Source organism: Gallinula chloropus (genome assembly GCF_964237585.1).
Source record: "Gallinula chloropus genome assembly, chromosome: 9".
Taxonomy (NCBI): Eukaryota; Metazoa; Chordata; class Aves; order Gruiformes; family Rallidae; genus Gallinula; species Gallinula chloropus.
The window spans coordinates 16,410,126-16,698,483 of NC_140094.1; the positions used below are offsets into that span (position 1 = coordinate 16,410,126).

At 42.6% G+C, this 288,358-nt stretch overlaps 4 protein-coding genes across 4 annotated transcripts; 1 reads left to right on the plus strand and 3 right to left on the minus strand.

The window, feature by feature from the left end:
- Positions 1 to 2,256: 2,256 nt before the first annotated feature.
- ADAMTS17 (ADAM metallopeptidase with thrombospondin type 1 motif 17) lies at positions 2,257 to 183,883 on the minus strand (the record flags this gene model as incomplete). The annotated part of the gene is made up of 24 exons (XM_084268070.1): positions 2,257 to 2,408; positions 5,567 to 5,744; positions 21,546 to 21,698; positions 26,546 to 26,750; positions 39,421 to 39,556; positions 41,431 to 41,590; positions 45,768 to 45,925; positions 50,494 to 50,574; positions 55,951 to 56,025; positions 58,312 to 58,432; positions 68,891 to 69,018; positions 71,573 to 71,739; positions 74,728 to 74,873; positions 76,850 to 76,951; positions 90,768 to 90,918; positions 92,047 to 92,187; positions 112,275 to 112,380; positions 139,390 to 139,433; positions 145,569 to 145,726; positions 146,269 to 146,352; positions 157,061 to 157,233; positions 172,833 to 172,998; positions 182,723 to 183,084; positions 183,811 to 183,883. The coding sequence occupies 24 exons, from the start codon at positions 183,881 to 183,883 to the stop codon at positions 2,257 to 2,259; spliced, it is 3,420 nt and encodes a 1,139-aa protein (XP_084124196.1).
- Positions 183,884 to 199,490: 15,607 nt separating this feature from the next.
- CERS3 (ceramide synthase 3) lies at positions 199,491 to 227,371 on the minus strand. Its single transcript, XM_084268375.1, has 10 exons — positions 227,122 to 227,371; positions 225,370 to 225,487; positions 223,295 to 223,413; positions 219,964 to 220,021; positions 219,045 to 219,095; positions 217,747 to 217,839; positions 217,336 to 217,464; positions 215,592 to 215,698; positions 213,997 to 214,153; positions 199,491 to 200,295 (listed from the first exon to the last, which is right to left on the minus strand). The coding sequence occupies exons 1-10, from the start codon at positions 227,301 to 227,303 to the stop codon at positions 200,164 to 200,166; spliced, it is 1,146 nt and encodes a 381-aa protein (XP_084124501.1). The 5' UTR covers positions 227,304 to 227,371; the 3' UTR covers positions 199,491 to 200,163.
- Positions 227,372 to 246,064: 18,693 nt separating this feature from the next.
- On the minus strand, positions 246,065 to 254,342 carry LINS1 (lines homolog 1; the record flags this gene model as incomplete). Its single annotated transcript, XM_084268219.1, has 6 exons — positions 246,065 to 247,360; positions 248,335 to 248,512; positions 251,693 to 252,283; positions 252,548 to 252,689; positions 253,757 to 253,846; positions 253,938 to 254,342. The coding sequence occupies 6 exons, from the start codon at positions 254,340 to 254,342 to the stop codon at positions 246,457 to 246,459; spliced, it is 2,310 nt and encodes a 769-aa protein (XP_084124345.1). The 3' UTR covers positions 246,065 to 246,456.
- Positions 254,343 to 269,032: 14,690 nt separating this feature from the next.
- ASB7 (ankyrin repeat and SOCS box containing 7) lies at positions 269,033 to 287,279 on the plus strand (the record flags this gene model as incomplete). Its single annotated transcript, XM_084268122.1, has 3 exons — positions 269,033 to 269,243; positions 276,432 to 277,037; positions 287,140 to 287,279. The coding sequence occupies 3 exons, from the start codon at positions 269,033 to 269,035 to the stop codon at positions 287,277 to 287,279; spliced, it is 957 nt and encodes a 318-aa protein (XP_084124248.1).
- Positions 287,280 to 288,358: the final 1,079 nt, after the last annotated feature.

Here is a 288,358-nt window from a genome sequence, read left to right on the forward strand (position 1 = left end):
ATTGTGTGATCTCATGGAACTTTCTCATGAGTGGTTGATCTACTTATTAATTTGCCTAATGGACCATCACCGTGGTATTGCCTAAATCTTCCCTGTCACCCCCACCAGCAACTTTTTATGTTGATTCCTTGCTAGAAGTAGTTACACAACCTCTGTGTTTGGGCTACAGGGTGTGAGTAAGAGGAGGAGTAGGTCTGATTCTGACTATAGGGTGCCAAAAGAACATCCAGTATAACAAAAACCAAGTTGGAATCATTTCCCTGATCGAGAAAATCATCTGGGGCATAGGAAAGCAGATCTGTTTGAGACAGGCACTTGAGAAAAAACTGTGTGCAAATGTGCCTTTGTGCATACAGGCCAGCCCTTGTGTGCACACACACTCATTTGCACTAGTAAGTACAGATGTGAATGTGAAGCCCACACTGTCTTTGTCTGTTGATGCTCTATGATGTTGATGTTTAGCTCCCTGTGCTTGAAAAACTTAGCCCTTAATAAAATGCTAACGAGTTGTTCCAGGGAGGTCCTGGATATTGAAAAGATTGTAATAAGGAAGGAAAAGTTGCTTTGAAGATATGTTAGGTACTGAGAGTCTTTATCTCTCCTTGCATTGAAAACAGAGACAATAGCAACAAAGACAACTTGAGGAGAGGTGTGAGCTGCAATCCAGGCTGGCCCAGGGGCTGGGGTAGTTCTGCACTCATCTCCAAAGAATCAAACAGTAACACGCAGTTCCAGAGCGAGTACAAAGCTGCGATTCAAACGGCTCTGTTCGTATCACCCAGAGTGGGCTGTAACTTAACCACTGCACAACTGACCTTGGGCCCTGGCAAGGGAAATGATACATGTTGGAGCAAGATGTGATAGAGAGACATTGATCTGTAGGACTAATGGAGGGGACAAACTCTGCCCTGGGCAGAGCTCCTGTTTCAAGTCTCAGATCTCAGAGAGGAGTTTGGTTTAAAGTGCAGAGACATGGAAGAGAGTATCAAATACGCAGCACTTGCTAAGTGCTCTGATAGCACCGATCTGATAGCACCAAACCTGATAGCACCATGAAAGTAAGACAGGCAGCATTAAAGTACAGTCAGTCAAATTGCAGCCCCTGCTGAAGGCACCGGAAGCCTTGGCCTCGCGGCTTCAACAAGCTCAAGATTTCACTTTGAATGTTTCTATCACTGACTACTTCTGACTCAAAAGGCTACATAACCCCAGATGTGTACAAGAGCCAAGAGACAGGAAACACCTGTTCTGTTCTCCCCTCCATCCTTCACACAAAGGTTGTTCCAAACCCTGTTTCTGTACCAGGCCTATCCAGTTTCATGGTCCTCTTAACAAAAAAAAAGAAAAAAAAAGAAAAAGTCTCATTATCTGATTCTGTTTCTAAAAACTGTAGAGGATCGGGCCAAGCAATCCCTCAGTGAGGTCTATTGGGTGAAATGATTTTTGGCTTCTCCCATCTCACATAAATGGTTCTTTCTTAAAAAATAACTATCTACTGCTGTTAGTAAGTTTCCATTTCATTAAGATCACTGATTGATTAGGTTTCATAAAAGCAACTATGTTATTTGGGAGCAAAGAGAGAGGATTGCTTTTGAAAATCAGAAAGAAGAGCAGTCCCTACTGCTTGTTCTACAAAATTATAACTTGGAATGTTGGATATAATTGTATTGAGTTTTCTGCAGGACTTTCAGAGATGTCCATCCTCTTCTATCAGTTTTCACGAGCTTTTACAGCAAACCCTCTATTTAAATTAAGCCTTTCATTTATGTGCGTCCCTCCAAGCCCACTCCACAGTGGGATAACTTGAAAACACCAAATGAAAGCCAAGCTTAAGAGATTAAGTAATGTCTCTACCTTTGCTGAATTATTTTGCCAGAGGCCTTCCTCCATGGAGGTACCCATAACCTTAGTCAATGTAATCACTTTGCAACTCTTGTCCTTTTCTTTAATGGTAGCGAGCCATCCAGTGGCTGGTGATTTAATATATTAAAGTAAAAAGCATTAATGAAAAATGTAAGGCTGTCAAAATATGATAAAACGATTGGCTCCTTGAGATGACTCTTTATGTTTGGTTTTTTTTAAGGTGGATGAGCGGATTACTTTGGTATCCAGTCTGTAGAATTAGTTTCAAGTCTTATTAGGTATGCTTTGGAATCCACCACATTGTAGCAACTCATGAAGTTCCAGTACTCAGACCTACGTGTCCGTGATTTACATACAAACAGCTGTAACACCCTAAGAAGTAGCACAGGTTCATTAACTCTTCTGCTGCATCTTGTTTGCATAAAAGTCTCTGCAAGTCTGGCAACAGCGCTGGTACCACCGCATGTCTTGGCACAGATTCTTCTCCCGGATCACCCTGCAGTACACTGTCCACTGGTCGCCTGTGCACTTGTACGTGAGAGCAGCTTTGGACAAGAAAAGAAAGGAGAAACTCGCAGATTAGCCAGAGAACAGCATCCCAAGGGTGATCAAAATCACTGCCTATGAGGGAAGAAAGGGGCAGTCTCCCTGTCAGCACTGGAGATCAGATGGTCTTTCTACTGAAGGACCAGACTCTTGAAGTGCTTCCTGCAAGGGTGTAGCGGCACATGACTGGGGAGAACAAGACTCCCTACGCTGTACCTGGTTTGTCTCAGTGACAATTAGACCTAGATGAAGAAAATGTCTAAAGCATTGGCCTAGATGTAAGCACATGAGGCCTTCACAGCAGCCAAGGGCAAGCTGTGTGCTCGCTGGGAGCGTGCTTTGCTAAGGGACACTCTCAGCAGTGGCCGTCACCTTCTTGGTGGAAAACATTTTTATAGAGGAGTAAAATCAACCCCAGGGTCACATGTGCTGCTATAAAAAAGCAATGGCAGCAAAACTGTACATGGGATAAAAATAACAGAAAATTCTTTTAAATTAATATTGCAGCCATTGGGAAAAAAATGGTCTTATTAAAGAACACCCCAAGGTGCCAATCCAGCAGCATCTTGAGTCCCTTACTCCTCATCTCTGATGGAAGAAACCAGGAAAGGTTTTTATCCTGTATTTAGCTGTGAATCTCGGTGCCAAGTCCCAGAAAAAGACAGCAGCAAAACTGTTTTGTTTACCACTGATGCTTTGTTCAGTTGGACAAGAAGCAAAAGTTTGAAGGAATCTGATGAAAGTTGCAGTGTCCCAGAAAAAAAGGAACATGAAGCCAATTAAAAAAACCTGATTGCAAGAAAAAATATTGAATAGAAGTGACTGTCCTAAATGGGGAGAGGTTAAAGCTGTTTCTGAGTCTGACAGAAGTGGAGGAGCTTTTTGAGGGGGTTAGATCTGCAGTACCCCCTTCTAGCTATGGTTCCAACCAGGCACAGTACTCAGAAAACATGATGTAGCTGAATAAACACCACATCTTGCAAGAACATCTGAGACAGACCTGAGACAAGAGATTTTAGCTAACAGGAAGACACTGAGCCACAAACAAGGCTAGGACACTAATATTCTAGGGCCCACATAGGATGTGAAGACAGGAAACTTGTCAAGGAAGTGACATGGGCCTGGTGCCTGAGGGACAGAATAAAACCCCTCTGAACGTGCTGAGGGACATGGGACACAGATGTAGAAGTCAGGTAAGGTGAACTCCACACTTGGATACTTCTGAAAATATTATCTGGGATTAAAAACATTCTGGAGTGGGGACCAGGCAGTATGGTTTTTGTAGACCACTGTATTTTTTTTCTGTGTATGCATGGTGAGGATTCCATTGCAGAAACCAGAAAATTTTGTGTCAAGAGAATCTAACGAGAATTTGTTTATAAGCAGAAGAGCAAAACACTCAATGATATATCTTTCTGCTAATAGCAAATATCATTGTTTCTGGCCCTGATGATTCCAAGCCCAGTTTAGAAACAAAAGCATCCCAAATTACTTGCAGATTACTTTCAGCAACGACTTGAGCTTTCTCAGTCTTCTACATATGTGAGGTTTTTATTGCTTTGTCTTAAAATGTGAATTAGGATGGATTTCTTGTCTCATTAGTGTATCAAGAGCTTACTTCACAAATGAAATGTTTTCTTTCCACTATGCTCTTAGTGCTAAAACATCTGGGAAGCACTCTCATATGTTCTTAAACAAGAGGGTAGAAGTTCCTCACTATGATTGCATTTGCAAGAATAGAATTTCCCATTTTCTTTTAAACATCTGTTAAAATTTTGGGAAACAAATTTCAGATCAGAAGCTTCAAGTCCAGTCCTAGCTGAACTACAATTTAACACTGGACAGTGCTGTTAGAAAATGGTTCTCTATTACTCAGCTTCTTTACCTTTTCATGTGTTCTAGAGGCTTCTTAACCTACAAGACCAGCTCTGCTGAGAGGGTAGAGGCTGCTCTTTCTGGTAAGCTTTTAGCAGTGCTGTTTACAACCCAGCCTCTGGTACTGAAAAGTGATGGGAGGCACCAAGGAGGCAGTGTCCATGTAGCTGATGGCTTAGTTTAGCTTCATCTTACTGGTGATGATGTGTGAAATGTAAAGAAACCAGCTTGGTTCTTGGAGCTGTGGCTGAATGTACAGGGCTGAAGTTTGGAAAAATATATTTTTATCCCCTAATAACCTGAGAAAATATGACGTGGGAAATGATGGATTCCCACAACTTTGTATTCACAGAAGCATTCTTAACTACAGCCATTTCTTAAATACAGTGTTCAGGTCTTTTGGGAAACAGGTGGCTTATCGCCATAGGCTCATCTCAGCCAAGTACACAGGGGATCATAGAACCATAGAATGGTCTGGGCTGGAAGGGATCACAGAGCTCCAACCCCCTGCCACAGGCAGGGTCACCAGCCTCCAGGCCTGGAGCTACACAAGGTTGCCCAGGGTTCCGTCCAACCTGGCCTTGAACACCCCCAGGGATGGGACACCCACCACCTCTCTGGGCAGCCTGTTCCAGCCCCTCACCATTCTTTGTGTAAAAAACTTCCCCCTAATATCTAATCTGAACATTCCCTCCTTTAAAGGAGGGATGCAGGGAGGGTGAGGAGAAGGGCAGTGACAGAAAATCAAAGGTTTCACAGAAGGGGTGGATACTCTCTTGTAACTAATAAATGAACCCTCATTCCTGTGGCAGCAAATGAAAAGGAAAAAAATACCCAGTGATGCTCTACTTGTCAAGGTCATGTACTTTTCTTGGGGCATGGGTGAATAAATTATCATGCTTTACACTCACTACAATAAAAGCAAGGTGCGAAGGTTTTTGTGATGGAGAAAGGTAACACTGTCAGCTCCCTAACCTCTGTAATCAATCAATCAATCAATCAATCAATCAATCATTCACCCACTCACCATTTGTGTGGCTCGGTTGGTCCCTCAGGTCTGTCCACTGCAGAGCACTCCAGCTTGGGCAAAGCCCGAGGCAGGAATTGCTGGATAAAAGAGGACCTATCCACACTAGACCTTTAGTCTAGACTCTGACTGGAGTCCCCTTTCCTAACTTCTGGCCCTGGGCAACCCTCTGAAGCCCCACACTTATCACACTGGGACCCTGAACTTTGTCTGGTCCTTTGCAGGTGACATCTTCCCCCAATGCCCCTCACTCACCAAGTCTGGGCGAGGTAATTGTGTTGACATTTATCTTCTCATTGCAGACCTCTTGGTGACACTGCCTGTAGGCTGCTGGCTTGGACAGGACAGGACACTCATTGCCGTGGCGCCCGGTGACTTTGTGCATACACTGGACCACGCGTGACTGGAGACCCTTCCCACAGGTTGAGGAGCACTGGAGGAGAGAAGGCACTGAGACATGGTCCAAGCAGAGCAGCTTCAAAATACACACATCACCAGAAACATCACTGCCAGAGCTGAAGAGTGCAGCAGACTGGCAGCTCTGTGGCTGCCGAGGACTGAACAGGGACGTTATGGAAGCTGGGGACCCTTCACACAGCTCTTGCATTGTTCATGATGTCTTCACAGCATCAGAGAGTGCTGTGAGCTGAGGAACTGTCCTGGCATAGGGAAGGAAGCTATTGTCTGGACTATACTTGGATGCCCAAAAGGTTGAAGCAGGCAGAGATGCAATTCCCTCCACCAGCCACAAAGAGGCAAACCTAGAAAACGTATGATGCTTCATTATGGATGAACAGCTTCCACCTCCCTCTCCATGAGTGAGCCAGAGGTACTGGTTGCCTTGGTTTAAAAGCCTTGTCGGAGAGTTGGATGGTCTAACAAGGCTTCCTCCACAGAGCAGATGACCATGCCAGGCACTGATACAAGATAAAACCAAGGACTACAGCAGAGGCAGGCAGCTCTGGGCAGGCATGCCCAGACCACTAGAGAAGCTCTGTTCAGTATACTAGCCAACATATCAGGTATTCAGGCATTCACTCTCATCTATCCCTGCTAACTGCCTGGCACTTGTCTGTCCTCCTGGGAGTGATTGCAAATTGCACTCCACAGAGTTGTGCCTTCCTTTAGCCAGGAGGCCCAGCCTGTTTATACACTCTGTTGTCATACAATTGGAGTCCCTGCTTTCCCTCCCTCTTCCTCTGGCCCAGTCACTTGTGATTTACAATGTCCTACTTGCACGCTGTTCAGTTTTAATAAAGCAAACACAGTAAGCACAGTGAGGTGCACCAGCTGGAGTTAATAAAAGAACCTTGTATTTGAAATAAAGAAACAATGGGTTGCAGGACTTTGGTAAGATTCCTATTTCTGCTAAAGCCACACACAAGCAAACAATGGGAGAGAGGAGGAGGAGGTGGGGGGAAACTCAGGAGATACAATTAGGATGATGTCAAAAAGATGATGTTTTCTGTTCACTGCTGTCACCCCAGAGTGGAACTTCTTAAAAGCAGCATGCCAGACATTCAGGAAGCTCAAAAGATGAACAGCACTGAGGTTGGACTGCAGTCAGAGTATGAAGGATGTGTATGCACTGCAGATGCTTTCAGATAAGGGGCACAAGGACACATGGATGTACGTAGGCCTCCACCTCTCCCAGCAGCTACAGGGGAGAGCACAGCAAGGTGGCAGTCAATTTGTTCTGGGCCTATCACAAGAAATCCCTGCTGCTTCTCAAAGACCATCTGACACAAGAAATGCAGCTGTGTTTCAGGTGGGAGCACAGGGAGCTTTTCCTTCCTGTGTGAATCACTGAAAGGCCAGGTAACAAAAGGCCTCAGATGAACAGGACCACGTGAAGTTGAGTTGATGGAACTTTCCTTCAGACAGCCCAATGCAGAAATACATTCCTACAAAGTGAACTCTATTTCTGGGTAGGACTTGTGGGATCAGTGAAGGCTTTGTCAAAAATAACAATGACTTTTTATCTATTTTTCAAGTCAGTCACATTAACAACCGTGCATCAAATTTGTATTTGGTTTTATCTTGATTTCACCCCTATTTTCCTCCTGCTCTTTATTTCTGTTCTCTCTCCCCTGGGCTCCCTGTAGGACTGAACTGCATTCAGACCAGTCTTGGACTCAGATTCCTTCTGGACTTTGCTGCTAAGCCATCCTGGTGTGCAGTTCACCTCTCTGATTCCAGCGGTGCAGCTGCATCCAGGATGTGATTGTTGCACTCTGAGGGTAGTAGTGGTGGGACAGTAATATTTTACATGTCTCTTGATATTTAAAAAAAAAAAACAAAAAAAAAGGGTGTTTCTGTTTTTCCTTTACATCCTTCTTATTTGCATTTAGGGCCAACACACTATTTACAACAGACAGTTTGCGCTTGAGATTCGAGATGTTATATTGAAATTTGGTCACTGTCTATTAATACTTCATAACAATGGTTATGGTATTTAGGGCTACGCTGGACCAGCCCCTACCTCATATGCCCTACCAAATAGCAATCATTCAAGTCCCTTATTAAACCCCCTGTCATAACTTGAGCTTCTGCAGTGAGCTGGAGGTATTTCATTAGTCTTGGGTGTCCCTCTGCTCTTCCCCAGCAACTGCGTGACCTCAGTGACTCCTGCCAGCCTGGAAGCCGGTCAGGCGTGGCCATTACGTTTACATTTAAAGTTAACAATTTTTATCCTAAAAAATGCAACTGTTGGGTCCTTCCACTTCACTAGTCATTGGCAACCTCTAATCCTCAGGATTTCAGTGGCACTTCTAGGCTTCAGAGTGCTTTAGTAATCTTAATCCTCACAAAGGTCTTTGCAAGGGGAGTGAATTACAGCTCCATCTAACAAACAGCAACGCTGTTACCGCGCAGACATAAACTAACCCTCCCAGGCCACAGGGTTCCTTCACGTGGCTGTAACAGCATAGAATCACAGGATCATTACGGTTCGAAGGGACCCCCAAGATCATCTAGTCCAACCATCCCCAGGGCCACCTACATTACTCACTAAACCATATCCCTAAGTACCTCATCCAATCTCTCCTTGAACACTCTGAGGGACAGTGACTCCACCACCTCCCTGGGCAGCCTGTTCCAATGCCCAACCACTCCTTTTGAGACGAAATTTCTGCTCATTTCTAACCCGAATCTCCCCTGGTGCAACTTGCAGCCATTCCCTCTCATCTTATCACTACTTATCTGTGAGAAGAGGTTGACCCCCAGCTCAGCACAACCTCCTTTCAGGGAGCTGGAGAGAGCAGTAAGGTCTCCCCTGAGCCTTCTCTTCTCCAGGCTAAACAGTCCCAGTTCCTTCAGCTGCTCCTCATCAGCCTTGTGTTGCAGCCCCTTCCCCAGCCTGTTTGCCCTTCTCTGGACATGCTTCAGGGCCTCAATATCTTTCTTGGAGTGAGGGGCCCAAAACTGAACCCAGTATTCGAGGTCCAGCCTCACCAGAGCTGAGTACAGGGGGATGATCACCTCCCTGGTCCTGCCGGCTACGCGATTCCTGGCACAAGCCAGGGTGCAATCGGCCTTCTCAGCCACCCAGGCACACTGCTGGCTCATGTTCAGTCAAGTGTCAACCAACACCCCCAGATCCTTTCCCTCTGTGCAGCTCTCCAGGCCCCTGCCCCACGCCTGCAGCGTTGCCTGGGGTTGTTATGACCTGCAGGACCTGACACCTCACCATGTTGAACTTCATCATTCAGTCAACTTCAGATGTGAGTCTGCAACCTCTGCCTCTGGCTTTTAGGCACTCCCTGTGCTTACAAATGCTCATAAGAGAGAAGAAAGAAAAAATCCCCCAAAAAGAGGGAATGAAAGGAAAAAGCATTTTTCTCATGAGGTGAATAAGGTTTTCAGATAACAATATACAAACCCTCACCTACCTTTGCCTGTGTTCCTGTCTCTGTGTTTGTTAACCAGTAAGGAGGGCAAGCAATGAAACTTTTTCCACAGACACTGCCAACTCCAACCCTTAGACAAATAACAGCAGAGTTTTTGCCCGAAGCAGTTTTATTCCTTCTCCTGGGAGACTGGGATCATCACCTATGCTATGCAATTAGTTTTTCACAGCCAGGAAGACAGATTTTAACATCTTTCTTGAACTCTTTTGAGCTTGGCAGCTAAAGGAAGGTTGGACATCTGGCTTATTTTAAGACAAAATTTTCAACTCTGTGCTTGGATAGTCTTTTTTCCTAGGAATTTCAATAGGAAATAGGAATAGATACAAAATACATACAAAGGGGGAATTGTTATTCAGGCTGCACTATGAAGAGAGGACATCATTAAAAGAGGCATAAAAATCAAACTCCAACTGAACAGCAAATTCCCATAAATACCTTCTCTCCTACTCTGGACAGCTAAATGCATTGCTACAGTCTCTGTTCCCAAGTATTTATGAAGTAAGTAAGCATATCCACAGAACAATTTTCAGGGCTAAATCACTCTGTGCCCTCCTATCCAGGACCCTCAGGCTTGAACACAGTTTATGAGGGGTATGAGTGCTGTGGTCTTCTCGCAGAGAAACTTCCAGGCAACCAAAGCTGTGCCAGAGTTGCCTGGACTGCAGGGCCAAAAGCACCAGTACAGCCCAGCATCTGATCCAGCTTCTGCAGAGCTGGTACAGTTCCACTGTGCAGACTGCTGGGAGGCTCCATGGCTGCACAGTGAACCCGCGCCGATCATAGTTAAAATGCCATCAATGGACACTGGAATTTTTGGGGCAAAGTTTGAGCTCTTACACTGCTAGTGATGAAAATACTCTAAAAAATGGAAAAGCCTTTACAAACATTGATATAACTCTCAAGAAACACCCACATTTTGGAAACCTGGTTTGGAGCTGTGTAGATCTCAGCCTGCCAGCTGAGCTGCTACACAAGCACTAGGAGAAAACCCACCAACAAGCAACTTGCCTACTCTGGGAAGCTGTAGACTTGTGAAGGTGGTTGAAGAGAGACACTGGTTTCACAGAAAGAAGCGGGATTTTTCCTTCCACCAGGCAAAGCCAGTGATAGCACTATCAGAAAAATGCACAGGCAAAATTCACATAGTTTAACCATAATGCATTAAACTGACAATATAGTCATTGTAAATTGGAAATCCTTCCACATGCAAAGATCAGAGGGTTGTTTGGCGCTGTAAAAACGAGGGGGTTAATGAACAGTTGCAAACAGTGAACCTAATGAGAACCCTTGTAACTCCCAGTTCAAACACTGCTTGAGAAGGCAAAAGGAATACAAAAATGCCTCCCTTCACATTCTTTGGCAACAACATGCAAGCCAGTGGGGATATGGAGAAGGAAATAAACTCACAAATTGTCAAGGCAGCAGCTGCATTCATCAGCTTAAAGAAGATTTACTCACTGAAAAATTTCAACTTTAAGACCAAGCTATGATTTTTCAACTGGAATGCTATTTCCACCTTAGGATACTGATATGAAAGCTTGAGTCCTACCAAAGGTGCTGACAGATGTCTAATTGCTTTGAAAGCAAATGCCTCAGGAGAATATTAGGTATTAAAATAGAATGAATTTATAGTAAGTGCTGAGATCTGTCAGGGATTTAATCAACTCCTGATCTACAAAAGACAGCCAGAGAAAGAGTAGTAAGAAGAATGGATGAAGCCAGAGTAGGGCTGCTGTTGGGCAGCTGGAGGACTATGTGAGAGACCGGTTCAAAGACCCAGTGTTGACCCTCACTGGGGACAGAAAAAGGTACAGATGTGCCACTACAGAGGACAGGCTGTTATCTGCTTGGGACTGAATGGGATAATAAAGCTTTAGCTGAGGGCTGCTGGCTGGGAAAGGATGTATTCTGGGGATGCATACATCACCTTTAAAGATGCCACTTTTCTAAGCTCTAAGAGCTGTTAGTCTCCTTTGTAAGACACTTGCTTTTCCCAGCAGAAGGTTGTAGTGTCCCTTCAGCCAGTCCTGAAGGTAGTCCAATATTTAGAAGGCTGATCTGTTGGAGTGAGATACAGTTCAAGGTGACTGTCATAACCAGGCTGAAGGGAAGATATTTTTTTACTTTATTCATCAGACTGCAGTCATCTGATGTTTAACCATACTGGTTTGTCCCCAGTTTGCTGAAAGCAGCTGAAGCCAAGGCTAAAGCTCCAATATTCAGAGAGAGAGTCATGCTTTACTGACTTCAGAGTTGAAGTATTTCGAGGCGTTCGGATAGGGTAGAGTGTTAGCACCCCTCCCAGGGGTCTTAGTTCTTGTCTCTGTGAAAGTCAGAACCAAAGCAAGACAAGTTCCTATTAACAACACTCTAACATGGCATCTGAGAAGGGTGACCAATGTCCTGTAATTGCTGCATTCTGGAGATCTTAATAGTCTACATGTGTGTGCTCCACACACCTTAGCATCAGGCTTTTTATGACTATCTGTAATTTAAACTAGCTGAAAAGCAGCATGCCACATGCGTCCGTAAACACCAGGTCCACTTGCACTATGGCATCATGCTAAAGAAAGACATCTCTGTCTTTTCACTGATAAGATCTAATTAGCCCAAAGCAAACTGGAAGCTGTTTTTCAAGCTTCCTCCTTCTTTTCTTTCCTTTTTTTTATTCTTTTCTTTCTTTTTTCTTCTTTTCATTTTTTTCTCTTCTTTTCCTTCTTTTTGAACATCAGATCAGTAAGGAGAACATATCTGGTCTTGCTTACACCAATCTTTCATTTGGAAACTTTAGTGAAATGACTGATTTGTTTAATTTAGCCAAGAAAAAAATGCATACCCCTCTGACTCCACACGGGAAGAAACAATAAATTATAGCAGAAAATGCTCATGGCTGATGTGACAGTATCTTAGAAGGAAAAGAGAGAAGCAACCTCTGCAAACTGCCTACAGCTGTGCTTTCAAACTGCATGACCCTAAGGAACAAGACCTGACCAGTACATTCAGCATGTCTCACTGCATAATTAAGCTTGACTCTGCTATTCTGAAAAGTTCCATTGTGTGCAGAGAGTTCAGAGATTAAGAGCTGAATACATGAATATTCGGGGGAGTGACAGTGCCCCTAAGTGCTGGGGCAATGCAGCCCAGGTGGATGCTAATGAGGAAATGTCATTTGATTCATTATGCCAATCAGACAGAACTTGCTTCTCACAAGAGTTCAAACTGGGTTTCAAGAATGGGATGAAGCAGAGATGGGACACAGTTTGGTATAGCCTACAGGGTTCTGTGTGCGATGTTTTGATCTGTGGCAGGTACAAAATGGAAACCCTCCATAGCTTGTTCCACCCAAAAACCTGCCTGCAAGGAAATGATCCTAAGTCCTGACACAGATGTTAGCCTGAAAGAATTCCTTGGAAACTGAAGGCCCACTGAACACATATTTTTTTAGATATTCACCAGTTAATGATCAATGCTTCCTAAATGCAATTTATTTTCAAAAGTAATTAAACCAAGGACTCCACTAGGATTATTTCACTTCAGCAAGATGCTGCTCAGCTCTCAGCCCTGCCCACGCATTCTCTGGACAGGGAGTGATTCAGGTTTGAAATGTGGGATGCTGAACTAACGCTGCATTTCACCTCTTTGCACAAAGAAGGGACCACCTTGCTCTTTAAGGATGTTCTGGAAGTTTTGCACCTTAATGCTTTAGTACTCATTATAAATGTCAAAAGGCTACTGGAAAGACTGCAAAACTATAGCAGAGATACTAGAGATACATATTGCTAGTGATATATATTGCATGCTGCAAGGATCAAAGGGGAAAACTCTCCTCAGATGAGTAGTGGTGAATTACCTACTGTTCATATTTTTAAAAACATGATCCTTCACACTGTAATACCTCAGGGTAGCTCAGGGAAAATGAATGCCAATATTTAAATAGGCTTGTCTTTAATACTTTCTTCTTTTTCACATTAAAAAAAGAGTAAAATAGTTGTGATGGAATTCCATTTCCAATCCACTGGTCTTGGTGGGGGGCTTTAATTCTCTGTCAAAAAAATGCACTTAATGAACTAGGCTTTTAAATAAAAAATATCAAAAAGGAAAAGTTATTCTTCCAATTAATAGGATCTTTGGAGGCTGTATTGGAACATGAGACAATAATACTATGACAGCACATGCCCCACTTCAAACAAAAGGCTGATGAATACAGGATTTTTGCAGCACATTCTCCTTTACTATGAAACCAGAAAGTCCAGCAGGGATGTGCTGTGCAAACTGTTGTGCAGACAAGGAGCAGTCACTGCCTTAAGGCATGAGCAGGTCTTGGTAGCTTATGGTTCCCAGGGAAATGACCCAGCACTGTAGGCAACATCTTTTCACTTGCCATGCCTTGGTTTCCAACTACAGCTGCGTTGGCTGGGGCTGGGAGCTTGCACAAATCTAGGTAGAGGCTCAACCTTTTAGAGCCATTACACTGTGTTTACACCTCTGGCCATGCTAATGATGTCACACAGATGGGGGCACAGAGAATCAAAGGGCAAAAGGGGTGGGATTCATTTTACTGAACTAGCTCTGTTAAAGTTCCCTTTGTAGTCAGCAGAGACATCCCCACTTCAGGAGGCAATTCAGCCTTTACTAAGGAAAGGAGATAAAACCACTACCTGGAGCTGCCAGTCTTAAAATGATTGTAATGGAGCCTAGAACCATCTCAAACAGGCCACTGAACTGTGGGGTGGCTAGAACTCTGTGATGGGAATTCAATTAAGCGATTCAGAAGTCTGTACTTAATAGAAGCTGAACCTCATATCAACATTCCTAGGAGTATGAAAACTCTTTCTCAAATTGTCCACAAGAGAGCGATTGGTTGTAGTTGGTGGTGACAGGACAATCCATGATTATCACTTGGTCCAGAGAATTCTTTCTTTGAAACTACAGAAGGATGTATTACCCCAGGAGATTTTCTTTGTTAAAGCTGTAATTACCTTAAAGACATGGAGATTCTATGGAAAAAACCCTGCAGACAGTTCTCAGCTCAGGAAATGGTTAACTTCTCAGTTAATTAGGAGACCACATTCCTAGAAAATCCCTAGGTAAAAGCTGTTCTTCAAGCATATATATTAAGAGCAAGGGACTATCTAAAAGTGATGCCTTGAGTACAACGTTCCTAGAAGCATCCAACTTCTTTTTGATGTGCCACTTCTTCAGTAAGGCAGTAGAAAGACCTTGGGCTGGGGTTTCAGAGACCCAAGGTGACAGATTGGTGAAATGGCAGCTGAAACATGGAGATGCCTTCCCTCACACTTCCCTCTTCTGAGGCTTTTACTTCAATGATCCAAATCTTTTTCTCAGAACCTTGATTCTGGATTCAGAATAGCTCATAGAATCATACAATCACCTAGGTAGGTCCAACTACCAAGTCCACCGCTAAATCATGTCTCAAGTGCCAGGCCTATCCATCTTTTAAAAACCTCCAGGGATGGTGACTCCATCACTTCCCTGGGCAGCCTGTTCCAGTGCTTGAAAACCCTTTTTATGAAGAATTTTTTTCCTAATGTCCAGTATAAACCTCCCCTGGTGCATCTTGAGGTCATTTCCTCTTGTCCTATCACTTGTAATTTGAGAGAAGAGACCAACACCCCACTGGCTGCAATCTCCTTTCAGGTAGCTGTAGAAATAAGGTCTCCCCTCAGCCTCCTTTTCTCCACTTCCCTCAACTGCTCCAGACCCTTCACCCTTGCCCTTCTCTGGGCATGTGTGAGCACCTCAATGTCCTTCTGGTAGTGAGGGACCCAAAACCAAATACAGTACTTGAGGTGCAGCCTCACCAGTGCCCAGTTCAGGGCACTGCCCTGGTCCTGCTGGCCACACTGTTCCTGTGGATGCTGTTGGCCTTCGTGGCCACCTGGGCACACTGCTGGTTCATATATCTTTTATCTCTTTTTTAATTTCCCTTTTATGTAAGCTCGGGGAACAAAATGATAAAGGCAACAGAGGAAACTCCAGCACGCCCTGATGACCAACCCCCCCCCAAATAGTAGTGATCTACCACCCTCATATTGAAGAATTTTTTCCTAATATCCAACCTAAATCTCCCCTTTTTGAGTTTAAAACCATCACCCCTTGTCCTACTGCCCCATGCCCTTGGGAACAGTTCTTCCCCAGCTTTCTTATAGGTACTATTCAGGTATTGGAAGGCCGCTATAAGTTCCTCCTGGAGCCTTCTCTTCTCCAGGCTGAACAAGCCCAACTCTCTCAGAAAAAAGGGGTGCTTTCTGCATTGTAAAACAAACACTAGCTTTCTATTTTATTCCATGCACTTCCTCAATGGAGGTCATACTAAAGATATATATATATATATATGAAGACAACTAAAAAAGGTGCTATTCTACTTCAGAAATGCTGAGCAATTGCTTTTCTTCTTCCTTTCTAAAGGGCTGCATGAATTTTTTCCTAGGATACTGGTAATGGTTTCCCCAACATGAGTGTGCCTGGTGGGTATAACCAATTTTGTGCCATTTGTATTTGGAGATTAGCTGTTGGCAAGAAAGGCTGTGGTTTGCACAGCAGTGATGACACACACCAGAGGAACAAACCATGGAGAACCACAACTAGCAGTACAACTCGGAGCAGTCCATAGGGGCAGTTGTTGCTCTGGCTCCTGGACATGCCTAGGAGCAGAGAAAAGGCAATTTGAATACTAAAGCTTGCTGGGTCTTCTCCTTTCACATCCAGCTCTGTCACCTTCTGAAGAACAACTGATTTACATCAATGAGGCCTGTAGACAACGCTCCAACATCCATTCCTATAAGGTGCTGAATGCACACGGGCAGCCAGAAATCAAGGTATCATTTGCTGAGCCAAAGTGAGTAAGTGGCAGGGCAGGATCTGTCAGCTGTGATGTGTGAATGCAGTTTTAAGTGACAAACCTTCCTGCAGAGTTTTATTTCTTAAACTCAACAAGAAAAGTTATTTTCTCCAAGACAGAGGAAGATGAACTTAGTTATGACCTTTATGAAGAATTAACAAGTTGTCCATAGTTTATCATAAACAGATGGTGGGTCAAGCCATGAGTTAGTAATGATTGTTAGAACAAAGGACAGTTTGCTTTTATATTTACAACAGTACTGGATATACCTCTCAAACCACAGCTGTCCTTGATTTGCTCTTCTTATCATGTAATGTGAATTAATCATTAAAAGTGAGGCATGTAGAGGATTTTGTTTGTGTTCCCAAACATTTGGAATCAGAAAACATGCCTTCTTGGCACTGGAAGATGGTATTTAAAAAAAAAAACAACAAACAACAAACCCAAAAAACCCAAACCCATCCCAAAACAACCCCAGCAAACATGTTTTTTTGGTATAGTGTGAGGCTAGGGGATTTATCTCAGAGAATACAACCTACTGCAATCCTGCCAAAACAATTCATTTGCAATAACAAAATCCTTGTTACCACCCATTGTGATGACTGACTGCTGATCTTCAGTATGAAACACCTCAACAGCTGGCCCAAAGCCAGCATTTGTCTTATAGGAAATTAGACTTTTTTTCCCCCTCCCTATTGTTAATATTCTTCTGGGATGAGAACCCATCGCCAGCATTTCACAGGCTGAGCAAAATGCTGTAAAGAAATTGGCAGCTCTTGATGTGCAGGGAAGGCAGGTGGCTGTAGGTAATTTTTCAGATGAGCTTTATCACCACTGACACTAACTGGCAACAGGAACATTGTTTAACATCACACTGCCAAGCTGGTCCTTCCTAGTGCTTCCCAGTTTCTGAACCCAGTGAAGGTTGTGCCAGGTGGTTGTAAGAGATGTATAACTGAAGAAAAAGATTTCTCCTTTCTCTCCTAATTGAAGCCCAGCTTAACGTGTCATATCTCTCTGTTTTCAGCTGACAGCATGACTCTGTAATGGTTCCTACACAAGACCCAAGGATCTTGCACAGATCTGGCAGGTCAGATTCTGATCTGCATGGCATTGGCATGAGCTTGCATTATCTTCAGTGGCTGAATTAATCTGGATTTACACATTGATGGATGGGAGACCCACTGTGCTGAGTGAGATCCTTGGCTTGTGGCCAATGGGTTGCAAGGAAGAATGACAGACAGTTACCATGAATTCACATTAGGTCATTCAAGATTAATACAGGCCTTAGTATTTACAGAGCATTTCCTGTAACTGAGAAGAAAAAAATATGGCAAAGCCAATATATGACAAGGATTCCATGTATCTTTCTCATAAAAATCTTTTCACTGGGCTATGTAGTACAATAGGTTAATGAGATAAAATGTTGCCTGAGGGACAGAAATTGCATATTTAAACTTCTAAAAGCTGAAAATGCACCCTTCTGAGGGCCAGCACTAATGACAGAGCTAGTGTATCTTGCTTGTAATTCTACCCTTCTGGATACTATACCAGTTAAAAGGAGAATAGTAAAAAAAGAAACCAGGAACCTGGAACTATTCTGTGCTATTGGCTCGAAATACAATACTTCAGGGCAGAAACAGGTTGTGTAGAGGAATATAAAATTAAGCAAAATTGAAAATGAAGAAAGATCCACAAAAATATTGTGGAGAATCGCTCTGCTGTATAATCTTGACTCTTCAGCTGTACCCTGGAAGAGTCCAAAAGCCAACTGGAGAAAAGGAGAACAACATGCATAAAGACACTGTCTGTTCACTAGCTGCCCGCCCTCTTCACAGGAATGTAATCCTTGACATGAAGTTTGTCAGCATAATACAATTCATCATAGAAGAATGAACTACTGTCTTGCTAAAGCATCAAGAGGCTTATTTTCAGCAGCCAAGGAGTCTGAGGCAAGTGTTGGGAAACAGCGACCTGTGTCTGTTCTTTTGACAATCACAACTACAACAAAAATGTAAAAATTGTTTCCAGTGCTAGGACATTTAACAACTCAGATTTCAAACAAGGAGGAACTATTTCAATGGAGAAAGAGTCTATGAGATGTTTGTTTCTTTAACTGAATGCAAACTGGATGTGGAATTTCCTTTTGGAAGAAAGGACTGCATGGGAGATGGCTTGGATTCCCATTTGTATATTGCATCATACATAAAAAAGGATGATATAACAAATGGCAATTCTGAAGAATCCAGGCAGCAATCAGAAAATTATTTCAGGTTAACACCTTCAGTGAGTTTCTTGCTGTGCAATCTACCTTTCTACAAGGTTCGAAGACTCTCAGGCCAGGAACAGTTACATAGCTCAACATACCAAGGCTGCATTTGTGTTAAATGCTAAAAAGAATGAGTATAGCCCTTTAAGATAAGGGAACAGACCTGGAGCTTTTACTGCTTGTGCAGCTCCTGAATGCAACAGGATCTAAGAGCTTATGTAGGGTAACCATGACCATTGCTGTCAGATATGAGATCAGTTATTTATATGGGGCTGAAGCTCCTTAGGGAAGTGATCGGTCTTATCAAGCAGAGTCCGTGTATTCCACAAATATTACTATTAATAACATAAAAATAACAGCCTGCCATTACCACCCAAACAGCCTGCTCTATTTACAAGTTGTATTTGGACTTGTTTAAATGAGGTTTTGAATCGTCCTTGATGACTTCCTTTTATCTTCAAAGGACCTTAGTCTGGGAAATTAAAGATTGGAGGCCAAGTCACCATGCAAGCTGTTTGCACACAAAGCATCAAAGCTCCTTACTTTAATCCATGGTAATTATTACAGTAAGCAACGAATGTCCAATGCATTAATTGCAATAAGTTATTGCTTCTTCTGAGATCAATTTGTATTAATATAAAAAGTTTCCATCTTGGTCAGCACAAAGCTGGTGATTTTTACAGCACTGGTAACAAGTGTTTTACAGTGGAATTTTACCCTGGAAGTATGAGTTTTAAGGAGTTCACTATAATCTAAGAGCCACAGACTTTTTGTTTTCTGTAAAGGAGGAACTGTTTAAAGCTGAACAATACCAAAGAGGAGTTGCCAATGGCTGTAAAGGCTCTCCCCTAAGTCTAAGCCCGACATTAAATCTTCTGGATCCTCATGATGAAAACCCTTCGCTCGGGATTTGTGAAGAATTGAATTCCACACCAAACATTTCAGCTATCTGGATTTCTGGGACAATACATTTTCTTCAAAGAATTGTATCTATCCATACCCTTTTCTAACAGTCCAGTAATGCCTTTTGTTCACCCCTCTACTCAGAGAACAAGAGTCTAAATTTGTGATCTAAGTGTCCAGTCAAAATTAACCAATATGTCTAGAATTTTCAATGCTCATTATAAATGAAATCTAAGTCCAAGAACATCCTGCTGGACTCACACAGGGTGAAATTCCTGGGAAGCAGAGAGTTGGCACAAGCGCTCTGCAGACAGAAGCAGGCCATATATACAGCACAGAGCTGTTGTGCCCTTCTGCACAGGGAGGATCCCGATCCTGAGTTAAGATTTGCAAATGACAAGTGATCTTCTACTGATCCCGTCCTGTTCACATGCAGACACTAAATCCATCAACAACACTATTTACTGTGACCCATGTGTGATTGCAGCCTTCCTAGCAGCCAGCCAACATCTTTATCAGATTGGAACCGGTCATACCATTCTGAACTTGCAATCCATGTAATCAGTGAATACACAATTATTTCATCTTCCTCCCTAGAAAGAGAATCCGGGTCTGTTTGCATGCCAAAGTGTTTTAAAACCCGACAAATAAATAAATAATGTTATTTCACCTGTTAACACATGGGAACTGTTTGTTTTGGCCAGCTTGCATGGACTGTGTGCGTGCCAGGTTATGAATAAAATAATGTTCAATACTCTAAACATTCTGTGATACAAATTCCTGGCTCAGCATAAACACAGACCTGCATGCAGCAGGTTCTTAACGCGTTCTCCAGCACTGACACCATTACATTTACATATCAATGACAGAGTGTATCCAGAAATAGCTGTAATTCCTAAGAACACCGTTAAAAAATGGAATCACAGATAAGCTGATTCGCCCATCATGGGCCTCTGTTTCACTGGATTTTACTTGCTGGAGTTTGGGTTTTTGGAAAGCAAAACACAACTACTGTATCCCAGTGGTTTCTGCACATGCCGTACATTCCAGAAGACAAAGTAGGCTTTCTGTTTAAAGAACAGTATAGTTAAAAAGATAAGATAAAAGCAAACTGGAATATAATATTCCTGGGAAATTTTAGTCCTTTATGCAAACACGGTGTCAGTAATGTAAAGGACACTTTATACACAACACTGGCAAAGGCTGAGTTTCACACGCTGCCAGGCCTCCTTCCCAAGCAAAACTACCTGTTACTTTAAGATCAGAATGCAAATACAGAACAAACTCTGCTCTGGATTAATCTGATGCATTCAGGAATTAATTCCACTGATGTCACTGGGGAAACTAAACTCAGACAGGCCGAAGTGAAGGTAAAATCCAGCCCTGCGGAAGGGACTGATGGTTTTGGCTCTGCCTTTACATTCATGGCTTGCTTTCGTTTCAGGTGGTTGGAGGAAGTCTAGGACTGGATTAGGTCTCAGACGAGCATGAGATTCAGCTGCACAGCTCTAGTCTTGCATGTGTGGTAATAAAATAGTGCACTGCCAGACTCTGCATGCAGGACCTGCACAAGGCTGAGGAACAGAACTCAGCTGTGAGTCCTCTTAGCTACTCTCTGTTTCTGTGTGAGTCTGCCAGGGCTTCTCTGCACTTCCCCCCAGCAGTATTCAATTTAACAACACTTCTCCCAAACTTTATCACTTGTGGAAGAAGACGACTAAAGTCTAGCTCTCTTCTCAGCTCCATATTCACGCTTTGAGGGAGATAAAGCTCTGACCCCAGCCCCTTTGTGAGATTTCCCCCTCCCCTTTTTTTTTTTTAGTGACTAGGTTCTTAACTCAAAGTGCATATATTTAACTCATATATGTACTACAGGAAAACAGCGTTCTAGAATTCAGTCTGATAGCCAGAACTGTTCAGTGTTTTGCTTTTGGAAATCTGGAAAGCAGTTTCAGCATCGTTTATCAAGTAGCTTTATGACATCAAGAGTCCACCTCTGGTGGAAATCTTGTGTGGATTTTGCTTTTGGATGGTTAAGCTGTCAATTAATATTCAATTCTATCCTGTTTGGAATACTCTTCTCTAAAACTGGCAGGGTCATATCCGTAAGCCTGTGTTGCAATGCTTGGGTTATAAATGGTTTAAATCCCAGCAAAAATTCCAATCAAAACCAATTAAATCCTCCCTTTCCAAATATTTAAATGGCAAATTAACACAGATAGCACACGGATGCATAGCATGCTGAACATCTTTGCACTCTGAAAGAAAACACCACGTAGTGTTGACTGTTACCTTAGACCAATCGCCTGTTTTCCATTCGTAACAGCCCGTGTGGTCCTCACACTCTTCCTCATCTCTTGGCCTGGTGGCTGCATCACATTTTCCTTGAGAATTTGTGCATGTCACTGTTCTTTTCTGAATCCCCTTGCCACAGTCTGCCGAGCACTGCAAAACAACAGGTATTAGTTTTCTGTTACATGATGCCTAGAAACAGTAAGCTTCACCTTGGTGACACAGCTCAAAGGAAAGGCTGGGTTTATGAACGCAGAAGGAAGCTGATTACACAGAAGATTTTCCCCCAATAACCTAAACCCCTTTCATACTTAAAACAGTAATTTGAAAAGCATGGTATCTGCTTGTGAAATGTCTTATTTTTGAAAAATAGCAATTCCGAGTACCAACCTTCAGCTGGTACTCTGCTGTTAGTGTTAGGGATTAAAAAAACCCACTAAATCTGGTGTTTAAGAGGTCAGCATTCACACTGAAAAAGATTTACTGCACAGAGCTGCCACGTCCCTTGATGTATCGTGGGAGTATAATGCTAAAAGCATTTTGACATCACAGTAGCACAAGACCACTGTTACAGATGTTTCAGCAGGACAGTTTTTCATCACGGCAAAGTCACAGTTCCCACACGTGTTCTCATGCGAAACGCAAACGTGGCCTTCACTCTGCTCTGCCATATCCTCATCACTATGGCAGCTCCAAAGAACTTCAAACACACAAAGGGGTTAGCTCAGAAGAGGCACCTTTCAGTGAGCCACAGTGTTTGTGATCAGCTTCCAACTGTGGCCAGCAAGCTAGCCACGGGCCTCAGCAGGGATGAAAGACACACTTCTCAATACTGAAAGCATAAGCAGGCACTGTCTTATGTCCTCTGAGACAGAAGCAGGCCACAAGGGCTGCTTGAATCAGCTGCTGAAGGAAGATCTGGTTCTAGCATTTGGGCATTCTAACAAAGGTCCGTGCGAGTGAGCACGAATTGTCTGCAGATCACAGAATCACAGAGTGACTGGGTTGAAAAAGACCTTTAAGATCATCGAGTCCAATCGTTTCTGTCCTCTACTAAACCGTACCTCTAAGACGACTTTGAGCCTGGGCACTATGAAGGTGGCTTTTAAAGAGCAGGGGTATCTGCTCACCCATTTGTTATCTGCCAATGGCTGGCTGGAAATTCTGTTTTACTGGAGAATTTGTCTCGACTTCATTTCCCACTGTACCAGGTGGGAAAAGGATACTGGTGTGAACTGAAACAGAATTTGTGTTTTAAATAACCAGTTTAGTAATAGGGGAACAGCTCATGGCAGCACAGCCACCTAAGTGCATGCTGCTGCACAAGAGCATAGCTGGCCTCTCTGCTCTTCATTTTCATGCCACTGCAGTGGCCAAGAGAGAGAAATTTTCCTGAAGAGCCACTGGGGACAGGTGGGTGGAAAAATGATCTATGTACCAACTGAGATAAAAACTAACCTCCTCTAGCATGTCAAATTCTCCCCTTCAGGGGATCAGCATGGAAAAGACAGTTGATTTGACACTGAATAAATAGGGAAGATATGAGATATTCTGTGAGGTCTTTTGAACATATTCCAAGAAGCTTCTCCATCCAGGGGGTCTATGCTGGAAACAAGCGTCAGCTTGATATAAATCACATCGAATGGACAAATCTCAGCATGCCTGTCTAACCGTCTTAAAAATACAATCCAGGCAGTTCTGACCTGCTGGCCTTGTTAAGGACATGAATGACAAGCGTTTATGAGCTGGCAAGCAAACAGACATGCCTTTAAATACTTCAGAGCACTACAAAGTGACTTCTTGAAAATCTGGGAAACCTTCCACTTAATTTACTATGTGCTGCTCATGGCGTGACCTCCTTACGGATGTAACATCTCTGTAACAAGCACAATTGTATAGTTCTGCTAGATACAGGGATGAATTCTTCCAGGCTTTGCAGAATTCCAGCAACTGCTTTGCTGGACTCCTCAGAGTGGAAGACTTGTCAGAGATCCCAGGCTGGAGCTCCCTAAATGGTACCTAAAAGCCATGAATTTGCCCCAAGTTGTATAGACTTTCCCAAATTATATATCATTTTCCTCAGTCCTCAGGGTGGACTCCTCAGGGTTGCTCTCATTCTTCTCAAACTACAAAGCACAATATATAAAATCTTTCAAATGGTCCAATTTACTCAAAGTAAATCAAACTGAAGTGGGAGTATTTTTCACAGTAGGAGAAATCTCTAGGTGGGTTTTACAAGCAAGTCTGGGAAAAACACCAACTGTTTGTTCTTCCCACAAGCTTTTAAGTCACAGATTAATACTGCATATAGTTTCCTAGACAAAACAGCATTTGCAAAAGGTTTCCAACAGATCTTTGGTGGTCACATATAAATCACCCTCGTTAAGAGCTTTTTTCTTTCCTCAAGTCATCTGTTTTCATGAAGAATTTCTTAACATGTAGATTTTACATTTAGATTTACAACACACCAATCTGCAAATTAACATGCACGGTCTCCGAGTGTCCAGCTGAGATCATTAGGTCTTATTTTATTAACAAATTACTTAGTGAAATCCCATGAGGTTTTGTAAAGGAGAAACACAACTCTGCAGTTAAGACACAGCAATTTTATTTGAAGGAAAACCATAATTTTTTTTCTACTCTAGCTCCCTAACAATAGAAACATTCACCTTTTTCTGAGAGTCTCTATTTTTGTCATTAAAAAGGGGTTGAGCAGAACTTTGTCCAAAACAATCTCAAGTGTTTGGCAATAAAAGAGAAACTTAATTTTTTCCACAATTGGAATTTGCTTTGAAAACACACAGTTTTGATTGGGGACGAGATATCAATGTGGTCAACTAGTTTTTGTTGTGTAACCAAAATATTCAAAAACATACATGAGAAAATTGATACCACTACTCTGATAATATAGTCCATAACATCAGATTAAAATATTAAGGATTAAAGTCATTACCACTGAACAAAGTCCTAGGTATGAGAAGTGTTCAAACTGGCAGATCATCAAAAGTGTCCTGGAGTCAACTGTGCTACATAACAGCAGGAATGTGCCAGAACAAGAATGAATTTAAAATCAAGGGTGGGCAATTACAGACACAACAAATGGTAAATTCATTTATGAACGGAAAAGTAAACCAGTTATTGAATAAAAGATCTAAAGACAGAGAAGGCTGCAGGGGGACCTCATTGCAGCCTTCCAGTACCTGAGGGGAGCAGAGAAACAGGAGGGGAATCAACTTTTTAAAAGGATAGATAATGGCAGGACGAGGGGGAATGGATTAAAGCTAAAGGGGGGAAGGTTTAGATGAGGTATTAGGGGAAAGTTCTTTACAGAGAGAGTGGTGAGGGTCTGGAACAGGCTGCCCAGAGAGGTGGTGGGTGTCCTGTCCCTGGGGGTGTTCAAGGCCAGGTTGGATGAGGCCCTGGGCAACCTTGTGTAGCTGCAGGCCTGGAGGTTGGTGTTCCTGCCTGTGGTAGGAGGTTGAAGCTCTGTGATCCTTGGGGTTCCTTCCAACCCAGACCAGTCTGTGATTCTATGATTCTATGAACATTCTGTGCTTACAGATGAGTAATGTGGTTGCAGATATGGAAGATTTCCGCTCTGGAAAAAGTATTCTGGAACTCGACTTACTCTATTTTATTAAAAGGAGAGGGAAGTGCCTGTGACTCTTAATGAAAGACCCAAGTACAAATTTCTTATGTAAAACAGGTAGGAACTGCACTGTAACAACAGTCTCAGCTATAAACAGCTCAGCCAGTTTATCTATACGAAATAAAGAGCGCACCATCTGAAAGGGTTACTGCTATGACAGACAAAAGACTTATCAGACAACTCAGTAAATCTTTGGTGTGTTTCTCCACATCTTTTAAAATGAAAGAACTCAGAAAGGAAGCGAATCTCATGCATTAGTGAACAGATACAGTGTCCTACTGAAAGGAAACACTACTCTCACTTAACTATCATCTCACTTGCCAAACAAAGATTTCCTGTTCAGGAGGTGGACAATGGAATCACATTGTGTTTGTTAAGAGACACTGTTCCTCAGTGCAAGATCCTTTGTATCCTGAACTTCTGTGACTTTTTAGCACATTTCTAACAATAATATTTTGCAAAAGCTCTTTGACAATGTTTTAAACAGGAGCTCACTGTTTCAAAATAGAGATGAATAGCAAGGAAAGATCCTTCCCACAGAAACGTCTGTTGCTGGACAGTCCCATAACACAGCCAGTCTGGAGTGAGACTGGTAGAGCTGTAAGCACAGCTCCAAGAGTGAGAGAATGTTCTCATCACTCAGATGAGCCTAACAGATACAATATCAATACTAACATGGACATCTTATTAGGACTGGTACTCACAAGGTACAGATAAAGTTGCCCTGTATTAGTGGAGTCCTGGTCAAGAACTGTAGGCATAGCCTCAGTTCACTCTGTTGCCAAACAAATCACAGACTGTCTAAACCACACATCATTTATACCCGAAATGCATTTATACTGTCTGAGAAGAATTTCTTAACTCTTCAACTACAGCAAGATGCATCTTTTTTACAAAGAATAACCAGCTTTTCCATGTTCCTGAAACTACACAAAATAAGGTTGGATAAGTCCCAAAGACTGTGCATTCACTGTAACATGCAGATGCTTGATAAATCTGGTATTTGTTTCATACTGCAATGGAGCCAGAAGCCCTGGTGGGTTACTACACTTCTGGCCCCAGGTCAGTGAAATGTTTTTCCTTGTTGGTCAGAGTTTTCAGATGGAAAGATATAGTTACTATAGCATGGAATCTACAAACTGCCTTAAAAACCTCACCCAGTATGGAATACAAACCTCAGCTCCAAACTGATCATCTCAACAAATGACAGTCCAACCCAGTGCCCCAACACTGTGAGGCATGGATTGTGCTGACCATGAGAACATGCTTAATTTTAAGGGCTTAGCAGGATTAAGGACAGTGGACCCAGAGCTGTGTGCTGTCTGGCTCCTTTCTCGAGTCAAGTTCCTACCTTTGACCACTCTGATGCTTCCCAGATAGAAAGGCAGTCCCGTCCTTCACAGCTTTGGACAGTTGTTGGTTTGTTGCCAAGGCAGTAGAGGTCTCTTGTGTTCACGTAGGTGCCGTTTTGTAGCTGGTAAACACAAGTCACTTCCCGGTGCTGGACGCCTTTCTCACAAGTAGCAGAGCAGGGACTCCAATGGCCAGTCACCCACCTGGGAAGGAGCCAAAGAACAATTGTTAAAACATGGTGGGATAAAACATGATGCTTCACTTAAAAAGAGTGAGAAATGGGCAACTCTTCCTAGATTTGCGGGATCTTCAATAGTGCTGTATTGCTATCACATTGAGATCACCTGAGCACCTCTGGCAGCTGAAGTGTGCAAAGCAGAGGGGTGTTGGTGTACAAGTGAATATCCTGCCTCCATGCTAGACAGAAACACAAACTGCATCGCTGCCTTTAACCCCCAGTCTCTACAATGTGGCTGCATTTGTCCGGGAAAAGACAGACTTGTTTGCAGACCATCCTATCCCACAAACATTACCTTAGAGAGGTACCTGGGAAAAGCACTGCCACATCTGCATGCACATCTTCACTGTGCACTGGAGCTGTGCAGACAACCTATACCCACTGTGTACAAGCTGGGATGGTGCTACAGCCAGACACCTTCTCCAACATGGCTTTTGCCATATCCAGGACCAGAGCCAGCTTCTCTAGTCCTACATTATATGACCTCAAAGCACACAAACCCTCTACAGCCCAGACTATTAGAATGCAAAGACATCTCCTGCCTCACTTTTAGTTCACCCTCTCACAGCTGCTGGTGAGATTTCCATTTTCATAGTTGGGCTTTCCCGGTATTAGGGATCTCAAAAATGGAGATTAGCTGCCCATGTTCATTTTTAGAAAATCAGAATTTTATTTAACTGTCAAGGCTCAAGAAGTCAGTGATTGAAAGCTGCTGGAGCTCACAAGGATGTCCATAACCCAGCCTGGGTGGGGTAGGAGGCATTTCCTTTTACCCATCATTTCTCTGAGCCTTTGGGATTCTTTTACTTTGTAAGCACATTTCAGTTGCCATTTCCTTCCCTTTTGATCAAAATGTACTGGGAACAAATACATGGCCTTTTTTTTCCTGCTGTTTGCTTTTGCATGCCTTTAAAGACTCTTTGGCAAACACTGAGCACAACGTTGTGAGGTGTTTGTGTTCCTCCAAGGTAAGGAACACATTGCTGCACCGAGCAGTCCCCAGATGTGGGCAGGAAACCTCACCCCTCTGTCTCCAGCTCAGTGTAAGGTCAACTGAAAGGCTTCCACTTACTCCAGCAATTGCTGGAAGTACCACTCTGGTTGGGGGTGGGCTAGAAAGCTAGGTGAAGAAAATGTCTAAGAAGAATCTGAATTAGTGTGTAGAGAGGAACGATTTTTTCCTAAGGACAAACAGCATCAATCTTTATGCTTCCTGCAATCTGTCAGTGAGGAAGATGCTCTCTGTAATTACAGGCATTCCTGCTGAAGCGCAGGACTGGAACAATAACTGTGTACACACTGAGCACCAGAAGGCCATCATGCCTTTCTCATCAGGTAACTGACCTCCTAGCCTGTTATTTAGGACTATTGTCTAGATTAGTACCCTTATACTATGAATCTTTTACTTGTCATTCAATCCTGGCTTGTCTGTTAGGATAAGCGGCTCAAATAAGACTTCCCAAAACCAGAAGTCTGCTCAGAAATATGATGTTGCTTTGAAGAGGGCTCCAATAGCCTGGGTAGAGCTCCATATGTACCAAGTTATTAACCCCATTTCTTTAGAAGCTGCTGTGTAACTTCTCCTAAATGAATCAAAGAACTGTTTCCCATCTTTGTGTTCCTGAACAAAAGAAAATCAGTTCAGCACAATTTGCAGAAACATCTTCACTTGGTACAAGTGTCATTAATTCATTTACCAAATGAGATGCCTGATGACCTGGTGTGACAGCCCTCATGACTGCACTGACAGTGAAGGTGGAAGCCATGTGGTTTGAGCAGGATGCGATGGGGCAGGCTGGCCACCTGTCCTTTGTGGCACACGGCCCCGCTGAAATGTTTCTGTGCATTAAAGCGGTTGACACATCTCTGAATTTCCGCTGGCTGAACCAGCTGGCAAGACACCAGGCGTGTTGCTCTAGACAGTAGATGTGGCCCATCTCTGTGGCTTGGAATTTTGCTGAATGGGAAAATGCCATGTGGGTAATCAAATACCAGGCCTGAAATACTGACAAAAATAGCTTTGAAGTGCAGAAATCAGTTTTCATGACAATTAATAGCCAGTCTCCCTTGACATTGCCTGGGCTCTGCCCTGTCAGAGCAAATGTGGAGGCAGCTCTCTGGGTGAAGGAACTGCTGAGCAAGGGCATGGAGGGGGAAAGAGTGACTTTGCTTTATGAGCTGAATGTGAGTCACAGGCCTGGGAATGGTTTCTGTACAGGCTCTGCTGAACTAATATCACTTCAGCACTGTACTCTCCCTGTGATCTACAGCTACTGGCAAAGGAAAAAGGGAAAGGGGCTGAAAGCAAAGGAGAAAGATAAAAATACATTCTTGACTGAGGCAATCTGTGAGCTTGCATTTAAGATGGGCAGCATGCAGCATGCCAATGATTTCCAAGATGCCTTAAGAAGTCAGGTTATAACTTCCCTTTCAGGAAGGACAATTCCTTTAAAAATGTTTTTTCTTATGCTCTTATGTCCCATTCAGCAGTCTGTAGTTAGTGCTGCTCTAGCACAGATATGACAGAGCGTAACTGGAAAACTGGCACAGAGAAAACAAATCAACATCATGATGAAGAGAGTGCCTGCACAGGGCATGAGCCAAACCCCAGGGAATCAGTACGAAGCTGTGCCTGTGCTGAAACCACCATCTCCAGCTTTTCTGTGAGAGTGGCATCTGTACGGCCAGCTTCAGCTAGAGATCCATGACATCCAGCCCTGGTGCAAGCCTGATGGTTACAAATGAAGTGGAAGTATGCTGTAAGGGATCTCTGACACCTCACAGCCCACTCCATCCTACTTGTGACAACTGCTGCTCTCTCGGAATAAGAATATTTAGAAATTAAAGCTATTTTAAAGCAGTGGGTTTAGATTCACATCCGAGACACAAGTGACAGATGAGACACTTGAATAATAGTATCAGTAACACGGGCTGTTTTCAAAGGCATCCAGGGATGATCACTCTGATCACAAAACTTCATCCCCTCAGTAAAATCTCTGCTTCTTTCAAAGGCTTGTAAAAATGATCTGGCAAACAAGAAATGCAAGTGCTATGGGCAGTACTGACAGTGCCCTGGTCTTCCCCCACAGTCCTCCCAAAGCTCCCTTCACAGGCAGCAGAAGACATTATTTTAATGCCTATAAGAGATAGAATCACTGTAACTACATTTAAACAACATCGTTCACAACCAAAAGGGAAAGAAAAGGGATTTATGGATAAAGTGATTAAATATGAAAATTCCTGCCAGCTTCCTATTTGGTAAAGGAATGTGCAGTGAAGTATCAGCATAATTACTACCTGCAAGTATGTACACAGGGAAGAAAGATGTGATGTACAAATAGTATCACATTAAGGTTACTATTAAATTATACAGCAGATGATTTTCCTCTCCACACTGCTATGGCATGTTTGCAACACACCTGGTTTAAGAATAAGACTTTTTTTTTTTAAACTCTAAGTATTTTTCTTAAGATAATGTAAAAAAATAATTCCAGTGCTCTAACTCAAAACATCAAGCTAGCTTTGTATTATTAACTAAGGCAATTAACTGTTGTACGCTGAGCTCGTGTATATCACATAGAGCATCTGGCTCCCAGGTATGTTTTAAGCCTGTAAACTGATCTTAGGGATTGCTTGACACCACAGTGCTTTACAGTTTGGTCTTTCCCTCCCAGGTTATAACCTATATTCTGTTGGATCATGTGAATGCTCGAGCTGGAGCCCCCGGAGAGCCTCTCATTTTTCCAACAAGCACTGATTTATGTGACAAACACCCTCACCTTCCTCACAGCCATAGGGATGGCTTTATCCATGGTATTATTTTTTGCAATCTTACCTCCATGGAAGATTCAAGAGCCAGATGATCCCTGCTGGTGGTTAGATTTAGGAAGAAAGTGATGAGCTTTTAAGCACAGATTTTAAAAACCCAATCAGTGACTGTCTGTCTAGCTAAAGAATGCCCAGAAGCGTATGTTTTTCTATAGCCTTAAAAAGCTGGGATGGGCAGGACATGCAATCTGAGAGGGCTGTTTTAAATCTTGGTCTTCTGAGTCTTCCTCAACCTCTGACCTCTCAGTATCTCTGCTGAGGAATTGGGAGTTCTTCTAATCTGCTTTGGCAACACTCATCTGGCAGGCCCCTGGAGCAAACTTGAAATATCTTTTGGAGGTTCGGTACATCATTTGATCTTTCTATGGTCTGGATTAGTCATTAACCTTGAATTATCCCCTCTACCTACTTGTTTAAGACTCCCACATTTTCTAGAAAAAAATTTGTCTACAGCACTCTGTACATGAACCCAGAGGAGATGAATGTCTGCACACCAAGACTTGTAGCTGAGGATTTAGGAAAAAATGCAATGAAGATAAAATGGGTCAAGACTGAAGGATGGGGTGGGGGAGTGCAATCAGAGGACATGAGGTCATTTTTCAGAGATCTGCAGCCTCGGATAACACAAAGCCACTGATGTTCTAGGGTAAATATTGCTGCCCACTGCATTTCACCTGGTTATTTCTGTCTCGAAGAAGATCGGTGCCAGCAAGTTGGTTCTGTTCCACTACCTAAACATCCATGACATATTTGCACATGCACTCGCTATCTACAGGGATGGAGTTACTTTTGTTCTCTCCCTAACGAGATTACTGTCCCAGCTTTCACAACAACAGCCTGGATGTGACCAAAGACATATTTCCAACAGCACATTTTCCTGGTTTTATTAAACCAGGTACTTTTTTGGAATTGGCTTTTACCTACAGCTAGTTAAATACTGCTGAATAAAGTATCAGAGGAAATTTGTATTGAAGAAGACACAGCTAGTCTGAAGAAGTACTTGTGACAGAAGCTAATCTAAAGCAGCGTAACCTGAGGGATCTAAGAGATTTTATTGCATACAGTTTGGTTTAGCACACATTGTTGCACTAATGTATAGGTGAGGCTAACTCCTTGCCCAGTTAGCACTGGTTATCTTTAACACTGGTTCATGATGCAAAAACCTCTCAAAGTCAGTCGTAGTTTTCTGAGGCACCTGGGTGAAACTGTGGCTCTGCTGACGTTAGGCAGAACTCAGACCAACTTGCAGTGGGGCTGGGATTTCACAGAATCATAGAATATACTGAGTTGGATGGGACCCATAAGGATCACCAGGTCCAACAGGGCCATTTTACGTATTGGATTATTTTAGCAAGGAGAATTAGATGAAATCTCTGAGAATCAGCCATGTGGAAGTGACAGGCAGGTATGTTTTGCTTACAGCTATTAATCTGAATTCAAGCTTGAATATGCAGAAGCAAGAGAACACTGTTTACAAACAGAATCAAGATTGCCATGAAATACTCACACTCTGCTAATGTGTCTTTCTCTTCCTACACACTTCTGAAGCTCTCCACCATATCTCTGCTGTGCTGGGGTCAAAACAGTCAGGTGAATCTTGAGTTTTGGGAACAGGTTGTGCCACACCCAGTCACAGAAGGTTGGGTTTTTTTTTGGGGGGGGGGGAAAGTACAAGGAATCTAGTAGAATAATACAGCTGCTGATGTTGAAAGTAGGACTCCAAGACTAACATTCCTGTCTGATTGCCTTTATAAACAGTGCTCAGTAATTTTCCAGTACAGTAGTCATTCTGCTAACAGACTTGCCAACTTTCACTAACACAGGTTTCTTTTTTTTCTTTAGTGATTACCATTCTGACAGCTTTATTTTTTTTTTTTTTTTACTTCCCACCAATTGTAAGATCAGCCATAGGACAATGTTTCAGAATTGACATGCACCTTGGAGACTTTTCTTTTTTAAATGGAAAACATTGCAGCGTCCCTCCTCCCTCCCCCAAATCCCTCAGCTGCTGAGGACTCATTATGGCATCGGGGTGAGTAGGTGTCCTTCTTGCTGGCAGCTGCCCCACTAACCCTCTAAAAGACCCCCTCTCAATATGTTACCCAAGCCTGGTGGATCTCTGATTGGGCAACTCCCTTCAGCTCACACCACAGGATGAAAACAGATGAAGATCATTACAGCAGGCAGCAGTAAGAGTGAATTTCACAATTAAATATTTTGCTAGATTATCCTGCTAATCCCTCTTTGTGGGTAAAGCCTGCACTTGGCCTGAGGAGCCTCAAACCAAAGAAACACAGATCATTTAACATTTTAAAACAAGGCAATGTTCAACATTCACTTTGTTGAGTCAAACATTATAATGGGAAGAACTATGATGTAAGCCAGCCTGGGTGTTTACACCAAAGCTAAGAAATCTGTCTCATGACTCCATGTGAAAACTAATGCCAAATTAAATTCTGCTCTAGCTAGTCATATTGAATTATTTGATGTAAATGCATTTACCAGTAGCCAATAAGCCTTCCTGATTCTGGTCTCTGTCTGTTCCCAAGCCTTCTCTTACTTCTCTTCCAGAAATGCTTTATTAAATTAAGTTGCTGGATTTACTTGGAAATATCTTTTTGTCTTTCAGTAGCTAATTAACTGCTGATTGCCTGTTGCTGTACTCAATGAACTGCCTACAACCTGGAAAGCACATGATTTTGTCTCCTTCTAGTGGATGGTGATAACCAAACGTGCCCACAACAGGACATCAGCTGCCCACTCCCAAAGGTGCCCGGAAGAGTCTGAGGCTTTGTCTTCTACAGCATTTGGCTTCTACTCCTGCAAGACCTGCCAGAGACCTGCTGCAGCTGCCTACCACCGGCAGCCCAGGATGGTTTCCCTGAAGAGCAGCCACCAGAGCGCAGCATCGCCCGCTTGCTCAGCCGCCGGCAGCCACCGCGTCTCGCTGAGTGTCCAGCACAGTCCTGGCAAATTCATTAAGCTCAAAACTGATTCTAGAGATCCCAACTCCAGGTTTGGGAACTACTTCAAAATGAGCTCTTACGTGGTGCCTCCTTGGATCAGAGAGTGCTAACATTACTATTTATGCCAGATTTCCAAGCTAAAATGATTTGAAACCCTCCCCATGGCTGTTCCTTCTTTTCTTTTTTTCATGTAACCAAACTCAAAGCACACCAAAGGAGATGTTCCTTAGCACAGAGCACAGATAAGGTTTTGAACTCGTTGCTGTTGGACCTTATGGATGACAAACATTTGCACAGGTTCCAAAACAGTCTAACTGCATTAATGGAAGAATATAACCATTTGGAAGCATTAAATGCCTTCCTCCATCCCTTCAGTTAACAGACACTCCCAGCATGTCCCTCCAGTTTAGTATAATTTCCATGCAGCCCAGCAAGTAATTTCTAACATTCTCAAAGGGTTTCCATCATACTGCTCCCCCCAAACTCTACTATTCCACCTCACAAAATAAATTATAAGTTATTCTGCTCCCCATGATGATAACAAAAATTAAAATGGTGCAAATAGAACAGAAACGGGGCTGCTGACTGATTTCAGTACTCTGGGACTGTTGAGCAAGGCAATGTCACAGCCATATGGTGGAGTCTAAAGGGAGAGGTGGACTCTCAGACAGAAAAGGTGATATAGATAAATACCATGAGCTTAAATCAGACCAGGAATGAAAGCAATGGGTGCTATCAACCATCACACACTGAGGCACCATGCTTTGAGCAGTCACTAGCCTTTCGAGCAGGTCAGTGAGGTGCCAAACCAGCTGGGGAGTCAGCTGACTCTTAAAACTGGCTTAATTTTTAACCCAGGAGGCATCACTGTGGTGTGGGAGCTCTTGGAGATCACTGTGTTGGACTGCAGTCCACAGATGGAAAAGTGAAAGGCGAAAAGGAAGAAAGAAAGAAAGTGATCCATGTAACTTCATCAGCGTGCCAGTTTTCAGAGCAGATTTAGAGGGAAATGCTAATCAAGGGCATAGTGGTAAATGGATGGAATGTAGGCTTCCTCCAGGCAAAAGTCATCGACTGCATTTCTTTGATTAAAACAACTGCTTTTCCAGACAAAGGAAATGTGGTAGATTTAATCTCTTTGATTATCAGCAAAGAACTCCTTTTGCTCCACTGGAAAAACTGGTGATATGCTGGGAAACATGGATATCAATATGTGAATCATATGGTAGATGGGAGCTTGCCACAGCAAATGATGTAAAGGAATATCAGTTATAAAAGGAATTTAGATTAGTTACCAGTGGACTTCCGGAAAGATTATCTTGCACTTGATCTAATTTAGCATGTTCATTAATGACCCTGGCACAAAAAGAAGAAAACTGCAGAAAAACTGGTGAAAATGCTGTCAGTACAAAGTCTAGAAGCCTTGTCAATGCAATGGAGGATTAGGATGTCATACAGGAAGAACTGAATAACCTTGAGTACTGCAATAACAGAGGTAGGATGAAAATTAATCACATCCAGTGTAAGGTTGCGTGCTTAGGGATTAATAACAAGCATTTCTGTGTTAAAGTAGGATTCATGTGGTGAAAAACAAGAGGAGAGAAACATCTACAATGACTGTAATTATGATGCAGCCAGGAAAAAAGCAAAACATGTATCAGGAGTTACTTCCAGTGATGACAGGAGAGTATGAATCCAACTGGGTAAGGGGTAGACTGGACTGAGACTGGGATTCTCCGTGCACTTCTGGTCACCTATGCACTCAAATTATGAATTAAGTAACATAAATTAGAGTACTAGTAGAGAAGGTGACCAAGGTGATGAAGAACTCATGCAGAGTCTCTGCTTCAGTAAGAAGTAATGGATTTAGCTCAGTAAAATGATGGGAGGAGGAGATAAATTGGCTTGCTGTACCATAGGGAACTTAGCCCAAGGCAAAGAGATATGGGAGTGAAAATACTGTCTAAGCAAAGGAACAGAGCTGATGCAAGAAAAAATGGCTGGAAAATGACAATAAATAACTAAGGCTGGAATTAAAAGATCCTGACCCACATGAACAACAAGGTCACTGGAGAACTTTGCAGTGAGGGAAGGAGACTGTGGAGCAAAACAACTTTAGAGAAAGGACTCTAAGGCATGCTGCTGGTAGTGGAAAAAAACCACCCTTGGACTCAGGAGATATTTTCACTGTTTAGGATTTGAAAGTAAGGGCTCAGGTCTCCTGTGGTTCTTCTGTGGATGAAGGTAGGGATTTCTGGCTTTTAGGCTGCTGTTAAGCGCCTGTGTAGGAACACCACATATTCAACAGGTCCCTGAGAGAACTCAGCCTCTATTAAAATCTATCACAGCAAAGAGGAGGAGAATTCACAGCGTTTGCATACAGGCCATTACAATCCTAACAGTTGGGAAATTTCATGTGTTTTTGGTTCTTTTCCTGAATTAGAGGGGAGCAGTTTCACAGTCATAGACCCAACCATGCATGTTGAAGTGTGTGGCCACTGGCCGACCTGTGTTTTCAGTAATAACAGCTGATGTGATCTGTGATTTCTGAGTCTCGTGCCAACACGAGTGCTGGGTTTGCCTATATATTTGGGTTGGTGTTCAGTGTGCTGGAAACAACCCATACGCACCGCATGCAAGAATCCAGATTCCATCTGGTTACAGGAGGGCTTTGTAAAAAATATCTAAAGAGCTAGGCAAAGGATTAGAATAAAGAGGTGCTAATAGGGTGCAGTTGGGACAGGAAAGGAAGCTGTAAAGAATTTAATGGAAAAAGAGGGTCAAGGAACATAAAAAATAAAATAGGAAGAAAAAGAGGCATTTTTTTTTAAAAGGTGAAAGAGTAACAATAATAAAGAATGAAAGATTCTTTTATTTTTGCCAGTTTCAACAAAACCCTAAAGAAAATTCTCTTCTCTGACGTTTAATTTCAAAACATGTCGGTGTATTCAATCCTTTTTTCAATCCTGCTTTGTTTTTTTTTTTGCAGATGCTGGGTTGCAGTTGCAGAGCTCTAATCGTCTCCTTGGCTTCACGAAACTACTGTCCCCTGCCCCACGTTATTTGGGTCTCCCAAAGGTGGCTGAAGTTCAAAGGGATATATAATTTGCAAAGCACTTTGGGATCGTGCTGGAAGAAAGACACTGTTATTAATATCATACCCTTTTTTTCCCCTCCATATAATTTTGTATATATAATGTGGATTATTATTTTTTTCTCTTTATTACAATCCCAACAACAATAGCCACTTTCTCTTCCTCCATTTACACAACATGTTCTCACACCATCCCAAAGAGTTTGCAATCCAGATTACACCTGGATTGAGAGAGGGAGTGAAGGGACCATGTGGAATAGTGACATGAAGTCACACAGGGCATCCAAAGAGACGTGGTGACTGAGCGTCCTACAACTGAGTCCTTTGCTGGCTATAGGACCCTTCCCTAGCAATAAATTCTCTGTAAGGTGATTCTTTTAAAAGTTGAGTAAAGGTGTAAATGTAGATCAAAATGCACAAAGCAGAGCAGGTTTATTACAGAAAGGAAAGCATTGTTCCTTCTTCTACACCCAGGTAAAGGACTTAGGTCTGAGTGGAAACGAGAAAGGACCTTGCTGTAACAAGATGCTACAATAATTTTACTTGAAACCCTAAAACAAATTCAGGACTCATAAAAAAAGCATTGACATGGTGAAAGAGAATGGTTTCTTTAAGATGTTCTTGGTCAGAGAATATGCTAAGCATGCATTTCTAATATCTGGGTGGGCAAAAGCAAGTGGAAATTTAAATTCTACCGAGGCACAGAGAATGTGCTTCTGAAAATGTTTCCAGTCAGAAGCATGTTAAGTGTGAAAGTGTAGTCTACACGGAGGGAGTGAGAGAGTGTGGTCTATCAGATCATCAGCAAGGATTTTGTGGCCTTTCCGGGTACTAAGCACATTTAATGTTGGCTGTCATTGCTCTGACAAAAAATAGACCAGTAAGAATGTTATTGTGCCAGTGCTAATTGCTCCTGGGGACGCTGTGTGAAATTGTGGCTGGAAATTGCCTGATAATTCCATACAGAAGAGATTCCTTGGAATAACATTAAGGGCTGGACCTGAATCCACTAAAGAACACAGTCTGGATACAGGAACTTTTCTCAGGAGGATCTGTGTGATTTAACCCACTGTCACTGTCCTGGGCAGGCAGCAATGTCACGGTGAAAGTGTGTGACACAGAGGAGTCTTCACTAAGGGCTGAGGGTCATACAGATCCCATTGAGAAACAGCACCTTGGCTCTCATGGCTCTAACACACCTGATGGCCAAGACCTCCCTTAGTTGCCCTCAGCTAGTAGAGACAGAAGCTTCCTACTTCCTCCAGAACATTCTAAATTTCTTTTCTTCACCTCTACCACCTGGAATACCCCTGCCTGAGCTCACTGCAGTCTCCTCACAAAGGCTTCAAAAAAGCTCTAGAAGAGATATTTCATGTCAGGGCACAAAAACAAGAAGATTCTTCTTGTTTCTGTCTTTCTGAGAAAATGGCATGACAGAAGTCCCAGAATCACTGAATTCAGGAAACTTCCTTAGGGAAATGGCAGTTTTTTCCTTGAAGTTATCAGAAGCTCAGCTCTACTTAACATGTTAGAAGCACATAGGATATCTCACTACACCTTTCTGTACCACTGAGACCTGTATGGCCACAACACTGTTCAGCAGCAATAATGGGCAGTGCAGGCAGAAAGTGAAACCTGAACCAGCGTAGGCTCATTGATGGATTACCTGACACTGGATTTCCCTGCTTCAGGGCACTTTGATCAGAGTGCAAGTCTAATTAGAAGGAAGTGTGTTGTTCCTTATTTTCCCCATTATTCCTGCCAGCAGGATTAACTTTATAGGTGTGCTTCCCTGGCATGTCTTGTTTTGAGTATGCTTTTTTAAATATTGTTGAGCTTTATCCTAAATTGATTTTATGTTCTAATTGCTATTAAAAGTGGAGTGTCTACATTATTCCACAACACTGAACATTACTGCAGAGCAAGAACAAACTGAACAAATAGATTTCCCTTCTATGTTTTGTCAATTTGGCCAGAAACCTCTTCTTTTTAATACAATGCAGATCAAAATTCATTCAGCTAAAAGTGCTTGCCAAATTAAAAAGAGAGCTTTTTATTATTTTTGGAACTTCTTAGTATTAAATCTCTAATTACTCATACTGATGTAGAAAAGCACCCTTACTGTGGAAAGCATCTAAAAAGTGTTTAATCATGATTTCTTGACTTCAGTAAGATTCAGGTGTGTTTCCAAAACTATGCAGGTGTTGCTAGGCACTGCACAAACCTCACATGAAGAAGAGAAGCTTCTTGCCTGGAGACTCCCAGTCTGAACAGTGCTAATACAGATCAAACACTCAACACAGCAGGTCAGCTGTGGTAGCTTGAAGGCTGTGGGTTGTTTGTCAGGCTTTTTGTTTGACAATTAATCAGACCCTACCCTGTGCTGATTCAGAAAAACAAAAGAAAAGGTTAGATATGCAGTCACCACACTCTTGCTTAGCTTTATACTGCCAGTTGCTCTGTCACCCAGGAGGCAGCCATGGGGATAAAAAAGCCATCCCTAAACAATGCATGGAGGCAGCTTGCATAGAATCTGGTCTTGCTGGCCACAAATTAAATGGACTCTGAGGTAATGAAAATCTGACCTGCTCAACAAAAGGAAATGAATATTACAGCTGGTTACTAAGGCTAACAATGCGTTCCAGTACTTTTAGACAGTTTCACCATGTTCACCAGATGGAGGTTTTGGAAATGGGTGATTTGTGAAGGAAAAGGATATTGAGTTTTATTATTTTTTAACTCCTTACCGTGACTGGCAGGGGTGTGTGTTACATTTCCTGACCTGGGGCTCCGGGCGGTTCGCGCGCTGGCAGTCACTGTCATTCACCAGTGTCATGGTCTTGTTAATAATTCGAGTACAAGACACAATGGTTTTCCGTTCACCTACAAGGCCAATAAGAAAACAACTCTAAGAAAGGAAACCAGTGGCTAAGAACAAAACCATTCCAAAGCTAGGAGCTCCCTACTATCTCTACAAGATGTAATCTACACAGACCTACCACCTTTACAAGAATCTAGCTTCCCTCTTCTGTCTTACCTTTGTACTGTTATTGTTATTGTTGTTGTTTGTTGTGGGGTTTCCCCCTCCAAAAGCTACAAATCTTTTCCCAATCATTGTGAATCACTGTGAAGCAGTCAATTGCACAACATGTCAGACTTTCTCTTTCTAGTGTGTAATGTGAAAACAATCTTGAAAACAATTTGCTTTCATTTCTGGTTCCTCCTCCACATGGAGCTGTGCCCTGTAATCACCTAGGACAGATGCTTCATCCATGTAAACTGAAGCCACAGAACCATCCGCTCCTCAGAGACTGATAATGACAGGACAGCTGTCTCTTGCTGCTCTTCATTCAGGAAGAGCCATGTTGAAAAGGAGTTGAAAATAATTATAATCTGGGCTTGATCTTATATCACAAAGAGATGAAAATAAGCCACCAAAATGAATTATTTCTCATATTCTGGTTCTCTAGATATACAAGAACCTTGCGAGAAGGCTACATCTCAGGAGTACTCAGCGTTTCTCACTAAACTTTGAGCCTTCCACTGTGCAACATCAGGAAAGCTGTGCACAGCGTGGCATGACACTGACCAGAGGTGACAAGGAAAATGTCATCCCTGCACCACGTGCCTTTGCCTTACTGCTAATTATTTTGGTTTTCCCGATCTTCCTCTGAACCCTGATTGTTCATCAGCAGATAATAGGAAATAACTCAAAGACTGTTAATAAAAATTGTATAAAGGTCTCTATGGGAGGGAAAAGGCTCTTTCCAGCTTGGATAAGTAATAAAAGCACCTGACAAAAAAAATACAAGAGATCAATTGCCATCCATGATACTACATGGAACTGATCTGACTGAAATATGTGGCAGGCTTGCAACACAAATCAAAAAGAGCCACAAATCAATTTCCTACTCACGTAAGAGTTAAAGGGTTCTAAAATCTACTGTTTTAAAGCCTGAGTAAAAGTAAGTTCTATTTACAGAAAAAAATAAATCCATCATTGAAGTACACTGAGGGCAGTGAGCCTTCAAATATGAGGATGAGCACTCTTTCTTTGTGTCATATAATATGATAAATAATCGGGTCTGCTGGCAAAGAAAGGCTGTCCAGAATGCAGGGAAATAATCCATTTTCCTCAGGGAAAAACCTGCCTCTTCCAGCACTGAAAATTCCACGGGCAGTGGCTGACAGACCAGTCTCTGGTTTCACAGGCACTGATTCCCTTAGGGTTTCAGATCTGTCTCAGCGCATCCTGAGGATCATGGAAAAAAGTGTGATTTGCAATGTGCTCACTCCCAGAAAGTCCACCCCGCATTAAGAGAGCCTGACACAATCTCCCAGGGGTTGTCACAGCAGGGCTGCCCCCCATTTCATCCCCAGGGAAGGAAGTGCCTTTCAGTGAACATGCCCGAACGCCTGTGAAAACTCTGCTCCAAGAATGTGCCGGAAGCTTGAGATATGGGGCTGCACACAGCGCCTGGAGCCATCCGTGCAGCATTAATCCAGGTGCAGTTTCAGCTCCGGTAATGAGCCGACAAAGCGGTGTCCCTGCCAAAATGCTGGGTGAAAATTAACTGTGGGGATGTGGATGATAGCTGGGAGAGCTGGTGAGAATGAGCTCTCATTCGAATTCATTATGGCAACATCCATTCCCGTGGCCAGTTTCCTTCATGCTTTGGCAACGCTGCCTTCTGCAGGCACCTCTCTAAGGGCCGGTGTCTGCAGCAAGTCCCACCGAGGTTCCAAACCGGCCTTACCTCCTCCACACTGCACACTGCACCCTTCCCATCCGCTGTGAGTCCAGATGTACAAAGAATCCTGTTGCTTTTCTGGCTCGCTTCTGTTTTCAGCAGTATAGTTTACAGGAATGGTGTATTCATAATGAATTCCATAATTCTGGTCATGAAACAACAGCACCTGGTTCAGCAGGAAAAGAAAGGCTGTTACAACACACTGTGTACTGGGAAAGCAAGCAGGCTGCACAGACAGTAATGCTGGAAATGCTGTCTCAGGCCAGTAATTCTAAAATGTAAGTACCTCATGGAAGGCAACCAAATCTTTATCTAGAAGCCTGAAATTACAGTGGTACTGGCAAAACAGGGCATCTGTCAAAGCAATAACTGCTCACGATTTGTGAATATCTAAAACAGTCATGGAGATGTCTAAACCTGGAATTCGGTGCATAGCTTTGTTTAAGCCTCAAATGCGATCAGCAGGCTGTCTAAAGAGAAATAGTAAGACAACAGGAAGCATTAAATCAGCAGTTTTCATATAACAGCTATTTTAATGAGCATCTAGAGTTAAAAAGTCACTCGTCATACTTGTCTTACCCTTGTTTTTAAGAAAGCACGATGCCTGCAAGCCTCATGCAGACCCTCAGGCTTATGGTTGGAGAAGTTCTGGGTTAACACTGCAGTGTTTATGGATTGTGGTCCTGTGAAGCTGCTTTGTGCTACCCTGCTTGAACAGGGGGTTTGGGCAAGACAGCCTCCAGAAGTCCCTTCTAACTCCAGCCCTTCAGTGATTCGGTGAGCTGCAGTATTTACTGTTGCATTTGAATTAGGATGCTGCAGCAAACCATAGTGTGAAGGCACAGAGATGTTTATTAACACATGTGAATGAACTAGGTGACCCTTCTCAAAGCAAAAAGCACCTAAGGCAAAAATCAGAACATGCCTCCTGGGAAATGTGGCATTCAAAGTGAGCATGGCTATTCCTGCTGACAAGCTGTAGGAGCAGAATTTTATTGTCTCAGAAACCTGAGGATGACAAGGAAGAGCCGTAACATACAGCTGCTGGGAACAGAGACATGTTCATACCCTGTGTAATGCTAAGAGGAAGGCAGAACCTGCTCCCAACAGCAGGCTGATTACCTCCTATGGAGTCACACAGGATGTCACTAGTGTTATTACTCCAAAATTCACTATTAGAAAGCTAGAGGAACAGAGAAAAATGCTTAGTTTTTCACCACAGGCAGATGACAGTTCCAGTCCTGTTTTGATTTACATCTTGGGCTTCCTGTGGCACTCAGTCTCACTGGCTTGAGTCAGAAGGGACGAGAGGATACCCAGTGGAGTATGAGGTCCACGGAATCTGAGTTACCACACTATTAACAAATGCCACAGAGGTACTACTGCAATGCTGATGGCGTGGCTTTAGATTTATTTATAATCCCACAATCTCAGAGGCATTAGACAGGTGAATTCTGTTGGCTCTTGTCACCTACTGAAACAGGAGCAGCACTTGATCAAAGAAGATATTTTAAGTGGGGCTGTTGTGCTTCACTTAGCAAGCAGCTGCCCAATTGAAAAAAAAACCCCAAAACCAAATTTTCAAATGCTGTTTTCTCCTAACAATAATTGTTTCCAATCCAGACTTGCAAATCATTTCTACTTAACCAATAATCTCACACAAGATGTCATAAACTCATTTAACAAAAGAAAATAAAATAGTCATATGTGATAAAGGCAGGGTGCAGCTCACAGGCACTGACGTCCTGGAGGTCTGTGTGGTGACCACTGTGGAGCTACACAAACCCAGCACCCATGAGTTGCTCTGCACATTGTATAACTCTGGGCAGAAAAGAATCTTCCAGAGGATGTGAGGAACAAAGATACAATTTTGCTTCAGCTACAGAGGAAGCCTTACTATCAGAACCAAACCCCAAGGCTGAGACTAGCCAGTCATCATTAGAGTTTCCAAAATGAATGTTTGGGGTTTTTTTCAAAATGCAATTCAAAACACCAGGCAGTTGGAGGCAGAGAACTCAAGTCCTGCTCTGGCTGCCTTTAAATGCTTGAGATATGAACAGCTTGTTCTACAGAACTGATCAGTCTTGTCTAAAGCATCTTTATGCTCCGGGAGTGTTTGGTTGTCCTCTATTGCCAAGAGGAGGTCTAGCACAACCCTAGTTACACAAACATTAATTTCTCCAAGAAATATACTTACAGCAATGCAATTGGAGAAAAGCCTCAAGTATTAAAAACCAGCTCCTAAAAAGAAATCCTTATTATCTCAATATGGGTGCAAGACTAGTGAATCTGAAAGCCCATATGAAACCAATTTCATGCAATTTCGTAGCCATATATAATTGGGGTGTGTGTATGTGTGCATAATTGGTTTCAAATGCAGGTCACAATGGACTGACTGAAGCTTCTGGCTCTCTGTCAGTCCAGTGTTCTCCACCACTGTTTGAACAACAGTTTTCTATTTAGAGGTAACGGGTAACCATCCTGCCTTTCATGTGTTGAAAGAATGAAACCCACTACCCATTATCAAGGAAAAGATTAATATCTGATTTGAATAAAAGATTTCACGTGTGCTTTGTTTAGGACTGGCAGTGATTTGAAGCCACATGGTTTTTTTAATGGTCTGCTAACTTTTACTTTCCTCCTTTTTAATCATTTTGGGGAGGGTGGAAGGTGAAGATGGAAAATTTCCTCTGCTCACATGCACTGAAAATAACAGCCTGTGCATGAAAGGGATGCTCATGAAAACCTAATAATCACACCAGCTTCTTATGCTAGTTGCTTACTCCTTAATGAAGGGGAAGTGAATATTTCTTGGAAAACAAAGCTCTACTGATGCTGAAGTTCACAAACTCTGGCACCAGATTTTACTGTAGCACACCCATAACACCCTGGAAGGTTCCAAGAGCTGGCAAAGGAACCCTGCACAAACATCATCACAAACAGTGCCTGCGCAACGCCAGTACAAGATACTTGGTCAGAGTCCTGGTTTCATGAGGGATGACTTGCATTAAGGCCAAAGTCAAGCAGAAGCTGACTTTTCTGATGATGAAGATTGTTCCTGTATACAATTCCCATGTGTGGGCAGACCTTGAATTACCTGGCTGAGTCAGGAAGATGCCGGTGTGCCCAAACCTGCACCACTATTTCAGTAGTAACCTCTTTGAATCCAGCTTTACACCACTCTGTATGTGAACCTAGAAAACTCACTCATCTGTCTGCTACAGCAAAGCCAAAGCACCTCATGTTCCTATGCAGCATATTTTGACAAAGGGAAAAGTATTGCTAAAGTGGAATATTATTATTTTTGTGTACATGTAAAAACTTCAAGCAACTTTTAAGCTTTTCAAACTGGGGCATGAAATGTTGTACAATGACCACCAGTAAGCCAAAAATTTCAGGTGAGGAAAGGGAGAGACTTCTGGTTTTTGCAGTGCTGACAGATAGCCTTCAGCAAACAAACATGGCAAAAAGTCACAAGGAAAAGAAACAATACATGGAAAAAGGTAATTGTTACATGAAACAATGCACACATTAAAGTACTCTGTGTTTGAATGCAAACCTTGCTATAGAAAGTGTAAAGCTTTCTGCAAACTTCCAACTAGTAACACATATATGGGCAGGCTTTATTACAGACAGAAACATCAAGGGTACCACTGACATCAAGGGACTGGCCCACGAATCACCCCTTCACCCATTAGGGACAGGACAGGACTTCTCAGCCCTGTGGCCTTCTCATTAATGTTTTTATACAGCAGATGCATGACTGTTTATAAAATAACATGCCTGGTTAACAGCAGGACTGTGTTGAACATTAGGAACAACTTTCAAGGACACCTTAAAATGCATTTTAAAAAAATAATATATATAAAGTAAACACAAACATTTCAGTAACTACAGAGGGTCAGATTGAAATGTATTATCTGTGCATCCCAAATCTGCATCTCTTCTGTTAGAGCAACAGTGTGTTTAACCACAGAATATGTTCTGGGATCATCCTTTCATGGGTGTGAGCAGACATGCCTGTGAAATAAAGCAAGCCCCTGGAAACCTACATCCTCTGGAATGGACCTGTCACATTGTCTGCAAGGCACTACAGGAGTATCCCATACTGGACATACCCTACTGGGACACTGCATGTTCTCCCAGAATAGAGCAGCATTTACTTTAACATAGGGAGCTGGGTTTGGCCCTTGCAATATGGAAAAGACTGCAAAGAGAGGCCTTGCAGCATACCTTTAAAACACTCTGGGCAGGAAGCAAACAATCACAAACTAACTTTCAGCTAGGATAGAAACCCTTTACGTTGCATCACTTATAAACACAAACAAAGGATATAAAGTTACCATCAAGTGTAGTGGTATTTTAGTTGGTCCTTTGGCAGAGATTTTCTCCCACAGACCCCTTCGCACGTACCGGACAGTGGTGCCTGCGATCTGAAACTCACCAGGAAGCTCAATTTTCCAGTCGCTGTTAATGGATCTCTTACTGGAATCTTTTAGAGCTGGAATGAATCAAACACCACAGAATGAAAGGTAAGCAAATTTTTAATTACAATACAGACTCTTGAGCTTCTGTCTCAGCCCATGTGACATGCAGCAGCCTTGTAAAAGACTTGGGTTTAAAAGACATCAAAAATAGAGGTATATTCCAGCTGACTCATAACATTTCTAATTTGGACATCCTCTGTTTTTCAGTTGATTAAGGTATTTCTAATTATATTATCATTGCTATTTAGTAAGAACAATATCAAATGGTCTTGCTGAGGTTTTACTACCTAAAATTACAACATCCTGCTTTCTGAATAAGCAACATTCTCCAGTTTCAAAACTTCAAGGCATTCTCTGCACCATTCCACTGCCAGAAAGCTTAAAGAGAAGAAAAAAGAGTGTGCAGGAGGAGTGCCAAAGGAAATCAAAGGAATGAAAGATAACTACACACTGTCTCTGAAAAAACACTACTAGTTTAGGGCTAGATGGTAGAACATTTCCACAGTTTGACCTATTCCAGGATACTCATGGTATATACATATACAGCTCTGTTTTTGCAAAGGAAAATGAGCACAAACTAAATTATTTTCTTTGATTTTCAATCCAGAGATATTTAATTAGGATTTAAAAGTAAAAATACTTCAGCATTGCACTAAGAAGCAAGAACCACAAAGTACACGTGACTGGCTAGGAAAGAGCAAAACTTACTACCCTACTTCCCTTATCAAAGCTGGGCAGAACACAGATGGCAAACTGATAGCATAATTAGAAAAACCACCACAGCCATAATTCTAATAATCTAAATATTATTTGTAAAAGTTTAGGGCATAAACATGCAGGCATGGATGTAAAATGAACACACCTGGAATATCCGGTATATTGGAAATTAACACTTACATCCATTAAGGGATTCTCAAATGTAACTATTTAGATTCTAATCTTAGAAAAATGGCTAGTACCACCAATATGGACACATATACCATACTGGCAGACATGAGGATGTCTAATACCACAGAGTAGCTGCTTGAGTATGACTTGAAGATACTTCTGGTAAAACACTTACATCCTTGCAGTCTTATACTCTCACATTTTTACTGGTTGAAATAGTATGTGAGCACCATTCCAGATACAGTGCACAGACATGGTGCCAGGCACCTGGGAACCTCTCTGTTGCTAACATGGTCCCTAGCATACCTTATCACCCAGGTCAACTTGAATTCTCCCAAACAACTCCCAGCGTGGCTCAGGATCCAGGACTTTGCAGGGTCCCTCCCCAATAAGCAATGTGCAGGCAGCTCCCCTTCACAGGGGCTGAGAGCCCACACACAAGATGCTCCATGACCTCAGGCCCAGGAACATTTCAGGGCACAATTTACCACCTGAGTATCATTGGTAACGTCTAACCTGTGGGGATGTATGGAACAGGTGGACATCATAATGTCCTCTCTGCCTGTGCCTTTCTAACGATCTGCATCCTGGGGAGCTACCAGAGAAAGGTGAAACATCCTTCTGTCCTGCTGCACATAACCTTCCTCAGGGTCTCATTAGACGCTCCAAAATTGGGGTGAAGGGAAACTGCATGTATGTTTTCCCCAGGAGGAGTGAGACGTATGTGGGGGAATGTTTTTTCTGAGGAAAGTTCTCTTTGGCACACAGACCAAGGATATTTACATGCTACAGGAATATAACTGCCTGTGGCTTACTTCCCTTCCTGCAGCTTCTCTTCCTGCCTTGTTCCTCAATCTACAAAGTACCTTCTGCAAACTTCAGACAGAATTCTGAAGCAGGATTGTTTTTCTCTGCCAAAGCCTAGAGGCTTCCAGGAAGATCAAAGCAGGCATCACACTGGCCTCAAGGAGCCGTGAACATGACTAATCAAAGCTGTGGATGAGATAAAACTATCTCCATGCAGTATGGCTGACTAGTAAAGATATCATGGCACCTGCTTGAAACAGTATATAAGAACTTCAATGATTAAAACTATGCTTTGGTTCCAGCTCATCATCAAAGGAAGATAGCTCGCTGATTAAAACCAAAATGTTTCATCTTTGTGCACCTCTTATCTGGAAAAGGTTTGATTTTGAATGCTGCAGACACTGCTCCCTTAGTGACTGAGATAGAGTTTGGAAACAGCCCCGTTCCCAAAGGTGCACCTTGAGGATGCAAGAATTACACTGGAGACTCAGCAGAGTATTTGGGCCAAAGTCTTTTCACCACTCTGTGTATTCATTGCACGCAAGTGCCCCAGCAGTGGGGATCACTGCTGCAGCTATAAACCCCCCAGGTCTCTTAGACACAGGGTACAACTCTTTCCCCAGCGGCTTTCGTCTCACACCACTCTGGCCTAGCCATGGGGGTGACAGTACTAAATTCAGTGGGGTGAATAGGACCTATTCCTCCTACTGAGTGCTGTGCTTTTCATCCAAGCATTGCAGAAGCATTTTGCAAGACAGCAAGTATCTCTAAGGCCATTTTTGAAAACGAGCAAAGCACGTAACAAAGGAGACATTCCCAACCTCCCTGAGACCTCAGTGACAGGACCTGAGGAGACCAGGATATATACAGTCTTCTCTGACAAAACTTGCCTGGCTGTTGGAAAAGCCCAAGCAGGAAAGCTGTGGTGAACCCTGTTTGCCAAGCAGACCTCACTGATTTAAGGTAGCACCCACAGGATTTATTCTGCCTTCGCTGCAGGTCTCCTGGGACCGTATGCCCCAAATAGGAAAGAGCAAAGCAGGTCTTTCTGTTTGCCCCACTGTGGGTGCATTTAGGCAGTAGCAAGAATCCACTGTTACATCTTGGAGCTTTTCCTGGCTCAGAGTTTCACAGTAGAAAAGCAAAAGAAAAAGAAACCCTAGCAATAACCCATAACTTCTTTTTTCTTGTTGGCTGGAAGACAGGAACTGACCAATCTGTTTCTAAACCTGGCATCTAGACAGATCTTTATTTCCACCTTGGGTCCCTCCAGCTTGCTCCCCAGCCTGTGGACACAAACTGCAGAGGCATTTCCTGTTCAAGGTGGTTTTTAAAGGTTACAGGCAGCCAAGGCAGCCAGCGTGGGTTGCCTGTAGGTGGAGGGAAATTCTTCAGGCACTGCTCTCAGCACATGGAATAATGATTCCAAATTATGCTGGGCTCATTTCCAAGGTGTTGTACCTGATTCTGAGTGGAAATAGAACCTGATTGGACTCCACTTTGTCAGTGTAATTGACGTAGAAAATTCTTCCCTACTCAGACCTGGATTTACAATATATTATGAGGCCTATCAGAAAGATTGGATTTTGTTTTCTCCATCATCTTTTTTTGTCCTTGCTATTCTTCAGCTTAGGTTAGCAAGTCATTGGGTATCTTTTCTTAGTGTCCACTGTTCCTTGAAAGAGAAAACTCTGGAAAGCATTAAGAGGTTCTCCTGGCTCCTGACCATAAACCAAAGAGCTAAAAGCATTCAACTTTAATGTAACCAGATTTTTATCTATCTTTATGTGATGCACATAGGGCCAAGTACTCCTCTCAAATACACCCAATCTTAATCTTCATCACCCAGTGGGGAAATATTTGCTTTGCTGTCAAGGTTAGATGGCCACAATGAAAGGCAGTCACTAACTCTATGTAAGACTCTCAATCTGCAGCTACCCATCAAAGCCCAAACCCTGGACAAATACCCATGCAAATCTCACCAAGACAAATAAAAAGGCTGGCTTCTAGAAGGCAGAGTACTTGCAAAACCCAAGGAAACACTAGCTCTCGTTGTTCCACCAGTGCTTTGCTATGTCAAACATCTTACGTGTAGGCGTAATCCTAGCTGGCTGCAGCATCACTAGCTGGCTAGTGGAAATACTAGCAGTATGATATGTGCTTCCTTCCTATAAGTGGTACAAACATTAATACTTTCAACCTGAGGGCAGCTGAATTACATGATTTTCCCTCTTTTTTCCCTCTAAATCTGGAATGAAAGAGAACAAAAGCATCTTCCTACTGATATTGCCAACTTTGGTAGCAGAAATTAGAGGCAGATTTAGTAAATTGTTTGGCCTGAGGAAATAGAGGGGAGCGGGCTGAAGGTTGCAGCTAGCCCACCTCAGAGTGCAGGACTAGGTCTTGGATACAGCATCAAGTGAAAACCTGCTGCTGCAGGAAATGGTGCAGGCAACCTCATGGTCAGGTTATTGAGGGTTGTCAGTGCCTTGTCCTGTCTCTGCTCCAGGCTGAGCTGGGCACCTTCCTATCTGTATTTATGCTATTCCTTACTCTTCTAAAGGGTTCGCTGTTCTCTTTCCACTCCCTCCCAAAGTATTGTGTTCAACCCAGTGCCAAGTTCTGTTCAGGAACTCTTCTGCCTATACAGAAGTATTCTCTGGTCCTTGCATGTTGCACAGACCTGTAGTGTCACATAGTATCACATCAAGCAACCATCCTGAAAACAAGCCATGAAAGCAGAGAGAGATTGCAGCAAGGATGAAATCAACAGCTTCTTCCTGACAACAACAAACCTGTCATCTTACAGGTCATTTAGAGAAGGGTCATTTTATCAGAAAATAGATGTAACTTTTGAATCAAAACATGTTTTCTTTTGTCTTTTTACCCAGAAAACTGTGAGCAGGTTTATCCTCAACCACTCTGATCCGTCGGGCACCTGCAGGGATGACAGCAGCTTCAATGTAACCTATGGCAACAGAAGAGCAGATGGATGAGAGCATGTCACAGCCAGCCAGAGGCACCCGTTGTTCAGTATCTCACCACAAAAAAAAACAACTCCTGCCAGGTTGGGGAATGGGTGGGAAACACTTCAAATGAGGTCCCTGTGTTGGCAGCCAAGTTTCACTGCTGTGACATGCATGGTCATGACTAACGTTTCAGCCTGAGAGGAGGGAGAGAAACGCACATGTGCTGCTTAACAGGGACCTAAGGCGTGTGTTTGGTAACTAGATTTGCTCCCTTTGAGTCACCCTGGCTGTCCTGGGTTCCTGACACAGATGGATGAGAACAGTTCCTGAGCTGCTGCAAAGTATCACTGTCAGGAGCAACTCTGTCCATCAGAGAACAGACAGCTCTGAATACAAATGAAGTTTCCAATAGATGTTCCTGCTTTCTCCTCCCACCAAAAAAAAAAAAAACAGTTCAAGGCTGTAATCAGTATCAGAAAGGGTTCCCACTAAATAGCAGGAGCAGCTTTGGCAGTGCAACACCCAAGCTGAAAGGTTCTCAGGGACTGACCACCAGCCACCACTCAACGCTGCCAGCAGATACACGTGTCAAATTAGACATCTGACAGATTAGAGCATCTGATGCAGCAGGGAAGATGTTACAGCACCCCACCTGATTTTTATAGAATTCTCTTTGTTTTTATCTTTCTGAAACTCTCTTAGCTTCTCCATACTTCCTTCAACAACCAGCACTATGACACGATTATACCACTTCTGACTAACAGAAGGACAGTGTGAAGAATTAGGAGCTACCAGGAAATGCTGCCCTTTTCCCCCCACCATTGAGCCATGTGGAGTTATGGACTTGTTCCATGGGGTGGAAGTGGTGCCTTCAGACTATAAAGCTGAGGAACATTAGGGCCCATTGCGAAGGTCTGGGAACCAGGTAGAGTTTTTCCATTGACTTCAATGGACTCAGAATCGGGCCCCTGTAAATGACACTAATCTCATCAACAACCATGACTTGATTCCTTTTAATTGGCCACCCAGTTTACAGTGTAGCATATAACTTGGCATCTCTTTTGGTTTACTGTTCTCCCCTTTCTTTGAGATGTTAAGTAGCTCATCATGTGTGTTCCTTCATCCCCTTTTTTGCTTTGTTTTGGTTTTTTATTGCTTTAACAGACTGTGTGAAACTTCTCTGTCAGCCTAGCTTCACTGGAAATACTTTGCAGCTTAGAGCAGTGGGTTGGAGAGCTGGTGGCATAAGCAGCAGTGACAACTGAGTATTTTAGGGAGTTATTTTAGGGACAAATGCAGCTGAATGGCCATGCTTCTGCTACAGTGATATGAGGGTGGGGAGTGGGGGTTCAAAGGACGATGCTGACAGCCTCGTGCATCTCAGGACTAAGTGATTCTGTTGTCACTAGGAAATGAAGTGACACAGACAGGGAGTCTGGCTCTCGGATTCTGGATTCATTTCTGCCTGTCTGAACCAGGAGAGCGACAGCCCCTTTGTTGTTGCACTGTGAATACGGCTTCAGGTCTTGGGTTTCATGAGGTGCACTGGGCAGATAGCGGGTCATGGTTAGAAACACACACTCCCTCTTTCCCCGACTGCTCTATCTGAATGACATATTGTTCCATTTGACCTTTCAGCTCAGTTCTTGTTGCACTTGTGCCTCCTTACTTACTTCTCCCTTCCCCAGGCTGTCTCAGAAACAGTCATTCCTTGCAGGAAAAGCAGAAAGAAGGAGCAGAGCTGCAGACGATGTCTGTGTACAGGAGCCAGAGCAGTGGCTCTCCCAGCTGCTATTACAGAGTGGGTTTCACTGGGAAAAATCATTACTTCCAGGGTCAATTTTTTTTAAGGCAATACTGAAATCTGTTATGAAATCAAAGCAAACAGATGTTGGGGTTTATTCCAGACATTGCCAGGAGTTGGTTTTTCATCAGCTGAGATACCAAATTACAGTCAAAACAGAGTGTTTCAGAAATCAACCATCCTTAGTGCACCCCATGCATCTGCATATAAACCCGACCAACAATTACCACCAGACATGAGCACACAGCAAAGGTGTGATTAATGACAGTCTCTCAGGGGGAAACAGGTCCTGTGACACACCTGAACACCGCTATTAGGAAGCCAGTTTGGAACATGCCCAAGTTTCAGGTAATTTAATGTACCTACTGGGGGACTGATCACGTACTTGTTTTTTAAATCACACACCAGATACAAATGCCCAGAGTTAAATGGTGCAGGGGTTGGATACAAAATTATGGTGAATATAGTGGAAAACCAGCCACTAACTTCAGTGAGTTTTGGATCCATCCCCTGACTTAGCCACAGCGAGGAGTGTGCCACACTGCTTCAGGGGTGAGCGAGCTCTGGGGTTCAGCTAGTGCCATAAACAAGCTCCCATTTCACCACTGTGCCATGAGAGAAACACCACGTGGAAAAGTTGACTTTTATGTTACTTTTTACAATGGTAAATAGTGGAGTGTAAGCTATTAATAGTGTATTAGTTCTAGAGACTGTTTAGTTTGGTCTTATCCCAGGTTTTTCTCCTCATGTAATTTCTAATCCTGATTGATGGCTTTGGGGGGGTTGTATTCACAGCTCCTGAATAAGAAGAAACATACTGTGCTACCTCACTGAGATGGTGTGGCACAGCCCTGCCTGCTGACCTGCACTCTCCTGGTAGTGAGCTGCAAACCACCTCACAGTTGTACAGATCTGACCTGGGCTTTCAGAGGCAAAGCAGAATTCTTGGGCATGTCCCAGTGGGAGTGATTGGACGCTCCCATTCACTATCTCCAGTTACACGATGTGAGTTAGTAGTCAAATCCTACTGTAAAGAGACTCTATAACACCCATGCAAATTTGCCACAGGTACAAAATCAGATCACTACCACCACTCCAGTCTGGTCCTTAGAGCTAACGTGAGGCTTCTGGTCACAGAATATTCCTGATGTTTGAGGTAGCTGCACCAGAAAACACCTCTGTTGTTCTCCAGGCACATTTTATTAAGCAAAACGTAACTGCAGATTGCCAGAAAGATTATCAAGTGTCAGCTAGTAAAACCAAAAAAGTCTGAGAGTTGGCGCTGAGTCAAGGACTCTCAAAGATCTGTTAGGGCTTAGGATAATTGTCTGCAATGCAGAGGTTTGCAAGGTTGGGCTTAAAGTTCTGCTTTAAATGAGGAACTGGTTAAAGACTGATGAGATTTGGCAAATATCAGGCAGTATTTCTAGTAATTTCACCCATAAATCAGCCTGTTAAGATGAAGCTTTGAAAGTACAACAAGAGAACTTCATTATTTGATAATTTATAGTGCAGTATGTAGTATACTCCACCTTGGGAACAGTTACTTTGGCACGCACCAATCTTTCTGGATAATCTGTATTACATCAGTGTCTCAGGAATGTAAGACCGTGATTGAAGCAAATCCTAGATACAAATTATATGGTGTAACTCGTATTAGGAGAGACACCAGAACAAAGAGGTGGCTTTGTCATCAAGGAGATTAATATGTGAACAGTGGCTACTGTATCTTCATTTAAATGCTGGAGAGATTTGCAAGAGGAAAGCAGCTCACACAGGAAAATCCATTGTTAGCCATTGTTATTATTCCCAGAAAGAACAGAAAGTTTAATGTGAACTTCAGAATGTCGCTGATCTGCTGCAAAACTGTTCGCCTGGTTCACATTGCAATGGAAGATGGACTCCAAAGTAAAAGAAAAATTATCCCATGGCTGAAAGTACTGATCTCTGGGCACTGTACCTTCACATCTTATCCCTGGACACACATGAAAATCAGGTGTGAGAAAGTCAACGGCACTCATCCCACTATCAAATTTCCCCAAAGTCCTTTGAACAAAGACCCCAGGGTAGAGGCCAAGGAAATCAGACTCTGCCCTGCTGACCTGCCGGTCACAGACAGCACAGCTCCCTTCATATTTTAGGGGTAAGTATCAGCTGGGCATCTTGGTTTCTATGACCCTTCCACCTTTGCTGAGTGCTACTCATTGCAGTGGAGTGGCAACATCCATGGCCGTTTCTCAATAGTTGTGCTGATTCTCACTTGCTTGAGAGTAATTCCTCCATTGGCACCTGTCCACTTCCAGCCATGGGATAGCTAATTTGGAAGACAATCATTTCACGGGGGAGCCATGGATAGATTTCAAAGCCTACTACTATTGCTGTGAAGTTGGTCACTAGGATTTCTAACTTGCATGTTCTACTTAAATCCTTATAAGACATCCCACAGTCAGCATGAGGGTTTTATTTTCTCATAATTTAGATGTAAACCTTATTGACAAAAAAAGAGTTTCTTGTGTTGGCTAAAGGAGCTCCTAGCCAACACTACAACACTACTGTTCAAATATCTTTTCTTTCTTTTAAATATGTGCTGGACAAGTAACATGCACCATAGAAAGCCTGCTTTTTCACCACCTTAAAAAGGAAAATCGCTAGTAAAGATACACTCTTTCCCAAAATGAGAGTTACAACAACTGGCATATCTCACCTTATTCTGCTTTGCCATTAAAAAATTCCTAATATCTGTGGTCCTTCTTTTGGATCACAAGCAACAGGCAGCAGTGAAAATCTTGATATGGCTGAGAAAAGTCGAGACAGATGCAGATCTCATTCTTGACGCAGGTCTCAGAGCACTATAGGCACAGCCTTAGAGTCTGGACAGAAGTCGTCAGTGATAAATCAGCCACCCCACAGACATGAGCCAAAGAGCTGTCCTTTAGTTCTAGGCCCCCTGTACAGTGGCAGGGAGACAGAGTGGACTTCAGAACAAGTCTGTGTTTGCTTTTGAAATATTATTTTGTAGAAATAGGTACAGGGCATGCTGCCAGTCACAAGTAAACCTCAGTCTAAACAGTGTGTTCAGTTGGCCTACTGGAGACAGCCAGCTGCACACAAGCATATGTGATGTTTAGCATCACAAACAAAGGCTTCTGACCTCCTCCTCAAAAGAGAAATGGAATCCGTTTGCAGCTGGATCACCCCGGATCACAGGTGGCAAGATCTGCACTGCTGGACCTCCTGTGAGGCACTCTGAATGTTCCACTACCATGTCTCACCATGGTGGCAGAGCCTCATCTGCGACATTAAGGATGGAAAAAAAAAGAAATAGGACTGGTTCTTTTTACTTGATTAATGAAAATTTGGCTTTCTTTCATGCAGGAAGTTTTTCTAAAAGGAAAGGCTCTGTACTTGATATCTTTGACAAACGAGGCTAAATAGTAAAAGGACTTGAAGTTTATCCATGGCTTTTGATACCAATCTCTCCATCTAATGCAACCAAAGGAAGACAAAGAACCAACACCAAAGGATGTCACCAACACCCACTGACACTGCAAACAGCATTCAAGTATCTTACACGAGAAACACTTGGGAACAGCCTTTGCCTTTGCCATCACACATGTGGAAACCTTCTTACAATGACTATTGGTTACTAAGAAACAGAAAGCAGTTGGCATGGGTTTAGTTCACTTAATAGGGCTTGACAACATAAATTGCAATCACATATAGGGACCAATCCTGCAGTCAACGGAGTCCTATGTGCAGAGCAGCTGAGGATCTGGCCCAAAGGCCGTGGGTGCAATTTCCGAAACAGATACCACTCCAAAACAATCAATGTCTTGATATTTGAAGTCTGCTCTCTTCTGAAATAATAAATCAGCATACTTGATTCAGTGTGTCAGCCTGGATCGCAGCAAGTTCGTGGGGATTTGCCATTGACCTGTGCAATCACTGACATCTCCAAACCTGAATCTGTTACCGTAGTCATACTGTGTGTTCTCCTTTGCCCCAACTTTTGTCAGATTGTTTGGCCACATTTGCTTAAATGTTGGTTTAAAAGGAAAATAAAAGGCCAATGAGTATCTCCATGTTCACTTGTGATACCTCAGAGCCAACCCTGGAGCTTTGCCTCCAGCATGAGATTCAGGAAGCTAACCTGAGGGGAGTAACTCACAACGCAAAAAATGTCTGCAGAGTCTGGCCTGAGAATTGTAAGTGAAGAAAATCACAAAAAACCCAACCAAAACCCAAGGCTGGTATTGTTTGGCATATAATGGATGTCACTTAAACTATTCCCACAGAAAACTGAATTCTCTTTAAAATTATTAAATCAAAACATCTAATAAGTGTTTATGAAATTGCAATTGTAAAAGCAATTATCTTATAGATTATGTAAGGTGGGTAAAGGTGGAGACATTGCATTGACAGATTTGTGCTTCTGAAATGACCAACAATGGATAAGGTCAATAAATGCTTGAACACTGATGATGATCCAGTCAGCCATCTTCTCTTATTAGGTTACAGGGCGCCGGGGTTGAAAGCCTCCCGTAGTGTTTTGGCAGCCAGACAACCAGTTAAGGCTGAAACTGTTCTGTTCCTACAGCCTTGTAAAGTTACCACCCTCATCTAGTTGGAAACGGGTGCAACCTCCTGGCAGCAACCCAGAAATTTCTTATTTATCTGCACAAGATGTTTCATGGTCTCATTGGAAAAGACAAAAGATAGTTACTCTTCAGGAGCAATGAAGAAGTTCATGTACAGCTATAAAATACACCACAGAAATGAAGGATAATCTTTTCATGGGAAATGAGAAGCTTTTCCCACCATTTGCATCGAATGCAAGTGCTCTGACATAAGTAGGTGGAATATAACTGGGACAAAAGAGTCAAAGGCACTAATGTGGGAAATCACTCAACAGGTCTGGCCTAGCAATGCAACAGCACAATTATGTTCCAGGAGGATGTGGTGCAGGTGGGAAATCCTATCTGCATCTCAGAGGAGGTGACAGATCACAGCAGGCTCCTCAGATAAGGAGGCTACAGAGGAAGAGGTCAATGAACAAAACCAGAGCCTCGGACTTCAGTGCTGAAGCCTTAATTAAAGGAAACTGTTAAGCACTGGTGCTGCTCTAGTAGGTAAAGAGAACTAAAGTGTGTGCTTAAAGGGAAACTTTATGTGCTTTGCTGCATTCAGTCCTGGAGTAGCAGTATTGAATGTATTTCTCCATACAGAAATGGCAATTCTGTATTTCCTGAATGTGAAAAATTTTTTCTGGACAGTTCTTTCCTCTTGGAGCAGCCTGCAAGTGCTGAATCTGCCTTTCCTTCCCTTTGCCTGATTAGGGTGTGTGAAAAAGGGTTTCTCAGAAGCACGATACAGAAACTCAGAAACAAATATGAATTAAAACACCAAGCTGTACACACATTCATGTTTAACAAGAGAGAGAGAAGTCTTAATTCTGATCAGAAGCCCTTGTATCCTACAATGGATACTATTGCTGGCAGGGAGTCAGTAAAAATATTCAGAGGGGAGTGCTCTTTCATTTAGCTGAGATAGATATTCTAATTATGAGTCATCTGACACGTGCAACATACATCATTCTGAGCTCTCTGAGAGCTCAAAGATGGTGCTGATATCAGACTTGTCTCTCACTGGAAAAGATGCTGTGATTTTGTCTCTTAAAATCAACAGCACTGGTAGAATTCAAAATGAGAAACAGAATTTCATTCTGAATGAGGGAGTGGCTGGTATCTGGGCAACTGAATAAGAAGCAGACAGAATATCACATTTGAATTGAGTTGGGGTTTGTTTTGTGCTTCTAACGTGTTTATTAGAGTGGGTGAGTCCAAAAAGAAGAGCTATTACCACCAGACTTTAACTCTTCCTGTGAAGTTCAGAGAACCTCCACTCCACTAAAATGCTGCTGAAGGTTACTCACCCATCCCCTTGGTGTGGTTGAAGTCGCCTTTCACCACTTTACAGGTCTTGCCATCACCACTGCAGATTCCACAGCGATCCTCTTTGGCAGCTGAGCCAATGATTCCATCGCAGCCAATTTTCTAATGACAACAAGCAGAGGTCCCCATTATTTTGTTTGCAAGGTTAATGTACCTCTAAACATTGAGGTCAAGGCTAAGATAGACTGAAAACCCAAATGGTGTGAACTAGGCAGGGGAGCACTCACTTGGAAGGGTGTTGAGTGGGTTATTCAGAAACTCCCTTCTCTAACACTAAGAGCATCAACTTTGATTCAGAAGATTTAACTGAAGAGAGTTTCACAAACACTAGTTATTTCAGAGATCATCATAGATTTCACAGTAACCCACTCTAACTTCCTCCAAACACAACAGATTAAAACAATGTTTCATGTTTGTATAGCAATTTCCATCTGAGGAGCATAAAGACATCCCAGAGAAATGGACCATTATTGTGATTCTTAGTTTAGAGAAGTGAAAAAATGTAATTTTCCTAAATGAAAATTAACCCAAGTAACCAGAATCCTGGCCATAGTCCTTCATCACATAAAATTCAAAGTGCTGTTACAAGTTCCAGTGTGCTGCTCACTGAATGTGGTCTGCTTTGGACCAGGATCTTAATGGGGAGTGCAACATTCAGTTCTGAATACACTTTTGCAATGCCTGAAAAAAGACCTCATGAATCAGGTGGCTCGTGATTCCTGCAATGCAAAGGACATCAGTGAAAGCAGGTTGGGTTTATATTTGCCCAATATGGACTCTACAATTTCACAATTATAAACTTTTCCAGACACTTGCACTATACCAAGCTAGATATTCAATTGTAAAATAATAATAATAATGAATAAAACCCCTAATTATTTCATCTAAAGCTTCATTTGAAATCAAATCCGTGTAATTTTCTATACCTATCTAAACTTCTTTCAATAAAAATCTGCAGCTTTGTATCTATGGGCAGGTATTACTAGAACAGGCACAGCACTCTCCCTGTAGCTATAGAGGTTGTCTTGGCAGTTTTCCCTATTCCCAAACCCTTTCCAGGTTATGATGGTGACCACTGCACGTTTGTAGATCTTGAGGGTGATAAGACTTATCGTCATTAGTTTATCTATTGTTTTCTAACCATGTAAGACCCTCAAAATAATCAGGAATTCATTCTTAAACTATAAATTTCTACTGAAATCAGAGTTGTTATTAGCAGAGACTCTACTACTACAATTAAGTGGAAGATTTATTCTCTATAGATAAACAGTTGCTTGGCAAATGAGTTAGCACGACTGTCGCTAATAATACTTATATGAATAAGGCTGTTGTGTCTCTCCCGTCTTTGCCTTCAGACAGTAAAGCCAGAGGAAAGTTGGAGAGATATCTTAGGGAACAATCAAAACAACAAACATTTTGAAAAATAGGGTAAGCAGGGAAATATTCAGAGAACTTGGGCTGTTTATCTGAGGCTGCCTGCGTGTAAGCAATGTAATTTGGACCTGAACTCAAACGTTCCCCTTGTTTCAGAAGACACTGGCCACTGCCTAAGTCCAGATGTATTAGAGGGATCAAAGATTGCCAGCATTCAGACGTGTTCTGATGCAGTGCTTGTCTGGGTAAATCATTAGAGACAGACACATGCTGAGAAAGCATGATCATCCTAAACACTCAGAAGAGAAATGCTGCTCATTAACTAGAACAGCATGTGAGTCAGTGGACAAGAACTACAGGAGAAACTATAAACGGGAGCGCTAAAGGAAGGTAAGAAGAAGACCATGAAGTTTCTGGCAGTTGCAATTCTCAAGTCTAAACTTCATACCCACATCCAAAAAATAATCTGGGGATATTGAATGTGATTCTGCCCCCAAAACAGAGGCATATCCCAGCAGTTCTACTTCCAGGACAATCAATATGATTTATTAATGCAGTTGCTGAAAGGCAGTGGGAAATCTCTGCCTGCCTGCCTCCCTGCTGAGACACTGGAAAGGCTGCTTGGCATTTCAGATCCTAGTGCTATCTTTTATTGTAGAGCATTGTTGTTAGTGCTATGTGAGCACACAGATGAATAAAGGGAATATAATGAGCGTTGAACCACGCTTATTCCCAGTGCTACATGAGGAGTCTGCAGGACTGTAACGGAGGCAGGCAAAGAATGGGGAGTTAGCAATCACATGCTTTGCATTTACACTGTCATTTCCCAGATGATGTACATCAGTGGAAGCCAGCAAAGGCTCTGAAAGAACAAATTCCCCCTCTTCTGACTCTGGGGCTCAAGACAAGCCATCTCCTTCAACATTTACTAGGTGACAGACACACTTTGACTTGAGACCCCGTCTGAAAGTGTGGAAAAAGCACCCAGTGAATCTACAAATATACTCCCTTAAAACTTTGCTGGTTTTTACCTTTAATTTTCACCCTAATTCCCAGTGAGTGGAGGAACCTGGAATGGCCTTAGAGCCTTCCCTTCAATGACACCATCCCTCCCATCTACATGGTAGACTTTCCATTCAATCCAGGGCTTGAGGATTAAAGCCCCCATCAGATTCGGGCCAGGAAATGGCTTCTTACAAAGAAAATCTTTAAGAGAATAAACCAGATTTCTTTCTTGGCTTCAAGATGAAAATTGGTGCATTCTTGCTACTTTATGGAGGAAAAATACCTTGGAAGCACTTTACTCTTGTCTACATAAACATTAGAGCCCATTTCCCCATCCCCAAGCCTTCCAATCACTTCCAAAGTGAAAGTGTGTTTAATAACAGTACATAATGAAACAGCTTTTGTTCAGCCTTGACAATGGATTCCAAAAGCTGCAAAGTCATTTAGAAACACTTTCCAGTGACCACCTTGGTCACTTGGACCCTCTGAAAACTCCTCACATTGAAAATACTGCCACTCCTAAAACAAGAAAGGCCTTTTGTAAGGCCTGTTGCAATGAGACAAGGGGAATGGTTTTAAACTAAAATAGGGTAGATTTAGACTAGATACAAGGAAGAATTTTTAATGATGAGGGTGGTAAAACATTGTATCAGGTTGCCCAAAGAGATGATAGGTGCCCCATCTCTGGAAACATTCAAGGTCAGGCTGGATAGGGCTCTAAGCAACTGTTCTAGCTGAAGACATCCCTGATCACTGCAGGGGAGTTGGACTAGATGGCCTCTAAGGGTCCCTTCTAACCCAAACTACTCTGTGATTCTAAGTGGCAACTGGGAAGAGACAGGGCTGGAAGGACAAGGAAGCAAAACATAGTGAACATCACCCTTCCTGGAAAGAAAGTATCTGCCAGCAGTCCTTGGACTGTCAATTGAGATATATGTCCTGTTTCCTCCAAGGTGAGAAAGCCCCTGAGATTGCAGCATGGGGGCCCAGAAGCTTAAGCCTGAGTCCCATGAGACTGGGGAAAGGAAGATCTATCAAGTCTGTTCAGCATCAATTCTCACTGGCATTAGGCTATGTGCTATAAGTATTATACTATCAACCATTAAAATAGAGCTGTCCTCGACCTGCAGAAAGCTTTCAAAAAAGGTGGGGCTCAGTTAACTGTAAGCAAAAGGAAATCCCCAAGTTTCACTGCTCAAAAGTCAAGTTTCACAGTGAAGAAACAATCCCTTGAAACCCAAATAGCTCAAGTGAGTTATTTGATCTTTGCCATCTCTGACTTGTTTTGTGCTGCTTCCTCTACAGTCCACCTTACTGACCAAGGCAAGGAGATTTTTATAATTAAGAAACAGGCAGAAAGGGGAAGCTTTACATTCTGAAGATAGAAAGGCTTTGTAAATAACACCCTGTGTGTTTTCTGAGCCAAGAGTCAATCTGCAGGTGAGCTGGATACTTTCAGTTCCATCAGTCTTGAACGGAATGGGGAGAAGGGAAGTGGTTTTACAGTCCTACCAAGAAGATCTCTTAAGGAGTGAGCAGGGCACTTGGAGCTCATCTGTGTTCAGAAGGAAGAATAGCAAGTAAAAAGCCAGCCTGGTGTAACCACCACCTGTTTAGTAGTCTGTGGATGTATTTGCCACTGTCAACCTTGTTCTTTGGACACTTGGAGCTTCTCCATACCATCCAACATGGACTTGGACAGTGATATCCATCACTCTGGCAAAGGGATTGACGTTAACAACACCCAGGAGCCCAGCTCCTGCCTGTACGAGCTGTTGAAAGCCTGCAATGCTGCAGTGCTGCTAGTAACAGCATCCTTTGGACAAAGAAGCAGCAGATTTTAACCAAAGCCTGTCTCTTGCCCATATTAAAACATGGAAGTGCTGACAAGAAATTTAAAGATAAGTCTTTTGGGGCTTCAAGTCCTCAGCATGGATAATCACAACTATATCCACAGGTTTCTTGATGATCTTCAACCCAGGCAGTCTCCTACTCTGACACCATGGTTTGGAATTATCCATTGACCTTTAAATTGGCAGGTAACTGCACATTTGCTGAGCCAAAGGCCTGAAATTCATTCTTTCTGAGCTGATATCTTAGTCCACCCTTCCTTCCCTCCCTCCCCCTTCCTCTCATTTTTATAATTAAACATCTGAAAATACTGCTCGTTGGGTGGTATTTCTAGTTTCAGTCCCTGCTGGCTCCAGCATAGGAAAACTCCTCTTCTCTTCTGAATACACATCATCTGGATTCTTCTGTGTGAACTATTTTCTGTATTGCTTGGAAATTTCTTAATGATATTTTTATTTGTGTTTTCAATGGCTGTGCAAGAGTTCAATTGATACAGCCTGCGTGAGTATGTTTTGCTACATAAACACAATTATTTTGGTTATACATACCCACCCTGTGTAAGAAATGACATTGTAGGCTCACAAAACTGTAATGCTTCCCATATGCTCAACTAACTAGCTGTCTCAATGGATCAAATATAAATATTGATGCAACATGTGCCATTTTACAAATTAATCATGTGCAGAGCATGCTGGTTATGACAGATTCATCTACACTGCCAATTTTTTTGTCCATAATATCCAGTGTCCATTGATACCTCCAGGGATGGACCACATGAAACAGGAATGTACATATGTGAGGAACTAACTTTGAGATCTGAGGGTAAGAGAATCCTCATTTCTTTGTTTTAAACACGACTGCCCTTCTGGAGGATTATGGGTGTCTGTCAGGATTTGTACAGGAGGGTGAGCCTAGATCCCTAATCAAGCAGTTCATCTGTAAATTACTTATTTCTGTTCCACAACAAATTTTGCATGATGAATTTGAGTCCGTGTAGAAGCTGGTTCAGCAAATATTCTTGTGTCATTTCCTGAGCCTTTAGATTTTATCTGAATCACAGCAGCTCTGCTGTAACAGGAGATATGCACTGCCTATTTTACTGTCTAACCTGCATTAGATACTAGATTACACTTGCCCACTGACTTTGTGTTTAGATCCCTTAGCAGGTCATGGGTGTCCTGGTTTCAGCTGGGATTAGAGTTAATTTTCTTCCTAGTAGCTGAAACAGTGCTGTATTTTGAGTTTAGTATGAAAATAATACTGGAAGCACAGTAAAGTTTTAGTTGCTGCTAAGCAGAGTTTACAATTAAGTCAAGGAATTTTAACCTTTCTCTTGCTTTCTGTAGCCACCCCTTTCCTTCTGATCCTTCCAAACCAGCTTCACCTGAATTGGCACCTCTGACTGCTCCCACCCTGCCTCTGCCCTGGTTCATACCAGTGCCAGCAGGCTGCAATTACTACAGGATTTTACATCAAGTGTCCATTCTTTAAAAGAAGCATCTATTATGTCAGTTATGGATGTGAAAATAATACATATTTATCAGTATATGATATACCTTTTCAGTTCATTCTTGGCTGCTCAATCTACAAGCAACATCTAAACCCTTCAAGGTAGATAACACAATTGACTATTATATGCTCTCCATGGGTTAACATAGAAGAAAAACAGGGGAAAACAGTATACTTTTTCTTATATCCCACTATAAAGTACACTAAGAAGCTGTAAGATACTGACAAAATCTTGTTTTTTCTCACCAGAAGCCCTGATACTCTTTTTAGACCTCAACTTACACTGCTACAGTCCCCAAAATCAGGGAAAAAAAGGCAATTACACAACAGATTTCTGTACTTCAAACAACCCGTCTGGATTTTGTGCATATATACCAAATAATTTATCAAAGTACAGTGCTAAGCCAAGTTGTTGTATGGAGACAAGCTACCCAGTCTGGAACATCTTGTACCACAGTTTGTAACATGGGAATATATACAATACACAGAAAACACTCAAGTGGGAAGGCAAAGCCAGAACTGGATGCATCAATCAAGTGCAAAAAGTGGGTACTGAGTACCAGACAACTGTTTGCCAGCAATATGTACAGTAAGGAGCTGCAAATTATTGTCTTCCAGTTGTGGCCCTCTCCTGGCACCTTGCCTACTCAATCTGCAAAAACTCTTGTTGAAAATGTGTCCATTTTCAACACTGTGCTCTGCCTTCACACTGTATGGCAATTGCTTTGGGAAGAAAGTCATTCTGCAGCACTCTCACTGTGCCAGGACAGCCCAGTGTGTCGCTGGGGGATGGACTGTGAATCCACCAGCAAGGTAACAGTAGCTGTAATGTGATAAAGTATTCATGGGAAAACTCTAGATAGAGCCAAAACATCCCCACCTCCTGAACTGTTAAAGCACAGCAAAGACTGCTGTTGATCTCCAGCCCTGTTCTGCTATACAGGAGGTCTGTCTTTTCAAAGAGACCTTGGATTACATCCTGAAGTACAATCTGTAGTCCCCACTGGAAAGTTCTCACGCTATCATGAGCCTCAGACTAATCCTCCTTTGAGAAAAGCCAGCACAAAGTCATGTGTGTCGTAAGAGTCAGCTGAGCAGCTTGTCTTCTCCCCACATCACTGCTGTGTGACATCTGACACCTTTTTTAGCTCTACTTCTGCCAGCAGTTTTCTATTAACATCAGCAGCAGAGAGTGAAGAACTGTAAAAGGATAGAAAGCACACTGCTTCCATGCATGTTGACTTGTGAAACATACACTGAGCTGTTGTGAGGAAGAACAAAACCTGCAGGGAATCCTCTCTCTGAAAATCACTTGTCACTTGAAGAGAAGTATGAGAAGATAAAAGTAATCTGAGCTGCAGGTTGCATGGCCCTACCCCGTCTTCATGAGTACAGTGTCTGTGGAAGCAGGTGAGAGAGATGGTGCAAAGCATACATGAGCACTCAATCTCTTCCTTCTCAAATGCATCAGACTGCTCTCCTGCCTGCTCCACATTTTCTGTCTCTGAAAAATCCCAGGAGAACTGAAATTCTCCTTGCTAGAAGACTATGTACATTTCAAGAAGAAAAGCTCAAAGCTGTATATACACATTGAACAGGGCATCTCCTTTGCTCACAAGATGGCAAGTGGGTTTGTCATTACTCTACAATGTTTCTTCTAAAGGCATAACTTTATAACACTCCTCCCTTAGTGCCCAGATGCAGTTGGGGTATTTTAAAGCTTCAAAGAATCTGTTTCTGCTCCCCTTCTCAAAGTGCCCTTCTCCTTGCAAGAACAGTTTTTTCCTTTGCCATGTTCATCTATATTCATTCATCATGCAACACAATCACTTAGGAGCATCCACTGCTGAAGGAAAAAGAGCTATTACATTTCCTGGACTAGATGTTCACAGACAATGGTTACTGCTAATATGTCTGTTACACAGGCAATGTATCATTCCTGCCTTTGAGAGCCTTTAACTAGAAAGATTAAGCAAGAAAATAAATAACAGTAATACCACCCTCTGATTTCAGCACTTATTCTCTTCTCCAGGCCCCCTGCAATGCTTGTTGCCAGGCTTTGTCTACACTGAGTAAAGAAATAAGGAGAAGAGTGATTAAATAAATATGCCAATTAAATTGGTTTAATAGGCAGCTATTTAGACAAGTATCTGTGGCAAACAGGGTACACATTCCCATATGGCAATTCTCAGCACTGAACTGCATATAAGGCAGAAGAGTGTTATAAATGAGTTCAGGAGGCTTTCAAATCTGCTCGGCTTGAATTCATCATTTTGCATTTTCTCTAAGCCAGATGCAAAGGGACTGAATGTTCTGCAGCTGTCATCACCTCTCTGCATGTTAAAGGCAGTTGCCCCCAACTTAGAGTGCAATTTGCTTTTCATGATGTACCTCCAAAGATCTGCACTCATAAAGGTTTTCATTTGGGGGGGGAGCTGGCTACTGCTCCTCAATGGAAGAAGAATATGTACATTCCCATAATGTCTGATTTACCATTTGTGGCTGATCTGAGTGGTTAGAGCAGTAAAACTGGCCAGCCCAGCATAATGGTCAATGGCACACAGCTGGAGATGCACAGCTGGCCTTACTATAAAAAGGTTTTAATGGGGTTTTTAGTTTATTCAGATACAGCTGAAACCAGGGAAAAAATAAGTAACCTGGGATGCACCATGAACCTGGCTCTATGCAAAGCACTTTGTACTAAAAAGCATGTAAAGAATCAAAATCTGTGCTGGCTCCCCAGCAACTTGCTGTTCAGATTCTTCATCTGAATAAATTAGGACTGAATTAAACACGCCTCTTCAGCAGCATTTGGCAGGAAACAGTGGGAAGTGTCTCCTTGCAGCAGTGCAAAATTCAATCCAGATAAAGATTTTTCACTTATCTCGTTGCATTGCTGCTAGTAAAGCTGTGTTATTCCTCTAAAGCTTCTTTTACACCCAGGTAATTATCATTTTCATCTATCTCCTTGTCTGGAATTCTCAAAACAATAAAAACTAGGAGTTCTTAATCACTGCTCACAGAAATGCTGCTGAATTTTGGTGTGCCTTCAGCCCCCTGGGCAAGCCAGCACATCTCCAGTGAAGTGACTGGAAGTAAAGGGTGATGCTAGAGAGATGCTGAGGTGGTTATAACAGGCTGGTTAGTACTGAGAGAAGGAACTCCTAGCATAGGATACAAATCTACATGAGGATAAACTTAGAAGGAAGAATCCAGCACTGGCAAGGTTGCAGAAGCTAAACCAACCATCTTCCACACCACTAACGTCTGCACAGCAAACTTTGAGCAAATGCTACATAATTAGGAGAAAAACCATTAAGTGTCTGGCCCTGTAATAGTGTCCTTGACAAATGACTTGAATCCAACTGCAACACATTGCTAGAAGCATCCATTCCAAATGACTTCCTGTAATTTATGCTCTTTAAATAAATGTTTTCTTCTCTCCCTTCCCTTGTCCAAACCTGAAATCTCCACTTAAGATGAATCTACACAATTCTAACAAATTTTTAAGGAAATCTGAAAGACCAGCTCTAAGAGATGACCTCCTTGAGCATTCAATTACAAACTGTCTTACTGCCCAACAAACCATAAGGAGCTGTATTACAAAGATCTCTCACACTTAATTTTGGTACAATATGTAATTTGGCTAGAGAGAAATAATGATCATTGCAATGGCTATGGGCCATCACACCTTCACTCCAGGAAATGGTATCAGATCCAAAGACTCCTGAACAGAGTCCCCTTCATTTCCATTCTTGACTTGTCTAATCAGAGACAGAGGGAAACAAACAAATTTGATGTTTGGCCAGTCCATGCAGGGACAAGCAAGGGGACACTGATTGTCCCATTACAGTACACTAGAAGGAAGCCTACTCTAAATTTTCTCTAGTTTGCTCTTTTATGTGATCCAAGCAAGGCAATGCAGATGAAAGGCAAAAGAAAACTGGCTTGGGTTGTGCTTGAGGATCTGCTTTTTTAAACCTATGTTCTCTACTGTGTGGAGCTTTAAAACCTAGTTTGTGGGTGGAATCACAGATTCACAACGTTGGAAAAGACTTTTAAGATCATTGAGTCCAACCATTCCTGTCCTCTACTAAACCATATCTCTAAGTACCTCATCTACCTGTATGTCCAATACATCCAGGGTCGGTGACTCAACTGCCTCCCTGGGCAGCCTGTTCCAGGTCCTGACAACTCTTTCAGTGAATTTTTTCCTAACATCTAAGGAACCTTTTTCTTACTACAGGCTTTGATGGACCCCTACGGTAACTCACCATGGTGTTACCTAGAAATACAGTTAACAAAAATCACACAGGGGAAGCTACTGGTTCATGCAGCTTCAGGTGTTGAAAAAGCTTCCTCAGGATTTCTAGACAGGAGCCAGGTAGACCTGAAAAGCATCATGGTCCTGGCACTTGTAACAAGCTCATGACAATTTGCAATCCAGTTTGCAGCATTAGTGTTTTTTCAGTGATTCCTCTAATAACCAAAAATGGAGCAGTTAAGCAAGCCAGATTTCCACTCCCATCTGCTCCCCTCACAGAAGCCCCTTCCCACCCAAGCCATCTGATGACTCCACACAAGCAAATGTAATCATTGAACATTCCCAGCTGTTCCTCATACCTCAGGCATTTATCATAATTCCCAGACCAAGACACAGGGTTGTGGAGCACTTGCAATGGGTCTTATAAAGTAGGGTTGCCCTCTCTCCTCACTGCCAGCCTCCCAGCCACCCACAGGGATGCCTGTCCTTCCAGGATACACACAGCTGCCCTGGGCTAGACATACCACTAGAAATAAAACAAGAGAAAGTTACTCCACCTGGCACTTGCCATGTACACAGAGGTCGGTCTCGTAAGGCCCACATGGAGTACCATCGAGGACTCTGTCCGTCACGAGCACAGGGGAATCCTTCCCCAGAGGAGAGCAGAAGAGCTCACAGGGCTTATCTGGAAAAAGAAATACAAAAGCAACTGCCTTCAGGAGCAGCACAAACAAGTGTTTGAGGCAATGGTGATGCAGTTCCTCCATGAATACCTTTGGAAAGGCATCTGTGGATATTGTCATCTTTGAAGGAACATGTGCCTCTCATGCCCACTTTGAGAGATCAATATTCAAAGAGATGAGATTGGTCTTTTAAGACACAGAAAACCATGCAGTCAGTACCTGTCTGTGAACAGAATGGGCTTGTTACAGGGAACATTCAGCCTGAATCAAATGACCAAGTCACTGTGTGAATGTCTCAGACAAGATTCAGGCTACAGCCAGTGATTTAATAAGACCAAGTTCTTCGGTCCATTTCTACTCTTGATGGACTGACTCTGTTGCATCAGTTTGCCACTAAGAACACTTGATTACATACATTTAAAGCATTCTTGTATACATATTGCCTACTACTTCCTTAAATTGATATTTGTGGTCCTACAAGCTATTCTGTCAGGAAACTGCTGCCTGAATCAAGAGAACTCCCAAATTCATTTGAAATACAACAGTAGAGAAAAGCTGCATTTTTCATCCATGTCAATGGCAATCACTATATTACATATTTAGACCTCACTTTGGAAAAGCTACTATTAAGTTTAGCTGGAGAAGGAGTTAAGTAAAAAAAAAGCTTTTTTAAAGGTTTGTATTAGTAACTGGCAGCATACAGCAGATGTCAGGGTTTGCTGACCGCATCTGCCATATGTTTAAGTAACAGATATTTAGGCAATGTAATGCTTTTCCTTTGGAGCTGACTCTGCTACTCACAGACTTCATCCAAGGAAGAACCTACAGACATCCAAATGGAAACATGCATTGTTCTGCACAGTCAAGCACCTCCACTCATCAGACATGAGAGAGAAGGTTTGACAGTGCATTAAGTGGCACAAGCCTTTTTCTAATCAAAACTCTGCAATCAGCTCCCACCTCGCTCATACTTGTAAGCAGAGTTCAAGCACAGTGGAGATTAGCTCTAGGCTGGTTTGGCTCTGTGTCTATTTGAACCCTTCTGGGTGTGGTGCTTTGATATGCAGAAAAAAGGTATTGGAAAACATTGCCTGAGTGCTCTAACATGTCTCAATAAACAGTGACACTGAGATGTGAAGCTGAGCTGCACATCTGTCCATCTGTCTCACTTGACAGAGGAACTACAGGCGTATCCTGTGGATGTTCGAACTCCCTGCCTTGTGTCTGATGCAAAGCAAATTCACCCAGGCTGGATTTGGTTTCACTTGCAGAGGGAGCTGGGAAAGCTGTTGGAAGCACAGCTTGTTCAGGAAGCTGCTAGTCTGACCACCTCTGCACAGCCTCTCTTTCTGTAGCAGCAAGACCTGTGACAGGATTGGCATTTGTGGAAACAGGGCAGCGTGGCTCAGCTGAGTGAGGCTTTGCTAGAGAGTGGGAAAAATGTCAGCTATTGTCTTTTAGCAATAGCTTGTCCAGTCTTTAGAGGCCAAAACATGGCATATTCCTTTTCTGCAGCTGAATGCAGTATGCAGTTCCCACGGCAATAGGTTGCTAATTCTGGCAGCACTGGCCAGAGAAGTTCACTGAATCACTTGTGGGCTTTTTCTCCTCTCTCTCCTACTTACAGTACTCTCAGCAATCTATAGTGTCTGGAAACAGCTCACTCCTGGAAAAAGCTGGGAGTTTTCTGGGACTGCAACTAGTCAGGGAAGTAGCTCTGCATTGTGCATCCACTCAGCAAAACCATTTGGGGAGGGAGACAGAGGGGAACAACAAGCAAAACCAGCTTGTCCCTTAGGGCATCTGAAGGACTCATGGTTTTAGAGGGTCTGCTGTGGGAAACGAAGTGCTGCCTGTGTGCTTGTCCTGGTGTCAGACCTAACTTGTCAGTGCTAGCACAGGAAAGGGCTTATCCAGTGTCTGGTCTTCTGGTATCAGTTTCAACACCACCTTCCTCTGTTCAAGCATGTTGCTAAGCTGAACAAATGAAACCACCTTTGTCTGTTTTTCAGCAGAGTGCAGGGAAAGGTGTTTGTTCCAGCAGAAGGGGCATTATTATGATTCTTTTTCATATCCCCCCAACATCTGGTTGAATAGCAGCTGAACAGCAAGATCCAGCCAAGGAAGCATTAAAGGAAAGTGAGTAGGACCAGCAACCACGCTGAAATGCCCAGAACTGACACACAATAAAAATGTCCCAGTGAATCCTTTTTTTTCAGTTCCAAATTAACTTGTACTTTCTAATGTTTAAACTCCCATTCCCAAATAATGTGATTCCCTGTCTGAGTGGGTGGGTAAGGCAGTTCTCCCCCAGAAAGATGAGTAAAGAACTGACAGCTCTGTACCTTCTGTTAAGAAGGCCAGAAGAACAGAAGGGCAGCACTAACAACTAATTGTGATTAGTCTTTTGGCTGTAGCTAAGGGGAACATGCTGTAGCCTTCTCATGAACAAATGGAAGTCTTGAAGCTCAAATCAAGATGGGTTGAGAAGCTGCACTGAAAGAACAGAAAGGAAAGTGAAAAAAACTTAAGGAAAGGAAGGTGAAAAAAACTTACCATCAATGACGACTGCTGTCAGGAGGCTTTTCTTCTTGCTGCTGTATCTGTCGTGGGCTTGGCACTGTTGGTCCCTGAAGCTTGGCACACCTTTAGGGCAGGGTAAGTTCTCACAGACAGTGTGCTCCACGCTGGCTCCACGGCAGTTCTTCCCACCTGGTCCTGGGCTATGTCAGGAAAGACAAACCAGGGTCAACAGGAACAGTACAGCTACTCACAGACACACCACTGCCAGAGTTTCCCTGTCCAAGGCAACTCTTGAAATAGCAGGAAGGATCCTTCTTCTCAGAGGTTCCTTGCTGGAGGTCAAATCCTGCTCTCAATGGCTCTGATAAAAAATTATTGAAGCTCCATTCTGGATCTATAAATGGTATATCATAACAGATGCTCTGGAGTATTTGGAAGGAGTGGGGAAGAAGCTTTTGGAGTGAGCTGCCATACTGCTAAAAACTGGAATTTGGCTGGAGCTGCTTTTTATAGCCATCTGTTAAGGAAAAGCAAGAACATGACTTTATCCATCTTTGCTGGTTCCAGCTGGGGATACAGCTATGAGACAAGTTCAGGAGAGTATCAGAAATTATCTGTTAGGATGTCTAAGGCCTTTGCTTACTTGGGGTTTTTGTTTGTGTTTTGTTTTGCAAAGAAAATGCAGGCTATTGTTAGTAGTTTGAGTTTTCCTTCTTCTCTGGGGAGTCATAAATAAGAATAAATAGATTTTGCAGGTGCTTAATCCTGGTGCTGGATTAGGAGCCTTTCCTACATGCTTAAAAACCAAATGTGTAAAATGGTGTGGTTTTCATGGATGGAGATTATCAGGTGCACAGACACCCTACTTGTGGTACAGGTTATAACTAACTCTATGTTATTTAAGTTTCAAACTGCTGAGAACAGAACCTTAGAGGATGTTTACTGTATCCCCATTGTTAAGAGTGTTTGAGGCTGGGGACAAAACAAGCTATGGAAAGAGGAAGGTAAAACATTTTGGATTGCCTCCCTCTGCCTTGGGTATTCTGTGTGATCCTGGGCACAGTAACACCACCGTGGTGCCTCTAAGTTCCCCATTAAGAATACAAATATTTAACTTTGGTATTTGAGATGGAACCACAGATTGTCCTCTGAATCCTTTGAACTGCCTGACTGTGCAAATATAAATAATACTCAGACACATCATGCTCAGTGCACCTTCCAAAGCCGAACCTTCGCACGTCACCATCAGTTAAGAAACCTGTCCCAAGTCACGGAAGTTAAGTCAGAGCTCAGGCCTCATGTCACAGCAGAACCCAGAATTCTGCAAAAGAATCTGAAGGGACAGATCCCTGTCATCCCAGATCCCAAGCCCTATATAATACGGGCTCTAGCACCGCCCAGGATTTCCAATAAAGTGCAATTCAAGTCCACCCTGACACATGCTTGAAAGAGTAACTGTGAGAGATCTCCTGGAAGACAACATCATGGCCATCTTCCACTGTGTATTTGTGCCAAGAGAATCCCCTCACTAACAGAGAAGAGGAAATCAAAGTCCATTTTTACTATTGTGACCCTTTTACATGACAAGAGGGGACAGGAGGAGGGGTGGAGAACTCATTCTCACGTTCTGCTTAAGCCAGTGTTGTTCTGTTCAACAACAGTCCCAAGCCTAGACAAGAACACAAGGCATTACAACTCAAAAGTCTGCTTGTGCAAATTGGATCATGACACACTGCCTTACAATCATTTGGAGGTAATGCATGTGAATACTCACAGAAATTACAGAGAGGAAAAACCAAATCAAACAGTGAAGCAACTGGTTTAAAAATACTGATAGTCCCATAGGCTCAAAAGTCAGCTGGCAGGAGCAGAGATTCCAGTTTAAAAAAAAAAATAATCCCAAGACCAAATATATATAAAATAAAAGATAAATCCCTTAGCCAATGTTTTTGGACAGTGAATAAACCAGCTGCAGAAGAAGTGGGCCCATGCCAGGAATTTGAAGCAAAAGAAGATCACGTGTATATCCCCAGCCAAGAATGCATATGAGCAAAAGAATTTTCAAATCAGTGTGCAATCTTGGAGGGAGCATTTCCTGCAATTTAAGGAACAATGATGAATGGGTTAGGCTGGTCAGCACTGTGGTTAAAGAGACTTTTCGTAGCTGACAGCAAAGAAACCGGCTCAGCCCCTTGTTCATGAAAATGAGCTGGTAAAAATCAAGCTTGGATGTTAGAGACATGCAACAGCAGTTCAGCATTATTTAAGGAGAGGAATAAACAAGAAATATCCCTTTCACACGAATGCAGCTCAGCAGCAGCCAGTGTGTGCCCATCCATCATTTAGGCATGTCTTCAAAGTGGCTTTGTTGCTAGCCAAAAATTCAATTCCTATTTAAAAATAAAAATTTCCTGTGCTTTGTCTGTGGAGAAAACTTTAAAATATGAATAAAGTTAGAGATACACATCTTGGAGGACTGATCTCAAGAGCGTGAGCACCCTCATTCATCTCAGAAGTTATAATGCACACAAACAGGGGTGGGCATTTAAATGGCCACCATGGGAACCTGTTCAGGTTTACCATAAGAAAAAAGACTTCCAGATGTGCCTCAACTGACCTGAGGGATTAAGGATGGCACATGGTAAATAACATCACTTACATTTCTTCCTGAATCAGAAAAAAAAAATCCAATCCCAAGCAGAAAGCATATTTGTAGTCACTGTGGAGGAGCTCAACAGCACCCACTGCACTCCCTGTGTGGGAAAACTTTCATATGCAGCATGAGGTGATCCTGCTTTAGCAGGGGAGTGCACTAGACGATCTCCAGAGGTCCCTTCCAACCCTGACCATTCTGTGATTCTGTGAATCAACCCCTCCTCATTCACTCAGTGCTGGAGAGGAAACACAGCATCATTTTTTTTTTTTTCTGCAAAACTATATGTCTTTCATTAAATTGTATCTATGTTTGAATAATTGAAATGGGTCACTTCCAATGGTAACCCTTCAAGCCACTTCCAAAGAACCGACTCAGTCACTCCAGGATATTGACTTGGTCCTTGATGGTATGAACAAGAAATCTCTTGTGTCCTCTGCACAGCTCTGTTGCCCATTTCTATCCCTACACTCTTGCAGCAAGGATTGTCTAAGTCCTACATGCAAAAAGACATCAGCATGATGGGAAGACTTACGGGGGATTGTCGCATTTCCGCTGCCTGAATCGCACTCCTGTGCCACACGTCCGGCTGCACATGCTCCACTGGCTCCACATGCTCCAGTCTCCATCAACGTGCTCAGGGATGGGAGTTTTACTGACACACTCCCCAGCTCGGCACCACTGAAATGCAACTGTGTTAGCACAGGCTGGGAAGAAGCCCCGAGATTACAACAAGCCCATGTTCATGTTTCTAGAGATTCGAGCTTTCAGGGAGGTAAAGGTGGGAGGAGAAAGGGAGCAATACAGAAATTTAAGTGTCACCCTCAACAAACCCCTCAAGGGAGTTCTGTCATTAAACAAAATCCCCTCAAGGGAGTTCTGTCATTAAACAAAATGACAGAATTGAGCCCCTTGATTTATAAAGCAGAAAATGATCTAAGTGCTAAGACTTAAAACCACACTCTTCAGAGAAACCAGGTCCAAGGAATTACACCCCAAAGCAATGTCTTAATCAGCAGTACGTACAAAATAATTGAGGTATTTCGCACCTAACTTGGCTTAAAGCCCCAACCAACCTTTGATTCATGTAGGTTGCACCAGCTCCTGACCATACAGCAAATTTGGCTTATTCCCCTGTTCTGTCCAGCTCTGGTACAGTAAGCAGTCTTAGGAAAGAATTACCTGGATTTCGTCTTTAGAAAAACATATTTCTAAAAATCTTTCATCTCAGTTTCCTTGTCACGCTCTCCAGGACCCAGCTTTCCTTGTCATTGTTTATTAGCAAGCAAGAAAAAGGTCTCTAATCTTACATTTTAGCATCAAGCTTAAATCTTACTCATTCTTACCTCCCCCACCATACAATATACAAAAATATTAGAAGCCCAAACCAGTAACTATTGGGTTGGCAGTTGCCAAACCAGTCAAGTTCCTTTGTAGCCTAACAAGTGATCAGCCATGCTGGGAGAATCAACCACATATGCTTATGAACCATATGCCACGTATCACAGGTCGTCTCAGAGGTTAAGGACGTACATTTAAGTCAAGTTCTCTTCGCACAGCAGGTCAGGGAGGCAGCAGCTCAGCCCCAGTACCTCCCACCCTGATGGCACTGAAGCCAGTTACCAGAATGGTGATTTTCACTGGATTTTCATCTGTCAGTTTATTTTGCGTCTCTTGTAACAATTTCCTACATTGACCTGGATTCTGGAAAGCCTGTACAGGCCTTAGTCATCTGAGTATCTATGTAACAGTAACACAAATGATCCTTCAGAAATAACTGGACATCACTGAAATTGAGCTCAACACATTTCAAGCTACTTTTAGAAACTACAAAGTTTTTAAATAGTCTCTTTTTCTTTCCCCCTTTTTCTCCACTCCCCAAATGTCAGCCTAAATGCTCTCCACACTTTCTACCTCAAATATAGCCAAGAACACTGGCACCTTAGCTTACACTGAAAAAACCACCTCAGTCATGGAACATCACTGACAGCAATCAACAGATGTGATGGGAGTGAGCTGCTTCCTCACGACTCACAGGGTACCCAGTCTGCACACTCAGCAGTGAGACATGGGGTTTTCCTCCAGTGTTTTGTGCCTGGACCACAAGAACTTGACTACTGAGGCCTCAGAGGTTACCAGAATACATGCATCATAAAATCAGAAAGACCTAACCCAATCTGGCTGTTAATTGAGCAGTTTCTGTAACAGAATCAGTAAAAAAATATTTGTAACTTTATTAATGTTTATAAATCTGTGAAGGGCAAGAGTCAGGAGGAGGGAGCCAGGCTCTTCTCAGGGATGGCCAGTGATAGGACAAGGGGCAGCGGGTGCAAGCTGGAGCAGAGGAAGTTCCATGGGAATGTCAGGAGGAACTTTGTCACTGTGAGGGTGACAGAGCACTGGACAGCCTGCCCAGAGAGGTTGGGGAGTCTCCTTCTCTGGAGACATTCAAACCCACCTGGATGTGTTCCTGTGGGGTTTAGTCTGGGTGATCCTGCTCTGGCAGGGGGGTTGGACTAGATGAGGTTTCGAGGTCCCTTCCAACTCCTAACGCTCTGTGACTCTGTGCTTATGGTAAATACTGAACATATTGGGAATATTATTCCACAGACAACACTGGAAAAAACAACCTGACTGCTACTGAGCGTCTGGATTACCTTGTCTGCGCCACATTCAGTGCCATCCAGAGGGGGGTCCAACTTTGTTTTGCAGGATGTATCTCCTTCCACCAGGCACCAGAGCCCAGCACACATCAAATGCTGTAATCACAAAGGAATGAGGTGCAGTTATTACTTTTGGATATGTCAGCTATCATTATGGGGTACCCTACAAAGCTCAGGCACCCTTTCTCAAGTGAATCCTGAGGCATCTGGTTGGTTTGGGAGCAATTAATTTTTAAGGCTAGACTGGCATTAAATGGCAAGGCTGGGGACATAAAAGAGATTGATGGATGTCATTATCAGGAACAAAACCCACCCAAAACAAGTGCATTATTTAAATAGATTTCTTTTCACAAGAAAAAAATCTGGTCCATTAGAAAAGAATTATATATTGGAGGCCAAGATGGGTGCTTTGGAACCATGCCACATGCTCAAATGTCCAAAGTGCTTAATTACTTGTATTCTTTAAAAAGATACTCAAGTAACTAATCATACTGAAACACAATCAGCCCTGCTAGATCTGGTGGTAGTTATAATCAGCCAGCAATGCCCTTTGAGAGAAGATCTTAAGGCTGAATGAGAAAGAGGAAAGGATTTCATGGTGTGCCATGTAGCAGAGGAGCTTGGTGACAAGCAGGGATGAAGTAACTAAAGGTTTGGTGGTGAGAAGGAGCTGCTAGAGACCAACGTGCTAGGGAAGGTGAAAAGTGAGATGGAAGGGCAAGAGCAGCAGGAGGCACAGCACATCTCACCACCAGACTTGAAACACATTCTGGGTATCATTACTCAACACTGCTCAGCCAGCGTGTGTTGCAGGAATATTAATGCTGACCACACTTGCGTGATCTGTCAGATCAATAAGGTTTGCAGAAATTGAGAAAAAGAACCAGGAAAAGGGGCCTTTACATCATTAACATTTTCCACAGCATCCATCATGCTTTGCATTCCATGCAAGGGGATGATTTCAATACAGTGCTACACATCTGAGCACCCAAAGAAAAAAAAAAAAAAGAAAAAGAAGAGTTACATTTCTTTCCACTATTGTTCACGTTTCAGTGTAATGGTAAAAAGATGAGAAGCCTGACTCAAGTGCCAGCTGGTCTTGTCAAGATTTATTGCACCTCATTAAATAGTTGAGTCAACACGCTTCAACCTTATGGCTCTTTCACAATGTAATGTAAGAGGCTGTGGGTGCATGTGTGTTTTGTGTACATGCATGTTGGTATGTCTACATAAAATAGATCTGTATGGCAGAGGGTGCAGACGAGATAAATCCCAATACCAAGAGTGATGATGTAGAACATACTGAAACAAAATAGTTATCACAGCGGTATCTGCATCCTGGTTTATTTCTCTGTCTCTTTCTGGAAAGAGGTTTTTGCACTATTTAAACCAAAAGAACGTTCACAAAAACTAGAAGCAGATGGCACAGTTCAGCAACATCTGTATCAACCACAACACAAAAAGTCATAGTCAAACAAACAACAGCAAATACGGAGGGGAAGCCTAAATCAATGAATTTTCAAGACATTTTCCCCATCCTAATAGAGCATATGGGAAAATAACAGACTTTAGTAACTCTGACTAAATGACTGTGACAAATTAGCAGTTCACCCACAGCTCTGAAAGCATTTAAGCACCAATTAACCATAAGGACACCACATAGTGCTTTGCAGATAGGTATACTGGGACAGAAGAATTGACAAGCCAGACATTTCAGAGCTTACTGAGAAATTAATTGTTCTGCACCCCAATTCCCAGATTCTCAAAACCCCTACCTTCCTTGGAGAGGACTAAAATCAGAAAGTACATCAATTAATTGTCAAGTGTTATGGAAAGAAGACTAATCTAGGCAACAAACCACTGTAACTGAAAAAGCTTTTTCCCAAATGCCAAACGTAAAGCTCTGAGAGGACCACTTGTTTTTCTAGCTGTAAAGCTGAAAGTTGTTACTAAGTCAAGGTCAGGAACTAAGTGACAATCTGGATGATCTCTTCTTCCATGATTGTTGTGGACAGTGATCTCGTGAACATACTGTCAGCAGTGCCTCCTTTCAAATTGTGGTTGGGGAATACTGATCTGTAAAATGAAGGGAAGCGTCAGAGTGCAGAGTGCAGAAGGGTGCAGAGAGCATGTATTGCCACTTCTCTAGGTTTCAGCCCCTCTCTCACACATAACCACAAAGCTTCAGAGCAGAACATGATGAGAAACTCTTCAGCCTCATCTCTTGAATGCCCTGAACAGCAACTTTGCCCTGTGGTTCCAGGAGGAAACTCTCTGCTTCTGCTTTCTGTCAGAAAGGAGACCATGGCTGAAGGTGTAATGGAATTCACTGTGTCCCTTAAGAAGTTGTTCTAGACACCTATGAGCACCATTGCTAAATATCTGTGTATTTTGCAATGCCACTATTTGTTAAGCTTCAGTTCCGAGTCCCTGGATTGCAACCTGCATGTAAATTAGTCAGGGTTAAATTCCCACCTTCGATGTAAAACTGGGAGAAGGAGGGGTGGTGGTGGAAACAAAAAGTCATAAAAATGAAGCAGGTTTTTGTAACATTTTGATTGCCAGCCAGAATTCCTCCAGAGCCCAAGGAAGGTGGAAGGTGCTAATATGCCTAGGTATGACCATGGCCTGGGGGGACCAGTGGGCACAGATAACCTCAAACAGGAGTGTCTGTACCAGCAGAACTACAGAACTGAGACCAGCCCTTGGGTATAACTGGAGCAAGTATTAACATACATGTACATGTTTGTGCATATACATACATGCACACACACATATATATTTACAGGGAGATAAATAAAGAAAAAAAATCTCTCTTAGCGGCACCAACCTTTCTGAAACTTCCCATCTCTGAGGTATGGAAAACACAGGATTTTTATAGCATCCCTGTGTTTGATCCCCAACACTAAATGCAAAGCATATTTCAGGAAACAGTTACAGACAAATCTGGTAACTGCGCTGCAGCTCTGTGTTCTAGTGCCATACCACTACAAAGCTCCAACAGTCCCCTGTATTTAATACAGCATTCAGATACCCCAGCAAAGATTAAACCATCAGCTTTGGTATTGTATGTTCCCAAGATGTTTTATCATGTTAATAGCTCATTTCAAAAGAGATCATATATCCTCCTCAGCTACAATAGAAACCCAAACAAAAATCCCCATTAAATAGTCCTTAGCTAACCAGTCGCAGTGAGTGACTTTTTAATAGTTAAATAGCCAGCTTTGTAGGGAAATATCAAAGTGAGAAATGGCAGGACTTGAAAGGAAGTTGCTTGTGTATGAGTGGCAATTCAGAGCTTACAGTGATACAGAAGAAGCCATCAAAAGAGTTATTTTACTGCTAATTGTAAATTCAGCAGCCAGCTTTTAGAAGGCAGGTCTCTGCCTGCAAAGTCTTCCCTACAGCCAGTTAGGATTTTCCAATGATAGATATTTTACACTGGAAAAATATTGATTTGTTGAAACTGTCTGTGGAGAAAGGTCATCTTTGGAGCAGCTCCCAGCTTGAAATATTTCCAAGAGAAAAATAATTTTTTTTTTTAAAAGCGAGATAGTTGTTGTAAATTTTTCTTTCTTTCTTTCTCTTTTTAATTTAAATACTTGTTCAACTGAAACCTTAAAGAATTTATACAGACAGAAAATATAATTTAAAAATTGCCATGAAAATTTACATTTTTATAAAGGTGCAAATTTTAGACTCTCAAAAATTCCTGGAAGAGAGGAAAACTTGTCTGCACATCTGTTAGAAACCAATCCTGAGAGAGGTCACAGTCCGGAAACTCTCAAGCTTGGAGATATCTGCTTGGCAGGAGAAGGACGCTTCCGATTACAGGTATTATAATGGCATCTATTTGAGAAAGGGGCCTTGCTGTGCCAGGTGTTTTCTCTTCCTCAAAGAGCTTGCAATCTAAACAGACTCCGGGGAGCTTGGAGATAATGGAAGCTTTATCCCTCTCTTATAGGTGGGAAGATGAGGAACAGAAAGGGATTAAATCTCTTTGCTGAAAGTCTGCTGGGAAACAAGGAAAACCGCTGCTGGGAGCTCTGCAGTCCTCTGCTCAGCGTCACAGCCACAGGCTCACGCTGTCTGCTCTGGCTAAACTTCAGGGTAAAACCAGAAACAACTCCTGGGATACTCCCAGGAACATGTCTGGCTGTGGGCCTTCCCACCTTTCACAGCTTTTCCCATTTTTTCACAACACACAGCGTTTCTGAAGATGGTGTTTACCTTACGTGTAACTCCATCCCACACGTGGGCCAGCACAGGCTCGCAGCGTGTGAAGCGCTACGACCACTCACACGCGGCTGGAGGGAAGTGATCTATTTTAGGTTCTTTAACTCAGTGCTGCAGCTGGAAATGAGGAGAAGCCAGAATGAATTCAGCCAGTTCTTTGCCCACAGGCAGTGAGTCTCGAGTTTGCTAGTTACTGGGTTAGCTATTGCATCACCACTGTTACTAAATTCAGTGTGATTCTGCCCAATGACTTCATATGGTCTCAAGGAGAAGAAAAGGACTCACAATACTCCCCCTATGTCAAAGCCTCAGATTATTACCTGCAAGGGAGAGTTTCTGAATCTCCAAAGCATAAGAATCCAATGAATAAAGGTGTCCTTCCCATCAAGGAACAACACAACAGAAGCTTCTTTCCCTACAAATTCACTCCCTCACCTTGGATTCATCCAAAAAAAGAAACGCTTATTTCTCCTGAGAATGATTTGCTCCTGCTGCTGACTGCCCACTGAGAAGAAGAACCTCTTATTTCTGGCAGCATAATTAAACCACCATGAAACCAATTATTCTGTCAAACCAAAGGGATTATGAAGAAGGATTTGAGAGTAAATATCCTTTAGGAAGAGGAGCAAGAGACCACGTAACACACAGGCATGCTTATAAACACTAGTATCTCTTTTCTTTGGCCGAGATTTTGGCTTGGCCCATAGCTAACCATGAGACAAAACATGCTCATAAACAGAATCCTAATTAACACCTATTAAGTACAATAAACACACAGTTTACACATGCTTTCCTGTTCAAAACACTATGTATATGTTCTTGAAACCTCACAGCATGCTTCTGAGAAGGAATTCTTTACACAAGGAAGTGAGAGAAACAATGCCCCCAGTTGACACACCTCACTGCTTTTGATTTGGGTGCAGAAGTAATTGACAATCTACAATGGACCACAAGGGAGGTGAGCACCTTGTTTGCAACCGCTGTTAGGTGGAACTTGTTGTTGAAAACTAGATGAAAGGAGCCACATGCTGACTCAAACAAGGGGACTGTGAAGTTTGAGTACACATACCAGTGGCCAGCTGCTGACCTTTCTCTAGAGCTGATACTCCCAGGAGCAATTGGTAGGTTCCACAGTGGAAGCATCTGTGTCCAAATGACAGACCTGATCCAAACGTCAAAGGAAGGTTTGAAAAAGAATCACAAGGACCATCCTGGAATATTCAGTCAATGGTCAATATCCTGGAACTTCTCCTTTCAACAAAGCAGTGCAACAATCCCACAAACTCATAATGTGCTATTTTACCCATTAATTACAACATTTACTGTTGGACAGAAAGTGTCTCCGACTGTATTACAAAAACAATCATACAATCTTTTTAGATTCAATTATAAAAGGTTTCTTTTAAAAATATTTCCCTGTTTTAACTACTTGGTGATCACCTTGTTTCTTCAGAAAAAACAACTCTGCTGCTCGCAGCATAAGAACAACATGGAGCTGTTTGGAGCGAGTCCCATGCAGGCCATGGAGATAGATGCTCAGAGGGTGGAGCACCTCTGCTCTGGAGAAAGGCTGAGAGCGCTGTGGAGGTTCAGCCTGGGGAAGAGAAGACTCTGGGGAGACCTTACAGCATCTTCCAGTCCCTCAAGGGGCTCTGGGAAAGCTAGAGAGAGACTGGTGGCAAGGGCAGGGAGGGACAGGACAAGGGGGAATGGCCTTCAGCTGCAGGAGGGGAGATTTATATTATATATTAGGAAGAAATTCTTCCCTGTGAGGGTGGGGATGCCCTGGCATAGGGTGCCCAGAGAAGCTGGGGCTGCCCCTGGGTCCCTGGTCAGGTTGGATGGGGCTTTGAGAACCCTGGGCTGGTGGGGGGTGTCCCTGCCCATGGAACGGGTGGCCCTGGGTGGGCTTTGAGGTCCCTTCCAACCCAAACTAGTCTGGGATTCTATGATACAAAAGCAAAAGTTCACATTATGCTTTTTGGATTAACGGGCCCAAATAACCTGCCAACAAACAAATTTCAAGGTAATTCCCCTTTATATTAGTTACTTCATCAATGCAACTCCATTAACTTAATGAACAGCCTCTTCTTCAAAACTTGTGTGAGTGGAAAGTCAGCAACATCAGACCCAAGTGTATAAAATCAACAAGATTGTTTTAACTCTCGAGGAAATGGCCCTTGACAGTTAAAGAACTCTTAAGGAAATGGTCCTTGAGAGTTTAACTGCTTTCCTGTGCTACTCTTTTCCTTGTAGAACAGAACAAAAAATTCAACACAGTCATTTCCGAGCTTTGTCAATGTTCTGTGTCCGAGAAAACAAACCAAACTGAACCCAGTGAACACTAAGGGACTCACAATGGGTTTGGTACTTTGAGCTAGATGGCTTGATATGCATCACTCCAACTACCAACACAGGGATCCCAGATGAAATGTACCTATATATATATATATATATACATGGAGTGATACCAAGAGCTTTTGGATCTACAATGAAAAGGTAAGAATGCTTCCCTTTCGTCCTTAAAGGAGAAAGATAAAATATCTGTCAGCTTATAAAACCAGTAATTTACCATGACACGGTGCTCTCCACAGACAGATCTGGATGACTCAGGTCTGAATGAAATCAACTGGTGGCAGATGAAAGATGAGGAATCAGAAAAATCCAGACCTCTCATGTTAGCATAAGGAAAACCAAGCTATTCAAGAGCTGCCCAAAACACAATTAGAGACAGGAAGATGAGTCCTGACCTCTCCAGTGTGGATGCAGCAGGGATCTTTAGCCAAGTGTGCCATCACCTCTCTATGAATGGCTCTGCAGGATAGATGGTAAGAGACAGAGAAACGTAAACCTTCTTTGGAGAGGGGTTTGGCCCACTGCAAGCTCTTCACCCTTTTCTCTGAGGAAGTTAAACTGGAATTAATTACATTTACAGTAGAAATGTGCAATGCAGCATCCAGAAATTGTTCCAATCTGGGGGAGATACAAGAAACCAGTATTTGGAGAAGAGTGGTTTGAGATGTCTGACTGGAAATATTTCAAGGAGGGCAACCTTTCAAGTCTGGTAGAAGCTCAGGGCTTCTGGAAAACCACACAGCTTCTCTGAGACTCAAAATCAGATGGCAAAAACCAAACACATTCAAACCTACTTCTACTCTTAAAAATTTAGGCCATGATTGAACCTCCCGAACACACATCATGATGGAAGAAAAACTGACAAAAGCAGCAATGGCAACGACACTGCACGGAAAGGCAAAAATGAGGGGCTAGTAATGAAGCTGGTCACAATTAATTCAATAAATGAGAATGGATCCTGCCAGACAAGCAGTGGAAGACTCCCATTCTGCCAGAGAAGGCACTAGTGAGTAGAAAACATTTTGGTTTTTAGCATGGTATTATATATGCCACATGTTAAGTCCTGCTCTGAGTATCATACCACACGTAGTCTACCAAGCAAAGGTTTAGGAGTTCACAGTGTGATGCTATCATCTAGATATCTGCCTGTGATGAAGGAAGGACAAGAGCTTCATGAAAGTTTCATCATCAACCTGACTACTTCCATCAAATACTGTGTTTGCAATTTAAAGCCTGATAATTCTGGCCTTGAATTTGGCAACATCTATCTCTTACTGTCTTCTGCAAGAGTGATATTGACTCTGTAACTCCCAGAGATCTCCTCAGCCCTAACAACTGATTGTAGGATAAGAAAAGTGTTGATTTTTTTAAAGAGGCAGTGTTGTCTATTAAAAACACCAGCAAACAAAAACCTGAGAAAATTGAAGAATGAAATCAGGGATGGTGTTTCTTGGCCATGGGAAAAGAGGAGAAAGGTACAGTAAAATAAATATAGCTACGTATACCCACAGTTCAGATGTGGTTTGAAGCTTACGAGTTTTCTTTTGAAGTGCTTTGCAGATGGGAAGTTCCCAGAAGGCCACTGGGAGAGGTCTGACTGCCCTTCGAGCTTGTTATACACTATTTTCAGGCTGATACTCAATCATATTTTGGCTAATTTCGTTAAGTTCAAACTTCAGCTGTAGATGCCACATCACAAGGCTACACTAATTCTTTCTCCCTCCCCTTGTGTCTTAATAAGAAATGTAGGATTGCCAAGCTCAAGTACTCGATTCTTAATAGGCACTCAGTATTATTTTTAAAAGTTTATTATTTTTATATTCTTAAATTTCCACATTGTATTTTTATAATTTTATTTTGGTTCCTCTCTCTCTTTTTATTTTTCTTTAAACCACTGCACCAGAATGTGTTTTGACCATCTTCCAAACTGAAACACGTACAAAAATTTCTAAAGCATTCCAATAATTGTAAACTGGGCTGTGCTGCCCAGGCAGGAACTCTGCTTCTCTCTCTCTTTCTTTCTCTCTCTCCCTTAAACAAAAATTATTTCCACTGAAAATAAAGAGAAAAAGTTCTTTTTGCAACATACAGAAGCAGTGAAATAGGACACTTCAGCTTCATATGAAACAGGCAATGTGAAAATAGTCTGAATTTTAACAGCCTACATTAGGAAAACTATAAAATACAGTATGGCAATTAGGTAAATTGTTACTTTTACTTCTAAGAAAGAAAATAAAATTATATTTCAGAATTTCCAGGCTTCTACCCTGCAAGCCTTAAGAAAGCCAAACCCATCCTCTTCCAAATATTATTTATTATTGTTATTATTATTATTACAGCTATTATATAAAAGCTAAAATGTGTAATGGAAACTTATGTAGATAAAGTATCAGATTGTATAGAAAATGACAGTGCAACCTATTCTTTTCAGGATAAATCAGCTCTCAACCTAATTACCACGCTCTCGTAAATATTCTATACATTACTAAATAATAGGGCTCACTATCATTGCCTGGTCTTGCAAATGACTCTGTGAAGGAAAAGCAAACAGAGGCCCATTGATTCACATGCCTGGAGTCCAAGTCTACTCCGACAGTCTCTTTGCAAGATCGAGGGCGCAGCAAGACCCACAATTGCCACCAAAACATCAGATAGGAAAACTGAAGGGGTATGTAAAATCCACTTGATTGTTAGAATCGGTGTTTTTTGCTTTACTTAGTTTATTTGATTCCTCTTCCTTTTACATTTAAGCCCAGAAATCTAGCCAGTCTCCTTTGGCTTGCAATCACTTTGCCCTCCAATTCTGTGCTGTTGCTCCATGTGTGTAGATACTGGGAGATACTGATATGCTTTTAAACCCCCCTTGAAATTAAGAACAAACAGCAGAGCTAATCCTAGCTGTTTCTATTTTTCTAAAACCAGTGTCATGTCAAACTCCACATTCCTAGTTACATCTGAATTGACAGTGTCCCCTTTGCAGAAAAAAAGCTCTTTGTAGCACTGCTAATCTCTTTCCACATGCCATTTTAGCCTAAGAACAGTTTTGACTCAAAACAATACTGAAAGATAATGGTTATGTAAAAACCCGCAAAAATGTGTTAATAATAAATAAGCCAAAAGGCATATAAACCAAAAAGCCAAACACTGGATACAAGAGATAGAAATCACATTTTTTCCATAAATATAATTTCAGTGCAAAAGCCTCTGTTAGTGGGCATGCCAGTCTGAAAAATACACCAGGGTTCTGATTAAATACACAGCATATTTTCCTGTGAGGTTATGAACGATGCGTTTTTAGGCGCTTCTTGGGGAGAAACACCATCGCTGCTCTGTGAGAGACTCAGCAGGAACCTGCTGTGCTTTTCCTCTCTCTGACAGCTCTGCAACCAAAGAGGTCAGCATAGAGTTAAAGCCTGCTCTTCATAGAAGCCTTCATCACTTGAGTGGGGTTGAAGCATTTTGCTGCCTCTAGAGTATGGGCCAAATGAATTCACAATACTTGATTCATAGCACAGTGTGGAGCTGAAGAACAGAGGTCAGACAGGTTGAACCTCCAGTAATTTCCACAACTGATCATGTTGGCCCTGGACTCAAGTCAACACTTAGCAACCAGAATCCCAAAAGATCTCTTGTGTTTGGGGTACAATGATAACTCCTACCAGGATTTTGCTCAGAGCTTGAGAATGACGAGGTCATCTATTGAATTTCTGCTAAACGCAACTATTCTCCCGCAAAAATGAAGGTCTCTGTGAGAAGTCTGAGGTGGTCCAAAAGCTCTTCTCACACTGCATGGTCTGTTTTGGTAAAGGCACATTTATATGTCGTGCTGGATAAGTGATCTCATGGATCAGACAATGCCTAACATTTGCAATGGGAAAGATTAACAGAAAGCACCATGTGAAAGCCCTTTTGATCCCTCCACTGGAGAAAACTATGTCACTTAGATATGGAGAACCAGTGAAGGGCCTTGAAATATTCATTATGTGTGAAAACTTCTGTACTCAAGAACTGCCTGAATTCTATTTCCCTATTCAGTTCCAATTCTTCTGCAGAGCCATGAAAACATTTACTTTCCCGATGATGAGCAAGGACTCACCATCTACCACTCAGGGTAAAGTTAATCCAAAACCAGCTCCCTGGATGTATATCGAACCAATAAAACCAAAAGGGACTTGCATTTCCTCAAGGGACTGGCAGGTAAGCTTGCCATTTATTATTCATACAGTATCATAACAGAAACAGTGCTTCTCAAATAAATTCTTGTTCCCTGCCTAACAAGCATCCACCTCAAAGGCTGATTCCACAGCTCCTTAACAGGCAGCATGCACTAGTAACTTTCACCTAACACTGATGTTACAAAACCAGATACTAAACTATAACAACTCAGAGGTCACAGATTCCAACAATAGGCTATGACTAAGCTCATTATCATCTCCTTACGCTGTTAATTAGTTAATTTTTCTTAATTTTTCATGTATTAAAATGTAGGTGCAATGTCCAAGCTCAAGAATATAATATGCCTAAAGCTGGGCCTACCTCATATGTTTTCATTTTTGTTCTGCAAATTTGGAGCAGAATAGCTGCAGGATGGTTGGTTTGGCAAACTTGGAATTCTGAGAGCTACTACTTTGCACTGAGGCATCTGAGTTATCATTAAAAACAAACATGGAAGAAGAATTTTGGAGATGCAATCTGAAATATCCAGATCAGGTTGAATATTCACAGATTAACTATCTAGTTGAACCAGTGCCTGAGGTCCAGACACTGCCAAGCATTTAGGCATCTGACTCTGTGAAGGTAAAGATTACATTCCTCTAAAACCTTGGGCTTTGATGCCTTTAAGGGAAAGAGCTAACTGCCCAGAAAGCTTGTGCAGTTGCTTCAAAATGTCAAAATTCTGGATTAATCTAATCTCTGAAATTTGCTCTACAACCTAATTGCATGGCATTTTTGAATACAGGTCCTTAGTTTGCCTGATATAATTATGTAGCTCAACAGTCTCCAATGAAATGTTATAATGTCACTCTTTTATTAAATAAGAAAATAGACAGTAGACACATGTAATCATAAAAAGATTGAACAGGCTCATTTCCTGAACTGTATTTCCTTTTCATAACAAATATTTACCCTTAAATGTTTATTACTTTTACATTTGGATTTTTTTAATACTTTATTGAATTAAAAATACCACATTGCCATTGGCTAAAAGAGGAGACAGCTGTATTTGCCAATAATTTCTCCAGCTAATGCCAATGATTAGTGCCAATTTTTTTTTTTTGGTTCATATTTTTGTAGACAGCTTTGGGACTCAGGATAGGAGCATTCTGCAGATGAGGCATGAGAAACACAAAGGTGAAAAGAACACAAACTTCTAAGGTTTAAAAATTAAAGCTGATCATCTCCTCTAAAGAATTTCTTTTCATTGACCTCGAACACCCATTCAGAGTAGCACACAGGATGCAAATATTTACTTAAATTAATGGGGTGTGATACATTTGATCCAAAGCTTCACAGTGTGAATGCTAACTCTTAACTCTTATCTGTAACAGAAAAATACTTCTAAATAAGTGATTAAAAATTTATTTATTCTGCTGAAGTTCTATAAGGCTTTTCATTAGAAAGTACTAAAGTCTTCACAAAATATGCTTTTCTTTGGGAGATGCTAAAGGAGTGATGGAAGAAAAGAGCATAATTTTCACTGTGTTCTAAAGACATCAAATACTAAGACTGGTGAAAAACCTTAGGAGACACAAACACCTGCTGTCTGTATCTTACAGAGAACAGTGCCTGTTGGCTCATTATTCTGGCAAGCAACTTGTCCCTGAAGCAATTCCAGACTGGACATGCAATTTCTGCATGAGAAATGCTGACCACCTACCAGTAGGCTGACATTCTCATTAGGCACCAGGCTATCCAGAAACAGAATGTTTTTTATTGCAGCAAGGGAAATAGCCAGTATCCCTTCCAACAGCAGTCAAGCTGGGTGACACCCACACAAGTGGAAGAACTTGAATCATCCTGGGTAGATCTGGGGTTTTCTTTATGGACCTATATTCTAATACTTTGCTTCCAGTACAGTAGTCCTGGTGGTCTGCATTTTCTCCATGGAGCTGGAAAATCCAACCTACCCAGATTCTTTTCTTATTGTTTTATATTAGTTAGTTTCCAAATCCAAAATAAATAAAACAGCAAATGTGAAACTAAGAGCATGTTCCCAGGACTTGCATGTGTTCAACAGTTTTAGTAATTTGGCACTTAGGGACCTCAGTTATCATTGATCCTTATTTTCTTTGTTAACGCTGAATTAAGACCCCAAGATTGTTCAGAAAGGGAATAAGGGACCACTAAAATATACAAATGGCAAGTTAATGACAGCAAGAAACCTGGCTGCTTCACACCTGCTATGTAGGTCAGAATGCCACCAGCTCGTGCTGGTGACATGACTTTCTTCTAGATATCTTCAAAGACACACTGGAAGGAAGCATTTCTCCAGTTGCTCTCTGGAGTGGGATATAGAGAAGCTCTGGTCAGAATGACAACATCTAATTATGTTCAGGACTTTAGGAAAAGTTTAGTCCTCTAAATTCCAGAGGACAAGTCAGAGAGCCTCATCTCAAATATGACCTACTTTTAGAGCCACCAAAAATCAGTGTTTTCATTTTGCCAACCAACCATGTGATATAAGTCATTTTGCACCCAAATCCAGACTAAACATTATGTTGCTTAGAAAACACATGGGAAAGGGCCTAATTCTGCCCAAATCTCTAAATAGCCTCATCAAGCAAGCAGTTATTAATATTTGCTTGGCACAGAGTCAGTCAGCTCCTAAGAACATTGCAGCAGTGTGAAGGCAAGGTCTATTGAAAGATCCAGTCATCTAAGCTCTGGCAGAGGGGTTGGACTACATGATCTCCAGAGGTCCCTTCCAAGCCCTATCATTCTGTAAACTGACCCTGTGGAAGCAGGCAAGAACTCTTGTGAGAAGAGACTTTCACCTCAGTTGAACTTCCAGCAAAACAATCTCTACTGAGCACTTCAGCAAAACAGTGTCAAAAGTCCCTAAATTAACACTGAACACAAACAAATGCTTTCCTGGGTCTGCTCTGGGAGATTAACAAGACCATGTGGGGAAAGGAGGAGGACTGTGTGAGAATGTACTGCTGACACAAAGGTCACTGGGAGTGATTTTGCATCAGCAGTGCTGAACATGCTGAAAATCCCATTAGGAAGCTCTGAGGAAAGTACAGGTTCCTTTCTGTGTCTTTGACAGCTTTATTTCCCCTACCTACTTGTTTCCCAGGTACACCCCATGAGTTCTTACCTCCATATTCTTACAGAATGTAGCATTGGTCCCAAAAAGTATCTGGCACTGTTCATCGGCACTGTAGTGCATTCCAGGCAGCTTGTGAGGGAGCCGCACGGCATATTGGCTTCGGGGGTCTGTTACCAGCAAACAGGTGCTGACCTTGGACCTGTGGAGTGTAAGAATCAAATATGCCTTTAAGGGAAAGCACCTTTGAACTGGAGCGTCAGATCATCGCTGTAGAGAAGCTGTTGTCCTCTCTTTAACAGAGAATCTGATGATCTCATGTGAAACAGCAGTGATTTTCTCCAGTGCATATCCAGAAGCCTTCTAAATCATGGAAAATTACAGAGAGAAAGGTGCCTGAGAACTCATCCCTGGCCTCAGGCCACAGGGCAGAATCAACTATATTCACACCATTCTGGGTTAAACATCTGTCTAAACTATTCCAAAAAATCTGATGGAGAGTCACTTCTGCCCTCAGGCTATCCAGTCCAAAGTTTCATGAGCCTTAAAATGACAGCTAGAAAGTCTTCTATCATGTCTCATCTGAATCCCCCAGCTGAATTTTAAGCCCCTGACTTATTTTCTTACCCATCAGAGGCATAAAGTCCCCAAAGTGGGGAAATTTTCATGCTGAACCCATTTCTACCAACAAAAGCATGGGCCACAGTGCCAGCCACTGTTTGACACAAAGCTGCACTGTAGGTTTAAGACCACAATTACAGAGTTCAGACAATTTCAATGCTTGTTATAGTACATGAGAGTTAACAAGCAGGACAGAAATCCTTCCTTAACTCTTGAATATGATGAACTGAGATATGGATGCAGTGGGAAAGAAGTTTATACTGAACTGTTTAAGACCAACATTCACTGAGGAGTAAGAAAACACATCAGAATTACCTCCAGGCAAAGCAAAGTTTCCATAAAATAATAACAATAATGACAGTAAAAGCTACAGTACAAAGCTGGCAGCATCCTTCAGCAGAGATTTTTTCAGGCCACCTACACACAAATTTTGGTTATTGCAGGCACAAAGGCCGTTTTTTGTAACATGAAGGTGATCTGAGATTGTTTTTAAGAAGTTATCAGTACCCTGACAACTCCATCCAATTCTTCTACCTCTCTGCAAACCTTTTTCAAAGGGGCTACAGCAAAGGAGACGGATTCAGACTTGCACACCCTAATAACACAGGCACATGCTTTCTTTTTAAGGAAAATTGTTTAGACTTTCACTTCCAAATCACACAGTGGATTCTTGCCTGACAGGATGTTTGATAATCAGCACGATGCTTACTTTAGGAAGTTTTCGAGGTCATCGCGGCTGCATGAAGACCAGGAAAGGTCACTTGGGTTCCTGCCCTTCACCCATTCTCCAGACATAATGTGAGACCTCCCTGCACAGGGTTGGTGATCATCATCATGGCTCATTCCCATGCTGTTTGATTGAAACAAAACAAGACAAAAAAAACCTATCAAGTTATGATGTGGGTTTCTAATTTCCCCTTGGACTTAGTAATTAGCAATTAACAAGTCACAAACAGGCTGCATATATAACACAGAAACATTCACCTACCACTCTGAGCACCTGATTCATGAATAAACTATAGGTTCCTGTAATTTAAACATTAATTTCACAAAGGGTTTAGTATTTCTGTGTTTGAAACTTGTAAATGTGCTGCTTATGGCCTTTCCTACTGAATTGTAAATATTTGTGGGTTCACAAGAAGTGAACCTGGAGAAGTGATGTAGCACTGTTGGAGGATACCTGTCAGAATATCAAAGCCAGTAGTTACTGAAAATTATGGATTGCTTTTCCAAGTCTAGTGGATATGGTCCCTATAATCATACCTTGAGAAACATCAACAAATTAATACTGGGGACAAGACAATTTTGTTGTTGCACCATTATGAATTTGGAATATCTACTGTTAGAAAAAATACTTCTCTAAATTTGTGACAGTACTGTACAACTCTTCTTCCATCTAAATTTGAAGTTGATCCTTCTTTGAGTGGTGGGTTGGATCAAACGACCTGCAGTGGCCCTTCCAACTGCAATTAGTCTATGACCCTCTTACAGCAACGCTCAGATGGGAGCCTGGGGCAGAATCAAGACCTCATTTCTGCAAGCACTGTCCAAATGAGAAGACTGTCCCATGCCAGTCTCAGCAAGAACAGAGTATGGCCTAAGCAGCAAAACACTTGTCATTAGCAGAGTCTCTACCATTGGGCTGCTACAGTAAATCACTGTTCAGAAGAACTCTCTGTTGTCATTATAGGAAGGTGAGACTCCTCTGCTGGAGGTAAGCCTTTGTGAACAGCCCTCATGGTGGCAAAGAAGGGATAACTGATGTGACCAAGTTCACCTGTTACACCAGTGAAATGTCAGAAGCCCCCACTGGCAGTCCTACACTCAGCCCATCCATCATACCATGCTGCTTGGCAGCAAAAGCAAGGTAAGGGTTTTCCATCCTACTTTGAAATGATAATTTTAAAAAAAAAAGTAAATTATATGGAATAACAACATTTTGAAACATTAACATTCTTCCTTAAATTCCAACAAGAAAGGGAAAATGGCTTTCAGAAGAAAGGTGCCTTGTATGGTCAGTGTCACCTCCTAGCAAAACAACGGTCATCAATTCAGGTCTGGAAACGCAGATTAATAGGATCTCAGCAGGTCTCCAGCTGGCTGGACTGAATAACCAGGAGCAGTCCCTTTAAATATGGTGTTGGATTCTTTAATCCATGCTAGTTCTCAACAAATCTGAGGCTCCTGTTTGCTTTCTGACTATGATCTTGGCTTTGCTTCTCTTCAAGTTTTGGGATTCAACTGTTTGAAGCCTAAACACAACATACATTTCTAGTTGCAATGAACCAAAACCAGCTTCAGCAGTTTGATAATTATGGCTTAGATTAAACCACCATCTATGTTATTTTTAGCTTAAAGTGAAGATTATATGGTGGAGTCTATTATTTTAGGTTTATCTCCAGGGACATTATTATTTCTAGCAAAACTACATTTAATATAATTTTTAGACTCAGAAGTTCAGAGTTATTCTTGTTTTTAAACCTTTGTGGGTTTTCAACACAGCAGAAACATTAACATCAAGCACATCTTGTTTGATGCACACAGAAATAATTTAACAGTCTATTAGTAACTTTAACTTCAAAACAGTAAAGAGTGAAATTCCTGCTCCACTGAAGTGAATGGGAGTTTTGCCACTGACTTCAATGGAGCCTGGATTTCACTCCAAATATTTTACCCATGTTGTTTCTACACACAGCAAAAACTCTTCACATGCTAAGGAGAACGTTCCAGCAGTATTCCTCCAATGCAAATAAGCCCATCTAAAGTTTGCATTCCTAAAAGTCAGGAAAGAAAGAGCTAAGTACCATGAAGCCAGGTATGTAAGCTAGCTGGAAGTCTTCCACAGGAAAGTTTGCCCAGAAATGCCAGCTTAGAAGGCCTGTGGGCATGCAGCAATCGTTTAACTTCTCTAGTGGAAACAAGGCAGTTTTCCAAGATTTCCTTCAGCTTGCCTTCCTTGTCACTGCCACAGTGCTGAGACTCAAAGTTGGGTCCTTCAGGTTTATACTCTGTCAGGGCTTCTGTAGGACGGGAATTGGCAGCCCTCCCATTGTGGCAGCTTCCTGAACTGCCTCCTGGTTGGCACCTCAGCTGTTCCACTTGTAAGGGGTGAAAACAAATCATTTTCCTGACTTTCAAAGTGGTTTAGGCTTCCCGATTTTATCTCTTTCACATAAGACCAGTGTTTAGTCTGGGGCTGTTAATTAAGAAATCCTTTGTCAAATTTGTTGAAAGTGGGATTTTTTTTTATTGACAACAAGGACAACAGTTACTAATTAGTACATTTCTGTCCTTAATTTTATTTTAAACCTGACCTCATGAAAGGTGTCAACCTAGGAGAAATGCTGAGGCTAACATTCATTATTCAACCTTGATTTGCAGGGGTCTTTGAGGCAGACAGAATGTATTCTCCATAATGACCAAGTCAGAACTCACAGCTCAGAGTTATTTACAGTTGTCTTCTGAAATCAATTCAACCCTTACAAGTGTGGACATCAACATCTTTCTGAATCTGAATCATTCCTAATTTCTTAACAGAAATTCTTTTAAAAGTCATAAGCATAGAAGAATTGAAGCCGAACTATCAATATAAAGAAAAGGAGCTCTGCTAAGTCAAAAGAACGATGCCAGTTTATATTAGCCTGGGATCTGGCCTCAAGGTACATAGGCAACCTCTACTGGCCTCTCTGTGATGAGTTTCTGGTAGAATGAAACCAGCAACACCTCTGAAGCCTGTTTTAATTGGCAGTGCAGAACTTTTCCCAGCATCTACTTTACCTTACAATGACTCACTTGAGGAAAGGATTAAATGACCTGGAGGACTAAGGCATACCCTAGCATGCTAACACATTCTTTTCTGAAGTTCAAGGGTCTCCAGCTACATCAAAGGGATTGGTTTTTCCTAAACACATAGTAAATGTAATGCCATGCTGATTCTGTCACTAATGAACAGTGCCTCTGCTTTTAACAGAAATAAACCGGACAGAGGGTTATGTGTTTGTAACAAACAGCACCACAAGCACTGATTCAGTGCTTTGCATTTTCTTTGTGATCATCTGATCTTACCTGCTATTCAGAAGTTCACATGGAATTAGAAGCAGATAATCAGTCTTTTGAAATATTCTGTCTTGGGGAGGAGTTCTATTCCTACATGAACAGATCTTGAGAGAAGAGCCGATAAGAGTGGCTCTTAGATTAGAAGTAGGAATGTCAAAATGGGACCAGGTTACCCCGCTAACCCACTGCCCGCTGTGCTCTCCGAGTCATAACTGTCCATTTCATCAGGAGCAACAAACAGGCTGCTCATTACCCCTCACACCGCAAAGCCAGCAGTCATTGCAGACAGACTCAGTTTCCCTTTGTGCTGTTACTCTCACAGTCACTAGCTCCATTCAAAGCACAAGGTAAATCTCAGCCTTTGGTTCATTACTTTTTCCTCCTGAAGAGAATGAGATCCCACACAGGCAAGCAAGAACAGCTCTGACTGTCAGCTCTTAAACTCCTTTCACTCCGTGTTTCTTCTAAGCACAATGGGACTGTGGTTTCAAACTCCAGTTTCTTTTCTAATATAAATAATGCATTGGTTATCAGTCAAAGACACTAAGGCATCACCCAAGGAGTCCTGCAGCATATTTATTGTTGCTCATCATAAGTGAGTCCAGAAACGAGCTGAGTGACCAGTTTAAGTTCTAACCGTTAACACAATCACAGCAAGACAAATTTTAGCAGCAATCCCAGGGAGGCAGCAACAACATATCTCCTTGATGCTGTTTTTTGTAGAAAGAGACTTTAAAGCAGCATTGCTATGGATGAAAACCAGTATGCAATCTCTCAAAGCCTTGGCCTCTCTGGTCTGTGCTCCTTTCCAGGACACTCTTCCCCATCACAGTCTATGCAGCAATCAGAACTGGGTCGGGTTGCCAGAATTACACTCTGGGACTGAGCTGGCCAATTTTTTTCTATAACCCTTTTTAGCTAAATGCAATTAACAGCCATTTGTTTTCCCACAGCAATGCTAAATAAATACACTTGCTTTGTTTGTTTCGATCATTAGGGAAGCTTCTCCTCTAGACAGTTAATGTAACTAAACTGCTCTGTTTACCCTTGGTGTGTTTTCCAATGTTTCCTGTTATTCTTTAAAAGCCTGAGCCAAAGCGAACCAAAGCCTGTGGAAAGCCTCCTCCTCCTTCAATGCACTGTGCATTGCACCTCCAAGTTCTTAAGGTCATGTATACAAATCTTCATCAGAACTGCTATGAGTCTCGATAGGTTTCCTATTAAAAGCCCCAAATCCGAGCTAAAGGATAACACCAAGGGCTGGGAGAAACTGATTTAGGAGATACTTTGAATTTTTCCAACAGCTGAAACTTTGTGGCTGGTAACAGACCTCTTGAGAAATCCCCAGGATTATCATCACACACTCCCCCTCTGGTGGGAAGAGATTATGGAGTAGGGGCAAGAGGCAAGTTTGATAGAAAATAGGATAGAAAATAGCACCAGCAGTAAAATAAGAGCTTGTCTTCAGAAAAAGGCAGACACAAGGTAGCAAGTGAAAGAAAGAATTTTAAAGAAGGGAGGACTGAAAAAACCACACCCAGAAGTGGAAACACCACTAGCTTCTACAATCCCTCTGTTTCAAATAAGCACTTCAGCTGGCTGTTACTAAGAGCTTCTCCACAGCCTCCCTGTGAAAGCCAAACCATTCCACTTGTCTGCAAATAATTCAGGGTGAGTCAAATGCTGGTTCCCTTTGGAAACGCGTGACGCTCAGGACTAGCGAGGCTACCCAAGGCAACCTGCCTGTCACGCCAGCTGCTTATGAAACTTCTGCACGACACAGGCTTGATTGCTCTCCACACAAGTGGCACTAACCTCAAAGTCACATTTCTCCAAAGGATGGTGAGGCTGTACAGCAACCAAGAAGGAAATGAGGATAGTGGTCTGTCACTCCTGCAGACAGCAAAATCCAAGGGACAGTCTTTCTGTTCCTGAGGAATCAACTCAAATTGTGTAAATTTAGCGCGACATCAAAAGGGAAGAGCTCCTTGGGGCCACTTGACCTGCAGACCAACATGGACCCAAGGAACTGAGCAAAGAGCCTGCTACAGCCACATCCCAAATACAGAGGGCAGGAGCAGGCAGTGATATCTCTTGTTTCAAGTGAAGAGCTCAGTGGGGCCACTAAAGTTTTTACATTCTTGGCTGATCTCTGCTTGCTGGAAAGCATGTTTTCTCTACCTGTGTTTGTAACAGATGCTTCAGCCTGCAGATGTTCTCTAAAAGCCTGTATCTTCAAGGCAACAATGAGTTGCTAAGACCTGTATGCAGCACCAGGAGTTGTACATCACAGCAAGGTAGGTCACTACTGACCTTCTGAAAAGAGCATATGCAAGAAGTCATTCCCCATGACCCAGCTCGCGTGACTCACCCAGAGGTAATCACACATTAACTGCAGAACCAGGATTAAGCACAAGATTTCTTTCTAAACCCCACTGGAGAAATATAAATGCAAAGGGAGGGGAGGCTGGACAACATCCTCACGTAGTGTGAGGGGGAAGGGAGAAGGAGAGCCATAACTTATCTGCTCTGGCATTTCAGTGTGGGCAGGATGACAGTGCCCCATGGAAAGCCTGCTATTTAGAGATGTTAATTTAGATGTGGGCACAAATGCTATCCATTTATCCATATGAAGGACATAACTGAAATATGAAACTCCTCCCCCTTCCCACTTGCTATTGGGTCTCCATGAACGGTTGAGAAGGGAGTTCCGTCTCTGTAGTCCATCCAATCTCAACCACAAAGGAAGACACTGGTATGGAAGGAGGTTATACAGGGTGCATGGCTGACAGCTGAGAACATCAAACATGGCCATTAAACTCAAATCAATATAGGTCACTAAGCAGAGAATGTATGTCAACAGTTCTCAGCAGCTACTGACTTGGGCTGGATTTGAACCAGCAACTTAGAAGTGGGAGACGGCGTATCACATAATCAGGCCTGTGAGCCGTCCAGTCCCAAATCGAGTTCAATGTTAGGAATTTTTATTAACGTTTGAAATTGAAGCTGCATCACTGGAAAGATGCCTACTTCTGAACTGGTTCAACATGTTTAACATTTCAATATAAAATGCTGATATCTTGCAAGTTATGAGGTTTCCAACCAGTTGAGAAGAAAGGCATACCAGAGGCAGAAGTGGAAAGGGGTTGCTCATTACAGCTGGAATTATAATAGGAGCTGCAGTGCAAAATGAGGACAGTGAGTTTAAGAGAGCAACCTAGGAAGGTGATGCATCTGCAAAGCAACTGAAAAGAGGCAGAGGCAGCCAGAGAAGGGAATCTGTGCGAGGCTTGGGTGGAGGGTAAACTAACAGATGCTGGGGAAAGGCTGAGGTGAGCTGAGCTGGGGAGGAGGCAATGAAACTGCTTGCGTAACCTCCTTATAAAAACAATGGTCACTAGAACTGTTGGTTTAATGGAAAACAGGCTTTTTCACCTTGTGCTTTGCAAACACGTAAACACAGTTACTTAACTGTAACTCAGCTATTTCAGAAGCTGTCAGGAGGTACTTTGGGAAGTTGTGATTAAGAGAGAGAGATGAATCTACCTAAAGCATTTGAAGTAATCAATGATGGTCATTGTGTACATCAAGTTATCCCCAACAGGGATGTTCAGGATGGGTGCTGAGTTATTGTTGGTTTTTGGTTTTTTTTTTATCAGGAGAGACAACATTTAGAGGAAGCCATGACTACTGAAGTCTTGTTTTCATAACCAAGTTTATGTCACTCTCCAATAATGAAGTAACCAGATATTTTATGTGGTTATCTACTCATCAAACAGCCAAGAAGTCAACAACAGCGAGTGAGAACACACGAACGCCTATGGTGAATAACAGTGAGGAAAGCTGTGGTTTATTCAGCTGCATGACAGATTCAGCTCTTTATGATATGGTTTTCATTTAAAAAGAATTAGTTCTTTTCCCATGGAATCTGGAAGGCAGCAAGTATGAGCTTGTGCCGCAAGGGACAGATAGCAAACATAGACTGACATGGCAGGAACTGGCAGTGTGGCCTTTTACTTGTTCAAATATTTCATCTGAAAGCTTGCTGCTGCCTGCGTGGTCCTAGATACCTATAACAGAGCTGGCCAAACCGCACTGACATCAACAACCATCCTGTTATACAGTTCAACTGAAGTTAGACTAAGGCCATGAAGGATAGGGGGAATCATTTTATGATCTTCTCCCCAGCAATAACATCAGATGCTCACACTATTGACTATTTCTTCCAGCACTGATTGCTCATATGCTCCTCTCTCCAGAATCCCACCCAGTTTTGCAGAGCGGCTGATTCGCAGCAGCGCAGGCATTCGGTAGGATGAAGGAATCTGGTTGGGATGCAGCTGAACACTTCCCATTCTGATGGCCTGCCTCCACTGCATCTAATTTGTAGGATGTGGTCTCAGCATAACAACCTTTCTCTGAAAAAGGTTCTGAGACTGCAGGGGGTAGTGTACCTTGGGGCAGAAAAAGGAGGGCTCCACATACCACTAAAACTTAGTCAAAGCTAAAGTTGACCTACAAGTACAAATAAACTTGGTGGAAACTCCACGTTGAAGAGGCAGCATTACCTCAAGGAAACACCCTTCTTCCTTCTGATCTTAATCCTCACTTCTTTCTAGATCTCACATAGTATCCAATACAAATCTTTAAACATGAGAGCTGCCACCCAGAGTAGCTCCAGCACTATGCCTTCAGACTCAGGAACGACTGTGATTACACAGGACAGTGCAAACCATTCAGTAACAACTCAGCACAGGCAGGGGGTCCTGTCCTGTTTAGAATCCCATCTCTCTGAGAGAAGACTTAAAAATGCAAAGTAAGGTACAACACTGTTATTGGGGTGAGTAAATAATGGCTGTAACAGTCCCCTACTTCATCAGGAACCAACAGTGGCCAGAGTGGTCCAGTCTGATGCAGCAGGGACTCGCCTGAACCTGTGCAGGCAATGGAGAGATGGGTAAGGCTCGTGCAATGACTCTAATGACATGAGCACTGCCCAACACCACATGGGAATGACTGCCCAGGGTTAGAAATGCTCCTTCTCTGCCCCCACACCCTCCCAACATGATCAGGAGCTCAGGTCACACTTACAGTAACAAATTGACTGTCTTTCACATTGATCTGAGCATACAAGGGCTGCCATTCAAGCCTCTTTTTTTGCTGCACGGACCACAACCTCTCGCAGCGTGTAGATTCTTGGCCCTTTCGCACACCTAGAGCACCACCCCATCTCCACAGCAGTTGTCCAACCAAATGCTCAGCATTCCCAATCCCTTTCCCATACTTTGATACACGCCAACAATACACAGAAGCAACAGGTTTCTGACACAACAGCATCAGTCAGAGTCAAGGGTTGTTTTAACAGCCCAATACCTGTTGAAGAGCTGAACACGGATACATCAAAACCCGCTTGCTGTACAACATGCACCAGTGACTCTGCTGGGAATCACTTCTCTCAGGCCATCAATGAGGAGACACTGGCTGCTTGTCATCATCACAGCTGAGCCGTGATCCTAAAGCAAGAACAAAGTTATCTAAGGGCCACAGGGTAACATCCCCATGGAAATGTATGCACTAAGCTGTTTCCTTGCCCTCCAAAAGATTTAATCCACTTCCTGGATATAAAATATTCTGTCTCGCTGGCTTCAGTCTGGTTTCAGAGAACAAGGAATTATTGCAGGAGGAGGACAGTGACTATGAATGAAACTGGTGGGCTGAGATGGACTGCTCATTTCTTTCTACTGATGAGCAGAGGCTGCTGTGCTCCATCTGTAGCTCCTTGCATGCAGAAAGCACCCTGGTGCATCACAGCAGTAACAGGCTGAAGGGTAACAAGCTGTTTGCTTTCAGCACTGCCTGAAGTGGGTGAGAATGAGACCTCAAAAAATGTGACATGCATTTCCTCAGAAGATGAAAAGGGAATATAAATTGTAGGGTGGAAAAAAGACAAAACCCTAGGATAGCTGGGTGGGATTTCCCACCCACTTGGGAAGAAAGACAAAAGCTCAATAAGAACAGCTAAGGGGTCTGTCACTCAAAGTGTTAGCAGCTATGGGGAGGCTCTTGCATGCAATCACTTGAGTGCATTTTCCCAAAACTCCTGTGAAACCAGTGAAAGCCTACAGTCAAATACATTAATAACCAAGGTTCAAACCTGAATGAAGAGAAGCAACACAAGCCCCTCTTAAAAAGAAATGCAAGGAGAAGGGACAGACAGTTAAGTGTATCTGCCAAATATGTGCAACACAAGTAACCACAAATGTCCCACATTCTACCCCACCAGGAAGCCACCCACTGCTGAGTACTGGGGGAAGCCAGGCAGCCTGGGGAATGCACTGCAGGAGTCAGGAATGCTGGCTGCCTTCCTCACAAGGGGAGATGAATTCTCCATTCCTGGAGGTGGGAATGAGGAGATGGCTAACATCAAAAGACAGAGAGGTGTAAAGTAACTGTAATATATATAACTCTACCAGTATCAAGTTATCTGAAGTCCCCAGAGGAGCCAGTGGGTATGTGCTTTATGGTTCCCAGAGCAGCAGAAGTCCTTTTCACAGAAAGAAATGCTTTCAGTCTCTTTCTTTTATTCTTCTTTCTTGGTCTACATTGCCAATCACTGTGGGCTTGTAGATTCAATGCAAGAAATCCATCCTATGTGTCCCTCTTACACTGGTTCACCAAAACGACACATGATTGCAGTGGACAGTAACAAATCTGCATCTCTCTTTTCCTTGCAAGAATTAAAAAAACCCAGACCCAAACAAACCTGTACAGAAAAAAAGCTGCACAGGAAATGCCTGATCCAGTTCCATTAGTTGCAGTTATAATCTACCAATGGATCAGTCTGCAGTAGTTCACCTGAAGACATTTGCTATAAGGACATGGAATTTTGAGAGGTGTCCTTGTTACAGCCACTCCTATCACTCAGGAGAGCTCCCCATCCTTACAAAACCTCTTTTTCCAGTAATCCTCCTCTCATATACCAGCTCCCTAAACTCTTGGGATTTTTCATAATGGTGCAGCTGGGAAAATCATTCATAATCCCAGAACCATCTGGCCTTGGTTCTTCGTAAATGATTTTAAAAGCTCAGCACGCTATCTCACTTAGTCTCAATCATTTGGTCGGCAGGGAGAGACTTGATATCAAACAGGAACCTTGCAAATTATGGCTTGGTATCAAAGCAATTTGGAAATGATATGTTCAGACCAATACTGAAGTGGAATTCTTTGGGCAGTGTGCGTGCCTAGTTGCCTACAAACCTCAAGGCTAATGAAGCCAAGTTTGCTTTCATATTGTCTAGGAATGCCACGGGAAGAAAGCAAAAAACAACTTGAAAAAAGATACTCTTGCTTTGATGACTTTGGCTTGAACATGTTAATGTGAAGACAAATTGCAGAGAAGGAACTAAAAAGTCTGTTATCTTCACAAGAAGGTATGTCTTTAGAGGGTCTTTAGCTGATAAGAAGTGCAGCATGCATGTCATTTAACTGATGACAGCTTTCTGGAGCCTGCATCGGAGCTTTTCCTCATGTGATTCTGTTCATTAAACTCAGAAGTGCTGCCTTCAGCAAACCTGGGAAGTTTGTTTCAAAATACACCATAAACATTTCAGAATGAGCTGCAGGAATGTATCATAGTACTTACCATGCAAAAAGAAAATTCTAACACATTTTTCTCAACAACCAAGTTGGTTGGGTTTTTTTTTCTTTGAATGGAGAGAAGCCTCAGGATCACATCTGGATTGGTATTGAAAAGGTGTGAGTAACAGAGTGAAATAACGGGGAAAGAAGTAAAAAAAATATGCCAAATGGAGAGGATGACACTTTAAATAAGCAGATGGAAGTTGATGCTTGTGCACACGAGCAGAAAAGCAGCAAAGTCATTATTATAATGCTCCTGTAGGAAAACCCAGTTTGACACTTTAAAGGTAGAAAACCCAGGCAGTCTGCATTTTTATCAAAAAATGGCCACTGATGACCATAGTGGCTCATGATGGATACTAGGAAAAGTTCAGACCTCTTGGACTAAATCTCTCCCATGTTACATAGCAAGCAGCTTGACTTGGGTTAAAGGAATTTGCTCACTGAAAGGTGCTAAGGGTTGGGTTCTGGAGGAAAAAAAGGAAGCAGTGCTTCTCCTTGGAAGGAAAGATGCTTTCTCTAACTATAAAGACTATCTAAACTAAGAAACAAACTGTTCCTAGGGAGCATGTCTTTATCCTAGTCTAGTTTTAATGTGTATGATTAAAACAAATATTGAAAATGTTAGATTAGAAACCTGCCACTTCATTAGCTATCTCGGGAGCGATGCCAGCAGTGGACATCAGAAACTTCTGAAAGGTCAAACTGTCCCATGTGTGGATAAGATCTGGCAGACAAACAGAGTGTCTCAGTGGAACTGGAAGCAGAGGATAAAGGCAAAGTAAAAAATACACGGTTTTTAAGGCTCACCACCTTAAGCTAATTAGAGCCCAGCAGGAAGGAAATTGTTCAAAGCAAGCAAGAACAAACCATTATGATCAGACACCTTTTGCTTAGGTGTGTTTTAACTAAACAAGAACAAAAGAAGACTAAGAAAACTATGACTTATTCTTCTCTATTTTTAAAATGGGTTCAAGTAAAGACATAGATGACAAAACTCCGGGCTGGGTTGGATCCAGCAATAGAAAGAGGCACAGCATCTGCTGTAGGGAGGATTTTGCAAATGGAAAGGGATCAGTGAGAACAAAGAAGGCCAGTTCATTTCATTTGTCTAGTAAACTCTTTTTGCTGAGTTTTATTCCCCAACATAACTGTTGGCCAAGAGGCAGCCAACCTTGTCCCACTACAGCACAGCCTTCCACTGACATAACGGTAAAGGGAATCACATTTTTAGAGGCAGCATTTCCCCTGGCATTGCTGCTGCTGAGTTACTACCGAAGACTTTTCCAAGTGACAGTTTGGGATTTATCACCTTCCCCAGCTCTGCAGTCATTTTCACCTGGAACCTGTCGAACTCAGCAGGCCAGGCAGACAGTGTGGCTTACAGGCTATTGGAACCCAACTGCTAGTGGAAAAGTAAATATTCCAGCTAGATTTCTGCCCTTGTATAAAAACAAATGATTATTTCGTAAATGGCACTTGCAAACCTAATATTTCCTGTCTTGGTGTGTAATGTAGAGGTTGCACAATGAAGACTTGTACTGTCCCTATGTTTTGGGTCACTGGGTGCACAAGGCAGTTGCCAGCAAAGCCAATGAAGTATGAAACCAGAACCCTTGTAGCAGGAAGCACATGCAAGATTTGCCAAATCATTACGGCCCAGCTATTTAGCACGGCCTTGGCTTACTCAGCAGAATAAGCCTTCAAAAAGACACAGCTGGCAAAGTCACAAAGCTATTGATTAAATGAAAATTGTGTTTGTCTGGGAGTTTCTAAATGATTGTCGTTTGCCTGTTTGGTGCAGTTTTATTATGTTAAGTAAAGCTGTACAAGATGACCAGAAACAAAGAAATTAGAAGGACTGCAAGAGCTTGTTGCTTCACTAGGGATTACACAGACATCCTTCACAAAGCACAAAGTAAAACCATAGAAACCCTTGCCCAGAACCACACTAATGCTTGCCACAAGAGTTCAGAAAGCAATGGGAGGTGGACATTCCCACGCCTAGTTCCAATGTGGTTACATTCCAGTACTGTAAATAAACTATCAAACTTGGAAGGTAAAAGGGTGAGAAAAGATACATATGATGGGGGGAGGTACCCTATCACCATGTGAGGATTAGCAGGTTCAGTAATCTCACCTGTAAATATCTTGCAATTTTACATGAAACAAAAAACCCCAAACCCAAACCAGGCCTATTATCCAGAGTCTGGCACAGGATACTACTCAAACCTCTCCATTTCTCCTTCACAATCTTCTCTCCCTCTGTGTGCTCTCCATGTGATTTTCTTTATGTGAGTTTTCTCTATGTGATACCCTGCTGTCATTGCATAAATGACTTGCCCAGACAAGGTTAATACAGCAGAGACATTGTATTTCTGGGATTCCAATTAACTTACTCAGCTGTCATGTCCTGCATTATGCTCGGCAAACACAATTTCTCTTTACTGGTGCTCCACTACTACCTCTTTCTCAGGTCAAAACATCCATGCTTCCAGAAGTCTCCACTGATTTACATGTTTAGATCTATATCTGGTTTTGATCTCTGCTTCCTTTTTACTTACTTAGAACACAGTTTTCAGAAAGCTATTACCAAACCACTAATATCAAGCTACTTAAGTATGTAAGATCTTTTTGTTATCTAAAACAGACCCCTCGGTGTGTTACCAAAAAGTGAAGCAGCACCTTTGGAAATTTTAGACTATACCAAGTTCTCTCTCAAACCCAGAATAGGTTATTGAATAATTGCTTTGACTAGATCATACCGATTCTGATGTTCAAACACGTATGATCGAACAGCCCATGCTCCAGTACGTCCTTTCAGAGTTGTACAGAGAAGGGCAACTTAACTGTGAAAATGTGCTTGCAATTATCTGTGGAAGAATGAAACCTGGGAGGAGGGGAACAAGAAAAGGGAGCCTGGGAACAGAGAAAGACATTCCACAACAGATTTACAACACAAATGGCAGAAAATAAAATTAGCAACTCCAGGGTGGGTACGGACTGTTGCCAGCGTTTTTGGCCAGCCTCAGGGTATGTCTACACAGCAGTCTGTCACTCCCAGGAATCCTGCAACTGCAATATACTGCAGTAGTGACATACTAGTGAAATGTAGCTGGGGCAGTAACTGCCTGAATCAAACTACTCAGCTACTCAGGAAGTCTTGGTGTACCAACACAGTGACCAGCTTGCTAAAGTAAAGCTTGCCTGGCATTGGCTCTGGCTCCAGTCTGCCTTGGGATCCAACTGACCTTGATTTTCAACCCCTGCAAACACACACGTGAGTTCCAACACATCACCTTTTGCAGCATGGTCAGGACAGCTACAGAGGGTTTTACACAGCACAAGGCAGAATCTACATCCCAGCTGCCAGCAGTGCCCTTGGAGAGGTATATCCAGTCACAAGAGAGATCCTGTTGCCACTGGTTGCATCCCTGAGCTACCACATAAATGGACACTACAGGCCCACAAGACAGTCACTTCTTTGCAAAGTCTCTCTCTGGTAAAACATTTATGCACAGGAGTGAATAAGATGCCTGTGGGCATGTGTTAAACTAGAGCCTTTAACTACATGCTGAAGCACTACACTGTGCAAAGAAGTTTGGCCTCATTGGCAGGACAGAGGGACAAGAGTTAAAATTGAAGTTGTCCAGATAATCCTGAAAGTGAGACTTTGGTGCTTCCACATATTTGATTCTGCAACTTTAGTAATGTTGTTTTTAATGCCTTTTGGGAGGTTAAGACGTAATCTGGGGACAGATTGTTTCCTGGCAATTAATTGGTGTACTTTAGCAATAGCAATGAAGAAAAACATTCCACAGAATTTCAGGACAGGCAGAACCTGCCTGATAAATGTGGGACTAACTTGTGCCTCTGCTACACTTCAGAAACAGCAGTTGCAAGGTCTGCTGCCTTTTCTGTGACTGATCTTGCTGTCAGCACCATAACACTAGAGGATCCTACTGGTTGTTTTCTCATACTTAAAAAACCCAGCTCCTTGCATTTGTCATCATAACAATGCAGGTGGTCAAAAAAGCAACACAGAGCACAAAAGAAAGTCCAGGTAGGAGCTTTTCTGAAAAGTAACGTTGGTCAGGCCATAAACTACACTTGGCTGCCTATGTTGGTAGAGCCATGCATTCAAGGGTAGACTAAGGTAAGCTGGTCTAATAAAAACAGAAAGTTGTGGGGCCTTGGTTATTTATTTTTTTTTCCAAAACAGCTTCTTTGTTCCTCTACCTTGCCTCTATATGTTATAATCCCAGGCTAAAATGAGAACACTTGTGGCAAAGTTCTCTCCATTTTTATAGTGCTTCCAGAACTGCTCCCCTCACACCACCACCATGACTTGGCTGGCAGGTTCCACTGGGGCCAACACAACGCTGGCTGGAATCACAAACAGTCAGCTTAAGAAATAGTTTTGTATCAGCACAGTGTGTGCTCTGCAGCACTACCTGACTGCTCAGATCAGTGTCCCATTTACTCTGGTGGTCTTCAGCTTCCATGTGAAACTTTCAAGTTTCAAAATGTATTATGAATATATGTATTTTTATAAATTGCAGGGTGGGGGAGAAAGGGGACTGTTAATCTCCTGTTTGGTTGTTAGGAATTAAGTCTGCATACCTGCACCACACTGACCCAGCTTTGCCACGGTAAATTGCCCAGGATGTTATTCTGTCCCCCTTGGATCTGCTCATGTCCCATTCCCCTTCAGCCTGGGACATACTCGCCTTCTGCTTTACAACCATTTGCACGACATGATCTCTCTGCTGGGTGCTGAGCTGGACAGATCAGGGAGGGAAGTTTATTTCCTGGTTTATGAGCATAAATATTAGGCCACAACAGAAAGATCCAGGGAGTGTTTTTCCCTTACCTGCAACACCACTGTTACTTAAGACACACCACAAAGGTCATAATTATGCAGCAAATAATTACGCACCCTAAAGTAATTTTAACCAAGCTACATCAATCAATGCTTCACATCTAAAGCAAATAGTCATATTGGACAGCAACCAAACAGTTCTAAACTCTCCTCCTGGCTGATTCCAAATCCAGAGCTGTTTGGTTTGCACACTATAAGCTTTTTACCTTTGGACTCATTTTTGTCCTCATCTGTTTCAGCTTCCAGCTTGAGGCCATGCGGTTTCAGACTGTTGGCAACAGATTGCATCTCGCTTGTTGTGAGTTGATTTTGATTCACTTTAAGGGCATCTGAGACAGCATGGCTTCCAGCCATACCACCTCCAGCTATTCTCTCTCCATCCAGGCAGTGCCAGGTTCTGCTAGCTCATGAATGGGAATCTTCCCTCCACACCCAAGCCTGTCCCCCATCCCACAACCGGAAAGCCGAAGCTGTTGAAAGAAACAGGAATGGCAACAAAGCTGGCATTGTTGTCCAGAAAAACCACTGGCTACAGCCCACCCACCTCATTTAGGGGATAACGGATATAAGGATGAATCACAGCTCGTGTTTAAAAAGCTTATTTGCTTTTTTGTCTGGAGAATGCCTTGAGAACGGTAACGATGTCACTGCTGCAGACAAGAAGAGAACCAGGGGAGGGAAAAGCAGCACTATTTTTCTAAAAGTCACAGTGGTTCAGGGTGGTCTTTGAGGTAGGAATCTCACATCAACTTCACACTGGTGCAGTTCAGGGAGGAAAAGGGAAGCCCCATGCAGGATCCCCTTGACAATGGTAGGGCAAATTCAAGCTCTTATGGATGGAGTTGCCCTGGGGATGGAGTTGCCCTGCTAGTCTGAGGAAAGAAAGTGTTCAGCATATGAAATGGTTGATAATGCAACGACCTTGGACTCAGACTTTAAGACTCGAGGGATCACTCTGTTCACTGCCTTCCATTTTGTAGGTCAGAGCACAGCTCTCCACCCAGCAACCCCTGCATAAAAAACAGCTAACTGTGCTTACACTGAAGTGTGTTATTTAAAAAGGCATCAACTACTGACCATGCTGAATGAGGGTTTGTTGAGGGTCCTGTCTTCTATGGTAAGAATTTTATGATTTGCAGCCTCATCACATATTCAGTGGTCTCTACCCTGCCCGTAACCTTTTTGCAAAGTTGTTCTCCTGGACTCTTTGCAGGAAAAAATGTGCCTGAACACAAAGGATGCTCCTTTAGTGTCCATGGACCTAAATTATTGCTCCAGATTTGAAGAGATAATTACAACAGATAAAAGCTACATCACACATCCTATCATCAAGCAACAACTCTGAAGATGAACTTTTATAGGCTCTATAAGCATCACCCTAATGGACTTATTTAATGATGTCTCCATGTTTTCACAGTGCAGCTGTCTGTAACAGTGTTTTTTTGCAGTGAGTCCAAATGACTTTAGTGGCATATTAGGAATCTGATTCATCAATTAGTAATCCATTCACTTTTTCCAAAGTCTACATTAGAAACTATCTGCGATTGCCAAACTGGGCTTGTGATCTCCAGAGATATTTGTTGGTCTTAGGGCAAGAAGTAATAAATCTCAGCTTTTCTACACATAAGAAAATGAGCCTTCAATAAAGCACACACTTCTGTCTCTCCAAAATACATAAATTTACCAATATGGATGTAAGTTTTGATTGGAATTTTTTTCATTTTAATTAATAAACTTGCACCCATTTTCATGTTTAGACCTGAAGCTAATGTCAGTTTCTTTGTCTTTATCTCTGCAATGTGTTTCCTTACATTTCAAAGTCACTTAAAAATGACAAGTTTGTAGATAAAATGTGCAAATAATCCTTCTACTTGCACAAGGCATGCTGAAGCAGGAGTGCTCCGACAAGGAGAATTCTGACACCTAGTAAGGTCAATGAAAAGATTCCTGTTGACTTCAATGCCAGAAAGGAACTGGTAAATTGACCAGACTTTGAAATAATGAAACCACTGGTGGATGACAGTATAGATGATTCTGATGCTCAGATTGGGTGATGTTTTCATTTGGCACACTGGGGTTTGATTATGCATGCTTATGGCTGGGTTTAAGCAAGGGTAGAGGGTGCAGAAAGGCTGGAGGACTTGCTCCAGTGTGTGAGAGAACTGTGAAATGGGCTAACCTGGAACATGCCCCCAAAACACCTGTGGCAGCAGAATCCTGCCAGCAGCTTCTCTAACCTTCCCCAGATGGCTGATTCAGTGGTAGCCTTCCTGGCTCACTTGCCTTCCGAGACCTACATCCCCACTCCCAGACACTTTAAATCCCTAGAGTGACTCTTACAGACCTTTCAAGTGCCTCAAGTACTCTTCCCAGTGTCTCTTGCTTGAGCATGCTCTAGTCTTGTCTCTCTGAGACAAGGGGCTCATGAGGCAGTTCTTTTAGAAAATGCAGTCTCCCTTGTCATTTGCCATCTGCAATTTTCATTTGAGCTCTAGATTTCTCCCCACAATGGGGTCTATGACTGTCCTGAAGCAGAAGACACTCTACAAAAGCACACTCACTGTCCAGATCCTGCAGGGTACTGAACTTAAGTCACTCTCTGTCAGGCCCTTTAGACATCTTCTATCCACCTACTGAAATAGTTTTCCATTCAGAGGCAAAGACAAAAAACCAGCAGAGAGAGGACATTGTGGTCTCACCACCAAAATTGCACTCAGAAAAGAAAATGGATTTTTCTATATCCTGCACAGACAGAAAGCTGTATCTGAAAGCATTACACCCCCTATTTTTGTTGTGGATTTTTTGCAAGGCATTATTAGAAGGAAGCTTGACAGCTCTGCTGGGAAACTTGGCAAACACCAGGGCAGACCAGTCTCACTCTTTTACACAGCTGGATTTTCTGCAGCTCAAGTATTTTTCCCTTCTGCTCTTGGCCCATCCAAAGATGAGTGCTGAATTTCCCTTAACATTACCCACAGGTTAATTTGTTATTAAGTTTAGGCTCAGTTTAACATTTTGGCATGCAATTTAAATAAAACCAAAACCAAATGTCCTTCATTTCTGCTGAAACCACCCTTGGTTTGGCTCAGCTGCCTTCGGTGTCACCGGAGGGTGAACAGGAGATTCATTTTCATCTTGTCACTTTTGGCAGTAACCTAAATATCCTCCATGCAACTTTGAAATCTATTGCCATAAAATAGTTCTCTGTCATGGAAAAAGACTGGCCAGAATCTGATCTCGATACATTGGCTCTGGCTTAGCTGTCAAATACTTGTTACTGTAGAAAAGGAAGATAGAATGAACATGAACAGTAGGGAGTCCAGAAGGGTGCAGACAGAATTTACGGACAACTCCTAACTGAAGGAACACTGGTGGGATTTCCCACCTTCCCACCCAAAGAGGCTAAAGGAAGGCGTATTTGAAAATCCCATAGGTACTGCCCTGCCCCTGTATAAATTTATTCCTGGTCTAATTCAATACCTTACACAGTCTAACTGTGCCACAGTGCAACCAGAGTGATGTCAATGGAAAGGGAAAAAAGCTCGTAAGTATTATGAGTAAGTGCATATTACACTTGGTCTGGAAAGCAGAGCATCCTTTGGGTTAACTCATTAACTGCACTAAGACGATGCAGGTGACTCTTCCAGTCAATTCTGGTTTCTCCTCTCCATGGAATATTTACAGGTAGCTTTAAAAACTCTCTAAAGTCACCTGCAGAAAGCACCTGGTAATCTCATTCTGCGTATTTCTGCCTGTCTGGGAGTTACCATGTTCTTTGCTGGCTTTTCAGTCAGTGTTTGAAGTGTGTCCATTAGCTGTGACTGAGCTGATAAATCAAGTTATATGATTTCTTTCTGTTGATCAAATAACTCTGCTTAAGGGCATTTCCAAAGCAGCCACGTTTACAATTTCAGTGGCAGTAGATTACTTCACATGCAGAGATGAAACCATTACCAAAGCATTTAACTACTCAAACCTTGACATCAACACCTGAACTTCAGAGAAAATTTAGCAAGTTCAAAGATTCTGAAGCTGATGTCGTTTTTGTGGACCTATCCTACAGCATAAAGACAAGCAGATTTTGGCTCTAGACTACTACCATCAGTAATTTAAGAGAACGAGGCCTTTTTGTGCTACTCAAAAGCAAAATATGGAGTGGAATATAGAGAAGGATCAAACAGATTTATGTGTACTGAAATGAATATTTATGTAAGCCTCCTAAAATTAAGTTGTTTGTCAACCTGATAGATTTATGAAACCATAACCAACATGCCACACCACTAATTTCACTTGTATGGCTTAAAATAAGCATATGCTACAGTGGTGTCAGTAAAGAAACAAACAGAAGGACAAGTTCTTACTTGTGCCCAAGTTCATGTGCAATTGTAAATGCCAGATTGAGACCGTTGTCTTCAGCAAGAACACACTTTCTCTTGGCACTGCAGACACCTCCCAGGTAAGCAATTCCTGCAAGAGAAACACAGACAATGCTCTCATCAGAATCAGTTAACCAGCTTGTTCAGTCAAAACATACAGCAGTCACTCAACCAAAAATGATAGAAAGGCACCTAGTATGAAAAACATTAACACAGTTTGCACAGAAAATCATCTGAGGATTTTGTTCATCATCCCATTGAAAAATCAGTCTAGAATTTTGTCAGACAGGAGACAAGTCAAACACACTGACCTTCACTGCTTTCAGTGGAAAATATTTTTCATTGTCCAGACAAACTCAAAATTCAATCTATGTTTGTCTTAATGCCCCTTCCTACAGTGTTAGGAGATGCAGTGATGTAGCCTGAATAAGTGTTTAAATGGAGTTGTCCCAATTTACAGGAATAAACCAAGAAAAGTAGAGACTGTCTAAGAAGATCTTACATTTTCCTTTATTTTCATACTTAAAGAAAGCAACAGTGGTAGAATCAGAAAAGCTGGCAAACTCCTGATGGTGAGTCAGAAAGCCAATGCAAGTGGCAGAAGTCTTCATTGACTTAGTGGAATTTAGGATTTGATCCCAGGAACAATTGCACAGTACTCACTAGGCCTGTTTGTGTGGGCACCACAAATGGTTGTACGCTGAAGTCAAAAAGGAATTCACAAGTCATGGCATGAAACTTCTGCTATGGAAAAACCAGAGTCCTCATATGCCCTTCCTGCATCCAGACTGTTTCCACCAGAAAGTGCCATTCTTTTTGAAGTGTTGTGATGGCATCACAGACCACTCTCAGGACAATTTGCTGAGGAGATTTTGTTTCATCTGCCACCTAGAAACCATCCCATCTTGGGATTTATGCACCAAGATTAAAGCCAGAGCCTAAGGATGTCTCTATTTATACAAGTCCTCCACTGCTAAACAGGCACATCTCAAAGCCATGTGCACACAAAACAAGATTTCCAGATAGCAACCCAACTGCTGGGTTCACTCTGCCACTTCACACATCCCACCACGCTGGAGGAAGGGGAAATGTGACCTTCCACAAATGCCTTTCATTTTATTCACAACAGATAGTATGTGCAACAGGCAGTGCAGAAATCAGACACTAGCATTTGTTTACTTTAGAAGTGCTGCTGGTGGAAGGCCAGATTCATACCACATGCAAAAAAATGAAATGGAGATTTAATCTTTCTAAGCCACTGAGCAGAGGAAGCTGGATCTCAGCATCCTCCTTAAACTGACTTGACTTGTACTCGCAGAGCAGGCATGGCAAGGAGCTGCTGGGGAAGTGATGTGTTACTCTCAGAATGAGATTGGGACCCCATGACCCAATGAAGGGGCAGAGAACAGAATCTCAGCTGCAGGTGTCTGTAGTGTGTCTTGGGCTATGAAGATGCCTTCTGTTTCTTTTAAAGGTCCCAAAACATTCCTGGTTGATTTCTGAAAGGAAAGGAGATAATTCTCCTGTCTTTTGTCTGCTACCATGCACCCCTATGGTGACTTGCAAACAATAATACACTCATTAGCAACAGTCTCTCACTTCCAGCCCTACTTGGGATCAGCAATTTCTGGAAAGACTCTCAGCAGAAGGAAGATGCCATTTGGAAAAATGTTGGTTATTGTAAAACCAATAGCAGAAGGTCTAGTATTAAAAGGAAGTGCCAGATTTTGATTAAAGGATACAAAAAATTGAATATTTGAATCACAGAGATTAAAGGGAACAATTAGGTGACTCAGCCAATCCTGTGCAATTTTGAGTTCTTAAATCCTACCCCAGCATATATGAAACAGGGTACATGGGAGGAAGGATGCTTCAGGCCAAATTGCTAACCCTCTCCACTGCAGCATACTGTGTTGTCACAGGAGACAAAACTGTGATGGAAACCTGATCCCCAGCAGTGAGAGAAAAAACAGTGAGCTCACCTTCCCTCATTAGCTTGTCCAGCCCAGGTTCTTCCCACAGTTGTGTCCTATGACCCTGAGGGACAACCACCATCTACTCAAGAGTCACTCCTGTGGACCCTTCTGACCTTTTGGGGATGAGGCAAACAGCTCTGCAATAAACCAATCCAACCCAGCAAAAAGACACTTGTACTGAACAGGGAGGGGTATTATGGTTACCTTTCAGCATTTTTAGGTACAGCTAACATGCTTCTTACTGATAGTGTTTTACTCCCACTACTAAACTTGATTGTTCCATCTTTATCTTCCATTTGACCAGTGCTAAAATATATCTCAGTTGTATCTGGTTTGAACTGAGAGGCAACAAAACTGTATAGTGCATCTCAAGCTCAGTGGTCAATCAGGCAAGGCAGTTTAGATAGAAATGATTCATGATAATTTCCTTCTGCTTAATTTTGTAAAATGAGGCTGACTCAATGTTTGCTGTCACTTGGAGATGGAAGGGGGCAATATTTCCACCTTTGGGAGATGCAGTGTAGCAAAATAGTCTATAGAGTTCTCTCAATATATTAAAAGAGGTTAAATATCAATGAAAATGTCAGATAAATCACCTCAAATAGTAATTCTTCTGAAATCCTTGTTTAGTGGTTGTAATCCCCACCGACACTGACTGGCAATAACATTGCTCTGTGCTAAAAGCCTCATTATTCAAAGGTGGAAAACTAACAATCAAGGACTTGTACATCCCTTGGTAGCTGAAAAAGAAGTGACCGTGGCTCAGTTACAGGCTCTCGGTCACCTTATTTCTATTGGTTGTTTTCAGTGCTTAATGTGAATCCTGTGTGGCCATTTTATAATATTTGCAATGGCCAATTAAAAATGTATCCATCTAAAATTAGTTTATGATTACAATTATCAAAGATTCTGCTGCAGTGGAGCCAAGAGATCAGACAGTATAGGAAGAGAAGTGGACTGGGCAGGGAAAATCATCACCCTAGAAGGGCAAACAGAAGAAAACTCTGCAGTACATGAAACGAACTCAGTGAGAAGTCCAGCTCATGAACCACTGAGTGCTTATTAATGAGAGTCACCCTGGAACAGCAAGCCAGTTATAACAAATTGTTACAACATTTTAAGCCTGAAAAAACCTCAAAAACATTTTCAAAATACATATTTTCTATTAAACTATTTCCCAAGACCATAATTTTCTTTTGGACCAATATGTTTAACTCTTTCATTAGGACTTAAATATCAAATACACTATTGATCTGCAAAGATAACACAGTTCTTTAGCAAATGTATCTGAACCATTAAGATAAATGCAACTTTTTGTAACCCAATACAATGATCCATGCAATTGCTACGCAGAGAAAAATACGCCTTGAACTGAGAATGGCAGTAGCACAATGCTTTGGTAGCTGCATTAATACCATTTATTTTCTTCTTTGGGATGGATGGAAACTGCTGTCTGCCTCTTAAAATTCCAGATTTTTATCTAAGCCTTTCAAGTCTGAAGAACTGGAATAGAAACTTTAGGAATTTAGGCATGCTTGCAAAAATCATGACATGCTGTGGATCTACCAGGCTGGGAATAATAGAAGAGGAACTTCTCTTATTTGGTAATTTTGCTTCTGGCCCTGTCTGGGATACAGGTGGGTGAAAATGAGAAATTGGGAAGAAAACTAAAGTGAGTTTGTTTGTTTTGCCTTTGTTTGTTTTTTTTTCCTCCTGTGTTTATGCAAATATATAGACAGTGGTTTTCCTGGGGTTGGGGGGAAAGTCCTGACCTTTCCAGATACACTACTAACTGCCAGCAATTACCACAAATCTATTTCCAATATGAAAAAGGGTCAAGCAGGAGCGTCAGTGGCAGAGCAAAAGGAAAGCCAATTACTATTTTTACCAAGTGTGAGGGTTTTTTCCTTTCTCTCATGAGAAGTTGTGTAATTACAGCCCATAACTTCTGTGCTTGGGTTTGACCATGCAAAGCTATCTATGCTTCCACAGCAGTTCTTAGGGTGCAGGCAACTGTGTAAACTCAGATTTATCCAAAAAGTTGTCCTACATAAACAGTTTGCAGCTGTTGGCCTTTCTGCCAGCTAATGAGCCCTCTACTAGCAATATCTCTAAGGGGAATGATTACATGTATCCTACCAGTTCAGCTAGGCATTAGGATGTTACATACTTGCCACAGTGATAGCCAAAGCTGGAAGAAGAGTCTGGTGGGTGAGTTCACATTTTATCCTACTCGAAACACCCGAGGCTTCCTTCTGACAAACATGGAATATTCACTCAGCAAGTGGTTTGTCCAGGTACTCCAGCTTTCAACTCTCTAATGTCTTGTTTTCATTGCACTCCTAATACTTTAATCTCCTCTTTTGCCAGCCACCTCTGGATACTGAACTTTTTACTTGATTAAAACTTGGCTAGCTTTCCTCTTCTCTGTGTATTTGCTGTTGGGAAAGGAGCCAAACTTGAAGTCCTGAAGTCTGCTTGGCACGGATGGAGACTCACTGCATATCCACATGCACAGAGCAAACCTCCCATTCCCCACCATTACTAGTTTGGTGCTGAGCTGATGTTTTTCTCATCCTCCCACGATTTTCAATTTGTGCAGCTCACACATTGCCATCAATTACATTTCTGTAGCCTCTCTTAACATCCTACATAAGTAAAATCAGGAAACCCTAGAAGTGATTCATGTTCTGCCTTTCCATTCAATGGCAATAATATGTTTGACAGAGATGCCCTGCCTGTATTTACACATCAAGCCAGTCACCAAGGGAATCCTCCAGTGCTTACAATACTTAAAAATGAAAAATGCTTTTCCTTTCTATAAAGCTTGCATATAAAAGGTTCCAAAATTTAAAATAACATTAAAGAAGTGCTCATTAAACTGCCTCCAAGATAGGTAATAACACAATCCCTCCTCTACAGCTGAATAAACAGAGGTCCCAAGAAGTCAATGGTATCCAGGGGAGAAAGAACTGTATCCATAGAAGGACCCACTCCAGCATGTACAACACAGAGAGGCTAAGGCTGTTACCATCACTGTAACTCCTGAGCCTCCAGTTCCAAGTCTGGCTCATCCAGAAGAAGCTAACAGGGCGAGCTGTTCTTTCATTTTATGAGAATGTGCTAATTCAAAGCCAGACATGCAATTTTAGTGGCACAGATTAATTTGGCTTAATGACAGATAGTGATGTAGATGCCAATTTCTGTTCATCTTGCAGTAACAACATGGTTCCCATTAGAGTACAATATCCACGTATGGAAACCCTTTTGCTTAGCAGGAATTTTCATTGTCACTGTATTTAATGAAAACCACACTGGAAACAATACACCCAATATGGATCACAAATACAACCACCCAATGCACAGGAGACAGCTACAGTCAGGTACAAAACCAAATTAACAATCGTGCCAGGCGCTGTACCCAATGCAAGTCACAGTATTTTGAACTTGGGAAGGAGTTTCTGATGCCACAGACCATCTGATGGAACTGACTCCCAGACACTGCAAGGTCAGCCTGTTTCACTGCCAGGTCAGCCTGTTTCAAACAGGTCTCCCCATAAGTGTGCCTGTCCTCTCAAAGTGATGTGAAATATGAAATAAGCCCAAACTCTACATGCCCGAGAAAAAAAACCCTACATTGATAACAGGAATGCCACTTTTTCCTCTGTTTATATTTAATAAAAGGACAAAGAATGTGACCCACTGTCTGTCTCATTCTCTGGGTGCCATACATGAGAGAAAATGAGTCCAGGGAAGAAATTAGTTCAATTCACTTGACCTCTCTGAGAGGCAGAACATCCACCCGCTGCTGGGTTAAATCCCTTCTGGGGTGGGAGGTGGACGAACCATGTTGAGGAAACAGAGAGACACAGGGCTGGGCCAAATACAACTCTCAGGACTGGGGAGGCACTTGGATAACAATGGAACAGTCACAGTCCTCAAAAGGAGTTTGTATTTTTGTAGAATGTAAGAATTTAAGATCAACTACTGTCCAGGCAGGTGCATTGTGTATATGACTCCCTTTCTTTTAGCTGGTGGAGGAAAGCAGAATGGAGGATGCAGTTTCCAGCACTATTCTTTTTTGAGCATTGGTGAGCCCTTGCAATTTCTACAGGCAGAATATGATCTAGATTCCTAGGAATCCCAAGAAACCTCTAGCTAAGCGCATGTGAGGGATTCCTAGGAATTCCAAGAAACCTCTAGCTAAGGGTATGTGAGGTTCACTCTTCTGAATCATAGAATCAGCGAATCATAGAATGGTCTGGGTTGGACGGGACCCCAAGGTTCATAGAGCTCCAACCCCCTGCCACAGGCAGGGCCACCAACCTCCAACCTGGATCGACACAAGGTTGCCCAGGGCCCCATCCAACCTGGCCTTGAACACCGCCAGGGATGAGGCATCCACCACATCTTTGGGCAGCCCCTTCCAGCCCCTCACCACTCTCTCTGTAAAGAACTTCCCCCTAATATCTAATCTAAACCTTCCTTCCTTTAGTTTTAATCCATTCCCCCTTGTCCTGCCAGTCTCTGTCCTTTAACAAGCTGATTTCCCTCCTGTTTCTCAGCTCCCTTCAGGTACTGGAAGGCTGCAATGAGGTCACCCTGCAGCCTTCTCCAGACTGAACCAGCCCAGCTCCCTCAGCTTCTCTTCCTGTGGGAGGTGCTCCAGCTCTCTGATCATCTTTGCAGCCTCCTCTGAACCCTCTCCAACAGTTCCACATCTTTCTTGTATTGGGGGCCCCAGACCTGGACACAGGACTCCAGATGGGACCTCACAAGATCAGAGCAGAGGGACAATCCCCTCCCTGTCCCTGCTGGCCACCCCTCTCCTGATGGAGCCCAGGATATCATTGGCCTTGAGAGCTGCAAGAGCACACTGCTGGCTCATGTTAAGTTTCTCATCTACCAGAATCCCCAAGTCCTTCTCAGCAGGGCTGCTCTCAAGGAGCTCTTCTCCCAGTCTGTATCTATGTCTAGGATTCTTCTGGCTGAATCAATGGCACACGTTTGCTTTCATACATGGTTTTCAAACTGGTATCCAAGTCCCCATGTATATTCCTTCCTGCTTCCATGTGAAACTGTTTGGTACTACACCAACTTTACAGAAAAGAGAGCTAAGGCTCAACATTAAAATACCTCTCAAGATGACACAAGAAGGCACCACTGCTTATGAGAATATACATCAGACCTGGACTTTCAGTACCTAGCCAATTTTGCTGTAAATGTGTCCATCATCAAGAATCTACTTTATCACAAATTTCAACATGACCTCTATAAAACTGTTCCTTGCCTCCAAACCAGCATGACCTGCAGAGATGCAGTATACTTTCCCAGAACTCAGTGTACTCTGGGGCTGAACACCTCCCTGGTGGGACTGACTGTTGTCCTGTAGAGCCCAATAAAATCTCTTCTTCCTTCTAACTCTGAAAACATTGTCACTTCCAGTATACACAACTGCTGTCAGAATCCCAAAAGCCCAGCAAGAAAAATAAATAGCTGAAACACAAAGTGTAGTTACTTTCTGAATCTCTTGATTTTCATTACACACACACTGAAAGACTAACAAATAAAATCTCTCCCTGATACTCACAGTACTGGCTGTGATGTTTCTTGAGCTGATAATGTAATACTGCTCAGAACCCGAGGTCCTAACAGCACAAATGAATGAAATACACACAATACCTTTTATAGGGGATACTTTTCTGACTCTTGGGAATACTTAAAGGTATTTGGTACTGAAATATTGCTATGGCACACAAGGGTCTAGGGACTGGCCCTGGATAACATTTCACTCTAACTGTGAGAGTCAGATTCGACCCTGTGCCTTGGTCTTTGTGAACTGACTGTGATTTGTGTAGATACACCCAAACCTTAGCCAGAGCACCACTGAAGCTCAACAGAACTTCTGGGTTGACTCAGCCCACACCGAACTCGATGCAGGAATGTGCTGCCCCCATTCTCAAACAGATCAGCTGACATCCAGCCCCCTTTGTCTATGCAAGTTGCCTGGCACTACACCTTTCTGATAAAAAGGCCTTTGTGAGGCTAGAACTCTTCATGTCTGCAAACCTGCAATGAAGGGAGGATTCTGCAAATGATTAGAGATAAACAGAGCACTTTTCATATCTTCTTTTCCTCTTTGTTTAATTACCCTGCAGGATGGCAGTTAGGAGCACGTGAAATCCCTTCCCCAGCACGGCCAACTCTCAGCTTTAGCTTTCAGTTGAAAAGCCCCAGAGATTGAGACCTCTCAGGACTTTATAGATAAATGCCCTCAGCCAAGTTAGTAAAAGGTCACTTCAGATATCAGGTGCACTGAGATGCAGAAAGCTGACAGAGTCTCTAATACTTTTTTTGTCTTAGAAAAGGTTTTGACCAAGGCCTACAAAAAGATGCCAGACAGGCTATTAACACTGCATTGTGCCAGCAAAGAGCTGACAACCTCCAGAAACCCTCAGAGGCTTGGCATGGGCATCTCTGAACACCACATTCCTTTCCAATGCCATTCAAGCAGGATTTGTGATCTCAAGCATAAATATTGACCATCCTGACCGTACCTGAGGAGAGGTATGGTGCTCACAGCAATTCAAAGAAAGCTGGAAACAAGTCTTTGGGTTAGCCTCACACAGCAGATATCCATCAGGAGTGACATGGATATCACCGATCTTGCCTGGGAGCAAGGGAATGCATTAAAAGACCACCTGAAGTTATTTCTTGCCCTAATTTTCTAAGCTTTTGCAATAAAGCACTGGGATCTAAGACTTCAGCAAAGCAGCAGATAAAAAGAAATACCCTGTTTATTTGACATCTGCTCTTTGTTCAGCATGACATCCACTGTGCCATTAACATGGCTCCTCCCTTTCAACAAACCTCTGCTTCCCTAGATGACAGCACATTAATAAATCCCCTCCATCTAACCTGACATGAGGAGTGGCTTAATTAACTGCAGCAGAGGAAGCAGGGTATCATCGACATGTTTACTCTACTTTGATATGCTAACAGCCACATTCCAGAGAGCTTCTCCCACACGCCCCAGCGACAGGAGCCAGGCTGCTGCTGAATGCAGATCTCAAACAGGCAAAGACGGTTCCTTTCTGCATTCCTGTTTCTCCAGTTAACTATGAAATTTTGGATATTTGTTCCAAATCAAACCACTGTTCCTGAATGTAGATTCCCAAATCCTGGCAGCTAATTCAGCATCTGTTTATAGACATCATTACACACTGCTGGAAGTCTCCATGCTCACGCACACGAGTGGAAATATATAAGCTTAATTACTAATATATGATCTTAATTACTCAAAGAAAGATTAATTAAGAGCAGATGTACTTCTGTTAAGAAGAAATCCAGGGGAAGAGCTAGCTAGGTGGATCTGAGAGAAGTACTCCACATGGGAGGAACTGATGGACTTGAGTCAAAACATAGTCCTGGGAAGTACACAGAAGCCTGATATAATTTAGTGAACAAGAAAACCAGGTGGATGGGAAAAGATTAGGGAATGAGAAAAGATGGGGACACAAATGTAGCAAAGAGAGATAATATGGGTTTTCCAGAAGTCTTCAAGAAACATGACTTTGATCTCCTAAGCAGCAGGGATTCACTTCTGTGGAAGGCACAGGTCAAGGAGGGCAGGAGATAAGATCAGAAGGGAAGATGAGCTTTCTGAGAACTTCTCTGTGTACTTACTGCTGGAGAAAAATGTACCTACAGCCCTGGGTCATATGTCTCTGGCACCATGGGTTCACTTGAAGAAAAGTAGGTGATGCACTGCAACAATGCCTGATGAGGAAATGGGAGCATTCAGGCAGGGAGGTCTGTGCCTTAGTGTGGGCAAAAAAAAAAAAAGGCACTTAGCATAAGGAAAGGACAGCTGTTAGAACAGAAATAAGCTGTTAAAAGAAAGAGAGGCAGTTATAGGGGACAAGGTTGTTCAAGGGTATCTTACAGCATAAGAGAAACAGATCCAGCAGAAGTCAGGAGAGATCTCATGCTTTTGAAAGACCACAGGGAAATGTGACTGTGAACTCACAAAAACCATCACCAACACTTGTGAAACCAAACTGTGCATCAGGATTTGGATTCTGGCCCTTGAAAGTCACCCCTGCCTGGAGCTCAAAGGCATTTGATTTGGATGTCTTCTGTTGGTCTAGTTTTGTTAAGTGGGTGTAGACTGCAATGCAGAGATGAACCTGCTGGCTGGTCCTTCCTACAAACTGTCGTAGAATTAAGCAGGATCTTCCCTTCTCACATGGGTGCAAATATTGGTGTGATAATATGCAAAAGACAGGCAACCTACCAAGGCAACAGGAGGACTCTGCACTGCATTCAGGACTTGTGGAACTGTGTGAACAGTCACTTTGGTGACTGAAGCAGAGAGACACAGGATAGAAATGATTCCACATCTCTCATGTGCTGGATGTCTTGACAAAAGAGGAGAGAGCTCCACCTGTTCCTTTTTGTGAACAGCCTTTGTGACTCTCACCTTCACTTTCTCAGATGTTATTAAAAACTAAAAATACTTCAACAATTCCATATTTTCATTTTAACCTGTCTTATTTGGTGGAATAGGCCTGAACTCAAGAATTGCTTCAGTGTCCCCTAAGGTTTCAGGAAATACATGACTCACCAAAAGAAAAAAAAATGAAGCCAAACAACTCTGCATTCAGAAAGGAAAGTGCTGGAGGGCTGACATGCTCGAGGGCTGACATGCTCACCACCCTGCCACGTGCCTGTTAGTCTGCTAACACCCATCCTGTTCTCAGGTTGGGTCCCACCTGAACATTATAATCTTGCAAAAACTGGAAAAACAACCCTGGCATTGCCTGCAATAACTGGAGCTTTGCAAACTCTGTAGCATTCCAGAACCAGCTCTGAGGCTTTTTTCACCTGATGTTTTCAGATGAGTTCTATGACTTTCAGTTTTAAATTTGTCAGTTTGTCCCTACAAGTCTTCTAAGCCATCTGCTTCAAGAGAGGACCCAAGTTCAGACAGAATGAAGGGGACTGAAGAAAAAGATCGAATCAGAGCTTTTAATGAGACTGCTAAACAAAGAGGAACATGAAATTCAGCAGCAGGGATCCTGGAGCCTTCATCTCCCTTCCAGAATGAAGAGACAAGGTCAGACTTGGCAATAAATCAGAAAAAAATATTTGGAATCTCTGTACCAAACAGCATCTGCTTTAAGAGCTAACAGTGAGGATCCAGCACTCAGTTCCAGTTGTTCTTTCCTGTGACTGCAAACACTAAGAAACTCATGAAGCTATTCAAATAAATGAAAAGACACTTTTAACAGTTTCAAGAGCTTTACTGAGCCTTGCCTATCTCAGCCAGACATGGTGGTAGTTGGGGGTGGGTTCATGAGCAAGGATCAGTCCTGCAATCCTTCAGCAACGTTCAGCAATGTATCATGAACAATGTTTCAGTGTCTGGACAGTGTCAGCACAGTCTGCTGAACCGGACACCTTGGAGATGGCTGAACACCTGTGCTGCTGATGAATGGCATTCTTCCACAGCTCTCAATTAAATTCTTTCCATGTTCTTAAAGAATGACTAAGCAATTGTTACTTTCAAAGGGTGAATGAATCTATACTTCTGAAACATGTTAATATTTAAAGTGCATTTTATTTTTAGGCACTGTATGCCTGTCAGACTGTTCTCTTGGCAAAATAAGAGCAGCTCAGGCGACTCGCGGAGCAGCCAGCAGAATGGGATGATTCACAGTAATCAAACTTTGAACAGATGCTTTTCCAAATCGCTTCTGTGATACTTCTCAATTACAGCTCCTACATCCTGACTTAAAGGGCTGTGGAAGCCCCTGGCTTCACTTTGTCAAGCTGCCAGCCAACACATGCACTGATAAACTTATTTAGCAATTCTCAGTTCAGCCCTTCTGCGCGATTTAACCTCAGAGCCTGCCTGACTTGAGAAAAACCCACAAACCCAGAGTTTGTGCCTGATAATGTCAATAAGGTTGAGTTACTCTGTTACTTGGGCTGAAAAGCTCATGCAGGAGAAGGAAGTTGGTCTCTAATACCTCAGCTCTGGCTACTACTACTCGTAGGGAGTGAAAATGATCCTTCTGAGTCGGCGGGCAGGAAGAGGAAACTAAGGCAGTGCCATGGCTCTGCTGCTCCTCTCACACAGTACCAGCCAGCACATGTGTTCTGGCAGAGCATGACAGTATGGTGGAAGGGGAGGTGACAATGTGAAAGAAAGAAAAGAGACAAAACTTGGTGTGGAAGACAGTGGGACATTTCCATGCACATGTGTTTGCGTTACCGCCCCAGGTCTTTGTGCTAAAGTATCAGGACCAACAAGGGGAGAACTGCCCCTTCTAATCCCACGGCTTCTATATAACCCCCCAGGGGAAGTGCAGAAGCTCCCATGTATTTGTACACTGTCTGGGTGACGTCTCCAGTTCTGAATCAAACCTGTGCACCCCAATTGAAGACTACCTGCTGAGTCTGCCCCATGGTTTGTAGGGGGCTTCTCAGCTGTCAGGCCCCACTCAGTAAGCGGCTCGTGCGGAGCATTACCAGCGGTAACAGCTGTACTTTCCAGCTACGCAGAGGATATTTCTGTATAAGCCTGCTTGGGTGCCTGGTGGCAGGGGCCTCCTGTCAGCTGCTGTGTGATGAGGTGCATTTCCCAACAAAGCCACCTGATTGCCACAGCATCAACAGCTTCATGGCACTCAGAGAAAACAAGCTGAGTAAGTAATAGGTCTGCTCTAATTGTACCAGCTACGATTATCACCACAGGTTCAATCAAAGTCTTACTGAAATCAACAGGAATATTACCACCAGCTTTGGGGAAGGTGCATTGGGCCATTTCCTGGCTTCTTTTACTTAGCTCCTACCCCCAGAAGGCTGGTCTTCGTCTTTTTCAGTTCAGTGTAAAGCCAAAACGCTTTATTCACTTCCGGGTTTAGACCATGTCATGGTTCACTGGTGCATGAGTGTCAGAGGCATTCTGCCTCTGTAAATACACCAGTTCATTGAACAAACATGAATTGCAGTTTTCCCAGGTTTGGAAAATACAACAAAGGAAGACAAAAACAGAAAAGAGAGGGATCATTCTGAGCTACCCGGTCAAAAGTTACCACTTTTAAACCTGGCATTCAAACAAGAAAATCCTAAGGATCCAACCAGCACAGCAAACACACCTCTGCACTGCAACACAAACCACAGCAGTCAAGAGTTAAGGCTTCAGTGGTCCTAAGGAAGATTTTTGTGTTGCAGGATCTGGCCCAGGCTCAGGAAGGCATCTCTGCCTCAGATTCCACATACGTACTTGTCCAGATATAGAAGGTCAGGCAAGAATCACAGAGAAATGACAGGACATCTGGAATGACAGAACAACTCCAGTGAATAATGCTGCTTTGCTGAAGTTCAAATCAACTGACACTTGTAAGAGACCATCAAAGGGACCAGAAGGTGCACAAGCACTTCCTCAGAACTGATCAGGAGTGAAGACACAGGGCAAGAGAGGTGTAATAAGAAATGTCATCCACATTTGTACCCAGACAAGACCAAGGTGGAGACAGTACTTTCTCTCTGACCAACTGACATAGCTAGAAAAACAGACAAGCTAGGGCATAAAAAATAGGAAACATGGGTCTAGAGGTTCCTTAGATATATAAAGTACACATTGTAAATAGAAGTTTACCTTCAATCATTTACTTTTCTCTAATTTCCAGAACAACAAAGTCTGATTAGACTGATGGACTCATTTTAGAGCATCAGTTAAACTCTCCAATAAATAAAAACATCCACACAGAGTTTCCTAACTACTGGCCAGTTTTCTTATAAATAACTGCAGTGTTTACTCTCCACAGTGAGAGTATTGCTGTACACACTAGAGCCTGATGGATGACATTACTAAAACCAACAAGTAAATCCTCAGCAGAACATTAATGTGTGCCCAGCAGTCTAATTATGGTCAGACAGAGTCTTAATGCAAACAGATGGAGCAAAACAGCTACACAGAAATGTATGACACAACTCCCCAAAACCAACAACTATCTTCAACCTGCTGACTGTTCATGACCACTCACTAAAGTAGAAATACAAGGCTAATTCCAAGATAAGCAAACACAGAAATCCTTTGCATTCTGCAAATCATGCTGAAAGAGAACAGAAGAAAGATATTTGATGGGTTAGATCTAGATTTTTTTTGTTATTTCTGAACCTGAAATTTTTAAGTGTACACAGCAGAATGCCTGTGTCCAAATAAAATTCCTGGGGTTCAAAGCACAGCTTTTATATAAAAATACATATATGTATACACACACATACACATTGTCAACGTGGCACTTTGGGACGTGGTTTAGTGGACATAGCGATGTTGGGTTGACAATTGGACCTGATGATCTTAGAGGTCTTTTCCAACCTTTAAGAGTCTATGATTTCAGTGGGAATTAGGCTACAATTTCACCATCTCCTGCAGTCACCTTTCTGTCTAAATTGGCAAAACCTTGATAACAAAACCCCAGTATTTTCTACAAGGAAGATCTGGTCAAATTCAGGCATATAAAATTCAAAGTACTCAGCCACATATTTAGAAACAGCTTTCCCAGAATGGGCATGATCAAAAGATGTATCCATTCACATAAATGGATACAGAACTACAAACGTGCACATGTATGGATATATTCACATATTTTTGTATTGATATAACCAGGAAGCAAAAATAAATGGAGAGAACCAATTTCTCACCAGTCTGTATCCCAACCCAGAGAATCATATACTGCTTCAGAATAAGTAACTGCTGAAACTGAAAACTAAAAGTTAAGCCTACCAGAGCTACTGGTCACAAGTGCCACGCTGTATTCGCCCGGGGTTAATGAAGATCGGTGTGACTTCCCAGCTAGAAACCCAGGCAATCTGCAAGACAGCTGCAAAGCCAAAAGATCCTACAAAGCCTGAATCTTTCCCTCTATACCAGCATTGTTGATTATTAATACCTCCTCCCTCCCTAGCATGTGCAAAACTGCAAAATGGTATTTTTGACCTCACCAGCCTATCTGTTTCTCAAAACACACAGGGCCCAGAGGCAACCTTTGTTCCCTGCAGGATTTGACTAAACATTTTGAATTGGCAGAAGTATAATGGACCTTTTATCAGTACTTTTTCCTACATACTCTTCAGGCCATTGAAACATGTTCGTTCTCGTGTTCCATGACCACAAACTTCTGAAATTAAGTACCCAATGAAACTCCACCATAAGCCTTTAGAAAAAAGCTAGGAATATGAAGCCCACTGCATCTCCCCCTTCTCTTTGTCTGTTCTGGCAGGAAAACCCTTCAAGAATTCCAACAAGTCACTGAGCCATGATCTTGCTTCCTTTCCTAGAAACCATGTTGGCTTTCTTTTATCTCTTTTTATCTGTTTGGCCTGTTTGCTCACCTCTACCCATTCAAACTTTCCCAAGAAATGAGGTTAAAAGAATTGTTCTGTATTTTCTGGACACTAAACAGAGAATTGTAAAATTTGCTGATTCAGCAGGCCAGTCCTTAGCTGAGCATTATCTCCACACCAGATGTTCTAAGGTAAGGCCAAAAGATGACCAAAATTATCCCAAAGACATAAATTCCGAGCAAATTATGAAGTTACCATTTTATCTCTGGACACAGTCTCCTGTAGAGTAAAATAATCAGCTGAGATGGCTGATGTGATTATGACCAGTTTCCTGCATCGTCCCTCTCTAGAGTTTGCTGTCAGGGAGTAGCTGAGGCAGATACTGCTCCAGAAGGGAAGGGGAGCTGAAACCCAGCACAATAATGCAAATAGAGGCAGTCCCATTGTACCCAAGCAGGGTGAGCAGAGAGATTCTCAGCAGAGTTTTCTTGAAGTGCTTCTCTTAAAGCTGGACACCTGACCCATAATCCAAGTTGGCCCAGGCAGCCAAACTCCCAGGATGGCCAAAGATGCACTCAGGGCCTGTAAAATACTGATTTTGTCAACAAAGCGGAGGTGCTTCTCCCATTCGTGATGGCAAACCAGGGTCTGTGCATCCTTGGGTATGCTCAATTCTCATCTCCTCTCCCACAGTACCTGCCATTAGCATTCACACAGATGAGTTTGTACTGGATCATAGCTGGAGCTCGCTTCCTACTGCACTTTCATCATGCTGGTGAAACACAGGGAAGACTTTCAGTGGTAAAAAGTCCTGTTATGTGCCTAATTCCTATTTGCATTATGTGTGGCACAATCATAACAAGACCTGGAGCTTGTGCTGAGGCAGCAGAAGTGGGAGAATTGCTAAATAAAAAGCAATATTCCAAGGACTTAAACCAACTTTCAATCTATTGAGTGCACTTGGTGTAGCAAAATCCTTCCAGGACCAGACACAGTGTAAAACAGGCTCAGTATTATACTAGGATGTGTTACCAGGTTGTTAACTAAAGGTAAAAACAAACAAACAAAAATAATAAAAGAAAATCAATACAGGTCAAGCCACCTTCTTGGGGATGGGGAGGGGAGGAGTTTTATGCATACTTTACAGCACTGTTTTCTTGGTTATCACTAGTAAAATCTCATCTCTACGTTATTTAAAACTTTCTCTCAAAATTGCATTTAGTCTTGGCAGCTGCAAGAGAAAGAAATGTAAAAATACAGTAGGCAACTGTCCTTCATTTCCTTCCTTTACTCTTACATATCCTGTGTGCAACTGGAATGCTTCGATTTGATTATCCAGTGGAGCAAACGCTACAACGAATACAATCATGGCTTATTACCCTACGTGTCTGTAGCCTATTGCACAGCTATGTACAGATGTTTTTACACAGCTTGGGTTTTTAGCTACAGGGTCTATATAACAATAGAAACTATCTGAAATGTTTTCAAGCCAGCAAAGGATAAAGGCACTGTAAAGCAGTCAACTGGATGAAAGCCATCTATGTCTGACAAGAGAAGAAGAAAAACCTCAGAGGTTTCTCAATTATAAATGCATCAGCTTTCTCAAACAGTATGTTGCTGCAGTGAAGTGACCAGGCTGGAAGGTCTAAACAGAGGTAAAAAATAAAGACCTGGGCAGTGGAGGGTGTATTTTTACAAACCTCTGTTTGTAGGGTTGAATCATTATTTTACTGACCTGATGAACTGGCTGCTGTCCAAAGAACCTGAGCTTCCACTGGGAAAGCCTGAGAAGAAGTAGCATGGCCTCCAGCTGAGGGGCCTGGACTGAGACTCAAGAGCTGTGGCTTAGCCCCCAGCCAGCTCTGTCCTTTGGCATGTCCCTTCACATCTCTAGGCTTCATTTCCTCACTCAGCACAACAGGGATACCAGTTGTGATCTCTTTGGTAAAGGGCTTTGAATTTTACTGAGGAAAAAGCCCTATTTACAAATTCATTTCCTTCTCCTCAAGAAATCCTTTTTTACAAAGAAAGTAAAATGCAAAAAGAAAAAATAAAAGACCCCAATGCACTGTTTAATGGCACAGATCTGTCTGGGAGGCACCTTGAAGGAACAGGTGAGGGACCGGGTTGGATGTCAGGAGGAGCAAAATCTGTTCCCTGCTCTTAGATAAGAAACGATAAGCAAAAGCTTTTATGACTCCCATGTTTTCCCTGCCCACCTGGTCTGAAAGTGCATCACAACAGAAAATCCTGCTTTCTGCTGCAGAGGGTTTTGGGGTGGCATTTCTAGCACACATAACAATAGCAAGTGATGGGTTATTTATAGTGTACTGACAGCAAGTCTGACACTGTAGAAAATAAATATTATTTCTCTTTCCACATTATAAAAGAGAAAGAAGGAAGGAAGATGAGCTGTGAAAGCAGAAGAGATTCTTTTATTTGTTTAATATTCTTTCTTGCAAGAATCCCTCCAAGAAAGAAATCCTCAGCAGGGAGAAATGATGGAGCTGAGGTGTGAAGTTGGTGCAGTGGCACAGAAAGCATGTAAGATCTGCAGTCTGCAAGTCTCTGTTCACAGGGATGAGGCAAGAGACAACAGCAGAAAGAACATAAACCCCAAAAGACAGAACTGGGCTGTCCACAGACCTAACATAATGAGATTGTTCTGCTCATGTCTGCCTCAAAGGCTTCTCAGCTTCACACACACACACACAGTAGCAAGGAGCAGTTCCAGAGCTTTTCTTGACAGTTGCTTGGCAGTGTGTGCTTAGCTGGACATCAATTAGGCTTCTGCCTTCAGCTTGTCTGTTTGCAAACACAATGACCACTTTCAGAGATAAACAGCAGAGATTTCTTTAAATCCTGATTAAATAGTATTTAGCCATAAGCAAAGCCTTGGTTCTTAGGCAGTGTCCTACAAATCATCTGTAATTTAGAAAATAATCCAGGCAGGAAACTGTCGAGGAGATAAAACTGTAATTTAGAAGTTCTAGCATAATATATTCAGGTGAACCAAAAGCCTAAGAACTGCCTGTCATAAAAAAAAGAAAAAGAAACATAAAAAAATGATGGGTTTGACTATTTTTTTACTCCAAGCTAGCAAGAAGATCTACTGTATTTCTTCTGAGGGATGCTAACATGTAAATTCATTGGGAAAAGTAACAAGGAGTGCTTTTCCCCACAATGATTGCATGTCCAAGCCCCAGACCTAGGAAGGGGGAGAAGGGCAATATGATGGGGAAGGGAGCATCTTATGCAGGTATCTGCCCTTTAAGCTAAAAGAACAAAATTCCCAGGTGCTTTGTGTACATGTCTATATCATTTCACACAGACATAAATGGCCCTGGAGTGGAATGCAGTACATGTTTGCACCTGCACCACTCAAGCCACACAGTGATTTAGCGTGTGGAGTGAGTTATGACACAGAGCTGAAATGAAGAATAAAGTTAGAGTATCTGAAGAAATATCAACAAAGTCATGGCAAATGACATCCTCCTTTTAATAAAGGCAACAGAAAGGTGCTTAATTACACACCACTTTGACATCAGGCTAGGATTTGGTTTGGAGTCCTAGATGCCTGATGGTAAAGTACCATAACACAGTTCTTGTAGCCAGTGATTTTTCCAAAGATCTCTTTCATTCAAATAGGAATCCACATTCACCTTGAACAATGACAAGATGTAATGGTCTGAAGGGTATTTACTCAGAAATAAGTTGCCTGGTAAAGGAATACTGTGATTCCTTTCCATAGCATTTGAGACAGTCGTTTGCTTGTATTTACCAAAACACATTACCACAAACCATTAATCAAACCATGGGAGAGGATAAAGTTTGTAAATTAAGATAAGCTTAAACATCCTCCATCTCCTTTGGGGTGAGTTCCAGTAAGGAAGACAAAAGCTCTGGCATAAAGCCTGTCTGGAGGGTTTGAGTGAGCCACAAGTAAAACAAGATACAAGATCAGCAAAGATAGGCTAACAAAGCACAGCAGGGGGGTAAGCTGATGAGATGATTTTGGACATGCTGCCTTGCAGTTGACAAAGACTATGTATGTATTTCAGCAAGCTAGCTTAAATATCTGTGAACATTAATTACCTAGAGCAGTTTGGTGGTGGAGGAAATGAAGGGCCAGGTACAGAGCAGGAAGTGTGTTATTCCTCCCCACTGACAGTGTTTAGCTCCAAATTACTGCACACAAGCTAGCTTCAAACACACACCACCACTGCCAGGCCTATTGTTTTATCTTGTGGGATGGGTGCTTACTAAGAAGACAGGCAGACAGATAAATAATCGGAAAATAAAAGTGCTTGAAACACATTTTGGGGCTACAAAAGGAGAATGATGTATGGAGGAGAACTAATAAGGAACTGCTGGAGGTTTATGAAGAACAAAGTGTAGTAAACGTAGGGAAATTCCATGACCTCAGTGGGCAAGCCATGCGGTTAGCGTGATGGAAGACAGACCATCCAGACCTCTCCTGGGAGAGGAGCCTCTTGGTGTCCAGGCTCAGATGAACAAAGAGAAGACGAAGGAACGAAATTGAGCAAGAACTTCTAAGAGCTCTGAACTACCACCAAAAAGAAATAGACCCTTAGCAAAAAGGCAAGGGAAAGGGGTTAATCATGAGAGGACCAGGCTCTGTGATGTTTCAGAGCTAGGACAATGACAAATGTACAATCTGTCACTAACCCTCCACTAAATGGATTCATTTATTTTAATTATGCAAGTTAATTTGCACCCCCAAGACATGAAGCAACAGAGAGAAGATGAAGTAAAAAGTTGAGATAACTAGAAATTCCATGGATAGCACCCACTGGTTAGTAAAATTTAAGAACAGAACAGACTGATCAATCACCTCTTTTCCATGAAAAGACTTTGCCATGGGACCATATAATCTTGAACTAAGGACAGTATCCTGTGCTTGGCTAGAGCAGAAAGAGTCATTTTTCAGCTAAGAATCCACCACTGCCCTTAGTATATGCAATGAATAGATCTAAACCTAAAGAGGACTACTGAGCTGCAAAATAAACCCAAAGGCAAATGAAATTTAAATGCTCTACTTTCCATAACAAGGAAAAAAAGTCTCTATAAATTCATATCAGCACTTCACTCAACCAAATACACAGCACACATTGTAAGTTTTCATACAAATCAATGAGAAAGTTGCCACATTTAACAGTAAATGTGTAGTTTGTTAAAAATGGCATGCTGTTTTTTTTTTTTTTTAATTGTTTACAGACTGGATGGAGGGGAATAGATTGTGTTTATATGGCCTTTGTTTGTATTTTCTGTTTTACTTGTCTTTCCAAAAGTAGACTGGTCAGCTTCACTGTGGTTTCTACTTGGGTCTTGTTTTCTGGCTCTCACATTGTTTCTCTGCAAGATTTGTAAACATTTCAGTGATTTTGGACGCTCAAAATAGACAGCTTAATAGATACACCAACCGACTGTCAGAATGTACAAAGGACCATCCTCAGGATATGGGTTTTTCCAAAGATGTTGCAGGTACCCCAAACCTACTAGTCTCTCTAGAAAACAAACCTCAGCCAGATTTTTGACAGAGGCCCAAAGGATGGTGGCTGCACGTCTCAGACAATATATAAGAACAGGAGGATCCCAACCTTGCTAAAATCACTAACAAAACTAAACTCTCACTGAGTTCAGCCTAAGCAGGATTTTCCTCTGGTATTTAGCTGTGAGCAGCCCAGCTGAAGCCACTTTCCTGAAACAAGAAAGAAGGAAAAGCACACACAGGACACTGAAGTGAGGAAGAGCAAGGGTTACGACAGCAGGAATTCCTCATTACTTCAGTGGCTGTGCTCATCCCAGTGCTTCTATTAACATTTATGCAATCTTATATTACACTCAGTTGGCACAGAAATTTTTAGTGGGAATTAGGAAGAGGAGAGATTGCTAGCTGGTGAAAAGAAATTGGAAGGCTGTTGTGGGTAGGGTGGGGCCTGAGAGATGGTAGTGATGAATATGCCCAATAGCACAGTTCTGCACTGTCTGGGTTGTGCAGCCGAGTGTTTATTCCCTAGCAACCAAAAGGCAAGGGAAAAAGTCTTCCACTGCACTGTACCATGGCTGCCTTTGGTTTTATAAAGCCAGCAGCCTGAGTCTCCATTGCCCTACACAGACACCAGTGACCTAAAAATTTGCAGTGCTGCAAGGTCCCTTTCTTTCACAAATGCCAAATCAATCTGACAGTGTTTCTTTAAGGGACATTTTAACCTACAGTATGTTCACTTTAATGCACTGAATTGTGCTTGATTTTGGTCTGAAGGACAGTCCCAGCAAGGCTTTTCTGAAGCCAGGCACTGCTTCTCTAATGAATTGTTTTAAGCAGCAGGTATTTCTATTTATTCTGGCATCAAATAAAAACCCGCCCTGGAATATACAGAAACATTCAACACGAACCACTATGGAAAATGTTTTAATGTGAGAATTCCTTTTCTTTTCCACTCACAGCAAACCAGCTAGGCTTTTCCCTTTCCTTGGGGATTAATTCTCTGTTGTGACACTGCTAGGGGACTGGAATCAATATTACATAGGGAGGGAGGTTGAAATGAACAGTACACAGTGCAGATGGGACCAACCAGAGGCCACCTGACTGCACAAGCAAAAGGCCAAGGAAAAGGTAAAAATGTTCAGTTCTTTATTCAGGTTTTCTACATGGAATAAAAAAAGGATGAAATGTACTTGGAGACATAAAACAAATGTCTCATTTGTAAAACCTGGACGTATTTTGAAACACTTTGCTATAACAAACACTTAAGAAGAGAGTGGGGTATAGCTACAAAGGAGGGGAATTGTCTAACAGCACCACAGCACACAGCTCCCCACGATAGCACCTTTCACCCATCGCTCTCTACGCTTTTGAAAGAAGGAAAGGACTATATGAACACACTGGTACAGCAGAAGGATGTCTGTCATGTGTGCAGTCACCCAGAAGCACAGCAGCAAAACCAAAACCTGATTTCCCTGTTCATTATCAGTGTTTGTAAGGCTCTAGTAAAAAAGACACAAATTACAGAAGGATCTCTAATCTTCAGGACTCTCAGTAAATTATCTTTGAGCCCTTTAATTAAAGCCAGCGAGGACATGGGAATGTTTTTCGCAAAACATTGATTCACGTGTGGAAACAGTCTGGAAAACTGTGTTTCTCAATCACCTCACTCTGATGCTCAGTTTTCTCCAGGCAGCTACTCCTTCAACTAAATCTGCCCATCTGCAGCATACACACTATGCTCTGCTTTCTCTTCCCCGACATCAAGCCGCAGAAAAGCACATGTGACTGCAGCAGAGGTAAAGACATTTTTAACCAGGGCAATTTAAGGATATTTAAGACACATTCTCATTTTCCATTTCCCAATTCCACACTGCCCCCACTTTTATTATTAGCTGAACACAGGGAAGTTTCAGCTTGGATCTGGGGTAACATGTACACTGAGGAATCAAGGCCAAGCTTTGCCTTGAAATATGCAGGATCATTCCTAACTAACCGTAAAGCTGCTTATTTGGCACTAGCAGTGGAAATATTGAACGAAAGGGGCATTCTCAATCTGCTTATGTCACAGAAAGGTTGGATTCTGACAACGTTCAAGGCTCCAAGCTGCAGCCTGATATTAATAGCTAGACATTAAACTCTCAATTTGGCTGGCTTAGAGGCAGCTCAATTGGAACAAAGATTTTGCTGCAGGAAACGGCAGATCTGGGAAGAGTCACATCACGAGAGATGAGTCGAAAGCAGCAGCAGCAGCAGCCTGCAAACTTTCTGACCAGCGTGTGACAAGGCTGTGCTGCACAAAGTGAAGCTTCCCTGCTCAAATCCCAGAGCTATCTGCAGTCCCACCCACTGAAGCTGTGGAAACACAACTGTTGGGAGTGTATTGCACACAGGCAGATTGTTTTCCTTCTTGCCCACCTCTTGAATTCATTTCTCCATAGAGTTAACTTACACCACCAAGAGGGGCAACGAACATTAACAAACTATTCTTTAAACAAATGTGGTTCTGTTTCTTGATGTGGCCAGTGGGGCATCACCCCCCAAAGACATACCTACATATTTGCACCATTTTTGAGCTGGTGTCAGCCATTATGTAACCTTCCACACTACCTTGGCAGCTGGGCCAAGAAAATTTGAACGAAGTCCCCAAAGCAACTGGTTTCAGTGAGGGGCCCCTGCCAGAATACAAATACAAACCTCCTGTCGCTGTTTTCTCTCTGTGTCTGCATGGCAGGCAGAGATTCCAGACAGGTTTTTCAATATGGATCATTTTGAGCACGAATGAACACCTCTTATAAGTCATTTAAACTTCATAATACCACTTCAAAACAACAATTGAGCCTCAGTACTTCCACTGAGGAAAGTTTTGTTTCCATATTTCTCACAATGTAAGAAAAATCAAGGCACTGTTACCTATAGTGCTCTTAGTTCTCTTAATTCTCTACACATGATCTCATAGATTATTTATTGTCTTTTAAACATGACCAAGAAACGTTAGATTATGGGCTTGTATTGCATCATATACTCAAGGACATCACACTGCTTTATATGAGAACTTCTTAAGCCATGCAATCTCCTGTAGCTTTGCACTCAAAAGCCTCATTTCATAGAGGTAGACAGAAGCATTCAGAATGTAACTGACTTGCCAAATGTCACACAATGAGTCAATGCCAGAGCTGGGAATAGAAATCAGGAGTTGAGAGTCCAGATTCTCTGCCTTATATAGAGCAGTAGCCTCAGTCTCCTAGTTTAGGAAAGTGCCTGCTCACCAGACAGATGCTTCCTTCACAAGACAGCAGTGCTCCACATTGCAACGGTCAACTTCCTCCATAAGCAGGTACAAAACCACATATGCATCTGCTGAGCCCATGTTCCTCATGTATAAAAGCAAAATATAAGGGAAAAAAATGAAAGCCAGTCACTGATGCAGAAAACATTGTGGAGTGCTTTAACCTCAGCATCGCTGTCACAACCAAGTCCAATATCATTCTTTGGACCAGTTTCTTCCTTTCACAGGCAGTTTGCTTATTTGGAGGGGGCTATCTGGGAGCTAGAGTGAGGAATAGGAATCTGGCAACAACAGAGACAGCTGAAATATCAACACAGTTTTTCATAAGCCAGTATCACATACCAATGAGCATCAGCCTACTGTGATTGTTGCACACATACTAAGCCCACGTAGATGGCACGCTACCTTACTACTTCTATAACCCATGTATATAGGGCATGGAATGGCAGCTATTAAAAACCTACTTCTCTACAACTGACATTTATTTTCCCCTGTTCTGACTAGGGAGGGAAACCGAAGAATCCTTCACACAGTTAATTTGGTACTACTGACACTAACCACTTTCTCAAGCCAGTTGCATGCCACTGAAGTACACTCCTTAATTTATTCCTCCTCTGCTGTGACACATGTGCAAATGACACAACAAGGCTAAATTCCCTTCCTGTCTAACATCTGTACTATGAACAGATTACATATGAGCTAACTTTCATCAGTAAAGAAAAATGTCATGCTTTTATCACCAACACACCACCTTTGGCAGAGAAAGGGTAATGAAGCTAATACAGAGCTACATCAATCCACAGAAGGCAAGGATAGCTATATAAATCACAAGTATATGATATATTCAGGGCATCAAACACACTGTCCATAATTATCAGGTACTATCCTATTGGTTCAGAACACACACAAGGACTCCGAAACACAAAGCATCTGTTTTATGGATAGGAATCCATCAAAATCCAGCATTCCAGTTTCATATTGCACCACCTCATAATACCTCAGCAAGCTGAGGACTGCAGGAATTGTTTATCTTTGTCATGCTCTACCTCCAGCCACTAAGCATTAATATTTCTCAAGGCAGGGACAGGTAAGATATCAGAGTGTGGTATAACTTGGGTGAGCTTCATTCAGACCACAGCCCTACCAGAATAGTTCCTTGGTTTACAGTTTTGAAGAAATCTTTCAAAATCTGCTGCTAGCACATACAGCACAGAAACAAGGGCCTAAATTGTAGACAATGTGAAATGACTGCAGCAAGTCACCGAGCTGGGTACAGGCAATAATGCTTAAAAATTGATGCTATGGAAATGTTTGCTTATTTCAGCAGTATTTAAGAAAAGATGGTATCATATGATGGAGAATTTCATCTGTACTCAGGGATGAGGCATGCTGCCTCCGAGTTCAGACAACAGAAACAGTGGGGTATAGAAAACACATAGGTGAAGATAACAGTGCTTTGCTGCCACATAATGAAACCATCAGGAGAGAAGGAAGGAGAAGTAGGATTGAGGAGAGCAAAGAGGCCAGAGTCATCCCAAGAACATTCACCTTCTAAATATCTTGGGAAAACTGCTGGAAAGAGTAACAAATGAGTTTAATCTTTATTGCTCTGGTCTTCCACTTTCTCCACTGCAGCCACAGCCGGCAGCAAGTGGCAGCACAAGAAAGTACTTGGGTATTGTAAGAACAGAAAAGAAGTCATAAAAATATTTCCTTAGTTATTCTGTCTCTGGTAATAGAATTCTCTGAATAGAGACCTTCAACAATACTGTCTTTAAAAATGGAAAAAGCTCTGACCTTAGTCAGCATGTGTCTTCCATCAGCTTCTCCTTTTTCAAAAAAGTATTTTTTTTTATTTCTTTATTGTATCTTACCATAGCCACCTCCAGATGCAGGTAGGCAGTGTGAAAACCTCCCTCAGTGGAAGTGTATTTTCCATTGGGCACAAAATAAATGCATTGTGAGGGATTCTGACTGGAAAGAAAACTTGGATGTGGAAGCCAGTCCTTGTGTGAAAAAACATTTTTCAGCTATTTATTTCCTCCCTTCACTTGATCAGGGAAGGACCTTCATTCTGAGGTGAGACTTCTGTAGGTAGTGTCAGAGTTCCTGGTGAAGGCACTTCATGCTCTTCATCACCCACTATTGTCAGCATAGCAAGCCCTAGTCTATGAGTGTCTCTCTGAACACAGGAGCGTAAGATCAGCTGAAAATCAGGATCCACTCCAAGTTTACACAGAATGTAGGATAAGGGGCCACTTGACTTTGAGACGAGTCTAAAAAAGCCATGCAATCATCAGAGAGAGGATGTTGACCTATCCCTCCAAACACTGCTGCTACTGTGGTGATTAAAAAAAAATACTAGAACAGATACAGTGAAGGCTACTGCTACCTAAGTTAAATAAATAAATAAGCAACGTATTTAATGTGAGGGATGTAAGGACCCTGTGTATCCAGGGTTTGGATAAGATTAAAGGCAGTTAGGAAGTAGGAGGAGTAGGAGGCAGAAAAGAAGATTTAACTTGGCTTTCCTACAATGAGGTATTTTTCTCCAGTGTCTGAGTGTAAGTTTGATCTGTGAGTGTTACACAGGTTCTTACAATAGGAAAGAAATTCATTAGTCAGCAAATTCTTGTTTTAGGTGAGAGCACTGAAAGGAACATTGCATAGACACAGCAAAAGACAGTTTCCTAATCTCCAATTATCTGATTCTACATCCTCTGGAAAGAAGCAGAAATACTTGAGATTACTTCCTGAACTCAGACACCTCCAGTGCTTAGAAGGGTTAATATTTAATGGCTTATTTGCAGTTCATACCCTGTTCAATTAATCTATATTTGCATCACAAAGGTATACAGAATAACAGAAGCAACATTACAGCAAACCAAAGAATGAAAGATTGCCCAGAGAGCTCCTCTCAGCATAGAGGTGGCTATCGAAATATTCTCCCCTATTTCTTTGACTTACCCACAGTGTCACAAGGCTCGTCTTTGTGTACGCAGAAATCTGTCCTAGAAAGAAAAACAGAACAGAAGTGAAATTTATCCTGTGTCTCCAGACTGCAGACTAGGAAAAAGCAGTGATGCATGACTCATATATCATGGGTGTTGAGGTTTGGGTTTTTTTTTTAAATTCCTGTGCAGTCTACATGATGATGATACTGCAAGATACAGCACAGATACTGCACAGTGATTGCTACTGCAAGATTACAGCAATTACATGAGGTCCATACACTACAGTCCAAATTAACAGATTTAAGATTTAGCATGTAAAAAAGTCCTGCCTCACTCTATGATGTAAGACTTCTTCAGCAGCTGGATTAAAACTGAACCTTGTATTTTCACAAAAGAACTATATAACAAAAAGGAGCAGACACCCTGTGATGCAATAGCACCATCAAAAGTTGGCAGAAGAGATATGTAAGGACATTGCCTGGAGACAAAGAACTGATCATGTCTATTGAGAAATTTTCCCTTCTCCAGATTTTATTTCTTCTTCCGCTGGAACAGAAAAGGACACGAAAGAAGCTGGACTAAGCAGAGAAAGACAGATGCTGACAAGGAAGAATAAAGAGAATTTCAAGATTTGCCAGGCAACACCTAGATGAATTGGCTTCAGCTTAATTTAGTACAGTCAGATTTGGCATTTTATGATATGAATCCAACAGAGAGGTCCAAGAGACTTCATTTGGTCTCGGTTAATCCCCCACATCTCATCCAGTCTCCCCAGATCAAGGCAGGAAGAAATACTACACATGCCACTGGCACCCACAAATCAAGCAGGATCCCTGGAGCTGTGTTAAACAGAAGCAGGATAAAAAGCCTTGAAGCTCACCATCTAAGTAATGACACTTGATGTAAGAAGTTTTTCTAAATGAGATTCCTCATGACAGAAAAACAAGTGTGGGAGGAAAAGTATTTTATAACTAAATTGAAGGTTTGAATACATTTCTGTAGGTATTTAGACCTAAACTTTCAGGAGCTGTGTTCACCCGACCTGCTTTGCAGTGCTATCCGCCACGGAGAGGAGCTGGAGAAAAGCCCCACATGTGCTAAAACGTTTCAGAAACTCCTTAACCCAAAGGAAGCTGAGGAACCATAATCTTTATCATTACGGCTTTCCTCACCCTGTGGGGAGGCTAGTGAGAGAATCATATTAGCACATTTGGACTGTGTCATTTGAAATGCCTGAGACCTCAGTGGGATTTTAAGAGTTTGGCAGGGAGAAGATTAAAAATACTTTGAGAAAGATAATACTTAGAGAAAGATAAAAATAGAGAAAGATTAAAAATACTATTTTCTCGAAGAAAAACATGAAACTAGAGTTTATAGGAAAAGGGATTTAATGCCCAGGACTGACTGATGAACCCAAACCCTTCACATCAAACTCTTTTTAAAGTCACAAATCAAGTTGTCAAGGGCTTGGAAGAAGAGAAACAACAACTATTACCAGCTCTTGTTAAGCAGACATTGAAAACTGACCATGCTTCAGTGCAGAAAAAACATAACGACCACCAAAGTGTTTAAAAACATCAGACAGGAATAAAACAAAATCGGAAGCTACAACCACACACCAGCCCCAGCTTTCATTTTTCACTGCAGCCTTACTGTGTCTCGACACCTTGGCATTCCAGCCTTTCCAAAGAAGACTAATGACAGTCTCCTGACGGAGCTGGCACAAGCAGCGCCTGCTTGAGTTCCCAGAGCCAACTTGAGGGAGGTTTATTTAAGGTCTTATTATTATATAAACTGGTAAATCAAACAGATGCTTTTCTTGTGACAACAGATAGCTGAACTATTAGTAGATGGCAGGAGGCCACCGCTAGAAAAGCATCTCTCTTCAGGGGCTGGCCAGCTCTGCAAATAAAGCACAGCACTTTTGCTCCTTGCACTCTTGTTCTACACAGAAAGGTGTCTGGCACTTTCAGGCAGCTCCCTAGAGAAATTACCACCATGCCATAAAATGAAGGGTCTTGTAAATGATCCAGCAAAACTTGCAGACTCTCCTACAGGGGTAGAACAATCCTCGTTTGTAAAGAGAGTGCTGCGGTGCTGTCTGGTCAGGAAAGGACTTGAAACATGTCAGCAAGAAGAGCTGAACACAGCTGCCCAATTCACTGCATGTGGGCCTGCAAGTATGAAAACTTCTCGGCCCATCCTTTAAACTGTAAGCCCAGGAGACACCACCCTTCTGTTCAAAGATCTTCTACCAAAATATTACACTTTATACCTCCAGACTGACGGTAAACATTTTACTCTTTACTCACAAATAAGCTTGGTGGGTCTTGGTCTTCTTCCAAAGGCAAACATCGCCCCATCCTGAAGCCTATACACTGAAATTCCTACAGTCCTTTTCTGACCATCAGAGGGGAGACAAGGACTGAAGAGCCTCTTAGATCTGTCTCACCTGTGGGTCAGTCACAGCAGTGGGTAAGACAGTCCCATGACAGCACTGAAAGCACTTTTAAAAAGGTTTCAGTCACAGGGCTTGCTCTGAAGCATTTTTGAGCTTGACTGCGTCTATATTTTTCAAGTGAGAGCTTGACATGAATGATACTACAGTGATATTCCCAGGATATCAAAAAGGTATCTCAATACCCATTGCATGTGCAGAGGTCTCATCACAGTTTTGTCAGCAGAATCTTTTATAGAGCTATGTTGGAATAAAACTCTTACTCCAGGAGCTGCAGTTCAAATCCAAAATCTGCCCTTATCACACTAAGTCCTGGATAATATACTGAAATCCCACACTGTAGCTGTGAAGCAAATTTACTCCTCACTTTTAGCCACTGAGTCAAGCAGGACATGTGTTCTCATCTTCCAGTGACCTGTGAAATTCTAGGTCATCATCACTTTTGATACTGTGCAGAACGTATCCATTTTCAGAGAAACAATTCTTCTAAAGAAATGACAACAAATCAGTTGTTTTGTTCAATAGAAGTAGCTAGAAGAGAAGAGCTCAAACTCCTCCTGCAGTCACTCTTCCATCTGGCTCCCACGAACTGGAAAAAAATACCTAACTGTGCTAAGCTAAATTCTGCAATTCAAGTCCTTCCTGTAAGAAAGGAGGACAGTAGTTGAACTGTGCAACATGAATAAGAAATATTCTGTTTAGTGGCCACTTCCCAGCATCCTTCAAATGATGCCTTTTGAGTAGTTTAACCCTGCAGGGTCATAAAGCTAAAGGACAGAGGAAACTGGTACAGTCAAAAACCTGCCAAAAACCCCTTTGCACATCCATGTATATATACATTTAGTAGCACTATGTGCCCATTTTCCTTGATGCACATTGAATTGCTTGGTTTGGCCAGTGAATGGGGAGGCAGAGGGCTGGAGAAATGTGGAAGGGAGGAGCAGGCTGTAAATGCAGTAACTACAGCAGTATGTCAGGAAAAAACCTCAAGTTTTTGCTTAATGACAGCTTTGAATTCTGTTCCTATCAGTGTAGTGTTATTCATATCACCTATAGCCTAACAAGTGGCCTGAACACCTACAGCTGGGAGGAGGGGAGGATGTCAGTAGTCTGAGTATTTCCTACACAATGCAAAAGACAGAAGATCAAGAGGAGGAATGTGTTTCAAATGAGACATGCTTCTGAGATCACTGATACAGATTCTGCAGACAGAAGTTATTCTGGTCAGCTGCCCACTGAAACACGCAGTACATTATCCATAGATGCCAGAGATATGAATTTCTGCAAGTTCAAAAAACAGAATTTGAACAAGAAAAGTTTCGTGATTATAGAGACTGCAACACTGTACTCAGACCTCCAGGGTCAGATTATTCCCACTGTGTCATGTATTTACTGAACTGGACAATGGTATATCTTATTTCACAGACATAGGATGCCTCTTACTGGAACACAGTCAGGTGGATACTATTAAAATCCCACAAGAGGGATATTTGCCACCTAGGTCATCTACTTTTTCACGCTAATTAGTACATGGGGACCATCAGTTAGAGGTGAAGTTTCAAAAGGCAGGCGTGCCTTGGTGTTTCAAATGAACACAGCCAGATTGGAACCAGAGGGATTTCTTCAGAGGTTGACCCCAAAGAATCTGTTTCTGGTCCTAACGCAGCTGCAGCTGCTGAAAATTCAGCTTCTGCTTTCTCTGGCATAATTGCTTGTGCTGGACATACTGTTGCTCCCATATCCTCTACCACTGGTCCATCTGTACAGTCTGGGGAGGGTCCAGGGACACACACACGCAGACACACACTTCCAAAGCCAAGAGTAGAAAAACCTCATTTCTCTGACGCAGGAATCGGGTTGCTGGGCCAGAAGTCTTCCAAGCAATGCAGCATCCTCTGTGCAGCAGAAGCAGGAAGGGTTAAGGGTGACAAGACACAGCAGAAGGAAGGAAAAAGACTACAAGTACACACTGCTGGCCTATTGAACAGGACAAATGCTGCTTCTGTGCACGGCAATGTGCTCCCTGGCCTGAAATTCCTTGCAAAATCTGAATCTGGTTTCTAACCCAACCGAACCTGTACTTCTCAGGCTATTCTAACTGCAAACCCCTGCAAATCTATTGAACTAGTCTTCCTACAAATTCTTTCTACAATTCTTCCTCAGATGCCTGAGTCCAACTCATTTAGCCTGACATTATGCATTCAATTCTATAAGCTGCAGAGAGACTGCACAGATGAAATGTTCTGCTCATTCCCTCCACCCTGTGCTTAGAGCACATCAGAAAAGATTCTGTATGCCTCACTTGTCATGCAGGACAACTGGATGCCCAGATGAGTTTAACAAAAATGTAAGTTATTTATTTAGGCCCTGATCCAATGAAGCACATGCTTAACTATAACCAGGATGTGCAGCCCATTGACTTCAAAGGAACTATTCACCCTGTCTAAAATGTTAAGTATCTGTTTAAGTGCTTGGTTGGACTACACTGAATACAGAGGAGAGAGAAGGATTTGAGGGAACTGAACACATGTCTGTGAAGGTGCATTCTTAGGAACTTTGCTGGCCGCATGCCCTGCTCACCAGCTATTTTACAGAAGGCTCATCAGAATCCCACGGACAGTTTGCAGTGTAACTATTAACACAATAGATCGTTACCATCAGAATGGCAGTTTATGCAAACAGAGTTTTGCATATTTCTACTTACATCCTTGGCAGAAGGAAAAAAGGTGAAAGAGAGGAGTAATATGGAACTGCAGTACAGACATTTCCTGTCTCAAATTGAGAAGAAGGGGGTAGGAAGCAGTGTTTTTCTAGCACATACAGCATCCATCTTACACTAAATTTTTGTGCCTGCTTTAATTATTGAGACATATACTTTCTATAACAGCACATTACTCATTCAGATCTTAAAGTATGAAATCAACTTAAAAGACCTAGTGAAGATAGTGAAGTTAGAGGAAAAAATACTACAGGTTAATAGGGACAACACCCTTTTTGATTACTTTATCTGGGCCATACCCTGATGTGCTTGATACATCAACAGGTACAGAGCTGTGGGCTGCAAGTAATTTTGCTAAATATACAGATTACTTCAGGTCTAAATAAATGCAGCAGTTTTCAAACAGATTAAGAATGACACCCCTTCTCTATCTTAGTTGTGATAGAAGAGGGGTGTTAAACGGCTTATTTCCTAGGGCAAAGAGAGGGAAAATTAATTTAGTTTATGGTATTCATCTCTCACTTTCTTCAGGAGGTAATTCCCTTGCAACCTCCCCACACTGTCTGCTTCTCTCAGACTGTTCAGTCGATTCATACCTAATTACACACAGAGCACTTGTTTGCAGCTGCACTCTCAATTCCACAGCTTCTTTCTCTAGGAAGAAGAGCTCATGCTTCAAAATCTCACCTGTTTTTTCCACTTATTCCAGCTGGTGTGAGAAAAAAAAGTATCACCTGTGCTATAGCCACATCTTGTCTGCATCCTGACTATGACATGCTGTAGTGGCAGTGACTGCAGCAACAGTTTATTCAAGAGGAGAGATGGTTTTGCACGACCTTGTATACGCAGAAATAAGACAAATCACTTCCATCTCAGGCATCTGAACAACAGTATGTAGCAAACATACTATCATCATCAGATCTTTTTATTAGATTACTGCTAGACCTGATAAACCCATCACTGACTACGGGCCATTATTGGTTGTAGTAAATGGATAAACCAGACCTTACTATACCTGGTTACAAACACAGCAGCATCCACAGGAGGGGTGTCATCCCTCGCGCCAGGAACCTGGTTGTTCCCAAGGTATTTTGCCCCACCATATTCTTCATTTTGCCACTGACAAAAGCTCTCCAGAGATCTCTCTCCATGATGCCCAATAGACAACTTTGCCTTTTGGAAAGAAAAAAAAAGATGTAAGAAAGAAGAAATATCAGTCACAGTCTTACGTAAAGCATTAGACCTCTGATGAAAAAATCAGAGGCTGAAAGATAGGGATGTGATAGAATGAAAAGTGTAAAACCAGCTTAATCTGAGCAGGTGAACCAGACTTTGGAATCCACACTGCCTTCTGTCATTTGATCTACAGAACAAAATCCATGAGCTGGCCTTAGTCATAAGCTTCTACTACGGGACTCTATTCAAAAGTCTCGTAAGTCTGGAAGTCAGACATACAATAGCAGAGCCACATAACTTCTAATCTTTGTAACAGTTAACTCTTGGGACTGGTTCACTGCTGTAAGCAGACAAAGATTTACCAGGAAGCACAAATAAAAGGATCCTCCCTACAGTACTGCCCGGTGAAGTGTGGCAGGCACTGCTTACAATTTGTGATCTTCTGGCCAGACATGTCTCCCCTCCCCCTCCCAGCCCAGCACAGCCTGTGAGACCCCTGCAGTACAGTTACAGCAGGGTAGAAATGAGTTGCAACTCACGGGACGGTTGCGAAGCAGGACCAGTTTGGTCACTCGAATGCTGACTTTAATTCCAAGACTTTGATGCTGAAACATGTTGTACACCTGTAAAAATGCAAAGAAAACATCCACAGTGTGTCAGTAGCAATACCAAGACCGAGTAACAGCTGCCTTAAGGAACTATGATTAAGGTTACACATTTGTCCTTCAAATAGCTCAACCACAACAAACCCAAATGTGTTGTACTACTACACTCAATCAAAGAAAAGTATTTTAAAAAGCTACTATGTTACAACTCTAACAGTTCTGCATACTACAGTGTAGCTAAATCACTTGTAAAACCAGATTAGGTTTACTACTATGGTACTGCACTGGGCTTCACCACCTGACCAGTCTGCACAGACTAACCTGAGCAAGATTCCATCTTCAGGGACAAACAGTTAAAAAAAAAAAAAAAAAAAAAAGCTAGTTGCAGAAAGAAGACTTAACTGTTAGAATACAAGAGAAACAATAAAGGAACAACAATGGAAAGGAGAGAAATATTCCAAAGGAACTCTAAACATACACCACCAAAGTCTCAGGAACACGGACATACGTTATGAAGCATCCAAATAATATGGATCTTCAGCATTTAAATATCAGAGATATCTGAATGCAAGATGAAATAATGGTGTGTTTTAGACTTCAGGAAATAGAATGGAAAAGCAATTTCCCTCTGTTATTTTCATATCTTATATAAAAGAATAGTAATAAGGCAGCCCATAATGACACAAGCCTCAGGAAATACAAAAATAGCACCGGAAACTACCTTACTACTTTCTCCAGATTTTGCATTCCAGCTCAGATACTTCACCTCATTTTTATAGGTTAGAACATAAGATCTTAATTGATGCCAGAATTTTATTCCAATCATTTCTCTATGTACAAATTCTTTAACTAGACTACATCAAAAAAGATGAGGGAGGGGTTTATTCTAAAAAGGTGTAAAATACCTTTGAGTGAATATTGTATTCCCCCTACTTAGTCAAAAAAATAAAATCAAGACTGCTAAAGAGAGACTCTTTTCTAATGGGAGGCAAGATCTGACCCCAGGTAAGCTGTATTCCTTACTCACATCTTGTTTGGCGAGAAATAGCACACAGGCTCAACTAACTTCCCACACCAAACCCAAGACATGAACACATTTCGGATATTATGCTTTCAACGCTTGGTATTTTTCCTCTTTGTGCAAATACTCTGGAATGTGCTCAGTGTAAGAGTGTTCGTGAGCTCTTTGGAGTTTGGGGTTTAATTTAATCACACACATAAGCGTTTCCTATAATTTAGGCACAGATTGCAAGAGGGACGCTACTCAGTATTTAACCCACTGACCTTCAGTATGAGCACAATAAGCCATTTATCTTCCCCGGGGCTGGTGTACAAATGCACACAAGTGCTGGTACTATTTACTTAGCTCAGGGGTATGTTGGTAGAGCAGCTAAGGCCTCTCACTACAGACCTGGGGGGATAAACTTGACACTTGCAGAGAAGGGCTCTGACAGTTGACCTCTGTGTAAATCGAGACCTGGACATTCAGCTGAGAGGGACAATGGGGCATCATGCTGATCACATCAATCTCATCTACCACTACAGAGACTAACAAACAGTTGCATGTGATGGGTGCCTTTGGTTTGCCTAGCCCACTGCTAGCTCTCACCATCCCATAAATTTCCTACTCATAAAACAAGAGTGCAACCAACAGGTTCTTATCATTAAGCCTAATGATGGATGGTGCTTGCCGTTCCATCAGAGCACACAAGCTGCCTTTCTCCAGACCCAGCACAGAGAGTTCCAAACACCACTGACTTCAGAAGGTAGTTTTCAGTGGCAAAACTTGCATAGCAAGAACCAGCTGCTGGAGAGTTTAGCAGATCGTTTTGAGGCTGTCAGCTCTTTGCCTTTTTTTCTTGTGCTCACTGACCTAAAGATAACTTTGACTGTATTTGTATTTGCATCCATCAGTGATTGCAGAAGGGCCCAACCTATCTAGCGGCAGCAACTATCAGACACCAAACAAAAAGACAGTAGGCATGCAAAAGAGACTTTACTTTGCTTGTTTATTCAAGCTTTGTTTGCTTATTCTCTTAAATGGAGCCCAAAGCCCCAGACTGATGGCAGTTTGTGTTGCCTTGTAGGAACAATAACCTTTCCCTCTGCTAAATAAGCCTGACTGGTACCAGTGGCTGTTCTACTTCAGAACAACTAAAGCATTCAAACACAATCCACCTAGAGAAGAGACAGACCCTTTCCCATCAGAGATCTGCTTCAGCTAGCTCTCCTTCCCTCCCCCACTCTGAATGCCTCAGAGGCTGAACCAGACATTTCAGTCCATGAGCTCTGGCTGGATTAAAAGGGAGAGCTTGCTTCAATGCAGTCAGACTGGTTCCTTCAGCCTGCAATCAGTAATCTAATGTATGGACAAGTAAACATACTGTAACTTGCCTGACACCACAGCTGCCGGCCTACCGACTTTGGTAATGGTGGGATGCTGACTATCCTGAGGCACAAACCCAGGTATATAAGCAAGTGTTTCTCCTGATGTTTTCAGATAGGCAGTGCAGCACTGTGAAGATGTGGTGCAAACAAAAGTGGTAGTGCATACTCTGGCCATGCTTATGAGTTGTTTAACTACAAGGACAAATCTCTATGTAGTTGATTTATTACTGGCAAAAGCCAAGAATGTATGATAGCTCATGTTTGGGTAAATAATTTCTAAGTGAAGTTTTAAGATTTTTTTTCTCAGAGATGAATAGACAGTTGCCAGAGTTTGTCGGTTGTTTAATACAACTCTGATCTGTTTCTCAGAATTTAAAGTATGAACATAATAAACTCAACTGAAAAAGACATTTGCACTGTGGTTTAAGACTGTCCAGCTTCAGAGCTGCAGGACACTGTCAAAATACCAGATTTGCAATTTCTGGTCTTTCATGAACCAAGTTGAAGAGTGGGGAGACATCTCCAACTTCATCTGCATTCACTAATTCTTCCATTTCATTTTCAGTTAGCAAAAAGCCCCCTGTAAAGTTTTATACATAAAAGTCTATATAGATTTAGCTGGAAACTGTTCACACTCCACCCACAAATAAACTTTTCTTTCAAAATGAGCTAAGATCCACAGGCAAATTAGCAGAAAACAGACCTAAAAGTGTGTCTGAAAATTGGTCTGCACAAGCACCACCCAAACAGCTCTTACTCATTAACTGAGTACACGATGTATTCTCACCATCACTATACTGAGAGGACCTTCTCAATTGAAACAGAGTGCAAGGCCATTCTGCACAAGTTCTTTGCCCTTGCATTTAGCCCAGACATCGGACTGTGAAATGGAGATGCAGAGTTTGAGAGGCAACCAGCCACATGGCACTTGAGTTTGTCTGACTAGACCCCACCCAGCCAATCTCTCACAATCCCCCCTCAACAAGACAGGAGGACAAAATAAGGTGAAAAAGCTTGTGCGTTGCAATAGAGGGCGATCACTTCTCAAGTATCATCCTAGGCAAAACACACTTGACTTGGGGAAAATTTAGTTGTTTGCCAATTAAAAGAATTTATATCAAGAGAAACAAAGATAAATTATAACGACTCTTTCCTCTCACCTCATCACACCACTCTTTCCCAAGCTTAACTTCACTCCATTCCTGAATCCTGCACCTCCTTTCCCCTTACCCCAAACCCGCAGGGGGATGTGGGCCATGCTCAGTCCATAACAGCTCTTCTCTGCTGCTCCTTCCTCCTCACACTTTCCCCCTGTTGCAGTGTGTGTCCTCTCCACAGGCCGCAGTTGCTGCCTGGATAACCTGGCTCCAGGGCCAGCTCCTCTCCACAGGCCACAATATTCTTCAGGGAAGGGAGCCCTCTCCAGAGACTGCAGATCACTGCTCCAACACCTTGAGCGCCTCCTACCCCTCCTCCTGCTCTGCCCTAGGTTGGGTGCTTCACACAGATGTCTCCTCACACTTTCTACACTGATGTTTTGCAGACTTTAGCCCTTTCTTGAAGATGTTTTCACAGAGGCACCACCAGCTTTGCTGACGGGCTCTGCTATATCCTGGCGGGAGGCACCACAGAACCGGTTGGAACCAGCTGGAACCAGCTCTGGCAGCCCTAAGTCTCTCCTCAGAGAGGCCCCTGCAGCCCGCCCACTGCCAGCACCTTGCCAGCTGTGCCCAATACACTATCCTTTCAAATGAAAACCCAAACTGCTTCATATCATAGTCTTTATAGCTAAAAGGAAACCCAGTGAGAACACAACCAGACCTTGAATGACTTCATGAAAATGTGCAACTGAGTGAGCACAGGTTATTCACAACGATTTTGGCAGCACACAGCCACAGCCAGTATTAAACCAGACTGCAAGGTAGACTGGGACCAAAAAGTGTTATCACTGAATCTAAGTGTCTTTACAAATAAAAGAATTCAAAGCCATAGGTCTTTCCTGCTAGGAACTGGATTCCATCATGGCAGCAACCGCCTTCTGCCCTTCTCGCCTAGCCTACAAGGAAACCATCGCCCACAGACTTGGCGTGTCAATGCTGTTCAGACACCACTTCCAGCTGGCTATCATCGGCACATGAGCTAACAGTGCCAAGTGAGATGGCCGAGATAATTGGTACCAGGGAAGGAGGAATGGGATTTCCTACTGCAGATGTTCTCAAGATTTCCTGCTAAATGGACAGAATGCATTAATAGAGAGACTGACTCACAGACACCTCCCTTCCCACCCACAATACTGTGGGCCACCCTCCCCCAAGGCTACAATTGCATCACACCCTTGAGGCTGCTGTGACCAACTCCAGCAGGGGAAAAGTAAAATTACTGGGGTATTTTAGAACCTTTAAAATATGAGGCAGCTGGGAACACAAGCATCAGCTGCGTGAAAGCCGCTAACACACTGCCATGAATCAAAATGTAAAGGTTGCTGGTTTGGGCCAGACAGTAGCTTGGCTGGAAGAGCAATGGAGGTTCTTGGTCACTGGGCTAAACAGAGATGTGAAAATTTGTCAGCTTGGCTGAAGTGCAGTCATCAGCACTGGTTGGCCTGTTGCAGGTAAACTTCTATGCCGTCCTGACTTCCATTCTGTGAGAGTCATTAAAAGTAGACAGAGTGCTTTGGAGACAGGTATAGTAATGAGTCATACAAAACATAAAAAAATGGAAGGTGAAGTGCAGAAGAATAAGAAAAATACAGCCTGTCTCTGACATCTCCCCCCTTCATCTGCCCTTCCCTGACAGAGCCTTGCTGCACAGAATGCCGCAGAGAAAACAGAAAAGCTTGAAGCCCAAACCATCCGTCTACTCCTCCTCTGTCTGCATTCCTCCTGCCTTTTTTTCTCCTTTTAGCTTTGACATGGAAGGGAGAGAATACATGCAGCTTTGGCATGAGCTCTCCAGGCCTGCCTCAGCATGCATAAGGGACAACCTAGACATGAGGAATTGGGCTAAACTCATGTAGTTTAGTTCCTCTTTTAATTTTTTTTTTTTTAATTCTCAAGAGCTTCCTCTACAGGTGGACAGGGAGAGGCAGACGCGTGTGTTTCAGATGTTTCAGACTTCAGAACAGCAACCCTGAGGGTAAATTTACTTTTTTCCTTTTTCTACCCTAAGCGTTGTGCTCAAGCAAGAGCCTCCCCATTGCCTTGGCTGCTGGACGACATTTGGACAGCAGAAGCATTAGTCAGGTTACTGAGGTTGTCTTTCACTTGTTTTGAAAAGTGCTATAGGATTTCTAACACCCACCTAAAGCCAAGCTTTCAAATTACTCCATTAAACATTATGAAAAAGAACATATTCATGGCTCTTTCTAAGATACAGTTGACATAACTCTTTCTCCTGGGGCTGCTGGAGTGAAAAGAGAAATCTGTAGACAGTGATCAAATGTTTATATACTTTTCCCTTACATCCCTGTCTCCATCATGAAAATTCCAGATCAGGGTAAGGGAGCCGATTATCAGTGACAGCTCTGGAGCTTTTATGTGCCAGCCCCCAAGAGCACAGAGATATAAATCCATCAATGCATGCATGATAGAAATGATTTTATCTGCTTCTTTAACCCAGAAAAATCTTTCACAGGGGAAACCCAAAATGAAAAACGATCTGCAGAGTGTAAAATAAGGCTTCAGAGAGTAAACCAGTATTATTCCTAAAGAACAACATAAAATTTTTCCCTCTTAATGACATCCAAAAGATCACTAACTTCAAGTTATTGCTTGCTGCTGCAAAGAGCTTCCACACTAATCACCCGGCTTAGCAACAGCTGCAGGAGAACTAGCACATACTACAGTAACTTACCACCGCATGCTGTCTTCTCTCAGAAAAAGGCAGGCTCAAAACCAAGGCACAGTTGTAATTTATTCCAAAATCCCCAAAAATGCACTTAGGGGAGAAAAAAAATCCACCCAACTCTTTTTTCAGGTTTTCAAAACCCATAGAAAGCAGCTTTTAAATTACTATGTTGTGGTCTTGGAAATTCAGAATTCAGACATCTCTGTCTCTAAATGCTCAGAGGGTCAGACTGAGTGGGACTTGGTTTGCAAAGTAAGCTCTGCACAATTGCAAGGAGCCAACAGTCACAATTTGCTCTTCAGGTACTAGCTGAAACCAGTCACTCTTCAGCATTAAAACCACCATGGCCATGGACAGAACTTTCCAAAGAGCCTCACACCTCATTTATCATATGCTTCAGAACCTTTTGAATCAGAGTTTTCTCCAGGAAGCTGAAGGCATAAGTCACAAAGACCAGCCACAGTAGAGGCCAGCATCTCCTTTTTGCCTTATTGGCTATTTCTCTCAGACAAAAAGAAAACACAAGGGAAAACAAAGGTATAAAACTCCTGCAAGAAAGCAGTGCATGCCTGATGCTTCAGAAAATGCTCCTGAACCGAGCCCAAAATGGCAGCTACTGTGAGTACACAGAAACTCAGGGGAGAGGAAAAGAGAGACTGGTCTTCTAGAGGCTGGCTGAGAAACCTGAAGTTCAATTTAGATCAAGCCATGAAGTGTTGCAAGAGCAACACAGGACTTCATAAGGAACAGACCATCCATCCAAACAGCCTCCACATGGATGACACAAGATGAGAAATTATAGTTGCCAGATGCAGACTAAGAGAATGGGTGAGCAAAATAAGCATGTTTTACCACAAAGGCACTTTGTTTCAGAATTCAGAGGAAGTTCTAAACACTGGTGACTACTGAAGGACACCAATGAAGGCAGGAAATGGGAGATGCACTCAAGCCAAAGGATGCAAAAGGGAGAAAAGATGTGAAATACAAACACTGCAACACTGTGCAAAAAGCTCAACACCAAGGGAGTTTAACTTAGAAAAATAAATCAGCACATATATACTTAAGTAGATGATTTTGCATTTCTATAATTCTGCTAGTATACTATCTCTCCATGTCCACGTCCTTAGATCCTGCATGACCATAAACTCACTGTCCTTCACAAGAAAATGTTTCCTTTTAGCAGTGGTGGCTTTAAAAAGTCAACTCAAAGCCCTGGAGCCATGCTTTTTTCTACTCATACATTAAAACTTATCTTAGGGGGAAATTCTTCCTTGATCTTGGAAAATATGTCTATCTTACAGCTTCAAGTATTAGTTTAGTAAATGGAAGAGCTTGCACCTTCACAATGACTTTCAGAAAAAACAAGCAACTAATGTGAATGTGTTTTCTGTTCAGGGGTGTGGTCTGAACTACAGAGTATCATTAAAAACACAGTATTTGCTATACTAAGTACTACCTGTTATTTCTGGGTTGCAAAAGGCATTTGCTGTGTTTCTTAGCTGTTATTCTAGAGAAGGGTGTTGGGGGTTCTTTTCCCTAAGATTCTCATTTACCAAGGGAGCAATAAAACAGTATTTTGTAATGCTGACTTTTTTCCTGTCAGAAATTCTTGTAACATAAATAGATATTAAATACTTTAAGGCAGATCACTTTATTTAAAATGTCTGTAAATATAAAATGCATTAATAAGACCACTTAATGCTTGTTTTGTGGTTTGACAGTAAACGTAATGGCTTACAGAGAGGAGTTAAGTTAATATACCCCTGACCAGTAATGTTCTATTTGCTTAAATGCAAGCATCCCAGCCAAAATTAACATTCTGGTTTCTTTTAGAGGCAGCCCGCCATCCTGCAGTGTAGCTGAATAAGCACTGCCTAATATCATGGGGCAAATCCTTTCCCCCCAAACTCACAGTCACAGAAGGCTGACAGGAGTCCATGGAGGCAGGCAGGAAACAAAGATCCCAAGCAGCAGGGAAGCCCTCATTTGTGTGGTGACACAGAGCACCCCTGATCCTCCACCAGAGAAGGGTGTTACAGAAGCTGCCTTAAGAAGAAACTACTGCCCTGGCTGGGTCAGGCACTACCCAAAGAGGGTGATAGAGTGAAGAGTTCAGCTTAGGCCTACCTAAACCACATGGTTATCCTATCTTTCCTCTTGAAATGTATTGTCTGTATTATTCTTCAACCTCTTTTCTGGGCTAAGATCAGCTTTCATTATGGCAACTGGAATGTTAAAATCCCCTTTTCCTTGAATTTCACCCTGCTTTACAGCCTCGGAATAAAGGATTTATGCAATCATGCCATCTATGCATTTGCCCTTTATTATTCCTCAGCATCTTCTGATCTTCCCAGTCACCCACAACCAGTTTCCTCAGGAAGGTAAAGGCCTGAAAGGTATTCTGTTCCTACAAGTGTGGGAATGTAGGTGGACAGACAAAGGAGAGAGATTCAGTTGGTGCTCCTCTGAAAACCAGGTTCCAATCCTTTTAGACTTTAGAAAAACCACATGGGTGAGCCCCTAGAAGTAATGACTTAACAGTGGGAAGCATTTCAGCTGGACTTTGAACCTTAGGAGATGTCAGATAAATGTGTTCCTTAGCCAAGAGTCCTCTTCCATGTGCACTCTCTAGTGTCTAATAAAGGGGTGAGCTCACACTCCAGCATCAGAACCTAGCTTAAAAGTCCATCAGCCAAATCCATTGGAAACTAAGCTTCAATATTTGTTGAGTAAATGGGTTTAGGGAACCCAACCCATCTCTCAGCACCTCTCAACACCTGGCAGGCTGATGTTGCTGAGATGTTCTGCAGCAATCCTCAGCCTGGACAGACAATAGAATTCATGGCCATCTTTTGTTCAGGACTTGGCCTATCAGTATATTCAACCCTAACAATCTCCACAGGCTGATAAAGCTAAACATAACACAGTGATTCAGTAATGGCTATCCTGAAATAGTTGACCTTCTAGTATGAAGATCAAGACACATGATTAGACACATTTTGAAAGCTCTCATAGCTGTAATGCCCTCTCCCAGCCCCCTCAGAACTGCGGGGACAATGGTGGATTTTTATTTTCTCACTGATGAATCAGTGCAGAACATATTTTAGGAGGACACCTCAGGCTCCTACTGCAAACAGAAAGAATCCATCACCCTCTCAAGGTCTCAAGCATCTGAGATAAGGAAGAAACTCAGCCCTGACACATTACATCTGAATATGCATTTCTGATACTTCATTGAGTGACTTGAGAAGCAGATTTGTTCAGAGCAGAATATGATTTATGATCTGCCCACTCACTGCAACGCTGATACGTGATTTTGAAGGTGGATGACCATGGCTTTGAGAAGAATAAGGCTCCTGTGACCCCAGCAAACATCCTTAAAATGCAAGGAAGCCAGTAAGCAGACCCTGAAGTGATTGTGGCATGAGGGGGTTTATTGCAAGACAACATTTCCTACAAATCACTCCAAATAAACATAGAGGCACAATGAAGCCCTATTAAGTGACTATTGTCACAGCATGCTAGGAGGCAAAATAAAAGGTAGAGGAAGGGACACAGAAAAGCAGCTTGTTAATAGAAAAGACTTGTTAAACAAACTCCCTGCTTAATCAGCAAAGCATTTCACTACAGGAGGGCTCCCTCACACCAGTGCTTGATAAAGGAATACAAGAGCTTTTAAAAAGCTGTTGTGCCACAGCCGGATTATGGACTGAGCATCCATCACTCAGCTCTTCACTGGGAAGCATGACCAGTCAATTACTATTAAGAACTCCTCTTTTTTTCTTTTGTGCAAACCAATTTGCTGCTCATGAACAACAACAGAGCAGTAGTCAGGAGAATGAACTGTTCCTGGATGTTACAATAGCATGGGCAGAGGAATACAGGCTTCCTCCAAGACTTCCTTGTGCAAATGCCTCTGGAAGGACCCCTGCCGTCCCTAAGCAGTTTTCAGTGTCCACATCCAATTTGGCCATCAACTCTTTACTGGCACTGTGAACACGTGAGTGAGCATGCACTCATGGTGAGAGGCTTTGTGTTTCCTTATCAACTGAGAGGAAGGCTTAACTGCTAGGACAGCTAACAAATTAACACCCCCACTTTGCAGTAGATTGCCATTTCAAGCAACCTCTGGCCGATTCTCTGCAGAATTTCTAGACTGCTTCTAAAGCTCAGCTCCATCAACTATTCAGAGGTATGATAGTGCCACTTCATGTAGCACAAGAGGTCCTGGGGTAAAGAGAATGGGATCAGATGGCAGTTTGGTGCTTAGTTTCCTATGTTTGCTACAGCAAGGGAAGCAGACATTTTTATTACGTAAAAATCAGAGATCAGAAGTATTTCTAACTGACTTAGAGCCAGGTTTTCTGCTGGAAATCAGTATGACTGATTTCTTTGATAACCAGTTCAGCTGTCAAGAAAGCCAGCTTTAACCTACTCCAGATACACTCTGTTTACTTTTTCTTCTTATTTTAAGGGTAAAGTGTCTACTTACCATATTCATAACTGTGAGGATGAATCGCTGGGCAGCCTCTGCACCATGGTATTGGACCATGTCAGCATCTGCCACCACCAGAGTTTCTACTGTGTACTCGTTGGTAAGTCGAATGGCATTTCTTCTCTCCCTCCAGTCACTGGTTGATTTCATTTTCTTTTGTCTCTTCTTTTCTGAAAGTCAAAATAATTATTAAGGCTGGCAGATCATAATAAAACATTCGTGCTCTTCTCAGCAAACATTCTTGTGCACATTTTGATTGCAATAACCTTTAATTAAAGTGTCCTTTGCTGATTAAAAGAAGCAACCAAGAGGTTCCATTGCAAGTACATCTGTACCTCTGTATGTAGATTTGTAAGAGAGCAACCGATCACGTGCAAATAGGAAAGAGGATGGGAGAAGAGCGGTCCAGAACAGCAAAAGATTAGCTGTAATTCAAACCAACAAGAAATGATGCTTTCACAAAAATCTCAGAAATTGGAATTCCTGTTTGTGAAGAGTAGAATATTCCTCTGTAATGGAACAAGTGCTAATTAAAGAAGAATCTGCTGAAGGAAACTTTAAGATGGGAGACTGTGCTTTGGGATAACGTACACTCAGATTGTTTTGGAACATGCACTACTGGCCAACTGCAGAAGTCTCTGGATGAAACCCAGAAGTGCAGAAGGTCAGGCTAGATAAGACCTTCTCAGGCTTTCTTTGCTCATTTATTGCTATTGGCATGAGCACCAGCACCAGCAGCTGCACTCACCAGCCACCTACGTGCAGAGCTCACATGCCTCTTTATTGTGGTACGTGTACCAAAAGCAGGGGACTCCCTAGACCAGCTGATCTTTAACAAACTTAAGTTACAAGAAACTGTGAAAAAGACCCATCTAAGGACTACAAAGTGAAGCAGTGGTCAGTTACTGTTAACACAAAAATTAAAGCACAGAAGTTAAACCTCCCTTCCTCCAAACTAAGGACTAATGTATTAGTAATCTGTCCTCTTCTAAACTGTAAGGTGAAATGTGTTTCACAGCTCAAAGGCAGATGTGCAAAGCAGTTGAGGCATGAACAAAGGAAAACTTAAGCTCAGATCTGAAATTGAATCTACTCACTTTACTGCAGTCACAAAAAATGTATTCACATTTTCAATGGTAAAATGAAAGACAAGTAGATTAAAGTCATTAAAATGAGTTTATTTTGCAGTAAGAAACAAGCTGCCAAGATTCACTGAAATCACATCTGCTGACTGCTCAGCATGCAATATACTGTGGATACGATATTGACACTTGTATTAATGCTGATTTCTTTTGATGCAGAAGGGAGCAGAACACACATTAGGTCCTGAAGCAGCATAAACACAATATTCCATGCAAAAGTGAAACGAGATAGGCCATAATGGATGATCAGACACATACATCATCTGTCACACTACTCATGCTGCTTCAGAGAGAAGAGAATCCCATTTTAATTTTCTGTAGATTTAACTAAGACACTCTCTTAGCAAAACACCATTCTGCAGCAGGCAGAATTGAGTTGTCATTCACCTATCATGTTTTTTTCTACAGCCTCTTTACCAGCACCCTTACATAAGTCAGCTTGAATTTCCCTTCTTTACCAGGTTGGAAATCCAGATCACCAGTTTTTCTTGACTGACCCTCTAGTATTCAGGGTGATAAACTCCATCTGCTGTAAGCCCCTTGCAAAGCCCACCTGAAATGGACTCCCTACCTTCTGCTCATTCATGTATTTTCTGTCTTGTCAGTATGCACATTTGCACGTGTCCATCCCATATCCTTATTCTGAGCTGTCTAGCAGACATCCAGTATAGCTCTGCACATGCATTTCTGCCCAAGGCATCAGCTGTCAACACTTGGTACATATTTTAAACTGGGAAAACAACTATGAAATTTGATTTGAGTCTCTTTAAGAAGAGTTTGGAAATATCCCCCCAGGTCTAAAAAGGCAGACAGCAGGCCATGGAGAAGCAAAAAATGAAAACTTGGGGTGCTCGTAAATAATGGAAGGTACATGCCAGCAGCAAAGATGAATATAATCAAATTTCAAGGCTTGTTTTCACATGGCCTGCAAGACAGCTAGAGAAAAGTGTGCAATGATGAAAAAGCTGCCACAGAACAAGGGATCTCTGTGTTTCTAAGGCAATAAAATACAATGGAGAGACTATACCAGAAGGAAGGAAAGATGAATGCACCTTCAATTTGCCACCTATGAAACGGAGACAATTTCACCAAACTGTGAAACAGCTCCCATGCTTGTTTGTTCATTTCATGCCATTCATCCACCCATCCCTCCCTCTGCATAGCCATGCCTTATCATTCAAATAACAGGGGAGAACACAGAGAAAAATGAAGAAAAGGCAAATTGTTCCATTAAGAACATTGACCTTTTGCTTCTTGCTGCTAGCTATCAGAACCTTCCTGAAAGTAACAGCACTTCCCTCTCAAATTCATATTTTGGTAATTCCCTAATAAATTAAAAGTTTTCAGCTGGTATAAATCTTCTTCCTACAGAGAAGCTGCTTTTACGGGGGGGGAGGGCAAGACCTAGCTCAAATACATCCGGACCTGGCACTGAATGAACTGTGTAAAAAGGCTTAAGTGGAAGAAAATAAATTCAAAGTAATCTGGGTTTTCACTTCAAAAATCATCTCTTTGGTGGAAAAGCAGCTACTTGAGCCAGAGGAGGAACCCAGTATCCTAGACTGTACCTTGCACTCTGGGAAGAGCAGGTCATGCCATGGTCATTTGCCATTGGATTGCCCAGTGTGGTTACTCCTCCACAGGCAGATGGAATTGGCACGGCTGTTGCCGGTTCGACTCAGCACCTCTCTGCAGAAGGCAGCTGCACAAAACTCTGAAAGGTGTGATTTCTGGAGAGCAGCATAAAGGGACTCCTGGCAAATTGCTGGGTAGTCTTGGTTCACACCAAGCCTCTGGCCCCCATTCCTCCATGAGTTTCACTTGAAGGTGTGGATTGGCTGCTTTCCACTGGGTGGTGGGGATTAGAGGTTGTGTTAGGAAAACTACCACCCCACAGGCTTGCCTAGAAACATGGCCAAAGTGACCTAACTTAGAGAATCTGGACTTGCACTCTCATCCTCTCCCTCACATTCTCTAAGCATAAGCTTACTGCACACTTAAAACAGGCGACACGTAATGGCCTCAAGGGAGCATACGAAGAGCTCAGGTGGTCACCAATGATACGCTACATGAGAGGTAAAGCAAATCAACATAAACTACTTGAACAGAAGACTAAGTGTGTGTGTATAGATCCTTTCTTTTTTTCCTTTCCCTTTTTAAGTTACAGCTCCTCTGCTGAGTAACTTTTCTTTATTCTTTCAGTCTTTTTGGTCCTTGCAGAGGGCTACTTTCAGAGTGGTCTCCATGTGCATCTTCCTGCCTACCACACATGCAAACAATTTTCCAGCATAATCAAGCCCATGGAGAAAACACAACTATCATTTGCATGGATGAACCATCACAAGCAGAACAAAACACACACATCCCATACTGCAGACATTTGATGAAGAGGAGAAAAAGATCCAAAACCAATTGTAAAAACTCTCATTAAACGCATCTGCAACTAATACCTGAGGTGAGTCAACTTTATGGAGGTATCAAAAAACCCCCATCTCTAGAGCCTCATTTCAGAAACAAGCCAGCACAGAGAAGGCTCATTCCTGCCCCACATGATTTATGGACTATGGGCAGAGAATCTCTCCATTAGTACATGAAACCCCAAACTAAAATAAACATCAGCCATTAAAACAAGGATTAAATGCTCGGTGGATTCTTTATTTGAACAAACTGATGTTACGAATTTTGTGGTGCAGATGTTAAGTGTTAGTGTGAAGGCATAAGAGGCCATAAAACATGGGCAGGAGCCTGTCAGAGGAGTTTACATTGTGGGGAGCATACATAACCAAACTGCACACTATTTTAGGAGTCAGGTGTTCCCCGCTTAAGAGGTCAGACAATTTCAGGTGAAATACGAGCTGAAATGGTCAATCTGCAACACAGCACATATATGCTGTGGGTGACGAGGCACAAGGGACATTACTCTTTTCCCAGTCAACTTGACAGTGTGTTACACAGTCTAACCAACCAAAATTTCCACAAAATTCTGGCAATGGGAAAAGAGATGTACATTCCTAGATCCTCAGTATAAAATGGATGTAACATTGTCCAAACTCATTAGCTGGCTTTTATTTACAGGCTCTTACCATTCTTTGGCTAGTCACCTGCAAGGCAACATTATCATATCACATTCTGCAGTCCAACAGTCTTTGCAATATTCCCCAGAATGGTAAAAAAACCCCATAGTCCCTACTGTGAGCAGAAGCACAACAGAGCTCCCCTGAAGCCTCAGTAGAAAACTCCTTATGCTCAGTGCTTTTTATGGCAACCTAACAGATGTACAATTCCAAAGCAACCGCCCCAAATGACCTTTTCCTATTACACACCAAAAGCCTTGTCTAGCACTGTCTGGGTTTTGGCACATTCTTGCTGTAACTGCAAAGTCCTTTCCTGCTCCTCCTACCTCCCTTCCAACAGTATTTCCCAGACTCATCTGAAAAGCAACCTCTTCTCCTGTAGCCTCCCACTTTTTTCTGCCTAATCTTTCCCTTTGTAATTTTAGCTACCTCATTCTAGTTAAACCTACTGAAAGTTTCTGGATGCAGTTCAACAAAAGCCACAAATAAAAGTAAAATTGCAGAGTCCTTTCTGCAAGGCCAGATTTCTCCCTAGCTCTTTTCTATTGCTGCCTTAAAAATCCTCTCCAGTTCTTCCTCAGGAAGTGCTCTGCTAACTTCTCTCCACCCGTGACCCTTTTATAACATCTCTAGACACCTTCACATGGAGGGCTAGCTCTGTTTTCCTTTATGCTGTTACTTCAGCAGCATTAACAAAAGGATAGAGTGTGCAAGCAGGGCAGAGAGCTGGCATTAGTTCCCCCTATTCCTCAGGAGTTTCTAGAGAATCTTTGACTGGTACTCACATTAGGTGGCTTTTATTAGCTTCACTTAGGAGTAAAAATCATCACCTCTCCAAAGCAAAGCAGAGAGTAAAAGGAGATCCTGTATGCAAACCAAACCAAACCAAACATAAACATTAAAAAAGGAAGTTCTTACTAGTCAACCTAAAACCATATGTCAATCAGGGGAAGGGCAAATTTGCTGGATTATCAGAGAGACGGGATGCCCCAAAGCTTCTCTGGTACCCACCAGTAGTAGGATACAAACACCTCTCAAAAGACAGTCAAGCTTGTGTTTGGGAGGTCATTACACTGCATCTAGATCTCTTGGGCATTGCTATTTCATTTTAACACTGCACTAATTTCAAAGAACTTTTCTATCTAGCATAATGACTTGATTTCATTTCAGATCAAGAAGGCGAGGTGTAAGGTGTAGCCCAGGAAGGAAGTGACACAGAAAGTGGTAGTTAGCAGCAGCATTTACATTCCCAAGACCAGAGTAAAAGCAAAACCTAAACAGAATACAGGCAGGCTTCCTTCTTAGCTTGAATTAAGATCAAGGGGTAGTGAGTTAAAACACAGAAAAGAGTGTTTATTATTTAAAAACACATCAGGAGAAACATGCTACAGTTAAATCAATCTTCTCTTTCTGGATCTGACAGCAGAGCTACTTCCAAACTGTTTATTGAACAGCTTCTTCAAAAGACTGGCTGCACAGCATCACCTTGGTGGATGCTCACAAAACCCGTTCAAGTCAGCAACCTTGTTTGCTTGGCCTGGTGATCACAGTTGCTCATGGTTAGAAGTAAGACAAATTCAAATGGGCTCAGAGATCTGAGACTTCCAGGATGACAAAACATTTGTTGCACACGTCATCCCACCAAAGGACATCTCCTAACACAGCTTGAGCTAAAAGAGCAACCACACATCCCAGGATGGCTCAGAACTGTGAGATCACCACAGGCACATAAAGGGGGCCAGTTCAAAATTCATAGATGCCACCAGGAACTTTCTTTCACTGCCTCCTGCTTCACATCCAGAGCTCTGTGCATTCGTTACCTTGCAGCTTCAGTTTTCATCCATACAACAACAAAGAGGTTCTTTTCAAGACACTGATCTCCTGAAGGAAAAGTAAGAAAACCACCCCACATTTCAACACTTCAGCTCCAGGGACCTTGCTTCACACAGTTGCTTCCTTCACACCTTTCCAGTGTGCTTCACACAGTTGCTTCCTTCACACCTTTCCAGTGGCATCCAACTCAGAGTAGACACAAGCAAGGACTGAAGATGGAAATTAAGAAGAAGAGACACTATTTGAGTTGCTGCCACAGCCAGCACTCCCTGATCCATTTCCAGCCATGGGAACACAGTGTTCCCTTCACCTCTGTCACAACACAACACAAAGTTGTCCCTGTGTGTTGGTCTTCTACATCTCCATTGGGAATTCAGATTTACCATCACTAGCAGATGCCAGTGGGTAGTCTGAAGATTGGGATTAAAAATGGTTGCTCTTTCAAGTTACAGCTGATTACAGAGCTGCCCTCTCATTTACAATGCCCTGTCCTACAACGTGGTTATGCGCCCCAATTTCTTTCTGACTAGAATGGTAGACAAAGCTGGCAGGAAAAATTACAACACAGAATGTTTCAGGGTTTGCTGGGTTTTTTTTTTGGAGGAGGGGGAGTGTTTTGGGGGATTTATTTTAAACACAGCCACTTTCATACCAAATCACAAGTTCATGACTATTCTTCTGGCACAGCAGAAAACCAGAATTTGAGGCAGAAGTCATGAACTCTGTGCTGCATCTCAAAACGCCATAGAGATTTTATTAGAGGGACTGTTATCCAAGTTAGTCTGTGGCTTGGACAACAGCTATGTTTTTTCTGCAAAACATAGTCATCAACATAATGCATCAAGACTCTGTCTTTACCGTCAGGCTTGTAAGACAGCACAGGACAAGCACTATGATCTGCAGCTGCCCTCTGGTTCAATTTGTCAGCGTAATTTCAGATTGCCACCTCCTGAATCACAGGCACTCATCTCCTTTCAAAGGAGACCTTCTTTGTAGGATTTCCGTCCAGATAGAAACAAGGACTTTCTCATGTAAGGCTGTCAGAGAAGACAATTTAATGCCACAGAAAGCAGGCATGGAGAACATGGCTTGATGGTAAGACTGTTAAAGTGGGAATGGCAATACCTGCTCTGCCATTCCTTCTTAGCCACACGCCTCAGTTTCTCATCCTGCTATGTTATCAGCTGTAAATTCTCTGAAGCTGAATTGATCTCCTTCGTGACAGACAAAGATCTCAGCTTGCTTGTGGCCATGGGAGAAGACCCTTTAACGCAAAGATAATTAAGTCCAAGTGATAAGGACCGAGGTACATATAGACTGAGCTCAGACTCCTCGGTTTTGATCACCTCAACTCAGCAGATCTGAGACCAATCACAGAGCACAGCCCTAATCCACTTCAGGGCTTCAGAGACTGCAAAAAGCTTGGCTGCAGTTACACTGTGAGAAATGGCATCATTGGCCTTCAGGTTTATTTTATTTTAACGAGTCTTTAGCGAACATGCTTAGTTTGCAAAGAATGTTTTTACAACTGCCAGCCTTACCAATCCATCCTGGGCTTTGGCAGCTGAATTCCAACTGCTTCTGCTGAGGTTGGAAGAGCTCAGGGACTCACCAAACCAAGGGCTCCTCACCTATAGTGTGACCTCACCAGTACACCTATACCTTGAGAGGTCGCACAGACCTCCGTGAAAGCCGGGCAATTTCCCTCTGGTGATTTGCAAAAGCCAGTAAAGAATACATGTTCCTCTCCCATAACAGTATTGGCACAGCAGGTCAAAGCTAAGTAAAATTAGTGTAAAAGTTATTTTTAATCCTTACTATACACAAACATATCAAACTACCCAGGGAAAGATTGGCCAAGAAAGAAACTGGCAGTTTAGAGAGCAACCTTTAGATCCAAAGGCTCTTGGTACCCATGCTAATTGAGAGTAAGTAGCCCTTACTTGCAAATAAAGAAACTGTTTGAGGTTGTAGTCTAAATGACCTCCAATCTTCTGTCTTGGGTCCATAGTCTGGGACATTTATGAGTGATCAGTCATAATTACAAACTACATCAAAAGAAGCTTAGAATATTTGAACAGAGGCAAAACCTACCCCAAACTGCTCCCATCTTGGCCACACAGTCATGTAGGTGCCCAACACTCAGTAGCTTTATAAGAAAGATCCCAAGGGATCTGCTAAAGGTAAAAGGTCAAACAACATTAAGAGTTGAGGCCAAGAGCATCCCAGATCCCAACTCCTGGCTCTAAACCTGAGCTATGATTTAAAACAATACAGAAAAAAACAAAGGCAGCTAAAAGTTGATGTTCCTTTGCCTTCTTGGAGCCATGTGTCTGCCTTTCTAGCCAGAATGACCACTGGAATACCCATGAACATCCTGAGGCAAGGACAGTGTACACCAGACAACCAAGGTCATTACCACCTGCCAGTTTAGATTTCATTAAGTTCCAGTGGAAACTAACACTGTGTTTTATTAGGAACCAAGTGAAGGAGTGGTACAGCTCTGCAGCATGCAGCTGCTCTGGAAGGGGAGGAAATCCATACACTACAAGTATGCATATGTCCTCTTTTTTGGTCTCTTCTGCACCTTGACAGTCAAGGAAGAAGAAACTGGAGTCCCTCCTGCTCCACATTATCCATGCTGCCCTCATGCTGAGGGCTTCATCCAGACCAGACCAGCAATAAAACTTCACTTGCCACATGTGATGGAAAAGGACACTTCTGAATGGCAGACTGCTCCAAAAGGCTGCTGTTTATCAGCCATAAGGAAACAATCACACACTCACAGGGAAAATCCAGGCTCCCCCTTTGGAAGACCAGGGACCTAGAGAAACCAAGGGATTTATCCACACAAGTGAGACATACTCCCATGGGTAAAGTACTGAATTTCTGATACAGGGAATACTTCTATTCTTGCAAACACTTAATCACATTACATCTTCTGCATAGCCCATTGTTGAAATCTTTGCTTTAATTCTTCAACAGATGCTTCCTAATATGGACTAATACAGGTTGCATTACATCTCTCTATTTTTAGTGCACATGGTTTTTGGCCATAACAACTGCTATTTCAGGCCAAGTCAAACCTGCAGAGAAAACACAGCTAAGAGACAATGATTAAAGATGGGGAAATGCAACGTAGCAGTAACATGTGTTTAGGATTTATACCTGTTCAGGGAAACCATTCCCTACATTTGATACCTGCATGCTAGCACTTATTTAAATTATTACCAGCTTTGATCAATTGTTAAAACAGGTTGAGAAGTAACCATACAGAAGGGCAACACATTGTTATTTGGCGAAGGAAAATGCTGATCTTCCCATTTTTTCACTATATGCTTCTCTCCATGCAGCACATTTGGAGTAAATGAAAACTGCTTCATTTAAACTGACAAAAGGGTTTAAAACAAACCCACATTTAAGAGTAATTTATGAGGTCTATATCATAAACATGAAATAACAACCTTCCCTCCAAAGACAAGCTGCTCTCTCTCATGCTCCTGGACTGTATTTTATATCAAATCCTTTCTATGTAAGGGGACTTTAATACATCATTTGAGACCATTGGTAAAGTTATAACAGAACTAACTTTCCCCAAAGAAACAGAAAGTTTTATGACATGGTTAGAGGAGATTCCTATGCTTTCATAGCATGGTTTGATTCTGTCCTTAACAAAGGTATTTTCTCTCACCAAGAAAACCTGAGACATTTTTCCCATCCATAGACTTTGACAGCATAGGAAACATGCAAAATATGTGACCAGAACTCAGCAAATTAGTTTGCCATCACAGAATAACAATAGTTTAACAGAACTAATAATCCATTTTCTGCAGCTCAGGGTGTGGTGAATATTGTCACATGACAACAGCTTTATTGTATATATTACAAGGTCACAGAGAGACAAGGCAAAGAAAGAATCCTTATCTCAGGTGTTTTCCACTCACAGTCTTAGCAACAGGAGGTTAATAAAAGAGATGGTACAGCTTCTCCACAGTCCTCTCTGGTCTGCCCATTTCCTCTCTTCCTATGGGGTCAGAGACTGGTGGAAGTCAAAGATACTGCCAAACAGGTTAGCCCTGCAGCTACCTCTTGTCCCCACAAATAAATGGAGAAGTCTGTTCATGGAGATCTAGGCCAAACCTGTGGGCACTGCAAAAATCACATATGATGCATTGAGAGACATCTTTCTCTCCCCACTTGGCTCACCTGCAAATAAATCCTTACTTAAATGTATTAAAACTTACAAACAAAACTCCCTGTAACCCTATTCTTTCTCCAGAAAGACTAGTCCAGGACCTTTTACAAGAAGTCACCAAATTTGTTCTTTAAAATCAGAACAGTGTGGGGTAGCAGGTTTGTAACCCAGATGCAGTGCAGCATCTAGAGATGAGAACCTAAAAAGCGTTTCACATCACCGGTGTGAAGCTATTTCCCATGTTCCTAATGACGCCATGCTTCAGAGCAAGTGAAACCCAACCTTCCCCTCCTTCCCCCTCACAGAATATGCACCTGGAAACCTTTTAATAGGTTTTCTGTTTGCCTCAGAGGGGCTCACGTTCATGCCTGAGCAGAAATGTGTATTGTGACTTGAACTCTTTCTCCTGCTGGATGACAGGTGATAAAAATAATACGTACACACATATCATATGACTAACAATAGCACCTGGCCTGTGGTGATGGGATCTGTCCTTTGCTGCTGGGGCACTTCAGAATTTCAAAAAAGGAATTAAAGCATCAGCTTTGAATCCACAGACTTGGGATTTTTTTTTAACCCATTAGCAGGCATTTTCAGATTCTCATGTCAAGGATCCCATCATGCAAGACCATAAGTACTTTCCCATTCCTGACTACAGCCAGATTAATCCTCTTACACAGATTATTCCAGGAGAAATTTGGCTCCCACAAAGTTCTCCTTCAGCTCTAAAAATAATTTTGAGTGCTGTAGGACATGTTACACCACTTAGACCAAAGGATATGTTTCAGAGATTTTAGTAACCACTTATCAAAGCAGAGTGCTAGCATTACCTAGCCCCAAGGAACTGATCAGCTGGGTTTTCCTCTCCAATGGCTGGGGCCTGTGAGGAGAAGCACACTTCTGGGCAGAACACAGGAGGAATGCTCTTGGAAAGCTGTGCTCTCTATCCCCTCAGTAGCACAGACACATGACACATCCTGACTAAAATAATTTTGGTTTCTTAAAATGCTTTCCTCCTCCCCCTACAAATATACAAGTCATCACCATGCATCTTTTTTTACAATCTCTTACGATCACACATCACAGGACCGACACTGGAAATAGAAATTTGCCACCGAGTAATTTATTCCTCTGAATTCTTATGACATGATCAATAACTGACATTAGAATATCAGCACCTGAAGCTTTGTATTTTATTTGAATCCCAAATAATCCCAGGACACGTCAGGTACCAATGAATTACAAAATTTTAAGAAGAAAACACCTTTAAAGGGGGTTTTTGTATGTTCAGAAAATACAAGAATAACAAAGCACTGGAATATGCCCAAGTGCAGCAATTCTGTGTCTTTGAAAACCACCCAGTTTATACTGTATTTACACAACATGTATTTTTCTGTCTATATTGTTCCACAATACAGGATGTGTGTCTAAAATGTCTAGCATGTGAATATTTCCTAAGTATTTACAACCTCCATTCTTCCCTGCCAGGTTTTAGCCTGGGTGAGCCAAATTACAAGCCAATGAAAAGCAACCCCTAGTACAAATCTGATCAGTCCTTTATTCTGCTGATGTCGGTGAGTGCCATGGTAAAGAGACCTTTTCCCAGGAGAAACTCTGGAAGCATGCCCCTAGATCATCATTTCCACACAATTTCATTAGGAACGGACCTTTTGTGTGTCAAAGAGGATTACATTTTTTGTTTCTAAACTCCTTGTGCACAGAAGTTAATCCAAACCAGACAGGAGTCAATTAGGTCGTTAACGTGCTAAGCCTATTAACAGCCCTGACTTACACTTCTTTCCCGCAACAATGGGGAACATTCAGGAGTCTGCCTTTAAGTGGCAAAGCCCATGAGCGATTTCATTATTTTACGACAGGGCTACTTGAAGCGGTGGCTGTTTGTAGGAGCAAGCAGCACGCCTGGCTGTGCAGCTAGCGGGTGCTTGGCTCCCCTTTAGCACAGCCAGCCTGCGGTCAGCGCAAAGAACCAGCACCCGAGGGATACGAATCCTGGTAGGATGTGAGCATACGTGTGGGGATGTGAGCTCTTAGCCCAACTACTGTGAACAACTTCAACAACTCTGCTTGGAAAACCGGGAATTCTACCTCCTCTGTGTGTCTGTGGATTAGAAATCTAACAGATAAGTAATTAATTTTGTGACACACAGCGTTCAGTGTAATCAGACCGTGTCAGACCAAGGGCCTGGCTAGCACATGCCATGAGGTCCCCCCAAGCTCAGGACCTGCCTGTCGATCACCTCTGGGCCAGCCTAAGGGGGACGAAGCTTGCATGGAGGATCCCAGCAACTGTGAGGTTTTTTCACATTCCCTTTTAGACACTGCAGAGGAGAGCAGCATGTAGTGGGTTCTCAGAACCCTTCAGGAAGCACTAAGTGCTGCTGGAAACAAGTTGGGTTTTTTCTAGTGTCCCATTTTAGGGTCTTATTTTTACAGTTCTGATACGTTGGTATTCACTCACCTCCTCTTTCCATTTGTGATCCCACGTAATTACCCAGTGTCTCCCAAATTTCCCTTTCTTTTAGTGCCTTTTCTCTGGGAAATTCAGTTCTGCCAAGGACAGGCAGCACCCTGCCCCTAGACAGAAGGTCAAAAAGTTCAGTGGCAAAAGGATGAGGCAGATTGCCTGGACTGATTTTGATTCAGTTCATCTTTTAACTCAATGGCTGTCTTAGTTTACAGCGCAAGAGATTTTAATTCATTTTCTATGAACTCGGGGCTGCAGCACCTACAGTACTTGGCTAGGAAGAGTGGTGCTGAATTCTGGTGTTTCCTCTAAAAAGAGACAAAGGGGATCTGTAACTCTAAGCAGAGCCAAGACTGCATACTTGAGAGAACCTAAAAGAAGATTGGCTTACTCTGAACCCATGAGAACGATAAACCTGCTGAACTGACTACTAAGAGCTCAACTCCACACAACAGAAATTAAAGGTCCTCATTACAGGGTTTACCATGAAGCAGTGCCAGCTAGGTGGCAACCTTATGAACAAGCACAGGTCATCTCTGTTGGTACATAGGCTTGGTTCACTACAAAACCCAAGAGATACAAAACCTAAGAGATTGAGGCAAACTTTAAGTTCAGGGCTGCCTATGCCAGCCAGTTCCTTCAGCTCTCTGCTTCCACTGCTGTTCCCAATAGGAAGCCTTTTGGGCCTCCAACTGCTGCCATGCCCCTTTACATTACTTGTTCCTGACCACTCAACTGCTCTCATACCAGTGGGTCTTACTCTTGTAGCCATTAAACCCACTAGTCCTGCTTCCCTCTTCATCCCTTTGGCAGCCCACTAGAAGACAGCATAGAAGCCTTGACCTTCTGCCCCCATTTAGTATGCAGGCCTTCCAGCAGAAGGCAGAAGCTGGAATATTTGTGGTGTAATGGGGCACGAAAGGATTAAAAGGAATGGAATATACAGGCACACTGAAACCTAAAGAAGAGATTTGGCAGAGCTCATTAAAAGTATCTCCTATGCAACTCACCCAGACAAATTTCCATAAGGGATAAAACTAAATTGCTCCAAAGAAGCCAGAAATTAGACCATTTTATACTAGCTGACAATCTGACCGTTTGGCTTTAAACATGTGAGAAGACAGGATAAGATACATAGAGTATAGACATTTTCTCTGGAAAAAATATAGGAAATAATCATGTCAACAGCTGGTTTACTATTAACTCCAAACAAACAAAAAGATACCCCAACATGAAAAGGGTGCAAGACAGTTGCATTTTTTTAGGGTTTCAGGTGCTAGAACACCAGCAAGGTTTGCAGCAGCTCACAGGCTCTTTGAAGTGTGAAAAGATAGTAAAGCTACTGACCTTCTGTGGTGCCTTGACTGAAGGAAGGAGAAAGACAGGGGAAAAATATGGACAGGAGGACTATCACCAAACAACTGGATCTCCTTACTATTGGTCTCCCGTTCCATTGGAGACTCTAGAGCTTAAAAATCAGATCCACAATTATAACTTTTAAATTAAAGCATTGCCACACTGGGTCACAATGGAAGACTGACAACCTGGAACATGCCAGCAGCACCTCACATACCAGTGGAGACCCATGAGATTTAAGCCCAGGATCCTAACACAGGCAAGGTGTGAGAGCATGCCACTGGAAACTGAATCCAGAGCATTAGAGAATGCCTACACTTAACTGCCAGGCACACAATTAAATTCTAAATCATTGCCATTTCTCAGGAAGCTGGTTCATCTCCCAACCTTTGTTATATCACAGAAACCTCCCTGAAATAATATACCTCATGTTTGTAAATTATTTAAGCAGAAAAGCACTGGAAATTGCTTGAGAGGTGGTTGCTTAGTCCAGAACAGCTGCACACACACAAGGTACATCTGCACTTCAGCTGCTACTGTTTCCCCACCCAGCGTAACCGGATGGCACACAAAAGCTATACAGCACCCCACCACCTAACTCACACACCCTCCCTGCTGCCACAGCTGTAGCTCCTTCAATATTCAATCTAACTAGATTAAATTTACCCTAGGGATACCTATAGGAGTTGCTACCACATTTTGGACTCTCAGACCTCAAACCTGGGCTCGCAGATTCCAAGGAAAGCTAAAGACCTTAAAAGCTTCTTTGCTATAAACCCATTCCTTCTAACAAAAGGTAAAGGGGGAAAAAAAAAGTTTAATTTATCTCACAAATCCTTGTATCAAACAATTTAAAAGTTGCCACTCAAAGAAACAAAAGGGCCTGAAGCATGAGAGCTAGAGCATAAGTTTGATGAGTAATATACCAGAAAGAAAAAGCAAAATTAAGTTCCTCATTAAAAAATTACCTTGCCCAATTACATCTGGCAGTTTCAAATGCAGATAAACCAATACAAAAATGATTTTAAAAAGTAATAATACAAAGTCTGCCCAGTTGACTACACACCCTGATATACTCTATAATGGGTGGCATGCTCTGCTAAACAGAGGTCAAAATGATGGCATGTGAGAAAGTAAATAGTAGATTGTTTTACAAAAGAAGCTATGCATGTCTTCCCCTCTCCAGACATCTTTTCATCTTCTAATGAGCTGTATCCCTGGAGTTGCACTCCATAGATAATAATTCTGGTTCAATTGTATGAAAGTATCTGAAGTAACACTTCTGCATTCCAAAACCAAGGATCACCATTCTATCCCTGCCTGCTTGGCACAACTCTACTGGAAAGGTGACACACCTCTCACCACTGACTTAAATTCCAAATTTTGGGCCTTTGCTAAAACCATTGCAAAATAGCTTCCTGAGCAGAAGTTAACTTCTATCTACCATAGAAGTTAACTCTTAACATCATAAAGTTTGTCTTCTCACAAATAGATCGTTAGAGCATATGTCCTAATAACTTTTATATCTGTGATGTAGCAGAAGGATTCATTAACACATTTCATTTTTCACTAACTTGAGCTGCCCGAACACTTGAATTACTAAACATAGATATATCTAGCAGAACAACAGTTAAAAATATAATGCATACTTCATGGCTGATCTCTTGAGCCACTTTAAGCTCACCTGCTACAACCTTGCAGTGCTCATCAGGGATGCGTGGCTTCGTGGGATGACTTGATTTTGTGGATCTTCTGCGCCTGATGAAGTGTTCTTTTCCACTAAATGAGGTCTCTGATGTATTCACTGGTTGTATTAACATGTGCTCTGATCCAATCTGGATATAGCCAACCTGTCCACAAAGGAGAACAAAAAAAACTCCCATCAGACATTTTGGTATCCTAACCTTGTCTATCAACCCAGTCTGAACCCAGACAATTCCACCGCAATCATAATTAACAGTGCGAAGAAAAGGGATTATCATCATGTTCAGTCTGTGTAATACAGACTAAAGAACTTCATCTGCTCTTATATTTATTTTTATATCACTGAGCACTATTTAGAAACATCATCATGCACTGTAACTGTACAAAGAAAAGGTAGGTGGTTCTTGTCAACACCTTTCCTCTCCCTTCTTCCTCTCCCTCCAGCTACAGCAGCTAGCTGAAAGCATAAACATGTATGTCTTTGGCTTACATGAGGACACCTAAATCACAGGAACAGAAATCCTTCCATAATCACCGTTCTAATTGCCAGTTAGAACTGCATTGTTATTAAACAGCATTTACTATCTTAGTAGAGCAAAGAGCTGAAATTGCCTGCAAACAGGAGACCGTCTATGTGTATCGCTCTTGCTGACAACACCAAGTGAACTGATGTTGTAAGTATAACTTGCAGAGACACCCACACTTTTTTTTATGGGGACCAAATGCCTCTTAGCAACTACAATAGGGGCCACACAGTAAGTACTGCTGTCCCTGAGAGCCACGGGTTGGGTTTCAAAGATCAAGCTGCGAATGGACTGTTGTACCTTCCCAGTTACTAGATTTTCCACCATCCCTGGAATAAGTAACACAAGGAAGGCAAAGACCCTCTCCAAATAACAGTAGACTCCATAGCCTAGAGGTCAGAGCACTGAACCCCTGCCTTTCTTGCACCAAGTCCAGACCTTACACTAGGGCTGGCAAGAACATCTTTGGAAGGCAGCTTCTGCCCCAGGAGAGCCCTCCTCTGCTTGCAACCCAGAGTTTTCAAGGTTCTTTTATGCCTTTTCCACTCCTTTTCTGGCATGAAAAGAGAGTGAAAGCAAAGATATCACCTTAGAACTTAACAAAGCCTCCAAGTTTAGTAATCAACTCGGAGGTCACAGCACATTGGAGAAAGCAAGGATTTCCTACTCTTCATTGTACTAATCCAACAGTTATTTGTATTGCAATTAAAAGCCTCTAAATACAGCTTTTCACCATATACCCCCCTGAAAGAACTTTCCAGCTCTGATCCAACTTGTCCTACTAGCAACAGAAGGCCTCATCTGGCCTGTCAGGAGGCTTCAGATCATGCCTATGGCACACCTTTCAGGTAAAGGAGCTCACAAAGGGGTCCTGCTAAGTCACACGCCTATAAGGCCCATCCTACACATACACAGAGACACTAGACTTTCTTTTTTGCATTCTGTGCCAGCCAGGCAACCATCCAAATAAATGCTCTGCACGTACATGCAAATACTATATATTCAACAGCTGACTGTACTAATATGATTTATAATATACATTACATACATACTGTATATTGTACATTTCCACACCTTCCTGCCAAATTCAGTCCTCACGTACACCCAGGAAATCCCTTTAGCCTAGTATTTCCAGCAAGAGGAATTTCTGCTAACAGAAACGAGAGCTCCCCTCCTTTGACAGCCATACTAACTGAACAGCATTCAGGGCAAACCAGGGTCTCTCAGAAAGGGTCACTGATTTCAAAAGCACACTTGGGGAAAAAAAAAAAAATTAGATAAATCAGTGTCTCTATTTGCCATGGCTGCAAAGCACTGCAGTAACAATTAGTCCCCTGCCTCAAAAGAGACAAGAGACACCTCTTTTGAGGTCTTTCAAAAGAGACCTTGCCCTTGGGGCAAGGTCACTGACTCAGTATAAAATGCCTTGACACCTCCCAGAAGGGTCCCCATTTAGGAAGAAAAATTGACATTATTTCTTGGCCCTACATTATGTGTACCTGTTTACATGACCCACTCTGTCCTGGAGTTTCCAAAAGGGCTGCCTCTTCATTTCAATTACAAGTTGTGCTTTGTCAGACTTGTTTCAGAGACAGCAAAAGCTCTAGTGACTTATTCTTCCAGCCTTCTTTACGATGCTCTTCACAACTTCCCATCCTTGTTCCAATCTTCCATCTGGGAGGTAGCCCCAGCCCCCTTTTTTAATATAGGTTTTAATTATTCAGAAGAAGGGCTGTAAATCTGGTGCCATGGTACTAAAAGCCACACCAGAGCTCCTGAAAGACTGCCAACCATTTTTGTTGGTGCCAAAAATATGTAAGAAGTAGTCGGTTTCATCACCACCCAACATTATCCCAACTTTCTGGCATCAAGTGTGAAAATAATTTAAACCATTGGAAAAGACTTATGTTTCACATTTGCTTTGGAATTGTGAAACCTATGGAGGGAAAGAGCCATGCGTCTTCACCATGGAATAGGTTAAGAAGCAATCTCAAGTTTAATCTGACAAGCCAAGTAGAGTTTCAAGCAGGAAGGATTTGCAGGATTGAGTGTATAAAGTACTCCTAGGGAGTTAAAATTTTCCCCCAACTTGCCAGTTGGGTTCTAAAGTGTCCTCAAACCTGTTGGCCCAGATGAGATCTTTTGGATGTGATAACTTGAAAACTCTGGTCATTATTTTGCTTTTTCCATAAGAAATGGATTCCTCATGTTGCCTCCCTCAAATCCTCCATCTACCAAATACTACACTGTGCTAATCTCAGCATGAGATATCAGACATCAGCACTAGGCAAGTACTCCACGCTTTTCTTCTCTCATCTGTGTGATGTTCAGGGTGCAGTAGAAAGCTGGATTTTAAAGATAAAGAAGCAAAACAGAAGACCATGTAACTGTCAGAGCTATTTTCCCCACATCTCTGGAAATCATTCCAATTAAATAAAATGCTTTGCATCTGCCAATTCACGTTTGCCTGGGGATATGCATATCAAAAGCTCAGTTACTCCCCCTTGTCCTTCTTTCACTGTGAGAGCCAGTACAAACAGGACCTGCCACTGTGCCAGACCCCAGCATTTGTGTCTGGGAAAGCAGCTGCTGCCCAGTCCCACCATCCCAAAGCACCTGAGACACAGGAGCCATCAGGAAGAGTGTAGATGTTTGTCATCTGCGTTATTAGCCTAACCTGGGTGTTACAGTTAATGTGACAGGACCACAGGATCACACAGCTCAGCTAACAGGAAAGGCTGGAATGATTTCAGGCACCCAAACTGACAAGTTGATTAAAATAAACAACAACCCACACTTCCCACTACAGCCACACTCACTGCTGTGCATAACAGTGGCAATAGCTTTCATATTAAGAATATGAAATATCCTTCATTTAGGAGTCAACTCAACATTGCTCTCTTCTCCCAACCACCACAGTATTCTCACATGCTCGTATCCACAGTTATAAACATTGGTCACTGGAGCAATGTACTCACTCTCTAATCTACTCTTGCACCACCAATAGTTTGCTATTCTACACATTATCTTCCTTGCCACTGGAGCTTCCCCAGGCTAAAGGGCAGCAGGGAAAGGAGGAAGGTCCTCACACCCTGTCACTGAAAAGACAACAGTAGCAATGGGACTATTAGTACTGACACTCCAATAGCATTTGTAATCACAGCATCCTGCTTCACTGGCTCTGCTATTCTGACTCTGTCCCCTGGTAGTACTGGTGGAGCTACAACAGCTCGAGGGCTAACTCAGGACAGGAATCCAAATCTCCAATGTTGTCTGCACGTGGTTCTGGACCTTCCCACACGTTAATACTCTCCAACAGTTACACTGTTTTTCCAGCCTTTTATATTTTCACAAAGTCTTTGAAGGAGATCTGTGAAATGCTGAATCTTTAACAGATTTTTCTTTTGCTCCTAAGTGTTCATTAGTTACATACGTACGGACACGCTGAAAAGAGAAGTTTTAAACATCTGACAAATTCCATCCCCTTCTCAATTTTTCAACTGTTACACTGTAAATCTTAGTTTAACCATTTCCTCAAAGTTAAAAGGAAGTTAATATTTAAAGTTCAGAACAAAACCCAACATAAATACTGTTTAATAAACTTCATGTGGCTTTTACTCCTGTCCTTATTAACCCTGCTTCAGCTTTAAGTTCATTATTATTTATAAGTGAAATGCAAGCAAATGTAAAACAAGAGCTTTAAATTAGGTCCTGCTGCTCCAGCATCATTTCAGGTGCACACTCAGTTGTGAGAGCAGATCATACCCAGGAATATCTCTATCCCAGCCTCTGACTCTGCTAAACAAGGAAACCATAACATTCTCTCCCTTTTGTCCACTGTGGAAGGGGAAAGAAAAACCCAACACAAAGAAACCCAGCACAGTAATTTTAAGAGGTTTAACTTTTCAGCTCATGGACCAGCTATGGATGAATGCCAGACAGCTAGCTCCTTTCCCAGACAAGAGAGTTCTGCAGAACTGAGGGTTTCCTCAGGGGAAATCGTATCATCTCATAATCCTAGCATGCCTGCACTGCTTCCCAAAACAGCAGAGGCTCTTGCAGTCACCTGAAGGGCAGCACCGCCCCATTGCACACAGAAAACACTCAGTACCGCTGGACAGGGATTGAGCTCACCAAGCTTCAGACATCTGCTCTAAACCACACATCATCTGCCTCCACGGTCAATAAAGGAAGGTAAACACCTCCAAAGTGACTGCGCTAATATGAAGTACCTGAGAAACAGCATGAACCATCAGGGGAAGCGCTCTTTGAATGTACCCATCATTATCACTTACTCTCCCCTTGATAACCAGAGGCAGACTTAAAACCAGCAGACTGCAGCCTCTTCCCTATTCTTCTTCCTCCTTCTCCCGACAGTGCAGGTTTACCGTCTCACTAGGAGTCCTTTGAGTTATTGCTCATTCCCTGGAGGCTGCAATCTAACCTACTCAGTTCTCTTTGCCCTGAGTGGACATGCATATTGGATCCAAAACCACAGAGACATCTGATTCCCATACAGGCACTTAGACCCACCTAGAAATCAGTGGGAGCTCAGAGACCCCAGAAGCAGCTGTGCATCCAACCACTGTTTGTATCTGGTCCCAAAACATCACTGGTGAGCAGCAACATGGGCAATAGCAAAGGAAGAATTTCCCAGCTAGCTAGGAAATACATTTCTGGCCTTTAACCTTAACACCCAAACTGTCTCAACACTATAATAATCACCATTTCCCCATATTGCTGCCACCAAACTTAAAGCATTTCTGCCCTCCCTGAAAAAAGGAAACATCCAGCTAACACAATGACCAGGTGGAACCTCTATCATCTCTCACTGCCCACACCTGCCAAAGCTTGTCTACATCTACACCCTCTCAAAGTTTGTGGAAGTGAAGGGGACACACCAGAATGAAAAGCCACTGTTCAGAAATATTTTAAGCTGGAAGATTTGTACACTGGGAGTTGCAAGAGGTTTAACAAAGGTAAATGCAGAGGAAGCTTGGAAGAAAAGCAACCCTATTCTTCCCTGCACAGATTCTGTGAGACAATATTGCAAGATGTTTGTTTCCCATCTTATGGTGCAGCTTCAGTTATTCCATCCCATGATGAGAACATCGCTGTTCTCATCCCATGAGCCTCTGTCATGTACATCATCCATTTGCATGACGCAGTCTCACTGAATTCAAAGATTAACAGATGGTGCAAAAAGGTATATGAATGAGCCTGAACAGGAGGGAGCCACAACCTCTTCTCTTCTTTCACTTGAGAAGGACAATCCACTTTAACTAAAGAAAATCCTGAACCTAAAGTCTGGGATTCCAGATTTCAAAGTGAAAGAGAGAAGTTACTTGGAGTTAAACCTGTAACTGCTCATTTTCAGCTTACAGATCATTTTCCTAATAGACAAGTGTTTTCAAGTTCATTTCTTAGTCAAAAGCTAATGCTTATTTTAACATGAACCCATGACCCTCTTAAACCTGCAACTGTTTCAAAAATGTAGGTACAAGAAACAACTGGTGTAGCCTTTCCTATAAGGTACCCATGTTGCATTCCACCAGACTGCATAGCAGTCCAGCTCTTCAGCATGTGAGAGTGACTCTAGTATATATATTAAAAAAAAAAAGGTAAAAAAAAATATATATCAAACAAAGTCTTTGAGAATCCCACATTTTGCAGACAGCTTGAGGCAGCATTCTGCAATGTACAACTGGGGAAGAAGTCGCCCTGAAGGACACAGGGCCCTGTTAGGACTTGTCGCAATAATACACAAATACATACTGCTGAAAGGAGCTCCTCTACTCTGCTCTCCACCAAAAAAACCTCTACAGAAGGTAACACTGCTCTGCCAGACTTTGCTGGAGAAGATAAGGGCAAGAAGCAGACAGCAGCAGTCAAAACGTAACAGTGAACTTGCACCTGAAAGCAATGGAGGAATAGCTTTGAGCTGTGTCAAGCAAACTAGTTCTTTCCTGGAGGGAGCCTTAAACCATCATCTAAGAACTGACCTCAGACTTAGAAGAGACCTTAGTCCCACTACACAACTCAACTCAGGGTAACACACACTTACAAAGCTGCAGCTTTCCAAATGAGAGGCACTTTCCCGTACTGCCTACTGTCTCCTAGTGTCCAGACGAGTTGCAGAGCTTTCCTCCTGCCTGCGTCTCCTCAGCACCAGGAAAGGACAGTTCAGTCCTGCGGTGTGGTCAGAATCCAAGTGTTTACACAACTGCATTCCCCAGACAGAACACAGTCCTGCCAAGCTGAACTGCTTTCCAGGGACACAGTACCTCTTGTCTGCGCTGCATCTCCCAGGTCATCAAGAGGGAATGGAGGGGTTGGAGTATCCTCACACACAGCCCTAAACGTCCTGTGGCCTAACGTAGCTACAAGAGTACAGCCACCCTTCTCAGTGCAATCACGAGCTGTAGTGGGAAACTACAACCAGTATGTAGTATGCTAACAGCAGAAAGAAACAAAACATAACCTTCAGATGCCACACTGGGAACCAGACACTATTACCAGGAAGGAGTTGCTCAGCCTGGTTGTCGCTCAGTTTTCAAGCCACTGTGTCAGGGGGGTTGTTTTCATTAGAGCTCTGCTTGCACTGATCATTTTATAGCACTTTTTGTGTGATTTATGGCACGGTTGAGGAATATGATCACAACCAAGTCTGAGCCAGCTGGAGATCAGGATATAGCATTACTACCTACTCTTACTTTTTTGCAACCAGCTTTTTTGAATGAGATGTCCTGGTCATCCAGTTGGAGTCCAACAAGTACTCCCACACTGGAGTTTACAGGAAATCTCCCACTACAGCACTAGCACTGCTCAGGAGACAAATGCCAGAATAAACATGCTGCAGAGTTTCCACTACCAAGGTCTTTCTTCTAGCCCAGCGTGTAGACTGTGTCCGTATTCCCACCTGCAAAGCTGTGCTGCTGCTGTTACTCCTTCTGCTACAAATAGGGCTTAAGGAAACAATGCGAAAAATCTAAACCCACTGTAGTGATGGGTCTTAGTATTTCAAATTGCCAGACCAGGAGGAAAAATATTTGGACTCTAAAGTCACCCAACCTCAGTTCCACTCATGGAAGATTCAAGACTTGCTAGATAAGTTGAGACAAACTTTTAATTCCTCTGATCCCAGAAAACATCTTCCACTAAATTGTGTATCTTCCACTACAGATATGCTGATTTATCACGGCCACTGCAAAAAGCTGTATAAACCCTGCAAGCTAAAAATCCAGTATTTCATATTTAAGAAAAGATTTAAGAAGCCAAAAGGTCCATTTAGCTAGAATAAGGAGGTTTACATAGTGATATGGATCAATTTAACCAAACTGCTTCAAAAGTTGATGAGGCTTATCTTAAGTTTAGGTTCATTCTAAGAATGCTCGAGTTTTCTGTTCTTTAGTCTTCAGTTCACAAGAGTGTTCAAAACTTTCACTCACTCTACATATCAGTCTGGTTTGAACCCTTTCCCACTCCTGGTGATTATGTGAAAGAAGAGTAAATGGACAGATTCCTCTCACAGGAAAGGAGCATCCCAACACGCAGAAACACCTCTCTCCACACCTCTGCACACACCACTCTCAGCACTTCCAGGACCAGATCTGCAGGCAGCACGGCAAGCAGAGCTTTACCAACACTCCCACTTACACATGTGAATGTACTGGGCTTTGGTCCCCAAGAGGTACCACAAACTAGCAGAGTTCACACCGACCACTTTCTGATCCCGAGCTCACCTAGCTCAGTCCTATCAGTTCAGTCCTTGCTTAGAATACATACAACACTAAGATACTGCAATATCATTGTTCATTAGTGTGCAAATATGAACCAAGACTAACTAGTCTTGTTTCTTTTCCAACTTCTCTGCTGGGAATATCGCCAATCTTTTTCTCTCCCCCTCCTCCATTCCCTGATCTCAGACAGTTAATGCTGTGCCTACAACTACATTCCTCCTTTTAAAAAGGTTCCTTCTGCGCCTGTTTGTGCTTTTCATCTCTGCTTGAGTAGGTAGCTTTGGAACCCCAGCACTTCATGAACAGGATTAACAAAACGTGCCCAGTGACAAAAGCATACAGCCCTGAGTGATTTAAAGCTTGAACTGGAGATATCAGTTTTAAACTCTGAGAAAGCCCTCCATGGTATACAGCTCAATTTACAGTGCCACTCAAATACTCAGCATCTCAGAGCCTTTTTTCATTATTTTTTTTTAAACTGAGGCCCAGCGCCCTCAAACGGTTCAGGAAGGAAGGCCCGAGCCCCAAAGGCAGAGCACATGAAGTGCTGCTTACTGCAAGGTTTAAGACTAAATCTCCATCAACAGGTCTGCACGGAGATGTCAAGCACACATCCAAGGAACGTGTACTGCGAGTCTCTGCTTAACACCCCAATAATTTTTATAAAGTACTTTCAAGTTGTCATTAATAATTACAAACTAGCCATTGTCTTAAGCAGCTGAGAAACAGAAAGGGTGTCCCACACAGAATCACCTCTTCGTATCAGAATGCTCAGAAGAGAACCCAGGCCCTGAAAAGCCACCTGGAAATGCTACAACCTCAGGTACAGAAATCCAAACACCCAAGGCGGGAAAAGCAACCCTGAGCAGGATGGTTCCTCCAACCACACCAGGTGTCCCCACACCACAGCTCCCCCAAAACACCCTGACACGCCAACACCGACTGCACGAGTTGAGGGGAAAGGGGAGGAGGAGTGAGCTGGGCAGGCAGGCCACTAAATGTCCACAGCAGGGCCTGGCCACCACCCTCAGGATGGCAAGGGCATAGAGAGTCCCTCAGCCAGGACACTCCTCTAACAGTGTCCTCAGGCCCTGCTGCCCGCCACAGCCAACACGCTGTGGCTGAAGTCCCTCAGACATGGCTGAAGCTATGGCAGCTCCTGCAGCAGAGAGCTGTGACAGAGAGAAAACCCACAGTGGGACAGCGGCCATGTTGCTTGCCAGAGCCCGGGGAGGTGAGGGGACTCCAGGACAATGGAGGTATGGGCACAGGTCCACTGCTGCTTCCCCAGGGCCGGACGGCTGGGGCAGCTCCCAGAGCAGGGACCGGGGCTGACAGGAAAGTCTTCACACGGGGGACAGCGGACACGCTCGCCAGGGCCCGGGGCGGCGAAGGGACAGGCAAGACAGTGGGCAGGAGGTGCCCCGCGCTGAGGTGAGGCACGGGCACGGCCCAAGGGCCGCTTCCCGCCTCCGCCGGGCTGGGAGCGAGGCGGGGGTCGGGCAGCTCCCGGGGCCGGGGCTGACAGGAAAAGCCGCGCGGGGAAGGCGGAGGGGCGGTCGGAGCGGCGGCCCGCGCTGAGGGGAGGCGGGTCGGGGTGGCAGTACCAGCCCGGCGCAGGTGCTGAGGGAGGCGAAGGAGTCGCTGCGGTTCAGCACGTGTCCCGTGTAGAAGCAGAGCCGCTCCTCCGGGGGCCGCCGGGGGCCGGGCGCCCTTCGCGCCTCCCCGCGCCGCTGCTCCACCACGAAGCCCCGGGAGAGGAAGCGCAGGTCGCGGCGGAGATGCAGGTAGAGGTCGGCGCCGGCGGCGGGCAGGCGGAGCAGCAGGGCCTCCGCCGCCGCTCGCTGCCGCGATAGCGCCCGCCGGCGCCGGGGGCCGCCGCGATCCCTTCGCACGGCGGGCGGCAGCAGGTGGATCTTCTCCAGCGCCACTCGCTCCGGGATCACCACTTCCAGCTCCGCTCCGCCAGCTGCAGGCGAGAAGGAGAGAGGCTCAGGCGCTCGCACCCCCGCGGACCGGTCCCGCGGCCCGACGGGGCGGCCGGGAGCTCTGCGCCCCGCCGGCCCCCTCCCACCCCCTTCCCGCGGGGACGCCCCGTCCTGCCGGGGCGAGGACAGCCCTGCGCTCGGATTTCAGCGCAGATACTCATGCACTGGAAACTGTGAACAGGCTGCAGAGACAATGGAGCCAGCGGAGGAAAGGGATTTATTTCTCTCTCTGTGTATATACACAGAGACACACGTATATGAGGGACGGAAAGTGCAGGGAAGAGAGGAATAAAGCAAATGCTAAAGCTACTTGTATCATTAAAGAAAATATATAGCTCAGACACAAGCATCGCATTTCACCAACCCCAATAAAAATCTGCAGGGAGAAGGGGAAAAGCAGAGCAAGCCGAAGCCGCAGCCAAGGACAGTCAGCAGCTTTCCACATGAAACGTTACAGCAGCAGCAGCAGCAGCGAGAGGGCAGGCAAAGAAAATACAAAAGCCTGGAGCAATTAATCCTGCAGACCGGGACCGCGGCCACGCAGGGGATCCGGTGCATGCCCTGCGGTCCTGCGCCCGGCACGCTGCCGCCCGGGGCCGGAGCCCACCGCTCGCCCCGCCGGACCCGCGACTGCCCGCGGCGAGGGCTGTCAGCGCCACCGGGGGAAGGGGATGCCGGCGCGGGGAGCCGGGGGAGGGAAGCGCTACCTGTGCCGGCGTCCAATCCCCAAAGCAGCAGGCAGGGAAACACGAGAGGCAGGAGGAGGCAGCCGTCAAACATTTTACGGCAGCGGCGGGGCCCAGCGCGGAACGGAGCGGAGGCGGCGGCGGCGGGAGCCCGGGCCGGACTGAGCCCTGCCCGCCCTCGGAAAAAGTAATCAGCGCCGCCGACAGCCGCGGCGTGGTGGGCGCCCGGCCACGCCCCTCCCCGCGGCGCCGAGCGCTCATTGGCGCGGACACGCACCGAGCCCCGCCCCTCGCTCCTCTATTGGTCGCGAGATGAACGCGCTGGGCGGAGGGTTGGGCTGCGCGGGGAGGGGTACACGTGGGTGGGGGGCGGCCTGCAGGGGGCGCCCTCTCCTGCCCCGCCGCGGGTTTGAGTTGTCGGGTGCCCGGGAAGGGGGAGCGGGAAATGGCCAGGGAAGGGGGAGCTGGAAGTGCCCCGGGAAGGAGCGGGAAATGCCCCGGGAAGGGGGAGCTGGAAGTGCCACTGGAGGAGCAGGAAATGCCGCGGGAAGGAGAGGCTGGAAGTGCCCCGGGAAGGGGTTGGAAGTGTCCCTGTGTGGCGGCCCCCTGCTCCATGCTTTCTGCACACCCTGCTCTTCCCTGCTGGAAGGACTCGGTGCCCCGATGCTCCCCTGAAAACCTCACCCCGTCCTTACCTTCCTGCAGCCTTTTCCACTGCTGGCTGGAGGCCTGATCCCAAGGCTCAGAAGTCCTGGGGACACACGAGGTCGGCAGCACACGAAGATCCCGGGCAGTGGTCTCACACGCTCCCGGACACACTCATCACATGGAGGGAAACCAGAAACACGTGCATAGAGCCCAAGAGATGTAAAAACTGACTTTCACAGTGGTGGATAAGAGGAGGAGGCTGATGTAAAGCAAGGAGGATGCGTTGCTCAAAGAGGAGGAGGATGCTACCTAGCAGCTCCCTTGCCACTCCATGCAAGGGACACTCACATCCAGGTGCAACCACTCCCATTTTCACTCAGATCCTCCCTACCTGATGGCTGGGCCACATCCTGTCTGTCCTCAGATGCCCAGAGGTCAGGAGAAGTCAGCTTGGTCCAGGGGCTGCCGAACCCAGTAAGGTGTTTTCCAAGAGGAGAAAGACTTTCTGCTGCATTCGTCACATTTTGGATGGGGTCCTCTGCTCCTGGCACAGCTGAATCATGGAAAGCAGCAAGGACCCAACATGTCAGCAGCTTTAAACTGCTGTGGCCCAGCAGGGCAGTGCCCTGGAGCTCAAACTGCTGCAAAATCCTGCAGCTTTGTGACTGAAATAGCGGAAGAATCGAAAGGAAGGCCCATAAAAGTGTGTGGGTGACTCTGGCAGATCTCCATGCTCGGCTTCCACAAGAATTGTCTTGTGCTGACAGTGGCAATGGCTCTGAGTCACGAGCAGAGGGAATTAGATTTGGGTGCTTATCCCTGCAAGGGCAGGCAGCTGGGGCAGTGCTAAGGAAAGGGCCCTTTGCATCCAGGAGAAGGACTGAGGGATGAGCGGGTTTAACACCGTTTTCTCTCTTTCAGGCATCACACAGGCAACAAGAACCACATTTTCTTTGTTGCTCTTGCAACAAGTAGACAGGTTGCTTGTGGGCCAGAATCCTCAAGCTGCCTCCAGCCCTTCACCCCGATGGCTCTGCTCTTCCTGGGTGTCGAGGGCATGGAGCGAGCTGGCGTAGCACCTCGGGAAGGCCTGACCTGTGCAGGACCTTTGCAGCACTGTCTGACATCCCATCATTTGCTGCCATCTCTGGAAGCTCCTCGTCTCTCCAGTGTGGTGGTACTTGGAAGGTGCTACCAGCAGTCAGCAGCAAGAGTGAAACAAGGGACCTGCAACCAGCTCCCAGCAGACAAAACGTGGGCAAAGCCAGGACCCACGGCTCAAGTTCACTTTCTTAACATGAGATCAGGTGAGATTTAATAGCTCTGTGTTTTCCTGCCTTGCAAGGCTCAGTCTGCTCTCTAACAAAAGTTACCAAAGCCAAAGGGCTGGCTCAGAACCCATCCAAGTGAGACAAAGCTTCATTTGGAGGCTGACTACCTTGCTGTATGTCAGTAGTGTAACCTAACACGATTAAAACAAAACCCTCAGAGCCCGAATTTCTCCCCTGACCTGTTGTGAACCAACAATTTCAGCATCTCCCTCCAAGACCCGGCTGGCACAGCGGCCCTGGGCAGCAGCTCCCCCACCGCTCTTCCACCCGTGGCAGTCCTCCACTCCTGAGAACCAAGAGGCAATTTGATTTGTGAGCTGCCAAATCTGGCCTGAGCCCCGAACAGGCATGTTTAAACCCAGACCACCAGCCGCCTCCATTTGCTGAGGGACCGAAGCCGGTGCCTCGTCTCTTCCCTCAAAAGGGTTTGACAAGGGGGCTCAGACTTGCTTAATTTTGTAGTAGACCCTTTCTCCCACCTTCCCAAGTCCTTTGCCAAAATAGTAATAACAATACAGAGAAGGACTAAATTTAATAGCGTGGGGGAAGAGGGGCACTAATGAAGAGAAGTCAGTAACTTAGTGCGTGGAGGGAGTCGCTCAGCGGCTGGGCTGGTCCCTGCTGAGCACCACAGAGCCACAGAGCATCTGGGCAAAGGCTCAAGGGCTGAAACATCCCCACAACGGGGGCAACATCACAGCCAGGCCTTGCTGTTGGCATGGGCTGGAGCCAGGAGCGAGGGACAAGCCCCCACAGAGGTACCCACGCAGCAAAAGAGGGAACTGTCTTAGGAGCAGCAGTGTTTTTACTGAATCCAAATCCCAAAGCTCTGGTCAGGCAGGGACTTTCTTCATCAATTTAACACCGTGGGCTTTTCAGGAATGCCTTGGAATTGTTAGTGATAAGGACAGCACGTGTGGCAGGAGGGGGCTGCAGGACAGCTCTGGTGGTTGCCTCTCTCCCCTGCCCCTAGCCCAGTGTGTGTGTGTGTGTGTTTCTCCTTCTCTTACCATCACAGAGAGTGGATCTGGCCCCACAGTCTCTAGGAAATAAGCCCCCTCCCCCTCTGAAACTCCTGTTTTATTTTTTTGCAATTTGAAATGTAGGTGGAGGAAGCCAAGTTTCGTGGCCATTATTGCAGAGTTAATAACCCTTTGGAGACTGCAGACATGTGTTACATACATCTTCCCGAGCAGTCATTTGGCTCGCTGCCTGGAAAATGCCAGCATGCAAAGGGTTAACTTGGCCATTACTCAGCCTTCTCCCTTCTCTCCAGCCACCCCTCTCCAAAACCTTCCAGTCCTGGTGAGTCCTGACCTCACGGGTGATGCTCTCTGGGACGGTCTGGTGCCTTCCCTGCTCTCCTCACAGCTCCTCACCCTTGGGCATCGGGGATTTCCTTTATGCCCCAATGCTCCAGGGTTTGGCCAGCTTGGTTGGGCACAGACCTGGCAGGTGCCACTCTGAGCCATGAAAATATCCCCCCAAAAGAAGCCAGAGACAGTTTAATGACAATAAAGAAAAGGGTTGGGTTTTTTTATTTTTGTCTTTTAAAACAATCAACCAAACACACAAGTTCTATAGGTGCTAGAAGTGGGCTTCTTATGGTTTGGTCTTTCACAGTGAGCCAGGGGTTTGATTAAGGTTTCTTCCCTGGATAGAGGGTGTGTGAGGGTGTGCTCCTTCATGTGGAGTCTCCAGTGTCTGGTACCAGCAGGGCAGCTCTCAGCAGGGCACTTAAAAGGTTTTTCCTTCCAGCAGCCTGAATTCTCCCAAGCCTGTGAGAGGAAAAAAACCCTCTGGGACATCTCTGGCTGGTCTGGCTGCAAATGCACAGCCTGTTCCTGAGCTCCTGGGGTTAAGGAGCAGAAAGAAAAGTGACCGTGATACTGGAGGTGTCCAGGGGCACCTCTGAACCTCACCAGAGCACACAGCCAGCTTCTGGTAAGGTAAATCCATGGCAGGAGGCCTATCCCTTTATTTTGTCCTAGCAGGAAGCTTTATTCACAGGCTGACAAGGGCTCCCTTTTGTCAGAGGGAGTTTGCTTTGGTTGAGCTGCATCAGTCTAGTAAACAGGGAGTGCATTGCATGAGGTTTTCCCTGGAGATCCCCTCCAAACACTTCCCCTCTGCCTGTCTCCAGGGGCCTCACAGCTTCACCCAGCTGCAGTGGGGAAAAACATCCTATTTCTGTGGTATACAGAGAAAAAAAAAGAAGAAAAATACTCCTGTGGGACAGGAGCTGAGGAATGGAGTCCTGAAATCCCTGGTCACTTCACACCTGCCCCTGTGAGAGCGAAGATCTGGCTGCATCCCACAGCCATGGCACCAAACCGGCCGGGGTATTGCTGCCTCGGCACGGATGTTTGGAGGGAACAGGGATGTGACACTGTCAGGAGCAGAAAATGCCACCGTGGGTGAGAGAAGCCAGGAATCTGGCAGGCCATGCTCTGAATGGAGAGATCAGGGTGAGGGGAGAATCCGCCCCGTCCCGTGCAGGCAGCGCTGTGGGTAGAGAGATCGGAAATGAAAGCTTCCAACCCAACCGTGCTGGGGTTTTTAGACACAGACAAGGCTAAACCAGGGTCTGCTGGGTGTCTGAGGGCTGTGAGTCGATAGCCATCACCCAGGCAGTAACAGCCAGCCCCACGTCACTCCCCAGGCATGCAGGAACAAATGGACAAAGGAAAGAGCTGTCGCTGCTCGAGGCTGACCCTAAAGTTCAGCCAGGCTTTTCATGAAGTCCAGCGTAGCCACCTCTGATGATGTTATCAGGGACCTGGGAATAGCTGGCACTTTCTTTTGTTCTGGTTTATGGTTTGTTTGGGTTTTTCCTCTCCGGGCTTTTGGCTCCTGCAACTGTGAGACTGATTTCTCATTTCACTCCATGACACTTTTCTTTGACCCCATGACAGGCTGGGAAATGTGAGCTGCGAGGAGCCTGGGGGCTTATTGCCCAGGAGCAAACGAAGACGTTCCCAACCATAGGATTGTTTAAAGTAATCCTTCCTCAAAAAACATTGCCATTGAGCTCATTTTTGCTGCTGAGATGTTCTGAACGTGTGGGTGAGACGTTGTGAGTGCGTGGCATTGGCAAGAACAGAGCCCTTCACACAGGCACCACCTCCCTCCTTCCCTGGCATTGTCCTTCAGCTGGTTGTGTCCCATGTCTGGTGTTTCTCTTCTCTCAAACATCTCCCTTCGTATCCAGCACCTGCCTTGGATGAGGATCACACCCCCAAACCAAATACTTCGTATAAGGCTCCTCCTTGTCTGCATGTTCCTTGCAGCAGGGCACAAGGTGCTGGAGAAGATCCCTAAGCCAAGAAGGTTGTGCATGACTTGGAAGAGAGAGAGAGAGAGAGGGTGGGGGATGCTGAGGGGATGCACAAGACAGTACAGCCATGTGCGTGGATGGCTACAGGGGCCTGGACCTGGTGGCCCTGTGCAAGTGCACAGACCTAAAGTGGCTTCTTTCCATCATGGAAGTACTAATAAGGGAAACTGCTGATTTAAATCACTCTTAATAATGTTTTCCTATTTCTTTAACACCTCTCCCTTGAGCACTCTCTCCTCCTTTCACAGCGTCGTGGCCAATTACACTTGCAAAGCAAACAGAAAACTCAATATCCCCAGGAGCAGGGATTACTGGGGGCTGGGGGCCCTCACCTGGCACTGTGGCGGGGGGGGGGGTCCGAGGTTGGTCCCAGCCCAGGGCCCTGCTCAGGGCTCTGTCACCTCCAGCCCGCGACGCACGTTCCTATCCCTGGAGAGGGGGACCCCGGGCAGACACTGCAGGGCTGGGGGGACCCTCCTTGCAGCCCACTGGAGCTGCAGGACTGCGAGTTGGGGGGACACTGAGGTGGAAAGAGCTGTTCCCCAAGCTGAGGAAGGGCTGTGTCCCAAGGCCAAGCCCCACCGGCCCCCCAGCCTGGGTCTGTAAGCCGGCCCTTCCTCCTGGGGAAGCCACACAGCCCTCAGGCCACTTGCTCAGGTAATTGTCCCTCTGGACTTTTGTTGTCTAATCCTTCTTCTTTTGTCTCATATCCAAGCTACTCCCAAGCTGCCCTCAAAGCTTTGTCAAACCATTTGAAGTAATTTTTACACAAATTCATCAGTCAAAAACCTCCCCCTTTTATCCATGAGCAGTGGAGGGACCAACATTGCAACAGCAGCTGAGTTTCTTTTCCCCACAGGACCCATTCTCTACTCAAGTCTGTGCAGATTTTCCTGGTTGCTCCCATTTTGGATGCAGAGCTGTGCAGAGGCATTACTGTAATGCCCCTCTCAGAAGCAGTGCAGACGTCACAGCCCAAAGCCTCTGACTGCCTAGAGCTTTTAAAAATTAATGATACAGTTTTTGCTAACCTTCTCCCCTGATTTGGCTGCTCTGCAGTTCCCCTGCTCAGGACCACTCAGTCCTTGTGCTCCCTCCCCATCATTCCAGAGTCAGCAAATTCCCCAGCAACATCCCAGGAGCTGAAACACCCCCAGCAGGGAGGGAGCTGTGGGACCTCAGCCTCCAGCACACACCATCCCACAGCCTTTAGCAGGAGCTCCACAGCCTGGAGATGCAAATCAGGATGTTTGGTCAACTGATGTTGTGTGTCTATGGCAGTTGTCTAGTCTAGGGGGTCACTTGGAGCAGTGACTTGGGGCAAGAGCCCTGCATTTTTGGCTCTGGAGCTGACCTGAAGCAGCAAAAGCATCTTTGTTCGCAGGGGACAAAGGACCAGGGAGGCAAGATGTGCCCTGATGTGCGGCCACCCCTGTAACGCCACACACTCTGAGAACAGTTTGCACAAGTCACACTCTTGTAAAGGACAGCAAGGGCTGCTTTTCCCTCCTCAGCCAGCAAGGAAACCTGACTGCCCACGTCAGCAAAGTCTGCTCGGAGTCTCTAGGTAAGAACTGGCCAGATGGAGGGCCAGCACGAGGTCTGGAGGGAGCAACCCTTCTGGAGTCTGAAACACATCCTGCTCCTTAATCAACAACAGCCACCAATACCTCATCCCTGTCCATTTGGGGCCAATATTGTCTTTATTTGCAAGGTCATACAGTGAACCAAGAACAGAACCGGGATCCTCCTCTGATGCTAGAGCCTCTCTCCCAACAGAGCTAGCAATTGACTTTGGCTTGGTTGCAACTATTTGTTCATAAAAGCAAAATATCAGCGTCACTCTAGGACTCTTACAGCTTTCGGGCTGGCTGGGCTGGACACCCGTGAGGAACGAGAGGAGATGTGTTTCAGTTAACCTGCTGGTGGTGAAGAGCCAGTAAGGGAGGAGGTGCCACCCCCTGGACCCTGAGATCACAGAAGCACAGACTGGTCTGGGTTGGAAGGGACCCCAAGGATCACAGAGCTCCAACCCCCTGCCACAGGCAGGAACATCAACCTCCAGGCCTGGAGCTACACAAGGTTGTCCAGGGCCCATCTAACCTGGCCTTGAACACCCCCAGGGATGGGGCACCCACCACCTCTCTGGGCAGCCCATTCCAGCCCCTCACCACTCTCTCTGTAAAGATCTTCCCCCTAATATCTCATCTAAACCTTCCCTCCTTCAGCTTCACTCCATCCCCCTTGTCCTGCCAGTCTCTGCCCTTTAACAAGCTGATTCCCCTCCTCTTTCTCTGCTCCCTTCAGGTACTGGAAGGCTGCAATGAGGTCCCCCTGCAGCCTTCTCTTCTCCAGGCTGAACAAGCCCAGCTCCCTCAGCCTCTGCTCATAGGGGAGCTGCTCCTTGGAGAAGACTCCTAGAACTACTAGGTTTTGGTCTTGTTTGCCTCTGCTCTACATTTATAGAGTCCAGCAATTAACGCTGCATAATGAGCTGCAGTGACCACTGCTTACTTGCATTAAGGAAGCTTGGGAATAGCTTTCTGTAGGGAGCACTGTTGGGTGGCACCTCCTGTAGAAAACCACAGTGGGTTTGGAGGTGGTTTAGGGCAACGTTCTGGGAGCACAAAACCCAAAGCTCAGGCTGTGCCCCTGCACATCGTACCTGTCAGGGTGGTGTAGCCCCCACCCGCTGAGCAGCTTCCCTCAAACCTCATCTTTTCCAGCACTGGATTAATCCATCCTTCCCCCTCTGTAGAAGTTGGTGGTGGGAGGATGTTGCCAGCTGATGCCAGGAGGGCTGTTCATGGCCCTCAGCCCACAAGCACAGGCATTCTCCCTCCCAAGGCAGCATGATGATGGACCATGTTCTGGGCACAGGTTGTCCTCAGGCAGCTCCCACGGATCACAGCCCCAGGCAGGCTGACACAGCTGGAAGCAGGGTGCCTCCCCATGGCATTCCCAAACCCCTGGGTTGCTCTGGCCACACATGCAGCCTCTTGGATTGAAAGGATTAGAGATGCAACTGCCCCTCAGTCACCATCACCTGCTGTGTTTGGGAGGTGATGCCCCACTGCTCCCCCCTTGCAGACCACAAACCCTCCCTGCTCAGGGCTGGTGGTGATGGTGCAGAACACAGAGCACCTCACGTGCTCGGGGCTGGGAGTCTGGCTCCTGGGGTGGAACGGCAGCGCAGCCCCCGTTATCCTGAGACTTTCACCATCCTTATGCCCATCACAGACATTAGAGGTGCAGGTGAGAAGGGGCTTCGCTTATTGGCACCCGCAGACCCTGCAGCTTGACAAACCCGCAGTTCAAATCCACAACACAGAACCCCACAGGCATTACAGAAGAGCCAGAGACGATTTAACCCCCTTTTCCCCCCAACCTGGCCCCTACCCCGGGTACAGGGGGAGCCAGGAGCTGCACCTCAGGGCAGAGTACCACTGGTGACACCCACGTAGATGCCAGCCATGGGGACACCAGACACAGTCCTCTGGGCTGTACAAAACACTGGCAGTACAATGGCAGTGCTGGATCCCAGGTGATGTACCAGACTCTGGTCCCTCGGTTAGGGACCGGCCAAGTGGGATCTGCCAGCTGCGGGAAAACACTTTTTCACCCGCATCTTCCTTAGAACCGGCGGGTTTAAAGGGCAAAACAGTGGACAAAGCCGCTGCCTGGGAGCCGTGTCCTGCTATTGCCACCTCGTGGGCTCCGGCAGCAATAGCCAGGTGCCGATCCGGGTGTGACGGCACAGGTGCTCCAGCCTTCCCGTCGCTGCTCCCGCCTTCCCGAAGAGCGGTGCGGGAGGACAGGAGGCAGAGGGCCTGCTGCGAGGGAAGGTTCTGGCTTGAAAGGGGGGGGGGATGCTGTCCCTGGGGGGGCTGCGGAGATAAACGTGCCCGGTTTGGGCAGAGGCCAAGGCAGAGCGATGTTTAGTGCAACAAGGATGGGGAAGGGTCTGGAGAGGCAGGCTGATGAGGAGAGGCTGAAGGCTCTGGGCTTGTCCAGCCTGGAGAAGAGGAGGCTGAGGGGTCCGTGGCTTCCTGCTGAGGGGGAGCAAAGGGCCAGGTGCTGAGCTCTCTCTGGTGACTGGGGACAGAACCCAAGCGAACAGCGTGAAGCTGCGCCAGGGGAGGGTGAGGCTGGGTGTCAGGAAGAGGTTCTGTACTGAGAGGGGCGTCAGGCACTGGCACAGGGTCCCCAGGGAAGGGGTCACAGCCCCGAGCTGAGCTGCAGACAAGAAGCATCTGGACGACACGCTCAGTGCCCTGCTCTGACTTTCCTGGCTCCACACAGGGCCAGCCCTTGGACTCGATGGACCTCATGGGTCCCTCCCTGCTCAGGAGGTTGTAGGATTCTGTGATTTTAGGTGAGTGTCCTGCTGAGAGATGATCTCATTTTCTGTGGAGGGTTTCGCCCTTGGTACAGGAGGAGGAAAGGCTGAGGCTGTGCCCTGTTCCTGGCAGCTGGAGAACACTGTGCAATGCTGCCCTTACCATGTTACCTGTCTTCTTGAGGTTTGGATCCAGTTCTCACCAGCATCACAGGAAAGCTCCTGTGAATTTCAGTGGGAGTTTAATCATCTACTTTACTGCACAGCTCTTAACAATTTCTTTTAGACCAGTTGCTTTTGTGGAAGGAAAAATACGGACTTTTCACCACCTGAAACAACTGCCTGGGAGCTGTTTCTTCCCAGCCTGGCCCAAGGCAGAGTTATATTCTATAGCTAGAAGGACATGCTTCTTACACTTCAAAGTCCCTGTGAATACGGTTTATACTTGTTATTCCACTTAATTTTTTTGACTTTGAAATGATTATGGGGTCTCTTCAGAGTGCTTTATGGGGTAACAAACCTTCAGAAGAACAGGGCTCTTGCCAGCTGAGTAAATAGAAGTTATTTTCATAAATCTTCAGACTATTGGAACATCAACAACATTATCCTACATGAGTTGTTAAGACTTTGTATTTGCAGAGTCACGTGTTGAAGCTTAGACCTGCTTTGCCTTCTATTAGGCTAGAAATGAAAAGTCATCCCACCGAGGGCACTGCCATGAAATAAACCCTGGGAGCCCCACCTGAAGTTCTCTGGAGTCAGTTAGGGTGAAGATCACATTGCTTTGATCACCTTCTTCAATTGGGAATCCCCTTCTTTGCCAAGGGATCAATGGCAGGGCTCCAGCTCCCCTCTGCTGCTTAAGATCTTAACACATGTGGATTGCAGGACAAGTGGAACCACCTATTTCCTGAAGGAATCCCAGTTTTCTGGCCAATGATTTCCCCTCTCTCCCATTATGTCCCAGTACTTTGTGGAGAACACCTAGAGGTGCAGCTCACAGTAACACCCTCCCTCCCCCAAAACATGTTTCAGAGCATGAACCTACCTCTGCCTCACACCAGAGAGGAGAGGGACTGCCCTGTGCTGCTGGCTTGGTATCCATCTCTTAAGCTTTTGGTGCTGGCTGCTCCAACCATGTTTGGCAATGTCTGTAAAGCAGCATCATGCAGAGATACAGAGACAGAGAGAGACAAAATGCTCCCCACTACAGAGCAATCCAACCTTTAAATGAGACCTTTACACCAATGCCTGTAAGAAAGACCTGTGTGATGAGCTGGCTGAGTCCTCTGCTGACTTTTCTTCTCCTGATTCACAAAGCTCTGCTCTGGAAAGGCCAGCTCCCTCTCTACACTGCGGGTCACTCACAGCGTCACTGTGCTGTCTGGCACACATTGGTTACTCTCTGTCTCTAAAGCATGGGCATCAGGTAGATTTCATAACTTTGATAAGGAGAAATCCCCTTCCCAGTGGGAATACAGAGGTCCTGTGCCACCTTCAACAAACCAGAGGTGTTCATCTACCTCTGTGTTGGGTCCAAACCTTGGGCAACCAAAGCTCAAACTCTAGAGTCAAGAAACGAAGTCCTGGCTCCGTATGGCCCAGACTGAGCAGGATGGAGCCACAAAACTGCCTGGGGAACAGGAACAGACACTTCCAGTGATTTTGGACACCACCACAGAAACCAGCTCAGGGGTACACCCTGGGCTCACCTGATGCTCCACATAGAAACGCTCCCCAGCTCCTGGGCAGCCAACAGCCATCAGACCAACACCGCAGCTGCTTCACAACCAGGCTGTGTCCTCACTCCCAGCATGGCTGGTCATTCCTGCCCGTGGGTCAGCTCTTGTTCTTCAAACCCACAGCTGGGGGGAGCGCCTGGGGAGCTGGTGTTTTTCTTTCTAAATCAGCAAGATTTATTTATTTTTTTTTTAATTCACAGTTTGCAAGATGTTTGTAGCCAAAACTCACATTTTGATTTGTTTTCCATCTACTTTTCTTCTTACTCATAAGCTAAAAAACCCCCCAAGAATTCAGATAATAAAGCCAGTGTATTCTGCCATGGTTCAGGATTTGGGTTGAAGCACCTTGTGTGCCCAAGGGAAGACATGGAAAGTCAGAACCTCTGTGATCTTCCCAAGCAGGGAGGCAGAAATAGAAGAAGAAATACAGACCAGCTTTTTGCTTTGAGATGAACACAGTTCCCTGGCTTTCAGCAGAGCTCCCCTGCTTTTGCCAGGTTAAGACCCACATCCGAGTTGTCCCCAGCATGCTTATGATGAGCTATTTAGGTGGCAATCCCACAGCAACCTAACTGGGCGACAGCTCCTCAAGCTGTGCATAAAGGTAGGCTCCTTACCTCTGTGTTTCTGTATTGGTCTAACATTCCTCAAATTCCCCCTCTACTCTGCCCTGGTCAGGCCTCACCTGCAGTCCTGTATCCAGTTCTGGGCTCTCTGGTATAAAGACAGGGATATCCTGGAGAGAGTCCAGCAGAAGGCTATGGAGATGATTAAGGGCCTGGAGCATCTCCCCTGTTCAGCCTGGAGAAAAGACACTGAGAGGGGATCTGATCAATGGTTATCGATATCTGAAGTGTGGGACACAGGGGGAAAGGGCCAGCCTCTTCTCAGTGTCTGTGGGGACAGGACAAGGGGCGATGGGCTCAAGTTAGAGCACAGGGAGTTCCACACCAATATGTGGAAGAACTTCTTCACAGTGAGGGTGAGGGAGCCCTGGGACAGGCTGCCCAGGGGGTGTGGAGTCTCCTCTGGAGATACTCCAGACCCATCTGGACGCCAACCTGTGCGACCTGTGCTAGGGACCCTGCTTTGGCAGGGGGTTGGACCCGATGATCTCTGGAGGTCCCTTGCAACCCCTGTGATTCTGTACCTCCATGAGCAGCCCCAATACACACAACAACTGAGTAAAGATACAAAATCGTGTTGGCATTCTGGAGCTGCTTTCAGGTCCTTTAGTCAAAGATAAATCTCAAATACTACAAATGATGGATGATGCACCCGTTAACTTTGCTTCCTCTCCATGGATTGTCCAGGAAGAAAACAAGGTTATTTCCAGCAATTGCTGTTACCTCTTAAGAAGGGTCATCCAGCCTTTTCTAGGCAAGGGAAACCCCTTGGAAGACTAAGGAATTAGTTCCTGAACAGGCCCTTGTTGGAAAGTGGCAAGGACAACACTGCAAGGTGGGGAACACAAGGAAATCCTTATGTAGAGACCTGTTTTTAAAGAATATTTACTTAGAGCATGTAGCATAACTGACCAGACAGATCTGGTGGCACTAAGAGCAACCAAAAAAAAGCTAATTATACCCAATAACACAAGCAGACAAAAGGAGTTCTGTGGAGTCAAGCTCTGTAAACCTAATCTGGAATAGAATGGAAAATCTATGTAGTAAACATGTAGAGAAGCAGCTCAGTACAGACCTGAACAAAATTCAGAGGAATTTAATGGAACAGAAGGGTTTCTGCAGGGTCTAATGATGGAGATCCAACTTTCAGACTATTAAATCTATCACAAATATTCTGACATGGTCAAAGTGTCACAGCAAAACCAGCTGCAGTGTGTCCAAGTGTCAAACCAGGACCCATCTTGTGAAATGGTCAAAGAACCCCAGCAGAGTCAGTCATCCATGCTCACACATGCTGCCCACACTTGTGCAGCTCTGGTGTTTTGAGGTTCTTCACAACAATGTTAAAAAAAACTGAAGAGACTGAAAACGTTGGAACACCAGACTTGAATTTCTTCAGCACAAATTGTGTCCCCCCATGGCCTCAGCTTCTTGTTTCTGAGTTTCTATCAGTAAGAAGTAGAATGTGAACCGCCTGTAACTTCAGGAATGACAAACCTGATGTTACCATAGGATGTGTGGCCTGTCCCACTGTGCTGTGAGTACTTATCCTTAGTCCCTGGGATTTAGGGTCAGAATTTGTATGTCTCATGGCTTTGGCTGGCTGTGAGAGTGACCCCCAGGGGTGGCCTTCTGTGAGCTTGCCACCTCCTGTACCTCTAACTGCACCAGGATTTAGCTATTTGGCTGCTCACTGACTGAAGCTTCACCCTCAGGATGTTATTTTCTCCTGTATTCTTCTTTGCTCACCCAAAATGTGCCTCAAGATTTTATGTTTGAACGTATTTATCTGCCTTTTACTCTTCCTTTAAGAGCCTGGTTTCACATCGATTTAAAAGGTCTTGGAATTAGGTTGGATAACTGCAATCCAAAATTTTTCCTAAGCAAAACTCCAGTAGAGTTAATTGGCTTCAGTGGGAGCCTTGTCTGAGTACGAAGGGCAAGATCTGGCCTCAGTGAGACCATAAATTCCTGTTTAAAACTCAGTAGTTGCTCAGAGGCTCGCTCCTGTGACAACATCATTCTTTGTGTTTCCTTCCTTGAATTCCCTTCCTAGTCATACAGCAGGAGGACTTTCTGGCACCAAAATCAAATGATACTACACCCTGGCCATCTCCCAACCCCCCTTTATGTGTCTTAGAAACCATCCTTGTCTCCACTGCTCTCAAAGGCAGCATAAAGCTTCCACGCTGTTGGGTTTCTCCATTCCGTTAGGAAAGGCCACTTCTTTTCATGTAGGCAATAAACAGGTCCCGATAAGCAACCGTGACCCTGCCAAGCTCACCAGTTGCTTTAGATGATGTAATAAGTACTTACACATCCAATAAATCCACCCTGGAGTATTTAAGGTACCCTTCACAGCTACTCAAAGGACACACGCTGCGACACAACAGCTACCGAGGGGATGCTGCCCGCTCAGCACCACTGAGCCACAGGCACTGGTTCATCAGGAGCCCCTATCCTGCTACTGCACGTTCCCAGCCCCTCTCCGGAGCGGCAGGCCATGCTCTTTTCCCAGTGCTATTATCTAAGTAGTAAAACATGAGTGTTTGGGATACCACACGGTGTAAAGTGTAAGTAAAAATCCAACCTAGCCTTGTGCACAGACGATCCCTAGGTATTCTCCCTGCTACCAGCCTCTATAGAGAGAGAGGCTGCTCCTGGTAATGGTGCAGAAAACATTTTGCTCTTCCTAGCTGAGATCCCAAATGTTTCCCATTCTTTTCCTCAGGCACTGAGTTACATCCCCCCCTGCCAAGGAAACCTTGGGAAAACAAGTTGGTTGTACAGCACTTCCCATAGGTCACCAAGTTCCTGCCAGAGCCACCAAGAAGGGAAAAGAGCCTGTCTGAACCCAAAGCTCTGCTGAGGCTGTTTCAGGACCTGTCCTCCTGAATTTAGTTCACCAGATGACCTCAGCTGCTGTAGAAACACACAGAGAGCCTCTCACCTCTAAAACCTATGATGCAAATCATGTATGACCTCTTGAGTGAAACCCATCTGGAAACAGGACCGGTGGCACGCTGTTTAAATGGCCCAGGCTCTCCCTGGAAAGGGGCAGGACTGAAAGTGGTGCTGTGCTAGTGGTCAAACAGAAGGGCAAACCTGGGGTAGAGGCACTTGTGGTAAGAGGAGATGATACAACAGTTGCTGCTCTTCCACTTCTACCATCATAAACAACGGTACGTGGCCCAAGTCATAGCCTAGCATCCAAGTTTGGCTCCAGCTCATGTAATTACCCATTTTCAAGAAGAGCAGAGCTGGAAATACAGATCCTGATATGAAACAAATATCCAGCACCGATGATGTGAGATTCCTTGCTCACCCCAAACTCCCAGATACGTGCAGGGAACACAGAGAAACCACAAAACAGAATTTAGCAGATGTGCTCCTGAGAAGACACTAATCCGGCGCGTGAGACAAGCTCACAAGAAGGGAACAGATGAGATTAACAACAAATCTTCTGTGCTGTGGATGTGTCAGGAGCAGAGGGTGTTCAGTAGTTTTGAAGACAAGTGCCACAGAACCCGTGAGAAGACCCAATTTTTGGCCCCTGCCCTCCCTCTCCACGGCATCTTCATTCTAACACTGGGCCAAAGTGACCAAGGTGACAGGCAGTTGTGAAACCCAGAGCTTAATAGAGAATCAGAGCCAAGTTTTGCTATTTTAACCATGACTTTCTTGACAAGTAAATCTCAGCACACGATATTTGAGCTGTCTATCATACAGCATAGTTTGGAGAAAAACTACACTTCTGCAGTGAAGCCAGCTCTTCACAGGCAAATAATCTTGACTTCCTCCCAGTTATCTTCCACTGGCCTCCAGGAAATGAAATTTAACTTACAAAACCCAACCTTTTCAATGAGGTTTAAACTGGAGGAGACTAAAATGCTCGTCACTGTACCCCACCATCTCCTTCCCCCCCACACATTGAGTGATTTTTGGTTCCTAATGGAGCTCACACTACCTACAGACCGCAAAACACCTGGGAATTAAAGAGCTTGGTGAAAAACACCTTCTACCAGATTGAAAAGTGAGGCCAGAACCAACGTGACACTAACTGACCTCTGGCGCTCTCCAGCCTCCACGTCACTGAGCGAGCGCTGTCAGCCAGCGCGTCCCAGCGTCTGTCCGCACGCTTCGTAACCATTCACAACGCGGGTCGGTAAGGCATTTTGTCATGTTATGTGATTTTTTTCCCCTCCCCAGTAAATTGGGCTTTTTCCCAGGTCTAGTGGCCAACAAGAAATCAACCCCAGTCTCTCAGAAACCTTTTGACTTAAATTCTTATCCCGTAGGTTGGGTTAAAACCTGAGCAGGAATCACTTGCAGGGGGCGAGGCGGGAGGGGGCTAGTGGTGACTGCTGGCTAGGAGGTGTTTGCTTGACCCACAGCCGTTCTTGTTGCCGTTCTTTGTGTTCTCCTCTTCGTTATCTGTAACAGAATCTTCCTCCTCTTCATCGCTCCGGTCATCTTTCAAGTCCTAGGGAGAAGAAAGCACCGTAAGCATACTCTGTACTTGCAGTGTTTGCTGTGGGGTAAGTCACCAGGTTGCAATTTGGAGCACAGGCCTTTCTGAAAGGCCCATGGGCACCAAACAAGGGAGTCTCTTGTGTTTCTCTGGAACAGGATCTCTGGATCTCTGCAATGGCTTTGAAAAAATGATTTCATTAGTCAGGTGCCCCCGTTTGCAATTGCAAAATGAAAAGATGGTGCATAAAAGTTCCAGGACAATGAAACATTCTTTCTCCCTTCTTGGAGATTCCCCATCATCCTCTGAAGACAGGTCTCCTCCACACACCATTTGCCTCAGCAAAAAACACCCAAATGTGCTAAAGGGAACAAACGAAAGGGAGCCCTACATACCAAAACTGCCACCCCAAAACGCTCCCTGCCCCCAAAGTGGAGGCTGGCATCCAAAGAGAAAGTTAACAACACTTTAATCTTGCAGAACCTGAAGTTCTTCAGATAAAATTTCTCCCATGACCTTGGCCCAGATATCTGACCTCTTGCTTGTTGCCACTTTCCCTTGCAAAGTGTTACTAGTGATCTCTTGGTGCTATGGGATTAATTAACAATTACGAAGTGCAGGGCAGATGAAAATAGTGTCATATAAAAGCTAGTTATGAGGACTAGACTTACTCAAACATAGGAGTTGAGAGGATGTGCCTTTGTGGCTAAGAAGGCTGATGGCACCCCTACAAAAATCCCTTCCCAGCTCTACAGAACAACTCCTACCACAACCCAAGACCCCACAACATCTTCAGAAGTTTCATTCAAATGACCACAGCCACACCAGGGGCTGCTCCATCGCAGGTAAGTTTGTTCTCCTTGTCATCTGTCTGGACCCCAACAAAACAGGCAGAGACTGCATGCTCTTCCTGTTCCCGGGGTGACACACCAAGGTCAGAGGGGAGATGCAGAAAGGAGAAACCCACGTTGTTCCTCCCTGTCCTGTATCTGCTCTCAGAACAAACTGACAATGTCAGTGTCCACCTGCTTATCTGAGGGTTTTCTTAGGCACCAAATTCATACAGAGAAAATGTGTGACAGGCCACTATAACTCATCTGATTGCAATCTCCTATGCCTTGATATATTGTGCTTCTAGTACGATGTACAGGACTAGGAAGAAAATTAAAGCTGAAACTCAGTCTCATCTGAAACTATAAACTTCCGGGAGATTTTCTGTTGCCTTTTCCCTAGCAACACACAAGGAGTATCAAAGCAAACAAATCTCACTGTAAATACTGTAAAATAAACTTGGCATGCCATCAGTTAGACAAAAGGAACACCAGCCTTTCCCACACAAACAATTTATGAGGTTCTGCCTCTTTCAGATCACCTCTCGCTCCTGGTCGCTCTGCGGTAAAGGACACCGGTGAGGATGTGAGGGGAGCCCCATTGCTTTTGTGCCATGGGGAATGTTTCAGAAGTAAAAACCTGAACTAAACCTACAGAATCTGGCAGGCTCACTGGGAGAGCTCTTGTCTTCTCCATCAGTCTCCGGCTGAGGCTACAACTGTGGGGAGAGACGGGGAAGAGGAGGAGGAGGAGTGCCTTTGTGCTCGCTGCAAATAGACTTAGGGAGCGCCTATTGCATTTTAAGTACCTCACCAGGGGCTGCAGAAGCTGCTGGTACTCAAGAACATGCATAAGAATAGCTGGCAACCTGCTCTGCTTTGAACAACAGCCGATATGTAATAACAATTCCTGTCTCCTGGAGGAACAAGCTGGCATTTCCAGCACTGAACTGGAAACTCGGATAGGATTCGTTTCCCAGTTTTAATGCTGTCAAGCTGGATGCTCTGATTAAAGGCACTATACACAGTAATTAAAAACATGTAAATGCTTTTTTCCCAGCGCACTGGAAATCCCTGCATTTGAGATAATCTCTTCCATATTTCAAAGCAGCAGGAATTCTGAATTCTGGAGCAAACATTGCAAACCGGCTTAATTTTGGGAATCCCAATATAAATCAAGAAATCTAAGTCAAATTTTCATTTGCTAAAATAATAATCTAAATTTTAATTATACTTTTAATGATGAACCCTGCTTCCTGACCAAGTGCCTCTGCAAATTGCTGCTTTAGAAAAGTCTGGCCGGTTTTGCCTAGCTTGTTTAAGCAACAGAACAAAACTTTCAATACCTTCCTTCATCTGTAACCTGAAAACCAAACAAAACCATCTTTGCAAACTGTTGAACAGATCATTATAAATGTATTAAGAAACTGTAAGTGAAGGTTGTGCCTCTTAACTTTGACCTTCTAAGAATAACAAAAAAATGTAACATTTCTAGGATTTCCCTTGCTTTAATACCAAGATGTTTTCTCTGAGTCCCTCACATCATATATTATAGTTGTGTTTTCCAGCTCAAAGACTCTGCTTTTACTGTCCCTGAGCAACAACAGATGAATATACTATCAGAAACACAAGAGCTGGCAAACTGTAAATACCACAACTGAGGCCATCATTAATACTCAATACTTTGGTTTAACAGCATCAACTGCATTTATTATACCTCAGATGGTTTAGGGTAACAGACAAAATGAATGTGTATATTTTATGTTCTGGATGACTAACCAATTTAATCTTTCTAAATGGATGAATGGTTTCAAGGTTTATGAGAAGCAACACTAATGCTATAAAGTCTGCAAGAGAGCCATTTGTAGTGAAGCCAAAGCCGCAAACTTTTATAATCTTTTTTCCTTTTGTTTAACCCTTCCACCTGCTGCTCAGGCTGCCTCTTCTAGTTAAATGAACCGGAGTTGTTAAGGTAGTTTTGGCTTCTTGCATTTCACTGCTGTTAGACCATGTATCATTCAAGTCATTAGCTCCACATCTTATTATATGAATGGCCAAGGACCTTCCAAGAGACTTCACCAAAGAAAAAAAGACTTCTTGAAGTTAAGAGAGGAGCAAAATTCATAGGCCAATTCCCAGCCTCATATAAGCAGGAAAACAGTGGTCAAACCTCCATCTAAACAGAGCACTTACTCCTAATTGTGCAAGCCTGTCTCTCAATAAAGCACTCAGAAATCACCTCCCCCTTGACAAGCTCTTAGCACTGCGCTGGTTCTGCTACAGCTGATGAGAGCATCAGGAGGAGGACACTGTGTGCTGGAAGACAGATGGAAGCGTGGCTCTGCAGTTCCCATTTGCTGGTGGCACCATCTGAAGCTCATTGGTGGGGCAGTGGGATGGGGCAGACATCCCCCTTCCCTCTTGCCCCCCCTTAACTGGGCACACAGCATCTTTGTCCACACACAAGTTGTGGGCACAATGCAGGCTTCAGGGCTGCTACGCACAGCTAGAGAAGAAAGCAAGAGCAGGGGGAAAGACAGTGCCAAGCAGTATTTTAAAATAAACAAATAAATACAATATATATTGGAGCATTGTGGACTGATCCTGTACAGTGAGGGAGCCATAGCAAAATGCCTTCTGCTTTCTTGGAAGGCAAAGGGCACTCACTAGGAAATGCAGCACTGGGTCAAGGTGGCTCACTGCCCATTGTCACCCCAAGGTCTCAAACCTAAGCTGCTACTGTAACAGTGTGCTCCAGCACAGGAAGAGCCACTGAGGCAGCCTGGGGAAAAAGAAAGATAACCTGGTGGGGATGTTTTTGAAGTGAAGTTCAGTTGCTACAACATTTTCTCATGAATCAGCCCCCAAGCCAGCTTCTCCCTGGTTCTGCCTGACCACCACTCACACTAAGAGCAGTAACTGCCCTCAGCATCATGAAGGCAACAGCACAGCACCCACTTCACAAACTCAGGGTGTGGGGCTGGAGCAGTGGTGGGATGTTCATTCCTTTGCTTTTCCAGCTAACCAGCTGACTGAAAGGGAGGACAACACGGGCAAGATGGGCCCAAATCGGTTTCTCATGGTGTAACTGTGCATGTGCAGGGAGAGAGGTACCAGGCCTAACTCATCTGCTGGGATCAACACCCATTCACAGGTTCACAGCAGCACAAGGAGATTTCAATTTTGCCCCTGCCTGGATAAAAATAAACCAAATGCATTTTTTAGGTTAAGCATAATTTACGCCCACACAGTTAGCAGGATTTCTTCTACCAGGTACAGATACATAAGAGCAATTTACAGCTGATTCTGGAAGTTTAATTGTACATTTTCTGAGCCAGTGAAATTTAGATTTTTGAGATTTTCAAATATTTCTTCCTTCAGTTGGAATTTCCTGACTCAAATATGTCTTGTAGTAATACCAGAATGTCCTAAATCTTATACCTTAATTCTACCTTAAGAATATTTTCATTTAAATATCCACAAACATATTGACTAGATCTTGATTTTTTCAATGTAGAGACAATAAATTCCACAGCACCTGCACATATGGAAACAGCTTGCAGTACAAAGATGAAAGCTATTAGTCAGGTCAGCAACCACTGACTCAAATAAAAGAGATAATAAACAAGAGAGATAATAAAAAGTCAGTCCAAATAGATAGAAGGGGGTACTTTTCTAACAAATAATGCTATAAAGTTGATGAATGTCTGAGTTCAACATGTTTAATTCAACATCAATAATTCAACTCAGCTGACATATGACTTAATATGTCTTTACTTTCCTGTGGAGACTAAGCAATATACATTCAGATTCAAGCAAACTGTTCTGTATTTCCAGCCTAGAAGTTTTTATTGGAAAATATATTTCCCTTTTCAGCTTATACACACTAAGCAACATAACTAATGTTCATCTTCCACGGAAGATGCGCTGCTGGACTCTTACTTTCTACAGTTTTTATGTGAAGATGTGTATTTTCTAGATTAATTGTACTGGACATCTTGTGGCCAAAACTCCTCTTATTTAATCTTTCTCCTATGGAACAGCCATTCCCCAAGCTTTCCACTGGGAGTCTTCAGAGGGGACTCAAAGTTGACATGTAAAAAACAAATTAAAAGCAAACTTATGCTAATTCCACAAACATGGAATCAAAGTCTCAAAAAACTAGATGTTACTTTTAGAACACATCCCTGATTTTGATTGAAGGAATAAATTTAACCTCAAACAAAGAGATATCACTGAGTGTTGTCACTCAGCATAACACACCTGTAACTGGAGCTATAATACTCTGACCGCTCAGAAGAAATAAATCATTGTTTACAGTTAATCAGGTACTCTGTGGTTTCAATAAAGTCCACTAGCTGTGTTATTGAAATCCACTAACTAAACCTTGCACTCAAGTGTATGTGGCTTTACGATAATGTCAAAAGCCCAGGAGGTACTGAGTGAGTCATAACGTCCCACTGCTTTTTGAATTATTCCAATTTTAAATCCACAGTTGGCAGAGAAACAAAGAACAATATAATAGGCAGTTGATGCTGTTCTCTATAGTGAACTTTTTTTTACCCTTGGACAGAACTTGCATTAAGCCAAGGGGTTCAGTGGTATGAACTTTTATCAGAACACGCACTTTTCTTCCTTATAAATGCTTTTTTGGCCAGAAAACAGCTGATCAGACACTCGCACGTTTCTCTGGGAGGTATGATACTGCACTCAAGATGAACGTTTTGAAACCACACAGCTGCTGAGGAACATTCCTACAGAAGCCTTGTAGCACTACTGCACTAAGCTACAGCCACGTGAATGAGAGGCACTTCTGCCATCCAAGGTACCCGTCAAGGTGCTCATTTCTCCAGTTTCATTGTTAGGAGGCATCCCATTCTTCTTCTGAGGTGTCTGAAGGTTACCTCCACACTTGAACATTATGAAATTAATTTTCAGGTTACATACTTTACAAGTAATGTGTTTTCATTTGGCATTCATCTTGTGACACCCCAAATCACTTCAGCACAGTATTTCTAAACACCCTGATAATAAGGCTGGATATAGAATATTTTAAAGTAGTGAATAGAAAGAATAGGGACTAGTTTTAGGGACTTCTTGAAGTCCCAAAAACTAGTGGGCTTCTGTTTCTTGTTGGGGGGCTGAATTCACTGAAGTTCACCATTCTGAAAGCTTGGTATCTACTCTATAACCAACAGAAACAGGTCTCTGCAGCAGGCGACCTGCCCCACCCCTGCCAAGGTGACAACAGGGGTACAGCAACTTGCTCAGTGGAGACACCAGTCTTCCACTGATTACAGAGGGATCCTTGATCTTGAGCTAGGCACAGCTTAAGTTACGTGAGGCAAACCCTGTGCTCGCACCCTTCGCTGCCTGACTGCTGCCTGATTGGACTGTGAGACTGATGAGGTTGGTTTCTCTGCTTTCTGGTGATGTGAACTCTGCAGTGTCTGGTCAAAAGCTATCAGAATTGTGTTTTGGAGGAGAGACTGCTCCTTTTAAGAATTCCTCCCTTCTTTGCATGTAATGGGGATTATGGAGCACTCCTGGGTCCTCCCAGAGAAGCATATTTTCTTTAAATACAAGATAGGACAATTTCCTTTCTCAATTGATATTCATCCATCATTAACTAGAGTTATTTCAAACTTTTTTTAATCTATTCAGCAGACAGAAGTACCATGAAGCCCTCTGAAACTATGAGAATTACCTCATAACCAAGTCACAACTCTTACCCTCTGCAGCATACATTAAAAGTAGTAAATGAAGGCATCAAAAGTTCTGGAGAAGGCCTTGGGTTTGCTCTGTGAATTGACTTTTGGCAGTTGAAAAAATACATACATATGCACGCTATTATACATATATATAGGTTTTATATAGGTGCATATACATAAAAACTAGCAACAAATGGAACGTTTCATAAATATCCTGCTAGAAAATTAAAAGATATGAGCAGTTAACAAGGGAAGCCAGACAAACTGTTAGCAAATGCCCATCTGAACAGTGAGGTAAATCAATTCATTTTAAAGCAAAAACTTTACCAACAGTTGGGTTTATCTGAATTAGGAACTTTCACATAAAAAAAGAAATAGTCATTTAGATCGTGGATTTACTAAAAGTAGAGTCACCCTGTGCCAGACATACATGCAAAGATCAGGGCAGGGGGTGCTTGTCTGGCCAGATCTGTTGCTGGTGAAAACTAACATGATCCCATTGACTCCAAGTTGAGCCGGGCTCGGTTATACCAGCTGAGAACCTGGCCCTGGATCAGTGCTGCAGACTTCTGCTGAACCAGCCAGGGCAGGAAGCTTTGCTTTCAAAATTACATCTCGTTTTGGTTGTCTGTTCTTAGAGGCAGCGGTCATCTGCAGCTCCAAGAAGTCAAATTTGGCAGGTCTGGAGACAGCAGACTGCTACTGCAGTGTGTGAGGGACCTGAACACCCCATTTATGTCACGGCTAATGTTAACAGAGGCACAGCATCCACACCCCCAGTTTGCTGGGCTACAGCCAGAGGACTGAATCTGCCTTTGTAAGTGCATAACAGGGCTGTGGAAGGGTACTTTGTCCTGATGCTCCCACCCCAGCCCACCTTCACAAGACCATCTATCCCAATCAAACGCTCAGAAATAATTTTCTCCAGTTCCACATTAGTTCATCCCTCTGGAATGGTCATAAAGGTCCTTAAGTTTTCTAAACTTTGCCTGGTTGTTATATAATATCCAATTGAAAGGTGGTGTGGAGTTATGGGCATTCTAAGCAGTTTATTTCAAAAAAATTAAAAATTAAATCCAAATTCCTGCAAAGAACGTTGTTGCTCTTTTAAAATTGGAGTATATTTTAGTGTCTGGTATAAGATGCCTCCCTGGAAATCACTGCTCAGCTGCTGACCCTGTTCTTAACAGGAGTAAAAAGTAAAGATTTAAATAGCAACCTGCCTTTTCAGTCAGAGTGCCAGGAAACAAACTGGCTGAGGCAAAGGCATCCAGACTGCTCTCGGGTTGGCACGTAACAGTTGTGCAGTAGACCTGGTGGCTTTTCCCCTGTCACAGCCTCTGCTGCATCACACGCTTTGACAACACACCTTAGCAAGGTCAGCAAGGGAGGACTCCAGAGTTCTCCAGTGTGCACATGGTGGCTTTTCTCCTTCTTGCCCATCATTGTAAATACCAGCTAGCAAATCTCTTACTCTCTTATTCTTTCTTCTGCCTGCCTCTCACCCCTCCTCCCTCAAATGAATTTGGCAGCACAAAGTGAGACATGTAGCCAGGCTTTGGGCTTAACTAGATTGCTGTAGCAGAATGGGAAATATGCAGATGAAAGAAAGTCATAACAGGAAGTAATTTCCCTTTACTAGGGCATGAGCCTTCAACGCTGCTGACCTGGCTGGCTAGCTCCCATCTCCAGGCTATTAAAGAGCTCATGTCCCAAAGGCAATAATTTGAATCAACTGGGAAGGTTCCCAGATAGACTGGTTTTCATCTCCAAAAGGGAAAACTTTCATTTGTCCTGTTTCATTCCCCTAATAAGCTATCCTCATGCAAAAATCTGCTATAGATACTTATCTGTTGAGAACCAACAAATTCAACTTCTTCATAATCCATTTTTCTTTAAAATGGGGAAAATGCAACACCTACTAGCCTAGTTCAATCTGCCTTGTGTTTGTGCTAAGCCTTCCGAGAACTCAAACTGCAAAGTGTGTTCTGGCCCTTCCCAGACCAGAAGCAACCACAGAATCTCCACTGAAAGCTTTTCCACAACTTCCCAATCCCACAGATTCATGGAATGGTAACTAACTAGATTATCATTATCCTCTAAGATATATTACTGCTTTTAAAACAACTATTTCGTGTTATGGCAAGCACACCTCTTGGGCCATTTTATCAGCACCCTGATAGCCATTGGCACGGTACAGGCTTTAAAAAGCACTCAAATAAGAGCAAAACCACTTGTGTGCCTCTAGTTTAGGAATCTAAATCCTGTCCTCTGCCTAACTCCTGTTGAATGACATTTTTCTGTAGTGAATGGCTTCTCACCCTACGTGTTAATTCTCATTAAATTTCATTTTCTCATTATAAATGTCCTGAAAATAGATATTTTTACTGCTTCAGGAAGAAAAAAAAAATCAGCTGAAAGCCTGGCTTTTTAGGAGCCCAATAAACTGCTGTGTGTGCCAAACCTGCATGCACATTCCACACTTCGCTTCCCCATCCCGGTAATCGCACGGAGCGTGGAAGCTCAGCACTGTTGTGCGTGATCAGGGTGAGTTTATTAGCTGGGAGCCATCAGGCTCAGCTCACCTACAGCGTGTCTAGAGCACACTGAGCAGCACACAGCTCCAGCACACCAATACCAGATCCAATTCTATTTGCCACCAAAGGCATTTAAAATGTAACGCTCTAGAGGTTCATTCGGTCTGTTTTCATGTTGCACAGAGTCCCCCTCTCCCCCTAGTTTTAAAGTTAGGATTTCTGTTTAGGATTAAGCATCAGAACAGCTAAGTGTTTGCAGCTACAGCACTGCTGGATGAGTCGAGGCTGAAGAGCAACTCTTGTTTAATCAAGGTAAACCAGGAGGTTTTGACCAGTGTGGATCCACAGTCTGGTTCTAAAGGATACAGATGTGATTCTAAGGAGAACTACAAAAAGCAACACAACTACTAAGGGCTTAAATTTGTCATACAGAAGCCTGTATTTCCAAGGGGAAGTGTTTAAGGAGCTGCAAACAAAAAAAAAAACCACCTCAACCCATTGCTTTAAACAACATGCTATGAGCCTGTACTTCAGGAACAAGAAAATTCTCACCCAAGTTCAGCACTGAAATTCGTAGGTTTTTTTTAAAGGAGTGACAAGTCCCAAAGTCTGCTCTACAGCACTGCAGGGGCTTTTCTGTTTCAGGAAGAGGAAAGAACCACGATGAACCAAATAAAACTGCAGCTGACAGCTCCTAGATAACAGTGACCCCTAGTAAGAGTCGCATTGCCTTATGTAAAGGCAGCCTGATGGTGACAAAAGAAAACTTATTCCTGGTCACATTACAGCCCATCAAAAACCTGCCATTACCTCCTGCCATTGATTGACTTTGCATCAGTCCTGAAGCATCTGAGTCATGTGGACATCATGCCCATTTCCTACAAGTCACACATATTTTTCAGGCTTTAAAGCACTGTAGCCTCAAAACCTTAACTCAGTGTGTAATGGTTTTAACATTGATTTTACATCTTAATTTGCCATAATAATGTGGCTATAAGCTGCTGTCAGTCGCTCCCTTTTTCTGACCTTGGAAAGAAAATGTTTAATCTCCATGGGATTTTCCTGGCGCGATCCTTTAAATCAGTGCACATGGACATACTTCTCTCTATGCTTTTTCAATTTTCCTAAAATATTCTCATATGTGCAGACATGATGACTAGACATGTTTCAGTGGTGCTTGAAACTTGATACAAGTGGGTAATTTAACCATGTAATTGAACAATATTACAGAAACACACGGAGTTTCCTAGCAACAAAAGGCCTTGGACATCAAGATGGCAGGCAGCAGCGAACATTGCGATCGCCTGAGCTAGCTTGAAAAGAAATTACCCTGAAAAATGTCCTTCTTCCTCTTGTGGCAGAGCTGATCTAAGATACATGGCTACAGGAGCGACCTTGAAGGGCTCTTCTTACATGTGTACGTCTTGCTCATATACAGGGTCATGAAAAGTCATATGAGAAAGGACATTTGGGTTCCTTTTTGGGTATTTTTGTATTTTCCAGAAGAACAATCTTTGATTTGAGAAATGCAGTACTCCTATCCTCTCAGGTTTACCCCTATAGAAAAATAGAAGTTGTTTTAACACAAAGTAGCTGATCACAGTTTAGTCTGACAACACAGGATTCCCCTGCCAGAGTGGTTCTGGAGGACTAGACCAGGGGAGAGGTACACTCCAGTGATGCTCTGTTCTATCAGCTCCAGTGCTGGACACTCCCATGCCTGAGAACATCAGCACACTATCACCTCTTCCCTTCTTTCCTTTTTCCTCGTTTTTATTCACCTCTGACTGCAGTATCTGTGAGGAGGGAAATTATTAGTCCAAGTTTTTGAGGTCTTTTTTGCTGAAGCAAGTCAGTGAGCTGAGCAGTTATCCCAGAGGACAGAGTATAGCTGTCCCCTCTGTTCGTGCAGAGGGGAGGTGACGCCTGAGATCAAGAGCTCCTGACCAGCCAGTCTTAGACAAAAGTCATCTCCTCCTGAGCAGGCAGAGTAAAGCATAGAAGCAGCTCATGAGGTTGCAGTTCTCAAATTCTTTTCTGTACTGATTCCTGCCTCTAACAAAACCTCCTGCCGCAGTCTGGAGATAAGAGCATTGAATCTGGACCCACAGCTCTAAATAAGATGTGACCCAGCTCTGTGTGACCCTTTGAATGCAACTTGGTGGGTACCTGACAACCTGGAGACTTGGGACCTCCTGCTTACACCCCTGACCAAGTCTCACCTTTCATGTCTGACCCAGACAAATGCTTTAACAAGGGACAACAGCACTTCCCACTGAAAAGAAATACATGCAACCCCACTCACTATCTCAGGGTCAGATCAGATGTTAGGAAAAAGTTCTTCCCTGAAAGAGTTGTGGGGCTGTGGCACAGGCTGCCCAGGGAGGGGCTGAGTCACCATCCCTGGGTGTGCTTAACAGACAGGTAGATGAGGTGCTTAGAGATATGGTTTAGCAGAGGACAGAAACAGTTGGAGTTTATGATCTTAAAGGTCTTCTCCATCCCAGTCATCCTGTGATTCTGTGACTATCAGACAGTGCAATGGCACAGTCCAGAAGGATACAACCAAGGGAGACTCCTGCTCCTGGATGGATGTAGGAGCTATTAGCTGCTGCACCGCACTGGGTGACCCTGACAACCCAGGGTAGCTCAAGGCATAAAGGGGACTGAAAAAATTCCTTACAGCCTTGCTATGCTCAGTTAAACAACAAGAGCAGTTCCTATTCCCAGTTACATCATGACTTCATTTTTCCATCTGAAGTAGCTAACTGTTGTTTCAAGAAAAATGTCAGAAATTGCCTGTTTTCTGAATGAAAACTTGGAAGTCTTGGGCAGAGAAACAAACCCCTGCTCATACAAGGATGATGGTTTACTGGTATTTCACTAAAATAGCAACAGCTATTTGTGGGGAGTGTGTCTATAACAAATATGCCAGTAGAAAAACGCTGCCTTGCAAAGCCCATTCTTTTCAAGGTTGCCTTTACAGCTCTGGAGGAACCGGCCGCTTTCACAGCCAAGTTTGCCACCGCTATGGAAAACAGGCTGCACATGCAAGCCAGCTGAAGTCATACAGGCTGCAGAGGGCCTGGGCTGCTGCTGCTACCACTGTAAAAACGCTATTTGGAAACTGTCTTCTCAGAAAGCTGTATAAGGAATTGAGAATCCACAGTAGGGATCGCAGGCTTGATGCCTTTCCATTTTCTAGCAGTGACTAATAAAAAAAGCTCTTATCTCAAACTAAAACATTTCTGCCCCTACAAAGGCACATAAGCAGGCAGGACCAACAAGCTGGGCTAGTTATGTCCTCTTCACAATTCGATCTCAAAACCTTCTTGCATTGTACTCTCATAACCTCAACCATTGCGGATGAGAACCAAGCCAAAGCCTTCCTCTTCCTCAGCTGGAAAGCAGAGGGGTGTCCCTCTTGGTTTCATCAGAAGGGTTGTATGAGAATAGTACAGAGACAAGGCCAGAATCAAAGAAGAAAATGAGAAGTAAAATACTTCAATATGCCAGACCAAAAATAATTTTCTAATTACTCTACCAGAGGTAAGTGACATGCAAGAAACACAAACTTCTCTGTGTCTGAAGAGACATAGAAGCATGTTTTAGAAGTGGAACAATTCAAGTCATTTCTTCTACAAATTTCTCCCTTATGTACAGCTGTTTCCTGTCTAGCACGGGTTGAGTTTGTATCTGCAGTAGTCTTCTAGGGAAGACACTGGATCTTCCTATGATATCCAGCTGTCTATTTGCATAAGATTATAATTCAAGAATTAAGGTTTCTTTTATCAAACAGCAATTAATAAAGGTATCAAGGAATATTTCTATTTCCTGAAGATGTTTCATAGCATTAACTGCTTCATCATATAAAAAGAAGGTACAGCCAGCTTGGTTTTGCATCTTGTTCCTCAAAAGAAATACCACTTTACAATAGCACAACTTAAATAGCAAAATATTCCTGTGAATGCTTAAGTCAAATCTTAAGAGACATACTCCAAAGTCCTTTTCAAAATGCTTTTTGCTAAATGTTATACCTACACTGCACACTCCACACCAAGAGACCTTGTGAAAACATTAACTACTTCAGGCAATCAAGTGAGACCTGGATTGCAGCAAGGAGAAAATTCATGTGGGAAAAAGCTGTGAGGTAAAAGCAGGTTATGGCAGCACCAGACTTTTTCTCTTCTCCAGCTGAGTTCCATGGTATGCATTGTGTTGTAATATAATACCAGATCAGCCTCATATCGTTTTCATAATCCAAAACCAGTCTTCAAGTACAGCTGACCTCAGATTTAGACAAACCTTAAGAACTTTGACTACAAGTTTTCTGTGGTATTTAAAGATCTTGTCACACAGCTCAAGGGCTTCTCTCATTTTCTCCAATGAGGAAAACCCCACAAGATACAGGAAAAAAAGGCTCTAGCTGAAGTTCTGATATTCTGATATATGACCTCAGGTGTGGCAATGAGAGGTGGAAAACACATAGGGATCTACAAAGTAGAGAGATATTCCTATCAAAAACACTGACATGAAAGTTCAGGGAAACAATAAGAAACTCTGAGTAAATCTACTGGAGGTATTAGCATCTGTTTGACACTCCACACGTCTTTCCACTGAAGTCTAATTGCTTACCTTGAAGAAAATGAATCTTTTCAAAATCTTGAAAATTAAGTAACCCCAATATAAATGCAAGCCTTGAAGGATCAATAGCTGCCCATTGAACAAGAAGTATGCTATGACAGGAGTTGTGGAGTAGTATGTAGGCTGATACAATGTGGCACGAAGAATCCTAAAAAAGAAATATAAAGGTCACCATTGCAGTGCAAAAAACCTCCTTTGTGCTTAACTTCACATTCCAAACCAATTAACTATTTCCACAAAACATTAAAAAAAGCTCTGCAGAGATGACAGATTAATTCACAAGCCCTGCCTTAACTAGATCACACGTTGCTATTGAAATACAAACTTCACAGGAGATGAGAAATTTGACTCTTGCATGAAAGTATTCTAAATAAGGTCTGAAAAAGTCCCTTTTTTCAGTCCTGAGCTCTGTGTGATCTAGATACTACACAACTCAGAGCTTGTCTATGCTATTTTATTATTTTAAAATTTAAATTCTTTCTAATCTGAAATCCACGTTCCACAGAAAGCCCTACAGGCTTTGCAACAGGGCTTTCTGTTAATTAACATGTTTTGTCCATCTACAGACTTCAGTACTTTTATATTATCTGGGGCTGAGTCCCTTTAATCTGATCACGTTTTGCTTTCAAGCTCAAAAACTCAACAAGAAACTCAGTGAAACAAAAAAAAATATTGGAGCTCGTTTGTATAATTAATCAAACAACAGCAAGAAAGTAAAAGGCATCAGCATATCTGAAAAAAAATACTACAGGAAATTAAAACCTTGTGTTGATCAATATTCAAAACTATTAATTTAACCAGCTTGAGTCTCTAAGGGTTTGTCCATGTGCAGGGAGGGGCATGACTAGAGCAAGTCAACGAAACTGTGAATGTGAAACACATTAAATGCCTTTTAAAAGCTAAACGTGTTAAGCATTAAGCTCATGAAGCACCCGTGTGCATCCCCCAAAGCAGATTAAATCACAGGGCTCCAGAGTCATGTGAGTATTTAGCAAGTTAGGATTTATTTGCATTGACTTCCTAAATTAATTGGTTCACCTTCACTTTTCTGAATGCACTTCATGTGAGTGAGGTACCGCCCAAGAATGAGCTAAGAAAAAAGAGAGCTATACAAAAAATTAACTACAATCATATAGGAATTATACTGTATTCTGACTTTGCAGCTACAGTGGGAGGGATGGAATGAAAGGGAAAGTTATTTTTCCTAATTAAGTAGCTCAAGCTCCTTGACATTGCAGGAGCTCATAGCATTTAACTATAATTCAGGAAAATAAGTAAAATAAACCCCTTGATTTAGGTGTGGTTTAACCCCAGCTGGCAACCAAGCACCACACACCCAATCTCAGCATATGAGATTAGCCAATTTTCAAGAGGGTAATTTAAAAGCTATTGTTATTTATTTAAACTAAATTTTTATTTAAACCTGACCATTTTTGTCAGCTCTTCTTGCTGGCCTTTAGTACCCAACAGCAGCAAAAAACTCTGCTTCCACTCTTTTCCATTTCCCTTTTTTTCCCATCACAACCAATACAAACATCTGAATGGGAATGAACTAGAAGCCCATGATTACATGAAATATTGCTTACCAGCAAGGGAACAGGATGATTCTTGTGATGAAAAACGCGATAGAAAAGATGATAAAGAGCATATTGCAGGTTTTCTCCCAGCGAGCATAGTTAAACATTTTGGCAGCCTGCATTAAGTAGAAACCATCAAACATATTACAAATATTCTCTGCACTAAGCCCCTTTCTTCATTTTCATAAACAAGGACTCATCTTCCACCTAAGCAGGAAGAGAATGTTCACCATGTTTGACATGGAGAGCAATCATTTTACTGATACCTAATAAAGCAACATGAAAACAGATTCTTTGTTTATATTCCTCCTTTCATCTTAAAGCAAGGGACTCTGTATCAAAGGTCTGAAGAACAGTTCTCCAATTAGGATATAAAAGTGCTTTTGAAAACATTCCTGTACTGGATTCGAAATGGGCTGAATCAGAGGGGCTGCTGGTCCTATCTGCACGCTCAGATATGGCGGTGACCCCTCATACACAGGCTTTTGGGTGCAAGCATGCTACTGGCACTTCTCTGTGTCTAGTTCAGCTTCTGTTTTCTCCCTTCTGGAGCTACAGGTCCTAACATTGCTCTCTAGTCTGCTAATAAAGATTCTAATTACTGCTTTTCCCCTAGCCAAACTGTATGACTCTCCATGCTTCATTCAGGAATCACCCTGAATGAAGCAGCTGTTCACAAGTGTGAACAAAGCTTCAGGTGCCAAGCCTAGCTTGTAAACAGCAGTTTGATGAACTTTTTAAAGTTATTCTGGTACCAGACTTCAGTCTCCATCTGAGTGCTGTTCTACCAGTTGTCAGCTCAACTATTTGTAAGGTCACACAGTTAATAAGACCACAAAGCACTTCAGGGTTAAAAGTAACCCAGCAAAAACCCAGATTAAACATATGTGTTTAATCCAACCCAACTGCATGACCCCACAACTAGTTGTTCTGACACAACTGATGGATCACCAAGAGCAGAAATGAACAGTGATGAACAACAGCTTATAAGAGCTGCATACACTGGCACTGCCAGCAGAAGAGGTGCTGAAACTATGCTCTCAATATTGGTGTTACAAACTCAGGGTAACTCTACTGAAGGAAACATGGTGTGCATTTGTCTTACCAGAAAGCCAGCAGCAAGTCTCTGTGACCACAGCAATGTGGACACTTCTTAAACATTTCTAAACATCGATATTTAGTTTGGGGAAGGGACTTCCCCTTCAGTTCAGGGGAAGAAACTTTTCATCATCGGTATCTACTAGGAGAAATCTTGCTCAGGGACAGCTTCAGTGTCTCCAGCCAGAAGTGTATAATGTAGATGCACCCCTTGGGTACACACAGGGGTGTGAAAGTTGAAAAAGTTAGGCCAGTTTGGAGAAGCAGCCAAAATTTTGGTTGCTAAATTTGCTTGAGAACTGGTATCATGGCAAACTGTTCACAGGCTAGCCAGCTTGATCTAAATGATCCAGAGGCAGCTTTATCTCCTGGTCTGTATCAGAGAACTTTCCTGCTCTTTGCTCATACCAGATTTTGTATCAGAGTATCACCTTAAATTATCTAAAAGCTCTTGTTTATCTTCCAGGTTATGAATCTGGGAAGCATGTCTCTGCGGGGACAGGAAGGGATTGTATGAAATTTATGGCAAAAAGATTAAAGCCTCAGTGATTAAAACCTTGGTGAACCTGGGCAACAACCAAACCTCTCCTCCCCCTGCCCCCCAACACCAATAAACCCCCCAGAGAAGCAATCAAAAGATGGGCAGCAGGGTTACCTCCAGCCAGAAGTCTGCAGTATCGTGCACAAACATCACCAGCGTTCCAAGGCGCACGTAATTGCCACACCAAGAGCCACTCATCAACCCAATGGCTGCCAAGTGATGAACGACATGAGCCATAAAATCCTGTGAAGGAAAAGAAGAATAAAAGGTAGAGCCAAGCAAGTCCAGCCCTCGAGGGTCTCCGTGGGGATGAAGTGACAACCAAAGACCTATCACTCTCAGAGAGATGCCCAGCCAGCCAGGAGCGCATGGAGGTGTGTAGATGTGCCAGGGATGGACTGATGCTGCCCTCACGTGGCTGCACCAAATCCAGGAGCAGGACAGTGCTTTTCCTTACAGACACTTCTTTCTCCCCACCCCACACAGAAAGGGAGGTTCCAGCCACAAATAAGCACGGCCACTTGCCTTCCTTTTGTTGTCAATCCCAAGGGTAAATAAGAGAGACCAGTAAAAACTAATCTCAGCCATGTAGTACCAATACTGGGATGGCAGCAGAGTCTGTAATGAAGCAAAATACAGCATAAAGTGAACACCATGTGAAATGACTTCTTTTTTCCCCCTCCCCTTTCCTTACTTCTTTTGTTCCTCTGCTGAGTCTTGCTTAAAAATTTAAACTAAACTAAATCCCTTTTCTGGGCTTCATTAAGAAGGATGTTCTGGGAGCCAAATATTTTAACCTTTACTCAGACCAAACTCAGTTTCTACAGTTCCTCCCCCACCTCTGAATTTTAACACACTTTTTTCTTCAGTTTTTATCAGAGAACTACACGCAGAGTGTTTCTGCATTTAATTACTATCAACTGCAACTAAACCAAACCCTCCATTTTGGTGAACGACTAACATTTTAAACATTCACACATCCCATGACTAAAATGTCAGCTATTTATGCTAAATTCTGATGCATCTGCTCAGGGCTAGATGCTGAGCTTGGCTGCTCCCTTGGTTCAATCTGCTTCTCAGGTGGCAGGAATCAGACATGGTTATCAGATCCCACAAGTCAGAGGAGCTGGGAAAACTCACTTGGGAAGCAGGACCATTTTTATTTTTGACCCTTGAGTAGAACAGGAATGAGAGGGCAGTGTGATAGACCACAGATTTATGAAAATATGAGTATGGGGGGGATATAAGAACCCCTGTCAGGTGGGCGAGAAGGGAAACTCACTGGGAGTCATCTGTTATGGAACCGTGTAAAATAGTTACTAAAACAGTTTAGGATGATGCAGGAGCCTTGTGACCCTTGGGAACAACCAGAGTATTGACCAGAGCACCCCAGAGCAGGGACTCACATTAAGCCAAACCAGTGCAGCACTCCTGAGCAGCAGAGCGCAGGAAGCACACAGCGCTCAGCATGATCCTCTCAATGCTGTTCTGCAGGGCCTGAGAGCATCATGAGGAGTGGTGCAAGTTTAGGGACTCTGCACTGAACCCATAACAAGGAGAGCATCCACCACGCACCATGGGTGACTAGGGATGGGTGGAACTAACAGTTGTCTGGCTGGAGGGCTGAGTTGCAAGCACAGGCAGATCACAGAGAAGTCCTGCAACAGTCTGAAGGAGGCACCAAACAAGGGCAAAAGGCTTTTGTGCCACACCTCTCTAGGTGGTGCCCCTTGGGAGGGAGAAGCACCCCTTCAGATTACCCCTTCCAATGAGGAAATATTTGGAATGCCTTGAGGCCAACAGCCCTATGCCAAAAAGCTCACCTGAAAGGGATAGCCAACCCACGTCTGCCATATGTCGTAAAACCAAGGTTTCTGGGAAGACAAATGGTTTTGAGACTGATCAGCTGAGCAACAGTAAGTCATCTTAACTCAAAATCTTTAGTACTTAAATTTCTCTAAGCAGAGAAGACTAAGAAGCTATCGCTTCAATAGCTGCTCTCCACCAAGTTCTAACAGGATCCTACATCTCAGATTTATTATATCGGTCCCAGCTTTTTGGCTTCTTCTCATGACACCTGAAACTTTCCAGTTCAACGTTTCATCATCCAAAGCAGTGGGTGTGTGTTTTATTACTGCAATTACTCAAGATATGTTGCCACAGTGATGAGATTTTGCTGTGTTTACCAGCCACACACACTACTGGTTCGTGACGATAAACAGCGTTTGGGGAGAAGAATCAGATGAATGTAGACACGCTGGGAACTGTTCTGCTGCTCAGGAGAAGTATTAATGACACCCCAGGCAGCACTCTCAGTTACAAGCAGCCTTCTCTCTGTTATTCCCAACTTCTGACTCAGCAGCAACACCTCAATAAATAGACATGAAATAACACCATTGTTGTGACACCCACCCCCCCCCAAAAGTGCTGCCAGAAATGTTTATGGCCCCCTTTGAGAAAAAGATGGCCATGTGATGCATTTTGTAGGTGTTAACAAGGCATGTTGTAGTACCATCTGTCTGACTTCTTAAAACTTTCCTTAGAAATACTGATTACTTGTAAATCAGCTTTTGAACTTCTGTGATACAGTAAAACCTATCATCTAGATTGCATACAAACAAGAGAGCTGAATCCAGAGAGCTACTGAATCCAGTGAATCTTTCAATAGGGTTCAAAAAGATCTAAGAACCTGTCTGTGTTTTGTTTAAAAACAAGTATCAATCCTTCAAAAAATTAACTTACATCATAGAGAAATATAAATCCAGCAATGGAGGATGCAAGGTAGAATGAAAATCGCCAGCTGCAAAGTTAAAAAGAAAAAAAGCAGAACAAAGGATTACGTATTTTATGGATATTATCCTGAGCCAGATTACTGTAGACTATTGTACATCCCAGTCTTCACACTCTACATTAATGGTTGTCACATATTAACTATACCTGAATTATTAATATTTAAATACTTAAGCTTGACTAATTGCTGGAGTAGTACATTATGTTGCATTATCACAATACAGGTACCTTGACTGTGATTACCGCAGTGATTTTCCAGCCAAGCATGAGCTGATCAAGAGAACAGTCACAACAAGAGTTAACACATTCCCTAAAATCTAATGGTTGGAAAGTTCAACCTTTCCTACTGTATCCATCCCTCTAGAATATTCACACTGGACAAAGAGCATCTCCGAGGTCCCTGACTCCAGAAGGTCTTTCAGCCACATGGCACACACTTCCCGATCCGATCGATCACTGAGCAGTTTCCACAGGGACACGTTTCAATTTCTGGGTTCATTTCTTTTGATCAATCTGTTGCAAACAGGGCAGCCCCACGAAACTTTAACAACTACTGGCCCAGTTTATGTCTTACTACAGAAATCTGAATTAACTTTAAACCTCACTCTTGCACTAGGTTTGCCAGCATTTAGCCTGCCTAAGCTTTTTGTGGTTTAAATGGACATCCAGATAAAACTTCCAGGTAAGTCAGCAAAGGGAAAAAAGTTCTTGTGTATCTAAACAAACCGAAACTATGTTGTTGCTTATATATGTCAGAGCAGGATGCTGTGATTTGGAGCCAGCAATCAGCATTGTAATGACTCTGGAGTCTGCGTGGGAGGTATCCCTGGGACTGGGCGCGGCTGGAGGCTCAGCCAGAGCATTCCCACTCCCACCTCTACAGGTGATGGAAAGCTTCTTCCTTTCCCCTCTTCTCCTTGGCAGGAATAAGCCTGACCTTTCCCAGAGCAGCTCTTCAAGATCAGTAGAAAAACACTACAGGACTGCACTTGCTAAGGAAGGTCGTATCTGTATGTGATCACGTGGCCCCAAACCCACTGAGAACATTTTGGAGAACAAGAGGTATCTCAGAGGAGAGCAGCAAACAGCCTCCCAGAAAACTTAAATTTGCTAAAAAGGAGGAAAGCCTCAAAAAGAACACTACCAATAGATTGAGAGATGTATAAAAATTAGATTGTGGGGTTTGGCAAACATTAATGAAGTGTCATAGGAGACAAGATGATGAGAACCTGTCTGGTAAAAGCAGCCCATCCTTTCTGAGCCCTACATTACCAGGTGAAAGAATGAGATGTTCAAAGACCAAGCCAGTATTTTACAAGAAAAACAAACAAACAAAATGAGGACATGGACTGGTAGAGACTAGACAAGACAATGTGTCTCACACCTGTGGAAGCAGTCAAGAAAGCAATTAAAAATGCCACTTGCTATGCTGGTAATAATTGTTTTACTTTTCAACTTTCAAGCACCTTTCCTCAGGTGAGTTGAAAATACCACTTCAGAACAGCCACTGTGCAGACAGAAAAACTCCAAGGTATGTGGTAGTAACTAAGAGAGCCAATGGAAAGGGGGAGTGGAACCCACAAGTGATACCTGGCTCAGAGGTAACCAAGAGATGCTTGGAAAAACAACACTGTGGCAACAGGACAGACATTACACAGGGGCTGACTCTGTGCTCATGCTTCCTGTTTCAAGGAAGGAAGCGTGAGTAGTCCAGTGGATATTGCAGGACCAATTCTGTGCAGATTGTAAAGGGTAAGTGGTTTTCTGAATCACATCCAAAGCACCTAACAATACTGTGTCATTAGTCCCCAGCCCTAGAAATACCCATATTGAGCACACTCAGCAATAAACACTCAGTGCTCCAGATAATCTCATTATAAACACACGACTGCCAGTGCACTGCCTCAGTGTGTATTCTGCCAAGCTGCTTTTTGGTTCTGGTGAACAAAACCCTAAAGTAAAAAACTCATCCAAATTCCCCAAATGCTACCCAACAAATACCTTTCAAGTTCTGAACAACAGCTATGCAAAAGCATTCTCAGAGTTAATTTCAGGAATCTTTTACTCTTGAACTAGCAAAAAATAATTTAGTAGATGAAGTTAAAGGCTGGTAAGTCTTTTATAGCAGGCAAGGTTTCATGCAAAGGGCTTTCCAAACCCCAGTGTTGCTTAACTGGGAGCATTAATAGCTCAAGTATGGTTTAGATCTGGCTCATCAGATTTTCCTTATGATTCAGAAAAATGATCCTGAAGATTGCAGGCTTTCAGAAATTTCATAATGCTCACAACACCGACTACTAACGTGGAATAACTCTGTTCTTCATTTGTTGCCTTGAGAATTATATCCAATTAAAATCCCTGACAAAGAGCAGAGCAAGGTTCACAAAATTGCACAAGAGAAACCTTTTTGCTTCATTCTCATTCAAGCTGCCAAGCAAGTTTTAATTTCAGTCTTTGGCTGTGTGTTACTAGAGGCATCCATGGGACACAGGTCTTATCAACAACATGAAAACTCATTGCTGCTTGTAAAACAAAATTCACTGATCCACCAAACACCAGCAAGAATTAAACCATGGATGTCAGGTTGCCAGGACAGTTTACTCAGCTCAGCTGGGTTTTAGAGCAACACACCTATGTATCAACTAGATTTACACCCAACAGAGATCATCATTGAATCGCTATCAAACTGGCAGACATTAAAAATAACCTTGATAAAGTACTCGACTTCGTAGCTGTACTTTCACCCCTCATTCCTTCAGCTGATAGGCACTAAAAAGAAATTAAATATCATAATGATGTGAATTTTTGCCAATGTAATTATACTAATCAAAAATCCATATTGACAGGGGATATTAGGAAACTGTTTTACACCAGTATAGTTAATTCCAGGATCCAAAAAGGGACAGGCTATGTAATAAAGCTATGCCCAGTCGGGGATTTCCAGTTTTGTATGATCCAGCATAACACTGGAAGAGTTAAACAGTAAAATGTTTAGGCATGGGGAAGTTCTCACGCAGTTATAAAAGAGTCAGACTCTTGAATATTTTCCAGTTTTCAATCATGCTTTTCCCCCCAGGAGAAAGTGTTAACCTAACCTTTTAAAGTCATGCCATTTGGAGAAACTCTACTAGATCCTTTCAATTTGGTGGTGGAGGCACAAACCAAAACTCTCATCGCACAGACCCAGCTTTCTAGAAATAAGTCACCCCTGAAAAAGGTACCTGAGGACCTTAATTATTTCTTTTAAAACACTAAAATCCATAAGCCACAAGCATTGTCTTACAAAGCTTCCTGGAACTTCCGAAGCACTGTGGGGATCTCAAGGTTTCGCCGTCTCCTGAACCATTTTTCCACCAGACGGACTGTACAGTTGCACTTCTTGGCAAGGCCCTGGATCTCTGACTGCAAAAGAATGCAAGAGTGTCAGCAACAAGATGTACTTCAGCGTCATCTTCACCTATTTTGTAGCTCACGGATCAGCTTCCCACTCTAGTAAGGTCTTCATTTAAAAACATGACTAACATTAGCTATGGGGGATTACCTTGCAAGCTTCCTGGTTTATTTTCTGAGTGACACTCACAGAAACCCGATTTTCAAGACACCAACTTATATAACTAAAGCAGGCATGAAATGCAGAAATTGTGCTGTTGCCTTTCTGGTGGCTTCTATTGTGTTTTAAAGATGCAACTAAGGGCTAGGTTAGGCTGGACGGGGAGTGCCATGTGTCAACACACGTGTACATTCTATCTAATATCTGAGCTAATTCCAATAATTAATTAGATTATTATTTAAATGAGTCTCACAAGTGGAACACAGGCCTGGAATTATGGCAACCCGAGCCCTGTTCTTAAACCCAAAGTCCTTCTGTGGTACAGGGCAAGCCAGTTAATCTTACCAAGCAAAATCCAGACTGTCTTTTGATGCCTAAAAATAAAGCAGGGCCTGAACACTGCCTAGACATGCATCCAGCCATTGAAGTGCAACAGGCAGGTGCCTGCGTGCTCTGATGGTGAAGCAGCTCTGCTGTGCAGCCATGCTAGCCCAATCCTAAGCACAAGGCAGCAGGACTCTTGCATTTCTGGGTGCTCAGTGCCCCACATGCACCAGTTTGTGGGCTTCCTCCCTCTCCTCCATCCCCAAGCACAGGTGGTGTGGGCTGACCTCCCCTGGGGCTGCTGCAGGAGCAGAGGTAGTGTTCAACTCATCCCTGGGGAAGTTGTGCCCTGCAAGGCTAGTATGCAAATAGTGGGTGGCAGCAGCACTGCCTCCACCAAGGTCAGTCCAGTTCAGTAAGTCTCCTACCCTCAGAGAAAGCTCTGGTATGTGAGCAAAGGCACCTCAGCTGCTGCTGGGAAGGGCAGGAGCCCAAAGAGCCTCTGTGTTCAACCCATCCTGCTGGCTAGAGAGCTCTCAGCTAGCCACACAGGAGTACAGACTTTGTTTTCACAGACAGTGGAGCCTAGATGCCCTCAATCACCAACCTGAATCTTTCCTATGTACTGATGAGCATAAAAGTGTTGTGCTTCCTTTTAGAAATCAGTCAAACTATGCATGCAGAGGGAAGGTATGAATCAGGTCAGGATACTTGCCCTGGTAGAGAAGATCCCATATACAAACACAAATACATCTATTCCTGATTGCATCAGGCAAAAGGACACAGTATGAGAACAGCAGGGTTAGGGATAGAAAGCAAAATTCCACATATCGATAATCATCAGTATTCCTCCTTAGTACTAAGCACATATTTCTTTTCAAAAACAGTGTAGGAACACAACAATTGTTTGCTTAAGTGACCTTTCTGAGGCTGCACTCACTGCTAAGTATCTGTTTCCCATCAATAATCAAGCTGCCTCATTTTTTTGGATGGTAAACATTGCCTTTCCCCCCCCCACCCTCACTGAATTTTAAAAACAAACAGCAAGGTAATAGAAAGAATGCTTCTCTTTCTCACATAAGCCAGGATTAAGTATGCAGCAATATAATGGATCAAAAGGCTTCCATGCCTGCGTTCCAATATTATTGCTTGCAATAAATATGATACCACTTTCCAACAACAGATGTCAGCTGATGTTTTCTCCAGGCAGAATGAGTTAAAGATGGAACACTGATCTTCACTGGAAATATTATTAACAGTCTAACCTAGAACAGAATGCCAGAAAATTAAAACATCTTAAACATATTTTGTTTTGGATGCCATATACCCTTGTCAGCAGAATAGCAACAAGAACCCAAATAAATTAAGTCATCTGTCAATCAGCTGGAACTCGTCCCATGATGTCATTGCTGATAGTTGATTGAAACAGTAAGACTTGGGATTTTCCAAAACCAAAACTAGTTTAAAAGAATGAGAATCCTTACTTGGGATGGATGTTTTGAGCACTCCCGGAAATAACTCTCTAAAACAGGATTAGGCTGTGGCTTCACACGTCTTACATTCTTTATACCTAAGGCTTTTGCTAGAGGTATAGCAACATATCTGAAAAGACATACCATGAAAAACTTTAGTAATACAACATAGTTAGAAGACCTTAGCTATTTGTACGCCAGGATATGAAGGAAATAAATCTGAAGCAGTTTAATCTGCTGTAGGATATGACAGTGTGCTGTGAGAGAAAGGAATCTCCCTAATCCCAAGAGATAATGATAGTGTATTAGCAGTTACACAAGAAAGCAGACCCAAGGACTCAAGTCTGCGGTCGTGAAATGCTATAAAGCTAAAGATCCAGATTTTTGTGTCCTTGTGTTTTTCAATGGTGCAGAGTTAAACAAGAGTTACGGAAGAGAGAAACAAGAACAGACACTCTCTCCATGTTAAGCTGAAAAACCGGTACCAGGTCACTTTCTCCCAGTGGCAGATAGAATCATACACTGGTTTTGGTTGGAGAAGACCTTCAAGTTCATTGAGTCCAACCACAGTTGGACACTGAGTTCATCGAGTCCAACCATAGTCACTGAGCTCATTGCTTCACTGGGCTACCACTGCCCAAGATGCTGGATTCAGCCTGTGGCACACAGCAACTTCCCCAGGCTTCTCTTTCTATTCCACCTTTCAAATTCCAATGCCAATTGCTTTGCTCTTCTACTTGGGCAGACTCTTCTGAAAAAGCCCCCCCGACTCATGCTGATATCAGCAATCAATTCCTTATTGCTCCTAGCAGTGGTCAGTTTTCCTCATTCACAGGCAGATTCACTGCAGGCCAGATGTGTGGGCTAATTATTCACACCAGCCATTTCCAATCGCAGCACAGTGAGTTGGGCAAGCATTTACTCAGGAGACACTGGGAATCGTTATAAACATATGATCCAAATTACTTTTGATCTCTAACATGAATGATCTTATCTGGTTCTTTTTTAAGTCCATCCAACTTATGACATTCCAAATTTCCTCATTCTATCCTGAAATAATTATGAAAACCTACTAATCACATTTTTTAGGGGGGAAAAAAAGAAAGTTGAGCTAGAAAGGCACAAATAAATAAGTCAAAGCACTGCAAATCTTAATATATTCATATATTGGCTCTGCAGAGCCAACCTCTGCCTGTCCCATAAGATTCCAGCTGCAGAAGCAATCCATCTTTCAGTGCCAAAATGAGGAAAAAAGTAGGAATCAGCATTACTAGATCTGCATAAAATGTTCACATGAAACTCAGACCCCTGCAGTCTGCTTAGTTGCGCTACAGCCAGGCACCGGGGATCCATCACCCTCATACTAACATTCTGGTGTAGGACCAAATGAAAGGAGACCTTTGGTTTGGAGACCAAATACCTCTACCCTTCCACCACAGAAGAAAAAGGAAAGCCAAGTGGTTTTGCATTAATTGTATCTATAGTGAAAGGAGATAATTGGAATAATTGAAACAGTGTTCTACAAAAGCTAGAGAGAAATACTTTCCTTCTAGATTGGACTGCATCCACACATTCCTAATTGTGAAAATATTTCCCCACTTTTCACCTGCCAGGTTATCTGCACTAGATCTTTTCAGCAAACCATCAACTAATCCTCCTTTATAGAAATACAAGAACATTGATCTAAAGATACTGCTTTTTTTCTTTAAAAAAGAGCATTAATGAGGATTGACATTAGCATAGAATTCTGTTTGCAGTTCTTACCTTTCACTGAAGAATCGAATAATCAGCAACACAAAAGCATATGGTATTGTGGCATACAACTGATGTGGTTTTGGAAAGACAAGTCCATCACGGTCTTTAAAATGTGCCCACGTGACATTGATGGGCATCCAGATATTCTCCCACCAGAACCAGCTGTTGAGCGTCTTTAATATGTGTGCCATGCTAAGCAAATAAAGAGATAATTAAAAATTAGTACTGGTGTATCAAAACACATTGAATGCTGTTGTGTAGGGCAGTGGCTCCCAGCTGACAGGACATTTCCTAAAGCCAAGGTACAAGAAAATAGTGGATGAGTGTTGGGTCCCACGAGAACAAGCTGGGGAAAAAAAAGCCAACTCAGTTACTGGAAGTTGAACACCCCCACCCTTCATTTAAACTATACAGGGGGACTATAATCCAATGGGATAAAATAGAGATTAATTTTGAGCTGGTGTAAATCAAGGCACAGCCTTTGAAATCTGCAGGGGGGAGGTAAGCTGCTGTCTCAGTTCAGTCGTTGACACTAGACTGCACAGGACCTGCTCAGATCTTTCACAGTAACTGTGTATAATCTCTCACACCAATGCACAGCAGCTGTGAAAGAGAACTGATCTTCCCCAGGTTCTCTTTGTAAACAAAACCTAAGTGGGCAGAAGAGTGGAAAACAAATTAGAAGGTCCAGGGGGGTGACTCAGTTCCATGATAATTAAGAAAATTTTGCTGTTGAATTACTGCTACTTAACATGCTAATGGCAATATGCACCTTGATCCTGATTTTGCAAACACCTGTGGACAGTATTAAAGCAGACAGCAAGCTTTGTTGAGAGGGAACTGGTAGGAAACACTCTGATTTAAGTGTGACCAAATCCTAGAACAAAGTGGCTAAAAAAAAAAAAAAGGAAAAAGTGTTGATGAGGTACTTAGGGATATGGTTTAGCATAGGATGGGAAAGGTTGGACTTGATGATCTTCTAAGGTCTCTTCCAACCTTGTGTGTGATTCTGATTCTGAGTTCCTAAAGAGAAAGAATCCCACACACCTTCACTTAAACCAAAACATTTCATTCTTTTAACAGTTTCATTTTTAACCTTTGCATTCTACCTTATATAGTAGAAATTTCTGTTATCCCTTATTTAGTTGTAAGGACTTTACAGCACAAGCACGTCATATAGCCCATGAAGATATTCTAAAATTGAAAACTACAAGTTACTATAATGTTTTCCATGAGTCTGAAATCAGCAATTTTTCCTCCAGTTTCTAGGAGTAATAAATTTTCCATATTAAAATTTCCTGTAAACCAAAAGGAACAAAACAGGAAATAACTGATTCCACTGAAGTGCTTTGATAAGGAAACACTTCAGCTGGGAAAATTTCAACCAAGTCTCCTTGTAACATCAGCTGTCCCATCTCAAGATCTCACAGTGATGTATGCATATAGGATCAAGCCATAGGATTACATCCTGCCAAGGACAGAGTAGTTCAGGCCCTTTCATGCTCCTCTGTATTTGAGCAGGGGCTTTAGTTTTACTCACTCCAGACAGACCTTCCATGTTGTACTTAGTGTGCTCACACCAGCTTTCCAGATTTGGACATGGCTGGCTCTGAAGCCCACTTGAATTAACAGCTAAATGAATTCTCACTGCAATACACACACACAGGCTATTTCCATTAATCTGAAGCAGGTTTGTGAAACGCTGACTTGTATCCATCAAACAGAGCTGGGTTAACAGACACTGCAAAGCCATTTACTGGCCAAGCACAGTAGTCAGTATTGAAATATTAATAACCCAGCCATTTAATCTTTTTAAATACCAACCAGGGACAGTAAAAACCTACTGAATGAGTTGTGTGTGTGTGAGGAAATGCAAAAATAAAGGAAGGAGAAATCACGATTGTTCCTGCACTGAAATTTTTATATGCCCAGTTTCAGCCTAGAGCAATTTTTTTACTGCTGAATTATAAACTCCTGGAAGTAGGGATTTATAATGGGGCTGCTTAGAGACCCTTAACTGCAGCTAGCAGGCGCCATGATAATGAAGCAAGACTTTGAAACATGACATTTTAGGTCAGGCAGAAAGTCTTGCAGACAAACTGCCCTAGAAGACCAGGGGAAAGACCCATCACATAGTCCTGCTTCCGAATATATCTATATTTTTAAACCAGACCATGCATCACAAACTATCACAAACTGTAACTGGACTGTAAATAGGTCATTCTGCTATAACCCAGTGGAGAGGGCACTACAGGATGGACTATGGTGAGATGGGTTGTAATTGGATACACACCCTTAAAACACTTAAACCCTACAAAAACCCAGTAGTGACTATTTTCATATTGGATTCTGGGAATTTCACCAATTCCTACCCGCCTTCCACACATGGATGCAGTACCATATCAAGGACTTTTTCAGGTCTTGAGTAGCTAACAGATCTCTATTAAACACAGCTCATAGGCACATGCACAATCTTTTAGGGAACTCTGGGATTTGGGGTCTGATCCAGAGTTGGCAGATTTCAGCAGAAATCCTTCACAGACACCAGGCTCACCCACAGAAAGGTGGGCTTTCTGAAATCTTCTTCCCTAATTCCCTGTTTCTGTACCAGGTCTTGACTTGCACACAGGGGATCAGACCATCTCTGTTGAACATTGCCCAAGTAATTCTTAGAAAACTGTTGATGAGATTCCACAGTTCTTCAGGCTATTCCAACCTACACCTAACTTGTTTCCACAGGCCATTTGCTGGGCAATCTTGGAAGTTTCCACCTTGGTCCTAGCAGCTATTTCAGTAGTTGGCCTGTTTTCCTGTCTCCCCTTCAGCCTTAATTCTCATCATAAGGTTCTGAAGCACATAGAAGGTGAGGCAACTCTTCCAAACACACCCTGGGCAGCAGTGACCTGAGTATTTTACAGCTTCTCTTTCTGGCCTCTTCACTTTTAAATGGTTGACATTTAAATTATAGCAGTGTGATTGAGAGTTTTATCTCTCTTCAAATGATAGAGATCCTGAAACACAGAGGAACTCTATAAATATACTACTTTGTCATATACATCATATCATAGAAAATCCTGAGTTGGAAGAGATCATCAAGTCCAACTCCTGGCTCCAGACAGGGTCAGCCAAGTCAGAGCATGTGACTGAGTGCATCATCCAGACACTTCTTGAACTCAGTCAAGCCAAAGCAAGCAAGCTGTAGCCTTTTCAGCCCGCTGAGAAGGCTCTCATGAAACCCACACACATTTTGTATGTTTTTCTGTATGAAAAGGAAGCTGATACCTGACAGGAGTCTCCATCTCAGGGAACACCACTCAAAACAAACCAGGAATAACTTGGCACCAGGTGCATTTATCATCTCCTTCTCCACAAACAGATGTTTTCTACTTACTAGAAACCTCCATTAAAATCAGTATTGGAACTCAAGACTTTTAAAGATGAAGCTGTCTATTATGCCATCCCCTCCATCAAAAAAAGGTTCTTTCAACACTCCCACAGCATCACCAATACAAATAATCCAGCTCTGCAGTTTATTCACCACACCTACAGCAACCTCTGCCTCAAACACTAATGCTCATTATCAGCTTTCTCCATATTATGACTTTACCACTTAGTTCTAAATTATTTACTTTGAATCCTTTTGAACCTGAACAATGGCTGTGTAAATCATGAAAGAGGCGGCCAGAGGATGGAGAAAAGGAGACAGAAAGCACACAGCTCATTTATCTCTAGCAAGCTTTGTCTGTTAGAAAACAACATCACCTCCTTCCGTTATCAGCTGCCTGGGACAACTGTGGCAGGGTGACTTCTCAGAACCCTTAATCCCATGAGTCAATTCACCAGGCAGACATCGAATAGCCAGAGTGAGCACTCTGCTTTCAGACCACATCAGATTAAAGGCACTTGCCAGCACTGTAGGAGAGACAATTTGCCCATTATTGTTAGCATATTAATTTTCTGCAAAAAAGGTTTTGCCCTCAGAAAGTCTGTCTATAGTTCTGGCATGTTACACGCAGACCAACCTCAAGCACTTGCATATATATTTAAGTGTTGTTGTCTACAACTTTTAGCTTTAGTTTTAACCCAAAGATTTCTGGCAGGTTGTTAAACCCTAAGAGGTTAGGAAGGCCAGTAACCCTTTGGCTATATGACCCTTCACTTAAGAACACCTCTTCCAAGTGCCCATAGTGCGAGTGGGAAGGGAAGACATTGCTACAGGTCTTTGTGTGGATGGGACTACTAAGCAGGTAGTAGTCTTTCAGCTTTCCCTTCTGCCACCCAGGGGCTGTGAGCAGTGGTGATGAGGTGGACAGGCATTTCCTCATGGAGAGTGGGAAATGGGAGAACAGGTGTCTTATCACTTGGATGAGCAGAGTGTGTTTTGCAACAAGCTCATCTTATGCTGCCGAGAAATCTTTATCTCCGAGAAGCGCTATGACTGCAGTCCTTGGGACCCACATCCTTTTCCCTTCTAAATCAGCACAAAATTAGAGAACACTTTTGTCAGGAGCTCATTACCACACAAAAGTATGTGTCCAGGAGTAAACACAAGTGGTGGCAACCAGATCTAGTGGTGGGATCAGGCTCTAGATCCTGGATTTTGAAGGCAGATGAACTTTATAGTTTGCAGAACTGTCACAAGTTGTTATTCTCCCCTTGCACATGCTGCTTCCAAAAAAACAGGCAGTGGATGCAAAGACCCAGCTTGTCCTGATTTAGGACCAGGTCTAGAAAGAAACTTGAATAACCTACCCAGCCCAAACCTCCTATTCCTTAGGGTGCTATGCTCAGAACTTTTTTCCTTACTGCTCATAAGGAACAGCAAGGAAAAAAGTTCAAGCAAAGATGTGTTCAGTGAGAAATGACAACAACCAAGCAGCCCATATTCTGCCCAACCAAGGCTGAAAACCCCAGACTCCTATCCATACACCAGCACCACTGGTATTATGTTAATCAATAAAGAAAAATCCTTGTTCTTGCTCTAGAAGGAGCTAGAAGTCAGCCTAACAAAACATTTTAGAATGGAAGTTTCCCCCATACCTTAGAAATTAAATACTCCAAATAGAGAAATTGAATCACCTCCTCCATAAGGAGGGATCTCCTCTGTAGTCTAATCTTGTTTTAGCCTAATGCAAAACAGGAAAATCAGGAATGGTTACTTCAGGAACTACATCCTTTATAATTAAAGGAAAGCCTACACAGTTGGGAAGTACCAAGGTGAGGTTTATTTCAGAGCTCTGTTCATTGGATCCTTGTTATATTCAACTAAAAATAATTCTCATGTTTTTAACATCTTTAAGCAAAAATGCAAGTCTTGGTTTCACAAAAGCTACATGGCTACAAATTCAGAAACTGCTTTGAAATGGAATTCAGCCTGCTACAGTCTGTGGAATTAATAAAAATAAACAGAGCCAAAGCTTTGGGTTCTCCACACAAAAGCTCTTCCTTGCAAAAACCTGCATTTCTAAAGTCAGAACTATGAGAACACAGTATCTTTGAAGGACATGTTAGGAGGATTTCCTATCCTTATTTACTAAGTTAGAAAACCCAATGGATCACTAACACAACCATGGAAGTGAAAGAAACCTTAATTTTTCTAAGCATCTTATTAGACTGTCTACTCAGTGCAACTCCAGAGGGGTAACAGGGAAAGAACACAATCAGCAAAAGGCAAGAATAATTCTTCTATTCCTCTCATCATTTGGCAGAACTGGTAAAGCTGGTGTAGTGGCTGTTGGGGAAAAAAAAAAAAATCAAGTCTCTGAGATATCAGGAGAGACAGAAAAGCTGTTCCAGGCTGTTAATCCGCAACATTAAACCGAAGTGGTTTAAAAGAGTAAATAAAGATCAGAACCACCATATCATCAGTTTTGGTTTTGCTTAAGACTAAGCAACAGACTCGACAGTTAACTCCCAAGTTTCAGGGACAGATTTGTGTTCTGCTAAAAATAGCTAGCACATTGTTTAAAGAATCCCAGCTGCCATTACCACCACAAAACAGGTGAGAAAATGCAGGACTTATACTTTGTTGCTTAAAAGTTACCCTAGTGAGGGTAGCAGAAGCACTACCCAAGAGATACCTGTAAAAAAACCAACATCCCAATACTAGAGAAAAGTGAGTTTTAATAAAATAAAAAATCCCCCATGTGTTCAAACCCTAGCCTGTTAATGGTTTAGTATTCACATAAGTGTTGACAGCTGATATTGTGCCATACAGCCTTTCAAATGTACAACAGCTGCTTTACACATCTCCTGGACACACTTGCAACTTCCAAGTTTGAGAAATCACAGGATGTGACACCAGATTAGCTTCTCCACTGATCATTTTTTTACACTAAAAATTATTAGTCCCAAAGGCAGTAAAAGCAACCCTGACCTCCATTGTTTTCTTCCACACAAGCTCATTCATTCAGGCATCAGTTGTGAGCTGTAGGTATCTGCCAGCTGGAGATGCTGCTCGCTCCTGTTTCTTGGCATAGCTGTCTGCATTTGAGGGAGCAGTGCTTCACGCCTAATTGGCATCAAGAGTTTGAACTATGGTTTGTGGAGGAAATAACTGAATGAAGGATATTGGATTGATGCTACCAGCTCTTTCCATCTTGTCTGTCCAAATGTGAAAACAGGATTTGAGTTAAATTCCACACAGCCCAAGCCAAAGGGTGAATGACAGGGATGTCCTGGAGAGAGTCCACCGGAGGGCTATGAACATGACTAAAGGACTGGAGCATCTCCCCTATGAGAACAGCCTGAAAGAACTGGGGCTGTTCAGCCTTGAGAAAAGGTGAAGAGGGGATCTTATTAATGTTTATCAATATCTGAAGCGTGGGACACAGGGGGACATGGCCAGCCTCTTCTCAGTGTCTGCAGGGACAGGACAAGAGGTGATGGCCTCAAGCTGGAGCACCAATATGCTGAAGAACTTCTTCATGGTGAGGGTGACAGAGCCCTGGGACAGGCTGCCCAGGGGGTGTGGAGTCTCCTCCTCTGGAGATACTCCAGACCCATCTGTATGCCAACCTGTGTGACCTGTCTTAGGGACCCTGCTTTGGCAGGGGGTTGGACCCAATGAGCTCTGGAGGTCCTTTCCAACCCCTACAATTCTGTGACTCTGATTCTACTGAGCCTACACATAAAACCAGTGGCAGCACAGGAGAAAAGAGCTGTCAGACTTAGAGGTTCTTATGATGAAACACCAAAATACTGCACACATATAAAACAGCTGAATTAAGATTGCTGTGAGACCTTTAACTTCAAATTTACTCCCTAGCTTGTACAAATCTCAACCATAAACTGTTTAAGCGCCCAGTTATAGGGCAATTAGAGTATTTTACTTCTTTTACTATTCTATCACATTACCTTGTAACTTGGTTACTATATTGTAGCAGGCTAAAACAGCACCTTGAATAAATCTCAATTAAGGTGGGAAGTGAGTTTTATATTTTTCCTTGTTCTCTAGGGGGGAAAAAACCCAAACAGCAAACCAGACTTGTTTGAAATAATTCTTTTTCTGTGTGAAAGTTACCATGCTCTCTATTTAAATTATTTCAGAGCAACTAAAATGGTTTTAACTGAGTGCAGGCAGCTGAGGAAGGTGAAATACAGTTCTCTCACAGTTGCAGTGCAAACTGTGTCTGCTTTTATGCTTTAAAAATCAGTGACTTGATTTAGTTCATTACTCTTTATCCAGCTCTATCGTATACCTGCAATAATTCTGAGGTAAAAAAAAATAGTTCATTGGGAAAAAAAGCCCTATCCAGATTACAAGTTCTTAATAGAGGCTTAATTCATAAGAAATTTGAACAGAGATAGATGAACACCACCAGTTTCTTTAAGAACTTAGTTGTCAGAATATAAGGAAAATTCTTTACATATGACACTTTTCTTCAGATTATTACTACTGGGGAAAGATGCAAAAATGATTTGTTCTTGTAACTTAGCAAAACTTTATTTGAAATCAAAACCTGAGGTCTAACTTTAAATGCTAAGCTGTATCACAGAGATTTTACTGGAGCTGTGAGCCTTCTTGGCCTCCCGCTTAAGGTAAGGGTTAAGGGAGAGAAGCACAGAGCAGACAGTGGCCAGGATAAACATGTTATTAGAAACACAACAGCACCACAAAGCCTGTGAAGGCAGCAGAACAGTAGAAACCAGAGAAAGGACCTGAGGGCGCACAGGCAAAGGTTGTTGGCTTCTCTACCTGCACAGGGGATGACTCAAGGTTTTACATTAGCCCTTGGGAAGCAGGGAAAGGGACAGGGCTGGTGGGAAACTGTCCTATTTTTAGCTTCCTGCAACAGGGTCTTCAGCAGCCACATACACAACGGCTCAAGCTTGGACATCAAGCTTTAATGATCTCTACACCACCTTGAATCAGCAATTAAACCAAGTCTGTTGCACTCCACTGTTCTCTTCTCTGTTGGTTATCCCCCCCTTTGCAGTTTAACCTGCCCAGACATCCTCCACCCACAAAGCCAAGAGGAGGAGCCAGAATGTAACTCGTATTTCATTATTTCAGCCACTGTTTGGCATCCTTTTCATGTCCTAACAAATGCAAGGGAGAGATCTTCAGCTGAATGTGTACCAGCACAGCCTTTTCATCTACAGTGGCACCCCAGCTGAAGACATGACCCAAGCTAGGAAGCTACCTAGAAATAGGAATACATTACAAAAAGTAAGAGGGGAAAAAAATGAACAGGGTTCCTCCTTCTCTATGTTACAGCACTACTGTGACAGAACTCTCTGGCAGCTTGTTTAAGTGTGTTATTTATAGCACTAACTTCTCCAGATCTTCAACAGGTAAGTCTCATTAAAAAAAAAAACCCACTCTGTTAAACTGAATTTGTCACTGAACATGTTTTCCATAGCATTTTACAGACCAAACTTAGAACTAGCTTTTTCTAGCAACTTAATTCAAGGGTGGTTTTTTTCCCTCCTGCAATCACATTTACATCATTACTAACTAACATAATTTTTCCTGTTAAACTTTCTTCCAGTTCAGAAAGAAGTCCTCTTACATCATAACGATACAAGAAGTAGAAAAACAAAACTACTACTGTAATCTGTAGTATTTCTCTCAAAACCAAAAGCAGTTCTCATAGATCGGAAAACTTAGTGGCACAATATAAGATCTCATTAACACCTCTTCCATTCTTTATCTGAAGACTATCACAAGTTAATCTAAGTTTTCCTTATAAAACAGACAATGCTAGAGAGCAGAACCTCATATAGGGAGAGGAAAAAGCCAACCAAACAGAAGCCCCCAAACCAACAGAAAAAAGAAAAAGGAAAGAAAAAGAAAATCCTACCTTGATGATGTTGCAGTCAAAGAGAAGGTAAGCACATTAGCAGGGAAGAGGCATCACGCTCGCTACTTTGGCAAAGGTAAACACGCCCTATCTACAGAACCCTTTCAAATTCTTCAGAGACCCACCCAGCAAAGCTGCACTTCAAGATTTCTGACTGAAGGCAATCCTGATGTCATAGGGATCCACTCAGTGAAACTCTGGGAGTAGTAACGCGGAGTGCCTTCCCCTGTGCTTGTTTCAACACAGTAGATGAAGAAATGTTTGTAGTCACATGGTGTTTTGCTGCACGATGAGAATTCGCCTCGGCTTTTGTTGCTCTATACATGGCAGGGGAGGATGCTGCACCTGCTGACTGTGCAGAAGAGGAAGCCCCGAACGCATCACCTCATACCAATGTTTTTACAGACATTCTTAGATAAATATGAGTTTTCAAATAAAGTTTGAGAAAGGTTTCTGCACCTATGGACCAGTCTCAGGAATACTTCCAGCCTCAGCCAACTACATGCTTCACAGAAGGTGTTCCAGTTCCTCAGAAGATAGAAAGTGGAATTTTTGAAATCCCTAAAGCAGAGGGAAATAGGCACTAAGTGTGCATTGGTTAGAGATGCCACAGAAACATCTGATTTCTAATTACTGTTAAATTCCATGACTAAGGAATAAGGCTGAAAGTCATTCCTCACCAGCGTTTCCCAGTTTCAAATAATAAGTATCATCATTCAGAAGCATTGGCATTACTTAGCATTCTGGCAGGCAGGACACCTTCATGTTCAAAGGGAAGAGCAGCACCTCACTGAGAAGGCAGGAGCAGAGAACCTCTTATTAGCCCATTCTTCCTGCTTGCAGTCAGCAAACAGCAACCCATGAAATAGGAACTGACATGTCAGAGTCGGACCAAAGTTTCACCTCGCCCAGCATGCTGTCTCTCAAGGAAGCTAACAGCAGATGCCTACACAAGAGTAGGGGCTCACAGACTTCCTAAACCATGGATGGTGTCTACATAAATAATGCTGAAGAGGTTTCCTCCCTCCGGCTTTAGTTTCCTCAACTCCTTTTGAGTATATTGAAACTTTGATCATTACCCGTAAGACTGCAATAAAAGAAGATGTGACCCAGGCAATATTTGGATCCTGTCCATTTGTTTCCTTCCAGAGAAGGGTTTGGGTTTGTTGGGGTATTTTTTTGAGGTACTGTATTTCACAGCTATTACAAGTCTTCAGTCCTACCATAAAACTGGGAACAGTATTCAATAAACTGATGGACCAGAGAAATATTAAACAGGAGGGATTATTTCAGAAAGGCAATACTATGTCTCTGCTGTTGCTTTAAATTACCTTCATCCTTTCCCACATCTGAACTACTAGCATGAACCAAGCACAACACTTAGGAATACTTTGCCAATTAGGAAAGCCTAGAGCAAGCTGATTCATACATCACTTGGGTAATACTGTGCTAGTAATGTAATAGGTAATTGGCAGAAACACCTCTTTTTTATGCCTCAATCCATGATTTCCTAACTGTTACACTAAATTACAAAAAACGTGTTTGACTGGATCAAATGTGGGGCTGCTACAAATAATAAACTGGGAAAAAGTAGGTTTATATACTTTGAGGAGCACTTGTTAGGTAGCACTCACCACCTACATAGGACTACTACACAATTAAAGATATTACATGGTAAATAATAAGCTAACCATAACCTCGTGATCAAAGCTGCCCACTGACCTTTCAATTATTGCTGCACTTTCATAGTGCTTATCCTTCAGGTATCTCACATTTGAATGCAAAAAAAAAGAAAACAAAAAAAATAACCCACAGAAAACCCCACCTTAGACATATTTTTTTCCCTCAGGAGATCTATAGATTAAATGCTACTACTCCCTCCTTGCAGCTTAACACCTACTCAATCACACAATTAAATATAATTTGATGAGGCATGTATTTGACCCAAATAATTATACATAATATCCAGTGATATGTGAAGTTTTAGTGAAAAAAGTATTAGAACAAAGAAAATTAATTTCTTTCCTTTTTTCCAAATACATTTATTAAATTACAGTGAATCCACACATTGGACTTGAGCTTTCACCTTAACTTCTGAGCAATTACATAAGAAAGATTATAGCATTAGTTAACTTTCTCAGTAGAGAAAACCCTCTTGACAAATCTCTGAGACTGTATTAAGTCTTGAACTTCTAGACTCAGAGCTGTTGTGTATGATGGCACCTGCAGGGGGAAAGAATACCAGCCTCCCTTCCCACTCCCCCCCTCCAGACTAAGGGTTTCTTTTGTTTTCCCTTGTACAAGAAAAATGAAAATTAATCTGAAGCACACACAGTTACATGTGCTAAATATATTGTCTATTAGTACCCAGTCATTTTGCTACCTGATTATCTCAATAGCAGAGTTAATCAAATGTCAGTCCTATATATACACACAGAGAAAAAAATATGAATCAGTTTGATCTAATAATTTGACCCTGCAGTCTCTTTTCATGGCCAGTGAAACTCATCTGCTTGCCATCTGGCATTCCATCAAGATGAAGGTAAAAAGCTCAATATTCCTATACTTTCTGCTCCTCAAGAATCAACAAATACTTGAAAATAAATCATTCCAAGTCACATGTTCAAGGACATCAATACCATGACTCACAATCTTGCAGTCTGTAGATTAAAAGCTGAGCTCCTCTTCACATGAACTACTATCTTCTCCTAATACCAACCTTACCCTCCATAAAATGGCTTAAGTAGTCCATTTATAGTCTCTCTAAAAGCTTTCTCCTCAAGGCTTTTCTTACTAGGTAGTATGGCCTGATTCATAAACCACACGGGTTTTAGGTAAGGAGAGGTTAATTCTAATTAATTAATATTGCCATCTGTCATAATTGAAGACTAGACACCTGATTTTGAACAGAGAAAGCATTAAAGTAATAAATACTTATCTTACATGAATGCTGTTGCAGGACAATCAGGAATACACACAATGTGACCACACAGGCTGAAATCTTCAAACCATTAAAAGTCTTTTTAAAATTGTTTCAGAATTTGGTTCCTGTGAATTTTAATAAGAATTAGAAAACTCAACACTTTGAGAATATGGGCCTTATCAACAAGGAGGAAGATGACAACTGGATAAAAAGGGGATTTCAGTAGTAACACTGGAAGGATAAAGACAGTGGAGAGAAGTGAAGGAACATTAACAAACTCTGCTACTGACCCAAGCCACCAGTGCTTCTCTAAAATGCTGAGAGCTACTAATAAGCTTCAAATGTGCCTTAGAATCCTAGAATACCATCATGGAAGGGACCTTATGGATCATCTCATCCAACCTCTCTCAGCAAATCTCCACCTGGACAAAGACACCACCTAGACAAGGTAGCCAAGCACTCAGTCCAGTTGAATCTTAAAAGTATTCAATGTCAGGGAATCCACTGCTTCCCTGGGGAGATTATTCCAGTGGTTGATTATTCTAATTGTGAAAAAGTTTTCCTCTAGTGTCCAATCACACCAGTTACCTGTGTAACCCGTCCTAGAGAACCTGCTTTGGCAGAAGGGTTGGACTGGAGAACCCTTCCAACCCCTAAAATTCTGTGAATCAGAATCTCCCCAGGAGCAACTCGCACCAATTGCCCTTTGTCTTTTCTGTGTAACTCCTTGTAAAATAGGAAGGGTGGCTGCAAAGAAGATGGAGACTCAAGTACTGGAACATGGTGATAAGTTCTCCCCTAAGCCTTCTCTTCTCAAGGCTGAGCCATCCCAGTTTTCTCAGCCTTTCCTCATATGGCAGACTTTCCAATCTTTTGATCATCCCAGTGGCCCTTCTCTTGGACATTCTCCAGCCTGTCCACATCTATTTTGCATAGTGGGGACCAAAACTGAAGACAGTACTCCAGATGTGGCCTGACAAGTGCTGAGTAGAGCGGGATAATGACTTTATCATCTCTGCTGGTGCCATCCTCATTGATGCCACCCAGCATATCATTGGCTTGCTTTGCCACTGCAGCACACTGTTCAGTCATATTGAAGTTGTTGTCCACCAGGACCCCCAGGTCCCTCTCCACAGAGCTGCTCTCCAGCCAGGCGGATCCAAGCCTGTGCTTCACTCCCCAGTTATGTTTTCCCAGGTACAATACCTTATACTTATCCTTGTTGAACTTCACGAGGTTCCTGTTAGCCTACTCTTCCAGCCTCTCTAGGTCTTCCTGCAGGGTGGCTCTCCCTTCTGAACTGCCTACTTCCCCACTCAATTTGCTGTCTCCGGAAACTTCACCGGGGTGCACTTGATCCCATCATTTAGATCACTTACAAAGATAAGCTTAGGGAAAAAGGCTCCAGGAAAAGACATTGACATTACCTGGGGACTGCTTTCCAACCAATTTCTCTTGCACACTTAACAATTGAGGGATACAAATACCCCAATTATGCTATCTCTCTCAAGCTGTTACAAACTCTTTTCCGTATTTCATTTAAATACCGAACACACAGTGTATCAATAAGCCTCCAGGACAGCAATTAAGAATGCTCTTGTATCCAGAGGCACAGAGACCTACGTGTGATACAGTGAATAATTCATCTGGTTGCAGTTTGGTCAGCATTCTTTATGCAAAATCTTAGTCTGTCTTGTCTTTAAATTACCCTTGTTGAGAAGGATTGTTTTTTCCCTTTCCCCTTGATTTAGCATCTCCTTGTCCATACTTGTCAACTTCACCTTTCTAATAACCAGAAACACCAGCACAATTCAAATACAACTCCATACCTACACAAGCTACTTTCTCTAACACATTTGAAAAGGTACATTTAGCAAGAAGATAGCTTTGGTCCCTCACATTTATAGTAAGCAGTGTGTTAAAACTTGCATGTTACTCACAAACCTTAACTGGAACATCTATATGTAAGGGACAGCCTTCCATAGTTCACCCTTTCCACTCCAAATACAGCACTGCTAATTAACTCAAATACTCTCATGCATTCTTACTGCCTTCAGATGCAGGAGACTAACAGACAAAAATCTTCTGGCTGAACCACTAGAGATATAACAATTAGTCCCAACAATTCATTCAGAAAGATTTTTAAATTAATTTCTAACAGTCCAAATAACACAGGACTAAAGAAAAGATGCCCTGTTGATCCTTGAAGCTGGAAGCACTGGTTTAACAACCATATGAAAATAAACCTCAACCATTTGTAACACTTGCACATAAGACAAGGCTGCAAACGTTGCTTGATTACATTATTAGACACTCTTAGAGCATCAGTCTTTACCACAGAGAAAACAAAAGTAAAATACCAGCACTTGCTTGATGAAATTGGAAGGCAATCCCTCTGATGCTTCACAGCCATCCATTCACCCCTCAGCATCAACTCATAACTTAGTTACAGACAACACTGACCAATGTTTTTAGCTTAAAGAAACACTCTTCTAAATGGACCAATATTCTGTCCATGTACTAGATTCTCCCTTGGAGAGATAAATAATTAAAAAATGGTCAAGTTTTACATTTGATGTGTAATGGATCATTGCCTAAGTCTCAGAGCGGCTGTAGTGGTGTCAGCAGAAACAGAACACCATCTCATACATGACTTTCTTGAAGAATATAAATACTATCAAGGAAGCCAAGTACTGGAGGTAAGTTCCCAGAAAGCATTAATTTCTATTTCAGTTAAATCCCTGCATGCAATAGCTATACAGGTCTGTAGGAACAAAGTTACTCTGAGAGCTGACAAACGATGAAAGATTGTATTTGAAGATACAGCAAGACAAACATGAACATGGGTGAGTGCAGAGATAAGCTCAGAAGATTTTGTTATTCGACAACCAATCTTTTTTACTTCATCAGTACACACTCTTGTGCAAAAGAGACTTCCAAGACTTATCCATTGCTTTCTATGCAGCTCTATCTTCCTTCACAGTAGCTATGAACATTTGGAAGCTCTTTGAAGCTCCACAGAAAATCTTTCAGGTTCCAACTCTCTAGGACCAAGATGGGGCAGATATTTGTACAACTACATTATGCAGCTACAACTCCTGACAGTTTCAGGACACTTACACACAAACCTGCCCTAGAACCTTTTCAAGCAGCCAACATTCAGCACTGCAGTAACTTTTGAGGTTGTGTGTGCTACTTTTTCAAACATTTCACTGTTTTGTTAAACCTTCTCCCTGAAAGGACATCAGTGACAGAAAACTCCTGTTTTGTAGCACAAGCAAGTAGGAGCCAGAAATACCTAGGGATACTGTAATACCTAGGGTAAAAGCTTTTTACCACAGCATATACCCTGGTATTCCTTCCTATATGTAAACCAGCAGCAAGCCAGCTCATCTATTAAGGAGTGTCCTTACAGTTATCAGCATATCAGCAATAAATTAATTTGCACAGTATTTAAAACAATGACATGGGAAAGCTTAAATCCCAGGGGTGTTTCTCAACCATGTCCAGGCCCATGCAAGCTGTTGAGCTAGTGATAGTAGAAGACTGCCTGCCATCCCCTCTCACACACACAACTGGCTTAGCTAAAAAGATTTCAGAGTCAACCAGGCAAGGCAAGACAGCTGTACAAAGTACAACAAGAATTTACAAATTCATTTGGACAGCTCTTCAGGGAAAACATGGAGAAGGAAAACTGTAGTGACTACAGTGTTTTCACTCCTGCTGACACTGAAAGACCATGACAAATGCTTGGTACTGACTTCAGACACCATCCCAGACTGACATCAGAAGAGGTACAAACAATGCTTAACCTGAAGTGAAAAAACAACCACCAGGGAACAACCAGGCTCCTTATTCCCAGTTTTACAAGAGAATCCTAAGTATAGAAATTCTCAAAGTTGGTTTTATTTCTTGTATTACAGGATTAAAACTTGTAATACAAGTCTTAAAACTAGACTAGAGAGCAGGCATAAAAATATTGGAGGAAATCCAGTACGAAGAACCATAAGCACGAAACCACCTTGATTCAGCTGCAACTGTAGTCAAGCTCTACAAATATTCAAGTTCAAAAATACTCTTTCTATAAAGCACATTCTGTAAGCAACTTCTAGTGCTAACTGCTTACCTCATTAAAGCATAACTTATCCTATTGATGTTGAAGATAAACTCCTAAAAACAACTGCTCAGACATAAATGGAGCCTGTAGACTTTTTGGGGTAAAGCCTCAGACAGAAAACTGTCTCTAGACAAGTCACCTGATTTTTTTCTGTGTCTTGCTTTGAGATAATACAAAAAAGTTGTTAGATATCAATATTCAAAGGTAAGGTACATCAAACTCCCAGTAAAAACTGACCTACTTCCTAACTTCTAATTTAGCATTGGTAATAGGTTCTGCAAGCTGATTTGCTTTAGAAACTGAAACAGCAACTCTGCTTAAAAACATTTAAATAGTAAAAACAAAAAAACAACCCCCACAACACCCCAACCTCTCCACCTTACATACCTGCCAACAGATTAAAATACAAATTATTTCACAAGGTGTTTTCTTTGTGCTAGACTTTTTGAATACAGCCACAAGACTAATAGCTACTTTCACTGTTCATTCTCATTTTGTGCATAATAAAACCAAAAGTTGACTCATACCAGTTTTACTCCATCTCAGGTCCTACACTTCATAAATGGCAAAGTATCTAGTTGCCAGATACAATCCACATTCACTCATTTTTGCCACTAAAACATTCTGAGAATTAAAACAATAGCTTTCTGAGATGTGAAACATGTGGCAATGATCACTACTAATAACCAACTGGGCACATAATCAACATCATGCTTGTAAGTATGAAATACAGTTGCGAATGGATTTGCTATATTCAAAAATCAAATTATGGCTCCTACACTTCTTGCTACATTCTACAAAATGTTCTGAGTTGTCTAAACTTTTATTTCAAAAAAAGTTTTTATAGTTTTAGTAATCACTAACAAACAAGATGGCTACCACTTAGCCAAACCAAAGTTATCTCCCCATTCTGCCTTTCCCACCCTGGTTATCAGTCTCTGAGAAATACTGTTGTGATTTAGATGCTTCCAGTTGGCAAACTGTAAACCAGGAAATGTTGAATGCACAACATCCAGAGAAAACAATGATGGCACTGGGTTAAAATAAACTCATCAGCAAAGGCTAGATTAGAAAAGAAGCAATGATAGTGGAATGGATGTCACTGAAATGCAAGCACCTGTGTTTTACGTAGGTACCTACCCACGTTTAAAACTGTGATATTGAGAAACTCTTGCTCAACTGCCTTGCCAAAGGCACTTCCCCTGTTTGAACTGAAAAGTTCCCAAGCTGTCAAGTTGCATCTTTGAACATGCCCAGAATCATTTTAGTCCTCATAGAAATGAGCTACTCAGCACCTAGACCATAACCAAGTTCAGGCAGTGAAGAGAAACCAGGCATTCTTCTGCCCTGGAAAACTCCGAGGTTTGTTTTGTAACTACAGTAATGATAAGCATGAACTCAGAAGTCACCATTCATTAACTTTTGTGCATAAGAGTGGGTGAAAAAGTCACCTGAGGAAGAAAGCATAATGAATTCATGGATCTCCTATACACCAAAGAGAACACTCTTTCCTATGTAACTGCCAAGTAATTAGTGGTGCCAGCCTGAAAAACTGAGAGGCACTCAAACATTCCTGTCTGAGAATTCACACCATTTAAGTGTCTCTAGAGACACTCTTAATTTCCAGCTAAATTATCCCATAAGCTTCATCTAGTTTTGCTTCCCTCCCAATGGCACGGGATTCACCAGGTTAGAGCTTAAGACTAACATAGAAGATGGTCACAGATATCTGGGAGTCAGTCTCACCTGCTCCAGAGACTGTTCATCTTAACTCAATATACTATTTTAATTTAACATTAAATAGGCATTCAAAAGGAAGACAGAACTTACTTGATTCTCAATCAGAATAGAGCACTTACCTTCAAGAGATGATCCTAAGAAAGCTGCCTCTTCTAGTTCTGATGAGGTCTGAGATTTTCACAGCAGTCCCTGTCATCAGTACTCTCCCATTGCCTAACCCTTGAAAGATCATTACAACCTGCGTTCCAACATTAGGTGGCTTCCTGCTAAGTGCACACACTGGTTTGGATCCTGTTCTGAACCAACTCTCCCCAGGCAAAGTCTTAGACGCTTACTTTTCAGGTTATTCAAATTAGATCTAATAAAAGATAGTATAAGAATTTAAATTCAGTATCTGTCTCACTGCATTGCAGACACTTAATTTCTAGTTATCTGTTTCTGATTTGACAAATTTATTAAGTATATATTCTATACTTGTGTAAAACATGTAATGGATGCAGGAAATTGCGTTGGAATTTCACTTCAGCGTTACCTAAGCTTGACATTAGATATAATGCTCCATTAAAATATTCTATAAATGGTCAATATATGCTTTAGTCCCACATCTACCTTTCCTATCAAAGGAATATACTGTAAAATATTAAGAAAAACTAAATTCAATTTTCAGTGAAATGATATTGCTGCTGATTAAATCAGACAAACAGTAAAAGCTAGGAAAGAACATCCTGCACATCAGTTCAGCACTTCAACCAAGCACAGTGTGACATGGATTACTGTGGTAGCACATGTGAACATCCACTTAAGGCAAAGCAGCAATGCAGAACACACTGTATAAATACCAAAACTCAAATCTTTTATTTAGCTCAACCTCTAAGCAGTCAAACATTGCATTAACACTGCATCGCAGTCAATGAATTATTACCAGTCTGGCAATGACTTCATATATTTAATGACATTTAAGTAGAGTTGACAATATGTTAAGTATCATACATTGCTGATACGCTTCCACCAAATTTGGAATACCTAACAATTAACCTTGTACACAGTACACTGACATACATACCATGAATCAGCTTAGGACCCCAAGGTCATGGAGCATATCACTGAATGGAATTGCAGATTTTTAAGGTGTCAACCAGAGACATGTTGATCCTGTTTCAGGTTAAATACACCAACAGGTGTAAGAGGCATTAGCTTTAGAAGTCACCAATCTCGTGGAGATGTTCCATAGCATGTTAATGTCACTGCAACACTTCAGATTATTGTGCATTCACATTCTTACTGATCTTCTCAATGTGGCTCAGCAGCTTCAACAACGCAGATGGGTTATAGGGGAAGAGATTTCTTCTCTGCAACCTAGAAATAGCTTTTTGCAGTTCTTCCAAACATTTTGTTGATTTGTAAAGCATTATTCTTAGGGGAATGGTATTACCAGAAGACGCTGTACAAGTCAAACAGGATGAGGTATTAGATCCCTTTTGTTTCACAGGCAACACTTCAAACTTGAGTGTATTCCATTTATCATCTGTGCAACTGCAACTGGTTTCCCTTATCCTCATCTCACCCTCATTATTTAAAGGCACCTGCTTTGTGTTTACCAAGCACTCTTTTCCATCTGAGTCTAATTCAGAATCTTCTGAGCTGTCATAATTAACAAGGCTTTGAAGAGAACCCAGCAGAGAAGTACTATCAGTACATATCAATGAGTTAGACTGGTTAGACTCTGCAACTTCATTATCACCTTGCTCTGTTGTAAACACTAGATAATTGTGAGAAGCTGCCAAGGATATCAGAGTCTGTGGTTGTGGTTCTGGTTCACAACAAGCATTTTGCAAGCTCTCATCAGTCATACAGCTTTGTTTTTCTTGATGGGGTGGCTTGACGGAAGAAATTGACTGAGAAGTGCCATGTTTGGCATCAAAATGTTTACAGGTATCTACAAACTGACACCAGTCTTTCCTAAGAAGCTTTAAATACCTTACCAAGTACTCCAGAAAGCAAGTTTCTGATGAAATCAAAAAATCTAGAAGGACTGTGGAATCAAATGCAATTTTTTCAAGAAAAAATAAAAATATACAGTGGGGATTACATCCACTTGCATGTATAAGGGAGTTCCAGCTTTCCTCTTCTTGGCTAAAGGTAGCAGCAGCAGCAGCCCGTAACCTGAAAAGTCATGAAACAGAAGAATTCAGCGGAGGTTTACAGGGTTGTGTTGGGTTTTTTAAGATACATCCTGAAAATGGTATTCTTGCTCTTTTTTGATTTTATCACAAAGTAAAAACTAAAAAATGAAGTTTTTATATTGAAATGAGAAAGAATAAAGGTAGGTGTGGCTAGGAGATTGCACAGTTTCAGAAGCCAAAACACTTAAATAAGCCTTCTTAAACAGCACCCCTCCTTAGGAAATGTTCTGGAATAAACAAAGTAGCTCACAATGCATGAATTATTTTAATATTTTTTGTAAACCTGAAAATAGATTAACCTTCAGGATGCTAAACACATTGGAAAACAGTGACCTACTTTTATTTAGGTGTCTAAGAATCATAGATATCCAAGATACTACTTGCAATATCTTCATATTTGAAGTTTGAGGGACCTTTTATAAATTAGGTTAACACCTTGTTGTTTAACTTGCCATACAAGCAGTGAATATCCAAGACAAATTCATGAAGAACAAGTTCCAGTTGTTAGCAATAATAGTTTTTATCAACTAGGTAGAATTAACATGGGTCCAACCCTTAGAGAGACACTTTGCCAGAAGTCCCTGAATTCTTTAATTATAATATTCCATTCTTGTCAAACTCAGGTGTTGAAAGAAAACACTCTTGGCTTTTATCTGTACCTCACCACAGTTTTAGATTGTGGAGTCAATTATTCTAAATTACAGGATATGATAAAACATTTAATAGGAAATTGTTGCACAACTCCCTTATTTCCATCCAAAAAACACTTCATCAAGTTATCAGTGAAGTTAGCTGCTCTTATACCACACGTTTCCACACTGTTCTGAGGTGGGGTTTTTTAATTATTAAAAATACTTTTCTTTATACAAAATTAATCAATGGAAGTGTTATGTGTATTCAGTAACCTCACTAAATTAGAATTCTTCAGTTCTGTGAAACAAAGCTTCCACTAACCTATCAAGTTTTAAATAAATGAGCAATAAAGCTTTAGCAGCTTCCCACATATCATCATCTTGCTCTATGAAAATCAAGGAGAGCCATTCACAGTGATGTACAACTGGGTGAGACTGTGGGGAGGACTTCAGATGACTCTGCCAGAATATCAACAGCTGGGACATGGAATCCTGAAAGCCTAAAACAAATAAAAAAAAGTAACAACCATGAATTTTGCTATACTTTTTTTGTTACTAAAGATTAATTTTAAAAATAAGATTTTAACCATGCATAAGAGCATGTGAATGAATTTATCATTCCTGATCTTAACTCAGCATCAAATTTCAGAGATTAATTCTTCCTCCTTCATACCAAAGAAATAAATAAATGTTTTGCAGAAAACCATAAGCAATTTTCTAACTTGAAATTCAGTGAGAATGATTACACTCTAAATGTACCAAAGTTAACAATGACAAGTACTTGCAGAAAAATAATTTACTTATTAGGTACTTCTCCCCCACCCCCTGCACATAGGTAAAATTTAAGGACACAATTTATTCATCTAACAACATTCTCCATTTCCTTAGAGTTCAAAGAAGAATAATCAGAGGTGACCTAGAAAGTTTTGGCTACAGAGTGAATCCTTTCATACCTCAGCCTGCAGATTAACGAACAAGATTATACCTCAAAAAAATCTGCATATATCAGGAAATGTGACTTTACCTCCACAGCTGGGGGACATTAGCTCCCCCAGTGGATAGGTTCTTTGGTACATCACAAACCAAAGGTGTAATCAAGCCAGTGCCACAGATGTAACGATCCAGTGTGAGTACTTTGCTGAGATTTCATCTCAGGTAGTTCTTCCATATGAAATAATAATATTATTGTAATAATTAATGTAATGTTTTGATAGGACTGAAGGTAACACAAACACACCCCCCCAGTGTAATTCACTGTAGAGATCTCCAGCTGATGGGAATAAACTGTCATTTGTACAAAAAAGTGAAGCACAAAGCTTGCAGTACATCCATTTTCTTCGTAAAATAATTCCTTCCTGGATGATATACGCTTTCAAGTACACACAGGCTTGGGGATAAAAGTGCCTTCATGAACAGTTATAAAAACCTTGCTGGAAGGATTAGTGTACACAGTGTTTCTCCTGCCAATCTTCCCCCCTCTTTCCCAGCACCACAGTCCTGGGTGGGAGAAGCGCCTCAAAATTGACACCATTTTAGTGCAGTAGCTTATTCATAAAACCAACTCTGTATTTATACAACAACTAACTTCTTCCCTTAAGTCAAGAAACTTACCTCTATGACACTATGGTACCAGTACCAGTTCTTGTGTGATAAAGTAGAAATTTGAAGTTTAGAAAAGAAAAAAGATACAGAAAAATATATATCTTTACCCCAAAGGCAGTCAGTCCTTAAGTAAGAACTCTAATGCTGCTTCAAGTGCACCACTGCTTGAAAAGCACAGTTTCATCATTTATATAAACAGTGATTACCATTTTTGAAAAGTTTCCTGCAACATGGGAATCACTTTTACTTACAAAACTATCACTATGAGGTTTTCTTTAATATTTGTCTTTAAGCTTTGCTTTTCCTCTTAGCAAGTCTCTTTGTTATTAATAGTTACTATTCAGAATGAGATTCATCCCTATAAATCAAAGCTATCTGGAAATTACTCTCAAAATTGAAATGAATTAAAGTTAAGTCATTGTAATTCATGTTAATAAAAAAAGATAAGATCAACCATCTTCCCAGAAGGCAAGTTAGCATAATATAGCATTTTTGGGGCTTGTTTTAACCGCTTAATTTAATGTCACTAAAATAGAAGCACCATTTCTTTCAACTTGAAATTCCCCTTGACAGTCGGGGTAGTGAATCTAATTAAAGAACTCATTTTTGTGTCATGAATCTGGGAAACAATGGAGAATTTTTTCTTTGAGAAAGAATTTTCAGAGACATCTAAAATAGACTGAACCTGCTTTTTTTTTTTTATTCACTTGTTCTTAGACAATCTCTATATATTTTTTAGAAGGTGGATCATAAGTAAAATATTCTCTACAAATACTTAAAAAAACTCTAAGTATGCAGCTGGCATCACAAATAAAACACCTTCCAAAATCTGGAAAGTGTCAGAAGCTGTCTTACAGAGGTCCATAGCTATTCAGCACAGTCAGATGAATTGAAAATTAATTTTGTTTGCTACATAATATAGAAGTATAAAAAACCCCCAACATTTACATCTAGAACTTGTATGAAAATGCCTCCATGTATTTAAAATGCTACAAAATTTCATCCTTGTTTCAAAATGAATATAAACTGGGCTTTTTTTGTACTCGTTGCCACATCATCAATTGGCTGACAGTAAGGAACACCCATTCCCACTTGTATTTGAATAGAAATGCTGCTTCAGAACTGCCTTTCCATGTCTGCTGTGAAGCCTGTGGTTCAGGGACAGCGAGCTGCTTTGATCACTGAATTTGCACATCCACGTTCTTACAGTTTGGCATCGGAAGATGCACATCATGTGCCCTTCAGAGGTAAAAAGGCAAGTGGGAAGATGGGATTCCATGAGCGTGGCTCAAGCAAAAGTCTCACCCCACCACTTCATTATAGCAAAGGGTAAGACTACTAACTGGCTACCAGTGTGGTAGAGCAGCACGTCCTCTCCTGTTAGGAATGCAAGTTACACAGTGTTCGTTCACGTTGCCATCCCACTGCTTGCCTTGTGACATGGCCCTAGCACAGGAGCCTGGTCTGCTCTTCTACTAACCCCATTCATCAGCTCAGTGGAACAAACGTATCCAAGTAAGCAGGTATGGAAAGTATGCTTTGCACTAGGACTAGGCCTAAAGAACACAACCACTAGACTCTGCCAAGTCCCACATTTTTCCTGTTTCTTGCTTTATAGATTCATTATTTTTGCCTTTTATTCCATTGCTGGTTTTGCCCTATAGCATTACTTGCCCAACAGCAATGCCTAGTGGCTTCAACCAGGATAAACACGTGGTAAAGTTCTACCTACACATTAGAACACAGGAGTAAATATACTTGTGCTATGGGCTATCTTCTTTTCCACCTGAAGAGCCTGGTGTTCCCAAACTGTGTCAGCCATTTCAAAACACATTTTCTTAACAGGGGAAGTTTTCAATCCTAACTGCAGCTGTTTCAAGTCCCCCATATTACAAGGCTAAGGAGACAACTGACTGCAGGACACAGTGACAAGAAATTTCCTGAGTGGGTCTTCTCTTTCATCCCACCACCAGTAATTCCACTGAATTCTATTTACAGTCTTACTGAGCTGCAACTACAAAATCTGAAAGCTTTAAAACCCTTGCTGCTTAATCAACAAAACCAAAGGAGACAATTACCTTTGATTTCAGCTTCTGTAGCAGAGTTCTGAAACCTGAATTCCAATGCTTTAAGCACAACCAGACTTAAGGCTCTGAGGACAGTTTGGTCAGAACCACCTTGAATACCACCTCCAGGAGCAGCTTCAGTGCCTCCAAAGTAGCTGGCCTTTTCACTGAGTGGGATCTGATTAAGCCAAGTCAAATTCACAACCTGCAGAGCAGCATTACTCAGTGCAAGCATATCCTCGCATAAAGATGGGGCTTGTAAGAACAACGATCCACTTGTTCCATCTTCTCTAGACTTAAAAAGGACACATTTTTTAAGGAGCATAATGGACTTCTTCTTGATTAAATAGTGAATTGATGAGCTGATGAGGTTTAACACATAAGAAAGTTTCAAAAACAACACTCTCTGGCATCCAAGTGGTTGTTCTAATTCAGTTCTGGAATCCAAAAGTGCTTCAAGCAGATCTATAAAACCAATCAAATTGTTTGCAGGTACAGAATAAGGTGAAGTATAGTGGTGACTGTCAAAGTGATGGAACAGAATGGAACTATAAAATCCTTCAAGCACAGCATCAAGAGGAGCCAACAACTTCTTCAAAATACCTACAGCAACAAGAACAACATTATGGAATTGTAACAGAGTCAGCTAAACCATCAAACAAGCAGAAGACAGGTGACTGTGACTACTGATTCTCAGTACTGAAGCATGCTTAAACCACTACATTCCTAATAGTATCCCGGCACCCCCTTTATAAGGAAAAAACCCCAGCCTTCTTTAGACAAGCCACTCTAGGTAAGATCTCAAGTAAAATTCCTCCCTCTGCTGGGCATTCCTATATTGATAGCACCATAAAATTGTTACAGTACCTGCTTTGGGTAAAGGTTTGTCTTTCAATATGTCCTTGATAATAATTGTAAAAGTCCAGAGACATTCTGCTACCTGGGTGTTCCCAGGGAATCCTGATAGAGTCTTCACAGTAAAGGTGAGCCAGGTGACATTTAATGCATTCTAAGAAAAGTAGTTTAAAAAAAAATAGCACATATGCTTCACAATTGCTATGCAAATCAAAGTATATCATAATAAAATTCTTCAAACTTGTAGATTAAAAAGTTTCAAATGTAGGCATAGGTTTTTTTCTACCTGAGCTTTGTTTATCTGCCCAGTGCCTTTACAGTATGTATGCCTCTATTTGCAAACATAAAGTGCATGAAATAAATTGTGTTTTCCAGAAAGGGAAAAAAACAAGCCTTCTAATGTCAGGCGACCTACCTAACATGCAGACAGACCATATTTGGATCCATAATTCCCAGACAACTTTACAAGAAATATTACAAACATTTGAGAGACATTTAAGTTCAGAGATGCTACAATACATATTCAACAAATACACAGCGAGTAAAAAGCCTCAACTGGAATATTCAAAGAACAGAAAAGTATGTGATTACCTTCCAATAGGTTATTACCTATCGCATCCCCTAAGAGAAGTGAAGTAATCGTAAAAATATCAATAGGTCATATTACCACGTTTTTGATATACCTGTATTGAAACTTTAAAGAGAACATCTTCTCATTTAGCCACATTTGATCTTAAAAGGACACCTCACACTACCAACTTCTGTTACATATCTGACTTCATTTCTTTCTCTACACCATGCCCCTTCTAACACACTTGAAATACTTTCTTGGAAGATTTCTTACATATCTCCCCTGTCCATCACTTACAACCCAAAGCACTTGAAGACACATTTTATGGGAGAACTACCACATAGCATTGTCTTGTACAGTTTTTGCATTGTTCCCAATACTGGAGCTGAACACGCATCAGTATTTTGAGGGGACAAACAGAATCTGTACACTGAACATTGGGAAGCAGATGTGCAGGATAGGATCACATCTGTGCATAAACTTATAAGATAAGCCTCCTTAGAAGTACTTTTAGATGTTACAGTAGTCACAGTGCTTTTGTGCCATATGAATGCAATGAAATTGTGGCATGAGTCAAATGGAAGAAGAACTCAAAGGCACATGTGCACTCAGTCATTTTTTTAAGCTGTGAAAACTTACTCCATACTCACCTCTTCCTTCAGCTGGAAATACACGAGAGATGCTAAACATTTTGAAGCCATGTGAGATAACAGCTGATCATAACTACTGAGCAGAGAAATCTGCAAACATGTAAAAGAAAGAGGTATCTAAGGTATGAAGGTTTTTTTTATTCTTTCACAAAAAGTCTTTCTAAAGTTCAAAAACACTTACCAATTTTGAGTCAATTCTTTCCTCCTTCAGAAGAAGGACAAAGATTTCGCAGTACTTCTGTCTCATACCGAATTCAATTTCCTGGGACTCTGCTTTAGCAACCATCATCTTGATCAAGGTTAACTGAAGCAGCATCACTTCTCGTGGATGGAATGAGTTCACATTTGCAAAGCTATTTGATGTATCATCTGTCGTTGGGACAGCCGCACCTGACATATCTGTGTCCTGATGGCTCCTAACGCCACCATCAGTAGGTGGCAGATGCATCCGACTACGTGATTCATCTCTTTCTGGTGACTGTTCAACACACAGATTAAGTAATGAGGCATAGTAAGGGCTTTCCTTCACTAGTGGAATGCCTACCAGTACATCCTTATACATCTGCTGCAGGAGAGAGATCTTCATTGTGAGAACATTGAGTATTCTGGAAAGTGCTGTATGTCTTCACTGATTATCCATCGTCACTGCAAATCAGCTTTGCAGTTCTTCTCATCCAGTAAGAGAAACAGAAGCACAAGTAGGCATTTCTCTGAGAAGTTACCTAGAAATAAATACTTTGTTATTACTGAGCTTTACAGATAACTAGAAAGATACAAGAGACACCACACATGTTTAGAGTTAATACTACTGTTACAAAACTTAAGTGAGTTTGGACTTTCAGTACAGGAAGAGCGTGTCACACAAAACTGTTCTGGTGAGACATTAAAATGATACAAGAATTACCATGCCCTGAAGCTTACACTTCCAATGTTACACTACTGACACCAACATTAATTTGCAGGAACTAACAAAACCAAAAGCGACAATTGCTAGAGGGACTACTTCTGAAAGGGAAGAGAAGCTGGATCAAGTCTTCCTCTTTTCTTTTTCCTCCAACACCAGGCCCAAAGTTTCAACTGTAGATTTTCACCTGTAATGGCAATGTCTATTGCTCCACTAAGGCTGAGTATGGCAACACCTCTCAAAAAAAAATAGAAATCACAGGACAAGTCTCATCTGCTGCTGCACACAGGCTCAAGGTGAGCAGCTTGAACATACAGGAGGGGAGAACTGGGCTCTTAATTCAGTAAGGAAGACATAGAGGAATTCTTTGGTCCATACACAGAGAACTCTGAGCACCTACATGCTGAAACTAGTTTCACAGAGCTGGGCTCAAAGAGCCAATGACTGAAAAGTTCAAAATTAAAGATAAGGAATTTTATACTTTATAAGTAACTAAATTCAGGAAGTATACTTTATACTTTATAAGTAACTATATTCAGGAAAAGTATAAACAAATCTTTATCACAACATCAATGGAACATATCTTTCAATCACAACACTTGAACATACTCTATAGCTTAAAAAGAAGAGCTAAGAATTCAAATCTGTCTGAGCACCTCAGCACCAATTTTCTAACCATTATGTAAACATCTAGACAGGTATCTTATCCCCCCAGAAAAGGGATATGCTTAAGAACATCAGCGTTTCTTTTTCATCTATATTAAAAATGGTGCTAGTCTGTAATACTCATCTTTTAAAGACACTTGTAACATGTTCTGCAACCAGAATCCTTTTAATAAAAAAAAAAAAAACACCAACAACTCAGTACCTTTATCTACTCTGAAGTCAGGTGTGGGGCTTATCTTTGTGGGAATCTTCTTCTTGTATGCCTTCTGGATCCCTGTTTAAGTCTGGCATAACCAACCAGGTAAACTTCCAGGTAGACTCCTGGAGCCACCTATCTATAGTTGGCTTTTAGTTAAATGTTGTATTTCACCTTTCTTACCAGTGGAAGAAAACAACTCCTTCTCTCAACTGATAGGAAATTATAGAGATCCTCCCATCTATAATCAATTAAACCTGCACTTATCACATCAACTACTGGAAATGATTGCTTTTAAGCAGATTAGAAAAGAATGATGCTGTGAAATTCAGTACATGAGGTAATTCTGGTTTAGTTTATAATCTTCACAAAATTTATAAAACACCATCAAACACTGTGAATTACACCATCACTTTTTACAATGTGATTTATAACTGAAACTGAAGTGCGCAGTGACAAAACGGCTTCCCAATGCTACAAAGGATTCAGGACAGACCAAGATATGCTACCCAGATTCCCCACTTTTGCAACCACTGGGTAGTATTTCTTTCAGAAAAGAGTCTAAAATTAGAGAATAAGTTGCCTGCAGGGAGCTGCAATTCACTCTGGTGTGGTATTTTAAAGGCATATTCAGCAATGGCTGACCTGACAACTCCAAACTGTTACAGAATGTTCCTCACATAACCCTCACCTGATGGAGCCTGGAACCCTTCCCCCCATCCTTTCCATATTCCACATTTTAGATGTTAAGAATAAATCTGATACTTCAGACAATAAGTTCCTTCTTTGTTTGCAGAATCTATTTGGAATTCTACTTGAGTTGGAAATTTATGACCTGAAACCTCGTAAAATTTCTTCAGAAATCACTCTGAATATTTTATATAGCTATTGTTCCTATCTTTGAGTTTTATAGCTTCCAAAATGAATGCCTAACAAAGTAAAATTATCTCTACACATATACTTCTGTGTTCAAGACCAACCTGAATTATCAGCCTACGAGGTAAATGCACAGATCTCTCATGCACAATTCACACAATACAGCAGGGTTGGTAAGGCAGGAGAGATTCAGAACTCCTCTAAGACACCCACCAGGAGATTTTACCTTCACCACATGATACTGGTTGTGATTTCCCTGATCCTACCATAACACAGTAGCATTATAGCATTAATTTGCAGAACATGTCACAAAAACATCCAGAAGATATGTCTCACTCAAACATGACAGCAGTTCATGAGTAGAAGGCATTAAAGGAAATGAAACATGAAGGGGCCTATTTTGAAGAAGTTTACTTCAAGGAGAGGGAAAATATCACACAACAACTAAATTTGTTTCAGACATACTAAGAGAGCACAGTAAAAAGCTCAAAGCTGAAAAGCAATCCAATTTAGACATAAAAAAAATTACAAACTCCAACACTTACTTGTATTATTTATTTTGAGTTATTCGTGACAGCATCTAAAAACCAATTAAGGTAATGCCTCACAGTCCCAGACTCCTGCATGAACAATAGGAAGCAGTTCTGAAAACCTCAAATATAAATAGAGAGCAATAAAGCAAAAGATACAATGGAAAACCATACAGGAAAAATCCCCAAGTATTTTGTTAGGTATCATTTTCATATCTACCACAGAATAGTTAGGGTTGGACGGGGCCTTAAAGAACATCAAGTTCACACACCAACCCCACCCCTCACCCCCATGTTAGGCTACTTTAGTTAGGCTTTAAAAAACCAAAACCAACATTCACCTGAAGCTGCAATCAGAATGAGAAGAGACACCTGACAGAAAAGGAAACAAAGGAGATGAAAACTCAGGTGACAGCTGAAGCTTGTAAGGTTTAAAGACCACCAGACACCAAGCAAGTGAAGTTCAAGTGGCTGCAAATGCCTCCAGAATATCCCAAATCAGAATTTATAAGGTTTGTTTCTCCAGGGTGGGACACCTAATTTAGCACAAAGCCACAGACAATAGTGATTTAACTGGACTAACACTGTTGATATCCTTTTTATTTTTTTACCTATACAAATGGCTTCTGATGACACACAATTACTCAGAGACATTAGCGAATACACGATTAGCAAAAGCTGTTGTCAAGTTCCCATATTAGTTTTTCCCTGTTACATATGCTATTAAGTGATAATTGCCTGAGTAACAACTGGGAGAAAAGAAGACAGCCAACCCCCTCTCCTTTTTCCATAAAAAAATTAAATAAAGCAAAATGAAGTCACAGTCCGTGACTTTTGGGCATGAGTTCAAAGGCTCCGGATCTCCTTGATGGCTGAATCATTTAAGAAATAAAACGTTCATTGGACTACTTGTACCTGCAATGAGTCTGTAGGCTCAATGATTTGGTAGGCTCATCTCCCAATACAGAGTACACTTCTGCTCCACACTGGAATACTGCAAACCTCCCCCCCACCCCAAAATAATGCCATTTCCTTCCAGAGGTTGCAAACACCCTCTGATGTGAGCTGCCCGGCCTCTGATGTGAGCTGCCCGGCCCCTGACTGGTGGCTTCGACGCCAAAGCTCACCAGGTGCCTCATACATTTCCCTGCGAGCGTCTCAAGACGCTGGACACGGAACTAGACGTAACCGATGCGACCTCACCGGCCTCTCACCGTGCCTCTCGCCCCAGCACTGCAGCACCTGCCTGCGGCTGGGCCGCCAGCCTGACAGAGACCGGAAAGCGCAGACCTGAGTCACCACTGACCACAGCGGCCGCGGGTACCGGCAGAACGGGCCTAGCGCGGCGCTGCCTCCGCCAGGGAGCCTCGGCCGCCCTCACAGCCCGCGGGCCCCTCTCCCTCCTCCAGAAGGCCCCATCGGCCTCCACAGTCCCCGCCAGCGAGCCTGAGGGAGAACCGCGGCCTCCTGCACCGTCGCTCCCCTCGACGCCTCCTCTGAGCCCCTCCCGCCCCTCAACCGGCGCGGCTCCGCGCTCCTTCACCCCTCAGACCAACCCCAAACCCCAGCCCCAGCCCACCCGGCGGCCCTCAGCCCGCGCCTCCACCGCCGCCTCACGGGCCCCGGCGGCACAGCCCCGCCTCCCGGACCCGCCCCTCGCCCCCTCCCACCCGGCAGCCCGCGGCCCAGCTTAGTCACCCCGAGCTGCCGCGCGGACGCGCCCCTCCCCTCCCCGTCCCGTCGTCAGGCAACCACTGCTAGGCAACCGCCGCGACTCGCCCGCCCCCGGGAGACAGGCCGCCGTAAGGCCCAGCGCTCCTCCGTCAAAACGCCGGAACCGCCGCAGCCACCGGCCGCGACTCGCCCCCCTCCCCTCGCCTGTCGCAAAGCCCCCTCCCTCCCACCTCCCCTGCGCCTTTACGGCAAGGGGGAAGAACCATGGGCGGAGCCGCCGTCAGCCCGGCGCCCAACCAGAGGCGGCGGCGGCGGGAGGTAGGGGGCGGGCCCAGCGCGGCGGCGGCGGATTGGCGGCGGATGGGGTCAGTCCCTGCCCGCTGACCCCGGAGCGAGCCGAGGGGGGCGGCTCGGTGCAAAGTGTCCCCACACGGCTCGGCCCCCTCCCGCCGCCGGCCCCGCCGCTCCCCCCCCGACCCCGCCGCCAGCGCGGGGGGCGGCTGCGCAGGGGCGCGCGCCGGCCCCCCCCCCCCCCGCCATCCCCCTCGCCCCCGGCGGCAAACAGGTAACGGCCACGGACGGCGGAGCCCCGTCTGTCCCCAGACTCCCTCCCGGGAGGGGTGGGAGCGCGGGGGGGAAGCGCGACCCCGTGGCCCGGCGCGGGGCCTCCCCTCGTCGCCGCCGGGCAGCTCCTCCGGCGGGGCTCGCCGTCGGCCTGTACCGCCCCGCTGCCCGCCAGCGGGCTGCCAGGGTGCTCCCCCTCACCCCGCCCCGCCGCTTCCCCTTGGGCGGGGGGTGCTCACACCCCCCCGGCCCCCCCTCCGCATTCCTTCCCACCGCCTCTGCCCCCTTCGGCCGCGGAGGGTAGGCGGGCAGGCTGCGGGTCACCCCGCCCGGCCCCGGGCCCGCCGCTGCCGTGCTGCTGGGGCTGCCTGCGGAGGAGGATGAGGGGGGATCCCCGGGCGGTGAGGGCGGAGGGGAGCCTCGGGCCCCTCCGGAGCGCGTCCCCCGCTTCCCCAGTGCCCGGCGGCGCCCTCGCTTGCCTTCCCCGCCGCCGGGCCTTGAAACTCTGCGCCGGGGCTTGGTCGGCTTTTTTGTGTGTGTGAGTGTGTGCGCTTGACGGTTCCCGAAGCACCAACTCCTGCGAGGGAGTGATTTTGATTTCCCAGCAGCTCTGCTTTCTGGGTTACTTCCTGTCCCGGGCTTTTGGATTTATCTTTCACTTCAGTTCTCCGAAGGAGCTGACTTGACAGGGTCTGGCTGTATTGTCCCTCCAACTCTTTCATATCCTGAGAGAGCGCCCTTCTTTTTGAGTAGAGATCCTGATTTAGGTAAATAACCCTTTCCTTCCTAATTTTAGAAGGCTCTTCCTATTTTGACCCGTTATCACTTTGGTATTAACCATTTTTCTTCTTAATTTCTCTCTTTCATGTCATTGTGTGGCTCAGTTCTACTTTTGGTTTTTCTTTTTAGGTTTAAGCTGCCTTAAAGGAGAATGAAAACATTGTGACTCCAAAGAGCAAAATACGCCAGGAGAGAGAAAACAGCACTCAAAAAAACCCCAAGAAAAGGTGATAATTCATGTAGACTCTCTGAATCATCCCAGACCTGTGGTTTGGCTGGGATTGCGGCCTCTTGTGTTTTTGGTGGCTTTGAATAGGTAGTGTTAGATTTCTTCATTCTCTTAAAACCTTCTTGCTCCTGAGCTTTAACGGTTTGAAAGCTCTGAAGCCCCTTTGAAGTGCGGTTCCTCTTGTTGTAAGGCTTTGTGATTTTCAAAGCTTAATCTGCAAATGTTATTTTGATTATGAATTGTTACTTAATGGAGGGTTTATTCTGTCTCTCCTCACCTCAGGAATGTCACTTAGAATTACTTCACTCACAGCAGCTAGGAGGGTCTTTTCTTAAAGCCTTTTCAGAAATTTATGGGTGCAACACTGGATTTGTTGCTGCTTTGATTTTAAAACCTTTATTGGAGCAGGTCATGGTAATTGCATTATGTTGGTTTAGTTGTACCTAACTGTTGTGTGGGGCAGGTATTTCTGTATTGTAACGAAGCTGCAGAAGTTGCAATGAGTTTAATTGGATGGTGTTTGTTTACAAGTACTTACTTTTTGGGTTGTGATCACAGAAGGAGATAATGCTGTTAGGTGCATAAGGGGAAGAATGAAAGGAGTCATCAAAAACTGAATCCTGCTGGTAGGAGGAAGGTTTGGTTTCAGGAGGAGAGCGGCTCTTAGGGAGAATTGCTTGTGTTACGTGGTAAGATGAAGAGATGAGTTCTAGGAGGAGAGAGTGGGGGGGTGAATGATGTCAGTCAGCTTTTTTCTACATCCTACTGTTAGTGTGCTCCAAATAATGGAGTTCCTGCGTGTTCTTTTAATGCAGTCTGTGAATCCATTCTAATCTGCCACACATGTAGATGAGTTTGTGTTATTTTGACAAATATACCCTCTGGTACAGGTCCTGCTGGTCCTTACTGCGTTTTCAGGGATGTCATTGACTGTACCTGAATGCTTTTTGTTGTCAGCAATAAATTATTTCTTAGCATTAGTCTCAGGGAAGGAGTGTTACCTCTTACCAACAATCTTGCCCAGGTATGTATCATTTTTCTAATAGAGGTGTCTTTAGTGACGATAAAAAGTAGCTGCCATGTATCTAAGACTAAATAGAACCCCACCCCCGTAATGCAAGTGCAACAAATTCTGAGATGTGCTTTGAAAGTACAGGGAAGAAATATTCCATGTTATTTTGATACCGTGCTGCAAAATCATGAGTAATAGTGGAACACGTGGACATGCCCAGTGTGATTGTAGGAGGGATCTTTATACTAATAGGCAAGACAGATGTGCATTAGTACGAACATACAAGTGCAGTTAGGGCACACCTGTTTTATCCAAAGGTGGTTTATGATAACACCCTCTTTACATACCATCCTGTGCATCCAGTGTTGAGGCTTGTGTTAGTATAGTTGCTCCAGCCGGACCCCTCCTGGTGCCGTTAAGTCATGAGGTCTGTGGGATTTGTTCATGGAAGGAAATGTAAGTTTTCATTTGATTTGAGAAGTTCCTTCCTAATGTAAAATGCCAGAACAGCAAAGTTGGATTCGGATGCAGAGACTGGAATTGAATTCACAGGGATGAAGGAATTGGCTTCTGGCAGAAATTTGCACATGGCCAAAACAAGGAGCAGAGATAAATAATACACTGAAGTCCTGCTCTTGATCTCTGGAAGAAATGCAGTATATTGAAAGTGTAACTAGCCCCTTAGATCAAGCTGCACACCCTTTTTATTTTTATTTTCTTTTTAATCTTCAGGCTGCATACTCATCTTGGTTTTGTTTTGCCTTATTGTGAATTCTAAACCCTTCAAGGAAATGTGCTGACTGAGAGGCTGCTTTCTGGTGTTCCAGCATTTGCTTACACATTTACACTGTGGCAGTGAAAAACTTGCCTTCTCCACTGAGGTCATCCAAGAAATTTTGTCCACTTGGATTCTTTTAGGCTTTATTAAAAAGAAACACAGAGCAGATAGAAGTCTTAACAGAGACTGTTGAAGGAAATAAACTCTATAAGCAGCACTCAAGCTGTGCCGTGAGTATTAGGGCTGAAGTGACTGCTTTAATGTGGTTTGAACTAGCCATTGTTTTGTGCTTCTGTCATTCTATGAAATATTGGTGTTTGGATTCTTTAGCAAGTCAAGTTAAAATACATCAATCTTGGATATTAACACTTGCTACGAATTATTACTTTTAAGGCTAGGCTTTCACCTGACTGTTGCTATTTGAAACTCAGTAACAGCATCACTGTAAGTTGGAAGAGAGATTGGTTTTTACATTGGGTACAAGAGGAACTCCAAGCATGCTGCAGAGCACGAGCTCCCTGCAGCTCATCAGCACCCATCCTGAGGGAGGAGAGTTATGGCCGTGGGAATTTTGAGGATGCTCAGTAGCTGGTGTGTTACCAGTGCTTTCTGAAGGTGAGGCCTCAACTTTTCCTCTCCAGTTTGCGGAACTGAAGTTACTTGAGCTGGATGATTTCACTCATTCTCCATCAGGCCCAAAAGCAAGACCTCACAACCTCTCTTGTGAGGTGATAGTTGGTAAAACGATCCCTCTGTGCTTCAGTTTCAGCCGCCTGCAGAATCCAACAGCACAACAGCTGGTTATTGGTACATGACAACACCAGTCAGCATCATACAGTACTATAAAGTCGATGGAGGACTTCTAGATTAACTCTTTTGGTTATTTTAAGTTTAGCATGTCCAAGGTACAAGGTGGCCTTACAGAAGCTCTGAGGAGAAGTGTGTAACCTTTTATGACTGCTTATGAAGAGTGAAGGCTTCTTTCCTTTGAAGTAGCAGTTCCCCTGATGCTTTGGATTCATGCACTGTTAACTCCTTGCTTTCAGACCCAGCAGTCTGCATGCGTTGCTTGATGTTTTTCATCTCAGCCATTTGGACACCTCACTTGATGTCTGTCTGAGATGTAGTGTAGAACATCTAGCAGAAAACACATTCAGGATTAAAAGGCTCTGTGAAACTTTATTATTTCACATGTTATTTGCAAACTTTACGATAGTGATATGAGCACAAATAATAACATCATTATTTGCCTTACTTTCATCTGAAAAGCTCCTGAAATAGGAAGCTGAGAGATGTATAAAGATGACAGTTGCGTTTAGATTCTTTGTCAAACACATATTGACCGTTTCTGAAAATGCCAGATTAGTGAGAACACATTTAGCTTGTTTGAGTTTTCAAATGGGTGGGAGAAGTATGTGGTGACAATAATGAATGCTAATGTGATTATCCTTATTCCACATAGCTTTTTTTGTTGTGGTGGTTTATTTGATTTAAATGCCTTGGAATACCTCATCCACAGACAACTGGGATCTGCACTGATTAGGTCTGTGCTAGATATGAAATGTCATGTGTAAGGGAGCACTTCTGTTGTGTAGAGGTAGGCTGACATCAGTAAATTATGGTCCTTATTCTGCTCTCACATGTGTCATCTTAGGGTTTAGGAATCAGGTCTAGCTGTTAGGCCATCTGAATAAGCGAAATGATATATTCCAAGGTCTTGCTTTTAGTACTGACCTCGAACTTTCTTTAAAGTAAGTATATACATATGTCAGAATTAATTTTCCACATGATGTTTGCTGTGACTTTAATGAAGTGACACGTTGATGTAGAAAAGTCTAAGATCTCTCTGACAACATGAAGCATTATCAATAGATAATGAAGATGTTTGTCATTTTTTTTTAACTTGGTGTGCTACTTCTACTACAATTATTAGTATTTTAAGCAAACTGTAAGTCATTGAGTAAGTGAGTTTTACTTTCACTAAATATGACTTCTTTTTATTAAAGTTGCAGATCTTACTCTTGCCATATGCAGCTAATTTTCCTTTGGGGGGAAAAAAGCTTGTTACTTTTTTAGTGGAGCAATCTGTTACCTTGTCTGTAGTCTGTGAAGTCAGTGCAATTCTAATTTGCATCAGCTAATAAAAAATGTGTGGGTTTTAAAGTGAAAATCATGCAAAAATTGAAAAAAAAAAAAGGTGAACTAACGACTGATCATCTATGCAAAAAAACAAGGCTAGAAATGTGATCAAATTAGGTCATGGCAGTGCAGTTTTGTGCAGGGCTGTGAGCGTATCTGCAGACCTTGTATGTTTTATCTTGGGAAGCAAAGCTCTTGGAAAATGTGCATAAGAGGGATGAAGAAAGCTTTTTTTCATCCCCCCCTCTTCTGAGCTATCATCAGGAAAGCAAGATTTTATGTTGCGTTAAGTGACAGAAATTTTAGCTTAAGCTAAAAGCTGCACGGTTCATATAATTGTTCTTGGTGCAGCTCATTTGCAGAAGGAACAAGTCACAGTTGGGTTTGTGTGATCTGCTATACAATGAGGTAATTAATGCTTTCGTTATTTATTACATTATTGCAGTGCTCACACCTGATAAGGGGCCCTGTCACAAGAAGCTTGCAGCCAAAGTGAAGGAAAGGCCAGATAGAGGTGTACAGAGAATTAATGAAATGCCATTGATGAGTATGGGCCCTCAACGGTGCCGTGAGGAATGGCCAAACCTTGGGACTGACCCCTGCTAACTGCAGGTGGCATGGAAGGAGGGTCAGGAGTGCTAGTCTGAAGGAGAAAACTGAATTGGGATTGTTAGTAAACTTTGATACTAAAAGGGTAGTTTTTATGTATGAAGAAAAAGGTGAAGATTCTTAAGGTGGTGGTATTGCTTATATTCACAGAATCACAGACCATTAGGAGTTGGAAAGGACCCCAAAAGATCAAGTCCAACCCCCCTGCCAGAGCAGGATGACCCAGACTAAATCACACATCCAGGCGGGTTTGAATGTCTCCAGGGGAGGAGACTCCCCAACCTCTCTGGGCAGCCTGTTCCAGTGCTCCATCACCCTCTCAGTGGGAAAATTCCTCCTGACATTCCCATAGAACTTTCTCTGCTCCAGCTTGCACCCTTCATTGTGAAGGTGTCTTTTGTGACAGGCCTGAGCCATCATGTGAGGGAGAGACAACTATTTGGTGGCTCTAGAAGTCCAGTTGAATGACAGAGAAGTCAATGCTCTATGTTGTCGGGTTTTATTCTTTAGGTAGGGAAGCAGAGATGGGATGGGGATTTAAAACAACAACAAACCCCCTCAAACAATCAAACAAAAAAACCCACAGAAATGGATTGGGAGGAACTAAATGGATCCTGAAGTTTTTTCCTGGCATCTGACCCCCCCCCCCAGGGAGATGTTGGGCAGTGAGGCAGAACTACGTGCTGTAACCTTTGCATCTATTCTTGTTCCATGGCAGAGGCATGTGGATGTAATCCTTAGAGAACAGTTTAGGCCATTTCTTCAAGGTTTGCTCCAGAGAGGAAGCACACCTCCCATTTCTCATCTGCCATAAAATACTGGGTGTAGTTTTCTCCTCACCTGGCAAAGCAAACTGTCCCCACCCCAAACTCCAGGTGACTGCCTGATAATGAAACACATCAGGGCCTTTTCTGACATAAGTGCATTAAAATGTAGCATTCTAGCACAGGTACAAAGTAAAAGTAAGTAGATATGTTGGTTTTATTCTTTGCAACTAATAAGAAATATCTTTTTTTAAGGGGTAGCAGGTTTTGACACACATGGGCACATGAGATTATGAATAGTGAAGACAATGAAGAGTGGGACATCCATCAAAGAGTGACAACCTCTTATAAGGTAATTCAAGAACACATTGAATTTATCTTGTTATACTTGAAAAATCAATTAAGTAGTTGTTGTCTTCCATTTTTATGGCACTGTGCAATCATTATAACCAAGAATGTATAGGTACACTTCCCCCCAACACTTAATTTCTTTTTTTTTTTTGGCTTGCATGGAGAAAGCCAATATGTAGCAATACAAATGCATACTGTGTTCTGAATGAGATTGATTACAGTTGCAAAACATTAAATATTAAGTGCCAAATGGCTAATGACTTCCAGTAGTCTTCCTTTCCTTCTCCAAAGATTGATGGTGTAAATGGGGGTTTGCAAGTAGGAATTTTAAATGATCTATGGACCAGAAGTGAAAATGTTTTCAAAGCTGGTGTGTACCTAGAACTGTCCTGAAACCTTTAATGTTACAGTCAATAATTCTTGTAATTTGAATTTCATCGCCTGCTATAGGGGTGAGACGGAAGAGTAGATATTTACAGAAACTGAGCAAGTGATAAAAGGAGCTGCTTATGCCTGACTTTGTCTTCTGCTTTGTATGTTTTAGTACTTATGTACTTTAGTACTAGCTCATTTGAATAAGCTCTGCTAGTCACATGCAACATATGGGGCCAGTGCCAACGTTTTATAATGCTGCATTACAAATATACCCACCAGCTGAGAAGTGTGATAGAAAGAGCTTTGCTTTTTCGTAACCAACTGTCTTCATAGATATTTGCAGGGGGGATACTGCTGTCCCCTTAAATGAGAAATCCCATTTCTCTTCATCTGTTCAGTCATCCTAACTCTTTCTTGTAGCACTTTGAGGGACTAGATTGACCCTAATTTTCAGGATCACGTGAGGTCTTGCGAGCATTAGACCTTTACAAGAAGGGACGGCAAAAATGGCAGTAGAAAGCTTGTTTGTATTAACTTTTGATCAGATATTCTCAGTTTGAGAGAAAAGTTTTCTTGTCTTGTTTTTGTATACATTGAGAAAGTAAGGCCAAAGGCACACACTGTGATTGATTGATTGATTGATTGACTTTTGAAGGATCTCCTCATGTCTCATATTTAACCAGTCAGGTTCTACTATCAGTTTTCAGCTGTAAATCTAAAGAAAGATCTTGTTCTTGTATTTGGAATTTCATTAACAGTATTGTTAGTGGTGTGATCCAGAATGAAGTCAAGCTCACTGTCTTAGAGGTGAGTGTGTTCTGAAGTGCTAATTGGAGTTTAGAAAAGAGCTTAGCAAAAGCTTATTAGAGTCAATAGAAATACTTCCATGGTCCTCAGATTAACCAAGTTTGATTTTGGAACATGCTGTAAAAGCTGAACTATTGAGTTAGCAGTTGCCAGATTGTAAATCCCCTTTTCTTCCTGTGTCAGATAGATGGAGTTCATACTATAAACCAGAACAAAGCCAGTACCTAAGCCATGTATAACCTATTGAGCTAAAAAGTCTTCTTTCATAACCTTATGCTGAAGTAGTGATTGTTGCCATACATGGTAAGTTGAAGCATTTATAAATGTCAAAGACGGGCATTTGCTGTATGTAAATCCCGGATTTGCAATGTAAGTGGGGTCGTTGTTGCCACCTGTTAATTATGAGTTTATATCTCTCCAGGAAGCAGATAAATAGCTTCTTTGCAGTGAGCACCCTAGGTTATAAAAGAGTGAATAGATATCTGTGCCTTTATCTGGAAGGATGGCAGTGATTGATGTTTTCACTTTTCTCTTGTCTGTGTGTGTATCTGGATCGCGGGAAAACAAGTGCCCGGTGGGATACGGGGAGTTGATTGCAACGTCTTTTGAATGACCTGTGAAGCACGAGGATCTGGAAATCCTTATGATATTTATGTAAAAGAAGGTTTAGGTAATGATGTTGGTTGACATCCTAATAAAAAAAGGTTGCTGCAAATTTGAAGTTTTGCTTAAAATTCTTTTTTTGTCTTCAGAACTTTCTGTTGTACTTTAGTCTTGATTAAATTCACAGGTGTCTAGATAAGTTTTTCCTATTTTTTTTAAAGTCTAGTCCTGTATTAATATCTATTGCAACAGTTTTTGAATAATTTCTGAGATGTATTGCTCAGCATTATCTTTCTGATTCCTGGCTTTTATACTCGAGACACTCCTTTCCACTCTAGGAATACCCATTAATGGGATGTGGTACACAATGTATGTGAAAATGTAAACACTTAACAGACTTTGTATACTCTGGAAGGATCCCTAAATACCTGTATTTCTTTTTTTTCTTGTCCCCAGCTGGGTACAAGTAGAACTGCAGATGAGTAGTTTTCAAACAGAGCAGGTAGTACTTCTTTCTTTCCCAATGTGTGTTTGTACCTAGGCTCTTTTACCGTGGCTATTTTAGATAACCTTTTGGCCCTGCTCTCTCATACACTTTATCAAGGTAATTTACAAGTGGAATTGTTCTGATGTATGTTCACATGGTGTTTGGCAGAGCTGTGTTAACTGCACTTGTGTGTTTTCAGGTCTTGTGTGTTGTCATCTCTGTGTTTAGTTTTGGAATATAGAGGTTCTTTGCACTCATTATGGACTAATAAAGAACTCCCCAAGCCAAAATACAAGTTGTGGATGCTACTTAAAAGAGGAAAAAAAAATGGAAGTTTTTAATTAGAACATCAGTGTTACTAATATTTATGTGCAGTAGGGCACTGGAAAAGGTTATCTTAATAAGATGAAAATATTTTCACAGAAGCTTAGAGGTGATATATTTCTAGAATAAAATTAAAGGCTATCATAGTTTGGTTGCTCTATCAGTGCAGTGCTGTTTCATGCAGCAGTTTAGATCATGTATTTCAACTGTGCCTCTGGAGTTAGTGATGTTATAACCGTGTTGGGTTCTGGAGATATTTTCATTTTGCTTATTGCTTGGGTGCTTTAATTGTGAACTGTTTGATGCTGTCACTTCTGAAGAAAACATTTACTATTTATAATGTGTAAATGTCCTTTTCTTTTGCAGTTCAGTGATATGAACCACATACTATGATTTTGCTAGCAACAGTGAGATTATTTGGTTTTCTTATCCTATGCATAACACGACTTTTCATATAGAGAGTAAATCAGATTTGCTTTTCATTAGCACTGACTTTTACCCTAGATAACTCTTTCCTGGTCCAAATCCTAATTTATTCATGCTTTATGTCGATTCAAGGTGACTACTGTGACCTCATGACACCTCTGTAAAAGCCAGATTCAGCTAGGATGTTACACCATCACTGTCGAAGAAACCCTGAACTACAGGAAGAGTTGCAGATTCAGGCTGCAGTTGCTGCTGGCGATGTTCACACCGTGCGCAAGATGCTGGAGCAAGGCTATTCTCCAAATGGTCGAGATGCCAATGGCTGGACCTTGCTTCACTTCTCTGCAGCAAGAGGGAAAGAGAGATGTGTCCGTGTTTTTCTTGAACATGGAGGTGAGAAAAATCTTGATACCCATCTCACAGCTTTCTGTCCCAGTTTCCAGTGTAGGACTTTCCAGCACTGGTTAGTTATCAGGATACTGATTCATGCTCAATGCATGAGGTAATAGATTAGCTTTATATCTTAATGCATTTTCTTTTTTTTCCTTTCCTTTTCTTTTAGAACTGTCTAGGAATCATTAAAAACGTGAATAAGCATTATGAAAATAGGGCAGAAGGGCTCACTATAAAATTAAATGCACTCACTATGGCTTTTTCTTCACAGTTAAGTGTTGTTATTAGAGGAAGGCAAGTCCTTGAGCTAAAATCAAAGTTTGTTTCCTAATTCTCAAGCAAATTAAGAAGTTGCAGTAAAAGACCAAGTTTCTGTACGGGCTTTAACGCAGTCTGCTAAACTTTGTGAAAACAGTACTCTCTGTGCAAGGGCTTCAGTGTCGGTGTCCTGGTTTCAGTTGGGATAACTTGCTTCCTAGCAGCTGGTGTAGTGCTGTGGTTTGCATTTAGGATGAGAAACATTTTGATAGCACGCTGTATTTTAGTTGTTGCCAAGCAGTCAGGGACTTTTCAGCATACTTGTGCTGCCCTGCCAGTGAGAGGGGAGCAACCAAGAAGCTGGGAGGGGACACAGCCAGGACAGCTGACACAAACTGGCCCCAGGACTGTTCCATACCATGGGCTATCATGCTTGGTATATAACTGGGGGCTGGCCAGGAAGCGGCATGGCTCAGGAACTAGCTAAGCATCAGCACTGGATGGTGAGCAATTGTGCAGTGCATCATTTGTATTGTTATTGATTATCTTCCTTTCTCTGTCCTGTAAAACTTGTAGGTTGAGGTAAAGACAGTTTAAACCATGGCAGTCAGCTAGTCTAGTTGATTTTACACCTCTCCTGCATCCATCCATACTGAAGCTTTTTTCCAAGAACTGCATTAAATTTTGTTGGTTTAAGTGATCTGCCCATTTGGGTGATGATTATTACCCCTCAAATTATAGTCAGCATTTCTTTTTGCTATATGTTCTTTCAAGGCCACCTAAAGTTTTAGAACGGATAGTCTTAATCTTTTAATGTGATACTGGAGAGGGAAAATAAGAATCAGTAGATATTTTCCAGATTCTGATTAGTGTTCTTCAATGAGCAGCATCTTCTTTTCTAGTGCTATTCTTATGAAGTGAATTATGAACATAGGTGTTTACAGTCCCAAGGAAATGGAAATTATCGTTCTTATGCTCTCATATCTGAGGCTGTATGGGGTGGGGTCCCTTATGTTTATCACAGTATCTGTTGGATGTATGGATCCCCCTTAAAAATTGAGTGGTGTTAATAGGTTGTGGTCTCTTCACAAGTAGTTACTTAAGAGCATTAGTGAGATATGGTCTGAACAACTGGACCCCGGTGATACACTGACTACAGATTCTAAGCATATAATATTGGCAAACCCTCCTCTCCTTATTGGAAGCGGGGAGTAAAGCTACTAAATTGCACTAACAAATAACTTCTGCTTCTTCTAAACAAGTTCTGCTTTTTAAATGTAATATATATGGATAATCTCAAGCCTTCAGTTTTGTAATTCAAACTTTTAATCTTGAAATATGTTGGGTTTAGCTCTGTAAACTTGAAGATTATCTGGAAAAAAATCCATATTCCTTCCGTATTCCTATGAATTTTTATTACATAGGTTAATAGCTGCTCATGCAGTGTTTTAATTTTATTTTTCTTGTCACTCTTCCCTATATGAAATCCCACCTGAATCTGATGCTTGGTGAAATCTGTGTGCAATGAAACATCCTTTTTCTAGAAGCAGTATAGCGTTTAATCACCAGGACTGGAAAGTTGAGTAACAAATAGCGTGAGGGTTAGTCATCTACGGCAGCTTCCGTGTGGCTGAGCCTCGCTTCAGCAAATTGGCACTGCTCTGTGCCTTGCCTTGTTTTCCCTCAAAACAGAGGCATAAAAGATAATGAGTGTTTTAATGTCACAAATGAGCTATTAAGCAGTGGATGAGCCAAGTTGATCATGCCTGCCTTGTTTGCCAGAGGTTTGTTTGTGTCTACCTTTCTTCGGAGGGAAGAAGGTGGAGGCTGTGGGAAGAAATGGATTGTTTTGATGTGGGAACTTGATCACTGTGGATCAAAATTATTTTGGTGTGAAGGAAAAAGCCATTTTCTGGTGTTAAACTTACGGTAAGCAGAGGATTGAACTGACTATATATTAATAATAAAGAAGATAGTGAGTGGATGGAGTTCTGGGGGACAGAGGGAGCTGAGATGTTGGTGGGACGAAGGGGCAGCTGGTGATAGTGGTGGCTATCTGGAGGAATGATGAAGCTTAGCAGAGCTGTAAGTATTTTCATGCAGCAGGAATGAAAAAAAACCACAGTGTGCTGTTGCTGAAGGTAGAGTGCTGTGCTTCAGAGCAGAGATGCTGGAAGATGCAGTCTTGAATGCTGGTCAGATGGACGTGAAGTTTGGCTAAGAGACAGAGAAGGAATCTGGTCACTGACCTGGAAATAAAATGTAGCTGCTTATGGGAGTCATGACCTGGATGCCTCCTGCTTTTGCTTTTTTTGCTTCTCTTCCATCACTGCTCAGCAGCAAAGAAAGAGCCATGGGACAGCGTTGTGCATGCAGATTGGCTGATTTCAGTGGAGGTGCTGGAACAGAAGGAAGCTTTTTATTATCTACTGAGCAAGGAGACACAGATAGATGGGAAAAAGCATTAAAAAAACCAGTCCACACTGAAGGGTGAAGCCAATAGAAACACCAACTACATACAGAGGCAATTGGTCAGATAATAAATATTCTTTAGCAAGTGGGGAAATGCAGAAAGTTGATCAGAACCATGAAGAAACATAATGAAAAACAGTAAATTTGACGTTATCAGTGTACTTGTCTCATTTTAATAAAGTGAAAAATCGAGGAAGCCAGCTCTTTGCATCCATCCAAAACTCAACAGGAAAGCAAGATGAAAACAGGGAATATGGTTTTCAGTAATCTTGGAGTTATGTGTAACAAGCCTTTTTTTCCCCCTTTAGTTTACTTTTTTTACTTTCAAAATGACATATCAAGACAGACAGTCCAACTCTGGACAAGAACTCTTGTTTTATTAATCCCCAACCACCACTGTTAGTGTTACAACCAGCTAAAATCTTAAAAGTGTGTAGCTGTTAGCTATCCCTTGGCAATGTTTTGTCAATACTAATTGAGCGGGACTGATTCTGGTTACTTGTATTAATGAAATGATTCACTAAAGTTCTTAGAATACTAACAGAAGGAAGTAGCCAAACAGATGTATTTATTTATTTTTAGTCTTGGCTGCAAGGTAGCTAAATTTCTCGAAGTTCATGCAGAATCTGGGAGAAACTAGAGAATACCAAATGCTCATCCCTCTAAACCAGCTCATAAACCAGTGTTTCCATGTCTGAACAGTAATACTTTCCTGGAGGTCTTCTGTATCAGTGTTGTCCTAGAAAATTCAAAACAAGAGATATATGTAGCCATGTTTCTAAACATTGTGGTCAGAATTAAGCCCTAGTTGGGGGAAGTAAGCTTGAAATAATAGAAGTACTTTATGAAGCCAGAAGCATTACTTTCTTGGCTTCCCAAATTAGGCTGTGACAGTGACCTAATGAAGGTGTCATGAAAGAAAGGAAACTGTCCCAATGAGCTGTAAATTGAAACTCTAAAATATTGGACTCTTATTAACTCCAGAATAGAGTATTAGAAGAGTTTCATTAACAGTAGAGTTTAAACAACTGGGTTAGGTGCCCAACTTTAGCATGAATAAAACAGTCCAATTCTCACTCAGTGTTGCACAGTTTAAATCTCAAGTGAGACTGACAGTAGTTTGGTACCCTTCATTCGGGGTTTATGCCACTGTATTACACCTTAAAATTAAGAACATTAGAAGTCACCAAATGCAGTTGTTCATACTGTAGATTCTCCTATCCCCAAATTAATGGGAAGCTTGAGAAGGAATAGCTATAGTTGTTTGACAGGATGGGAGCAAATTAAAGAAATGTTGACAAGTGCTGGCTTCATCCCTTCCCAGTTAAATACACTTGTACCAGGTGCTTGTGTCTTGGGTGGTGGTTGGGTTTCTTTTTGTAAAACCCCTCTGCAGCTTGTGAAAGGTAAGCAAAGAGAATTCGTTTCTACCATGCTTGTATTCCACGAGGAGTGAGTTACTTTATTACATGAGACCAATGCTAAAGCCTTTTCAAAACCAACTGAAGAAAAAAACCCACACAAAGCCCCAAGTTTTTAAGGCAACATCAGCTCTGTAGCAGCACTTTTGCCGATGTGGGGACTGAACGGATGGAAATGGGATGGAAATTACATGCAACGTAATGCAGATCCAACTTCTGCTAGAAGCCCTTGGGAAGTTCAGAAGTTTTCCAGGAGATGGCAGCAAAATATTGAACAGCAACAGACAATGTTTTGGTCTTGTTAAGATTGTTTCCCTAATCAAGGGGGAGACTGGTACTACGAGCTCATTAGAAGCCCATCATCTTAACAAGAATTGCAGTGTTTTTATCATGAGGTTTGCTACGGGGTTTACTCTTGGCAGGTGTGTTGTTTGTGTTGCTTGTTTGCCCAACTAAGTTTTTGTTCCTATTCTTGTTGAGACACTTCTCTTACATTACTTAGTATTTTTTTGGTTCTCCTTAGTGGTCAAAAGCAATGAAATTTGGGGAGTACTGAAAACCATAGAAAGGGCATCCTTATGCTGCAAGTAAATTGTTGGGTTTTGTTAACAGCAACTTGTATAAAAATGAGTATGTATGCACATGCAAAAGTTGGGGCATATCCAATTGAATATGGAAATAACGTAGGCTGAACAGGCTAGCAGCAGTGTCCTGCACCACAGCTGGGGAGTAGAAATGATTGGCTTGTATGCCCTACGCAGCATGGTAGACAGAAAGCACAACATGAATTTTATTTTGAAGCATTTCTGTGGAAATGGCCCCGGCTGCTGCTGTCCCCTTTATATTATGTCCATGATTTTCCCTAATTCTGCTGTTCAGAACCTATCATCCCTCTTTAATTCTCATGCTGACGCTACTCACTGTATTTATCACCAGTCAGGACATAATCTAGAATAGCCTGAGCAGTGTGAAGAGAAGGTCCTGGGGGAAGCAAACATGACTTTGAAATACTATCCTTGTCTTTAATGACTTTGTGGGTTGTACCAATTCTTTGCTATATTTTGGACATCATCACAGTGCAGATTAGCAATGACCTGTTCGGTCACTGACTTCATTTCCCTGCCAACCTGTGGATGCTTCATGAATTACTTTAACTCTGGGTAGTGTAACTTACAGAGTGCTGAAACTTCTCCCTTACACAGAAGACCAGGCAGGCTGTCACTACGAAGGGACTAAACTTTCTGCCATTAATCTTTCTCCTGTTATTTCTAGGTTGCTATTCCATACCCTAGAGGCAGTTCTCTCGGTTTATTTCTCTGTGTAGTCAGGCTGTGTTAGTTTGTATGTTGGTTTTCTTTAGTTTGGTTCCCTCCCCTTGGTTTTCACTTTACATTTTAAAAAATCCTTCAGGTTGCTGGATTGTCTTTGCTGTTGTGTTCTGTCTTGTCCTGCCTGTCCTTTTATTTTGGTTCAGTGTCTGCCTGGGTGTGTTGTCTGGCTATGGTCATACTGGGTCCATATGGGGAAGCTTATTCCTGTTGTGTTGTGTTAGCACCTTTGTGAGTTCAGGCAATTTATATTGTATTCTGAACATTGCTTGTAGCAAGTCTTTATTTTAAGATGCAAATTGATGTCTCCCACCCTCTTCCCCTCACCTGTGTGGGTGTGATGGCATCCCAGCAGAAAACTCTGCCTGCTCTGTGGTACAGGAGAGCGAGGGCTCCTTGAGCAACATGCAGGAGTGTTGGCTGTTCATAGTCTTCAGCCAAGTTTGGTTTAAACCTGTGTGGTCACAATGTCCTGTGTCCCATTGTCCCCTGCCTCCCATCCCCAGACCACTGCTACTTTCCTTCTGAATGCAGTGTGTCTAGAAGAGTAAATCACAAAGAATTCAACGTGCCAGGCTGCAAGGACAGCTCACAGAGTTACGGGAGGTAGACAGGCACCACTCAGAGCTGATGTGCTTTGTGCACTAATGTTGTTTAATTACAGAGTAGACAATGCTTCTCCTACCCTAGGTTAGAAAAGTGCCTCAAACTTCCAAATTGTAGTTTGTACCTTTTAGCGTCTGACAGGCAGTATCTGGGAATGGTGGAAGGAGAAGCCTTGCAGCCTGGCTTGTTCTTTAGCTGAGAAACAGTAATGAAGCAGGCACCTTTCCTCCAGTAATTCATTTGGTACATGGGGATAGTCACTGGCTTTATATGTCTGGGTGTATTGAGGAAATTAAATTAAGTAAATCAATTATTTTAATTTGTAAATTCATACATTAGACTGAGGTGTTGTGCTGTTTTGAGGGGAGAAGTGGGGGGGGCATAATCTGTGTAATCACTTATCTACTGCACTAACTTTTTTCCTGACTCCTTCCATAAGTGGATGCTTACGTTCTTGTAAAATCTTAAATTTTTGTAATACTATAAATTCAGAACAGATTCATCATCTATAAAAATGGACTTTATCAAGATAATCTAAAATAACATGTATCCTACATGCTTTGGAAATCCTGCAGACCACAGAGAAACATTTTACCTAATACAGTATTACACCCTAAAAACAATTCAATCCTGCCAGACCACAAAACATCCGCAATTTGGGACAGCAGATGTTTCTACACATGCTTCTTTTTAAGACCAAGAAGCAACACAAGGGAAAATAAAAAAGTGGAACATTGAGAAAGAAATGTAATATTGTAGAGCTGGAGGAAAACTGGATGGACAGAGAGATTTGAGTAAGTAGCCTAAGAGTGCTAGGAAGATGTGGAAAAACTATTTGTCAAATGGAAACATATGTATATAAAAGAAAAAAACAACACTTTTTTTTGTGTGTGTAACTCTTACTTAAATGATATTTAACTTTTTTCTCAAAAGTAGCATGTTTATGAAAGCTAGAATTAATTTGAAGTACAAAACAATCCTGCCATGCTATGCCTGAAATGACTAACGTTCAACTGTTCGATTTATTAATTTACTTTTTTTTTTTCCAGCACTGGATTATCATAATGCCTTCTAATTATTTTTTAATTTTATTTTAACTTCAGCTGATCCCACAGTTAAGGACTTAATTGGAGGCTTCACTGCTCTGCATTATGCAGCCATGCATGGCCGAGCGAGGATTGCACGCTTGATGTTGGAATCGGAATATAGAAGTGACATTATTAATGCAAAAAGCAACGATGGTTGGACTCCCCTCCATGTAGCAGCCCACTATGGCAGAGACTCATTTGTCAGGCTCCTGTTGGAGTTCAAGGCTGAGGTTGATCCGCTCAGTGATAAAGGTACTACGCCGCTTCAGCTGGCCATTATCCGAGAGAGGTCAAGCTGTGTGAAAATCCTGCTGGATCACAATGCCAACATCGACATTCAGAATGGTTTCCTGTTACGATACGCTGTGATCAAAAGCAATCACTCTTACTGCCGAATGTTCCTTCAGAGAGGGGCGGATACAAACTTGGGTCGCTTGGAAGATGGACAGACACCCTTACACTTGTCTGCTCTTAGAGATGATGTGCTTTGTGCACAAATGTTGTATAATTACGGAGCGGACACTAACACAAGGAACTATGAAGGACAGACCCCACTGGCTGTTTCAATAAGTATTTCTGGAAGTAGCCGACCCTGTCTGGATTTCTTACAAGAAGTGACAAGTATGTATGTAAGAGAAGTTAATCACAGGACACAGTGTCCTCTAAAAGCCTTCTTTGAATTTAGCCCCAGAAAAAAAAAAATGCTTCCTCTCTGCCCCTTCGTGCTATTTAAATGCACTAGAAAGTTTCTGGGAAAGTGAAGGGATTGTGATACTGGGAATCTCTTACTCAGCAAAGGTGCTAATGTTAACTATATTTAATTTAAATTAGTTTTGTTTCAATATCTACAGGCAGCATTAATTTTTAAAAAGTGAACTGTAAAACCTCGTTTTATTAATGGCCTTAGCACACGAGATGTTTGGGGGTTTGGGTTTGCTGTTTGGGGCTTTTTTTTAGTGTCTTTTGCTTTTTTTTTTTTTAAATCATCATGCAAATACTAAGTTGCTGGTTTTTTTATCTGTCACTGGGACTAGGGCAGAAAAGAGCCCTTGCTGCTTTGTGTTCTCCCTCTACCCCCTACAGCAGACGACAAAATGGCATAGTTCATTCCTGCACCTTGAAGGGGTTTCATGTGTTGTGTGGCTTTGATTTGATTTTGTTGATGTCTTTGAAATATGAAAGAGATTTTTACCTCATGACTTCAGATATTTTAAAAGAGTATATTAGTCTCCTAATGTTCTGGTCACTTTTGATTATCAGTTTTTGGTGTATTCGATCTACTGGAAGTTCTTCATTCCTCTCAGATTCAAAGTGGAATGCTATACTGGTGTTCCATAATTATAGTATTGCCTAAAGCATTAAGAAATTGCTGATTAGCAATTAGCAGGAGTTTGCCAATTCAAACATGTTAAGATGGCCTGATAAATTATCATCCTCCTAGGATGATCTTTGCACTGCAGAGGATGGGGTGTTTAATCCTTTTTTTCCCCTACAGTTCCTTTTATTTATTTAGGGAGGCATGTGGTAGTTTTTAGGAGAATTAAGTACCCTATACTCTGCAAAGAAACCGAAATTTAGTGTGGGCTGAGAGTGAATCAGCTGAGATCTACTGTCAGTAGCTGACACATAAGCATTTGGGATTTTGGGTTTTTTCTTTATAATTTATGATGTTATTTTTTCTCATGTTTGAAATCCAAAGAGAATTTTTGGAAAGGTGGAAGTTGGTAAATACAAGGAAGTGATAGATTTTATTTTAATTTCTCAGCCCTTTCTCATTCAAATGCATTTCTTTGTACTTTCCTTTTTTGGGGGATCCTCTCACTATATAGTGACACCATCAGGGTTATTAGCTGATGATTAAAGTCGAAAGACTGATTTGGAAACGTGGAAACTGGTGCTGTAACTTCTAGCTTGCAGATTCCATACCTTAAGGGTTTAATGTTAAGTGAGAAGTAAATTCTGCTACAAAAAAAAAAATGTAGCTTAATTTTGTGGCCAGTGTAATGGTGTTGGAACTGTCCCAGTTTTGTGCTGATGGAGGGAGAGCTCAGAAAACAGGGAGAACTAGTGCTGACAAAGCCACTTCAGCTTTGTGCTTCTGAGCAAAATTATTATGAATCTGTGTTTACAAACAGCTATAAACAGACTCTGCTGCCCTTATTATAAATATCCAAACACTGTCTTCCACAGTTTTCATGAATAATTGCTTTAATAAGATGGTGTAGGAGAGATGGATAAAAAGCGAGCTGGGATTTTTGGTAGCAGAGTTCCCAATCAGATCAGACTGTGTACGGGGAATTGTTGAGATCTCACGTTGTAGCACTTTGGGGAAGAATCTCCTTTCTATTGCAATATGTATTTACTAAAAGAAAAAATTATGAAGTTTTTTAGAGAATTCTTCAGTGGAAGTCAGTCTTCCAGAAATGATTTCTTGTGGTTGGTAGCAGTGCCTTGGTCGTAGGGCTTAAGGGGAACTTCTGGTTTGTTTATCTGAACATTATGCTACGTGCTTAATATAGAAATCCACAGCTGTAAATTTTATATATGCATCTGAAGGTTTGAAGAGTATATTTGATAGTAGACCAGGAAATGGTTTCTAGTTTTGCAGTAGATACAGATTTTTAAGTGCAAAGATTATATGTGCATTATGAATTGTCAAACTGATCCGTGTCTTCAGGTGCATGCAGTCGCATGCTTCATATAAATGAGAGCCTATGCAGCAAGCTACTGGAAGATGTAAGCAGCTATTTTATTTTTTTTATACTCTGAAAACATATTTGTACAGTTACAGTCCCTCAGACAATATCAAATGGCAATTTCTTCTTGGTTTGGTAGGTACTATATCAGTAATAATCGCAGCCCTTAGCCCAGGTCCCTCTTTCTGAGTACCAGGCAAGAAACCCAGCTCTCAGAAATACTCAGTATTAGCCCTGAGAAACTGCAGGAAGGTATTAGATTTTGAGTTTTGACCCTGAAGGTCTGATATTCTTCCTAGTTCTGGGTAGAGACTCCTGTGCTCCTAGAATAACTCCAAGAAGAAGGAAGTAGTTGTAGTTGTGTTTCAATATTTAAGCACAAAGCTGGAATATAGGAACAACAGAATTCTTCAGTATGAGTCTGCCATTGACTTGGTGGGGTTTTTTTTCTTTCTTTCTTTTATTTCCTTTCTCTTTTTTAAAATGCAAAAAAGACCCAAGCCTCCTTGTCACAAAGCAATGTTGATGATGAAAACAGCTCAATTACTTTCTTACTCTTTTTCCTTATGTGTTATAACTTCTTACTCCAAAAAACAGGTCTTGGCAATTGCCATAGTATCTGAGATCATCTGATTCAGAGCACTTCAGTATTGGGATCTGAACCTGCCTCTTCAGGAGTGTCAGTGGGTTAAGCTTGGAATACATTAATGCAAAATTAAATTAGAGATGCATGATGCATGTATAGAATATATATTCAGGAAAACATAGACTCTTATTCTTTTCTATTTTTTTGGTAGTGTATATATCTGCTGAATTAACATGTGCAATTGCAGTCCTGGATGGAATGATTTATGTTGAAGCTGAATGGGATTTGAGAATATTAAAAACAAAGAGAATGCTGGAGGTAGGAAAAAAAAAAAGAATGCAAACATTAGAAAAATACTTCCAGGTTCAAATAAACTTTTAAGGTACTAGAAATTCCAAAAAAAGGGGGATAAAAAACCCAAAACTTGAACCCTTGCCCCTCCCCACAGCTCTGATTTAATTTAATCACTGTTCAGATAACACAGCAGACAAGAGAGTCTATGACTTGCGATGTGAGGTGCTTGGCTCTGTCAAGGCAGATAGTGAAGTAAACTGATATGGCCCTGGTAGTGTAATATGGCATATGTATGTTAACAGGTATCAAAGAACTTATTTCAGATCTGGAACGAGATCTAAAGTTCACCAAATGAATTCAACTACAAATACTTCATCTACTTTCTTCTTTTTTTGGGTTTTCTTTTTTTTTCCTTGTTTGTTTTTACAAAGGGCAAATCTTTGCCTTTGATGAGAAAGTGTAATTTTTGTCTTTCAATTTATATAGCACTGTAAATGTGCTGAAAATTTAGACAAAAAATCCTGTTAAGGAAATCTTTATACATTCTTTGTCTCTATTCCTTTGCTAAATAAAGATAACTTTTCACTAGGAGATTTTTTTTTTTTTTTAATTTTTTTTTTATTTTTACTGGAAGAACACTTTAAAAAGGGTGTCTGCATAGCTTAAACTTTGACAAATGCAGAAGTGTCACAGTGAGTTAAGTAGATTTCTTCATATTTTATAATGCGGATAATTGCAAAGGAAACAGTATCTTCATGTTTGTTATAACATAGAATAACTTTACTGGAATTGCAAGCTTTGTCTGCTTCCTTGGGTGCTGCTGGAAATCTTGCACTAATGAATGTGGTCTGCTTTGTCATCCAGAGTTACGCAGGGAACCGGGGTAAGAGGGTTATTTTATAGTTTTCATTTTAGCTGGATCAGCAATAAACAAATTCCATCTGAGTCGTGATTACTTTCCACAGATTGTGGGTACCTATTTGTTAAAGACCAGCATAGTTTTTGAATACTTTTTATAAAAGACATAGCCCCATTTTTTTCTTCTTAGAAAGAAGGGAGGTACTTTTAACTCTCAACTCAGAATTGCCTGGTGTGATATTAAGAAATGCAGCTACAAACCCAGAGCGTAGCTGACTTTTTATATTAAGCGGTTTAATAATTTTTTTACATATAGAAGAATTTTTTGGAGAGGCCTATGTAAATGAAAAAAAATTTACAAATCTCTTTTTTTCTTGTGGTATGTCAGATACAGCCACCCCCCTGCTCCTGTTCGCCCACTTAAGATGTACTTTCATAGTGGAAGAACGGTGTAAGGATGCATCTGAAGCCTGTCTGGGTTCAGAGCACTTTACTTAATAGATAAACATTTCAGTATTGAAGCTCTTACCTGAATTGCCATAGCAATTTCAGTAAGACTGAATTTATAGAAACACTTCCAAATTTTTTTTAAAATGATCTTATCTGAGCATATTCAGATAGCAATTTAATTGCTAAATAAACCTGTTATAATTAACATTGAGCTTTCCTGACTTTCTGCTTTTCCTGACTGAAATTTTCAGTTCAAAATACGCTCGTCCTCCGTACATATTTTCTGTGCCAGATTTATTGATGTTTAATAGACATCTAAAACTCGTGGTGGACAGTTATTTTTCAAAGAGCAATGAAAACATACTTCATGCTCAAGTATTCTAACAGAGGCATTCTGAATGCAAAATTAAACCAGGACTTTTAAAATTACTTCTATGATACCCACTTAAAAAGAATAAACCCCCCTCTTTGTCCCGTTGAGCTGGATTCTGATTTAAGGGGTTTGTTCGCTCTGTAATTCTTTCTCTCTAAATTCAGCCCTGTGTGTCTTATATTTTCAGAACTACAGACTCTTGATACTAGCTTTTTCTGGCGTTTTGAATGGGGGAAACCCAGATATCCTCTCTAGTTATTCTGTTGTTTTTTACAGAGTACAAGATAGTGCATTTCCTAAGCAGTTAGACCTGCTCCTGTTGCAATGAACAGCCAAATCCCTGTTCAGCGCAGCAACAGCCATTTACTAGGTGTTTGCATCATTTACTAGGTGTTTGCATCCTTTCAGTATGATCTGCTTTGTGCATCCCCATCAATGAGTTTCTCAGCTGGTGGATGTGAGTTTTCAGTTGATAAATTCAATTATATTTTTGTTAATCCCACCCCAAATCATAACTAAATTTAATTGCTGGTAGTGGCCGAGCTCCTTGACAGTTGTCAACTAAGGGATAGATTTAAGAGTTAGCTGTGGATATAAGCACTTACACTCTAGAGGAGCTGAGCTGCTGCCAGCCATACATCAGCCTGGTTTATGCTTTGTTTTTAATATTTCACAAAACTTTTAAGTTTCCTTTGTAGCTCAAAAGACGCTACCAAATGGTTTCCTGCTACTGTTTTCAGTCTTTCACAATTCCCAGGGGAGGCAGAGGCTCAGTTTGAGAAATACCACTGTAAGCTTTTTCTAGAGAAATATATTAATATTGCAGAGAAAACTGTGGGTGGCTTCTGAAATATGTCACTGATGTTATTTTTAATTTTTAACTTCTTCAGAAACTGCCTATCTGCCTCACACCAATGACACTGGGGTTTTGCCATTATTTATTTAATTTATTTATTTTAGTAGCTAGAACAATACATGAGAGGATCTTCACACAGCCTGCAAGTGTATTAATTTCAGTTACTCCTATGTTTTCTTTTGGGTAACAGTACAGGTCAGTTTGTGATTTTTTTTTTTTTTGCTTTGCATAGGTCCTCTTCTTTCTTTGGTGGAGGAAAAGTAGTGAGTATTCCTCCTCTCCACCTTTATAATACTTGTGCTTAAAACTGAGTGAACAGCCCCGCCGGTCTAATATTACACCTTAAAGATCCTAAAATACAGAGCTATTAGGTGAATTAGTGGTTTATTTCTTGGGGAGTATGGTCTGCATGGGAAAAATACCCATGCAGGCACAGCTCTAAAATACCAGAGTTGTGGAGCACTTGTAACCACGTACAGTTCTCTGCATGGGTAGTAAATCCTACAAGTATGTTTTGTTCTGTCTCAGAGACAGGCAGCAAACTCCCAGATAGAACAGCAGAAAGAGCTTGAAACTGCAAAAAGAAAAGGAGTGGAATATCGAGTGGAAATTCAGGATTAACTGTAATTATATCATGGTGTCAAAGCATGCTTTTTTTCCCCCCTTGCTTGACCAGAGAAGACCAATGTATTAATAATAATTTTAAAGGCACTTTTCATAATTTAAGTAAAATAATTATGAATTATTTAAGGGCAGGGGAAGCTCAGCAACTTACTTTGTTAGGGGTTGAAGAACTGAGTTAGGAAAATGTTTACATTTTATACATACTGAAGTCTGCTGCCTCTAGAGAGAAAACAAGCAAAAAGCATTTGTTCTTTGTTTTATAACTCTGCTTTATACTTCTTCTGTTTGGAAGAAACTTTCCTGTCACGTTTGGAAAACTATACACAGGAATCGCGTTGGTGGGGAATCTCTGCTTTCCATTACAGCACGTAGCATCAGCCACAGAAGACAAAAAATGATCTATACATCCCTTTTCCTGCAGTTAATAACTTCTAATTTATTTGATTATCGCTATAAAGCTTACAAAATAAATTGAAGTATCTGACTTGTTCAGGTAAACGCGTTAGCAAACCTTCAGCTCTATGCCAGCAGCGGGTGTTTGCTGCCCTGATGGGAACTTGTGGGTTGTGTAACAGTCTGCTGATAACCCCCAGACTAACAGCACTGCCATCATCAAGGTGTCCCTTGGAGACCAGAGCAGGGATGCACTGGGTTGTTTTTAAGGTAATTCTGTGTCACTGTTTTTCATGATAGCGGTAATTAGGTCTGTCTTACCTTTTATATTTCTGGATTTTTTTTGATTCTTTCTTTGATTCTGTTCCCTTTTTTTTGCCTAAATAACTTTCCAAACTATAACCAAAGTTGCTACTTCCTAATTGTTTTTAAAAGGACTTTATTCATCATTTAACTTGTCTTGCTTTGCCAAATTACTAATAACATTTTTCATTTGCCAAACCAAGGTTCACTGACATTGGTCTGTAATCCTTTATTTTTTTTTTCTTTTTTCATTCAGATGCAACCAAGAATGAGTAAGTGTTCTAGACACCGTTTCTAATAAATCACAAATGCATTAATAACCCTGGAATTTGCAAGGCGTGACCTAAGACACTAATAGCCACTAGATGTAGCAACTGGTGCTTAACACTGGAAACGTCCATTGTTAATACATTCCCAGGAAATATTTTTAGGCTTATCAGGGGAAAATGTCATACGCGTGATAATCGGGTCTTTTTGAATTAACTGATGACCGATTTCTTCTGGGTATTTTAAGTTGTCTATTCCTTTTTGTTCTCAAAAAAACCCCCATAGGATGTTAATTAAAAGGCATTCATTTCTAAAGCCAGAAATCAGTGTGTCATAGCTGTATTATTGTATACCCAACTACAGAAAATACACAGACTGATCTGTAGGTCTCCGTAGCCTCTAGCACTGCTGTTTGCAGTTAACTTTTGAAAAGGTGCATCCTTTCTGAACCATGTTTGAGTTCACATTTAAAGCATTAGAACTATTTCTTTATCACCATAAAAATTCCTCTCCTAGGTTTCTTACCAAAAGTTTTTTTTTTCTTTCCCTGAAGCTTGAGCATTCAGTTGTCTGAGTTGTATGAATTCATTCCTTCAGGTAGGGGAAAAAAAAAATGCTAAGAAGAAACCACCAGTGGACAAAGTAATTAATGATCTGTATTCTAAGTCATGGCTGAAGGATATAATTAACAATAAATTGACATTTAGATACTGTGGTGAGAAGTATAATAAAAGAATTTTAAACTTATATGAAGAAAAATCAAATTTTTATGTTTTTTAATTTCTTTAAAAACAGACTGAGACTATTTTGGTCCATTACTTCTGCTAGCTTACCTCAGATAATTTTAGTGCTTAAGATAAATCCCAGTGTATACCTGCCTGTCAGCCCGTTTCTATAGAAGAACCCATGCAGGGGGAAAAAAGGGGGAACTCGCTGTAAAGGGTAACTGAAACCACGCACAGAATGCCCAAAGTAGAAAACAGGAAATAGTTTCATAATCTCTTTACTCTTTGCTTACCAGGAAAGTCTAATAAGCTCATAATGTCAATGTCTATTTAGCTGATAGAAGGGTTTTTGCTGAACTAGGAGGTGGATGGAAGAAGGGACGGGCTCTGAAGCCAGCTCTGAGGCTGGCTCGGGCAACAAAAACCCTCCCGTCTCCTCCAAACACGTTTGTGTCCGGTGAGCTGACAGCATCCTACTGTCCACTGCAAAGCCCGGCCGCATCGAGCCCGCACAGATGGCAATTCCTCTTCCAAAAATGTCCAGCTTAATTGGTGGCAGCTCAGGAAAGCAGCTAATTGGAAACGTCCATCTAAGTTATTTAAAGTCGCTTTTGTTGCTTTTTAAAGAAAGGATTGATTCTAGCAGTCAGCTCAGTAAAACCTTCTTGCCTGTTTTTGGACAAGCAAGCACTGTTTTTTACCATTAATAATGATATAGGTAATAGAAGGTGCATTAAATTGCTCTGTTGGCATCAGATTATCTTGATACTGGCATAAGTACCTACGATGTTCATAGCACCAGGTGTTTTGAGTCAAACAGCTCATAGGGTGCCATAACTGTCTAAGCCTCTTTTTCCTTATTTTCTTTCTTTTTTTTTTTTCTTTTTTTTTTTTTTTCCAGGCTATGACACAGTTAAGTTGATGAGCAAAATATTGATTAGCACGGCTTCAATGTGGTAGTGGGATAATCTCAAAAAGAAAGAGATAGCAGAATGGGGAAAAAGCACAAACAGCTAGTTCGGTCAGGTTTGGAGTGGTTCCCGTGGTGGGAGGTTACTAAATAGAGTCTTCAGCTTTGGGAAGAGGTACCGAGCGTGAGTGGAGGATGGAGATTAATATAAAGGTATGTAAAATCATGACTGGCCTGAGAACAATTAGTCATTATATTTTTTGTTGGTAACTCAGAAGAATGGTAGGCACGTAACGAATCAATCAGGAAGCAGATCTAAAATAAATAAAAGCACTTTGTAGTTTTCAAGCCAACGCCTAATTATATTGTGAAATTTGTTGCCACAGGATGTTTTGGATACTGAAAGTATGAATGCATTCAAAAAACATTAGACAGATTTACAAAGGGCAGGCCCTTCACAGCTATTAAAGCCGTAGATCTGCGTGCAATCGCTGGTTTAGGAAGGCCCAAAGGCCCCGGTGCTGAAAGTTAGAAGGATATATTGGGACAGGATTTCTCAACAGCTCTTGTTTTGCTCGTTTTCTCTTTCTTCCTTGGGATTCATTGCTGCGTATGTTCAGATTCAAGGCGAGATTAACCTTTCTTACATGATATTGCATGGGGGACCCTTTGTCAAGGTGTTTGACTTGAATAGCTTCCTGTTAAGAACAAGTTTGAAAGGGGAACCGATTATTTTGAAAACTCCTTGCCAGAAATTCTGAAGTTCACATGATGTCAGTAAAGCTTTTCCTCTGTGGGTAGTGGTTAACTCATGTTTTTATCTCTCAGTTTGACGAGGTTGTGGCTGCATCCAAAGCCTGAATACCTCATTTTTTCCTTTGAAGGGAAAAACCCAATCCTTAATTCTGCCACGCGATCTTTGAATAACTTCTATGGAGCTTCATTCACTAAGGAAACTGCCTAGTGCTGTTACAGCTGAACGTAGAAGTTTTTGTCTTAATGTTTGAAAAGAAGCAAGACTGAGGGTTTTTTTCCCCAGGTGCTACATGGATAGAAAAAAAGCCACAAAAAGTTAAACAGAGGAGTTAAATGCTGCTCTACAATGCTTAAGTGTGTGTTGCATGGGAATCCTCGTGTGGATGATGTCACTTTACACTGGCATCAGTCAAATTATGTGCATGCAAAGATGTTTATAGGATTTGTCCCTTGATTTCATTATTATTCATTAGAAAGGTATTGACATCTGCCATTTTTTCTCTTGTAATTTTTCCCTTCCCTCTGCCTCGTAGAAAACAGCAAACGTTTGTGACTTTACTGAGTAAATGACCTCTTAAACTATGCTTAAAATGTGATCATTTTACTTTTATGTGTTCCTTTTGTCTTTTCAGGACAGCCCAGAAACTTGCAAGATCTATGCCGAATTAAAATCCGTCAGTGTATAGGCCTTCAAAACCTAAAACTACTTGATGAACTACCCATTGCCAAGGTCATGAAAGACTACTTAAAACACAAATTTGATGATATCTGATATCCATGAAGAGAAGAACTCTGAGCAAGATTAGTTATATTCCAGATACTGAAGAGGCTTGTTGCCTTGCACAAAGTATATCCTATGCAAATTCTGATTTTTCTGTAAAGTCAGAAGGCAGGTATACACTTCCTTGGGTTTTTTATACCACACGCTAGAAGGTCTTAATTTTTGGTTTCTTGGTCCAAGTTTACAAGGTCCAAGCTTTCTATACAATACTACGTTTTAAAAATTGCAGTTGGCTTTTTGTTTGTTTTCACATGAAGTGTGCAGACTTGCAGTGGAGCTGGAAGGTAGCCTCTCAAGGGAAGTGGTTGGTTTGAATTGGCATGCTGAGTAATGATTCAAGAAAATAATGTTTGGAAATCAAGGCACCAGTCCTGCAAAAGGATACCGAGAGAAAGACCTTCAGAGCCTCGTTGTCTCTTGGGACTCTTATCTCTGCCAGGGTGTATGTTTTTGCAGGATAGAGGGAAGAGTTGATAATCAACATGTCCTAGGGTACTGTATGAAGACAACTTGGAAATTAGAGAGAAAATTCAGTTACCCTGTTTGATTTGAGGGTCTATACATTGGCTCTTTTTATAATATTCTTTTCCTAATTACTGTAGTCGGGATGCCCATGAAATTCAGGCCCTCTTCTTTCCTGACATTCCCTGTGAAATGGGCGGCTGTTTCTAAGTCTATTTTTAACAGTGACAGTACACTACAGAGAGGTATAGCCTCTGTATTTTTTACATTAACTTAAGAGTAAACAAATTTAGATTTTTTGAAGCCAATGTATTCTGTTTCTCATACAGTGCCTCCTGTGCAATAATCTTTCCGATGTATTTTCCCTTTATGTGTGATTCCCCCCTGCACACTGTTCCTCATTTAGTCTCAGTGCATTATTTGTGAGAATAGGAACTGCTGCCTCGCCGTAGTGGTGACGTGACATTACTAAAGGGAAGTGGCAGTTGCTGTTCGTTATTGCTCCCTGAATTTCATGAATGTATAACCTGCTTTATTTCACTTTCAGTTGAAATTTTATCTACGGGTTCTCAGCCAAGTTATGTCCACTTAAACAAAAGAAAAGAAGT

Coding starts and splice junctions, on each gene's coding strand:
- CERS3 (XM_084268375.1), bottom strand. CDS start 227,303: ATGGCACACATATTAAAGACGCTCAACAGCTGGTTCTGGTGGGAGAAT. Junction 220,022..223,294: donor CGGAAGTTCCAGGAAGCTTT/GTAAGACAATGC, acceptor TTAACTTTGCAG/CTGGCGATTTTCATTCTACC. Junction 215,699..217,335: donor CTGCAGACTTCTGGCTGGAG/GTAACCCTGCTG, acceptor TACTTAATGCAG/GCTGCCAAAATGTTTAACTA.